General features: G+C 32.8%; 2 protein-coding genes across 3 annotated transcripts; both read right to left on the reverse strand.

Annotated features, from left to right (window-relative positions):
- Positions 1 to 13,154: 13,154 nt before the first annotated feature.
- LOC126889620 (gastric triacylglycerol lipase-like) lies at positions 13,155 to 93,677 on the reverse strand. The gene is made up of 7 exons (XM_050658092.1): positions 93,369 to 93,677; positions 75,239 to 75,419; positions 59,210 to 59,327; positions 50,046 to 50,289; positions 36,380 to 36,526; positions 19,835 to 20,062; positions 13,155 to 13,373 (listed from the first exon to the last, which is right to left on the reverse strand). Exons 1-7 carry the CDS (start codon positions 93,510 to 93,512, stop codon positions 13,203 to 13,205), a joined length of 1,233 nt encoding a protein of 410 aa, XP_050514049.1. The 5' UTR covers positions 93,513 to 93,677; the 3' UTR covers positions 13,155 to 13,202.
- Positions 93,678 to 102,679: 9,002 nt separating this feature from the next.
- On the reverse strand, positions 102,680 to 223,212 carry LOC126889621 (odorant receptor Or2-like). Of its 2 annotated transcripts, none has more exons than XM_050658095.1 (6): positions 223,006 to 223,212; positions 220,597 to 221,093; positions 117,067 to 117,168; positions 115,091 to 115,193; positions 109,391 to 109,549; positions 102,680 to 102,900 (listed from the first exon to the last, which is right to left on the reverse strand). In XM_050658095.1, exons 1-6 carry the CDS (start codon positions 223,096 to 223,098, stop codon positions 102,841 to 102,843), a joined length of 1,014 nt encoding a protein of 337 aa, XP_050514052.1. In that variant the 5' UTR covers positions 223,099 to 223,212; the 3' UTR covers positions 102,680 to 102,840. The 2 variants fall into 2 exon arrangements, with proteins under 2 accessions (XP_050514052.1, XP_050514050.1); XM_050658093.1 differs by lacking the exons at positions 220,597 to 221,093; positions 223,006 to 223,212 and adding exons at positions 131,736 to 132,232; positions 155,306 to 155,522.
- Between the last annotated feature and the right edge of the window lie 65,146 nt (positions 223,213 to 288,358).

Genomic DNA, 288,358 nt, shown 5'->3' on the forward strand with positions numbered 1-288,358 from the left:
ATAGGTAATCGCGATTACATTGAGAATTTGAGAATTATATTAATTAATTAACCAAAAACATTTATTATTATCAATAATATAAATTTTCTAAAACAATTATTTAAGTTCAATATTCCAAAAAATAATAATTTTAGTTAAATATTTTAGACATTCGTACTTACACTACTCATACATTCAAACGCAAACGAAAGTTCAGTGTTGCTGGTTGCGGTCAATTATGCTGTGAGCTGTGAAATAATCTATTTTAATGATTATATCTACACTATGATAATATTGTTGCTAATTATTATATTTCGGCAAGCAATGAAAACCAATTGACATCATTAATTAGAATAAATAATTACAGATATTATTTTTATAGTAAACAAAAACAAAGAAAAATATCTCTGACAAGTAGGTAATGACATAGACGTAGCCATGATGAAAAGTCACATTCTAATGTTTTGACAGTGCTCATACGTCAAAAATTTTGACCTCCGTAATCCTGCTTTTGTAGTAAAAATACATATGTATATGTTCGGTAAGAGTAGATAATTGGTATACCAGTATCGACGGTAAATGCAGACAATTATTTTCAATTATCTACTTTTACCAAGGACTAGCGGTAATAGTATAAAGTGATGAAATAAAACCGCTAAATTTCAACAGCTATTCAAGAAGTGTGATTTTTATTAAACTGAATTACAAACAAGATACATTTTGTTTGACGTGAATTGATTTTTTTTGCCTAAATTAATACTACTATGTACTTTACTTACTTATTATTTGTTGTGACATGGCAAACCTTCCTTTTTTGTTTAGATTTACACTTACATATCAATTTTACATTATTTGCTTTTGCGAGCACATCCTTGATAGCCTTTCCCACCCGACAAAAGTCCTTTTTTAATATACTGGCGAAATTAAATGTTTAGTTTTGGAACCATGTCAAAAGAGTAAAATTTAATAAAAAATTTTAGATGTAGTAATGAAACACAGACTTACTCACAATCATTTAATTATACTTTGACGACCGGTTTCGATCTCTACATTATACAGATCATCTTCAGGTCGGCGTTACAAGTAGTTAAATGCTACAATAAAGAAAACCAGAGTTAGAACATTATCTGGTTGCACAAGTGTTAACAGAAAGCCAAATTCGAAAAAATTTTTTGCAATAAAGGTTTTCAACTGTTGACATTTCAGAATATTGATACCTACAAGTGCACACCTATGAGTTAAAATGCTCATAAGCATATATGAGCCAATGGGTGCATGTAGTTTGTGAGTATGTGTTGAAATTTAAATTATTAACAATTAAAAACAAATTAAACCATTAAGCAAACTTAAAAATGCATCCAAACTCAAAATAGTAATAACAAATAGATAGTAATATTGTTCAAACCTACTTACATGTATACATGTAAGTGTACATACTATCTATTTGTTATTACTATTTTGAGTTTGGATGCATTTTTAAGTTTGCTTAATAGTTTAATTTGTTTTTAATTGTTAATAATTTAAATTTCAACACCTACTCACAAACTACATGCACCCATTGGCTCATATAAGCTTATGAGCATTTTAACTCATAGGTGTGCATTTGTAGGTATCAATATTCTGAAATGTCAACAGTTGAAAACCTTTATTGCAAAAAATTTTTTCGAATTTGGCTTTCTGTTAACACTTGTGCAACCAGATAATGTTCTAACTCTGGTTTTCTTTATTGTAGCATTTAACTACTTGTAACGCCGACCTGAAGATGATCTGTATAATGTAGAGATCGAAACCGGTCGTCAAAGTATAATTAAATGATTGTTAGTAAGTCTGTGTTTCATTACTACATTTAATATGGACTCACATATGCAACCCATTCAATATTCAACTACTAGTGACGTTAACGTAATTTTAAGTAATTTTTATGATAAAATGTTTTCTTTGTTTAATACGTATATTCCAGTTTATAAAAATTTTAGTCATAAATATCCACCCTGGTTTGATGCTGACATCATTCAGAACATCAAATTAAAAGCAAAGTTTCGAAAAAAATTTAAAAGATTCAAAAATCATTGTGATTTGCTTGAGTTTCAACGGTTAAGACACCTTGTCAAATCAAAAATCAGTTTGGCATACAATGTGTATGTCGATAACATCCAAATATCTCTATCCATCAATCCCAAGAAGTTTTGGTCGTATGTTAATGCGAAAAATAATAGTTCAAGAATTCCTGGTGTAATGAAATATAATGGCATTACTACCTCCGAACCACAAAATATTGTGAATGTTTTTGCAGAATTTTTCAATAGTGTTTTTCTGTCATCTGATATTAATTTTAAAGCTAACTCTTCATCAGTTAACACAGATTACTTAAATTTTTATCCTATTGTAGAATCTGAGATAATTTCTGCTAGTAAGAAATTGAAAGACAAAATGACGTGTGGACCTGACAATATACCATCTTTTCTGGTTAAGGATTGCATAGGTGCCTTAACTGTGCCACTATTAAAAATTTTTAATTTATGTCTTCTGAATAAAGAATATCCAAGTCTCTGGAAGGAGTCAAAAGTGTGCCCAGTATTCAAAACTGGTGAAAGGGATCAGGTAGAAAACTATAGACCAATTTCCATAATTTGCAATCTGTCGAAGGTTTTTGAAATAATTTTGTATAATCGTATTTATTCAAGAACTCGTAATCAGCTGTCTCAATACCAACATGGTTTTGTCTCCAGTCGGTCCACTGTAACAAACTTATTAGTGGTCACACAATATATTTCAGAGGCCCTAGATAATAGAAGTCAAGTTGACGTCGTCTATACCGATTTTTCGAAGGCGTTCGATAGAATTCACCACGGAGTATTGCTTTCTAAATTATACCACTTTGATCTTTCTGAGGATGCTGTTACTTTTATGAGGTCTTACTTGTCAAATAGAACGCAGTTTGTTTCTTACAATGGTTACAAATCGGCAAAGTACCTTGCTTCTTCAGGGGTTCCACAAGGTTCTAATCTAGGTCCATTATTGTTCTTGTTATTTATTAACGATCTGTGTGAATATATTTCTGCACCATGTTTACGTTATGCTGATGACTTAAAAATTTATTCATTGATAAGCGACCTTAACGATTGTCATTTTCTGCAGAGCCAACTGAATCTCGTACATGAATGGTGTAAGGAAAATCATCTGAATCTTAATGCCAATAAGTGCAAGGTGGTTAGTTATTCCAGGAAACAGTCTGCTATATACCATCCTTACATTATTGATGGCAATGAACTGGAACGTTTGACTAAAATTAAAGACCTTGGAGTTATATTTGATCACAAACTCACTCTTGTTGAACATGTTAATATAAAGGTTAGAGAAGCACTTAAATCTTATGGATTTATAATTAGAAATAGTCGAAATCTCACTAATACTAAGGCCATTAAATTACTGTTTTACACTTTTGTACGCTGTAAACTGGAATATGCCTCTATCATTTGGTCACCGTTTTATGATGTACACATCCAAATTATAGAACGAGTTCAGCGTAAATTTTTAAAATTTTTGTCTTATAAAATTAATGGTATATATCCTACGAGGGGTATCAGCAATAATGAGTTATGTGGCGGTTTGGACGTAATTTCATTAGAATCTAGACGAATTAATGCCTCCCTGGTATTCCTGTACAAGCTACTACATAATCTCATTGACAGCCCTGATATCCTTCGACAAATAAATTTTAACGTTCCGTCTTATCCAGTAAGAAATTCGATTACGTTCAGAAGACCAGAAATACACAAGCTAGAACTAACCTTATGTTAAATTCTCCTCTATTCGTCATGTGCAGCTATTATAATGCCTTTTATAGTATGCCTAATATACTATAAAGTATTTACTGCGATATATTTAACTGCAGTTTAAAGCAACTGATTTCTATGGCCAAGATCTACCTAGGTGATTAATAATTTATTTCTTTAGGTTCAAATTTAGTTTTGTAAAATTTTTGTTATGTTATCAATACCTATGAATTACTAATATTTTATTTAATTTTTTATTTGGGTAATATTTTGTCCTGTAAATGGATTCTGTTGGACAATAAACGCTATTATTATTATTATTATTATTATTATTATTAATATTTAAAAAATTTTGGCTTGGTAAAAGGTATATTAGTTTAAAAAGCCCCTATAGGGCTACAAACATAGAAACAAAACGTTTTCGCTCTGTAGCAAGAGCATCGTCAGTGTTACAAGAACATGGTGAGCCAACCAAAAAATACAAAGGTCAAAGCCTTTCAAAAAAAGACTAAAAGTCTTATATAGTTGCCAACATGGCAAAATCAAAAGGGTGGATAAAATTCCTATGGCTACGGCCCTAGGGCAACATGTGACTCCCACACGCGGTAAGTGGGTCAAAAGGTAACTTTGGGTCATTATGTTACAACAGGTGACAGACAACCAACCTGTTGTAACATAATGACTTAAAGTTACCTTTTGACCCACTTACCGCGTGTGGGAGTCACATGTTTCCCTAGGGCCGTAGCCATAGGAATTTTGTCCATTCTTTGGATTTTGCCATGTTGGCAACTATATAAGACTTTTAGTCTGTTTTTGAAAGGCTTTGACCTTTGTATTTTTTGGTTGGCTCACCATGTTCTTGTAACACTGATACTGATGATGCTCTTGCTACAGAGCGAAAACGTTTTGTTTCTATGTTTGTAGCCCTATAGGGGCTTTTTAAACTAATATACATTTTACCAAGACAAAATTTTTTATTAAATTTTACTTGAAATTTATGGTATACAGCAAGCTACACGACATTTTTCCTAGTGGATTTTTATCATGTCAAGAGAAATGAATGATTATTTCTTCTTCTTCATGTACCATCTCCTCTAAAAAGGTTGGCCATCACGGCAATTCGCACTTTCGATACCGCTGCTCTAAAGAGATCAGCAGAAGTGCAATTAAACCAAGCTCTCAAATTGTTTAACCAGGAGATCCGTCTTCTTCCGCGACTCCTTCTACCCTGTATTCTTCCTTGCATTATTAATTGTAACAAGTTATAACGCTCGCCCCTCATAACATGTCCCAGATATTGTAGTTTTCTGACTTTAACTAACTGTATTTAAAACCTCTTTATCTTTTCCCATTCTTCTCAACACCTCGATGTTCGTGACTCTATCCACCCAACTTATTCTTAATATTCTTCTGTAGGCCCATAACTCGAAAGCTTCTAATCTGTCCGAAACATCCTTCTTTAATGTCCAAGCCTCCAACCCATAGAATAATACGGAGAACACGTAGCATCTCAGAAGTCTTATCTTTAAAGAAATTGTAATTTCCCTGCTACAGAGTACTTTTTTCAGTTTGTTGAAAGCATTTCTTGCCTGTCCTATTCTTGCTTTAATCTCTTCTGTGTACTCATTAGTTTCATTAATTATTGTACCCAAATATTTATATTTTTCAACCTTTTTAATTTGTTCTCCATGTATTTTATGCTTTCTTGGCGCTGCTGAGCTTTTGTGATTACCATAAATTGTGTCTTTTTTGTGTTAGGGACAATCCGTTTTCTTGGCTGACTTCTACCACGCTGTCAACCATCTGTTGTAAATCTTCAAGACATTCGGCTAATAAAATAGTGTCGTCGGCAAACCGTATATTATTGATTGGTCGGCCATTTACTTTTATTCCCGTGGTTAGGTCTTCTAGTGCTTCCTGGATTATTTCCTCTGAATACAAATTGAACAAAGTAGGAGACAGGACACAGCCCTGTCTGACGCCCCTCTCAATCTGTATTTCATTTGAAAAGGCGTTGTTCTCTTTTACCATAGCGATCTGATTATAATAGATAGCACTAATGATCCTGATGTCCCTCATATCTAAGTTTTTCTTTTCAAGTAATTCGATAAGGCGGTTATGTCTGACCTTATCGAAGGCTTTGTGGTAATCCAAGAAACACATATATACTGGCTGATTAACATCCATGCACCTTTGCACAAGTACATTTACAGCGAACAGGGCTTCCCTCGTTCCCATTGCATTTCTAAATCCAAATTGCGTGTCGCTTATGTCCTGCTCAAGTTTGCAGATGATTCTTTGCAGATGGTAAATTGATTTCTGCTATACCTGCAACTATGGTAGTCGTCCTTATTTAGTACCCAAATTGCATAATTTAGTTTAATACTCATAATAACAGCCAAAACCTTTCTAGAGTCATTTCGTGCCCTGTCAATATCTGGCACTCGTAATTTTTACCGTATCACCGACATTACCAGCGGGAAATTTCAAGTTTGATGTTTTATTAATTTTCTTTGCTAACACGTTCAGTGCTGATGACACACCCACCGGTGCGTCAAGCTGTTTCTTGTAGAGGGGCGGATGACGCACCGGTGCGTCATATACATTATCGAATATAATGTTTAATTGTATGCTAGCACTTGTAGTATGAGTGTCGTAGGAGTGATAGCACTTGTGGTAAGGTAGGTACGTAGGTCTCAAAAAATAATCTTTATTTAAAATTAAATTTAAAATTATGTTTTTGTTTATATAATATGCAGGTATGAAAGCATGTTTCAACTTTTTCCCTTCTACGTTCATACATTTTATTTAATCCTCGAATGTCTTGTTTCACCAACGATGAATAGTAGTTTATTCGATGAATGAAGTTATTCAGGATAATCTGATCAGCTTGGAGGTGCTGGACATACTGAAAATGTTGTTATGCGCCTAATGAAAAATTACCCAAATTCAGGATATGCCGTGTTAATGGATAATTTCTACGATAGTTTGTTTTAGCAAAGCGACTACTAGAAGCACAAACTTACTGCAATGGTACCCTAAGGACAGGAAGAAAGGAAAATCCCAAAGATGTCGAATCTGCAACATTGGACAAAGGTAATACAACAGTTGCTTACAAGGATGGTGCAATTATCGGTAAATGGAGGGATAAGAGGAACGTGTTGTATATATCGACAGTGATTAAAAACAACATTATTGAGGTAGAAAACAGAAAATGAGTACAAAAAAAATGCCTTTATCTATCGGAGAGTACAATCGACATGTGAGTGGTATAGATCGTATGGACCAAATGTTAGCATATTACCCGAGTGTCCGAAAAACACTAAGACGGTATAAATTTTTTTAAAAAACATTCCCAAAAACGACTGACCTATTACGAGTATCTTATGTTAGTTATCGAAAAACTTCTTTCTGAAAGGTGTAGACACTACTAAACCTAATATTTAAAAAAAACTACACAGCACCTGCTAGAGAAAATTAATAAGGAATGCAGATTGAAGAATTATGCGAAAACGATGCAAAATTTGTTGAAGCAAAAAAATAAGGAAAGACTCTGCTTCCCATTCTATTCAATGTGCTGATCAGCCAGGTTTGTGTATTGTAAAATGTTTAGAAGAATACCACAATAGTTCAAAAATATGCATTAGGCCGGCAGGAAAGTTACTAGTATTATAACAGCACTAAAAGTGTTAAGACCTTCATTTGCACGTGTCCGATCTCAATCAACACTGCAGACTGAAGACTTCTTACACACGATATAAACAAATTTATACGACACGCAGGAATTAATAAACAAGCTGCTGCTATATGAAGGGAAGTTTCTTCGTCTCCTTCTTCTACGGCACTACAGCCCAAATTGAGCCTTGGCCTCCTTTATTTTTTCCCTCCACCTTTGCTTGTCTGTGGCTGCTCTTCTCCATACACGGACTCCTAAAAGGGCTTGTGCGTCGCTGTTTACCGTGTCCTCCCAGCGCTTTCTTGGCTTTCCAACCGGTCTCTTTCCATGCATTCTAGAATTCAGTGCTCTTTTTGGTAACCTATCCTCTCCCATTCTTATCGCATGTCCGGCCCATTGCAATCTTTGTATTCTAATGAAGTCTGATGACACAGGGGTGCTTCCTTATAACGTTGATAAAGTTCGTTGTTGTATCGACTTCTGAAGATTCCGTTTTCATTCACAGGTCCTAGTATTCTCCTCAGTACTTTCCTTTCGAATATGTTGAGTTTGTTTTTGGATGTTTCTTTCAGGACCCAGGCTTCACTGCCATAGCATGTTATTTGTCGAATTAAAGTTTTATAGATACTTATCTTTGAATTTCGGTGGACACTTTTAGACCGAAATATATGGGAGCGGTAAAAATAACCTCTGTTTGCCTGCGTTATTCTCTTCCGTATTTCTCCATCTTCTGATCCGTCGGCATATATTTCTACTTCCAGGTATGTAAACTTTCCAACCGTTTCAATGTTATCTTCATGTATAATGTTTTGTAAGACTATATTTCTTCTCGTCTGAGTCATTATTTTTTTCCTGTGTTAATTTCCAGACCTAGAATTTTTGTTTGTGTTTTTAACTCTGTGTATGTTTCCTGTGCTCCTGTTGATGTTCTACTCATAATATTAACATCATCGGCATAAGCGGCCAGTTGAACCGTTCGGTTGGACAGTAGGTTTGCTCGTCCAGTTTGCATTTGCCTAATCGCATACTCCAGTGCCAGGTTGGCCAGCCCATCTCCCTGCTTTAGTCCCTGCGAAATTTTGAAAAAGTCTGTCCGGTGGTTTTGTATTTGTACACATGCCTGACTTTCATTCATTGTGGCTTTAATGAGTCTTATTATCTTGTGTGGTATTGCCAATTTAGCCAATATACAGTATAGTTTGTTCCTTTTGACTGAGTCGTATGCCTGTTTGAAGCCTACAACCACGTTGTGAAAATCAATATCGTGTTCCCATGATTTTCTCAAGATCTGTTTGGCTCCAACCACTAGCATAAAATATTATTGGAGTGTATCAGGTGGGTTTCCGACAGGGAAGATCAAACAGAAAGGAAGGTTCTCAGAATGATATTTGGTCCTCAAAATGATTGAATTGACAGGAGAGTGGAGAACACGCCGGAATGGTGAATTGGTAACTCTGTGTGGTACTGAAAACATCGTCAGACATAAATATAAAACATAACCGGATAAGATGGACAGGTCATGTGCTCAGAGGAAAACAGAGTGTTAAAGACAGTATCTTTTTAAAGACCAGATGGTAGAAAATCAGGTGATAGTCCCAGAAAAAGATAGAAGGATGATGAACAAGCCGATTTATCTAGTATTGAGGAAAAACAGTGGAAAATGTAAGCGCAAGTACGTAGAAGATAGAGCAGAGGCGGTTCTAGCCCATGTAGCGCCCGTGTGCAGTCGATGCCCTGGCGCCCTTTGGTTGACGCGCAGTCAAAATGGAATACATACAAATGTTCAATACTTACTAGTGATAAATTTTTCAATCGATTTTGAGAAAATGTTGGCCTAAGACAATTTTTAATTATTTTCAATTTAGAAAATGATCTTTCACTGTGCGCTACTGTCACTGGCAATGTGTGGTAAATTCTAAGGAGGAGGGGAGGAGAAGAATGCGCGGTTCAGCACAACAACCACTCAGAGCAGCAATGTGCAAAGTATAAATTTCTATGATGGTCGCCAACATCAGAACTGAATAAGCACTACAAAAAGAAGAGATCAGATTTAAAAATTAATATCTGTAAAGTTGACATTGTTAGTATACTAAGCATCAAAATTAACACACCACCTTAAAATAAGACATTTTCGATGTCTCGTATTTCCTAAACCTCTTGTCCGATTTGAGTGATTTTTTAGTATATTATAGCTATAACATATCTAAAATATTGAAATTAAAACTCAACTGTAGCCTTAGGCTTTCTTAACATTTTGCTTTTTAATTCATTCGCTTATGTTGGATAATAAAAAGTTAGGTACTTTTTCAACAACTAGCAATGTTATTCATCAATACTGGGTGTTTCTAAATAAGTGCGACAAACATTAAGGAGTAATTTTGCATAAAAAAAGTAATGACCGTTTGCTTCATAAACATATGTCTGTAAATGCTTTGTTTCCGATATACGGGATGTTGAATTTTTTGTTTCAAACTGACGATTTTTTTATTGCTCTAAAACTGGTTGAGATAAGCAAATGGAATTTGGTAGATTTTAAGAGGTAGTTATTGCGCATTTTTGACATACAAGTAAGAATTTTATATTCACAATTAGCGAGCATTCGGGTATAAAATTTTAAGATATATCCCGTGTGCACGCCAATGGTAAATATAAAATTCTTAATTGTATGTAAAAAAATGCGCAATAACTACCTCTTAAAATCTACCAAATTTCATTTGCATATCTCAACCATTTTTAAAGCAATAAATAAATCTTCCGTTTCTAAGAAAAAGTTCAACATCCATATCTCAGAAACGAAGCAATTGTGGACATATGTTTATAAAGCAAACGGTCATTATTTTTTCATGCAGAATTGTCCCAAAAGTTGCCGCACTCATTTATAAACACCCTCTATTGATGAATAACATGGCAAGGTGTTAATAACTTTTTTATCATCCCACATATGCGAATGAGTCAAAAAGCAAAATGTTAAAAAAGCCTAAGGCTATAGTTAAGTATTAATTTCAATATTTTATATACGCTAGAATATTTCACAGGGTGTTCCAAACTTTGAGGAAAAAACACACTATCATTGTTACACCCGGTATACAATGACATTTACCTGTTTAGCAATAATATTATTACATCGATATTCTTGAAGAATATAACTATAATAGACTAAAAAAAATAGCTAAAGTCGGACAACAGGTTTAAGAAATATATGTCCCATTTTTATACAAATACATCAAATACATGTCCCCACGTCATACATGTCCCATTTAAGTATATTCAAATGGGAAATAAGCCAAAATTTTACCTGAAAATGATTTTATTAACGTTTCGACGCCCAAGTCGGGTGTCGTTGTCAAAATACAAAATAATACTAAATAAACAAAAATGTTGTTGCTTAGTAAAAAATTCTTCTAATAATTTATTTAATCTGACTCATTTATATCGGCAATTCAGACACGTATTATACATTTTAAAGTAGACTACTTTAAAATGATATTGCCAATATTGATGAGTTGCGTTCCTGGGACGACTTTACTAAAAGATAGTTCATTGGATTACATGAAATCAATCCCAACTCAAGAATATCTGCCACAAAATATCATAGCATGTGATCTGTCTTTAAAAAGACAACAACAAAATTTAAAAAATACACAACATTTTTTAAACAAATTATCAAATATTGAATTTAATCCAAATAATATTTTAGTAAGTTTTGACATAAACAGTTTATTTACAAATGTGCCATTAGATAAAACTTTAAACATAATCAAAACGAAATTAGAAAATGATAATACATTAACAACTAGGACAAGACTAAATGTATCATCTATAATGGAGTTATTGACATTATGTACTAATAATACCTATATTCAACTAAATAATGAATTCTATAAACAAAATTTTGGTCTCGCAATGGGCTCTTCTTTATCTCCATTATTGGCTAATATATTTATGGAGGATTTCGAAACTACTATCATTTCTAAACAAAATTTAAAACCCACAGTATGGTGGAGATATGTAGATGATGTGTTTTCCATATGGCCTCATAGATCGGAATTGTTGGATACGTTCCTGAATATTATACACGGTCAAGAAGAGACAATAAAGTTTACAATGGAAAAGGATTACAATAACACCCTACCTTTCCTCGATGTTTTGGTCTCAAAGAAGGATACTGGATATGAGACTCAAGTGTATAGAAAACCAACACACACCAACAGATATCTCAATTACAAATCAAATCATAACATCAACGTTAAAAAGGGAATCATTAAATCCTTATATGATAGAGCCAAAATTACTTGTTCTAACGAAAATTCATTTTTAGAAGAAAAACAATTGTTAACATCTGTTTTATTAAAAAATGATTATCCCATATCGTTTATAAATAAGGATTTGTCAAGATTGGATCGAATGGAACAGAACAACTTAGAACGGGATCCTACAACATTCACAAGAAATAATACGAGGAAAATATCAATACCATATATAAAAGGACTATCCGAGAAACTTAAAACAATAGGAAATAAATTCAACATATCACCAACATTCAAAACAACAAACACATTGAGATCTATTCTATCTAAAACTAAACCTAACAGTGAACAAGAAAGAACAAAGAATTTTATTTATAAAATACCTTGTGAATGCGAACAGTTTTACATAGGTGAAACGTCAAGACCATTAGACGTTAGAGTAAATGAACATCAGTCTTATATAAAAAATAGAGAATTTGATAGATCTCAAATATGTCAACACGCATGGGATAATGAACATAGAGTTCAGTGGAGAGATTCAAGTATAGTCCTAAAAGAAGCAGATAGTAAAAAGAGAAAAATCAAAGAAGCGGCTCTAATTATGCTAAATGAAACCAATTGTGTCGCAAATTCCTCGGTAGAATGCAGTAGGATGTGGTTACCCATATTAAAGGAGGAAGTCAATAGAAAGAAAATACCACAATTAGTAAATCAGTAACATATCGAGTTAGTAAATATTTAGTATTTTAGTATTATTTAAAATTTAAAATATCAAGTCAGAATTTGGTGTTAGTTTTGAGAGTAAACTAAATGTAAACCCAAAACTTACGATGTCGGGATAGTATCACGAGGTTTTTCCTGGTTTTCCCTTGTGATTTACTATGGAATCTCTAACGCGAGAATTTCAGTGCCACCGTTGCATTTGGTTGTCTTTTTAAAGACAGATCACATGCTATGATTTTTTGTGGCAGATATTCTTGAGTTGGGATTGATTTCATGTAATCGAATGAACTATCTTTTAGTAAAGTCGTCCCAGGAACGCAACCCATCAATATTGGCAATATCATTTTAAAGTCGTCTACTTTAAAATGTATAATACGTATCTGAATTGCCGATATAAATGAGTCAGATTAAATAAATTATTAGAAGAATTTTTTACTAAGCAACAACATTTTTGTTTATTTAGTATTATTTTTTATTTTGACAACGACACCCAACTTGGGCGTCGAAACGTTAATAAAATCATTTTTAGGTAAAATTGTGGCTTATTTCCCATTTGAATATACTTGATTATAAAAAAGCCACAAGAAAATAGCTTCAGAACAACATTAATGTCCCATTTAGGAAATAAATGTCCCGTTTTTAAGGTGGTACGTTAATCTTGATGCTTAGTGTATCTAGCGTCTATTTTAAAATTTCATATATACTCAAGATGAGCATCTTTTGATAAAGTATAAGAAATAATTTATAACAATACGTTTTTAATAATATCTATTTACATAAACATTTTAAGAAATAATTATTTTAACATCTTGAATTTTCCATATTATCAAGTTTCTGAAGAACTGGCGGGACTAGATACGTCATTTGGTCTCGGTGATTAATAAAATCATCGTGAGTCCACTTCTTGTATTTCAATATTTTTACTCCACACCTGACATTTGGATTTAAAAGACTATCTACCAGCTTGCCATTCTAAAACAAATCAGAAATTATTGTGAACATCAGTATGTGAAAGAAGAACTACTTCAAAAGGAAACCACCTACAGAAGACTGTAAAATACATAATAAATTGTCAAAATTATTTGACAGTATTAAGAGCGTAGGCGCAAAATTTCGGACCAATGATTTTCAAATGCATTCATCTTTTTCGAACCCCGAGAAAGCTAATAAATAGTTTCGAAAATTTTAAACGTAGAATGAAAGATTATGAAAGAATGAGAGATCGCTGAAAGTCCCTTAGAATAAATAAAAAGTTTCTTTTGAATAAGATATTTAAAATTAAAAATCACACTAAATTTTCTCTTTTCTTTTTAACCCTGTAACTTATTAACATAAACCCTATAGAAGTTTTCAGGAACTTTTGGTCCTCGCTAATAATGTAATATTTCATCCTGCGTTTAAATTTTTCAAAAACACTTATTAGTTTTCGCAGGAGTAGAAAAAAATGAATGCATTTAAAAAGCATTGGCCCGAAATTTTGAGCCTACGCTCTTGATAATAAACAGTAAAATTTTAAATCAATATCATTATTACAATAACAAGAATTAACGAATCGAGCCTAGTCGGCCTATGGCTTGAAGGACGATTCTCCTGCAGTTTTTCTTAGTCATTGATGTTTTCCTGCATTGACGATGTCTCTCTATACTTCAGATTTCTATCTAATTCTGGATCTACCTCCTCTCTGAGGTCTTGTTCTTATGCTGAATGTACCATAACCGCCTTAGTTAATGCGTTGTTATTACTGCTAGTATGCTGGGCTCCTCATATAACTCTTTAAGGTTTTATTTGCCTTTCTGATCCACACACCGTTCTTAACCTTCCGCAACTAACATAGTTCTAAACATTAAAGCTAACATCCGTCTCAGAGACCGACATAAGAAAAAAATTTAAGACACTCGTGGGAGTGCCGACAGAAATGAAAACTTCTTATAGTATATAAATTACGAGCTCAATGCTTTTTCCCCATCCAAAAAGAAGTGCTATACCTATATCATATACGCGATGCGTATACCCAATGATATTTATGTATACACACATAATTTATATACGTACAAAATTTATTTCAGCGAAGTGATGACGGTCGCAAATTCAATACTTTTCCTTAACCAAGAAGTGCACAACGTCCCTAAAGAAATTTTCAATTCAAAAATTTATTTCGTCGAAGCGATGACGGTCGTTAATTTAATAATTTTTCCCCATCCATAAAGTGCACAACGTCCCTCAAGATGTTCTCACTTCAAATATTTATTTCGTCGAAGCGATGATGGTCGCGATGACGGTCGCTAATTTAATAGTTTCTCCCATCCAAAAAGTGCACAACGTCCCTAAAGAAGTTTTCACTTCAAACATTTATTTCATCGAAGCGATGACGGTCGCGATGGCGGTCCCTATTTCAATACTTTTCCCCCATCCAAAAAGAGCACAACGTCCCTCAAGAAATTTTCACTTCAAAAATTTATTTTTTCGAAGCGATGACAGTTGCTAATTTAATACTTTTTCCCATCCAAAAAGTGCACAACGTCCCTAAAGAAGTTTTCACTTCAAAAAATTATTTCGTCAAAGAGATGACGGTCGCGATGACGGTCCCTAATTCAATACTTTTCCCCCATCCAAAAAGTGCACACCGGCCCTAAAGAAATTTCCACTTCAAGAATTTATTTCGTCGAAGCGATGACGGTCGCTAATTTAATAATTATTTCCCATCCAAAAAGTGCACAACGTCTCTTAAGGAATTTTCACTTCAAAAATTTATTTCATCGAGGCGATGACGGTCGCTAATTTAATACTTTTTTCTATCGAAAAAGTGCACAACGTCCCTAAAGAAGTTTTACTTCAAATAATTATTTCGTCGAAGCAATGACGGTCGCTAATTTATTACTTTTTCCCAGCCAAAAAGTGCACAACGTCCCTAAAGAAGTTTTCTCTTCAAAAATTTATTTCGTCGAAGCGATGACGGTCGCTAATTTAATACTTTTTCCCCATCCAAAAAGTGCACAACCTCCCTCAAGAAGTTTTTACTTCAAAAATGTATGTCATTGAAGCGATGACGGTCGCTAATTTATTACTTTTTTCCATCCAAAGGGAGCACAACGTCCCTAAAGAAATTTTCACTTCAAGAATTTATTTCGTCGAAGCGATGACGGTCGCTAATTTAATAATTTTTCCCATCCAAAAAGTGCACAACGTCCCTCAAGGAATTTTCACTTCAAAAATTTATTTCATCGAAGCGATGACGGTCGCTAATTTAATACTTTTTTCTATCGAAAAAGTGCACAACGTCCCTAAAGAAGTTTTACTTCAAATAATTATTTCGTCAAAGCGATGACGGTCGCTAATTTATTACTTTTTCCCAGCCAAAAAGTGCACAACGTCCCTAAAGAAGTTTTCTTTTCAAAAATTTATTTCGTCGAAGCGATGACGGTCGCTAATTTAATATTTTTCCCCATCCAAAAAGTGCACAACGTCCCTCAAGAAGTTTTTACTTCAAAAATTTATGTCATTGAAGCGATGACGGTCGCTAATTTAATACTTTTTTCCATCCAAAGAGAGCACAACGTCCCTAAAGAAATTTTCACTTCAAATGTTTATTTCGTCGAAGCGTTGATGGTCGCTAATTTATTGCTATTTCCCATCCAAAAAATGCACAACGTCCCTAGTGAAGTTTTCACTTCAAAAATTTATTTCGTCGAAGTGATGACGGTCGCTAATTTAATAATTTTTCCCCATCCAAAAAGTGCACAACGTCCCTAAAGAAGTTTTCACTTCAAAAATTTATTTCGCCGAAGCGATGACGGTCGCGATGACAGACGCCAATTCAATACTTTTTCCCCATCTAAAAGTGCACAACGTCCCCAAAAGAAGTTTTCACTTTAAAAGTTTATTTCGCCGAAGCGATGACGGTCCCGATGACGGTCGCTAATTCAATATTTTTTTCCCATATTAAAAGTGCACAACGTCCCTAAAGAAAATTTCACTTCAAAAATGTATTTCGTCGAAGCGATGACGGTCGCCAATTTAATACTTTTTCCCATCCAAAAAGTGCACAACGTTCCTAAAGAAGTTTTCACTTCAATACATATATGTACGTACAAAATTTCTTTCGCCGAAGAGATGAGGGTCGCGATGACGGTCGCGAAATAAATCCTGTTTCCCCATCTAAAAATAGGTTTTACATTTATTTTAAATATAAATACTTCTATACAATTTATGTATAGATACACATAATATAGATACGTACAAAATTTATTTCGTCGAAGAGATGACGGGCGCGATGACGGTCGCGAAATAAATCCTTCTTCCCCATCCTAAAATAGGTTTTACACTTATTTTAATTTTAAATACTTCTATGCAATTTATAAAATATATGTACATACAAATATGTAATATATAGCACAAGCGATGACGGTCGCAATGACGGTCGCGATGACGGTCGCGATGACGGTGCGATGACGGTCGCGAATTCAATGCTTTTTCCCCTATCCAAAAATCGCACAACGTCCCTAAAGCAGTTTTCACTTAAAAAAGTTTCCATTGACACACTTTCAAGTGTAGGTTTTTGTTTACTCCTTGAAGGAGTGTAATTAAACAAGATTGATACCTATTTTTAATTTATTAATCCTCTTATACATTAGTAAAATACCAAAGAAAATAAAAACAATTATACAACATCTCATTTGTGAAAAACAAGCTCAATTTTTCCACTGCCGTTATTTTGTACCTAGCTTCACCTTTTACTTCTAGCAATTGGGTTACTAAATTATCAACACTTGTTCGCATGCTGTTTCGTTAATATAAATATTTTTTTCATCGAATATGTCACGTCCAACATCGGTCTCTGAGAAAAATTTTTATATAAAATTGCCGATACTTGCATAATCACTTGACACTAAAGACTCAAACTTCAACACTAAACAAAGGCACCTGAATCAGGCAGCTACTGATGGCGGCGAAGAGACATAAGGAACAATTTGGATAATATAATCGTAAAAACTCTAAGTGGTCTGTCTCACAGACTCAATGTTAGTCACTGAAGGTTAATAATTCCTTAACATTTTTCGTTTCTGTATTTGCACCTTTTCTTTTTCATTTAATGTCATATCTCTGACGCATATGTTATTATAGAATCTTGATGTATTCTTGACTGAAGTGAAAGAAAGTACGGAAAAAATGTACGTTATTGCTGAAGAAAAAAGTAAAATAAATCAGTTTATGAAATAAACTATGGTCACATAGGTTTCAGCGTAAGGCATACCAGACCTTTCGAATTCAATCTTCATCTCCTAAAAGCACCTATCTTTTCAAAGGCTTGTCCACATAAGGGCGGTTTGCCAACGTCGACTGCGCGGTTTATCTGTTTTCCCTATTTTGCTTGGTATTACGGTGAAACTTCAAAGGCGGCATTAGGGTGAGATCAAGTAAAACAGGTAAACCGCGCAGTCGACGTTGGCAAACCACCCACATATAAACAAGCCCTTAGAGTCCACTTTCTAAGATTGGCCAGTAAGAATTGGGATTCCTTTCTGGTGTTCATCCCATTAATATTTTTTGAGCTGCGTTTTTGCTTTTCTGAATATAGGTACCTAGCACCAAATTTTTTGATTTAATTATTCTTACAATGTTTCCTACCTCCACTAGTATATTAATATCTATTTTAAAATTGATCAGTAGAAGTAAATAGTGGAAGTAAAAGGATACTTTAATTGATCTAGTTTTCTCAAGGTGTAAACATTTGTTAAAAATTTATTCTGGATAAAATTTGTGAAAACGTGATATGTAATAAATCACAATTATTTAATTTCTGAGTTGAAACGTAAAAGAATTATCGCTTTAGTTGTAGAAGGCCTTTTACAGTGGTTCGTGACGAAAAGAGTAGGTGTTTTTAGAGTGATGTCTCTCGAATATGAAATGGTTTTCTGGAGACAAATTAGACATGGAATAGAGCCTTATCTGGTAGACACCGAGTTACCAATGAGCAACAGAATAGATGTATCAGATTTTCCATTCGGATAAATTTTTCTACCTGTACCAGCTCTCCAAAGAGACTTCATCGCTCACATAATGTCTCAAGAGGTTAATGAATATCTTAACCCTTATCCGGGCAATTTACTGAATTTTAAGCATCACTGAATTTGTTTAGAAGTATGTTTCCTTCAACATAGTCATGAGCTATTCAAAATATCCATTATCATTTTTGAAATTATTGCGTCGAAAGAATTTTGTCACGTAAAGGGGCAACACGGGCCCGTCGGACCCTATTTGTATTTATACCTAAAGTCTAAATCTTTGTTACAGAAGTTAATCTGGCAGTCAGGTAATGTTTTTGTGGATTATCTAAACGACTTTTATGATTCCGGAAATCCAATAATAAAATCCAAACGTGTAACAAAAAATGTAAACATCTCTTTGAGGTGAACGTCAAACAGATTCTTACAATAGGTGTTATATCTATTCTAAATGAATTCTAAAAACGGATAATCATTGTTGGAATGCAATAATATTGTTAGGTAGGTACCTATACATATTTTGAAGTCGACGTTAGTGTCAACAACTAAGGTCCTAAAATTATATTGAATTACAGTGAAAGTTGATAGTGCGAATAAAATGTCCCCAAAAACTAATCTATGGTTTTTTTATTTTTATGGTTTTTTCTTTAACCTATTACTTAATAGTAATTTAATTTGTCATATCAATTTGCTATGCTAGTTGGGAATAAGCTAATCTTGTGGCTTAATCCCAATTAAAATAGTAAATTGATATGACAAAGTATTAATTTGTAAAAGTAAAATAATAATATTCTTCTGACTTATGATGCGTTGTATTCATTTTGTAAAGATTGTTTTTGTCAGTACTTTATACATGAGCTGCTAATTACCATAATCTTTTCTCAGAAGGGTTTTCACACAATAATGAAAGGCAACAACACCGTAATCTTTTTCCAGGGTATGCGTAAACATCAACCCCTCTTTTAAAATAAAATGGCCTGGTAGATTTACAAAAGTTTTTATTTATTTATTAATTAAGTCTTTATTTGGCTCCAAATGTTTATTATTTATGAATAAATATTTTTTATACAAAAGTTTTTTTGCATTTCATTATTTTGTGCAAATCCTTCAGATAGATCGCACCCTCGAGGTAGACCGCATACTATAGTAGCACCTTTTATTTAATCTAGACAATTTAAATTTAAATAAAAGATCAAAAAAGAATATTAGAAATATATGGGTAAATATGAATAGTAATACATTCAAGAACAGTGGTGGGCCCAACGGACCCGTGTTGCCCAGTTACGTAAGTAAAATGTTTTGCCCCGATAAGGGTTAAGACAAAACGTCAATATACATTGACACAATTGAAAATGCATTCAGAGGTTTGGCGCACACTGTATAAAATGTTTAAAAAGCTTTCTTAAAACAAATTATTTAACTGTTACTTACTTCTACTGTTGTTATAAAATCCCCTTCTCCTAAAAACTGCGCAACTGGTATATTTATTTTAGATAAATCATAGTAAGGGGGTTTGGGAGTTCCGTACTTTTTTAAATTTCCTTCTCTGCCGTGATCAAATCTACGATATTCTCCAGAACCCCATATCTGTGTGTAATGTTTTAAAAGAGTTTCGCCCATTGTATCGGGAAAGAAGTAAGTGACTATTGGAAAATGTTCCTAAAAATTTTTTATAGTAATGCAATTCTAATTACCTATAACATCAGCTGTATATTATTATTATAAATAGCTTCAGAACAACATTATATTATTATTAGTATGTAACAATATTACAAAAATACGAAGGGCTAGAGCGGGATAAGATTCTCATAAATTTTCCCAGCAGCGATTAGCTCCGCGACTTGCGTTTTCGATAAAGCATATACCAGGGGTGGCCAAACTGTGGCTCGAGAGCCACATGCGGCTCTTTGAAGAATTATTTGTGGCTCTCGATAAATGTACCCGAGATCCTTTTCAATTTTGTGTTATTATTTAAAAAACTTATTATCGTTCCATGTGTGTTTTAGAATGTTTTTTAAATTACTGACAACAAATATGAAAGACCAAATGCAACTTTCTAACAAATTCCATTTCCATCCAAGCTAAAAGTGATATGACAAATCGAAAACTGCGCGAAAGAATATTAAGAGTGGCGCGACAAAAAAGTCAGTAATCAGCCCACTCCAGAGCGATTTGTAGTCATTTTACTCGACTTAAAATAAATTGTTACAATATTAAACTATAAAAACTTAACGAGTAAATAAAAAAGCCAGAAGGAATATTGAGAAGTCCAAAATTTATTTCAAGACTTAAAATATTTTAAATCGTCTCTTCATTTTTTTCTGAATTCATGAAATAAACATGGTCCACGCCTCATTGAAATAAACATGGTCCATAAGGTGAATTTTTTATTACCATAATATGACCCAAACAACATCTGGAGAATTAAAATTAACAGAGACGCAAGAAGATCAAGCTCGAAAATAAAACTGTAAGTCGACACCGATTACCGAATTTTGTAAATTTGTACCAAAATCGATGTATATACCTACATACTCTAAATTAAAAAAGGATGATGTCGAATTATTGCCATATTAGAAACAATTTAATTTAATTCCATTTTAAAATTCGTGAAATCCTAACACAAATCAGTATTAACTAACCAGCATCTGAAAGAATTACTTAGAAGTGCTACCACAAATTATTCACAAAATTTTAAAGAATTACCAAAAGAAGGAAAACAAATGTTGGACAGGGAAAGGAACGAAAACATTAGAAACATGCTAAGACAGCGACCAAGAGAGAAAAAAATTGAAAAAAGAAACCTGAATTGGTTTGGACATACAACTAGAATGAACGAGAACAGACTAGTAAAGGAGGTGACAGATGCGAAGTGACAGGGGAATAGAAGAAGGAGCAGACCTAGAAAGGGACGGATGGAACAAATCCAGGAAATCGGAACCAAAAGACGGAAAACAGAGCAACAGGTGAAGGAAATGGGAAAAAGACCGGAAGGCGTGGAAGAAATAAGTAAATGATGGATAGGTGATAGCAAAGTTAGACTCTCTTATTGGGCATAAGGACAACGAGAAGAAGAATAAGGAAAACAAATGTAATTAAGTTTTAATATTTCGTAATTTTATTTCTGTTTTCAATAAATAAAAGTTCTGTTAAAAAACATTGTAGACTATTTACAAAATCTCATGAACCTGACTCACTCATTTGGTGATGTCAATCTATGAACAAAATGCTGGAATTGAACATTACTGAAGACATCAGAGTGCAGATCGGATCCTGTTGCGCAATTCAGTATGAAATTAAAATAGTCGAATTTTTTAGGATTTATTTTTTTTAGGTTATGCTTATTTTCAAGGTTCATGCGGTTTTGTACCAATTCTACCTACATACCTTCTTTACATACTTTTTAAATACGTTTTTAATTGCGGCTCGCGAAAAATTTTAACTTGTGAAAAGTGGCTCTGGCTATCAAGGAGCTTGGCCACCCCTGGCATATACAGTAAACTCTCTCTTAACGGACACCTCTCTTCGCCAAACACCTTCTCTATACGGACGTTTTTTAAAACAAAAATTATTCGGCGATATATGAACCTCTACCCTTTAACTCCGTTAGACGGAAACTCTCAACAACGGACGCGGACATTAAATGAGGGTAAATGCGGACAGTAAATGAAGAAAATTAACATTTTTTTTCAAATATTTTGCAATATAAATGTGTATAATACATTTTAAATTCAACACAGATGTCTACAACGTGATATTTGATACTGTTCACGTAATAAGAATTTAATGTGTGTGTCCGTCGATGAAAGAAATGCAACAGGAACTAATTAAATTATTGTTTTGACTGGAACAAGTATTTAAGAATTTTAACCGAAATATCTGATTAAGATTATTCAATTATTTTTATGAGCGTTTTTGCAACGTGAATAATATGGGGTACGCCAAAACTACCAAAAGGGAGTTTTATGTTTGAAAGAAAAAGTTGATTAGGGTGCTGCATTAGTAGGCTTAGAAATAGTTGTTTTCGATTAATTTTATAAAGTGCGGTCTTAAAATATTCCTGTCTCTAGTAAAATTATTCAAGATAATGCATTAGAAGTTGAAGGGGAACTAAGCGTTGATGTACAAGCTTCTGGTGGATGGCTCGAGAAATTTTGTAAGCGACACCATATATTTCCTTCAAATCTGTGTGTGACGAAATAGCTCCTGTAGATTTATTAGTGGTTTCTAACTGGAAGGAAAAACTGCTTACTTTAATGAGAAAGTATACTTTCCGCGAGACATTTTTAACGCAGATGAGAGGGGATATTTTTTTTAGAGTTTACAGCATTACCCAAGAAAACTTATACCCTAAAAGGAGAAAGGTGCCCTGGAGGTAAGGCTTCTAAAGATAGAATCAAAATTATATTTTGCACCAATATGATGGGGGACAAAGAAAGGCCACTGGTAACGGGGAACAGTAAAAGTCCACGTGGGTTCAAGTTTCACACGCAAAACAATTACCTATCGAATGGTACAGCAATATGAAAACGTGGATAACAAATGACAAGGAAAATCATGACAGGCTGGCTTAATAAATTTGATAGAGAAATGCAGAGAGAGAATCGAAAAGTTCTTTTGTTCCTAGAGAGATGCTGCATCTCATCCACAACGTGTGCTATGTAATGTTAAACTAATATTTCTATTTATATGTATAAGTAATACATACATATTATGTACATGCACTTATTTAAAAAAATAATAAGTTACCATATTTTTTTTTTCTTCAACGGCACTTCATGCGGAACGACTACTCTCCGCTCAAGGGAGAGTTCACTCTATTATAAATCCTTCATAAAGATGTGTAGCATTCCAGAGGCCAGAAAACCTCTTGAGTCGAGAAAAGAAGCTTTTTCGACTTTATTTTTTTATCGGAATTTTGCTTTGAAGAATTATAAGGGCACTGGAATTTCTTAGCTATTAATTAAGAAACTCTTCTACTGAATAATATTGTATTTCAGATAGAAAGGCTTTTGTCATTTTCGGAACTTTAGGAAAGATCTTGCATATTTGCTGGATAGACACGCATGTGTTTACGAATTAAGCAAACTGTTTCTAAAATATATTATAAAGATGTAAATATCAAAATTCCCTGATCTTTGAAGCAGCATTTACAATGTGTTGTTCTTAAATATAATATTGAGCCCAAACTAGTAACCCACTACTAGAATCCCAAAAATGAAGAACATATCAAAGATGAGACTCGAACAAAGAAATATGCTATTTTGGAAGATGCTAAATTGATTTCCTTCGAAACAGATCTTACTGTAAATCAAGATAAACCTAAAACTAAATTTTAGGAAGACAAAATTAATGATAGTTAGTAAGAACACCAACATAAACGCCCAAATTACTGAAAAGAATACACCTCTAGAAATAGTACAGAAAATATGCTATCTGGGCTGCAACACTAAGGATACTTGGGATCATAGCTACGAAATAAAAACTCTTATTGAAAAAGCCAGAAGGTCTTTTAACAGTCTTAGGGATATTCTCTGCAACTTGTCTTTAAGTATCAATATACGCATAAGGATTCTTAAATATTACGTCTTTGGTGTCCTCGTCTACGGAGTTAAACGCTGGAGTCTTAGAAAAGATGACATAAAACGGTTAGAGGCGTTTGAAATGTGGTGCTACCGACGTACGTTGAGGGTCTTATATATATACCACACAACTAATATAACTATTCTCCACAGGCCAAGAAAAGACAAAGAAGAAATTAACACCGGAAAGAACAGAAAATTGGCTTACTTCGGCCACATTATGCGTAATGATAAATACCTACCACTACAGTTGATTCTATATTCTATATAAGGCAAGATTAAGGGGAAAGAGAAGCCCTGGTCGTAGACGTATATCTTGGCTGACCAATCTTAGGAAGTGGACTGGTCTAACGTCAACTGATCTATTTCGAGCTGCCTTAAATAGAATAAGATGGGTCGCAATGTGGTCGCCAACATCTCCAGAAAATAGGCACCTTAAGAAGAAGAAAGCAAGCTAATGCTAAAAAGAAAAAGCACAAAGAAACCCAAAAGAAAAAAATTTTGTTTTTTGTCCCATAACTTTTGTCCACGGGGATATAGGTATAGACATTGCTTCACAGAAAAAAAAACTTCTTACTTAACAAATCGATATAATGGGGCCATATTTATAGGCCATTGATTATGTACTATGGAAAGGAACTACAACGTTAACGGTGTTTTATTACTTCATATGGTCAATGAATCTCTATATATGAAAAAACCACGGAGTGCTACCATTTAAAGGGGTGCGTTTTTGAGAAATGGGTGAATTAGTCCCTGGGCACAGGTTACGTTAGGGTGAGTTCTATGCACTTTTGGTACAAGCACATTTACATAAAAATTGTTCCTGATTAAATTTCCTATCTAAATATAACTTTTTAAAGTCAAAAGTACTTTTTTTACAAAAATATATTCAAAAGAAAAAGCACAAAGAAACCCAAAAGAAAAAAATTTTGTTTTTTGTCCCATAACTTTTGTCCACGGGGATATAGGTATAGACATTGCTTCACAGAAAAAAAAAACTTACACATTTTCTCTTTAAAATAGTGTTTAGCAGAGGTCATTAGGACTTACAGTTTTCGAAATATGATTTTTCAAAATTCGTCACTCACAGCAATTTTGGGAAATTTTCCTTGTTATTTCGCAAATATTGTTCTGTAACTTTTTTCTACGCAACTTTAGGCATATGCAATGGTACATGTAAGAGGAATAGAAATCAATTGCTTTTAAAATGTTCTACTGTATAATGTTGTACGACTTTTTTTAAAGAGGTTATATTTTTCAACATTTTATACTTTTAACGAGTTTTTATATTTTTTAAGATTATTTTTTAAATTTCCCATTATAACTTTTTTTTCTACATTTAGGCATATATTATAATATAATAACAAAGAAAGCTTATTTTATTTACTTTAAAATGGTGTATTATAAAAAATTCTAGGATTATTTTTGAATAAGATATGCTTTTTCAAAATGTAATAAGTACTTGCAACGATTTTTGATTTTAGGATTATTTTTTAAATTTCTCATTATAACTTTTTTATGTGATTGTGTGTTATGATTGAATCTTATTTTTTATAGGTAATACTTTGGATCCACTTAACTCGGCCGGGCAAACTTCAAAGTATGGATTAATTCCAATATTTACTGTCCAAGCTCCTGCACCATAAGCGTTGCTTGAAAAAATAACATGTAAATGTACCAAAGGATGTACAAAAAACTGCGGTTGTAGGAAGATAGGAATTAGTTGTTCAATATTCTGCAAAGGGTGTATGTGCATGGATACTAATTGTGGGAACTCTAAGATAACTGAGGTGTCAGAGGAAGATATTGAAGCTAATGCTAACTAAAAGGTGGACTTTGATTTTGAAAATTTTTTAAATGTCAACGTTTAAATAATTTAAACTAAAATTATGTTTTCTAAGACTAATGTTTATGTAATTTTTGTAAAAGAAGTAATTTTAAATAATACAGGTAAAAAAATATCAAAGAATCACTCGGTTTCCATTATTTAAATATAGATGATACACCATTTTAAAAAACAGAAAGTAAGCCCTCTTTATTGAGCAATATATAGTATATTCATGTACAAGAAAAAAAAAGTTATAATGAGAAATTTCAAAAATAATCGTAAAAATGTAAAAAATATTTTTCTATATTAGATATTATATAATATATAATATAATATATAATATATTATATTATAATAATATTATTTTATTTTTATATAATATTATAAAAAATCGCTAAAAGTATAAAACTTTGAAAAACCAAAATCTCTTTAAAAAAAAGTCGTATAACGTTATACAGTAGACCATTTTAAAGGTAATTTATTTCTATTTCTATTACGTGTGCCATTGTATATACCTAAAGTTACGTAGAAAAAAGGTACAGAACAATATTTGCGAAATAACAAGGAAAATTGCCCAAAATTGCTGTGAGTGGCGAACTTTGAAAAATCATATTTCGAAAACTATAAATCCTAGGTACCTCTACTAAACAACATTTTAAAGAGGAAATATGTAGGGTTTTTTACTGTAAAGCAATATCTATACCTATATCCTCGTGTACAAAAGTTATGGGACAAAAAACAAAATTTCTTTCTTTTGGGTTTCTCTGTGCTTTTTCTTTTGAATATATTCTTGTAAAAAAAAGTATAATTGACTTTAAAAAGTGATATTTAGATAGGAAATTTAACCAGGAACAATTTTTATGTAGGTATATTTGTACCAAAAGTGCATAGAACTCACCCTAATGTAACCTGTGCCCAGGGACTAATTCACCCATTTCTCAAAAACGCACCCCTTTAAATGGTAGCACTCTACGGTTTTTTCATATATAGATGTCAATTGACAATATGAAATAATAAAATCCCGTTAACGTTGTAGTTCCTTTTAGCTATCTTATTTTGAATATAATCAATAGCCTATTAAGGAAATTTTTCAGAATCAACAATAGTGATCTGGCTGTTTTTAAGAAGCAATGGTTGAAACGTTCCTTTATAGGGTAGTAATATGTAATACCTTATCGACGTTAAAAGAGAGTAAATTGGAGGTTTTTATTGTAAGTAGATCAGAAGTTATAGCTGCATGAAAAGTTGCAATATTTGAGTTACCCCAAGTGACACCGGTATTATCAGCAAAAAGAAAAAAAATTCGATTGATTTTTAAATTAGTGATGTCGTTTATAAAGATAAGAAAAAATAAAAGAACCTAATATTAAATATATTATACCACATATGTACCACACATAGAACTTTTTTGATACTAAAGTTAGTATCATTTGCTCCAACCAGTTGTTCCCTTTTATTACACAAAAGTAAGATTGGAACCAATTCAAATAAATACCTCGAATTCCCTAGAAATTTATCATAATGTCGTGATTTACACAATTAAAAGAAATTGCATAGTCACAAAAAACAGTGGCAGTGTAAAGATTATTGTTTAGTGCCTGGTAACATCATGTAACATAGAAAATTTGGCGTCAGTGGTACATTTATTAGTTAAAATGCCAAACTGCTTTTGTGATCAAAATGTTGTTATCAACTAAAAATAACGTAGGTACGTGGTGAGTTTATGAGCCTTTCATAAAAGCCCGACATTTATGAGTAAATGTATGAAATAAATTGCGTACATTTACTATGGAACAGTAGATACTAAGCATAAAGACAAGAACATTTTTAAAAATAAGAAGAAAAAGTAATACGCAGACGCCTTCAAACATTACTAAAAGTAATACATACTAGAATATACAAAAGGCTTGATAAAGATACAGTATCCTAAATTTTGGTTTCGAAATGGCCTATGTACTCGTGAGACATTGTTTGCACTTAAAGTGATGTCCCAGATATGCCTAGATATAAATAAACCAACTGGAATTGTGTCTTATTAATTACGATAAATCTTTGATAAAATTTATGATCTTTTTACACAACATTATTTGAATAGGGTAAAAGACCTGCAGCACAAATAGATAGATGGAAGAAAAACCGAAGAAAACACTGGGCAATCACCTTTAGCATATGCTATGAAGATATTGAAGTGAAACCATAGACTGGCAGAAGTCTGGTATTAAACATACAGTGTGGTCCAAAGAAAAAAATGGGAAAAAGAAGTGTGGGCCGCCGTACAACTCCTTGGCTAAAAAACTACGCCAATGGTTTCGAAAAACTAGCGCTGAACTATTTCGTGCGGCTGTAAATAAGACAATGATTGTTAATATGCTGCGCAACATAAGAGCCAACGATCGACAAGCGGTCTCGGCACCTTAAGAAGAAGAAGAAGGGCCAAAGGAAAGAGTCCACCTCGTTATTTGAAGGTATTTATTAGATTTTAAAGAGATGACGAAACGCTTCGATTTTTGATATAAGGGGAACACAATTTTAAGGTACATACATCTGTCATTTGTCAACCCCCTCCCTTTCACCCCCCTTATTTTTAAATAGGGACTAGGGGTCGTGTGCTGGCTCATTTGAAAGGTTATTCAATTCTCTATTCAGTAATATTCATCATTAAACCCGGATCTATCCACTGCTGGATATAGGTCTCCCTCAGTCTTTTCCATGCATTTCTGTTTTGTGCTGTTTGCATCCAGTTTTTGTCGATAAGTTTTATGTCATCAGACCATCTGGTTGGCGGACGACCTCTACTTAGATATGCTTCTTGTCTTGGTCTCCAGTGTATTATTCGCTATGTCCATCTTCTGTCCAACATTATAGCTATGTGTCCAGCCCAGTTCCACTTTAGAGTCATCATTCTTTCTGTGGCATTCTTCACTCCTGTTCTCCGTCTTATCTCCATGTTCGTAATTCGATCCCAACGAGAAATGCCTTACATTAAGCGTTCCATGGCTCGTTGGGTAACACAAATTTTATTTCTTACTTTCTTGGTTATTGTTAAAGCTTCTGCACCATAGGTAAGTACTGGCAACACACGCTGATCAAAGACTTTTCTTTTGAGACACATATTCACTTCTGACTTAAGGACATAGCTCAGCTTGCCAAATGCCACCCATTTGAGTCCTATGCAGCGGCTTAGTTCGCACGTTTGATTATCTCTTCTTATGCGTATCTCATGTCCTAAGTACTTATAAGAGGTGGTTTCTTCAACTGGCATGCCATTTACTGAAATCTTTTCGCTTAACACAAGATTTGTCATGATATGTGTTTTTGTATGGTTGATTTTTAATGCAACTTGTAAGGAGGCTAGGTATAGTTTCTCCAGTTGCGATACTGCATCATTGATGCTGTCAGCAAAAGGAACAATATAGTCAACGAGTCTCAAATGACTAAGTATTTCTCAGTTCAGTAATATTAACATTGACATAAACAGTTTATACATCCAAGAAAAATTATTTTGAATTAAATTAATTGACACAAAAAGAAGAAAGTATGTAATTTATTTAACTCAAAATACATTCTACCGCTGACAGAAAACAGAAAAAATATTTATTTTAAAAATAAACATTTTTTTTTTATTGAGAAATTCGCATCAACCCGAAGGTTATTAGCGAGGAGCAGATTTACAATATTAAATATTATATATTTACAAAATTAATAGCTTTTAAATAGTTTAACATATTTGTGAACGAACAATTTGCACCAAGTGCTTTCTCTAAGTTTGTTGGAATACCGTAAATTCTTCTTGCTGTGGAGAAAACTGGACAGTCTACAATTATATGTTTTACCGAGAGTTTAACGTTACACTGATCACATTTCGGTTCAGGTTCTTTTGTTATTAAGAACTTGTGTGTGGCACTGGTATGACCTAACCTAAGGCGGGTTATTGTCACTTGATCCCTTCTTTTGGTGGGGAAACATGTCCATGGTTTAATGTTTGGTTTAATATTCCAAAGATTGGACACTGAAAATTGCCACCGGTTTTGCCACTCACTTAGGATACGCGATTTGATAACACTTGAAACATCACTAGTTGTCACATATTGCACTATAGTAGAGTCAGCTGAGTTGACGGCTTCATGCGCACACTTATCTGCTTCTTCATTGCCTCTTATACCAATATGTGACGGGATCCAGATGAAGATTACCTCCTTATTACGATTTTGTATCTCGATCAGATTTTGTTTTATTTTTCCCAGAATGTAATTCTCTGGGTATATTTTTCCTATGGATTGTAGTGAGCTTAGTGAATCAGTCAAAATGATGTATTTCTGATTTGGTGAGGATATAATATATGTCAGTGCCCCGTATATGGCATATAATTCTGCATTAAAAGTACTGCAGTGTATTGGCAACTTATATTTTTGGCACATATTCGAGGATATAACTGCTGCGCCCACGCCATCTGTTGATTTTGAAGCATCTGTATATATTTGAGAGAAGTTTGTATACTTTGATAATAAGTTTTGCAGATTTTGATGTATTATACTATGGTTAGTAGTATGTTTGTCCAATGAAGTTAAGGTGGTAATTATTTTTGGTACTCCCAAATTCCATGGCGTAGCAGGTTCAAAACCAACAGGATAGCAAGGAGGTAAGGTGGTGTTAAGAGATGAGAGATCCATTTTGATTCGGTGGTAGAAAGGTTTGTGTAGACGTGGTTTATTGGAGAAAAATGTTGAAAATCGGTTAAGGTGATCATATTTGAAGGTGTGGTTATTAGGATTTGCATTTGATTTAATTGCATAGGTTAACTTTAAGTACATTCTTCTGTAATACAGTGATGGTTCAGCTGCTTCACAATACAGGCTTTCTATTGGTGTGGTTCTGAAAGCTACCAAGACAATGCGGAGTGCAGTATTGTGGATTGAATCTAAAATTTTAAGAGAAGACTCAGTAGCCGATGAATATGCTATCGCGCCATAGTCTAATTTAGATCTGATTAGAGTTCTGTAGAGAGAGAGCATAGTTTGTCTATCTGCTCCCCAGTCTTTTTTTGACAATGATTTAATGATATTAAGTCTTCCTTGGTATTCGATTGCCAGTTTCTTAATATGTTCTTTCCAATTTAGATGTTGGTCGAATGTCATTCCTAAAAATTTTACAGTATTTTTCCGAACTAACGAATTGTTATATAATGAGAGTGAAGGGTGATTAGGGCAGCTTTTCTTTGAGAATAATATAAATTGTGTTTTTTCTGTAGAAAATTGAAACCCACAACTTTGCGACCATTTCTCTAGTTGATGTAAGAACGTTTGTAGCATATTCGTGATGTTTTCCATATTTTGACTTCTCGCATAGATAACAAGGTCGTCTGCGTATAAGAGACCTTTCAGTGGTAAGTTCATATTGGTTAGGACATCATTTATTGCTACTAAAAAAAGTGTAGGGCTTAACACTGATCCTTGTGGAATACCATTCTCTAGTTTTGTTTTTGGTGATAGCATACCATTAGTTTTAAGTTGGAATGATCTATTGGTAAGGAAATTGTTAATGAACGCTAGGCAGTGTCCCCTGATATTTAAATTATGTAGTTTCTTGACTACTAGGTGTTTCCAAGTGACATCATAGGCTCCCCTGATGTCAAAAAATATAGCGACGCATTTTTGATTGACAGCAAAAGCTTCAAGTATGTCATTTTCTAATGCTAAAATATTGTCTATTGTTGATCGATTTCTACGAAAACCACTTTGATTTGGAATGATTAGGTTTCGATTCTCAAGAGTCCATAAAAGCCTTTTATTTACAATTTTTTCCATTAATTTACCCATAGCACATGTCAAAGATATTGGTCTATATGCATTTGGATTACTTTTTGGATTGTTTGGTTTTAAAATTGGTATAATAATAGATTCTGACCATTTTGGTGGAAATTTATGTTGAGTCCAGATTAAATTAAATAACCTTAGTAAGTACTGGTGAGCGTTCGAAGGTAAATTTTTTATAAATTTTACCGGAATATCATCAGGTCCCGCTGCCGAATCTTTAAATGAGTTAAGGGCTTCGTTGTATTCTTCCATTAAAAAGGAGAGTTTATAGGACTTTTATCTATCTCATCGAAGTTAATTAGATTACGTTCTTCATGTTGCTTAAGTGTAATAAAGCTCTGGTTATACTGGGTATTACTAGATCTGTGTTTATAAGTGTTAGCCATTTCTTCTGCGATTTCGTTGTCGGAGGTAATAACCTTATCTTGAATATTTAGTGTGTTGATTTTTAAATTTAAACTTTTTCCCGATATTCGTTTTATCTTCTTCCATATGTCACTCATAGGAGTAGAGCTGTTTATTTTAGAAACATAATCAATCCAGGATTGACGTTTAGCTGTCTTTATTGTCAATCTAGTTATGGCTCGAGTTCTCTTATATTCTAGTTGGTTTTCAAGTGATTTATTTCTTTTATATTTATTAAAGGCAGTTTTACTTTCTCTAATGACCTTTTTACAAGACTCGTTCCACCATGGAACTGGTGTTGAATGTTTCGTTGGAGCTGTTTTACCGATTGAGTTTTCAGCTGCCTTAATAATTATTTGGGTCAAATTGTCTAGACATTCTTCGACATTAATTATTGTTGTCGAGCACTTGTTTATATATGATTCTATCTGTTGGGCGAAATGCTTCCAATCGGCTTTATCTATTTTCCATTTGGGAGAGAAATGGGTTGTGCGTTTATGTTGATTGTTTTCTATAATTAATGGATAATGGTCACTGTTGTATGTGTACTGCATTGGATACCAAGACAAATGTGGGTAAAGATCACTGTCACATATTGTTACATCAAGTGGTGTAGCTTCTCCAGTTCTTATATTAAATCTAGTCGGGCTTCCGTCATTTAAGAGAGACAAATTAAGATGATCTATAATTTCTTCAATGGCGGTACCCCGTTGATCTTTATATGCGGATCCCCAGATGTGATTATGTGCGTTTAGGTCACCCAAAATGATTCGAGGAGTAGGAATTTGTTTAAAAAGATCCTCTAGTTCGTTTGTGGAAATTACTGCTCTAGGAGGTAGACATATGTTGCAAATGTTTATATTAGTTTTCCCAATAACGGTGACAGCAATGGCCTCTAAGTTAGTATTTAGAGGTATTCTTATCGAGTCATATGAATTATTAATTAAAATTGATACACCGCCACTAGCAATGTTTTGGTTAAGTCTTATTTGATTATGACAAACATAGTTTCTTAAGATTATATTTTGATTTGGTTTAAAATTGGTCTCTTGTAAACATACAAAATCTGGATTTTGTTCTGAAAGAATGATCTGTAGCATGGGTAAATTATTGAAATAGCCATTTATATTCCACTGTATTAATTTATTAAATTCCATTTTAATTTATTAAATTTATTTATTGATTTGTTTGTGAGGAGTCACTTTCTGTATCGGATACTAGGTCCTGTGGGATTTGCATCTGTAAGTGTTTTAGAAGAATTTTCCTTAATTTGGTATTTCGGGTCTTTGTAGATCTGTCTTCAGTATAGGGATATATTTTGTTTAACATATCGATGAGAGCTGTAAAGTTATCTGTATAATTTTCAACGGTAATAAGTGGATCGGGTGAACTCTTTATGTTTTCGAATAGGTCTGTTATCTGAACATAGCTTAGAACAAATGGTGGCGACTGCTGGTTTATGAATGCTTCTAGAGATTTTCCTATATTTTGTTTTTTCTTTTTCTTGGGATTAAGTGCTATTTCTGCTGGATTGGTAAACATCGGTTTATCAGTGGTATCATTAGGGGGCGGGGGAGGACTTAAGGTATCGTCAATCGTTCTTTTTGAACTATTTTGTGAAGACTCAATATTCATATGTAAGGTAGTTGATTCGCTCTCAGTTTCTTTGGGGTTCAGTTGATTGTTTGTAGTTGGGGTAGCTGATTGAATTGAAACAGATGCTGGTGTGATGGTTGATATTTCTGGAGGATTTAATATTGGGTTTTTTTCTGCTGTGGTTGGAGCAATAGGATTTGGTTTTGGATTGATAGGTTCTGGTATGCTGGTTGATATTTCTGGAGGAGTGAATGTTGGGATGTTTTCTACCGAGGTCGAAGCGATAGGATTTGAGTTTGGATTGATAGGGTTTTTGCAGTTAGTTGCCGTATGACCATTTTGTTTACAGTTGTAACATGTCAAGTTGCCACTCGATAAGAATATTCTGTATGAAGTATTATCGTAGTTGATTAGAAACGATTCTGGAATTGTGAGGTCTGTTGGGCTGATAAAGATTTGCCTTCTGAAGCTCATTATATGACTAAATTCAGGTAACGGTGCACCAATTTTTAAAAAGGACATTGTAGATTGAATAACAAGTCCCATGGACTCGAGTTCTTTAATTAATACATCATGAGGAATTGACGGACAAACATTAGAGAGAATAGTTCTTTCGGAAGGAGTTATATACCTTCGAGCTTGTATAATCTGATTATTAACCACGATGTTGCCGTTATTTTCAGTCATGAATTTTTCTACGATATTTTCAGATGATAAATACAAACATATTCTATTGTTTGATAATCTAGAGCAGAATAGTATATTTTTTGGATGAATGATTTTTCCCAGCGGAAGGAGGTAATCTTGTATTTTCGCATCTTCAATGGAATTAAAAATGATTGCCTGGCGCTTAGAGGGATGTTTTTGTTGAATAAGGGCGGTAGAGTAACTTCTTGGTGTAGAATTATCCATTTGAGAATTTCCTGGTAAATTTATTTCACCGCTTTGTGACATCTTGATCGATTTTTTAACATTTCTAAGTACGGACCTGTCCCCGGCTGGGAAAAAAGCCGAGTGGACACACAGGTCGATGGTAATTAAATGTTTTTGTTTAACGTCAAGCAGATTTCGATATAAAAATTTACAATAATGTTAAATACTAATTAGATGTTTTCTGTGGAAATTACAGTAAAACTGTACTTACAAATTTGGAAAGTTGAGATTCAATTGATCACTAATAATTTCACCAAGTTTGGTTAAATTTTGAAAATTTATTCTCACTTAATTTGAACTATTTTGTAGAGCCAAAATAAACACACCGTTCCGACATACAGTCAGGATCGGCCCCCAGAAAAAAAAAAAATAAACATTGTTTGTTGCTTAAATTCAATATTCAACCTGCCAAGAGGCAGATGGGTGGCAGCTTGAACATTGAAATCAACCGAAAAGCAATGTTTATTTATCAAAAAACATTTTTTTTCTGTTTTGTGACAGCAAAACAATTCTTTCGAATTAAATAAATTACATATATTATTTTTCTTGTGTGAAATTAATTTAATTAAATAAGTTTTTTCTTGGACACCCTGTATAAATAATTATGTTAAGGTTAATATCACTGAATAGAAAATTTAATAACCTTTCAAATGAGCTAGCACACGAACCCTACTCCCTATTTAAAAATAAGGGGTGAACGAAGTGAAAGGAAGGAGGTTGACAAATGACAGATGTGAATACCGTAAAAATATGTCCACCTTAGATCAAAAATCGACCTGTTACGTCATTTCTTTAAAATCTAATAAATACTGCCAAATATCGAGGTTGACTGTTTTCTTTGGCCCACACTGTGTACATGAGCAAACTAATTTTAAAAAACTACCTATACCCTAATCCACGAACATATGCCTGTTTTGGATTACTTCGACAACGAATATTTTACTGTGCAAAATAAGAAGAACGAAAGTAAATTGCAAATTACATTGTTGTTTATTGGAATAATTATTAGCGCCATTTACTTTCGTACTTATTATGTTGCACAGTAAAATATTCGTTGTCGAAATAATCCAAAACAGGCGTATGTTCGTGGAATGGCCCATAATTACAATCATGAAGAAGGCACATTTGTGTTTATTGATTACTTTTCTGGTAAGGGTTAAATTTTTCGCTTCATACATTAGAACTGGTAGTACACATTGTTCAATGACATTCCTATTCAAGCACGTGGGAATAAAGACTTTCTCCAGTTTAACGGAAGCTGCCCATGTTACTTCCTCTTCTCTTGTTTAACTCTGTCATTTGATTGTATCTTCGTAGTTTAATCTCGTGGTTTAGATGCTTATAGTATACACTTGTTTAATTTGCGTGATATTAGTTGAAATGTTCAGTTCAGTACAATTGTCCAGATCTGCAGCCAACAAAAGTTAAAATTGCCGCGGTGGTAGCCAACCTCCGATAGGAGACGGTACTGCAAGAAGAAGAAGAAGAAGAAGAAGAAGAAGAAGAAGAAGAAGTTGAAATGTTTTTTAGCAGCGAAAGGTTGGTAATTTATTCTGGTATGAAAAATTTTTGTAAAGGCTAGGTTTAATTAAGTTTTATTTTAGGTAAAGCAGTATTTTATTCTACAGCTTCTACAGCAGTGTGAAGAATCATTCCGTAGTTGATGAAAAAAAAAAACAAACACAGTGATATATTAAGAGAACTTCATATTGAAAACAAAGGAGAAGAGACAACGATATGATATACCACATGTCAGACTCTACGTCCTTAAACATTCACGTCAGTAGTTAAATGTCAACAAAAACTGTATACTTACTGGAGATACACCTTTAAAATCGTATCCTAAGAATGGGGCTGCCAGATTATAACATATAAAGAACTGTATTGGTCCACTTGCACAAAGCCCCAGTGGCTCTTGTTCACGGGGGAACATTTTTCCGTTCCACAGTAATCTAAGGAAAGGCTAAAATATTAGAAACTGTATTAAACAAATAAAAGTAAGAATAGTGTAAAACCCGTAATAAGTAGGTTTTTTAACGTAATTACAATCTCAAATTTCTGTTTTAATAATTATATTATGGCGGTTTCAATATTTAAATTTTATTGTAATGCTACCCTGTTTTTAAACCACAAAGAGGAGTAAACTCAAAAGACAGATTCACACCCAATAACGTCACTAGAAAAATTGGCAAATGCATCTTCTTTCTCGATCGATCATGTACCGGCCTTCGACGGTAATCCATGAATACACTAAGCATCAAAATTAACGCACCACCTTAAAAATGGGACATACAAATTTGATGTGTCGTATTCCCTAAACCTGTTGTCCGATTTTAGTGATTTTTTTTTAATGTTATAGCTTTATTCTTCAAGAATATCGGTGTAATAAAATTGTTGCTGAACAGATAAGTGTCATTGTATACCGGGTGTAATAATGATAGTGTGTTTTTTCCTCAAAGTTTGGAACACCCTGTGGAATATTGTAGCGTATATAAAATATTGAAATTAAAACTCAACTGTAGCATTAGGCTTTCTTAACATTTTGCTTTTTGATCCATTCACTTATGTTGGATAATAAAAAAGTTAGGTACGTTAACAACTAGCAACGTTCTTCATCAATACTGGGTGTTTCTAAATAAGTGCGACAAATTTTAAGGGGTAATTCTGCATGAAAAATAATGACCGTTTGCATGAGTAGTATGACCCGTATGCACGCCAATGGTGAATATAAAATTCTTAATTGTATGTCAAAAAATGCGCAATAACCACCTCTTAAAACCTACTAAATTTCATTTACATATCGCAGACCTAGTTCAATAGTGCCACAAGTGCAAAACACAATATTCTCGAGAAATGAGCAAAACGTTCTGTAGTAAATGCGTTATGCCCTGTAAATAATTTATTTTGAGAGTGACTGGCTTCAAAATTACAATTTAGGTAGTAAATTTTACACTTATTGGCTGGATCTTATTACAATTTATTAAAAATAAAACGTGATAATTGTTTTGATAGTTATGGCTATATTGCATTGTGAAGAAAGTCATTTATAAAACAATACTTAGGAGATACGGCGGCAATATAATGAAAAAATCAATTGATTTTTGCAGTTGTGGCCGTATTGAATTATACCGGTTGTATTGTGGCAGTGTATATTATCGCCACATCTCCCAGTTATGGCCGTATTGCATTTTTAAAACCTCCAAAAACCCTACAGTGAAATACCGAAGTAACTTACTTTATACTTATCCAAAACAATATTTTAGTTCAGGCTGTATTGCATTAGATGGGCCATTGTATAGGCAATATTTTACAGCCTTAACCCAAAATTCGAATTTTTTGCAGTTGTGGCACAATTGAACTAGGTGTGCCATATATCTCAACCGGTTTTAAAGCAATAAATAAATCGTCAGTTAGTAAGAAAAAATTCAACATTCCGTATCTCGGAAACGAAGCATTTGTGGACATATTCATAAAGCAAACGGTCATTATTTTTTCATGCAGAATTACCTCTTAAAGTTTGTCGCACTTATTTAGAGACACTTGTTAAAGTAACTAACTTTTTTATTATCCAACATAAGCGAATTAATCAAAAAGCAAAATGTTAAGAAAGCCTAAGGCTACAGTTGAGTTTTAATTTCAATATTTTATATCTCTATCTATCAGCGAGGTTCCTACAGCCTCTGCCGCTTCTCGCATTTAGACCGCCATCGTTTTCTGTCCATCCATTCGTCTTCTTTGATGACTCTATCTTTCATGATGTGCCCTACATTTTCTTCCCAGGCAACTGAAGGTCTTCCCCTTCTTCTTCTTTGGTGTGATATGTAATTTAAAGCTTTCTTTGGCCATATATTTCCTTCATTCATTCGTTTCACGTGACCATACCACACTAGTTGTCTAGTTTCAATTTTATCTACACTGGAATATACAGTATGTATCCTCATTCTAATATCTTCATTCCTAATGTGATCTTTTTTTAGATCTTATTTTATATACGCTAGCATATTCCACAGGGTGTTCCAAACTTTGAGGAAAAAAACACACTATCATTTTTACACCCGGTATACAATGACACTTACCTGTTTAGCAACAATATTACTACACCGATATTCTTGAAAAATAAAGCTATAAAGTATTAAAAAATCACTAAAATCGGACAACAGGTTTAGGAAACACAAGACATCAAATATGTCCCATTTTTAAGGTGGTGCGTTAATTGTGATGCTTAGTGTATTATAGTACACTAATACGTCGCTAAAGATGCGACAGTTACTCACTACCGTAATCTTGATATGTAGTATGTATGTACCATACCGCATGATAAAGTGTTATGAGAGCATGTTTTGAAAGCATGTTTTAGGGAGCTTTGAGATGTCTGTATTTCTTCGTATGCTGAAAATCCCATGGACCGACCGCGTTAGAAATGAAGAAGTTTTAAGGCGTGTGAATAGTGAACGTGAACTCACAGAAATTGTCAAGAAATGTAAAATATCTTACCTTGGACACATATTTAGACACAACAGGTATAACTTCCTTTAGCTTATTATAGAAGGGAAAATGAAAGGCAGACGCAGTACGGGTAGACGACAAATGACCTGGCTGCGCAACATCAAAGAATGGACAGGATTAGACTTTCAAAGTTTAATAAGGAAAGCCCAAAATGGAGAAGCTTTTGCAGAAGTCGTTGCCAGCCTTCGCTAAGAAGACGGCACCTAAAGAAGAAGAAGGGAATATCAAAGGCCTCAGAAGATTGGTCTGGATGGAAAACTTAAAGTTGACTGCACCTCAAAATAACAGTTTATAACAGCTATAAATAAAATAAGAATAACGAGGACGCATTGATGATATATAATCTTCAGTGTACAGGGTGTCCCAAATTGGTATGTTTTGCAGTGTATACCGAAAACTAGAGGAGATGGAACAAAGTAGTTAAGATGTAATGACTTCTTTTTTCGTTAAAGTGACGATTGCTTTAATCCGGTCAACTTAGACATCAAAATGCTTGGCAAATAACAAAAATTGCCGGAGAGCCAAATTTTGGTGGAGAGCTAGGGTATACCATAACAAATAAAGTTTAAAAAGTCCCCATCGATCCCATGTGTGCGTCAAAAGTTATTCGGGGTCAAAGGTCAAAATTTGAGATTTTTTGGATTTTTTTCGAAAACGGTAAGTTTTATCAAAAAAAACCTCAAACCAAAGTTGTAAATCTTAACATTCTCTACAAAAATTGTCCTTACAATTTTTTTCCTAAGAGTTACCATTCCTGAGATATCGCGATTTTAAAAGTTACTTTGTACATTATATGCACATATAAGCCACGTGGCCCTTAAGACAAGTATAAATGCCTATTTGTGTCTCTTTTATATAGTATATTATACTATTCTGAAAATATTTCTTCAAAAGGTAATCAGTCCCAAACTGAATTTCCTCTATCCACGTGGCCTTGAAAAACATTTGGCTATACCATTGTTTAAAAAAGAACAGATTGTCTATTATAGGCAATTGCTACAGTATTGTCCGTAGGTCTGGTTTATAATATTATCTGTTTCTTTTAGTACTAAAGGTTCAGTTTAAGTGAATATAAGTACTTATTACAAGCGTCTACCATTTAGTACCGTTACCGTTATTTGTACAGTGACAGTGGTATTTGACGGCTACAATGACTCGACAAAGAATATTAAAGCTGCAGAACAACGTCGTCGAACTTCAAAAACATCATCGGGTTCCGAGATTATCTGTGATGAAAATATAACAGTTCCAGCGAATCAACAACAATTTTTGGCCAACATTAATAATAAATCTCGTTTCATTTCCATGTTAACTGACAAATTAACAGCTGTGAATATTGAAGTGGAACAAGCTAAAAATGACGCAGATGTCCTTATAATTGAGACAGCAATTGAAAAATTTAAGGCAACAAACACAACAATTGTAGTAGGTGAAGATGTTGATGTTGGTACTGATTACTGCAAGGACTCCAGTTATTTATTTACTGCAAGTTATTTATTTTCTGAAAACTGAAAGGGCTCAACAGCGAACAGAGATATATTCTTCGAATAATTTATCGGCTTATCCCAAATGCCAAAAGTACATTTTATTTTTACATGCGATAACCGGCTGCGACACTACGTCCGCAATGTACAGAAGGGGCAAAACGTCAGTACTTAAATTATTCGAAAAAAAAAAGATTTGACTGACTGCTGTAAAGTTTTTACAGAACTTAATTCTACACCGCAAACAATAATTATGGAAGGAATTCGCTTTCTTCTTGCGGTTTATGGAGCTCCAAAAAAATTATTTGTCTTGATAAATACCAATACTTAACTTTTGTAAAAAATACGCGAAACAAGAAACAAGTACAACTATCATGTCTTCCTCCAACATCAGCATCTGCTTTTCAACATTTGTATCGAGTATATTATCAAGTTCAAACATGGCTAGGCAATGAATTGAATCCAGAAGACTGGGGTTGGAAATTAATAGATAATACTCTGGAACCGATTAAAACCTTACTCCCACCTGCTCCGGAAAAACTCCTTAACACTATTTTTTGCAATTGCAAAAAAGGTTGTAGTGCCAAATGTGGATGTAAAAAAGTCGGGTTGCTGTGTTCTCTAGTGTGTACCAACTGCCAAGGTCAGTCTTGCTCAAATGTCCAGTTTAGTACAACAGAGGAAGCCTTCTGTGATTTTAATGAAGAGACCAATGACTCAGTCACATTTGAACAATTTTTGAACATCCAGCAAGAGGAAGAGGAAGAAGATGAAATCGAAGAAGACTTGACTGTTGAAGTAGACTTTCAAGAATATGAATCTGATTAAAATATCTAAAGAAATCAAAACAATAGTTAACCTAATAATCAATAGCAATATCAATAATCAATATCAATAATAAGGTAATATCTAAAACTTGACCGGTATTGTTTCCTTAAATTATCCTAAAATTGTCAAAACAGTTAGTGGAGTAGGCCTACAGGGGAAACCACGGTAAAAAAAACGCGCCGAGTACACTACCTCACAGGTGGTGTGAAAACGTGTGCATATCATGTATAATGTGACTCTTTGAATCGCGATATCTCAGGAATGGCAACTCTTAGGAAAAAAATAGTAAGGACTATTTTTGTAGAGAATTTTAAGATCTACAACTTTGGTTTAAGGTTTTTTTTTGATAAAACTTACCGTTTACGAAAAAAATCCAAAAAGTCTCAAATTTTGACCTTTGACCCTGAATAACTTTTGACGCACACATGGGATCGATGGGGACTTTTTAAACTTTATTTGTTATGGTATACCCTAGCTCTCCGCCAAAATTTGGCTCTCCGGCAATTTTTGTTATTTGAAATGTCTATATAGACCGGGTTATTAATCAAATCATCAATAGCTCCTTACATTATCGAGATACTGGGCGATTATTGAAAAATTGTCGAAAACGACAGGGTTACAGATCTTCTTTATTAAGAAAAATTTTAAAAAACTTTAAATGAACTTTTGATAGATATATTATGGACGGATTCAGTGGCGTACAAAAAACTTTTTTATGGGGTCTCGCTAAGGAAATATAAACCATAATTATGTTTTTTTTAAATGGGACACCCTGTATATTTTGACATTTTTCGTTTACCTTTTTAATTTTCTTTTATCTGATATGACATATGATATATAGATTTTCAGTTGTTGGAGCTACCGTGCAAATAAATTGTTTATAGTTGACGTCAGGTTAAAGGCACTTAAAAATAAAACATTCGGTAACGTATTTTAACATTTTAATATGAGGGTACCAATCCTTGACATTTTTATTTAGCAAAAATAAAATCAATCAACTTAAAAAATAGGAATAACGAATTTACCAACAACAAAAAGCTACTTAACTACAAGAATTAATTTTACAAAAATAATAACATTAACATAAACCAACAAACAACAATAATAAACAACGTAACAACTATAATTAATTTTACAAAAATATGAAAATTATAATAAATGTTCAAAATACTCCCCGTTTTGTTGTAATAATAATTGACACCTTTTTCTTACAGATCTTACACAATTGAGTATATGCACTGGTTTTATTTTTCTAAGTGCTTGATGAATGCTTTGTAATAATTCTTCCTTGGTGTTAAATTCAGTTTTATAAATATTGTTTTTTAAAAATCCCTAAATAAAAAATCAGGAGGATTTAGTTCTGGTGAACGAGGGGGCCACCTAACAGGACCATAATTTCCAATCCACCGATTATGAAATTTTTCATTTAAATAATTTCCAACGAATTCTGCATAATAGTCAGGTGCTCCATCTTGTTGGAACCAAAATGTATTCCGATCAGCCAAATATTCCTCGTCAAAAATGTCATTCAAATTCGTTTCTAAGGTATCTGCATATCCGGCAGCAGTTAGTTTACCGTCAAATACGTGATAAATTAATTTATAACGCTTGACAAAACAACTAACGTTAAAACCGAATCTGCCTTGCCTCCTGATCCCTTGAAATAAGTGGGAATTTGAGCCATTCCAATATAGTTCACTGTGTCGGTTAAATATTCCTGCACTGGATATGCGAGCTTCATCGCTAAAATATTATATACAGGGTGTCCCGAAAAGATTGGTCATAAATTATACCACAGATTCTGGGGTCAAAAATAGATTGATTGAACCTCACTTACCTATATACAATAGTGCACACAAAAAAAGTTACAGCCCTTTGAAGTTACAAAATGAAAATCGATTTTTTTTCATATATCGAAAACTCTCAGAGATTTTTTATTGAAAATAAACATGTGACATTTTTATGGCAGCAACATCTTAAAAAAAAATTGAAGTGAAATTTGTGCACCCCATAAAAATTTTATGGGGTTTTGTTCCCTTAAACCCCCCCAAACTTTTGTGTACGTTCCAATTGAATTATTATTGTGGCACCATTAGTTAAACACAATGTTTCTAAAACATTTTTGCCTCTTAGTACTTTTTCGATTAGTCAGTGTTTATCGAGATATTTTGAATATTTGTCGAATCCACCACATATTTGTATATGGTTATTAAGTACGGTTATAGAGACCTGTTAATAATCTGAAAATTTATTTATAATTTACATTTTTAGGTATATTTTGAAAAAGAAGCTACATCTCGATAAAAGGTGACTTATTAAAAAAAGACTAAGAGGCAAAACTCTTAAAAACACTGTGTTTAACTAATGGTACCACGATAATAGTTTAATTGGAACGTACACAAACATTTGGGGGGTTTAAAGGAACAAAACCCCCATAAAATTTTTACGAAAATATATTGAAAAAGAAGCCGCATCTCGATAAAAACTGGCTTATCGAAAAAATACTAAGAGGCAAAAAAGTTTTAAAAACGTTGTGTTTAACTAATGGTACCACAATAATGAATAAATTGGAACGTACACAAAAGTTTGGGGGGTTTAAGGGAACAAAATCCCCATAAATTTTTTATGGGGTGGACAAATTTCACTATAATTTTGTTTTAAGATGTTCCTGCCATAAGAATGATACATGTCCATTTTCAATAAAAAATCTCTAATAGTTTTCGATATATTGAAAACAATCGATTTTCAGTTTGTAACTTCAAAGGGCTGTAACTTTTTTTATGAGCACATTTGTACTAAGGTAAGTTAGGTTCAATCGAACTATTTTTGACCTTAGAATGTGTGGTATAATTTATGACCAATCTTTTCGGGACACCCTGTATATAAATCCCGTTCACAGCGTAATACGCCTTTGGGTTCCCGTTCGCCAAGCCTGTCTATTCTGCCAGTCTTCTTCAGATAGATTTCTTGCTGACATTGCTTTTGAGATTCCTTGGATCCATGTTGTTGGTGGTCGTCCTCGTTTTCTTTTCTCTGGTGGTACCCATTCTAATATCTTTTTGGGTAGTCTTTCTTCCCCCATACGTCTAACATGTCCGTACCATATTAGTTGTTGTTTTTCGATGTCTTCTATAATTGATCTTTGTACTTTCATTTGTCTCCTGATGTCCTCATTTTTCACATGTTCTAATCTAGACTTTCCCGCTGCTCTCCTCCAAAAATCCATTTCAACTGCCAATAGGTTACCTTTAAGTTTTTGTGATAACTGCCACACTTCTGAGCCATAGACGATTACTGGTTTTAATATGGTATTATATATTCGTTTTTTCGTTTCCGGTCTTATATTTTTTTGCCATAATACTGAATTCAACGCACCTATAACTTGTTTTCCTTTGGTTATTCTGTCTTTTATGGCTTCATCACTTCGTCCTGTCTTTGTCAGTTTTACCCCCAAATATGTACATTGGTCACATTTCTTAATATTTTCATCTTCTAAGTCGAGGTCATCTGGATTATTTTCTCCTCCTACGCAAAGATATTGTGTTTTTTGGACATTTACTTCGAGGCCCCATTTTTTGTACTCTTCCATTAGTTTTCTAGCCATATACTCCAGGTCTTCTTTGTCTTGGGCAATAACTACCTGGTCATCTGCATAGTGCAACGTATATAACGTTTCATCCCCAATAGATAGCCCCATCCCTTTACACTTCTTCTTCCAGTGCCTGAGTGCTTCATCGATATATATGTTGAACAGTATGGGAGATAAACAACAACCTTGCTTAAGTCCTTTTGTTACCTGAAAACCATTAGACACCTCTTTTCCTATTTTAACTTTTGCTATTGTGTTCTTATAAAGCTCTTTAATAGCATCGATTAGTGTAACGCTGATACTGGTTTTCTCCAATACTTTCCACAACTTCGCAACAGGCACGGTGTCATATGCTTTTGTTAAATCGACTAAGAGTAAATGCACTTCTCGAGATCTCAGTGTTCTTTTCTCAAGTATTTGGGATAAGCAGAAAATACTATCTATTGTGGATCGTCCTGCTCTGAATCCGTTTTGTTCTTCTGACTCAAAAGGGCGGTATTCTTCGCATATGCGTTCTTTTATAATTCTTCCATATAATCTGCTAAGCGTACTCGTAACAGTTATACCCCGATAGTTATTGCAATCTTCCTTATTTCCTTTCTTATGGATAGATGTAATCCATCCTTCTTTCCAACTTTGTGGCACTGGTTCTCCATGCAAGTGCCTATTGAAAACTTCTGTTAGAATCTCGAATAGTTTGTTGGTTCCATTTTTTATTAACTCTGCATATATCCCCTCTGGACCAGGAGCACGTCCATTTTTCAGCCGTGATACAGCTTTTTTAGTGTCTTCTACGTTGATTGCTAATGGCTCCCCTTGAATCAGGACTTCATGTTGTTCTATGTTTTTGTATTCCGGTCTTTCGTCTACTAACAGTGTTTTATAGTGTTTTTCCCATTTTTCAGGTTCTATGGAGTGTATGGCTATTTGTTCTGTTTTGTTGGATCTGATGTTTTTTATAAACCTCCAGGATTCTCTTGATTTGCGGCCGCCGATGTACGTATCTAATTCCTGACATTTTCTTTCCCAGCTTTGATTTTTTGACTCTATTACCGTTGATTTAAATTTATTTACCATTTCTCTATATTCTCTTTTATGTTCTTGATCTTTTGTTCCCAGCCATCTGTGATATAATTTTTGCTTTTGTTCTTTCATTTCCTGTAGTTCATCATTCCACCAATTATTTGTCTTTCTGGGTTTATTTTCTCTTATACCTAAGGCTTCTTTGGCGGCTTGATGTATTCCTTTTTTTATTATTCTATGTAGCTCTTCTGTTGTTTTATGTTTGAATTGCTAAAATATTACCTTTGAATAAAAATTTGGATTTTCATTACATTTTTCTATATACCATTTTGCAAATTGGGTCCTTCTCAAATAATCATTAGGATATAATTTTTGTCGGACAGATGTACGATAAAGCCTAAATTTATGTTTCTTTAAAATTCTCCCAGCACTTGTCTTTGGAATACCCATTTCCTTTTCAATTTGACGTAAAGAAGTTTTATGGTATACGTGTATATAACCCAACGTATTTAAAACTCTCGCTTCATTATTTTTTTCATACTGACGCCGTGATTTTACGAAACATATATACTTCATCTAATTTACTTACCGTTGCACGTCATCCGCGTCATAGCCCGTGACGTCACATGATACCAACACGAAATATTTAGGCGGTAGGTGTGTTCTTTTTTAAAATCACTTTGCCGAGTACACTGGTATTACAGCCACTAGACATATTTTATTATATACGCGTAGAAATAATATTTAAAGATTTCTATTAATATTAACTTAACGCGGCACCTGCCACGTTTTAAACACATTTTTATCAAATATTTGGTATTTCAAGTTTGGTAACCGAGCTGTGCGTCATAGTAGCTTTCTATAATATTATATAGCATATATGTGTTAGTGTTTGAAGTGGTTATTTAGTGTCATTCTGAACTTACAGCTCTAAAGTCGAATTGGGGTGTCATCATCTGGCACTTTAAGTTTTAATTTTTTTTTGTATTTTTGATAAACAGGTCAAATTTACATTTTTTATTGAAATAACTGATTTAAATTATTAATATAGACTCTATACTCACTAAATCTTAATTTTTTTAGATATTTTACTTGACTTCATTTATTATGGGTTGGTACTTGCTAATTTGCTTATAACACCTTTTTCATTTTATTTTTTAACTTTTATAACATATTAGTGGCTAATAAGTTAATAAAACATGTTTATTTATATTCTTGTGTTACTCAACACATTATTTTGTTTTTCAAAACAAGTAGATCACAGAAAATTTTTAATGGGTGCTGTGAGCACCCCACGTGGCAGTTGGCGCCTTGCAAAGCCACGTGGCAGGTGCCGGGTTAAAGAAATACACAATAGTACGTTTCATTTAATTTGTATAAATGTATAAAGCGTTTTTTGAAGAACATTTGTTCGAAATACACTGTAACTATAATCGAACGAGGGTGGTATTTTTGCATAAATTGGTAACATTTATTTGACAGTTGCGGTGATGACACTTCATATTTGTTTATACTCTTTACTATAAGTATTTGTTTCATTATATTTACTGTTTTTATTATGTACTTTAAAGTAAGATTATAACTTGATTACATATAATTCTTGTTTTCTATTTCTAAAGTTTTTATTTATTTACAATGAATATTAATTTGTTTTGCTGTATAATCCACTTCCGTAAAAATTTTGTGATGTATTTGATTTCAAATGAATTCAAGAATTTTTTGTAATTGGGCAGCAATGTCAACTTAGATCTCTAACGTAGATAATGACGTGCAACGGTAAGTAAATTAGACGGACTATAGGTATACTGTAATAAATTTGAATCAAGCTTTTTAAAAATTCTCTTGTCTGTTTGCCTTCTTTCTGGATATCGTTGAAAATATAATTCAGATGCAGCAATAACATTCTTTTGACATTCAATATATGCCAAATTCATATCGTATTTTTCATAATTTTCAAAATTCATGTTTTTGTTGACAATACTTTAGGTGGCAATATTAATTCTGACAGATAACACAGATGACACATACGTTTTGTTTTATTTTCCATGCCAACATATTACCAAAGCCTACTCGATGAAATGAACATTCTTACAAGATGTAACAATATGTCATTTTAGATAAAAAGTATAAAAGACAATAATAATATATTGGTTAAAAAAATTATAGATGAAAACGAAAAAGGTAATCAAATACAGTGTATTATTTATAAAACATTAAATCAACAATTTAAGAATAAATATTCACTTTGAACCAATAATAAGCAGTTAAGTATTTACTTAATTTTCAAGTTAGGTAGGTACTGATTTTATTTTCATAAATAAATTTAATAAAACTGTCAAGGATTGGTACCCTAATATTAAAATGTTAAAAGACGTTACCGAGTGTTTTATTTTTAAGTGCCTTTAACCTGACGTCAACTATAAACAATTTATTTGCACGGTAGCTCCAACAACTGAAAATAGATATATGATATGTCATATCAGATGAAAGAGAATTAAAAAGGTAAACGAAAAATGTCAAATTATACAGTGTGTCCCATTTAAAAGGTACTAGTACACTTTAGAAGACCAAAAATAATAATTTTTTTCAAGAATTTTTTTCTCAGAACCTTTATTAAAAATGAACATAAAACTACTTACATATTAATATCTAACTCTTAGAGAGTACAAAAAATATATCTTTTCTCATTTATGCACGTGCACTAATATTGTAGAAGGCGCAAAAGGCGAGGCCTCGAAAAATGATGGCGGACAGTTAATCTCAGGATTGGGATATCTGAAACAAAAAAATCGTACGGCATTTGAATAAGGAAGGTTTCTTACGTGACAATTTACCACAATTTGGCCAAGAAATAAAAAATATATATTTTTTAACCATGAAAAACTGAAGAAAAACGGGCGATTTTTTCACAAATTTTTTTCAAATTTCCGTAAAATATTTTTTTTGCGGAATTTTTCACTAATGGTGGTAAATTGTCACGTAAGAGACCTTCCGTTTTCAAATGGCGTACGATTTTTTTGTTTCATAGATCCCAATCCTGAGATTAACTGTCCGCCATCGGAACTACTTTTTTTCGAGGCCTCGACTTTGGCGCCCTCTACAATATTAGTGTACGTGCGTAAATGAAAAAAGATATATTTTTTGTATTCTCTAAGAATTAGATATTAATATGAAAAAAGTTTTATGTTCATTTTTAATAAGGGTTCTGAGAAAAAAAATCTTGAAAAATGCTTATTTTTGGCCTTCTAAAGTGTACTAGTACCTTAAAAAAACATAAGTATGGTTTTTATTTCCTTAGCGAGACCCCCTAATAAAGTTTTTTGTACGCCACTGAATCGGTCCATAATATATCTATCAAAAGTTCCTATAAAGTTTTTTAAAATTTTTCTTAATAAAGAAGATCTGGAACCCTGTCGTTTTCAATAATCGCCCAGTATCTCGATAATGTGAGGAGCTATTGATGATTTGATTGGGCAATCGTTGCTTTAACGAAAAAAGAAGTCATGACATCTTAACAATTTTTTTTCTACCTCCTCTAGTTTTCGGTATACACTGCAAACTTACCAATTTGGGACACACTGTACAGTGGATAGAAATACATATAACTAATTTTTATTTAATAAGGGGGTAGGCGCCAAAATCTTGGTCCAATGGTATTGAAATACATCCATTTTTTCGAATCCTGAGAAAACTAATAAAGATTTTTAACAAATTTAACCGAGGACTACCCAAACTAGCGAGGACGTTACATTATTACCGAGGGCCGAACATATCCTGAAAACTTCTATAATGGTTATTTGAATAAGTTACAAGAGTAAAAAAACAAAAAGAGAAAATTTAGTGTGATTTTTAATTTCAAATATTTCATTCAAAAGAACATTTTGTTTATTCTAAGGGACATTTGACCCTCGGAAATAATGTAATCTTTCATTCCGCGTTTAAATTTTTCAAAAATATTTCTAAGTTTTCTCAGGATTCAATGAATGCATTTAAATTGCATTGGACCAAGATTTTGCGCCTACCCCCTTAACTTTTCTTAACTTAAAACATACCTGCGCTATTGAAAAAAAGGGTGAAATCCATCTTATAACGGAACGAATGTTCCTAAAGTAACAAGCTGTTCCTAAACTTATTATACCAACTAGTTTCTTAGATGCTTGCTCTGGATACAAGGTAGCATACGCTAGGGATACTGTGTTTCCCATGGAGAAACCTATAAAAATGGCCTTCTGGCCGGTCATATTGTATACAAGGTCAATCGTTTTTGGAACATCAAACATAATTTTCTCGTCAAGGCTAAAATTAGGTAGAGAAAAAATGATGATTTTAAAATCTAATTAAATCAATCTAAACAAGGGGACTATCCGGGTAAGATGATGAAAACTGCCCCCAACTCGATTAGAATTCCATATAAGACACCGTTTAGCATATAAAGTGAAACTAACTTTCTGAAATTTTTAGTCCCCTAGGTGGTCATGTGACCCACCTAGAGCCTAATTAGGGTTTTTAGGATTTTATTTTTTATCTCAGCCGCATCGAGAACAAGCGAAAAGATTTAAATAAAAAAGTTGTAAGCTTTAAAAAGTTCTGTCCGAAAAAACTTTTTTTTAATTTTTGGCAGGAAATTTAAAAATTAGAACGATTTTAAAATTTTAAATGAGCATAAAAAATAATTAAGACATTCGTTTTAACGGAAAAAATATATAACGTGTATTCTTGCATAATGTTTCACTCTGAATTTTTTCAAATTTTTAAAATTGGTAAAACGCACCTTTAAAAATAAAAAAACCGCATTTTTTCGGTTTTTCTTCGTTTTTTGATAAAATTTTATACATGTTTTTTTTAAAAAAAGGTAACACCGTCACCAGAATAGGTAAAAAACTGAAAAATAATTGGGGTTTGCTTAATAAAATTTGTTTGTAACGCTATCCATTTTCAAGGTACAGGGCGTTGAAGAAACAAAATTTTACACATTTTTTAAGATTTTGCCGAAACTACTGGTAACATTGTAATAAAACTTGGCGGGTTTTAAGAGGTAGTTATTGTGCATGTTCTGACATACAATTAAGGATTTGATACTCATCATTGGCGCGCATAGGGGTAATGGTCTGAACTTTTCAAACAAAAAGATAGTAAGCCACTGACATATTTTAAATTAACAATCATTTTTGAATTCCTCGTTCAATGTTCGATAAAAAAAACTATTTTCTCATTTTTTCACACGACGCGCCGTTTTGCTGCAAAAAAATAAAATATCTTAATGCTTCCAAAGTATTCGACTTAGTTTTTATAATGGATGTACGAGTTTATGTACGATATAATGTAGAAACTACTAGAAGTTCGAATACTTTGTAAAGGTTAAGATGTTTTATTTTTTTGAATAAAAATGGCGCGTCGTATGAAAAAATATGAAGATAGATTTTTTGTCACAAATTGAACGAAAAATTCAAAAACGGTTGTTAATTTGAAATATGTCATTGGCGTACTATCATTTTTTTTAAATTCACACCATTACCCCTATGCGCGCCAATGATAAATATAAAATTCTTAATTGTACGTCAAAAAATGCACAATAACTACCTTTTAAAACTCGCCAAATTTTATTACAATGTTTCAAAGTAGTTTCGGCAAAATCGTAAAAAATTTGTAAAATTTTGTTTTCTTCAACGCCCTGTATCTTGAAAATGGATGTCACTACAAAACATTTTTATTAAGCAAATCCCAATTATTTTTCAGGGTTTTACATATTCTAGGGTCGGTGTTACCTTTTTTGAAAAACATGTATAAAATTATATCAAAAAACGAAAAAAAAACGGAAAATGCGGTTTTTTATTTGTAAAGGAGCGTTTCACCAATTTTAAAAATTTGAAAAAATTCAGGGTGAAACATTATGTAAAAATACACGTTATATGTTTTTTCGTGAAAACGAATGTCTTAGTTATTTTTTTATACTCATTTAAAATTTTAAAATCGTTCTAAAATTGAAATTTCCCGCCAAAAAAAAAAAATTTTGTCGGACAGAATTTTTTAAAGCTTACAACTTTTTTATTTAAAGTTTCTCGCTAGTTCTAGATGCGGCTGAGATAAAAGTAAAAACATAAAAAGCCTAATTAGGCTCTAGGTGGGTCACATGACCACCTAGGGGGCTAAAAATTTCAGAAAGTGAGTTTCACTATATATTCTAAACGGTGACCTATATGGAATTCAAATCGAGTTGGGGGCAGTTTTCATCATCTTACACGGCTAGGCCCTTTAACAATGATATTCTTTTCGATTTCTTCGCTCTTCGGACTCTTCGCGCAAGCGAGCGCCATAAAATTGATGCCTTTGAGATGTGGTGCTGGAGAAGAATGCTGCGCATACCTTGGACAGCTCATAGGACAAAAGTTTCCATTCTGAACCAAGTTGAGATTAAAAAAGGGCTGTCCACAATATATCTGCAATGAATTCTGCGTTTTTCTGGTCACTTGGTCCGCAGAGGTGACGATAGTTTGGAGAGATTCATTGTTTCTGGAAACATTCCGGGGAGAAGATCATGAGGACGATCACCAACTAGATTTTCCGACCAAATTAAGAATTCAGCTGGAAACTCATTCTGCGAAGCTCTTAGAGCAGCTGAAGATAGAGACCAATGGAAAAAAATTGTTAGGAATATTGGAAGACATCATGATACTCAGTAATGGGGAAACGACAAGAGAGAGAGATTTTTTTTGTTTCTTTCTCCAGTTTTCTATGGCTGGATAAATTAAAAATAAGTGTACTTTTACCTAGCTTTTACGTTATCTATATTATATATACGGGGTGTCATATCGGCTGACGCCGCATCCCCACACCTAACCTCCATCTATTTCTATCCTGGGCATCTTCCTCTTCCAAATCTCGGTGTTCCATGGCCTTCCTTATCGTGTCATTCCAGGATAGTCTTCGTCTTCCCCTTTTCTTCCTACCTGGGGGTTTCCATTTCAGGAGTTTCTTTGGCCATCGTTGGTCGTCCATTCTAAGTAAGTGACCGAACCATTTTAGGCTTCTTCTCTCGAGCCTGTCTACCGCTGTATCGTGTGCCTGCATCCTTCTTCTTATTTCTTCGTTACGTATTCTGTCCAATCGGGAGATTCCAGCGCTTCTACGTATGTAGTCCATTTCCACAGCATTGATCCTTCTTCTGGACTCTGCTGTTAATGTCCAGACTTCGCTTCCATACATGAGTACCGATTCCCCAAATGTCTTCCCTATTTTTAATTTTGTAGTTCTGGATATATTTTTATCCCACCATACAGAATTCAAACAACCTACTACCTTCCTACTTTGTTCAACTCGCCTTTGAATTTGTTTGTTGCCTAGGCCTTCTCTGTTTATTACAGCTCCCAGATATTTGAATTCTTCAACCTGTTTAATTGATGTGTTCTCTGTTATTAGGATTTCAAAGTGGGCGTCAGAATTCACGACTAGATATTCTGTTTTTTCTATATTTATATTTAATCCCCATTTTTTGTAGGTTGAATACAGGCGGGTTAACATGAATTCCATGTCATACGAATCTTGTGCCAGTACTGCTTGATCGTCAGCAAAGTGGATGTTAAACAGGCAGTCATCTCTGATCATGATTCCCATTAGTCCACAACTTCTTTTCCATTCTTTTAAAGCGACCTCCAAATATATGTTAAATAGCAACGGTGATAAGCTGCACCCTTGCTTCAGTCTATCGACTATCGCCTACACGTTATCTATATTACTAATGAAAAAATTAATCTTGCGACTAAAAACAACAGGTGTGTCCACCGAAGGTGATTATTTCTCTAAAAACTAAATATTTATCGTATAGTATAAGTAAAAGGCTTATTATTACAAACACTTTAAGTGTTTGTTGCTATAAAATTCATAATATATTATATTCGAGCATTTAACCGTATCCTATCGTAGGTATAATAAACCTACTATTCGAGCATTTAACCGTATCCTATCGTAGGTATAATATACCTACGATAGGATACGGTTAAATGCTCGAATGTATATTCAATCACCAGAAAAAATCAGCCGCCGCACTATCTCTCTCTTGTCGTTTCCCCATTACTGAGGATCGTGATTTCTTCCAATATTCCTAACAATGTTTCTCCATTGGTCTCTATCTTCAGCTGCTCTAAGAGTTTCGCAGAATGAGTTTCCAGCTGAATGCTGTATTTGGTCAGACCATCTAGTTGGTGATCGTCCTCTTGATCTTCTCCCGAGAACGTTCCAGAAACAATTAATCTCTCCAGACTGTCGTCTTCTCTGCGAACCACGTGACCAAAGAATTGCAGAATTCTTTGCAGACATATTGTGGACAGCCTTTTTTTAATATTGAGTTGGTTTAGAATGGAAACGTTTGCCCCATCGTCTTCTCTGCGAACCACGTGACCAAAGAATTGCAGAATTCGTTGCAGACATATTGTGGACAGCCTTTTTTTTTAAATTGAGTTGGTTTAGAATGGAAACGTTTGCCCTATGAGCGGTCCAAGGTATGCGCAGCATTCTTCTCCAGCACCACATCTCAAAGGCATCAATTTTTTGGCGCCCGCATGCGCGAAGAGTCTAAGTCTCTGCGCCGTATAGAAATATTGAGAATATAAGGGCATTCACCAGTCTCATCTTGATATTGTGAGAGATAGATCTGTCTTTCCAAACTTTAGTTAGGCGACTCATCGCATTTTATGCCATACCAATACGTCTCCGAACTTCTGCTTTACACTTACCATCGTTAGTTATACTAGACCCGAGATAGATAAAGGTGTTTACTATCTGGTATTCCTGCAACATGTAAGTCAGTTGAATAGTGTCGAATCTGTCGACCACCATTATTTCTGTCTTAGCTTTATTGATTTTCAGACCAACTTTATTGCTTTCGTACTCAACTCTTCGCAGAATATCAAAAATTTCTTGCTCATTTGCTGCTGTAAGTGTAGTGTCATCAGCAAATCTTAAATTGGAGATTTCCCTACCAGCTAATGTTACTCCACCGGCCCATCCTTCTAAAACCATCCTCATGACATGTTTACCATAAATGTTAAATAAATCAGGTGACAACACGCATCCTTGTCTAACACCTCTTTCGGTCTTGAATTGGTTTGAGAACTTCTGATCTACTCGTACTGTCGCTATATTAGACTGGTACAGATTTTTAATAAGTGTCACCAGGTGCATTGGTGCGCCCATTTCTATTAAAATTGACCACAGATTTATCCAGCTTACACAATCAAATGCCTTTTGGTAGTCAACGAAGCATATAATCATAGGTACTTGAAATTCTCTAGACTTTTCAATGAGTTGTCTCAGGTTAAGGATTTGTTCTCTTGTACTTTTACCCTTTACAAACCCCGCTTGTTCCTGAGGTATTTGGTAATGTAGATAGGTTTTTAATCTGTTTTTGATGATATGCAACAATATTTTACTAGCATGTGTTATTATTGACAGTGTGCGGTCGTTTTCACATCTGGTAGTATTTCCTTTTTTGTGTAGTGGGATATAAATTAAGGTACACCAATCAGATGGCCATTTTCCTGAATTCTAAACAGCGACACAGATGGAATGGATGATATGTAATCCTTTGTCACCTAGTAACTTTAGTATTTCACATGGTATTGAATCAATGCCTGGGGATTTATGTCTCTTTAGTGATTTAATTGCATCTTTGACTTCAGCGGGTAAGACAGCAGGTTCTCTAGTGTTGTCAGAAGGCCACTGATTTTCTGCTGATACCTCGTTATTTTTATATAACTCGCCACAGTAGTTTCGCCATGTTTCCAATATTTCATCAGTATCGGTCTTTAAATTACCTTCCTTATCTATTACAGACCAAGTTTGAGGTTTAAATTCTCTGATAAGGAGTTTGATCTTCTGGAATAAGTCCCTCGGTTTATTTCGAGAGCCATGTTCCTCTATCTCTCTGCATATTTCAGAGATATAATCAGCTTTATCTTTGCGGCACTGTTTTCTGATTTCTCTCGATAACGCTCTGTATTCATCGTTTGTTCCGTATCTATAGTGTAGGAAATAAAGATTGAACCTTGCAAAATGGACACAAGTCCGGTTTTATTTTTTTTCTGGTATATCAAGGGGTGCTTATTATAAGACTAACTTTTTCTGAAAAAATTTCGCCCTGGAACCCCCATTTTCACCCCTTTAAAGGGGGTAATTTGTGGTTTTTGCGGAACGTAGCCCTTCCTGTACCTTTTACAAAAAGTGTCCTTTATAGAAATATGAAGAAGACTATAGTTCCTACGATTTATTTCCAGACAGCATATCAGTCTATCATCCACCGTTTAGCAGGGGTCGCGCCCCAAAATTGACAAGTTTTTAAAAAATATGTTTAAAAAAAATATATTTTTTCCTAACTGTAACAGAAATTAAGAAGAAATCCTGCGGTTATTATTCACAAATAATTGATTGATTTTTGGGTATTGGTTTCACTTAAGGGTAATAGCCTTTTTTTTAATTACAGGGTGTTACATTTAAAAAAACCCCTTTTTATACCATCTGCACCGTTTATGATAGAGTGAAAAAACTTTCAGCGATTACTCGTGTACTGGTGCTATTTACAAATTTGTATAATGCACCTCCATTTTTTCCCCGGAACCACCCCAAAAAAAGAAGAATTTATAAATAAATTGATTTTCTTGGAATCTTTCACACCCAATACTCTTTATTAATATGCTTCATATATCATTTTGTGCAGGTTATTATTACCCATACATGGACACCAAAAGCGATTTCCTAGTGCAACACCTGTAGCCAAAAAAAAAAAATAAATAAAATGGGGGGTTGAACATTTTTTTTTTGTTTTTTGCTTTTTGATCCACACGGTCATATGCTTCATCAATAGTGCTTTTCAAAAATATATATGGTTATTGCAACATCCCTGCTGAAACCACCCCTATCCTTGAAAATATACTACAGAAACTACCCCTAGCCCTTGGTGAGCATGTTTATACGATTTTCTCATTACCTATGCATTCTTTTGAAACAAAACTTATACAAGGTTAAAGACCACTATTTACTCTAAAAATTAGGTCCTATCCATTTTTTTCGTATAAGCAACCGTTACGGCACAGTGGCGCCGTAAACCTCATATATGCTTTGGCGGGCTCCAGTTTTTGTTTTTTATTTCGTCATCTGTTCGTTTTATTGATAAACTACTTTTGTAAAATAAAACAACACAGTGTAACCTACAAATTATGACCTATGCACATTTTACATTCTTTGCGCCCCAAAGCCACAGTGGTGGCCCAAAATCAATTTTTGCATATTTTCGCCACCTACGCGCATTTTATTGCATTAATGCTACTTTAATAGCACAATATTCATCCTTAAGTGGTCACTAAGCAGTGCTGAATCCAGGGAGGGGTGATGGGGGCGATCACCCCCCCTCTTAAACCAAATGATATTAAATTTAAAGATTATAAAAAATATTCATTTATTTTTATAAAAATTTAGCCAACTGGCACCCCCCTCTTAACGATGCTGGTTCCGCCACTGTCGCTAAAGCATAAAAAGTACGCCATTCTGTTAAAAATAATAATATAAGTATTTCTATAGAAATAAATGAATAGTTTTATAATCTTTGAATAGAATATCACTTGGTTTGAGAGGGGTGGGGGTGATCGCCCCAATCACCCCTCCCTGGATCCGCCACTGCTTAGCGACCACTTAAGGTCATAATTGCATGTGTATAGGTCATAATTTGTAGGTTACACTGTGTTGTTTTATTTTACATAAGTACTTTATTAATAAAACGAACAGGTGAGGAAAAAAAAACAAAAACTGGAACCCTCCAAAGCATATATGAGGTTTACGGCGCCACTGCGCAGTAACGGTTACTTATACGAAAAAAATGAACGGGACCTAATTTTAGAGTAAATAGTGCTCTTTAACCTTGTATAAGTTTTGTTTAAAAAGAGTGCATAGGTAATGAGAAAATCGTAAAAACATGCTCGCCAAGGGCTAGGGGTAGTTTTTGCAGTATATTTTCAAGGATAGGGGCGGTTTCCGCAGGGATGTTGCAATAACCATACATATTTTTGAAAAGCACTGTTGATGAAGCATATGCCCATATGGATCAAAAAGCAAAAAACAAAAAAAAATTTCAACCCCCCATTTTATTTATTTTTTTTTGCTACAGGGGTTGCACTAGGAAATCGCTTTTGGTGTCTATGCATGGGTAATAATAACGTGCACAAAATGATATATGAAGCATATCAATAAAGGGCCTTGTCTGTGAAGGATTCCAAGAAAATCACTTTATTTATTAATTCTTCTTTTTTTGGGGTGGTTCCGGGGAAAAAAATGGGGATGCGTTATACAGATTTATAAATAGCACCAGTACATGTATAATCGCTGAAAGTGTTTTTACTCTAGCATAAACGGTTCAGATGATATAAAAAGGGGTTTTTTAAAATGTAACACCCTGTAATTAAAAATAGGGCAATTACCCTTAAGTCAAACCTATACCAAACAATCAGTTACTTATTTGTGAATAATCGTCGCAGGATTCCTTCTTAATTTCCGTTACAGTAAGGGAAAAATATATATTTTTTTTAAAAACATCTTTTTAAAAACTTGTCAAGTTTGGGGCTCCACCCCCGCTAAACGGTGGATGATAGACATACGCTGTCGGGAAATAAATCGTAGAAAATATAGTCCTCTTTATATTTCTATAAAAAATTTCTTTTCTAAAAGGTACAGGAAGGGCTACGTTCCGCAAAAACCACAAATTACCCCCTTTAAAGGGGTGAAAATTGGGGTTCCGGGGCGAAATTTTTCAGAAAAAGTTAGTCTTATAATAAGCACCCCTTGATATACCATAAAAAATAAAATCGGACTTGTGTCCATTTTGCAAGGTTCAACCTCTGTTTCCTACACTACTAGTTTTATGTTCTTTTCTGCTTAGAATCACAGTCCACGTATTATCGGAGATCCATGGCTTACGGCCAGTGGAAACCGCTGCCTCACAGTCTTTTGCAGCCTCGATTACCTTATCTTGGAGATAGATCCAAGTGCTCTCATGGTCACTAGCTACTTGGTCTAAAGAAAAAGCTTCATCTAGATTTACAGCTTAAAGCAAAACTACCAAAATCTACAAATCTGACCGTACCACTATATTTTTTACCTACACTAAACTTTCATTTTTTTTATTGGAGCCACTTCAAATTCATATTTAACAAACTAAAAGTCTGGTATGTTATACCTAAAATTCCAGTAAGCATAATCATCTTGCGTAAGTCCTTTCGCATGCCTCTTGCTATAGCGGTTACCTCTGAAGTTAAGGAAAAACAACTGTCTTCCTGATTCGATAATATTATAAGCTGCAAAAAAACAAAATAAAAACATTTATTAATATCTATATAGCAGGAAGATCCTTGTAACGAATATTTGCATTATTTTTTACTACATTAAATTACATAAAAACCAAATTCTTTATCGGCCTGCTAGACAAAACATATTAACATCTTACATAATGAATGTATAATATTATCACATTAGACAAACCTTCAACTTGGTACTGTGAGACAGTGGCAGACCTTGCTGGTTGTTGTTATTTTAAAGATTTAATGGGAACAATTAGTCCGGGACTTGGTAAACAGTTTATAAAATAGTAATGTTTTCGTTCGGTTAAACTTTATATTGGAACTTGTTTCAAAGCTTTGGAAAAGACTTCTTAGTAATTTGTAAGATTTATTTTTTTGCAACTAATTAACAAAAATAATTTAATGTATGGTATATTTCAATTTATAAAAATATAGAAAAGTTACATCAAAACTATTTTATCAAAAACAACTTTTTGTAAACCGTCAACTAAGACTCAAGGATTTCTCTGGATCAGTGATACTCAACCTTTTTCTTTCCTGGGCCACATAGTAGCTATCGATACAGCTTGCGGGCCGCAATCAAGATGAAGTAGTATACAGTGTGTTTCATTGGGAAACGGAAATACTTGAATGGCGAATAGAGCTAAATGAGGCGGTTCTAGACATACTAAATTTATTGCTCCACCGACTTCATAACCGAGTTATAGGATGTTTTATCGATTTTGTTCATTTCTTTCTGGGCCCATAACTTTAGAACCACCTTGTATATTTTTTTGATATTTGGTACACATATGTCACATTAAGAACCCAAACCACCAAACTACTAATTACAAGAAAAATCCAGGTCCGGATCAAACAAAATTATAAATCTATTGCGACCTTGAAACAACATCCTGTATATTGAAATTTTCAAAACCCGTTTGCACATTTGAAAAGAGCTTTAATGGAGCTTCCATTTTTGCGCAGACAATTCAATGGCTCTAATTTTTAAATTATGTCGAAATTTTTAAGAACTCGAACTTTCGAAACAAAAATTTCGATATAATTTCAAAATTAATGTCATTAAATTATCTGCGCCAAAAATTTAGGCTAGCAATTAAACTTAGTTTTTGTGCTCTTTTCAAATGTGCGAACGAATTTTGAAAATTTTAATATACAGGGTGTTGTTTCAAAGTCAATTTTTTTTTGTTTATCCGGAACTGAATTTTTCTTGTAATTATTAAATGGGTCGTTGCAATGTATCTAGTAAATAAGTATTGATTTTTGATTATTTTTAAATTGAGTATTGGTTCATTATCTTTAATAATTTATTATTAAAAGTTAATAATACCTTGCTTATTAACGAGATTTCTAAGAAACTTATAAAACTTTGTATTAGTCATTAAATTGTCTGCCTCACGCCCAAAACACGTCTCAAACACATCGGCACACTATCAAATAATTTGTAAAAAACACGTGAAATTTGACAAATAATTTGATCACTGGGCCCTTTAGTTAGCCTTCGGGCCGCATAAAAACGCTAGAGGGCCGCATGCGGCCCGCGGGCCGCAGGTTGAGTATCACTGCTCTAGATTGTACCACTCCCAAAAAAGCCAACGCTAGGAAGTGTAAAGAACATAGTACACGAGCCAGCGGGACGCATCTAAACATTCCGTATATGGATTTGGAACCTAGGGGTTTTCTATTGGTTCGTTGCAGCACGCGGTCATATTTTAACCAATAGGCGGCGAGGTCCCAAACGCATATACGGAATGTTAAATATTCGTACACAGAAAAAGATAAGTTTTTATTAGAGTCTGTTAAAACGAGATTAATTTTAAAATACTTGTTACTGTATTATTAAATAAAAATAAAACAATTATAGTATTTGGAATGTTATTTGGTGCGAAATTCACATACGGTATGTTAAATATTCGTAGAACAAAAAGACGATTTTTATTAAAGCCAAATAAAATGTGACTGGTTTTTAATAGTATATTATGCAACGAGCATTTATTGATGGTTATTATGAAGCGAGTATAGGGGATACGAAACGAGCCGCCTAGCGGCGAGTACGAGCTTTATAATGATAATTAAATGCAAGTTGTTTACACGATTTTTTCTATGATCATTCACAACAAAAAATATATTCAAATTTATTAATTTTGTAACACAAATAAATTCAATAGTTCGAATTCAATAGTTTGAATTCAATAAATTCAAACGGTCAGACTGACAAACTACTTAATTTGTTTGCGTTACAAAATGAATAAAGTTGAATATACTTTTTTTGTGAACTATCATAGAAAAAGTCCTGTATACAACTTGCATTTAATTATCATTATGAAGCTCGTACTCTATACGAAACTCGTCGCCAGGCGGCTCGTTTCGTATCCCTTATACTCACCATCATTAAATGCTCGTTGTATAATAAACTATTAAAAACCAGTCTCATTTTAACTGGCTTTAATAAAAATCGTCTTTTTGTTCTACGAATATTTAACATACCGTATATAAATTTCGCACCAAATAACATTCCAAATACTATAATTGTTTTATTTTTATTTAATAATACAATAACAAGTGTTTTAAAATTAATCTTCTTTTAACAGACTGTAATAAAAACTTATCTTTTTCGATGAACGAATATCTAACATTCCGTATATGAATTTGGAACCGAATAACATTCCGTATATGCGTTTGGGACCTCGACGACTATTGGTTAAAATATGACCGCGTGCTGCAACGAACCAATAGAAAACTCCTAGGTTCCAAATACATATACGGAATGTTTAGATGCCAGCGGCATCCCCTCAAAAAAGCGCTTAGTTTTCGAGATACTGACCACGGAGGGGTGAATGGCTAATTCTATTCTTACTTTATATTTTCGAGGGTGCTGAAAACGAAAATGAAGTTTATTTTGAATTTTATGTGGGGGAACATTGTCAAAATCGCAATTTTAAACTAAAAATAAAACAAAATGAAATCATGTTTTTTGCGTTTACCTCGCTACAACTCTGTTCTATTTTAATATTTTTTCTGAAATTTTTACAGTGTATAGCTCTAACATTTCTGAAGTCAAAGGTACCTGCTTCAAGCTTTTATTCTTATCCTGATAAAGGTTATGAATTTTTCAAAGAAAAAGGTGCAGATTTGTGCATTGCAAAGTTTAATCGCAAAAGTTGTGTGACGAAGTATAAAATTTAGCTTCTTATTCACGTTTATGTTAAAGTAGAGAGTACAAAGGCGTTTGGTTTACAGTCTGGTAAGTTTTAGATCAAAATGTTTTATAGAAAAAAAAATAGTGCAACTTTTAATGTCGACATTAGAAATCCCCAAATAAAACGCTTATTTTTCGAGATACTGACCATGGGTGGAGAGTGGATAATTTTGGTCTTAGATTATGTTTTTGACCGTAATGAAAATGAAAATGAAATTTAATTTAAATTTTAGGTGGGGAATATTTTCAAAATTGCAATTCTACCCTAAAATAAAAAAAAATGGAATCACGTTTTTTGCGTTTAGCTTACTACAACTCTGGTCCGTTTTAATATTTTTTTCTAAAGTTTGTTCACTATATCTCACTCACTTGTTTGAAGACGATGGTTTCTGCTTTAAGCTTTAGTCTTATTCTAGTAAAAGTTATGAATCTTTCAAAGTACAAGATGCAGATTTTAAATAAAAATTTTAAATCAAATTCAAAAATATAACATGAGTACAAAGAAGTTTTCTGGAAAGTTTTGGATCAAAATGTTTTATAGAAAACAAATGGTGCAGCGTTTAACATCTACGTTATAAATCCCCAAAACAACGCTAATTTTTCTGATCATTGGTGGTGAATGGCTAATTTTGGTCTTACTTTATGTTTTTGATGGTGCTGAAAACGAAAATCAAGTTTATTTCGAATTTTAGGTGGGAGAAAATTGTCAAAATCGCAATTTTGCCCTAAAAATAAAAAAAAGTTAAACTACTTTTTTCTCAAAATTAAAAGTTGCACCATATTTTTTCTATAACACATGTAGACCTAAAACTCTCCATAAAACTTCTTTGAACTCTATGGTATAACATAAACGTAATCAAATAGATAAATTTTAAATTTTGTCACTTAATTTTTGCGATTTAACTCTGCAATTCACGAATCTGCACCTTTTATTTCTTTAAATTCATAACTTTTATAACAAAAAAAGCCTACAGCTACTTTCATAGTCTTCACAAAGGTAAGAAATACAGGGTGTTTCATTAACAATTGTCCATATAGTAACAGAAGAAACCTTAGCACAACATATGAAGATTTAACCTAAAACACTTAAATAAAATGTGCTTCCTTACCGAGTTACAGGGTGTTTTATCTAAAAATTTAAAAACTATTTTTGCTCAGCATTTTAAAACTATTTGACGTATCCTTTTCATACTTGGCAGAAACTGCGACTACTATACACCCTACTAAAGTATGATAAACAAACGTTTCTAGCTACTACCAGAGGCGTACAACAGGGGATAGTAAATGGTTGACCCTTCTCAAATTCTACGTCACTGGAGGAATTACTATTTTAGTGCCATTTTTAGATTCTCCAATACTTTCTACGTAAATAATATACTCCTCATTGGTAACGATAAAGTCACTAGTTTTCAAGATATTTGAAGTTAAATATGAAACGGCACAGTTATTTTGAATAATTTATGATATGATTCATATGATTAAAATTTAAAAATTATTTGTACCCAGTAATTTAAAACTATTTGGCGTATCCTTATCATACTTGCCAGAAAGTGTAGGTACTCTACAACCTACTAAATTAAGATAAATAAACGTTTCTAGCTACTACCAGAGGCGTACGAGAGGGGATACTGGCTGGTTAACCCTTCCCAAATTCTACGCCACTGACGAATTTGCTATTTTATTGTAATTTTTAGATTTTTCAATACTTTTTATGTAAATAATACACTCTTTATTCGTAACGATAAAATGATTAGTTTTTAAGATATTTGAAATTAAAAATGAAGTCACACAATACATTAATCAAAATAACCGTGCCGTTTCATTTTTAACTTCAAATATCTCGAAAACTAATGACTTTATCGTTACGAATTAAGAGCATATTATTTTCATAGAAAGTATTAGAGAATCCAAAAATTGAACTAAAATAGCAATTCCGCCAGTGTCGTAGAATTTGGAAAGAGTCAAACATTCACTTTCCCCCGTCGTACGCCTCTGGTAATAGACAGAAACGTTTGTTTAACAAAATTTAGTAGTTTGTACAGTACCTATACTTTCTGCCAAGTATGAAATGGATACGTCGAATAGTTTTAAAATGCTGAGCAAAAATTGTTTTTAAATTTTTAGATAAAACACCCTGTAACTAAGTAAGGAACCACAATTTAAGTGTTTAGGTTAAATCTTCGTATTTTGTGATAAGGTTTCTTCAGTTACTATATGGACAATTATTAATGAAACACCCTGTATATGCCGTAGAAATTTTAGAAAAAAATATTGAAATGGAACAGAGTTGTATCGAGTTAAACGTAAAAATTCGTGACTTCACTTTTTTTTTATTTTTAGGTTAACATTGCGATTTTGACAACGTTCCGTCACATAAAGTTCAAAATAAACCTCTTTTTCATTGTCAGCACCATCGAAAACATCAATTAAGACCAAAATTAGCCATTAACCTCCCATGGATTTTCAGTATCTCGAAAAATAAGCGTTATGTTGCGGAATGGGACGTTTCGGCGTCGCCGTTTCGGCGTGGCCATTTCGGCGTGGCCGTTTGGGCGTAGAGCCGTTTCGGCGTAGGCCGTTTCGGCGTAGGCCGTTTCGGCGTCGGCCATTTCGGCGTCAGAAATTTTATTTTAGTTGACTAAATACCTACATTGAGGTTTATTGGTCAGGCAATTTTTTGGAAAAAAATCTTTTAATATAGTTATTTAAATACATTGGAGTTCATTGGTCACACAATTTTAACATTAATGGTCAAGTAGAAAAATAAACTAAATATATTTCTTTTATAAACATTTTGTTATATTTTATTCTGCAAATACCTATATTGGATTTTTTATTAATGCATATTAATAATAATTGCTGTTCTCTTAATTGTCCCAGAGCTAATTAGATGATAACTGACATTTTTCAACTTTAATTAGACATACATTATATGGTATATAGACGGAGAATTTTAATATTGTTAAAATATCTTTTTTAAGCAAAAATATTTGCAGAATGTATATTTTAAAAAAAAATTAAATTATACAATATTTTCTTGAAAGGAATCTGCTTTTAAAATATTTACCATTAGTTAGTATAATAATAGTTATCCCTATATTTATTGCAGTTTCTTCGAAAATTTAAATACAAAATTCTATAAATCACATAATAATGTTATTAACATTTCCTCGAAAACTTAGGTAAAACTTCAGGTAAATTATGGCCCTCCCTGCGGTCGGGCCATAAACTTTACCTTCAGGATTAAATGTACTACTTCAGTCCCGCGGTATATAATGTACTATTATTAGGAAATACCTCGAACAGAGATCAGTTTAAGAGTTTATGTAGTGTCTTATAATATTTCATAGTAGTATTTATACGATATACAGACGAAGAATTTTTAAGCTATGGAACGAAAAATTTTATCGACCAGAGGAAGAGAGAAATTTACCACTGATGGTTTCATGTATGTTTTTGACGCTGTTAGTAAAAGCGATGAATCCCTAAAATTTTGGAGGTGTGAGAGGAAACAAACGTGCAAAGCAAGAATACATACAAGAGATGGTGAAGTCATCAAGAAAGTAAATGTTCACACTCACGACTCCTCGGCGATGGACGTGGAAGTAGCACAAGTTGTTACAAAAATGAAAAAGCGTGCTACAGAAACAAACGAAGGGACAATAGTGGTAATCAATGAGTGCCTGAGAAATACAAGTCAAGCTTGTCATGGTCGGCTCCCAAACACTGGCGCGATGAGAAAATTCATCAGACGAAAACGTAACGAAGTTCATGCAGCCCCATCAAATCCGACAACTGTTGAAGAGTTAGTAATTCCCGAGTCTTATCGTGTTTACACGTTACAAGATGGTGTAGAAGAAAATTTTTTATTAGCAGATGATGGAGAAGGATTGCAAAGAATTTTGATTTTCGGGAGAGAATCGTGGCTGCAACATCTACAGACCTCAGATGTGTGGTATGGTGACGGTACATTTGCTATAGCACCATCTCTATTTTTACAAGTATACACAGTTATGGCCACAAAATATAATGGAGTCCATCCAATATTTTATGCCATGCTGCCGAATAAAACAAGATCCACATATACCCGTATGTTTGAATTGATCAGACAAATTGTACCAAATTTGCAACCCAGAGCAATCCATTGCGATTTCGAACAGGCGGCATATAAGGCAATGGAAGATTGTTTTCCAGGCGTCGACATCAATGGATGTTTTTTCCATTTGGCACAAAATATGAAGAAACAAGTGGCTGCTATGGGATATACGAGAGAGTATAATGCTGATCCACAATTCGCTTTAAATTGCAGAATGTTGACAGCATTAGCATTTGTTCCTATCGAACATTTAGATGATGCCTTTGCCGTTCTAGCGGAAGCTCTACCTGCTGAACACCAACCACTTGTAGACTGGTTTGAAGACTACTATATTGGACGTATGAACAGAAGAGGAAATGGCAGAAGACCAAGTTTATTTCCCCAAAGGATGTGGAACCTCTACCAGAGAACTCTGGATGGAGAAGACCGGACAAATAATCACGCTGAGGCCGCCCATAGAAGACTCAAGATGGAATTGGGAGCAGATCATCCAACCATATGGAAATTTATAGATGGCCTGCGTCAGGTGCAGAAAGGTCGAGATGTCTATTTCGAGCAACTTGTGGCAGGTAATCTCCCACCATTGAAATTAAGAAAATACAGAGACGCAGATGATCGCATTTCACGGCTTGTGGGAAATTTTGATGCAAACGGGGATGTTTTAGAATTTTTAAGAGGACTAGCACATAATTATAATATGTAAGTAGGTACTTTATTTTAATTAATATTTCGTGAATAAGTTTTGTAGGTTAAATATAAATGTCTTGTATGTAAGTATAAATGTTTCAGAATTTTTAATTGGACTAGCACATATCTAATTATAACATGTAAATAATAACTAAAATAAAATATTCATTTTTCCAAAATCTTGTTTATTCATTTATTTATATATAATATCTACAGCTAGAAGCCAATTACAGATATTACATTAACTATGAGCTAAATAACAAGCACACACACATAAGTATAAAATTGACATATACAAATCTACCATTAATATTAAAATTTTGTGATCAATGGACTCCAATGTATCTACTTAAATAACTATATTAAAAGATTTTTTTCAAAATAATGTCTTACTAATAGACTCCAATGTAGGTATTTAGTCAACTAAAATAAAATCTCTGACGCCGAAATGGCCGACGCCGAAACGGCCTACGCCGAAACGGCTCTACGCCCAAACGGCCACGCCGAAATGGCCACGCCGAAACGGCGACGCCGAAATGTCCTAGACCCTTATGTTGGGGATGTATAACGTCTATATTAAAAGTTGAGCCATTTTTTTTTCTATTAAACATTTGTAACTAAAACTTTCCAGAAAACTTTTTTGTACTCTATGTTTTAACATAAACGTGATTAGTAAGATAAATTAAAATTTTGCCTCTTAACTTTGGCGATTAATCTTTGCAAATCACGAATCTGCACCTTGTAGTTTAAAAAATTCATAACTTTTACTAGAATAAGAACAAAATTTTAAAACAGGTACCGTTGTCTTCAAAAAGTGAGCAACAACACACCTTAGACTCTCTACAAACCTCTACAAACCTTAGACAAAAATATTAAAATCGACCAAAGTTGTAGCGAGTTAAACGCAAAAAAAACGTGCGATAAAATTGCGATTTTGACAATATTCCTACACCTAAAATTTAAAATAAATTTCATTTTTAATGTCGATAATAAAAGTTGCACTATTTTTTTTTCTATAAAACATTTTGATCTAAAATATTCCAGAAAACTTCTTTGTACTCTCTATTTTAACATAAATGTGATTAAAGCGCTAAATTTTAAATTTCGTCACTCAAATTTTGCGATTAAACTTCGCAATGCACAAATCCCCACTTTTCCTTTAAAAAAAATATTAAAAAAATATTAAAACTGAACAGAATTGTAGCGAGGTAAACACAAAAAGTGATTTCTTTTTTTTATTTTTTGGTTAAAATTTCGATTTTGACAATGTTCCCCCACATAAAATTCAATATAAACCTCATTTTCGTTTTCAGCACCTTCAAAAATATAAAGTATGATTACAATTAGCCATTCACCTCTCCGTGGTCAGTGCCTGGTCATCTTAGGGGTATCTCCCGCTCGCGTATAGTAGTTTGATGAGCCCTGTACTTAAAGTACTCTTCTGAGCTTATATACCAAACGAGAAGAACACTTAAGTGAAGTTTAATTTAGATTCAGAGCAGAACTCGGAACGATGGAAGCACTTTTCAGTTTGAAGGTTCTAGTACAGAGAGCCAGAGATGTCAACTACGATGTTTATGCATGTTTTATTGATTTAGAGAAGATGTTCGACAAAGTGCCACATAGGAAACTAATATATATTCTAAAAACATCAGGACTCGATGGCAATGATATAGATAAGACTGATCTTAAATTTATGTCTCTAACTAAAAGCAACAGTGGAAACGGAATTAGGCAGGGTTACATACTGTCACCAGTTGTATTGAACATTCACTCTGAAAATATCTTCAGAGAAGTCTTGGACGAATCAGAAGATGGTATTACAGTATTGCTGGAATGTAGTGCGCAGAGACTCCAAAGGATGATGGATAATGTTGTAAAAACATGTAACAAATAATATTTGTGCCTATATTGTGCGCCATAATATGGCCTAAAATTAAATTGTAAGGCAAGGATCATTAGTAAGGACACCAGCATGAACGCCCAAATTACATAATAAGCGCTACATCGTTAGAAGGAATGGAGAAAATATGTTATTTGTCCAGCAATATTAAGGATACTCGGAATCATAGCTAGAAAATAATAACTCGTATTGAAAAATTCTTCCTTTAACCCTGCTGTCCTGTTCGGGTCTATTTGACCCAAAAAATAATTTAGTTCTTATTTTACAAATTATTACGCGGCGAAACGATTTGATGTTTCGTGTCTTTATTACATAATATGAGGTCTTTCAATTACATTTGAGGTAAACAATCAACTTTCTGATTTTTTTGATAAAAATCAAATTGTTACCTAGGGTACGTTCGGGTCAATATGGCCCACGTATATAAACCGTTAAAAAATAACTGTGTATGTGTGTTTAGTTGGCAGTATATATTCTATATTGGCAGTACCTGTGTGTCTGTAAATAAAAACAGGTTTCTGCTAGCTAGAACTTGTAAAATAAACTGTAGTATATCTGGACGATGTTGCAAACCAAATTATAAATATGACCAATATGGACGGAAAGCATGCCTTTGGTACCAACTGGAAAGACATGAATAAAGTTAGTTTCCAAGCATACATTGGTCTTTTATAAGTCCCATGGTGAACCAAATAAAAGTTTGTGGAATGAAGAAATGGTTCGTAGTATATTTCAATCAACAATGTCAATGTTTGATATATTTACAAAAAGTTTGCAAGTAATACGTTTTGATAACAAAACTACTAGACACGATAGGAGACGTTTTGATAAACTTGCTGCAATAAGTGAAATTTAGAAAACATAAGTAGAAAATGTACCAACATTTTTTAACCCTGATGAAAATGTTACCGTCGATTAGCAACTAGTTGCCTTTAGAGACCGTTATTCCTTCAAACGGTACATTCCACAGTATTACGTGTAATAACTTTTTTACATCGTAAAGTTTAGGAAAATTTATTCTAAGACCAAGTAAATACAATGCCGGGGACTATAAGTAAAATAAACCGGAGCTTTCAGCAAAAATCGCGAATAAAGAAGTTCATAGCTCGTCTTTTTTGCTTCACGCAAGATATCACTGTTGCTAACAATATGTATTCCTAAAAATAATAAAAATGTTGTTCTTATGAGTACTTTGCATCATGAAACGATGCATCATGCATCACTTTCATCAAACGAAAAAGCCCCAAATTATTTTAGATTACAATTCCAATAAGGGAGCAGTGGATACTCCAGATGTCTAGATTAGCTTGTTGGCACGTATAGGTACATGTAAGAAGAGATAATTCGCTGGCCGTGATTGTTTTTTATAATGTGCTAGACATTTCTACCTACAACTCGTTCGTGTTATGGGCATCAGTAAATATCCAATGGAATACCAATAAACTGGCAAAACGGCGAATTTTTCTTGAGAAATTGGAAAAAAACTAATGAACCCAGTCATCATTTCCAGAAAAAATATACCAATGAATAAAGGCTCTCACAAACTGGTAAAAAGGACACGAGCAGAAACAAGTAGATAATATGGAAATACTAGTAAACCGTTTATGGACAATCTAACTCCGCCTTCTAAACGAGCACGCTGTGAACTTGCCCTAAAAACGATAACAAGACTAATATTATGTTGTATATATCATAAGCATATTTATTGTAAAATCCATTATTTTTATTACTGTCCCAGTTGTAAACTGACTTAAATTTTTGTAGATATTTGTTACTAGGCTTTTTTGAAAGAAAAAATACCTTTTATTTTTGTTAATAAGGTTTAATTTACATTAACAACATAATTAAAAAAAAAAGATGGTCATTCATTTTTAACATAATTTTTATTTAATTAACCATAATTTCTTGTTTAAAGTTTTATTTATCACCATTAGTTTATTTTATTTCGATTAAGGAGCGTAAACTATAGTTGGGTCATATTGACCCGAACAGTACATTTGTGTAGTTGACTCGAACGGGACAGCAGGGTTAACGGTCTTTAAAAAATTATTTGCGACTTATTTTGAAACATCAATAGACGCATAAGAACTATTAGGTGTTATGTCTTTCGTGTCCTCTACGGAATAGAAAGCTGGAGTTTTACAAAAGATGCCATAAAACGATTAGAGGAATTCGAAATGTGGTGCTACCTACGTATGTTAACCCGGCATCCGACAAGTGGGGTGTAGTACACCCCAACCATGCCAAATTGATATTGCCATATTCTTGTATGCGATGACATATAGTTTTAAGTCGTCTGTTTAGTTTCAGCAGGTACATTTGGATTGAAATTGGTCACACCCCACGAGCCGGACTTTGTAATTCCTACAGACTTGTCTTTATTTTGTTTTACTCTTATAAATAAGTAAGTATAGGTAAGTAAATAATACTTATTACAAATTTTAACATATTTTTTTATTAGTCTAAGCTAAAATGAATTACGAACGAGAATAAACACGTCTACAGACAGACCTTATAGGATGAAGCAGACAGTGACGAATGTATTACAAGAGTGATTCGGAAGTAAGTGAAGAAATTGACAACGTTAGTGTAAATAGTGACTATCGTGACCAGCTTCAAGATGTTGACGCTCCACATATCACAGAAAACTAAACGTAAAAATATTTTTTGAGATTATCTAACTCTTTCAATTGCCTGGGTTTGTCACACCCCACCTGTCTGTCAGTGGCAAAAAAGATCACCTATAGGATGCCGGGTTAAGGGCATTTATACATCACACAGTTTATTAAATGAAGAATTGGACAGACAGCCTGTCGAGTTAACGGAGACAGTAACAGCAATGGTTACCAGAATAACAAACGAGGAAGTGGCTCAAGCGCTTCAAAAAATAAAGAAAGGAAAAGCAGTAGGACCAGATGATATTCCTGGGGAAGTATGAAGAGCATTGGGCGAGACAGGAATAAGTTGGCTAGCAGGTCTATTTAACAGAATTATGGAAGTTGGACAAATGCCAGACGAATGGAGAAGCAGTATATTAGTACCTGTCTACAAAAACAAGGGAGACATACAACAATGCACAAACTACAGGGCTATAAAACTACTTAGCCACACCATGAAAATATGGGAGAGAGTAATTGATAGACGGATACGTGAAGAAACCGAAATATCCGATAATCAATTTGGCTTTATGCAGGGCAGATCAACAACAGATGCAATTTTCATTGTAAGGCAACTGATGAAAAAATACAGGAATAAAGAGACCAACGCTCATATGGTATTCATTGATCTTGAGAAAGCATATGATAGAGTTCCTCGAGAGATTCTGTGGTGGGCTCTCAATAAGAAAGGAGTCCCTGGCGAATATGTAAAGATTGTGAGAGATATGTATGAGGGAGTAACGACTAGTGTTAGGACAGGTGTGGGAGAGACTGATAAATTTTAGGTGAAAGTAGGATTGCACCAAGGCTCGGTGCTTAGTCCTTATTTATTTCTCAACAGTTTTGGACCAGATAACATCGAAACTACAGGGTAGTATTTCATGGTGCCTAATGTATGCTGATGATGTAGTGTTAATAGGAAATAGTGAAAGAGACTTAGAACAAAAATTGGAACAGTGGAGACAAGCTCTGGAGGAAAAAGGTTTAAAACTTAGTAGGACAAAAACAGAGTATTTGGAATGTTCATTTAAAGATGGAGTTACTACAAATAAAATGGTATCTTTGGATGGTGAAATGATTGTGAAAAGCAATAGTTTTAAGTAGCTAGGATCGGTATTACAGAGTAATGGAGAAATAGATGGAGATGCATGCAGTAGAATTAGGGCTGCATGGATGAAGTGGAAAGAAGCGAGTGGTGTGTTGTGTGACAGAAAAATTCCAATGAAGTTGAAGGGAAAATTCTATAAAACAGCTATAAGACCGGCTATGATGCACGGAACTGAATGTTGGGCAGTGAAAAAGAAAGAGAAACAACGAATGCATGTGGCGGAAATGAGAATGCTTAGAGGGATGAGTGGAGTGACAAAGAAGGATAAAATTAGAAATGAGTATATTAGGGGAAGTCTAGGTGTGGCACCAATTGATGCCGAAATGAGAGAGCATAGGTTAAGATGGTTTGGTCATGTTCAACGTCGAGATGTTAATCACCCAATACGAAGAATAGCTGAAGTGCAGATTCCTGGAAGGGGTAGGAGAGGAAGACCAAAGAAGACCTGGGGGGAGACGATAAGGCAGGTCATGTTGGTAAAGGGGATTAACATTGATATGACCCAAGATAGAATTGTGTGGAGAAATGCAATTAGGGGAGCCGACCCCGCATAGGGATAAGGCAAAGAGAATGATGATGATACATCACACAACTAACATAATTATCCGCCAGAGGCTACGAAAAGCGAAGAAATCATTTTAACACCGCAAAGGACAAAATATTGGCTTACTTTGGCCACATTATGCGTAATAGTAAATACCAGCTTCTACAACTGATTCTTTAAGGTAACACTAAGATCAAGAGAGACCAATGACGTAGGCGTATATTCTGAATGGCCAATCTTAGGAAGTGGGCTGATCTAACGTCAACTAATCTATTTCGAAATGATGCGAATAGAATAAGATACAGTGGAACCTCGTTAACTCGGATTAATCGGGACCGCGGCCGATCCGGGTTATCGAAAATCCGGGTTAGCAGGAGAAAATGATAAAAAATATTAAAATACAGTATCCTTACAGATAGTTGGCGTATTCTATGACATTTTTTCCATCTATCCAGCGAACCTTGTCTCGCAGTGAAATTTGGTTCAAAATCAGGCAACATTTTATTCAGCTTGAGTGCTGATTCTTGAATAATTGGTCCAGCCAGACACTGGTAAACCACGTTCGCGTTCCGCACAAAACCACACACAAAGCGTCGTCGAGAGTCTCATTTTTAGCTTTATTAGCTTGGCACCGACTGTCCAAACTTTTTTTTGTTATCATTTTGAAACAAAATTCTTCGATTTTAGTTCTATTTTTCTTCCAATGCGATACTGTAGATGTACCGACACCATATGATGCTACAATTGTTTTTAAAGATTCGCCTTTATCAATTCTACCTAATGCTCCTAGTTTCTTTTCCATTGTCACTACAACATTTTTACGTTTTTTTGCCATTACGTAGACAAAAAAACACGTAAACACAAAATCTGAATAGATTTACGAACAATTACAGAACAGAAGCGAACAATACGACTGTTAAATACTACACACAATACGGTCTCAATCGCAACGATGTTATGTTATTTAATAACAGTGAAGACTAAGACCATTGTTTAAAAAAGAATTTTTTAATAGTCTTTTAGTCTTTTTTAAACAATGCTAAGGCAGTTTGAAATAAATAAAGGATACTACAGGTGCCTGTTGTTTCCGATAACACGACAATGAACGTCGCGTGCCGTTAGTCAATTTTACTGTCGTATGTGTAGTTCAAATTACACAAATACCCATTATCTCTCAAGTATTATATTACATACATTTTTATTGTTGAAATTTTTGTCTGATAAAAATCGGTCCGGGTTAACCGGACTTCCGGGTTATCGGGGGTCGACTTATCGGGGTTCCCCTGTAGGTTAATGTTGTCGCTTCTTCTTCTTAAAGTGCCCATCTATTCCGAATATTGGCGAACATCATGGCTATCTTGACTTTGTTTACAAGCAGCGCGAAAGAGTTCAGTGGTAGTTGTGTTATACCACTTTCGTAAATTTTGAAGCCAGGAAATGTATCTTCTTCCCGGTCATCTTTTACCATCATTTACCTTCCCTTGGAGAATCAGTTGGGGAAGGCCGTAACGTTCTTGATTTCTCATTACATGCTCTAGATATTCTAATTTTTTGTTTTGATTGTTATGAGAATTTCACACTCATGTTGTCGCTAACATCACTAAGAGATAGGCACATTTAGAAGAAGAATAGACATTTATATTTTATTTAGTATATTTAATTTCAGCACTGTTTATCTTGCCGCATACTTTATTTATATTAATATTGCTCTTACCCAACGATTGATTGCCTAGTGACAAAAACGATAATCCGCTCATAAGTATCCCATGCGCTAAAATTATTGGAGTTGGATGAGTAATTTTTTTATAAGCTCGGACTATTAGTAGCTCATAGTCATCATCGGTAAATATATAATACTCCTCTGCTATACAACCCCAACGTCGGAGTACTTCGGTCTGCAATAAAATAAAAGCTTAGATATACAGGGTGTCCCGAAAAGATTGGTCATCCATTATATCACACATTCTGGGGTTAAAAATAGTTCGATTGAACCTAACTTACTTTAGTAAAAATGTGCTTATAAAAAAAGTTACAGCCCTTTGAAGTTACAAAATGAAAATTGATTTTTTTCAATATATCGAAAACTATTAGAGATTTTTTATTGAAAATGGACATGTATCATTTCTATGGCAGTAACATCTTAAAACAAAATTATAGTGAAGTTTGTATAACCCATAAAAATTTTATGGGTGTTTGGTTCCCTTAAACCCTCCCAAACTTTTGGGTACGTTCCAATTAATTCATTATTGTGGTACCATTAGTTAAACACAACGTTTTTAAAACTTTTTTGTCTCTCAGTATTTTTTCGATAAGCCAGTTTTTATCGAGATGCGGCTTCTATTTTAATATATTTACATAAAAATTGTATGGGGTTGTTGTTCCTTTAAGCCCCCCAAATGTTTGTGTACGTTCCAATTAAACTATTATTGTGGTCTATTAGTTTAACAGTGTTTTTAAAAATTTTGGCCTCTTAGTGTTTTTTTTGATAAGTCACCTTTTATCCAGATGTGGCTTCTTTTTCAAAGTAGGGTAACGGGTACAGTGATTGGCCACTTAAGGGATTTCAAATTGAATTAAAATTGTAAATTTTTATATTTTAAAGTGAAATATTTTGTAAGGGTTTTTTAATAATAATAAAACATCAAATTTTATAAAAACTCAGGTTATTTTAATAAAAAATAATAATGTATATAAAAAATAAACCAAATTTAAAAACATACAAAATTACACAGTTATTGGCCATGCAAACATAGTTATTGGCATATAGAATTACAGTTATTGGCCACTCATAAAATTTGTGCAGTTAGGGCACACAAAACTATTTAGATTTTCAATTTCTTGTTGTTTATTAACACAACTACCAATATGGTAGCCTCTGACACAAAATACACATTTTATTCCAACTTTTGATTTAGAAATGTTATAGGAACAAGAATAGCACAATCCTGTAAACAAAAGACTATTATTTACAGGTATGTTGGTGTTGTCTGATTGTTTCACCAATATATCTGAGAGAATTTGTATTTTTTTATGTTCCGGATATCCCTCTGTTTCGAAAAACAACTTTCTTTTAGCCGACTCACCAGTACGTTTTTCTTTGCTGGTTTCCAAAATTGTACATTTGCTTTGGGAAGTATTCCTCAAATTTGATGAATTCTTATTGTTGGAGACATCAAAAGATACGTTATCAATTGAGGGCGGAATAGCGTTTTCCTCTACGGAATCAGGAAATTGTTTCCGTGACAGTTCGTGGTTTTCTTTGAGGTTAATCACTTCTGGTATATGTACTCTAACTCCACTTCCCAAAGTAGTGCTTTTAATTGTATGATCAAGAATTGTGTCTGCTTTAAAAGTATTTGTATCTACAATATCTCCTGTACTTAGTGTAACATTTTCTTTATTCTTCACAACATTTTGACATTTTTTGTTCTCGGAATTGGCTCTTGTGGCAATTTTTTTTATTACTTTCTTCTTGGTTGCTTTATTTTGTTTACCTTTATTGTTGACTTTTGCGTCAATTCGCTTTTGTTTTCGTTCTAATTTTATTTTTTCTTGTTCTTCTTTCTCTTCAATTTTACGCCTCTCTGCATTTTGACGATCTGACGAAGTGAGCACGAAAGGCAACCTTTCTGTTTGCTTTTTACCCTTTGTTTCTGGGGTTTTTGGCCAAAAAAAGAACTTGTCAATTGAGGTGTCAATTTCTTTACATAATGAGTTGTCTTGATTTACTGAAGGCAGATTATCGGATGTCGATTGAATATCTAAAATCATTGTATCTTTTGTGACAATAGTATCTTTTAAATTATATGTAATATCACCGTTTTCGGGAAGTTGAACTAGAAAATCAGAAAGTAGATTGTCTTCTGTAATAACAGGAATATCTTGTATGTTGCATATAATTTCATTGCCACCTGCAGGTTTAAGTGTAAAATCTGAAGATATATGAGTTTCTGTGATGATATCTTGTATATCATCTGTGGTAACACCTGTCTCTGTAGTCTGAATTGTGTGTATATCTACGGTATTTTTAAATAAATTAAATATATTAAACAGCCATTTTGAATCTCCATTTAGTTCTTCTGAATTATCCAAACTTTGAAATTCTAGTATTTTCTCGGCTCCAACTGTGTGTACAAAATCTTCATATGTTATTGATTTTGTCATTGAACTAGTGTGATTAATACCTTTATTTGGGTCTTTGTTCTTTCCTAAACATTTGGAATAGTCTATTGCCTCAGGGTTCCATGGATACAATCCAGATGCTTGAAAGCCATTAATTATGGAATCTGATTTTAATTGACTAATGGCTGTGCTTAATACTAATGCAAAATTCTCTTTGGTGACTACTGAGTTTGGGTTTTCTCGTCTGAACTTTAATACTGCCCGGTTCCAATTTGCCTTTAATGGTTTAAATGCAGCAACATCTGCAGGCTGTATAATTCTGATCGCATTGGGATATAATGCCACTAAAATAATTTGTAACTTTGAACATAATTCACTGGTTTGAATGGTTAAGTGAGTTTTATGTCCATCAACGAACAGAATGACTGGAAATTTAGTGTTTTTTGCAACTAGGTACTTATATAAGACGTTTCCTATGTATTCATAGAAGTTTTCATTCTTCATCCATCCCGTATCGCTACAGCCTATGCCCCATTCTCGAGGAACTGAATTTATAACATTGCTAGGAAGTCGTTTGTATGGGTAAATAATCATCGGTGCTGTTATTTCTCCAGACGCTGCAAACGTAAACATAACCGTCAAATTAACTTTGGAGTGATGATCTATTTGATATACATTTTTGCTTCCCTTTACAGCCAACACTCGTTTATTTTTGGGACACAGGAGGAAGCAGGTTTCATCCCCATTTAAAACACGTGAATGGTCTTGAAGAATATCAATGTAACCTTTACGATGCAAATATTCTTGAACACCGGTGAACCATTTTCTTATATCTTTTTCAGACACAACTGAACTTGCTGCTGTTACCGCTTCTGGAGTTCGCTCGCTTAAATCTGGATGTCGCTTTAAAAAGGATCTATACCAACCTCTTCCGGGCCGATTGTCAGTAAAAGGATTAGCTCGTGGATTTTCGTCAAGAAAACCTCTAACCGAGTCTTGTATATCTTCCACTCTTACTGGAAAACCTTTGTCTTGGCATGTTACGATCCAATTCTTTAAACGATTCTCTTCCTCCAAAGAAAGAATAGGATTGGGACCAAGGGTAGTTTTTTCATTAAATTTTTCGCTTGCTCTAAACTGCAGTGTTGCTCTTGGCACATTAAATTGTTCAGCGGCTTTCCGTTGGCTCATGCCATTTTTTATGGCCTGAAAAGCAGACTGAAGATCTTGTTCTGTATATTTTTTGTGATACGTTTTATCTTTCCGGATATTTGGCATTTTTTATTCTAAAAATAAAAATCATTTAATAGTATCTAATAATGTTAGCTACAATACGGACGTTTCAAATTTGATTCAGATTGCCCGCATTGGCACTAATTTTATAAAAACTAAAATAATTGTAATTTTAGAAAAACAAATCCGGACAAAAAATATATTCTTATTGCACATTACAGTTATTGGCCACCCTGTGGTTTAGTGATTGGCAGTCGGCCAACCACTGGTTATTGCTATAAAAAATAAGAAAAAATGCTTGAAATATATTGTGTTGGACCAAACTAAGCTAAAAGAGCCTAAATTATATTAAATATTTTAATTTAAAGTAGGTACAGTAATTGGCCGGTAGGCCAATCATTATAACGCGGAAATATTTAAGATACAGTGCTTGGCCACTAAAATTTACCGCCAAAAAATTATAACCTTACTATTAAAACCACCGATAATGTAAGATATACCCCACTAAATCGCCACAAAACATTAATATAAGCAGATACACAATATTATTAGCCAAGATAACTCACCTCATGAATTGCCTTCCTTAACAAATTCTTTAAAAAACTCTTAAAACTGCATGCACCTGTTAAGCTTCGAACAACACACGCCGTCACAACTAGACAATATTAACTGAGAGAGATAATGGCTACACCAAATATATAGCAATGTTGCCGAATTGCAATGCAAATACATTTATTTCCTTATACTTTCTGAAAATCTTAATATTTCGGATTTTTGTGAAAGTGGCCAATCACTAGTGACCGGCCAACAACTGTACCCGTTACCCTATACATAAAAATGTAAATTATAAATAAATTTTCAGATTATTAACAGGTCTCTATAATCGTACTTCCATAGGTATACAAATATGTGACGGATTCGACAAATATTCAAAATATGTCGATAAACACTGGCTTATTGAAAAAGTACTAAGAGGCAAAAGTTTTAAAAACATTGTGTTTAACAAACGGTGCCACAATAATAATTTAATTGGAACGTACACAAAAGTTTGGGTGGTTTAAAGGAACAAAACCCCCTTAAAATTTTTATGGGGTGCACAAATTTCACTTTAATTTTTTTTTAGATGTTTCTCCCATAAGAATGTTACATATCCATTTTCAATCACAAATCTCTTAGAGTTTTCGATATATGAAAAAAAAATCTATTTTCATTTTGTAATTTCAAAGGGCTGTAACTTTTTTTGTGTACACTATTGTATATAGGTAAGTGAGGTTCAATCAACCTATTTTTAATCCCAGAATCTGTGGTATAATTTATGACCAATCTTTTTGGGACACCGTGTATAACGAATGAATACTAGGATTTTGGTACAAATTATAATATATTATTTGCTTTTCCTGATTCCTTCACTTACGGTTTCCATAAAAGACGGTTGTAGTGTATTAGCAATAGACGTCGCAATAACGAGAGCCATCAAAAAACTTGCATCTGCAGGTATCTAACTCAAACTTTTGAGAAGTACAGAGGAAGCAACACAAATGTTTGTGGATTGAGGTAGAGAAACTCCTTTGCTGCATGGAACCGACGCTTTAGCTTAACTGAAAAATATTCCTCCATTGTTGGATCCCAAGATCCTAGATATCAGGCTATTAGAGATCTATTAGCCTCTATCAGAAAAAAGGATCTCCAACAGTTTATATACCCGACAAGTAAAAATAAGAAATGGTGTGAGATGGGGCTGCATACTCCCCTATCTGCTGTTTATTATTTATGTAGAGAAGATATAACTTGCACAGAAAAATGAAAAAGTTATCCACTGAAATCAAATATCCATAAATAATTTGCGATATGATAGTGATACAGCTACAGTCGGAAAAATGAAAGAATACCCATGAACGAACATATAAAACACGCTGTATTTTCCTGTCACCGTGTCACAAAGAAAATTGTCCAGTGCAAGTACATGTAAAAATAATTATTACATGTACTTGCGCTGGCCAATTTTTTGTGTGACACGGTGACAGGAAAATACAGCGTGTTTTATATGTTCGTTCATGGGTATTCTTTCATTTTTCCTACTGTATGTATTATAACAAACAATGTAAAAAAATTACAAGATGTAATGGATAGGAAGAAAATAATAACACAGTGTAAGAAGAATATGGTCACAATATTATCATCACGAAATCGAGATTAATGATAATAATCAGTAGACAGTCTCATATGCAAACAGAGCTGAAAATAAGCAACTTCTAGACAGAGTTGAAGAATTTGAAGACAGGATATGATACAACACTAGAAGCTCCAGAGCGGTCATTTTGACTGCTTTCTATTTTTGACCCTCTTTATTACTTATTCATAGTTGTTTTAGAAAGTTTATAATATAGGAATTTTCCTAGATCTATTTGAGGATTATAATTCCTCCTTTACAGGTATTTAGTGTAATTACTTTTTGAGATGTATTAATCTATACCTAGAAGCACCAAGGCGGTCATTTTGACTGCTTTCTATTTTTGACCTTCTGTATTATTTATTCATAGTTATTTGAGAAACTTGATAATTTAGGACTTTGCTACATCTAATTTATCTTTTAAAGGTAGGTACTTAATGTAATTACTTTTTGAATATGTTGATGTATACCTAGCAAAAATGCGGTCCTTATTACGGAGCAGAAGTATCAGATGTGAGCGATTATCAACAGATAAATTTGCACTTGCGTCGCCAATATGGAACCCATTTATATCGAATTGTATATTTTGTTATACCTACACCTGGCTAAAATATATCTATCGACGAACAGTTTTTTCCCACGAAGGCAAGATGTCACCTCATCCAGTACATGGCCTATAAACCCGATCTAGGGAAAGATGAACAACTACCAGACAATCAACTTCTAGAGGAACATGTACTTAGCCGTCTAATAGGAATATTTATGAATAAAGGAAGAAATGCCATGACGCATAAAAAGTATTACAAAAGAAGGCTAGCAGCAGTGTTGGAACAATAAACCAAGCAAGAAAGGATATTTCTCCGTCAATAAAAAACAAAAAGATTGAATTAAACAAACTAAAAATTTTCATACTCGAAGACTTGAGCTAACCAGGGAAACCAGGTGTACAATAGAAAAATGATCAAATCTGTTCTAGTGCTGAGTTCTCTATACTCAAACAATATTAAAATAGGCATAGATAAAAAGGAGACACCTGAAACCATTACCTACTAAATTCACACAAAATACGGAGTAGACGTTGTAGATCAGAAGCCGTACAGTGTGCAACCAAATCAGCTTCAAGAAGATGGCCGTTGCAGGCTTATTTTTAATACCTTAGATATGTAGGATTAAATGCTTGGATTCTATATAAGGAAGTTACTGCCTGTCAAATATCTAGGCAAACTTTTCTACTTCAGTTAGCAGAAGAAATGCGACAAGATCATATGACTAAGGGCAGGACAATATCAACGGATACAAATCAGAGATACAACACCTCAATCAAATAATAAACGTAGGCAGTGGCAAACAGAGAATTGCAACAAAAGTAAAACACGTGAAATTTGTCAATATACCCAGCAAACAGACCGACGTGTTAATAACGTGAATTTTGGGTACATTTGTCACCAATATACGTAAATTCCTTACGTGAATTTCACGTGAAAAATTGGTTGGAATGTCACATTGAAAATACGTCTTTAAATTACGTAAATAACTCGTCTTCAATAGAAGTGTTATTTACCTTAAATAGAAATAAAATGTTTCGGGAAATTCACGCTGCAAATACGTGTTGATTAACGTATCTTTTAGGGAACGTATATATTAGTTTTCACGTGAAAGATACGTCCTCGGTTAAGGTAAATTATTCGACCTTAATTAACTTACGAATCACGTAATTATTATCCTCATATAAGTAATATAAATAAAAAAAGCATATAAAGTATTAACACTGTATTTATTTAGTACAATTTAGAGACTTTAAAATATTTGTCTTGTATAATTATTATTATACAAGATAATGCACCAAAATTGGTACCGACCTAAGGACACATTAAAAATATGCCAACACAACACAGGTCACTTTTTATTTCGAACAGGACACTTTCTTGTTTTTTTCTAATTGCACCATCGACACTTCAACCCTCGAGCAGTGAGGTAAACGTTAGTACAAAAGACATTATTAGAAATAAACCCGCCTAAAATGATTCGAGGGAAAGGAAGCTCTGCACGTTTCACTTTTTGTTGTGAGAAATGTAAGAAGCTGATATTAGAGGTTATGATAATCGATTATTTTTTAAATTACAGTTAAACAACTGTTCTACTTACTTTAAATTAGTATTACATATTTTCTTTTTGTTTTTAAACTTCTACTATTAAAAATCCATTTCAATACCAGAATAATATAAAAACAATAATCCTATCGAAACGTATCTGTTAGTCGATAAATCGATTAATTTAGTTTTCGAAACAACTATGTCAGTCACTGTGGTCACGTACTGTGGTCACGTAATGGTATTTAAAGGAGGAGAAAGGCTTGGTAGTACGTCATCACTGCGCTCGATTTGAAAATTAGACTCAACATCATTTTAGCTCCTGTGATATTTTTAAAGAAAAAAAAAAAGGTTGGATTGAAATAGTTATGCTAAATGATTTTAAAAGCGAAATCATAAACTTTTTTTAAATATTGGTATTATTTACATTACTTTTACGTAAAATACATCTAATTTTTCGACGTCCATAAAATACAGTGAGTAAAATTTAAGCGATACGTATTTTAGCCAACACCGTTGTAAAAATTTGTTTCCAAAATATTTCTCAAAATTTAACCAAAAGAAGTTATTTCTGTTTCGTGATTATTACGTGGAACAAACGTACCTTTGCGATGTAACCGACATTCGCACCTATTATAAAAAACATGTAGTATATTCGTCATTATGATTTTATATTATTCTAATGTCAAACATGTATAAAGGAAGTACTAATATATGAGTGAATGATTTTGCACTGAAATAGGTTTTTTTTCCGGTCATAAATCACCGAGTTACGTATTCGTTGAAATTTGCCGTAAATTTAACTTAATCATCACGTAACTGGGCTCAAGTCTGTTTGCTGGATACCTACGTAAAAAATTATATGTTTGTAGGTCTTGTACAAGCAGAATTAAAAAATTTTGCTACTGCATAAATTTTGCTTAAATAATTAAATAATTTATTTAAATTAACTAAATATACGTCTTTTATTGGTAGGTGTTTTTTTCTCAAAAACTCAATATAGTTTTTTTTTTTAATAAAAAAGGGTACAAAAAGGACTGGCGATAGAAAATTCGAATAGCCGTCATCTTGACCGCTCCGGTGCTTGTAGGGAAAAATGCTGGTGCTTCTAGTGTTAAATATCTTAGATTGACCTTAAACAATACATGTGACTTCGACGAATAAGTGATGATATGAGTAGCAGTACCTAGAAATACTTTTGTTAAATTCACTAAAATTACCTTTGTAAGAATGTCCCAAAATGCTGTATGTCCAATAATAATGTACGGTAGCGAGACCTAGTCACTTAAAGTAAGCTAAACCATATTGAAATGTTTGAAATGTTATGTCTCAGAAAGTTGCTTAAAATTTCATGGGTGGACCGTATTACAAAAAATGAAAATATCTCAAGATGAACTAATTTCCAAAGAGAACTTCTAAACATCGGTCACCATCATCAATCAGCTAATCACGTCCACTGCTGGACATAGGCCTCCCTCAGTTCTTTCCAGTGCTTTCTACACTGGACCGCTTCCCAGCAAACAGGTTTGAGCCCAGTTACGTGACGATTACGTTAAATTTACGGCAAATTTCAACGAATACGTAACTCGGTGATTTATGACGGGAAAAAAACGTATTTCAGTGCCAAATCATTCACCCATATATTAGTGCTTCCTTTATACATGTTTGATATTAGAATAATATAAAAGCATAATGACGAATATAGTACATTTTTTTTATAATAGGTATGAATGTCGAGTACATCGCAAAAGTACGTTTATTTCACGCAATAATCACAAACAGAAATAACTTCCTTTTTGGTTAAATTTTGAGAAATATTTTGGAAAACAAAATTTTACAACGGTGTTGGTTAAATGGTCCAAGAGCTGTGAGACATTTTTGAGTAGGTATTTTAGGCAACCTGAAAATTTTTCAGCTGACTATTCCATGATAGCCTAATACAAAAATGCCGGTCTGGCTGGAGGGTAGCGGTTATTTTCCCCAAAAATCCCCCCCAAAGTTAAACAAAAGGGTAAAAATTGTTATTACAAAAAATATCATTGACGTGACTTTAAAGTAAATTTATATATTCAAATATAAAGAAAATAAACAGGCCATGCGATTTAAGGGCGATTTTAACTCTGCAAGATACTTGCATGGGCGCCCCAGGATTATTTTCAGGGGATGCATCTGCTTCAGAAGATTTCATCTGAATCTGTACATACTATTAAGAAGTATATAATATACAACTATACATGCATAGCTATGTATGTACATTCCTTCCGGACAGGGAGGTGCAATTGTTATTTGACAGGGTATTTTTTAATAATAAAAATAAATATTCTAAAAAAGACAGGTTTTTTTTTGGTGAAATTTTCCAATTGTCAGGTGATCAAAAAAATTACGCGTGAATATAAATGAAAAGCGCTATAGGTCAGCAGCAGTGTGAGAAAGATCGTATACCGATAGCTGTTTGCGTCCTCTGTTGTAGCTGAGCGAGTCCGTTCGCAGGAGAAAAATCACATAACCTGGCCATATCCATGTTGTTGTTTCTCGAAACGTTAGAGTAATTATTATATATTATAGTTTTTTAAGTAACTTTTTCTTAATTAAAGAAAAATAATACGTATTTTACAATAGACTTTTCAAATATGATAGAAAAAGACAAATTTATTATTATAAATATATAGGTAGAAAAGTATAAAACTATAAACTAAATTATTTCTGTGGCCGAGTCTTGTACTTCTTCTTCAAACTCCTCATCTGAGCCTTAATATTCATTCTCTTCCTCTTCGTCAGACTCCCCTCGAGACTCAGATTCCTCTTCTACATGATCTGTAAATAGTTGTATCATTAATTAGTTTAGTTGCTACGTATTCTCCGTCCTTTTATACGGAGTCGAAGCCTGGACAATCACATGCTCATCTGAAGAAAGACTTACCGTTGTTGAGATGTGGAGTTATCGAATACGTAACAAACACGGAAACATTAAGAAAGATGAAAAAGGCAAAAGAAATACTCAACACTATGAAGGAAAGAAACATGAGCTACTTTGGTCATATACTAAGAAATAAAAAACGTGATGTGATTGGTTATATAAGGAAAAGTATTAAGCATTGGTTATATAAGTAAGAATACGTAGCAACTCAATCAATTAACCACTAATTAATTTTTCATTAATTCTAAATACATATTACAACTATTTACAGATCAGGTAGAAGAATCTAAGTATCGAGGGGAGTCTGATGAAGAAGAAGAGAATGTATATTTATTTTAGCTCATTTTTCTTTCCTTCATAGTGTTGAGTATTTCTTATTTTGCCTTTTTCATCTTTCTTAATGTTTCCCTGTGTGTTAAGTGTTGTGTGCATGATATTTTTTACATTATTCGATAACACCACATCTCAACAATGGCAAGTCTTTCTTCAGATGCGCCCGTGATTGTCCAGGCTTCGACTCTGTATAAAAGGACAGAGAATACGTAGCAACTTAATTAATTAATCAAAGATTATTTTTAATTAATTCTAAATACATATTACAAGTATTTACAGATCATGTAGAAGAGGAATCTGAGTCTCGAGGAGAGTCTGACGAAGAAGATGAGAATGAACATTTAAGCTCCGATTAGAAATTTGAAGAAGAAGTACAAGATTCGGACACAGAATTAATTTAGTTTATAGTTTTATACTTTTCTACCTATATATTTATAATAATAAATTTGTTTTTTCTATCATATTTGCAAAATCTATTGTATAGTACGTATTATTTTTCTTTAATTAAGAAAAAGTTACTTGAAAAACTATAATATATAATAATTACTCTAACGTTTCGAGAAACAACAACATGGATATCGCCAGGTTATGTGATTTTTCTCGAGCGAACGGACTCGCTCAGCTACAACAGAGGACGCAAACAGCTATCGGTATAAGCTCTTTCTCACACTGCTGCTTACCTATAGTGGTTTCATTTATATGCACGCGTAATTTGTTTGATCACATGGCAATTGGATAATGTCACCAAAAAAAACGTGTCTTTTTTAGAATATTTATATTTAAAATTAAAAAATACCCTGCCAAAATAACAATTGCACCTCCCTGTCCGGAAGGAATGTACATAGGTATGCATGTATAATTGTATATTTTATACTCATTAATAGTATGTACAGATTCAGATGAAATCTTCTGAAGTTCAGATGCACCCCCTGAAAATAATCCTGGGGCGCCCATGCAAGTATCTTGCAGAGTTAAAATCGCCCTCAAATCGCCTTGTCTGTTTATTTTCTTTATATTTGAATATTTAAATTTACTTTCAAGTCATATCAATGATATTTTTTGTAAAAAAATTTTTACTCTTTTTTTAAATTTGGGGGGGATTTTTGGGGAAAATAACCGCTACCCTCCAGCCAGACCGGCATTTTTGTATTAGGCTATCATAGAAGAGTCACCTGAAAAATTTTCAGGTTGCCTAAAATACCTACTCAAAAATGTCTCACAGCTCTTTTACTAAAATACGTATCGCTTGAATTTTACTCACTGTATTTTTTGGACGTCGAAAAATTAGATGTATTGCACGTAAAAGTAATGTAAATTATAATTATATTTAAACAAAAAGTTTATGATTTTGCCTTTAAAATCATTTAGCATAGCTATTTTAATTCAACCTTGATTTGAAGCTATTTTTGCTATTTTTTTCTTTAAAAATATCACAAGAGCTAAAATGATGTTGAGTCTAATTTTCAAATCGCGCGCGGTGATGACGTACTACAAAGCATTTCTTCTCCTTTAAATACTATCACGTGACCACGGTACGTGACTAACATAGTTTGTTTCGAAAACTAAATTAATCGATTTATCGAATAATAGATACGTTTCGATAGGATTATTTTTTATATTATTCTGGTATTGAAATAGGTTTTTAGTAAGACCAATTAATTAATAGTAGAAGAAATTTAAAAACAAAAAGAAAATAAATACGTAATACTAATTTAAAGTAAGTTGAATAATTTAACTGTAATTTAAAAATAATCGATTTTTATAATCGATGATCATAACCTCTAATATCATCTTCTCACATTTCTCACAACAAAAAGTGAAACGTGAAACGTGAAGAGCTTTATTTCCCTCGTTTTATTTTAGGCGGGTTTATTTATAATAATGTCTTTCGTATTAATGTTTACCTCACTGCTCGAGAGTTGAAGTGTCGATGATGCAATTAGAAAAAGCAAGAAAGATTCCTCCTCGAAATAAAAAGTGACCTGTGTTGTGTTTTGTGTTGGCAAATGTTTTAATGTGTCTTTAGGTCGGTACCATTTTTGGTTCATTATCTTGTATAATAATTATACAAGATAAATGTTTTAAAGTCTCTAAATTCTACTAAATAAATACATTGTTAATACTTTATATATCGCACCCTCATTGCAAGACTGCAGTAACTCAAAATTTTATAAAGTAATCATGGAATTCGATTGTAAACATGCATATCTATCCCCTGTAAAACTTAAGTGACTTTCAAATGCTTAATGGGCTAAATATTACAACAACAACAGTTTATATATTTTGCGTTTTTGAACATAAGTTCCGTGCAAAACTGTTGTAACTCTAATGTAACAGAGTTACAACAGTTTTGCACGGAGCATTGCAACGGATTCGATAACAAGCAATAACAAGCAATGAAAAAAGTAGTAAGATATTTGTTATTTTAATATCTATATCTGTGGTGTTTAATTTTAATATACAGTGCGTCTACGTAATCCATTAACGGCTGAGACAGTAAACAAAGATTTTCGAGACCAATCTATTCATGAAAATTTTATGTCCTTTGTGTAATATTATATTTATTTTTCATAAGATGTGTGCGATGTCGTTTGACCATTTATTTGTTAGATTGGATTAAAACCACATAAATTAAGACTAATAATTATTTACGACCAAAAAGTATTTTTTTCCATGAAAAGAAAAATATTATTTTAAAACTTGTGTATTGACAATACTGAGAGGTCAAAAATGTCTATTCTCAGAAAACTTTGCCAAAGAACAGCCAAAAATTCAAATGGCCAAAAAGAAAGATTTGGTATACTTATGCCATTCGGGTATGATACCAGAAGCCCACCATAGTTTTTATAAAAATATTTTGGCACAAGATGATGTACGAGAAGAGGACAACAACTACGGTAAAACCTGTCAGCAACGACCACTAAAAATGAAAGAACTATTGGCCGATATAGAAAGGTGGCCGTTATTACCAGTTTTTGTAGTCTAGATATACATAATTGGTTTGGGGAATTTTTAAACTGGCCGTTAGTACAGGTGGACGATGTTGGCAGGTAGCCGGTAACACAGGTTTTACTGTAAAAGTACATGTGTCTACACTTTTTACAATTTTCTCCGTGCAAAACTGTTGTAACTTTGAAATTCTAATACTAAATGTGTAGTGATTAACAATTTTTTTCGTGCAAAAGTGTTCCGTGTAACTTTGAAATTCCTAATTTTTTTTGCATTAATATTATTTTATTTAAATTTCTATTTTTGGTTAATGTAATATAGGCTGAAAAGCATGCAAAATCATAATTAAATGTTAATTTTTCTTAAAACTTGTGTCTAATTTCACCGATATTAGCACGAAAGTAAACAAAATCGTCTTTATCTCGAAACTTACTTATTTTGACTTACTGCAGTCTTGCACTGACGGTGCGATATGCTTGTTTTATTTATATCATATGAGGATAATAATTACGTGATTCATAAGTTAATTAAGGTCGAATTATTTACGTGAACCGAGGACGTACCTTTCACGTTAATACTAATATATACATTCCCTAAGAGATACGTTACTCAACACGTATTTGCAACGTGAATTTCCCGAAACATTTTATTGCTATTTAAGGTAAATAATACGTCTATTGTAGACGAGTTTTTCACGTAATTTAAAGACGTATTTTCAATCTGATATTCCAACCAAATTTTCACGTGAAATTCACGTAAGCAATTTACGTATATTGGTGACAAATGTACCCAAAATTCACGTAATTAACACGTCGATCTTTTTGCTGGGTTGTAGCCACTTTCCCGCTACTCTTTTTATGTCGTCGGTCCATCTAGTCGGTGGTCGTCCTCGGCTTCTTTTATAGTTGCTGGGCATCCAAATAATGATTCGTCGTGTCCACTAGACAACGTTAAACAATGAAAAGTCTCATATCTAGGCCATAATATTATATCAGTCGGCAAATATAATCTTTGTGCGAGCAAACGATACTGATTGTTCAGAGACATAAGAACCTAGTGCGATATAAGTACCTGATATCAACATAAAAAATAGGAAAAAAATTTTTAAGAAACGTTTTTCTTTAGTTACGAGTGATTAAAATTTAACCTAATATTACAAAAAAATCAACTAAAAAGCAAAAAATAAAAAGAATTTAAAAAATCTACCACATTCGTCAAAGAAAAGCGTGGCGCGTCTTCATCGAATAAACGGTTTTCGCCCCACGCTTTTCTTTAACGAATGTGTTAGATTTTTTAAATTTTTTGTATTTTTTGCTTTTTAGTTGATTTTTTTTTATAATATTATGTTTAATTTTAGTCACTCGTAACTAAAGAAAAGCGTTTCTTAAAAATATTTTTCTATTTTTTACTTTTTAGTCTTACACTTTTCAAACATTAAAATAGATCGTCATGTTTATTAAAACATGTATGAAACATATATGATGTACAAACATGAAAAGTAGTCGGAATCGGCAAAAAATTTGAAACTCTTTCGTGTATTTATGAAGCATAACGTAAACAATTAACGTAAAAAGTGAAATTATATATAGTTCATACAATTAGCTACAATCTGTAAAAGTTTCAAATTTCTTGATTGTAAAAAACAAGAGAATTAAGGCATTTTCCGTTAAAATCGTTTTTTATTTAAACAATTAATAAACAAAAAACAAATTATTGACTACTCGTGTATTGTTCTCGCGAATGCATATGTCTGCAAATTTTTAGTCATTTGCATTGAAGAAAAGGCAGTCAAAATAACGTGCAAAGATTTGACCCAAACGATTGAACTAAAGAATAGCGTTTAATTAATTAATTAATACGGCAAAACGTATTCTGATGTTAATTGTAGCACAAAACATCTCTACCGGTGGTTTTTCTAAGACTACGATAAAAACACGAATTTTTCGAATTCGAGTTTTGGTTGACGTTTTGTTTCGTATAGTATTAAAATTTGACACGAATAAACGCCGATTTATATATAAACAAATATATGATCGTTCAAAATTTGAAAATTTACTGTGTTTATTTATGAAGCATAACGTAAACAATTAACGTAAAAAGTGAAATTATGTATAGGTTATATCATTAGCTACAATCCGTAAAAGTTTCAACTTTCTACATTGTAAAAAACAAGATAATTTAAGCATTTTCCATTAAAATCGTTTTTTTTTTATTTAAACAATTAATAAATATAATTTTTTTTTATTGACTATTCGTGTATTGCTCCCGCGAATGCATATGTCTGCAAATTTTCATTTATTTGCATTGAAGAAAAGTCAGTCAAATTAACGTCTAAAGATTTGATGCAAACTATTGAAGTAAAGAAAAGCGTTTAAAAAAGCGTTTAAAAATAATAATAAGAGCAAAAGTGTGCTTAGGTACATTACAACCAACATTACCACCTATCAGCTTTACAGCGTATGACACCAGAAGAAGAATAAGTTATTGTAATAACTTATAGATACCAGATATTTTTATTGATATTATCTATGTTTAACCTATATCCATTTTAGCCTAATCACAAAGAGATACATAATTCTAGGAAAAACAGTTTTTTATTAATTAAGGCACAAAAAAAAAGAAAGAAAACTACACTGACCGGCATAAAAAATGGGTAATATTTGATGTCTTGAATTTCCTAAACCTGTTGTCCGATTTAAGTGATTTTTTTATCATGTTATAGCCTTATTCTTGAACAAAATTTCTGTAATAATACTCTTGCTGGACAGTTAAACTATCATTGTATACCGGGCGTACCAATCAAACTGTGTTTTATTCTCAAAGTTCACCACACTTTATGGAATATTCTAGCATTTATAAAATACTGAAATTAAAACTGAACTTTAGCCTCAGGTTTTAGTAACATTTTGTTTTTTGATTCATTCGCTTATGTTGGGTAATAAAAAAGTTAGGTACTTTAACAACTAGCCATGTTCTTAATAATTAATACAGGGTGTTTCTAAATAAGTGCGACAAACTTTAAGGGGTAAATCTGTATGAAAAAATAACGACTGTTTGCTTTATAAACACATGTCCGCAAATGCTTCGTTTCCGAGATACTGGATGTTGAATTACTTTCTTACAAACTGACGATTTATTTATTGCTCTAAAACCGGTTGAGATATGAAAATTAAATTTGGTAAAGTTTAAGATACAGTTATTGCATATTCTCTGACATGCAATTAAGCATTTTATATTCTCCATTGGCGCGCATACGGGTAATATGACGGGTAATATTAGCCGCATGCACGCCAATGGTGAATATAAAATTCTTAATTGTATGTCAAAAAATGCCTAATAACAACTTTTTAAAACCTGCCAAATTTTATTCGCATATCTCAACTGATTTTTAGAGCAATAAATAAATCGTCAGTTTGTAAGAAAAAATTCAACATCCCGTATATCGGAAACGAAGCATTTGCGGGCATATATTTATAAGCAGACCGTCAACATTTTTTTATGCAGAATTATTCCTTAAAATTGGTCGCACTTATTTAGAAACATCCTGTATTAATGAAGAACATGGCTAGTTGTTAAAGTACCTAACTTTTTTATTATTCAACATAAGCGAATGAATCACAAAACAGAATGTTAAGAAAACGAGAGGCTATAGTTGGGTTTTAACTTCAATATTTTATAAATGCTACAATATTTCACAGGATGTGGTGAACTTTGAGAATAGACCACAGTTTGATTGGTACACCCGGTGTACAATGATAATTTACCTGTCTAGCAACAGTTTTATTACAGCAATATTGTTAAAAGATAAGGCTATAAAATATTAAAAAAATAACCTAAATCGGACAACAGTTTTAGGAAATTTAACACATCAAAAATTACCCATTTTGTGGGGTGGCCGTTTTTTGTGCCGATCAGTGTAGTTAAATATGTAGCCAACGCAAAGATAATTTTTATAATTAAAATGAACAACCAAAACATTCCATTTTTTTATGACTTAAACTAAAGAGGAAAAACTAAAAACTTTACTTACCATATTAAGATTTTCAATATCATTATTGTAACAGGAGCTAGACCATTTATAATAATCCGAAAATGTTGGACAAACTCTTACACTTATACCACTATTAATAAAAATAAAGACAATACTAAATATGATGTAGAATATCGAAGGCATCCTCAAAGCTTATAAAAATGTATTTTAGTAACTTTTAAATGACAAAAATATTTTTACAACTAATTTAGAATTTTTGAACAATTATATTTTAAACGTTAAAGACGCTAATAACGTATTTATTATTAAAAACATTAATTTTAAATTTAAATTTTCGTTAAAAGTAATACATTAACGAAAGCGATAAAAAGTTATAATAATTATTGTTTCTATTATCTAGTTGTAAGGTAGTTCACAGTAAATAACTAAATGTTTGGATTCGTACCTATAGTAAGGTCAATAAATAAAGGAAGCGGAAAATTTTTTTACGATATATTACATAATTAAAAATAGCTGTAAAAACCTGTTCTAAAATCATTAGTTAAAACAATAATATACCGAGCGGCAAGCATATTATACAAAGTGGGCCAAATGAATCAGTCCACCTCGATATTTGGCAGTAGTTATTAGATTTTATCAGTTATTTTGGCAGTAGTTTAGTAGTTATTAGAAAGGGTAACCAACAACAGAATTAGGGAAATAATGAATGTGAAACACACAATAGTAGATGACATTAGTACCAAACAGCTTAGATGGTATGGACACGTACAAAGAATGTCCGAAGAACGACTCCCGAAACAAATCCTAACGTGGACCCCTCATGGTAGACGAAAAAGAGGAAGACCCCGCCTGAGTTGGAGAGAAGGCATAAATCGAGAAATGAGAGAAAGAGAATTGGATGAAGACCTTTGGATGGACCGAAGTGAATGGCGACTTGGCATCGGAAGACGTAGGAGAACGTTTTAAAACCGATATATATATATATATTAGATTTTAAGGCCATCGGTACATAATTCGCAAATATTTTACGGCTATCCCTACTTTTTCTGTCTTTACACGGCAAATTACGTGTAGTAAAATCCACACTGGTATGGATCTGTAAACATTACTAGAACGTCATTCTACTTGACAATGTCATGAATAACTTTAAAGAGATGGCTTTTGAATGTTTCTTGGATAACTGTTATTTGTATAATTGCAAATTATTAATTCAGTTAATAAATGTGATAATTTTTTCACTAACTATGTATTCAGTGATTGTTATAATTTATATGTACAACAAAAACTAATACTCAATCGAGAAAACAGGAAAAGTGTTAAACTGATTTTTTAATAATATTTTGTTACTATGGAACGCTTAAAATTTTGAACATCTTTAACAACAAAATACTTGGATCACAGAATATATAATCCTGTTGTATTCTCTGCCTGGATCTTCCACAAATAATACACAATAAATAACTTTTTATTAAGTTCACGTCTTACATCAATTATTTATCGAATACACTCTATATCAACATTATTTAATCAACAACTCAAAATATTCCCGATGCCATGTCAAATATTTAAAATTGTCACTGATTGTCACTGTCTAACTGACAATATGCTGACAATATTCTATTCGACTGAGTGTGTTGTAAGACAAAGATAGATTTGGAAAATTTACCACGGACATTGTGTTAATTTTTTTCGAATCCTGAAAAACCAATAAATATTTTTGAAAAATTTAACTGCAGAATAAAAGACATAATTATTACCGAGGGCCAAAAGTCCCTTAGAATAAATAAAAAGTTTATTTGGAATGAGATATTTGAAACTAAAAATCACACTAAATTTTCTCGTAGTGTTTCACCCTTGTAACTTATTAAAATAAACCTTATAGAAGTTCTCAGGGACTTTCGGCCCTCGCAAAATAACGTAATATTTCATTATGCGTTTAAATTTTTCAAAAATACTTATTAGTTTTTTCAGGATTCGAAAAAAATTAATCCCTATTTGAATAGCATTGCAGCCGAAAATACGTACCCTTCCCCTTAAGGAAATTACGAAACAGGTCGATTTTTGTTCTAAGAGGGACATATTTTTACGATACATACATCTGTCATTTGTCAACCCCCTCCGTTCAAGTAATTAATTTAAAAAACTTAAATTAAAAACATTAATAGTAAAAATAGTTATTTATGGTATAAGTGTTAAAGGTACAATTTTAAGGCACGCATGTGCAAGTCTGTTTGCCAGCTTGTTGTTTAGATGAAAAGCTGATACTTCAGTTTTTGTAGTACTTGGTTGTAGTCTCCATTTCTTAAGGTATTCGCTGAGGATGGATAGGTCATTCGTGAGAGTGATTTATGTAGTTTTTAAGATCGGTGGCTTGTTGCAAGGGTCCAGTGTTGTCAGCATATCCAAACTTCCGAGCTTCGGTTTCAGGCATCTCAGCAATATAGAGGCTGAAATGTAAGGGGGCAAGGACAGAACCCTGTGTAAGGCCATTGTTAAGATTTATCTGTCTACTAGTATCCTTTCTCATTATAACCTGGAAGGATCTGTTTGTCAGCATGTTGTCAATGAAACATCTTTCTGTAGGGCCAGTTTATATATTAATCCCTGTCTCCAAACAGTATCATATGCTGCTGTTAGATCTATGAATACTGTTGCTGTCTTTTGTTTCTTTTGAAAACTATCTTCTATAAAAGTTGTTAATTACAGCACTTGGTCCGTACAGCTTCGATGAGGGCGGAAGCCAGCTTGTTCAATGGGGACGTTTTCTAGTATCCTGTGACTAATTCTGTTAAGTAGAAGCTTTTCTACTAGTTTATATACCATGCTGAGTAGAGCTATGGGGCGGAAGTTTTCTGGCTTAGCGTTAGATTTGCACGGTTTCGTAATTGCAATTATCTTTGTTCGCTTAAGTGAGAAAGGAATGTTACCTGACTGAAGTGTATCATTAAAGAACATTGCAAGCCACTGTTTCGTGTATTCACCACTATGTATTAAGAACTCAGGATAGACACCATCAAACACAGGTGCTTTACCTGATTTCATTTCTTCCAGCACATGTGTGATTTCAGAAATAAATATTATTGCTGAATATTCGGAATTCGTTCTGTTCGTTTGTTTTAATACCCTTAAGTCTCTTTTCACGTTGGTAGTATGTGTTCGATCCCGTGGAGCTCTGGATAGATATACTATATGGGAGGCAACCTTGTGAGGACACATTTTAGACTCTCTGGCCAGCTGGTTAGCTCCTCCAATTTTCCGCAACATGGATCATGCCTGCCGGCTTGCTTTTTTGAAGTCAAGGTTTTCGACAGTCTTTATCCATTTTTGGCGTCTAGCTGTATCGATGTTGTGTAAAAGCTCGTCGGCTATTCCTCGGTCACCACTTTCGAGGAACTTCGCGTAAAAGTCTTCACATGTTTCAGTCCACCCGGGCACATATTCTTTAAGATACCCCCTAGGGATGGTATCCTTGGCAGCTCTTATTACTGCACCCACAAACCTCTCGTAATGTTTGCTGGTTGGAGGGATCCAGCTCAAGGTCGGGTCTAGTTGTTCAGAGAACTTCTTCCAGTTTGCTTTTCTAAGATTCCACCTGGGTCGAGGATATGATATAATTATTGGAATGGATATTCCGATGGTGATAAACACAGGACGATGTTGAGTATGTGGGAAGTCTGCAAGGACACTTCTCGTAGTTGTTAGTGGTCTGTCATTGGCATCTTTTGAGACAAAACATAGGACTGGCTTATGTTCTTTTTTCCATCCAGCTGATTTAAATGTTGCTCTGTCTTTGGCATCAAAAACTAGATATGTGTTTTGCTCTTAGGGCCATTCTACTAGTGCCTCCCCATTTTCATCATTCGAGGTGTACTTCCACATTTCGTGATGGCGGTTGAAGTCGCCGATGTATATAGTAGGATGTGGATGAGTCTTTAGCACTTCCGGGTTCCATGTAGTGGCTAAAGGTTTGTATATGTTAACTACGGTAATCTCTCCAATTTTGGTAACCACTTCATGCATATTGTTTTCATTGGAAGCAGGAAACCATTTTCTATGTTGCAGTGAATATAGGTTGCGACGCCGTAATGTCTATCATAAGCGGCTCCCAGTAAATCGTAGCCAGGTATCTTTCCCCTTAAATCAAGTCTTCAATATTGTCTTCAGTATGGGTCTCTTGTATGACAACCAGGTCAATGTCGTTTTCGTGTAGGATTTTTTTCAACACTTGGCATTTTGCCTTGTTTATGCCCTCGATGTTAAGGTGACAGACTCGGATACACGGTCCGAGATCTCTAGTCTGCTGGTTCTGAGAAGAACCTTTATTTGTTCCCATCGTATGTTTACGTATAGAAAAGATTTCTGTTTGTGATCTGTGATATTGGCAGGATCTTTTTTCGTTCTTTTTTTTCGTTTGTCTGCCGCCAAATTTTACTAGTTCATTTAGCTTTACCCAGGGTGCACCATGTGGAGGCGAACTAGCGTTACACCCCAATAAAACCACTGATAAAACAATAAGAGAACAATACACACCACCCTCTTATCTATGAACAAAATACAAAATAAAATGACCTGAATTTGCCTGAACTAACGTCAAACAGCTACCTAAAAAGAATAAAACTGTGGACTGTGGACATGGCGCGCGCTGGGGTGTACGACTAGTGACGTCAGAAGCGTTTTCTTGAAATTTAAAATAATGCTAGATTTCTAATAACGTTTTTTCATAGACAGGCTTTTTTAATTTTCTTAATATTTCAGACAATTATTCCTACGGTGTTTCTGAATCGTTTTACATATTTAAAATAACTATTAAATTTTTTGTGAACATCCCTATTGACGTGTTTAAATTTGAGTTCTCATGCTGGAGTTGCCGTCTGCTTTCCCTAACTCCTCTCTGAATTTTATTTTTCGATGATATTTTGTATTATCTTGGGAAATAAAAATGTTGATCTTCTGAAACGGAATTTGCAATTTTTCAGCAGCTCTTTTAGATACCTACACCTGTCAAATTGGCAGCTTTAGAAGTCTGAGAAAGCTTAAGTATTTTTCCCGCCGACTGTATTATCTTTCTTTCGCTTAATAAAAGAATACGACAACAAAAGCTTTTTAACTAGCCTCAAAAAATTTTTTTCGCCAAAAAAAACTCTTTAACTCTTAATTATTTTTTCAACCGGCCCAAATTTGTTATAGGATTATGCAGGGTGTAACGAAAATACAGGTCATAAATTTAATCACATATTCTCAGACCAAAAATAGTTCGAATGAACCTAATTTACCTTAGTACAAATATGCACATAAAGAAAGTTACAGCCCTTTGAAGTTACAAAATGAAAATCGATTTTTTCGAATATATCGAAAACTGTTAAAGCTTTTTTATTGAAAATGGACATGTATAATTCTTATGGCAGGAACATCTTAAAACAGAATTATAGTGAAATTTGTGCACCCCATAAAAATTTTATGGGGGTTTTGTTCCCTTAAACCCGCCCAAACTTTTGTGTACGTTCCCATTAAATTATTATTGTGGTACCATTAGTTAAATTTAATATTTCTAAAACTATTTTGCCTCTTATTATTTTTTTGATAAGGTAGTTTTTATCGAGTTGCGGCTTCTTTTTTAATATGTTTACATAAAAATTTTATGGGGGTTTTGTTCCTTTAAACCCCCTAAATGTTTATGTATGTTCCAATTAAACTTTTACTGCGGTACCATTAGTTAAACACAGTGTTTTTAAAACTATTGCCTCTTTTTATTTTTTCGAGAAGGCACTTTTTATCGAGATATTACTTCTTTTTTAATATGGTTCAAAATATACCTAAAAATGTAAATCATAAATAAATTTTCATATTATTACCAAGTCTCCATAATCGTACTTTGCCATATACAAATATGTGGTGGATTTGACAAATATTCAAAATATCTCGATAAAAACTGACTTTTCGATAAAGTACTAAGAGGCAAAAATGTTTTTAAAATATTGTGTTTAACGTTTAACTAATGTTACTACAATAATAATTAAATTGGAACGTACACAAAAGTTTGGGGGGTTTAAAGAACAAAACCCCCATAAAATTTTTATGGGGTGTCTAAATTTCACTATAATTTTTTCTTAAGATACTACTACCATAAGAATGCCACATGTCTATTTTCAATAAAAGATCTGTAATAGTTTTCGATATATTGGAAAAAATCGATTTTCATTTGGTAATTTCAAAGGGCTGTGACTTTTTTTATGTGCACATTTGTACTAAGGTAAGTTAGGTTCAATCGAACTATTTTTGGTCCCAAAATATGTGATTAAATTTATGACCTGTATTTTTGTTACACCCTGTATAAATAGTTTTGTCAACTTATAGCAACTTGTCTTGTAGAAAAATAAAAAAAAGCTCGGCCTACTCTTTATCCAGTTTAATTAGTTTCTTCTTTAACCTTAACCTCAGGGCATTTATAATTAATAGAGCTCGGGAAATATGCACTTAAAAATCCCTAAAATATGCATGCAAATATGCACAAAAAACAGTGGAAATATGCACTTAAATATGCTTTTATGAATTTAATGCATATAAATAAACAACACGGTAATCCTTGTTTTGAAGGTATTTAATTATTTATTTGATGCCAATAGACTGTCGAGGCATTTAACCTAAATAAAAAAAATATTTATTTTATGCTGAAGTCATAAAAAATATTTACTGAAATTTCTATAACCTACATCATTATATTCATTTATTCTTTATATTTATCATCATTATTTTTACAACTATTATTAAAACTATATTATTAAACGTTTTTCTAAATTCTCTACAGAAAACCAGCCGTAGGTATTAGGTTTGGATCCCGCGTATGAAAAAAAAGTTAAATAATAGCAAGTTGAAAATTTGTTAACAGCTTAAGGGTGTCTAGTCGGACAAACTTTGTTATATGAGAACACTGGAACAGGGAAAGTTTTAATTGTGGAACAGGTAAAAAATTTGGAACGGTCAGACCACAAAAACGGCACATTTATTTAGTCCGACAGAACAGATTTAAACTCTCCGAACAGAGATTAAACTCTCATGCAAAAACCAGACTACTATTTATCACTAAATGGGCGTTTTAATGAGTGGAACATGTAGAATATGTCAAATGACAGGAATTATGACAGGTGGTAAATAGCAGTCTGATTTTTGCATGAGAGTATAATCTCTGTTCGGAGAGTTTAAATTTGTTCTGTCGGACAAAATAAATGTGTCGTTTCGTGGTCTGACCGTTCCAAATTTTTAAACTGTTCCACAATTAAAAGTGCCCCTGTTACAGTGTTCCCATATATCAAAGTTAACATATCTGATTGTAATTGTTTAAGCATACACGGAAAAACTTCTTTCTACTTCACATGAAGTTAAAGAAGCAAACTTAATATATTGTTTAATTGAGGGTTCTACCTATAAAATTAAATTATCTTCACATTTCCCCATCTTAATATTATTTTTTTTTAAATTTTGTGATATTCTTCATTTTTCTTTAACGCCGTGCAGAATTTTTGATAAACTTTGTTGGTTTCACCAAGGTGTTTAATTATTGCATTTAATGAATTGATAATTTCAATACTTTAGTCTAAAGAAAGGTTTCGCTTTTCTAATATAGTAATTGGCTAAGCAATATTTAGAAAATTGGTTTGGATATGTGTCAAATTACTTTTTAATAACGGTTTTTTTTAAAACATCCACACATTTTTCATAGCACCTGAGTTACGTCTACATCGAAACTACAAATGACGTCTCTAATTCCCCCAAAATATCGGTTATGAAATTTACAGAATTTACCCATGCTCTCCATCTACAGTTATCACAGGTTCAGGTGGTTAAGGCGCATTAGGTAAAGGATCTTTATACACCTATACTCGCAGAACGGCTTTTAAAAATATGTTTTTATTTTTGATAGAAGGGTATTGACCGTTGGAAATCCCATCCTTACAGTTTGTAGCCTCCTGCTACTCTATTTGTAGCAGAAGCGTGCTCTAGACAAGTAACAAATTTGAAAAAATATTTTTAAATGTTGTCCACTTTTGGTTATAATATGAAGGTGAAGCATCACTTAACAATAACAAAATGTTTTCACTAACAAAATGTGACTGCATCTTGTAGAGTCTCCTTCGTCTCCTTTATGCGTCGCCTTATAAATTGTAAAAGGCAGATATTAAGGATATTACCAGAAAGTCGTTCCACAAGAATTTTCAGATTTATTGTTGAGATCTGAGACTCCTCATTTCTCTTTAAAATGCATATAAAAAAAATGTAAAAACGTCTAAAGATATGCAATTTTAATAAACGCATATGCACTTACAAAATTGATCCAAAATATGCAAATATGCACTTAATATGCATATTTCCCGAGCTCTAATAATTAATGAATGGTAAAAGGCACTACAAGGTACTTCATTTTGTATTATATTTTGTTATTGTATAGTTCTGTTCTTTAGTTTTTTTTATTAAAGATATTTATACGTTTAAGGTTTATTTGCACTAATCTTGCTATATTAACTACGTTATTAAAAGCAATACATTAAATAAATAATAAAAATAACGATACCCAAAAATTGTCAAATAGCTAGTTGTTTCCAAGTCGATTAAAGGGTTCGCCAATATTCGTTTTCACTATTTTGTGTTTTTTATATTTAGATTTTTATAATGAAACTACTCTGAAACCACTTTGCATTTTTATTTTTTAATAGTTATTTATGATATAAGTGTTAAAAGTAAAATTTTAAGGCACGCATGTAAAAGTTTGCAGAATGAGCGAAGCGAATTCTGCAATTCACATGAGTGCCTTAAAAATGTATTTTAACAGGTATATCATACAATATTTTTTCTACAAACGTCTTATATATCAACAATGATAATTATTTATTCATTCTCAGTAAAAGGAAATACCTACAAAAATTTTTACTTGAACTTGACTGACATTCCATTTTTATATTTTTCTTGACATTACATCAAAACCCCCTATACTGTCAATACGTAAATCATAACAAATAAAAACTATAGAATAACATCTACTTTTATTGTTGTATATTATTCTAACTAATTTTAATAGTTTTTTTCTACAAACGTGTTAAAATTGCCATAATACAGTTTAAATTAAATTTTAAAAAACCTTTTAAACCGCCTTTTTCAAATTGCGCAAGTTGTAATATTAATATTAATGTTAAGAAATGAAATATAAATATTTTGACGTTTCACAATTTGACAATTTACTTTTAACTGCAGTGCCCTAAAAATGTTAAAGCACTAGTGCTTTAAAGTAGCATTTTTAACGCTCCTATGGAGTGCTAAAAATTGCATTCTTAACGCAACTGTAGAAAAAAAAAATGTAATGCGATATTCAAATACCTACAGTTTAATAATACGTGAAGTATACATCATTTTTTATACGATTATCTAAAACACACTATAAATAACAGGTGCAATTTTTTCTACTACTAGGTTGTGTCAAAGTCCAAAAAGAATCGCCATTTATATCGAATATCTGTAACTTCTAATGATTGCTTCCCATTGTCCTCAAAAACATGTAGTACGAAATAATGGATCGATACATCTAAAAATAACAAAAACATAAATAAAAAACAGTAAAATCCTGTATAAAAGGTATATTTAAAAACCCTCAAAAGGGCTACATCAAATTCACATAACTAGTTTTCGACTGGTTTACCAGTCATCATCAGTGCTTACGTGCAATGTACATGCTAACTACCAAGATAGAATTATACAAAAATATGTGGGTCAAAGCCCAGTAAAAGTAGTCCGTCAAGGAAACATAGGTATAAAATGCTACCTTAAGCCTGGATGTTTAAAATATTATCTAACTTGCCCTAGGTAACATCTGAGATCTAGATATGTGTGGTTCTGGTAGATGTTTTCGATCGTTTTAATGATTTCTAGAGGTACCTTTTTCGGGTATAACAAATGGATAACGTCCTTTAATTTGACCATGTCAAATGCTTTCTTTAAGTCCACGCAACAGTGCATTATTGATGAAACCATAGCTCATAAAAAAATTTATAGAAAAATTCAGCATTGTATGCATTCTGCATTCTCAAAAACAAATTAGTTCTGCTCGAACAAAAATATTAAAAGTTATTTGTTCATTAAACGGAATCACAAAATATTAAAATGGAAGCAAATTTCATGCTTTAACTAGGGTGTTGAATCTAGTAACACAAAACGAAAACTTTTGTGCATAATTCCTGGATCTGACTGCATGTAAAAAATGATACCAAAAGTGGTAAACAAATATCGACAATAGCCTAACAACAGCTAAAATAATTGCCGGAGTTTACGTCTCTGTCCGCCATGTGTCACCGGGCTGAGTTCTATCAGCCGGCCGAAGAACTTGTATCTACATTTTACTTCACTAGAAACTAACTGGAACTTCACTTCATGACGACTATAACAGAACTGAACTTGAAGACGGACCTAACAGAACTGAACTTGAAGACGGCACAGATGGAAGTCTTCTCTCCTCAGACTTTAACCAAAACGCCCTTTCCAAAATCATCACACGATCTTTCCCATCGAAAATTCAACGACCAATTACAGATTCAAAACACCCAATCAATTAAATCTTTGCCAATAAGAAGTTGCAATTTACGCTTCAAGTTGAACCCTCTGACGTATACCAAAAAACGCTCATCCAATCAATGAAAAGAATACAAAAAGAGACCTCAATATTTCACTCCACCCATTCTTTCCATGGAAAGTGTCAATTCAGCTGCATTCACAACTTAGGCCTGTTTCCATCAAAAATGCTTAAGTCAGCTATAAGAACACTTGTTGGACTATATAAGCACACTCAGAGTGATTTAATCTTTATAAAATAAACATAACAGCGACATCCTGGCATATTTCAGACTCCAAAATCATTTAGCTCTTTGTCGGAGAGCTCCCATAAAGCATCACTGAGGCACTTGAAGACAATCACGTCATATTTTGCATACAGACAGATTATACATTCGATTATTCGTGAGAATCAAGAATGAATTACGTAATACGAAAGATTTGTGAGAACTTACGATTCTTCGATAGACAAATATGAATTCAACGATTCTAACATATAGGGTGTAACGAAAGTGTTACAAATGTAAACTACATCGAAATTTCAAATAACTTTGGTACCGTTATACTATTACGTTGGAAACTTTGACTTTCAGTTGCCAGGTGTCGCTAGACAACTACTCCATAAACGTCAGTTGCAATGCGGGGATAAGCTCTCGGAGTTTCGTCACTTGGGGCAGAGAGCAGCAAACCTACGCCTCTCTGATGATGACTCCAATTGTAGTCGAAAATCGTCGATATAGAGTGCTGGTTTGCGCTCTATGTTTTAAGTGAAAAATAAGACAGTTTTTTCTTCGCATTGCAACTAAATAAAAATGGTATACATTTTTTTTATTTTGTGTTGGTTTTATTAGTTTGTGCTACTATGTAGGTTCATTTTAAGTTGGAATTTACCAGCTGAACAGACGGGGTCGTGAATTGTAAGTTTTTGAATTCCCTCTTGTGTTCTTTGCTTCAGCATCTATCTGGCTTGAAATTTTTAGAAGCCATGGAGGTGTTACCAGGAAAATGGTCCAATGAGTTTTCAATTAAATATATTATTGTGTTTCAATTTATCAATCAAAGATAGAATAAAAATTTTAATTTTTTTAATATAACGCGGGCACATAAATTTGATACACCCTGTATATTGATTTGTAAATATTTATTAGAAGTTAGCTTTCAGAAGTTAGTTTCTCCTTAATTAATTTTTCCATGAAGAATATTAAAAACATTTTTGTAAATAAAAGTGAAGTGAAAGTTATTTAGGATTAGCATTTTAAACCGATTGTTTATTACGGGAAATATAGAAGCCATAGGTAATTAGTTCTTAGAAAATTAAGGTAAAGGAAGTTTGGAATTTTAAACTTTTTGTTTAACCCCGAGTAAATTTTGTAGACTTTCCCGAAAGTAATTAGTATGATGGTAGGAATATTTTTTAAAGTAGTGGGTGTTTCGAATGAAAAAAAGAAGGGAGAAGAAGAAATGTCTCTGATTGGTTTGGCAATTTGGAATGGGAAGAAGAGAAGGTTGAATTTTCAGATAGTTCTGGAAAGAGGGATTATTTTGTTACCGGCATCCGAAAGGAGCAGTCAAAAGTTTTCGTGAGTAGTTCAGAAGCAAGTACTAGTAATTGTGTTGATAGGGAGAGTAGCTGAAAGGTGGAACGAGAGACAAATCAAATCGAGAAGAAATACCTCTTTGATTCTGTAAAGTCCAAGAGAGTAAGTTACAAGAATTATCGTTATTAAAATTATTTGTGACACCAAGTAAAAAAGATACTTGGGTCCCAGGAGATTATTGTTGAGAGACAGTGAGGAGAGAGTTTTGGAGTTTATTGAACGAGTACTGGCAAAAGGAGGCCTGGCTTGTGTTTTGAAGAAATAGTTTGCTGGTATGCTGCTGGATTTTTGCAGATAACGGAGAGGGCTTTAATTGGTAGCCCAACATAATCAACAAGGAGGAGCTGTTTGGGTCAAGAGGAGACATCATTGTGTGTGAATCAAAAAGGTCAGTCAATAACCTATGTGATAGATTTTCTTTATAATCAGAGGTTAATTTTTTTTTACGTAAAAGCATATGAATTTAAGGTTCCAACATTTCAAAAATTTAATAGGAAATATAAGTAATTTTGCGAATACCAAATTTGTTTGTTGAGCTTGTTTTATTAATGGTATCAAGAACAAAGTGATAAATATTTTTTCGTACTTCCGGGCCTAAAGTGACAACTTCACTCCCTTGTGACAGGTACTAAAGTGTCACATTTAATCCCTCCGGGATTAAATATTGACGAAACTCCCGGAACGATTAAATCACAAACAAACGAATTTAAGGGATATTTTATTGAAAAATATAATTAATTAGAATGGTAATTAACGTTAATATTTGGAAATTTACTTATATCAATATCTTCTCTAATGTTAATAACCGATTTCAGCATTGAGTAATGTGCCCAGAGAGTTGAGGCACAAACCGCTTTTGATTTATCATCGAAGTAGACTAACAGCGCATTTTCAGTAGGTTGTCTCACATTTTTTAAGCGGCACCACTTTTTAAAAGCATCGTACTGCTGCTCGTATAGTTTTCTAGATTTCGGTGGTAACAATTCTTCACCTACTTCGGCTGCTCTTTTATCAATATCAGATACACCTTCTTCACTCATGATACCAATAATTATCAAAAACAATGTTTCTTTACAATGACACTAGTAATGACAATGTTTCTAAATTATAACTGTCACAACGCAATGTTACTATGGTAACTTATTTTAAAGACAGTTTATTAAATGAGTTGAAGAGAGAAAAAACTGATTGAAATTATTGAAATAATTAATAAAATCATACCGGAAGTACGAAAAGTATCGTATATACCTTGCGACTGAAGTACATTTAATCCTTCAGGTAAATTATGGCCCTCCCTGCGGTCGGGCCATAAACTTTACCTTCAGGATTAAATGTACTACTTCAGTCCCGCGGTATATAATGTACTATTTTGAATTAGATTAATTTATATGATAAAGGTTTCACTTGGACAATTATGCCCACAGAATTTAATTGATAAATTTACAGAGCATTGCTTTTGATAATAAAGGTATTTGTATGTGTTTATTTATGATATTTCTATTTTCGTACTTCCGGGCCTAAAGTGACAACTTCACTCCCTTGTGACAGGTACTAAAGTGTCACATTTAATCCCTCCGGGATTAAATATTGACGAAACTCCCGGAACGATTAAATCACAAACAAACGAATTTAAGGGATATTTTATTGAAAAATATAATTAATTAGAATGGTAATTAACGTTAATATTCAAATTAATATTGTGACAGTTCGTCATATTGACCAGTCTTTCCTGGGTTAATGCAGCAGGTAACTGACGAGTAACAGATAGGTCCTTTTCATATTGAACTGGTGTTTGTTTCGAAGATCCTGCGGAAACAGGAAGCGAGAATGAGGACTGTGGCATAACTATAGTGGACGAATCGGCGACTTGACCAAATATTTTATCTGAAATTTTTTGTTTATTTTTAATAGACGATTCAATATATCCCTCGGCCACGTTGGAGGATTTCCATCCTCCATGTCTCTTCAGCACGTCTATTGTTGCTCCCGAATCAGCTAACAAAGACGCAGATGTGCGTCTAAAACAATGTCCCGTATAAGACGTCGCATTTTCTAATTTCAAGAAAGCTGCTATTTGCCGTGGAATTGTACCAAACATGTTTTTTCCTACTACTCGCGTAGTACATTCTTTGTTGATGTATTGAACAAAAAATTTTGAATGAGTTGTCCCTGTCTTTCGCAATGCCACATATTTCCGAAATATCGCCACAAAACTGATGGCACTGTTTTCTGAATTTTTGATCACAAAATTTCGGTCAATTTTATTTTTGGTGTTTCTAATCGCAATTAGGAAGGAATCGCCCAAATCTCTCACATCGTCGATTTCTAAATCAACCAACTCTTTTCCACGACAAGCTCCCGCAACGCCCAAAATAAGTGCAACCTACAAAAAAATTGATTTCTTAAAATTTCTGAATATAAACAAATTTCCAAATTTACCTTAAGCATTAAATATTTATCATCCGGAGCCTCCCGTAAGAACTGATCTACCTGCTCAGACGTGAGAATTCTTGACTTCTTTGGCTTAAATCCCTCATTTCTTCTCTTCAAAAAAGCTAATAATTTTGGAAATTTACTTATATCAATATCTTCTCTAATGTTAATAACCGATTTCAGCATTGAGTAATGTGCCCAGAGAGTTGAGGCACAAACCGCTTTTGATTTATCATCGAAGTAGACTAACAGCGCATTTTCAGTAGGTTGTCTCACATTTTTTAAGCGGCACCACTTTTTAAAAGCATCGTACTGCTGCTCGTATAGTTTTCTAGATTTCGGTGGTAACAATTCTTCACCTACTTCGGCTGCTCTTTTATCAATATCAGATACACCTTCTTCACTCATGATACCAATAATTATCAATAACAATGTTTCTTTACAATGACACTAGTAATGACAATGTTTCTAAATTATAACTGTCACAACGCAATGTTACTATGGTAACTTATTTTAAAGACAGTTTATTAAATGAGTTGAAGAGAGAAAAAACTGATTGAAATTATTGAAATAATTAATAAAATCATACCGGAAGTACGAAAAGTATCGTATATACCTTGCGACTGAAGTACATTTAATCCTTCAGGTAAATTATGGCCCTCCCTGAGGTCGGGCCATAAACTTTACCTTCAGGATTAAATGTACTACTTCAGTCCCGCGGTATATAATGTACTATTATTTCCTTTTCCTATTTTTATCCCGATAAGGATCAACTAAGAGATACTGAAACCACGAGAAAGGATAAGTATAATCTAAGATAATTTAATTATTTTTTTATGACAAAAAGGCACCCTGAGAATTTTTATTAATTTTTATGTATGGTTTGCGACAATGAAATAATTAATCAAATAAATAATAATTAATATCAAAGTAATAGAAAGCAGATCATAACAATATGTTAGGAATATTTTTAATATTTTTCAATATTTTTAATATTTCTATTAGGTTGAAATCTTTGACTTTGGAATATTATAATTTATAGCCCTTGCCTACTCCTGAAATTTGGGAAAAAAGTGTAAAAAAGTGAAGATTTAATTGAAGACTGATGGATTCATGAAGGTCGCATTGAAGCAGTTAATCCTGTTATAGTTCACCATTCGAATGAGGATAGCGACGACAGTAATCACGAAAGTGAGTCTGATGATTGGTAATAGTTTTAGAAGACTAAAACCGAAGATGCAACCATCAGATACCAAATTTTGTCAACAATATACGAGATATGTCAAAAATATGAATTTTGCTCAAGGGTAAATTACCTTTATATTTCACAATATGAAGAAAAGTTGTTTGGAATTAAAAATTATATTATAGTATGCAATAAAAATTCTCTAATTGAAAAAAAATGACTTTATTTCAGCAAAGTTGAAAAAAAATCCTTACCTTGAAAGTAAATTCGTAATTTACAGTCAAAATTTTTCCAGCTTTTAACGCTACTTCTCTTTTAGCTACTGAACTGATCATCCAAATAAATAACTTTTTATCTTTACAAGCAGTGTTGTACCATTTCGTGTCAAAAACAATTTCTTCTGATATTTGTGTCTAAAATATTTATTAAAGATTCAGATATACAGTGATAAGCGCACTAATTAATAACCGGCAAAATAGCGCAAAAGATGGAAAGCCATTTAAGTTGTGAGATAAAAAGAAATGAAACTAGTGGAGTTGGGAAATTTAGCGATATTAACCTATAAATTTACATTACATTGATTGTTTCCTACTTTACACGTATCAAAGGACTATGTCAACTAAAACTGTTACTGTGACAGTGGTAATTACCAAACTCGTCCGATAGGTCTAAAGGTGGGAAACAATTAATATAATGTTAATTTTTAGGTTAATAGCGCTAAATTTCTAAGCTACTTGTTACAGCAATATAAAAATATATGTATAGTTACAATCAAAATTTAAAATTATCTGCATTTTATGCACACTTATATAAAAATATGCAAAGTTGTAAATTTTTGCATTTTTTATGCATTATATGCAAAATATACAATTTGCATATTTGCCTAAATCTAGCTAATAAACCTATAATCATTAAGGAATTACTAGCGATTCATGGGGAATTAAACATTTCAAATGTTATTTATATGGAGCAACAACATTTTTGGTAAAAACGGATCATAAACCACTACTTAACACATTTATTTTCAATGAGGGAACCAAACTCAAAACTTACGAGGATCAGATTATATCTAGAGAAATACGATTTAGAAATAGAGTATATAACAGGGAAAAATAGCTACGCAGACAGTCTCTCAAGAACAAAATTGCATGAACTACAGGATTTATACATACACAACACTCATATACTATTAGCTATAACCCGAGCTCTATCAAGAGAAAAGGAAAAACAATCAAAGCAAACGGAAGCATAAACTAAACTTACATTACAGCCAGAAGCCCCCAAACAAACAGTAAGAAAGGTACTAAATAGAGGCGCATAGACGACCAATTTTTTCTATTGGAGCAGAACTGATCTCACCAAGACTGCATCAGGGCCAAGAACAAAATTAAGTGCAGGAAGAGCATGGCCATAGGATTCAATCACTTCGATTTTAATCAAATGTTGGCACAGCTTGATCGGCTGGCGGTAGAGAATGCAGTATGTATAGTAAAAATATACGTAAATGATATTATTTTTCAATTGTGCACAATTGATGAATTTATAAAGGAAGGAAATAAAAAAATATTGAAAAATGAAGAAATATATAAAATATGCGAATTACCAGAAACGGTAGAAGATGACAAAGAAAAACATAGGTTAATGGAGGAATATCATTACCACCCGATGTTTGAAGGACACGTAGGGAATAATAGGCTAATAAGAAAGCTAAAAGCAAGATTCAGATGGAAAAATTAGGAAAAAGGCGTAAGAAAATACGTTAAACAATGTCATAAATGTCAAATTAACAAACCGAAAAGACTACATGTCGAAGAATTCTTGATATCGGACAGTTCTTCAAAACCATGAGACATAGTGTACATATATACGATAGATCCATTCACTAAAAATAATGAAGGAAATAGATACTGTATCACAATGTTGTGAGAACTGACGCAATACGCAGTAAGTATACCAGTGTGCAACAAAGAAGCCGAAACAATAGCCTGAGGAATTTTCGATCATTTTATACCAACATACGGACTCATGAAACAAATAAGAATAGATCAAAGCACAGACTACAAAACCAAAGTAATGAATGAACTAACAAAACTGTTAAAGATAGTGCAAAACTTTTCAACGGCATACCATCCACAGTCGACTGGGAGTTGTGAGAAACTGCACAGGACATTAAACGAGTACGTAAGATCATTCATAGATGAAGACAGAGAAAATTGGGATGTGTATTGCAGAATGTTCATATACTGCTACAATACAACTTCTAACGCGTATCATGGTTACACACCGTCCGAATAGCTGTTTGGCAGGAAAGTTAACTTACCAGAAGACCTTACATGAGAGGTTCAACCATGTTACAACATAGATGCCTACTACAATGAGTTACGATATAAACTAAAATCTGCACACGAGAGAGCTAAAACCTTCTTACTAAAGTAAAATTTAATAAAAAATTTTGGTCTTGGTAAAAGGTATATCATTTTAACCCATTTGATCCCACGACATTTATTTTTCGATAATACAAAATTTTTTTGAATGCCCTTGTTGAACCAGGGTTAAATAGCAAAACTTCATTGTTATTTGACATAAAAAAGTTGAATTTTTAGCAAAAAGTAGGTGTACTCATACGAGTACAATGGGCTGATCGGGAGTCAAAATATAAAACATTGTGTAAAAATGAAAATGTTTTATTTTCTTACAATATAGGTAGTACATACGTACTTGGGTATATCCTGTATTATAATCTAACTAGCATGAAATTGCACAAAACAATCACGTTTCAAACACAGAGTAACTCCACACTTTATATACTACAAGTCCAACACACTTTGGTGGCATAGGCTACATCGAAATTGTTTGTTTATTTTCTTTGGAAAATGACCGCTTTCATCCATTTTTAGACTAATTGGTACAAATTCTGCAAGTCGTTTTTTGGAATAAGTAGATTTTTTAATGTAGGTATTTTTAAATTTCTTGGAAACGGGTCCACGAAATTGCACTAGTCACCAATAATTGCGCTCTCGTGCATATGTATATATGGTATCCAGTAAGAAGTAAAATAGCCAGAAATATCTTTATCTCTTCCTGTGTTACATAAAGTGATGATTATTATTTTGAACGGCATATATAATATAGACTTGACTGTTCTGTAATATAAGTATTCAATAATTTCATTATCAAAAAATTTCTCGAAATAGTTAGATACGAGATAAACCTCGGATTTACTCTTTCATATCATCCAGACAGCCTTGTAACCTGTTGTAGATGTCATACTAATATCAGTAATTTCTTCTGTCCAGTCAGATTCTTTGGTTTTATTTTGACTCTTCAATAAATTTTCTTTTCTAATGGCAAGGGGAAGATTGTCTTTTTTGTCGTTGTCAGAGTCGTCACTCATGTAATGAACTATTTCTCTAATTCTCCGGGAATATCATTCGGAAAGCTTTGGGTCTGAAAATCATCCTTATCTATGTCCTCATTGTCAGTTTGATAGACAACCTTAGGAGAAATAACTACCGCCGATACATCTTATGAGTGAAACTCGCTATGTCATTTGAAACTAAAGCCGGTGTTTTTGTTTTCCATAAAATCCGATGGGACTCATAGGCCGCAATTCTTGAAAATCAATTCCAATACAAATATTGAACATGAAAGAATAAAAAACCAAATAAACATATTTGATCTCATACAAACCCACTGTACTCAAATGAGTACATGTCTATTTTGTAACATAAAGACAACAATAATAAAAAGATTCTTACACTGTAAAAATAAACATTACCAGTACTTACCCTTCCAACAATAAAAGTTAAAAAAATGATGGTAATAATATCAAAACCATAAAATAGCAACACTTCAATGATTCAACAGAAATATGGAGGTTAGCTTCTAATTACTGCGTCACAGGTTAGGAAGAGGAGCGCCTCCGAGGGTATAATTTGTGAAAATCTACTAGAACACTTCCTAATAGAATCGGATATAAACATGGAGTGCCACTCTTTTGCAAGAAGTGTCACTACTAGGCCATTTTTGCTGATGTACTCGGACGAGTACAGTGGGACCAAATGGGTTAAACAGCCCTATAGGGCTACAAACATCGAACAAAACGTTTTCGCTCTAAAAAGAGCATCATCAGTGTTGCAAGAACATGGTGAGCCAACCAAAAAATACGAAGGTCAAAGCCTTTCAAAAATGGACTAAAAGTCACATCAAAAACTGAGTTGCCTGTCACCTCTTGTAACATGATGGCCTAATTTGTTACCTTTGACCCACTTACCACGTGTGGGAGTCATATGTTATCCTAGGGCCGTATCCTTAGGAATTATATCCATCCTTTGGAATTTGCTATGATAGCATTTTGATGTAACTTTTAGTCCATTTTTGAAAGGCTTTGATCTTCGTATTTTTTGGTTGGCTCACCATGTTCTTGCAACACTGATGATGCTCTTTTTAGAGCGAAAACTTTTTGTTCGATGTGTGTAGCCCTATAGGGCTTTTTAAAATAATATACCTTTTACCAAGACCAAATTTTTTTATTAAATTTTACTTGTAATTAATGGTATACAGCCAGCTACAGGAAATTCTTCCTTGTGGATTTTCTTACTAAAGCACAAAAAATAGCCTCAAGTAAAGAATAATTCCAAAGCGACGCCACAACAACGCTTCAAAATAGGAGACCTAGTCCTGGTCAAAAGAGAAGAGAATGGTAAGTTTTATCGTCTTTATGTAGGCCCTTTCACAATAATGGAGGTGAATAACGTTAACTGTAAAATTAAGATAGAAAACGGTAATATCAAGGAGGTACATAAAAACAGAATATATGCTTACAGTCCAGGAACACAGTGAGTGACATGTGAAAACGGGAACAATATTGATATAGAACATTTTTTTTCTTTTTTTATAGTTACTAGTTATAGGGAATAGGTATCTAATTTTGTATTGTTTTGTAACACAGTAATCAGTTGGTGATAATGTCGAGAAACATTTTCTTCTTTTTCGGAAGGGAAGAGAAAAAATAATGTACATCGCTCAGAAAATTTTTCTTGTAAGGGATGGGGATGTAAAGGATTTAAATTAGCATCCAGAAAATAGGAATATTTAATCCATTAGTAAATAATATATCGGTTAATTTTTAAACTCTTAAAGTAAATATTAAAGTCATTCAATGTTTAAATTATGCTAAGTATGTGGCATTGATTTATGTAAACTGGGTCACGCATAGTAAACACTACAAGGGAACAAAATACTGTTATTAATAATTGACGGTTGAATTAGACAAAAATATGAAATCATAAAAAACAAATACATATTAGATATACGTAGAAAATGTATGAGAAAGATTATTCAGAAACACACATTGCTAAAGTTCCGAAGAGGTCACAATCATCCAAAAGCAACTAGTTACTGTTATTACGTAGTGAGTTAATAAATATATATCACCGGGGTTGCAACCCTGCAACCACCATGCGGGAGTCGTATTTAAAATTTTAAATTTACCCCCACCCCTCTTCGTGAGGGGGTCGTTTTTGGTATCACTCTATAGATTTTTGAAAAATGTTAAACACGTATTTTTTAGTTTTTCGATCCTACGTTCGTTTCCCTTTTTTAATATTCGCTTAAATTCGCGAAATATTCGCTTTTTTGTGAAACATTGTGAATCTCCCATTTGCTTACACCCCTCTCAAATCTTCAGATTTTTGAGATATACACTGTTTTGCATGTACTTAACTTAGCTTTTTTTAATCTAACGGTTTCGAGTTTATCTAAGGATAGATTTTTTGGGACCCCCTTAACGAACTCCCCTGTATTAAGAACCAATACAGGGTACAAGGTTTCTCCCCATATGATAATCTGACGTGCTCGAGTAACTGCAAAAATTCCCCGCTTGGGCTTCCCTTCGATAAAAATATGAGTGTGCATGAATCGATTTGTGCTGAGTGTGATAAAAATATGCTTACCTCTGTAGACAAAAATTGGGCAGGTATGGCATATAAGAGTATAAACTGATTTGACAAATTACACTGATAAAGACTCCTTCTTACTAGTTCCCGTAATTCTGGTCTAAAATTATTTAAATTTGTATGTTACTTAGTTGTTAGGAATCAATGATAAACTACTCTGTAACTACTCCGTAACTCGAAGCTAATTAATATCCAAGTAATTTTTCTATGGATGTTATACAATGTGCAACTTCTCTCACCACTTACATATATTCAAAACGAACAATTTCTCACGCAGTGTGAAAAGTCGGCCATTGTAGTGAGAAATATTTTTTTTCGCGGGTTCTCTTACAGTGTTTCATATATGATTGCCGTTTCCATGGTAATATGCACAATACAAACACAATTAATGTTATCAAACAAAATGTGTTGAAGCAAACCTTACCAGGAATTACCTATCAAGACTCTTGCAAAATAACTGTTAATTAGAAATTTAAATAAATAACGTATATTATGTAAACAACTTTAAGAATATTAAATAGCTACATGTATATGTATTATTTTATTTCAATTTATGTATATAATATACCTAAAATCACTTAAATTATTTAATTTTGATGTTTGAACTCTTGGCAAAACCGCATCCATAGAAAAAGTACAGTGCACAACACATGAGAAAATGACATATTTCTCCCTCGCTTGATTTGCGGCACTCGCCTCGTGCCTCGGCCCGTGCCAACAAATATACTATTTTTTGTACAGTTGTTGTACAATATACTATTTTTTAATAAAAACTCAAAAATTGGTGCGAATTTTGTGTCTTCACTTCTACGACTTTATTTGGGGAATAACAAGAATCCTCCGAAATTCCAAAAGTTAAAACCTTTAACTACAGACATCCCAATATTACCACGTAACTACAGATCCCCGGTATTTTTTACCGGTCAGAAAGATCAAAAAATATTCAGTAGATCCCGAGCCATAGAAAATGATAATAGTTTTAAGTTGCCTTTTTTAGTTTTTTAACTCTTGCATTTGTCGGCTCCGAGTTCCCCCTTCACTTACCACGAATAGTCACCAACTAAAAAACATTTTTAAAAATTCCTGTAAAATACCAACTATTCGAATATGTACAATGATTTTTTCTACAAACAATATTTTTAAAGTTGTTCTAAATGTTTTTAAACTACAAAATTTCAAAAATTTGGCATTAGTATTTTTGACTATATTAGATAATTTTTTTATCTTTTTTTAGTACATTTTGATAGTATCACTTTTCTACTTTCATTTGACATAATACACAGAATTGCCTTATCTTCATTATTTTCTGTCTTATGTTATTGCAAAATAAAGATCTCTGGGATAAACCAATAGAATAACTTTTAAACTAATTAATGGATCGGTCTCAAATTTTGAGGGTTTGTTAAGTACCCCAATACACAACTTTGGGTGAAATCTAAAGTAATTTTAGTAAAAGTTATTAACAAATAACGACTTTCACTTATTTTGCAGTTTGCGTAGCAACAAATTAACTTTGTAACTTTCAAAAATCGGCATCTTGAAGGTTTTTCAATATTCTAAAAAATTAAATTTTGTAGTTTTATGTCAACTGCTTATCTTTTGAATAGGGTGCAAAAAATCGAAAATATCGCGATTTTTGCACTAAATTGTTAATATTTAAAAAACGGACGCGAACTCTAGGCAGGAAACAGGTACGTTTTCCTCCTATAGGTCTACAATAACTAAAACAGTAGTCAGCTACCTGGATCTTTGAGTGTCCCGAACATGGTCTATTTCTAGCTTATTAAACTGGAGTATATTGTAGACTATACAGAATAATTTGGTGCTGAAGAGAAACTTTTACTTTGGAAGTCAGGGCTTGGGTCGAATTATAAAATACTTCCTGATCTGTAACTAATATTTAGCGCGTGCACACTTTAATAATTTTTGAGTTATTATTTTCAGTCAATAGTCATAATTAATATAATACATACCCTGATGAAATAATAAACGCATTAAGACAATTTGATATAACAAATACCAATATGTATGCTAGTAATCCCAGAGATAACGACTTATTATAATCTTCAATATATCTGAAAAATAAATTAATAAAAACATGTTTGTATATAGGGTGAGGCAGATAACTGGCCTATTAGAAATATCTCGAGAACTAAAGGTAAGAGAATCATGAAAATTGGAATACAGGGGTTTTGAGGTATTAACTATTTAATGAAAATATTTTTATCTCTTTGCAACTTCCGGTTATACCGGAAGTTGCTTATAAGTTAGTTTTTTTAAATGGGACACCCTGTATATTTTTACATTTTTGCATTCTCCTCAATATCTTCTTTCTTAAAATATGAGGCATTGTAATATTATACAGGGTATTTTAAGTGATATTTACGTTTTTTTTATTAATTTCGTAGCAATATTCACACCCTGTAGAATTGTAATAGCTCGACATTAAAAACTCTGCTTACGTTCAAGTGATTTTTAATATAGTTTACTATTGTTAAGAGTCATTAGTATAGCTAATTTTGAAATTTTAGTATACAGGGTTGATCGAAACTCGGAATTAATATTTTCTGAGTTTTCTTAAATTGAACACCCTGTATTTTAGTATTGTAATGAAATGATATTTCGTGGTACTTTTTTATTTTATAAGTATTCCCTATACCTAACTGCTTTAATTTGTGAGTTATTGGTGATTCAAGCTAAACATTAATTGCAACAAAAAATACGTAAAATTTTATTAGGTTGGCCGTGAAAATATTCAATAACAAATAATTTTTCAGAAAGAAATACATATTAATCCAGACTGATCCTTAAAATTACCAATAATGGTTTAGCTATCAATATACCTACGTAGTTATGATTGTTGGTGCGATTAACAATTAAGCACAAATTAAAGCAGTTAGGTATAGGGAATGCTTAAGAAATAAAAAAAGTACCACAAAATATCATTTCCTTACAATACTAAAATACAGGGTGTAAAATACATTTAAGAAAACTTAAGAAAATATTCATTCCGAGTTTCGACCAACCCTGTATACTAAAATTTCAAAATTAGCTATACCAATGATTCTTAACAATAGTAGACTATATTAAAAATCAGTTGAACGTAAGCAGAGTTTTTAATGTCAAACTATTACAATTTAGGTTATTGATTATGTACTATAGAAAGGAACTACAACGTTAACGGGGTTTTATTATTTCATATGGTCAATGAATATCTATACATGAAAAAACCGCGGAGTGCTACCATTTGAAGGGGTGCGTTTTTGAAAAATGGGTGAATTAGTCCCTGGGCACAGGTTACATTAGGGTGAGTTCTATGGACTTTTGGTACAAACACGTCTACTTAAAAATTATTCCTGGTTAAATTTCCTATCTAAATATAACTTTTTAATGTCAAAGATACTTTTTTTACAAAAATATATTCAAAAGAAAAAGCACAAAGGAACCCAAAAGAAAGAAATTTTGTTTTTTGTCCCATAACTTTTGTCCACGGGGATATAGGTATAGACATTGCTTCATAGAAAAAAAACTTACATATTTTTTCTTTAGAATGATGTTTAGTAGAGGTCATTAGGATTTACAGTTTTCGAAATATGATTTTTCAAACTTCGCCACATACAGCAATTTTGGGCAATTTTCCTTGTTATTTCGCAAATATGGTTCTGTAACTTTTTTCTACGTAACTTTAGGCATATGCAATTGTACATGTAAGAGGAATAGAAATCAATTATCTCTAAAATGTTCTACTGTATAGTTGTACGACTTCTTTTAAAGAGGTTATCTTTCTCAAGACTTTATAATTTTAACGAGTTTTTATATTTTTTACGATTATTTTTTAAATTTCCCATTATAACTTTTTTTTTCTATATTTAGGTATATATTATATAATAAAAAAGAAAGTTTATTCTGTTTATATTAAAATGGGATTTATAGGATTATTTTTGAATAAGATATGCTTTTTCAAAATGTAATAAGTACTTGCAACGATTTTTGATTTTAGGATTATTCTTTAAATTCCTCATTATAACTTTTTTATGTGATTGTGTGTTATGATTGAATCTTATTTTTCAATACTTCAAAATATGGAGGAATTCCAATATTTACTGTCAAAGCTCCTGCACCACAAGTTTTGCTTGAAAAAATAGCATGTAAATGTACCAAAGGATAACTCTAAGATAACTGAGGAGTCAGAGGAAGATATTGAAGCTAATGCTAACGAAGAGATTGACTTTGATTTTGAAAATTTTTTAAATGTCAACGTTTAAATAATTTTAACTAAAGTGATGATTTATAAGACTAATGTTTATGTAATTTTTGTAAAAGAAATATTTTTAAATAATACAGGTAAAAAAATATCAAATCATCACTCGGTTTCAATTACATATATTTAAATATAGATGATACACCATTTTAAAGAACAGAAAGTAAGCCCTCTTTATTGAGTAACATATAGTATATTCATGTACAAGAAAAAAAAAGTTATAATGAGAAATTTCAATAATAATCGTAAAAATGTAAACAATAATTTTTTTTATATTAGGTAAGTATTATTATAATATATAATACATAATATAATATTATATTATAATATATACTATATATAATATAATATTCTTTAATATATAATATATTATATATTAATATTATTTTAATTTTATATTATATTATAAAAAATCGTTAAAAGTATAAAGTCTTGAAAAACCATAATCTCTTTAAAAAAAGTCGTACAACGTTATACAGTAGACCATTTTAAAGGTAATTGATTTCTATTCCTATTACGTGTACCATTGCATATACCTAAAGTTACGTAGAAAAAAGTTACAGAACAATATTTGTGAAATAACAAGGAAAATTGCCCAAAATGCCTGTGAGTGGCGAACTTTGAAAAATCATATCTCGAAAACTATAAGTCCTAGTTACCTCTACTAAACAACATTATAAAGAAGAAATATGTAGATTTTTTTTCTGTAAAGGAATGTCTATACCTATATCCTCGTGGACAAGAGTTATGAGACAAAAAACAAAATTTCTTTCTTTTGGGTTTCTTTGTGCTTTTTCTTTTGAATATATTTTTGTAAAAAAAAGTATCATTGACTTTAAAAAGTGATATTTAGATCGGAAATTTAACCAGGAACAATTTTTATGTAGATATGTTTGTACCAAAAGTGCAAAGAAATCACCCCAATATAACCTGTGCCCAGGGACTAATTCACCCATTTCTCAAAAACGCACCCCTTTAAATGGTAGCACTCCGCGGTTTTTCCATATATAGATGTTCATTGACCATATGAAATAATAAAACCCCGTTAACGTAGTAGTTCCTTTTAGCTACCTTATTTTGAATATAATCAATAGCCTAATTCTACAGGGTGTGAATATTGCTACGAAATTAATAAAAAAACGTAATTATCTTTTAAAATACCCTGTATAATATTATAAAACCTCATATTTTAAGAAAGAAGATATCGAGGAGAGTCAAAAATGTAAAAATGTACAGGGTGTCCCATTTAAAAAACGAATTTATAAGCAACTTCCGGTATAACCGGAAGTTGCAAAGAGATGAAAATATTTTCATTTAATAGATCATCCTTCAAAACCCCTTTATTCCAATTTTCATGATTCTGTTGCCTTTAGTCCTCGAGATATTTCTAATAGGCCAGTTATCTGCCTCACCTTGTATGCTCCGTTCATGTCTGACGCGACACACATATGATAAAAATAATACCGGGTGTCCACTTATATTTTCCCCCATTTTAACTGCCTATAATTTCTAAACGGTTCAAGATAGAAATATGCGGTTTTCGCTGAAATGTTTTATTTTAGTAAGAGTTTTGTCAGAAATGATTGAATTTTTATATCGCTTTTAAATTCGAAAAAAAATGGCGGAATTTTGAAAAAAACGTTGTTGACTTGTTTTAATGGAACACCCAGTATATTTTTTTGTAAATTGAAAGAAAGGTCATTCGTCTATCCAGCGATATAAAGTTTTTCAAAATCGGTTGTCAAATCACTCAGTAGTTAATTTTTAAATTGAGAGGTGCAACGTCGATATCACATACCTAAATAACATTATAAGCAATGATATTATGTTTAGTCCAATTAATGAAGCTTAAAATAGGACAAAACCTCGCAATTTTTACAGAATGGATGCATTTGCTTGAAAATTTGAAAATAAGTAGTGGATAGTCCAAGGATCAAAATGTATATAATACCGAAAAGCGCTTTTACCATGGGGGTGGTTGCCACCCCATCTCGGGGGTGGAAATTTTTTATTATATTTTGACCGCAAAAGCAGATAAAAACATTCATTCTAAGCAAACAACGTTCTACACATTTTTTTGATAAAATTGATAGTTTTCGATTTATTCGCTATCGAAAGTGTTAGTTTTATATCGAAAAAATCAATGTTTTTAATAAGTTTTCCGCTAATGACTCCAAAAGTTTTTGTTTTATCAAAAAAAGTTTACGTAATAAAAATGCACCTTTTAAAAAAATAAACAAAACCGTTTTTTTTTTAATTTTCTTTAAAACCAATAGAAATCGAGCTACACTTTATTATATGTTAGATCTTTTTCGTCAGATGCTAAATATTTTAGTTCAAAGTCAAAAGACGGGAAAACTATGCATTTTTCGAGGGTAACTTGTTTAAACTACTTTAAAGTATTTAAAAATATCTATCTCTTGAAATAAAAAAAAGTCTCTAGCTCAAGAATCAAGTGACTTTTAATGAAAAGAATGTCAGTCCCTATTTTTTCAGCGAAAAAGTGATAGGAGGCAACCTCCTAATCACCACTTTAATTTAAATTTGTTGATTGACATTATTTGGCCTTCTTTATTTATGTATTGTTAATAGGTTCTAGAAGTTTGACCGGCTTAAAATGATTAGTTAAAAAAAAACGGAGTTAAATGAGAATAACGAATTTTTGTAGTTTGGAAAAAAATGGCATTTTCTTCAGAACAGAAAGATTAGCGTCAGAGATACGAAAAAATGTTTAAATATGAAATTGTAGCCTATTTAATTTCCAAGAACATGTTTTGCAAAAATGTTTTCTGCGGCAAAAATTGGGTGAGCTATTGACAATTAAAACTTGTAATAACATGCAAAAACCACCTTTACCAACCTTTTCAAAGTTATTTTTTTTTGCGACTGAGGACTTTAGAAAGATTTAATATTAATAGGCTTATATATCTTGTAAAAATCTACAAAATTGTTTTCTACCAAACTTTCTAAAATAAAAAATAAAAAAATTACGGTTAAAAAATCAATATATTAAAAAAAAAAGGAGAAATCCAATTGGAAGCATAATAATGCTAGTTAGCGATGTTCTTAGTCATTGGTCTTATTCATTCTTTTTTATTTATGTATTATTAATGGATGCTAGAAGTTTGACTGGCTTAGAATGATTAGTTATTAAAAAACTGGAGTTAAAAGCGAATAACGAATTTTTGTAGTTTGGTAAAAAAATGACATTTTCTTCAGAATAGAAAGATTAGCAACAGAGATAGGAAAAAATGTTTAAATATGGAATTCTAGGTTATTTAATTCTCAAGAACTTGGTGTGAAAAAAGTTTTTCTACGGCAAAAATTGAGTGAATCGTAAATGAGTATTATCGAAAAACATTGATTTTTTCGATATAAAACTAACACTTTCGATAGAGAATAAATCGAAAACTATTAATTTTCTCAAAAAAATGTATAGAACATTTTTTGCTTAAAATGAATATTTTTATCAACTTTTGCGGTCAAAATATCATAAAAAATTTCCACCCTCGAGATGGGGTGGCAACCACCCCCATGATAAAAGCGCCTTTCGGCATCATATAGATTTTGATCCTTGGACAATTCACTACTTATTCTCAAATTTTCATGCAATTCGATCCATTCTGTAAAAATTGCGAGGTGAAAAGCTTCGGTTCCTGGACTAGTTATGTGATTTCCACATTGCATCTCTCATTTTAAAAATTAATTGCTCAGCCATTTGATAACCGATTTTAAAAAAATTTATATCGCTGGATAGGCAAATGATCATTTTTTCAAGTTACGGAAGAATATACTGGGTGTTTTAATAAAAAAGTCAACAACTTTTTTTTTAATTCCGCCATTTTGTATTTAAAAGCGATATAAAAAATAGTAATTTACCTAAAAACTTGAAAAAAACGTTGATTTACCTATCCAGCGATATAAAATTTTTTAAAATCGGTTGTCAAGTGACTGAGCAATTCATTTTTAAAATCAGAGATGCAATGTGAAGTCACATAACATAATATCAATTTGCTTAATTATTTGGGCATATACTAGTTCGCTCCGGCGGCCAGATTTTAATACCCTATAGAAAAGGGGTATAGGTAAATTCGCTCCGGCCATATATTTCTTAGAAAAGATAGTTTAAAAATGCCTTCACTGGGTACATAATGAATAATAATGAATAGCCAAGGTCAGCGTATACAGACAATGTTTCCTTCATGAAGCAGGTACTTTGATACATTTTATTAATACAATGTTTAATAAATATTTCTGAAACTTTGTATTTACTTATTTACCTAAATATAATAATACTCCTTACTTAAGATTATATTAAAATTATAACCATATATGTATCACTAAAGTAGTATGATGTTAGAACTCGTATTCCCTTGTTCAATATTTGATTGGGTTTTTTCCTATAAGAAATTGCAAGGGATATACTCCTTTAAAAAGATTGGTAATTAGTAGTCACCTGAAATTTTATGATAAGATACAGGGGTGGTGCAAATCAACATTATTACTTGAGTTACCTACGGTTTGAATGTCTTTAGTTCATGATAGAGAAATCTGAAATAAGTGAAATGTTAAGCGAAAAGGGCAAGTCTGTGTTATTTATTGACAATTACAAGTATAACTTCCAAAAAAAGCTTGCTAATAACGTTGGCAGTGTGTAGAAAGAAGTTGCAAAGCATTTGTTAAAACTGTATATATTTGTAACAGTATAGTTGAATATAGTGCTAAGCACACCCATGAAAGTTTATCAAAAACAGCGTTACTGGCAAAAATTCATAATGGTGTTAAGGGGAAGGCAATGGACGATTTGTGAGAAAAACCATTGAAGTTGATACATAGTGAAATTAAACAAGCTGTATTTTTGCTAAGCATATTCTTTTTTCAACAAAATACTTATTTTTTCAGTTATTTGAGAAGAAACGCCCGAAAACGTGTTTTTTTGTCGAAAAATAAACATTTTTACTCGCAAATAACTCGAAAATTATTAACTCTGTTGAAAAAACTCTCTACAATGAAAATTCCTGAGACTTAGTCAATTTATCCATTTCTGGACTTATTTCAAATGTATGTTTTCTCACCCATGAGAAGGGGTGGCTTTTATCCCTCAAGTAAAAGCAACCAACGGCACAAGTCCAACTTTGAAGTGAAGGGTAAGTAGAACCTAAAACCAAATTTTTAAGCAAATCCGTCGTAACGAGTAAAATTACACTTCAAAACGGTCATTTATTGAGCTAAATCTAAATAATCTAAGTCTCATATTATGTATTTATCTATATAAATATGTAACAACCAATATTTTATAAATATTATTTCTATATAAAACACAAAAGTCACAGTACCAATTTTTCCGATATTAATTTTCCTAGAACTTAAAAGATAAATACTTAATCCGCTTAACCATGGGAGCGAACTAGGTTATGGTTTTCGGAGCGAACTAGTATGTAATTAAGAGGGTTTTTTGACCTTGGGAGCGAACTAGTGTGCTCCGAATTATTTTATTTAGGTATGTGATATCCATGTTGCACCTCTCATTTTAAAAATTAATTACTCAGTGGTTTGACAACCGATTTTGAAAAACCTTATATCACTGGATAGGTGAATGATCTTTTTTTCAATTTACAAGAAAAATATACTGGGTGTTCCATTAAAAAAAAGTCAACAACGTTTTTTTAAAAAATCCGCCACTTTTTTTGTATTTGAAAGCGATATAAAAAATTCAATCAACTCAGACAAAACTTTAACTAAAATAAAACATTTCAGCGAAAACCGCATATTTCTATCTTGAGCCGTTTAGAAGTTATAGGCAGTTAACATGGGGGAAAATATAAGTGGACACCCGGTATTATAATACACATAATTAGTCCAGAAAGTCACTGCGCATCCGCTAGGAAAACTATTCCGATTCGGATTTTTTGCACAATCTTACTCAAAAAGGACTCCTTTTAACAAATTTGCATGTTGCCAGGACCAAAAATGGGTGAAAAATTTTTTAAACGTTTTTTTTGTTTTCTTTCTTAAATTATTTTTTTTTTTTTTTGCATGGAACAAAGTTTTTTTAGGTTTTTTGGATCATTCCAAACAGAAAAGGTCTTTAGTAACATTTCTCTAAAGTTGATAATTTTTGACATATAGACGATTAAAAATTGAAAAATTGCGAAATCGCAATTGTCCAGGTAGATAGATATTCTTTAAACATCGATTAATGAAATACCGAAGAGTTTTTTTGCAATACAGTATTCAAAACTGCTTTGTTTTTTAATTGCTAATCAAGCGTGCGCGACACCATTCTCCACCGACAGTATGGTGCAAATGAAAGGAATAAATTCGTTATGTCGTAAACCGGCGACTTTAAGGAAAAATACCGAAACAGGTCGATTTTTATTTTTAAGTTATGATATTGTGGTATATATGGTATACTAGTGACATCATCCATCTGGGCGTGATGACGTAATCGATAATTTTTTTAAATGAGAATAGGGGTCATGTGCTAGCTCATTTTAAAGGTTTTTCAATTCTCTATTCAGTAATATAAACATTTATATAATTATTTATACAGGGTGTCCTTCTACTTCTTTTTTTGTCAAATAGTTTGATTTAATAAAATTTTTTTGGACACCCTGTATAAATGATTAGGTAAGTGTATAATTACTGAATAGAGAATTGAAGAACCTTTCAAATGAGCTACCACACGACCCCGATTCTCATTTAAAAAATCATCGATTACGTCATCACACCCAGACGTATGACGTCACTAGTATACCATATATGCCACAATAAACCTTACTTAAAAATAAAAATCGGCTTGTCTTGGGTTTTTTCCTTAAAGTCGAAGGTTTACGAAATAACGAATTTATTCCTTTCATTTTCACCATACTGTATACACATGCAATGGTGGAAAATAGTGTCGCGCACGCGTGAATAGAAATTAAAAAAGAAAGGAGTTTTGAATACTGTATTGCAAAAATCTCTTCGGGATTTCATCAATCGATGTTTAAAGAATATCTACCTACCTTGGCAACATTCAAGTTTTAAGTTTTTCACATAGTTTTTGAATGTTAAAAATGGCCGATTTCGCAATTTTTAACTTTTTAATGTTGGTCTGAAGCTATTTCCTTGTGGCATTTTTATGATTAATTATTTATATGGAAATAAGCCACAATTGTGGCTTATTTCCCATATAAATAATTAATCATTTAAATTTTTAATCGCTCAAAAATATGTCAAAAACTATCAACTTTAGAGAAAAGTAGGTCACAAAATGTCAATAATACTAATTCCTGAGTTATGAATAGTTATCCTATTCGCGGTGTGCAAGTACTTGGAAGGGGAAACGAGAAACGACCCTGCGCGAGTCGCGGAGAAATATTGCAACTATCTTAAATAATTCATATTGTCAATTGAAATTGTCAAATTGACGTATATTTCATACCTTCTGTCAATGAAGCAGAAAAATTATATATTGCTCCACAATATTGATATGATATGCAATTATTATATAAAGGTAAATTTAATTAATTTTATTTTGCTTGCAGTACTGCATTTTAATAACTAATTTTATTTACTACATACAATTGTTGACGTTTTCATAACATAACCTGAATCTTATTTTTTCTTCTTATTCTTTTTTTGGACTATGGCCTTGACAATTATCCAGTAACCAGGACTAATATAATTGGCCAATATAATTAAAAGTGCGAATTTTAGTATAGAGCGTAGAAATAGGGGTCGCTTTGCCGAACTTGCACGGTCCCAATAGAAAAAAGTATGATTGCTTCAAACCTGTTTCTGATAAAATTTGGCATCACTGTAGGTCATATGAACCTGTACTGTAAAGTCAAGGTGGGACGCACAATAGGTAGACATCAACATATTCAAAAAGTAATTAGGTCCACTAAGTACCTACCTGTGACTGTAATCCTTAAATAGATGTAGCAAAGTCATAAATTATTAAGTTTTTACAATAACTGTGGATAAGTAGTAATACAGAGGGTCAAAAATAGAAAGCAGTCAAAATGACCGCCCGGTGCTTCTAGGTATATATTAACACATCTCAAAAAGTAATTACACTAAGTACCTGTAAAGGAGGAATTATAATCCTCAAATAGATCTAGGAAAAGTCCTAAATTATCAACTTTCTAAGACAACTAGGAATAAGTAATACAGAGGGTCAAAATTAGAAAGCTGTCAAAATGACCGCTCTGGTGCTTCTAGTGTTAAGTGTTTATAGCTTTGTTTAACAATAAAATAATAAATTTTTAGCAATACAAATAATCAAAACCGATATAATTTGACTTGAACTTTCAAATACGGTAAGCAGAATTGCCATTTTATTTTTTAATCAAAAGTTTTTTGGGTTCAAAAATTGCAATTTTTCGATTTTTTGAAAGTTCAACCGCGTTTATCTCGAAAACTATGCATCCTACGAAAAAACTTGTCAGAAAATTTTTTGCTTAGAATGACACAAAAAATACAAAAAGATGCTTTGTTTTGCGAGAAATCGATGTTATGTAATTCCTCAAGTTCTTTGTCTATAACAATCTTATCGACATCCGGATCAACTGTTGCCCAAAAAATTCGTATTGTACGGGTGAAAATGTATAAAAAAACTTGGGTAAGTCCATCTGAATAAAGGAGGCCGTTGTACCCCCTGGGGACAGGACTACCAAGACGGATCAAAAATGTGCACAAAAGCAAATTTTTAGTGAAAAACGATGACAGCAACATTTGTCCTGTCAGATTGTATAATAAATTAATTTCAAAAACAGGCTCTAATATTAAAACAAACAGATTGTTTTTAAGACCAAATCGTCACTGGAAATCGGAAAACGATCACTGGTATAATTAGGGATAATAGGGAAAAATACAATTCAAAACAAACCGGACAAAATCATTTGCAAAACAATTGGCTTAAATACTTAAGAGAAAAAGATTACAAATTACTCGAACAGATCGACCACAGTTAGTCAACTGGCAAAAAATGGGGTTCAAGAGCAGCACCTCATAAAGATTACAGGCCACAACAACGCTAACTCTATAAAACCTTACTTAAATATTTACCAAGAACATCACAACCTAATTATTAACAGCCTACGTGAAAATACATCGTCGTCAGTTATTGAAACTAATACCTCTGGGTCTTCGTTTAGTTTTTCGAATTGTTAGTTTACTAATAATTGTACCTTTAAATAAATAATTTTATAACAAAGTAAGTTATCAATTGATGTAGCACAGAAAATGACAATAAATATTGTCTCTATACCACCAGATTGACAACAGGTGGAATACTTTCTTTGGTTACACCTCCTGAGATTTTAAAAATTTATAAATCAAACAGGATGCCCCGGGCACCCGCAAGGCTGACCGGCGCCCGCGTGCGGTACATATTTTAGCGCCCTTTAAATCTACTATATCCAACTATGGCATACATATATAATTTTTTATTGTTTACTTGTAATAAAACACCTTTTATGCCTTTTTATAGCATGTCTCTCTCTCTCTCTCTCTCTCTCTTTCTCTCTCTCTCTCTCTCTCTCTTGTCGTTTCCCCATTACTGAGGATCGTGATTTCTTCTAATATTCCTAACAATGTTTCTCCATTGGTCTCTACCTTCAGCTGCTCTAAATGCTTCGCAGAATGAGTTTCCAGCTGAATGCTTTATTTGGTCAGACCATCTAGTTGGTGATCGTCCTCTTGATCTTCTCCCCGGAACGTTTCCAGAAACAATTAATCCCTCCAAACTGTCGTCACCTCTGCGAACCACGTGACCAAAGAATTGCAGAATTCGTTGCAGACATATTGTGGACAGTCTTTTTTTAATATTGAGTTGGTTTAGAATGCAAACGTTTGTCCTATGAGCTGTCCAAGGTAAACGCAGCATTCTTCTCCAGCACCACATCTCAAAGGCATCAATTTTTTGGTGCTCGCATGCGCGAAGAGTCCAAGTCGCTGCTCCGTATAGAAATATTGAGAATACAAGGGCATTCACCAGTCTCATCTTGATATTTTGAGAGATAGATCTGTCTTTCCAAACTTTAGTTAGGCGACTCATAGCATTTTTTGCCATACCAATACGTCTCCGAACTTCTGCTTCACAGTTACCATCGTTAGTTATACTAGACCCGAGATAGATAAAGGTGTTTACTATCTGGTATTCCTGTCACATGTTAGTCAGTTGTGTCGAATCTGTCGACCATTATTTTTGTCTTAGCTTTATTGATTTTCAGACCAACTTTATTGCTTTCGTACTAAACTCTTCGCAGAAGATCAAACATTTTTTGCTCATTTGCTGCTATAAGTGTAGTCTCATGACTACCAGCTACTGTTATTCCAACGGCCCATCCTTCTAAAACCATCCTCATGACATTTTCACCATAAATGTTAAATAAGTCAGGTGACAACAGGCATCCCTGTCTAACACCTCTCTCGGTCTTGAATCGGTTTGAGAACTTCTGATCTAGTCGTACTGTCGCTATATTTGACTAGTACAGATTTTTAATAAGTGTCACCAGGTGCATTGGTGCGCCCATTTCTATTAAAATTGACCACAGATTTATCCAGTTTACACAATCAAATGCCTTTTGGTAGTCAACGAAGCATATAATCATAGGTACTTGAAATTCTCTTATAGCATGTATTATTTATCAAATTGGATGTTTTCTACTAAATTATTAAATAGTTTATTTAGCCCAAAAAATCAAACCTAAGCACAGTCAAAATTTATTTACAAAAGTTTATATTTCTCACCTCAAAAAAACCCAATGCCAATTGTTTATGAAATTATGTCAATTTAGACACAAAAACATTTACAAAATAAAAAATTTATTAAAAAGGTTAACGTGCTGTACCTCAGAGAAAAAATAGTTTCGGATTTCGGATCTATGTTTATATGATTTTTTTTCAATAATTTCACACAAGAAAATAGCCAAAGGGAAAAGGCGCAAAATGTCTCCTGTAAAAATTTTCAATGTGTTTTAAATATATTTATTTTTAAATCAATCAATTTAAAAAAAATAGGAAGGAACAACAAAATGTAATATATTTTTGGCGGAGTAAGAGTTAGTTCAACATTTCATGAGGGAATAATTATTTTTTCAGTAATAACACAATATTTGATTTTTTAAATTTCTCTAGGTGTTCATGAAATAATTAAAATTGTATATAAAAATGATTACCTCATTTAAAGTAAATATTTCTATTTACCAAACCTTCGGTTTGGCGCCCCTTTGGGGTTCCGCCAGCGTGCGCCGCACGCGTTGCACGCCCGGTTACGGGGGCCCTGAGGATGCCGAGGAAATTAAGATAATAGAATTTTAAATAATTCACAACTCATCTGCTCAGCGTGGTAAAAGCTCCAACAAGAAAGATTCCTTAATAATCAAACAAAAGAGTAAGTGAATTAAAAATGTATAAACATTTTCAATTTCTTTGCAACACGAAAATGCAGGAGCTGCATAATACTCTGGTTAAATCGGAGAGTGCAGGAAAAGTTTATTCCGGTTTCGGGGGTTGTTTCCCCCTCATCAGTAGTCCCATATCCTCTTCTCTCACATTCTTCCACGTACCATACTTTAGGCCTTTCCGAATTGCAAAGAAACAAATGTCACGGATGAACTAGGGCCATCTACCGAAAAACAAAGTAAGTTGTACAGAAAACGACAATAAATATCGTCTTCATACCAACAGATTGACAACAGGTGGAATACTTTCTTTGGTTACACATCCTGAGATTTTCAAAATTTCTAAATCATACAGGATGCTGAGGAAATTTATTAATTTTGAAAATCTCAGGAGGTGTAACCAAAGAAAGTATTTCACCTGTTGTCAATCTGGTGGTATGGAGACGATATTTATTGTCGTTTTCTGTGCTACTTCGATTGATAACTTACTTTGTTTTTCGGTAGATGGCCCTAGTTCATCCGTGACATTTCTTTCTTTGCAATTCGGAAAGGCCTAACGTATGGTACGTGGAAGAATCTGAGAGAAGAGGATATGGGACTACTGATGAAGGGGAAACAACCCCCGAAACCGGTATAGACTCTTCCTGCCTTCTCAGATTTGACCATAGTATTATGCAGCTGCTGCATTTTCGTGTTGCAAAGAAATTGAGAATGTTTATAAATTTTTAAATAATTTTGTGTTTAAATTTATTTAAAAAAAAGCAAAAAATATGTTCTTCCGAATAATCCTCGAACATTGATAAATCCTCAAAAATGTGATATCAATTTTCTCAAGCTTGTTGTTTATTGGAAACAGACCTAAGTTTTTGAAATCTCTTATTAAATTTTTTCGCCGAATTATCAACGCCCTCGGGTTATTAATACCGAAAGCAGATTGTACATTGAATGCAGCCAAATAAAGGAAAACAGTAAACTAAAATGTACAAACCTTTTTAAAAAATTATGGTGCTCTACACACCTTATAGCTTTTGCTTTAAATAATTGTTGATCTTCTAGTGTATCAATGTTACTATCTAAAATATTTTTTATTTCGATATTTAAACTCTTCCATTGAACTGAAATGAGACACAGCATGTAAACCACGGATATATCAAAAGGTATAATTCCGAAACATACGACAAATAAAGCATAGGACTCATATATAGCTAGTACATAAAATGAAATACTTTGTGGTATATATGTACTGACTCCCAGTACTTTTTTTCTTAAATATAGCGGTTGAAGTCCAAAGGAGGAACATGCAATTATTGAGGCGACTGTAAAAAATAAAATCACGAACTGGGCATATCCTAATACTTTTTTACGATATTCTTTCTTCTCTTTAGAACTGGAGTTTTCAATATCCCAAAAATGAAGCCTTTTCCTTTCCAGTAGTTCAAACATTATAGGCTGTTGTAAATAGATGCTAACCATCTTTAGGGCACACTAAAAAAATATAGAGCATTACCGGAAGTCTTCTAAACATTAAAACAAGAATAAAAAAACGCCAAACGCCGTAAAAATTAGTGGCACATACAATATTCCAGCTACAAAAGATCTTTTTTTTTTTTTTTATTTTACAAAATAGTCGCATCAACCTCGGAGGTTATTAGCGACATATACATATACATAAGGTAATTTATTTACATATGTTAGATTTTGTTAAATACATTGATATCTTTAAGGAATTTTACCAAGTGTTCAATTTTACAATTTTCTCCTAAGATTTCACTTGTTGATCCGAGGATGTGGTTGTTCTGTCTCTGCAACTGGTATTTTGGACACTCTGCAAGTACATGCTTAACACTTAGTGGGATATTACAGTTTTCACATAAAGTGGGATTAGTGTGACCAATTATGTGTCCGTGGGTAAGTCGGGTATGTCCTAGACGAAGGCGAGTAACAATGACATGGTGAGTTCTGTTGTGAATTTGAGATTTCCACGGTTTTACAAACGTTTTCACTTCACGAAGTTTTGAAGTTGAACTGTCCCACTGGTTTTGCCACAGATTTTCGACTTTCACTTTAATAAATGATTTTAAATCATTAAGAACTACATCTCTCACTTCACTCGCGGTTTCACTGTCCCTGGCTTGTTGGGCTGTCCGATCCGCCGCTTCATTTCCTTGGAGGCCAATGTGTGAAGGAACCCATAGGAATTGTACAATATGGTTGTTGTTTTGAATGGTAGCTAGTTCTTTTTTAATTAGGAGAGCAATTGGATGCTTCGTGTACAGTTTGTTAATGGTATGGATGGAACTGAGGGAATCGGTAATTATCAGAGCATTGGATATATTACTGGAGTTAATATGAACGAGAGATTGATAGATGACGTATAGCTCGCCAGTATGTATACAGCTTAAGGATGGTAGTTTATACTCAAGTGTACTATTTGGAGTAATGACAGCTGCCCCAACTCCAGTAGATGTTTTAGAAGCGTCTGTATATATATGATAGGACTTAGAAAATTTTGTTAGTTTGTTGATGAAAGTATTTTTTATTAAGGAGTGTGGAGTATCGTTCTTTCTAAAGATATTTAAGGATGTATCGGATTGAGGAATGCTTAATGTCCAAGGAGGAGGAATTTCTATGAAGTTGGAATAGGTATTTGGTATCGGAATTTGTAAAGTCCTAAGGGTTTGCCTAACTCTTTCGTAGAATGGCGGTTTCATGTTCCTATTTTCAGTATATAGGTTTTTAAAACGATCAGTGAATATGTTATTTCTAGATGGATTGTTTGGATTAGAATTAGCAGCAAATGCGTATGTGAGAGTTAAGTGCATCCTTCTATGTTCAAGTGATGGCTCTCCAGTTTCTGCTCGTAAACTTTCTATTGGGCTGGTCCGAAATGCTCCGGTAGCTATTCTTAATGCCGTATTTTGGATTACGTCAAGGTGGTGTAATAAGGATTCTTTCGCAGATGCATATACTATGGAACCGTAATCTATTTTAGATCTAATTAGGGTTTTATAAATATGGATTAGGCAGTTATAGTCAGCTCCATAGTTTTTATTAGAGAGAGTTTTCATAAGATTAATTCCATTTTGGCATGTTTTTTTTATTTGTAGAATGTGTTTTTTCCATGTGAGTTTCGTATCAAAAATCATCCCTAAAAACCTAATATCATCGGCATAATTCAGGATTTGGTTACATAATTTTAGTTGCGGTTTATTCGGATCACGTTTCTTTGAAAATAACAAACACTTCGATTTGCTGAGTGAAAACTGAAATCCTGTTTTCTTCGACCAGTTTTCGAGTTCATGAAGTGAGGTTTGTAAGTGACGCTGTACTGATGAGATGTTTTTTCCTGAAGATACTAATACCAGATCATCCGCATATAATCTGCCATGAACTAAGCTGGAGTTTGATGCTATAATATTATTAATGGCAATTAAAAATAACGTTGCGCTTATTACAGACCCCTGAGGGGTGCCATTTGCTTGAAGTCTTATTGAAGATGTGCAGTGATTGACTCTTACTTGAAAATTGCGTTGTTTAAGGAAATTTGAAATGAAATTAATGATATTACCTCTAATATTCCAAGTGTGTAATGATCTGATAATATCGTAACGCCATGCTGTGTCAAATGCTTTTGTAATGTCTATGAATACTGCAATAGTTTCCTGTTTGTTTGCGAAAGATTCAAGAATTTCAGATTCTAAATCAATGAGGTTGTCAGTAGTAGTTCGATTTTGTCGAAATCCACTTTGCTCGTTAACCAGGAGGTGATTTTCTTCTAATATCCATAGCAATCTTTTATTAACTATTTTTTCCATGACTTTGCACATTACATTGGTGAGAGAGATGGGTCTATATGAGGAAATTTTAGTTCGTGCATTGTTAGGTTTGAGAATAGGTATAATTATTGAATCACTCCAGGAGGTTGGAAAGACATTATTTAACCATATTCGATTGAAAATTTTTAGAAGAGTACACTTTGCATTGTCTGGCAGTTTTTCCAAGAATACTAAAGGTATATTATCGGGTCCAGGAGCAGAGTTTTTTGTAGTATTAAGGGCAAAGTTAAGTTCATCTAAGGTTAAAGGGATATTGAAGGAACTGTTATCTCTATCTTCACAATCGAGCTGTTGTTTTTCTGTGATGATTTTGTGTTGTATAAACTCTTCGGAATAGTTGCTATTGCTGGAGTTTTTTTCGAAGTATGTAGCAAAAGCATCAGCTATTTCATTAGGTTTTGTTATTATATTAGTATTATGAGTAATAAAAGGCACTTGGTAAAATTTGTTTTTTCCTGATATTTTACGAATATTGGTCCAGACTGTAGATAAAGGTGTTGTACTGTTTATATTTGAGACAAATTTCCTCCAGTTGGTTTTTCGAGCATTTTTTGTTATATATCGAGCATGTGCTCTCTGTTTTTTGTATTCAGTTATGTTAGTTGTGTTACTATGTTTTTTCATTTTATTAAAAGATGCTTTATATTGCTTGATTGCATTTTGACATTCCGTATTCCACCATGGTAGAGGTCTGTGTTTCCTTAATATTTTAGTTTTTCCTATATGTGTTTCTGCCGCGTATGTAATAATATTCGTAAAAATGTTAAGAGTTTCATTTATATCAGTGTTTTCAAAACTAGATTCTTGTGATTCTATGCCTGTTTCTATGGCATCAGCGTACTTGTACCAATTAGCGTTTTTCAGGTTCCATTTTCGGACTGGTTGGTATTCAGAGATATTGTCATCAGAAAATACAGACATTTTTATTGGGTAATGGTCGCTCCCATACAAAAAGGGTAGGGGATCCCAATTAAGAGCAGTTGAAAGAGTTGGGTCACAAATCGATAGATCGATTGCCGATGTTGTACCAGTATGTACATTAAATCTGGTTGGTCTTCCATCATTGAGAATGTTTAAATTTTCTTCAGTTAACAAGTCTTCGATTAGTCTGCCTTTGATATTAAAATTTGTTGAGCCCCACATTGGGTTGTGACTATTGAAATCTCCTACTATTAGTCTGGGCATAGGTATTTGTGAAATGAGTGCTTTTAAGTCGGTTAAGGTGATAAGTGTGTTTGGGGGAGTATAGATGCAACATATATTAATGCATTGGGAAGCTTTAACTGAGACGGCTACAGCTTCGATGTCTGTTTTTAGTGGAATCGTTTGTGCTTCAAGAGTATTTTTAACATAAATGGCCACTCCACCACTTGCTTTTTCCTGGTTGTTTCTATTTTTATAAAATGTTGAAAAAACTTTAAATGTGTGGCAATATTGGTCTTTGAAATTCGTTTCTTGGAGACAAATGATAGCGGGGGTAATATCATTAATTAAAAGTTTTAGCATTTCATAATGGGTATAAAACCCATTTTTATTCCATTGTAATAAATTGAATGTTATAGTTATAATTATTGAATGTTCAGCTCCTGGGATAATTCAGTCGATGTATCCGTGTCAGGTTCTTCATCCTCGTAGTTGTCTTTTGTGAGCTGTCTCGTAATTTTTTTGTTAAGCTTTGTACATTTCAATTTTAATGAGCGTTCGGATGTATATGAATGAATTTTGGTTATGAGTTTTTTAAATTCTAGAATGTCTGCTGTATATTTATTTATAACGCTGATAACATCTTTTGTTCCATGAGCGTTTTCAAATAAATCAACTGTTTCCTCAAAAGTTAATATTTGCTTTTCGGAATTGAATAATTCTTTAATTGGTTGCATTAGCGTTTCTAATGGTATTGTTGATATTTTTGTTTTTATTCTTTTTTGTTTCTGAGTTGGCTTTGAAAATACATCGTCACTAGCTGATGTCTCAATCGGGGGTGATATTGCTTCAGATACAGTTCGTTTGGAGGATGATTTAGATGTATTTTCTTCGTTGGATTCGCTAAATTCTTTTGGTGCTGGATTCTCTTTATTTTCATTAACCGAGCAAGAATTATTGCTTAGACTGGAAGATGAAGGCTGGTTAGTTATGACTATGTGAGGTGAGGGGGCTGATGAGGTGGATATATTTGGTTTGGATATCACTGGCATTGTATTATCTGTAGTTGATGTATCAAGAGGTGTTAGGTTGGTTGTAGATAATATTTTTGTTAGTGGCGTTGAATTATTTGATATGATTGTAGAAGTGCATGTTGTTGAAGGTGTAATAGCAGTCGTTTCTGTTGAAGTTACTGTACTAGGTTCGTTTCTGTTTGAAAGTGTAGCAGTTGGGACAGCTGTTTCTGAGTGATTTACATTTACTGAGCAACTACTGGAAATGTGGCCATGTTGTTTGCAAATGAAACATAAGTTGTCTAATGTCAAAAAAATTCGATTTGTAGTATCTTCATGAGTTATTAAAATGGTATCGGGAATTGGACCTGTGGGTGGAGATACGTAAATATGTCGACGGAAACTGAGTACATGTTTGTATTCAGGATTGTTGGTTCCTATTCGCAAAAATGACATTGATGAAGTTGGTTTTAGCCCTAAGAGCAGTAGTTCGTTTTCTATTACCTTATGCGGGATAGTGGGAGAAACATTGGATATTAGGAGTCTTTCACTTGGAGTAATTAGTCTACGGACTTGAATTTGTGTATTGTTTACAATGATGAAACCTCTACTGTTTGAAAAAAATTCATCTACGACTTGTTTGGTTGAGAAATAGATACAGATACGATTGTTGGTGATTCTTGATGAAAAAATAATGTGTTTTGGACTAACTAAAGCTCCTACCGCTAACAAGTATTCTTCTAATTTAACATCATTGAGAGAATTAAAAACTACTGCTTGTAGCTTGGATGGATAGATTGTCTCTTTTTGTCTACTAGCTGCAGCAGAGTAAGATAAAGGTTTTTGTGATGTGGATTGCGATAATGATTCATCGCTATTATTAGTGACGTCGAATTCCATTTCTCAACACCATTTGATTTTCCTAAGTACGGACCTGTTCCGCTTCGGGTTTTGGTAATTGTCTTTAAAGACAAAAAATTGGTGTCGATCAATGACTGGTGTTATTTATTGACGGTTTTATAAAATTCTTTGGTTATGAAACACTTATTAATAGAAAAATATGTACTCAGAGAAAATGTTTTTCTATACACACTTAACTAACACTATTATACTTGATGTTAACGTAGTGTAAGAATACTATGATTGGTTTTTGTAAGTTAAATTTACTATTTGTCAGGATCGATCAAAAAGCATGTGTGCTTATTCGATATCAGTGCCGGACCTCCTACAAAAGATCTGATATGAATATTACGTGGCGCGAAAATGTATTTTCATTTTGATGAAAAACAAAATTCTAGTTTTATTTTAAAATATTTTTCATATTATTTGCTAAATTTGAAGTAAAACATGCCACAAAAGAGTAAGTTTGATACAGTTTGAAATTTGAAACTCTTTTGTGGCGCGTTTACATCAAATTTAGCAAATTTTATGAAAAAATCTTTTAAAATAAAACTAGAATTTTGTTTTGCATCAAAATGAAAATACATTTTCGCGCCACGTAATATTCATATCAGATCTATTGTAGATGCAATATTGTATGCGCCACTCATTTTTACGGGGTTTAACGGTTTTTTTTATTCTTGTATCAGGAGTTTTTCAAAGTTATTTATAAATTAAATGTATAAAGTTGAATGCAATGTTTCTCAATTACACGCTAAGCTTTATAAATGGTCGCCTTTGTCGCATTATCTCCTAAATGATCTAGTGTCCATCGAATGTACACTAGATTTTTTTTCTATTCGAAATATATTGAAAAAAATATTGGGATGGCCGGTAAATGAACTCGGATTGCCCGTTGCCAGGTCAAATTACCGTCGTATCCACTACAACTACATAAACCATTTAGGGAATAATTGTTAATTGGATTATACTTTTGTAGCTTAATAACTTCTAAACGGCTTAACTGATTTTGTTCACTAAACATGAGTTTGAAACGTATTGACAAGTAGTATCTTATGCATCTAAGGTCAAGTATGATTACTGAAGCTATTACAGGAATTATTGAGCTTGAAAAACCATCTTTCCCATAAGAAATAGATTTGATCATAATTGTGAAGCCTATAACCTAAAAATTCGAATTTTCCCGGATATAAGGTATACACCGTTAGATTCGTCTAGAGTTCTTCTGCAAACGCTCAGTTATTGGCGCAATTCGTAGGTTGAAATTTTGAGTCATTGTCGAAAAACCAAAATTTTCAAAGTTAAGTTTTTCAGCTTTTCGGCTATACTGAGCCGTGTGTATGTCTGATCCTGACAGCTTAAACACCATTTGAAAGCTTAACTCAACGCTATTCATTTGGTGTATTTACTGTTCTCCTGTCTCTTCTTGAACCGAAGATATATACCGCCAAAAAATATGCCGTTTTGTACCTACCAAGTCCTATAGTTGGCTTATGGGCAGTCAAAACTCACAAACTACACCGGTTCTGAATCGGCCCTAACCCCCTCTTCAAATACAGAAAAAAAATTCAGATCGGTTTAACTTTTCCACACACATACATACATACATACATACATACATACATATCCACAAACATTTTCCCTTTTTTAAATAAATATTGACTCATATTTCTGAGCTCGGTAACTTTTGAACGGTATAACCGATTTTCAAAATTAGACATGCATTGGAAAGGTAATGGTCGCTTCTATTAGAAGCCCCAAATTCGTAGTTAAATTTTTGAAGTTTTTGGGATGAGAACGAAAAACAGACCCTAAATACGAAGGGCCGTAAAATCCACACCCTTGGACGAAAATGAATGGTTGATATATGAATGGGTGAGTCTTTTCCTGAACTTTAAGATGGGAGTTGTCCCAATTTTCAATTCAGTCAGATTTAGAAAATCGAAAATTTTGTGTATATATAGTGTCGCGTGTAGGGGGTGTAGGTGTGCGCCACTGGCGAAAACTGCCGTCCTCTGGTAATAGTAGCTATTTTCCTAACTAGTGCGGAAAGTGATACTTTCCCCCACGCGACTGTCGTTGACCGGAAGGACGTGATAGCGGAGTTCGGGCAAGCAGTCGAGTTAGGAAAGGCACTTTCCGCATGAGTTAGGAACAATATTGTTTCTAAGGCCATACGTCTGGAAAAAAGCCACAACAATAGAGTTATATCAATTTTTATTTACGAGTACATACAACATAATATCTTGATCTATGTAAAACCAATGTGTTTATTTATTGCTTGTTAATATTAAAATGTAAACGGACAATTCGTAGCATTTTGCAAATGTATCATACTCCATTAAAATGTTTCATTTTTAAGCCATGCCTTGCATTTGTTAGAGGAGTCAATTTTATTTCTTTAATGTGTAGAGGGGATCAGTAGAAGCTTAAGTTCAAGTTTATGGGGTCGCCACCCTGGTCCCCCAGCCGCCATCTTGGAAATAGGGTGCAAAGTGGTTTCGCGCTATATCTCGTAAACTACCAACCCGACATACAATCTAATTAAAAATAGAATGTAGCATATTAAATTTTCTACAATTTTATTTCTATAACTTTTTATCGTCATGTGACCGACAAAAAAGATATAACAAAAATATGTAAACAAATTTTAACAAGTTTTCTTTTGGAGGTTATAACTTTTTTTCAGTTCATTTTAAAATAAAATAACATTATGGCAATTGTGTAGAGAGTTTTTCAGCGAACAATTTCCACTATAAAGTTGTTTAATTCTATTTATTTATATAGGTTTTACAGAGTTCCAAACTTGACCAGATTCTCGAATGCTCATAGGGTTACAATAAAAACAAAATTAGGCTTACTTTTCCATATATATATATATATATATATATATATATATATATATATATATATATATATATATATATATATATATATATATATATATATATATATATATATTTTTATTCATACAATTTATTATGATTTTAACATTCCAATGCTATTATTAATCTGTTTTGACCTTTCTCCACACTATAAAACTTATAACCCTAAGCATTATATAGAAAAGGCCCAAGAAGTTTTTTGAGGACAAATTCGCCGGTTCAGAAGAAGAATGACTTCTCTTCTTCTTCAAGTGCCGTCCTCGTTCCGAAGTTTGGCTATCATCAAGGCTATGCGTATTTTTGATACCGTAGATCTAAATAATTGGCAGCTGCTGCACTTGTACCAATCTCTTAAATTCTTCAACCATGAATGTTTTCTTCTGCCAATGGATCTTTCACCTATTATTTTTCCCTGAATAATTAATTGTAGTAGCTGGTACTTTTCTTACCTGGTACTTTACTTATTCTTCTTCTAATGAGGGGACAAAAGAAGAATGACGCAACCGCAAAATGGCTAATTCTTAAAAAGAGCAAAAAACGAATTTTTGATATCAAAATCATACAGTATGATCAAAATTAGCCATTCACCACAGCGTGGTCAGGATCTCGAGATATAAGCGTTTTTTGGGAGTACAGATATTGGGGTGTACAGATATAAGCGTTTGGGGTAAACATGAAACTAACGAAATGTCATGACAAAATGTTTAAAAACTAACAAGTCTTTTCTAATGTGTTTAAACATTTTGGACAAATTTCGTTGTTATCTAGATACTTCAGAGATGACACATAGTCTGGGCTGATTATCGGAGAATAGGCCATTTTTGGGAAAACTTATTTACCAGCAATTTTATTGCTGGAATCGAACCTTATGAGTGTGTATATTAATAATATAGGTACCTATGCAAAGTCCGCAGATAGTGTGCTACTTTTTTTATCAACAAAATGGCGCCCGAAAATCGTGTTTTCTTCAATTTTTGCTCTATAACTCCAAAGATTTTAACTTTAAACCAAAAATACTCAAATAAAAATTCACCGCAATTAAATTCTGCATAGAGACGTGTCTTTTCCGATTTACTTCGACGAAAACTTTCTCCGGAAAAAGCGGGATTTTCCAACAAAATCTTTAATTTTCAACTAAACTTTTAGATAAGTAATTGTTAATCAATAATTAAATAACTTGGTAATGTAAAAGACCTTTTCATATAGATTATAATTCCAGAAGCCGGTGGAAATTTAATGAACAGTTTAGCAACAATTGAATTGTTAATTAAAAATTTACGATCACTATAATAACGATACTAATTACGATACATAAGAACAACTATGATTTTTTCATAAAAAAACACTATACCTATCTAAGGTACTTAACAAAATTGAATTTGGTAGATTTAAGCGGACTCAGGAATATTTCAAAATTATGAACAATTTTTTGGCTCATAAACAAAATAGAATATCTCAGGAAATATTAAACTAAATTAAATTGTGAAAGCGGTATTCGAAAAACAGCGGCAGGACGCTTCTTCTAAAAGAAAAACTTTTAATTATGACTAGTGGTTCCTGAGATACAACCCGTAAAGTTGACCGGAATCTACGGCAAAGATATAAACAATATGATCATAATTTTCAAACCATCACCTTTTTATTTTTGTTCCCTTTCTCTACACCAATTTTCATATCCTTAAAATGCTCATAACATATATTATTATAATAAAAACTATCGATAATACGTGTGAATATTGCCAAAAATAGCAAAATTCCAATCAAAAATTAGGTTGGAGAAAATGTAACCCTCAAAGTTCAAAATCGGTATACGTTAAAAAAATGCATTTTATCGGCTTCTCATGGAGCAATTTTCTTCATTCTTTTTTTGTTCCCAAGTAACTCGAGTAGAGCCATCGAACTAACGCATTATTAAATGTCAAACTTGCTTTTGTTTTGTTATAATAAATTAATTTATTTTTTATAACACAAAATTATAATTTATTTAAATAAAAATTGTTTAAATAACTATACAGCTTTCAAATGAAAATATTTGTTTTTAACTTTAAAAGGTACACTTGTAGTAAGTTTATCTAAAAAAAGCCTACAACTGGAAAAAATATGTAATTTTGTGTTCTTATAAATAATTTAATCTATTATAACAAAACAAAAGCAACTTTGATATTTAATAATGCGTTAGTTAGATGGATCTACTCGAGTTACTTGGGAACAAAAAAAGAATGAAGGAAATTGCTCCATGGGAAGCCGAGAAAATGCGCATTTTTTTAACGTATACCGATTTTGAACTTTGAGGGTTACATTTTCTCCAACCTAATTTTTGATTGTAATTTTGCTATTTTTGGCAATTTTCACACGTATTATGGATAGTTTTTATTATAATAATATATGTTTTGAGTATTTTAAAGATATGAAAATTGGTGTTGAACAAGAGGACAAAAATAAAAAGGTGATGATTTAAAAATTATGATCCTATTGTTTATATCTTTGCCGTAAATTCCGGTCAATTTTGCGGGTTGTATCTCAGGAACCACTCGTCATAATTAAACGTTTTTTCTCTTAGAAGGAGCGCCCTGCCGCTGTTTTTCGAATACCGCTTTTACAATTTAATTTAGTTTAATATTTCCCGAGATATTCTATTTTGTTTATAAGCCAAAAATTGTTTATAATTTTAAAATATTCCTGAGGCCGCTTAAATATACCAAATTCAATTCTGTTAAGTACATTAGATAGGTACAGTGTCTTTTTATGATAAAATCATAGTTATTCTTATACACCGTAATTATTGTCGTTATTATAGCGACCGTGAATTTTTAATTAACAATTCAATTGTTGCTAAACTGTTCATTCAATTTCCATCGGCTTCTGGAATTATATTCTCTACGAAGAGGGCTTTTATATTACCAAGTTATTTAATTATTGATTAGCAATTATTTATCTAAAATTTTAGTTGAAAATTAAAGATTTTGTTGGAAAAACCCGATTTTTCCGGGGAAAGTTTTTGTCGAAGTGAATCGCGAAAAACACGTCTCTATGCAGAATTTAATTGCGGTGAATTTTTATTTGGGTCTTTTTGGTGTAAAGTTAAAATATTTGGAGTTATAGACCAAATCTAGATAAAAATAAACTTCATATTCGGATTCAGCGACCTCGAAAACATAAAAATAGACCAAAATTTGTCATTCGCCTTAAATTTGATTTTCGTGGTCGGCATAACGATTGCTGCCGCTCGACTAATATACTTAGATAGAAAATTATTTTTTTTATTGTATTCCTATAAGAATTCGAGAATCTGGTCAAGATTGGAGCGCTGTAAAACCTAGATAATAAATAAAATTAAACAACTTTATAGTGAAAATTGTTCATTGAAATTTATTTCAAATATATCTTATTGTGTTCCTGTATTAATGAAATTAACGCGACAATTCGATGAAATAAAATTATTTTGACATAATATTCGAAATCAAACAAATGAAATAGAGAATGTGGAAAAATCCTCTTACTAACAATTCACACATCCACCATTTCAGGTTGGGAAAAATTTCTTGAATAGAATCAAAGATCCAAACACCTGTTCTCAGAAATGTGTTTCGCCCTCTTCAACCTCTCTGGGCTTATCAATAAAGATGAGAGGTTGAATATCTTTAGACACATTCCATCAAAAAACAACATTCGAGACCCAGACATAGCAGGAGCGTATATCTACGCCGCATAATCTGACCATGACAGCCTCACGTTTTAATTCCCTAATTACTATAAGTAAAATATATGTTTGAAAAACAAAAAAACAAAAGATGTAAATCTTTGAAACACACTCAGTGATCAAAAGATCTAAGTTATTGGTTTACCGACCAAACGTAACTAAATCAAACAAATGAAATAGAGAATGTGGAAAAATCCTCTTACGAACAATTCACACATCCACCATTTCAGGTTGGGAAAAATTTCTTGAATAGAATCAAAGATCCAAACACCTGTTCTCAGAAATGTGTTTCGCCCTCTTATATAATATTCGAAAGTCAAATCGGTAGACAATAACAGTCATTTTGAATCATCGTCATGGAAACCAAGATCGTCGTCATGCTAACTAATTATATTGAAAGTTTGGTTTTGACAACCTTGTCAAAGAATTAATTTGTGTATGTATTTTCATATTAATTAAATTAATTGATTAAGATTTGGTAATTTTTTAAAGACTCTTAGAAAAAATATTGTACCTAACTCTTGCAGAAAGTCTCTTTTCAGCACTCGACTGCTTGCCGAACTATCGCTTCGCGTCGTTCGGCAAACTGCAGTCGCGTGCGGAAAATAATGACTTTCTGCACTTGTTAGGAAAATAACTATATTGTGAAATGAACGGAAAAAAGTTATAACCTCCAAAAGGAAACTTCTTACAAAATTTTCTCATATTTTTGTTTATAACTTTTTTGTTGGTCACTTGACGATAAAAGGTAATAAATAGAAAATTATAGAAAATTTAATTTGCTACATTTTATGTCTAACTATATTTTCTGTAGGATTACTAGTTTAGGAGATACAGCGGGAAAACCCTTTGCACCACTTTTTCCAATATCGCGGCCGTAGTACAAGGGTATCGACCCCAAAAACTTGAACTTAAGCTTCTACTGAACCCCCCTACACATTAAAAAAAATAAAATTGTCTCCTCTAGGAAATGCAACCCTAAATGTAACATTTTAATGGACTATCACTGATGCAAACTGATCCTTGATTTTTTCAATACGTTCTCTGACAAAGTTGTCAAATACAAATTTCCAATAAAATAAAATTAGTTTCCATGTCGACGATTCAAAACTATTAAATTGATGTTCACGGAGACCGTCCCTGACTAGACCAAGACAAGTGGAGCATACGGACTTTAATAGTTGTTTATGCACGACCGGGAGGTAAAGTCCATATTACGTATACATTTGGCGGGCGGAAAGTGCCAATTTAGCGCCCGTGGGCTTCTTTATCGCCCGCCGGACGGTAATGTTAGACGGTGGGTGTAGTTTTTTTTATACAAATACCAAAAATTAATGCAACCTATAATAAATATTCAATTAAAATAATAGTCTATAATAAAAAAAAAATACCAAGTAACTTACTTTTATCATGAGTAGAGAGCGGAATATATGCAACACAACATTACCAAAATATGCGCATATATATGCATTACTTTTACTACAAATATGCAGGTATTTTTTCTAAATTTTTCTAAATATGCAAATGCATATTAAAAACCCTTTGAAGAGAAATGCAAAGAGATCGAGGATCTCCAAAAAAGATACGATCTATTTAACCTACATAAGAAAGTCAAAGAAATGGCTGGACTAAGAAAGCAAAATCTAACTGGTGCACTTCTGGATAGACACGGGGTCGCTGTAACAGAGACCGATGAGAAAGTACAACGTTGGGCAGAATACATCGCTGAACTGTTCGATGATGAAAGAGGGTACCTGGAACACATAGAACTTACCTCAGGAGAAATAGGTCCATATATTACAACGGAAGAAATAATACATGCGTTAAAAACAATGAAGAACAGAAAAAGCCCAGGACCTGACATGCTTCCTATCGACCTTTTAAAAATTATAGATGAGCAGCATATTGATATTTTAGTGGTACTCTTGAACAAAATTTATAGCTCAGGTACATTACCCAAAGAATGGTTGACGTCGATCTTTATTTGCCTCCCTAAAAAGAAAAACGCACGAGAATGCGGCGACTACCGCACCATTAGTTTGATGTCCCATGTGCTAAAGTTGCTACTGAAAGTCATCCATAACCGAATATATCATAAACTAGACATAGACATTAATGATACGCAATTTGGATTTCGCAAAGGCCTGGGAACTCGTGAAGCTCTTTTTTCACTTAACATACTTATACAAAGGTGCCTGGACGTCAATCAAGATATATATGCGTGTCTTATTGACTATAATAAGGCATTTGACAAAGTACGACATGAACAATTAATGCATGTTCTGGAATCAAGGAAGCTGGACTACAATGACCTCAGGATTATATCGAATTTATACTATAGCAACGAGCAAAAGTACGTGTTAACGATCAGCTGTCGGAGGAAATTGAAATCAGACATGGAGTGAGACAGGGATGCGTCTTGTCGCCGGTTCTTTTTAATGCCTACTCGGAAGAGATCTTGAAAAAAGCTCTGGATGGTGAAACAGCTGGAATAAAGGTAAATGGAGTTCCCATTAACAACATTAGATGTGCGGATGACACTGTCATCTTAGGTGAAAATATTGGGGATCTTCAGAGGCTGGTGACCAGAATAGCAGAGTTTGGAGAAGAATATGGGCTAACAATGAATGTCAAGAAGAGAATATCGAAAACTCAAAGAAATAACGAAAATCTCGTCATCAACGGATCCAATATCGAACGAGTCGATCAATATGCATACCTTGGAACAATAATCAACTTGGAACAATGATCAACTCCACAGGAGATTACTTACAGGAAATCAAAATCAGGATAGAAAAGGCTAGAGCAAATTTTAACAAAATGAGGAAAGTGCTCTGCACAAGAGATTTGAAGTTGGAGCTAAGAGTTAGGTTGGCTAGGTGCTACGTTTTCTCGACTCTGTTTTATGGAATGGAAGCTTGGACCTTGAATGCTGCTTCAATGAAAAAACTAGAATCATTCGAGCTGTGGGTGTACAGAAGAATTCTGAAAATATCGTGGACAGAACACGTTACAAACAAAGAGGTTCTGAGAAGGATGAATAAAGAAATGGAAATCCTAAATACCATCAAAACAAGAAAATTGGAATATCTCGGACATATTTCACGTGGAGAGAGATACAGCTTGCTCCAATTGATTATGCAGGGAAAGATTCAAGGAAAGAGAAGCATAGGGCGACGCAGAATATCGTGGCTGCGCAACCTAAGAGAGTGGTACGGATGAACATCAAATGAAATTTTCAGAGCAGCCATCTCTAAAATACGAATAGCTATGATGATTGCTGACCTCGGCCGCGGAGATGGCACTTAAAGAAGAAGATATTAAAAATACTCAAAAATAAAACAATTATATTAAGTCGTAAGATATTCACAAAAGTTGCCTTCAAAAATACGTACAACTTTCCTCAAACAATCGAAGCCCTCATTTTTCTCTAAAACATTTTTAATTTATTTCTAATTGTAATCCCTGTATTTCCGGGAATTTTTTGATAATGAGCAGAAAAAGTGTTAACAAGATTAACCGAATCACTTAATTGTAAATACCTTTGTTCTAATGACTTTATTAGATCTGGTAAAAAACTAAAATTAACTTTTATGAACATAAGTTCTTTAGCAATTTGTACGTTACTTAAAGAACAAAGTACGTTACTTAAGCTGAAGAAAAAAAAGCGGAATTGTCTACAATTTGATGGATTTTTGTATTTTGATGCTTCTCTCTATGTCCGTCTTTATAGAAGTAAAAGCGAATTTGTCGAATAAAAACACTTTTTCCAGAAAAATTTCTTTTGTGGGACATGATGCTTTTGTTTGTCAGTTCCTCATTTAAAAAATGAAATGTGAAAATGAATGTAACTTACGATTTTGGAACAGGCCTTGCAAAATACTTTGTCTCCACTTAGCTTTAACTCGGGAAAACACTTTATCCAAGCACTTTTTTGAATGGTAGACATATTTAAATTTAATATATACCAATCACTTCAAAAACACTAAATACGATACAACCTTTACTTTAAACAAATGTTGGCCAGAACCTGACAAAGTAATTATTTAATATTAAATTAAGTAGTAATGGGAAAGTCCAGATGAGCAATAGATAGATAAATAACGAGCTCGTTCATATCGAAGTTATAAAATTCAAACTAAGAGAGGAGAATTTTAAACTTTTATATAATTTATTTTTAAAATATGCTAAATAAATCGTGTTTAGCTTAAATATGCAATGTTGTGTTTGTTGTCTGAAAATATGCAATATATGCATCTATATGCACTTTGCATATATTCCGCTCTCTAATCATGAGATAAAAATTATCTCGAGAATTTACCAAAAACGATTCTATTTCTTCTCTGGTTCGAATTTTAGATTTCTTTGGTTTATAACCATCTGGTCTCCGTATTAGGGATGTTATCAATCTTGAATATTTAGCGATGTTTACATTATTGTGCAAATTTACAGTTGCTTTTAACATCGAATAATATGACCATAGAGAAGACGGCTTACGGCATTTAGCCTTCTCCAGAAAATACGCAAAAAATACATTTTCTGTATAATTACCGGCTTTAACACTCTACAATTTGCACCAACTAACAAATTCATCGTAGACCTTATCGTATATTTTCTTAGATTTAGCGGGTAGTAAATATAATTTTGCGTCTTCTGCGGCTTTAAAAATTTCAGGTGGTGTTCCAGAAAATGTTCCATCGTCACTAGTTTCCATTATAAAAGAACTTCTTAAAAAATGTGTTATGAAACTCTCAATACGATAAATAATGGCGACTAACTATTCTTGACTTATATACTTTGTTGCTAAGGTAAAACGAACATAGGTATAGAGATTACCGTTCTATAATATTATTATTTCTTACACATATTTCTTTCAATATGACATTTTTTATTACCTAACCAATACAAATGATTCGGAGAATTGTTATACAGGAAGAGTTTTAATAAATTGAGCTATAAAATTCATGCAACTTTTGAAACGGTATTTATAATAAATTGCTCGCAAAGGTGGAAAGAAAAAGAAGCATTAAAAAATAATCACTAAGACGATCGTCCAAGACAGTCGTGCATAAAAATTTGTATGTATTTCGGGCGTAAACAGCGTTCATGTGAAGGTTTCACATGAGTGCCTTAAAAATGTACTTTTAACACGTATATCATACAATATTTTTTCTACAAACGTGTTAAAAATGCAATAATACAGTTTAAATTAAATTTAAAAAAAAAACCTTTTTCAAATTGCGAAAATTGTACTATTAATATTAATAATGTTAATAAATGAAATATAAATATTTTGAGGATTGCTTTCAAAATTTGACATTTCACCTTTAACTGCAGTGCCTTAAAAATCTTTAAGCCCCCAGTGCTTTAAAGTGACATTTTTAAGGCTCATATGGAGTGCAAAACATTGCATTTTTAACACGTTTGTAGAAAAAATAATATAAATAATATACCGTTGATAGATAAATATACAAGGTATTTTTACTATTAATTAATATTAGTAATTAATTATAAACTATTTATATACTGGTATATTTATCAATCAACGGTAATACATTAAATAAATATAATATATGGAAATAAAGCATGCATGCTATTTTGTCGTGGACTAGTCAGGGACTGTCTCCGCGAACATACTTATTGTTCTACTGATCTAACTTTTGAATATTATGTCAAAATAATTATTTCATCAAATTTTCAGTACTTAGTAATTACACGAGAGCTCTAAAGTTATCGATTTCTATTCCCAGTGCAGGTTTAATTTCACGACCCGAAGAGGAGTGACATTATTAGCCATTATTAGCCTGTTTGGCTATACCGTACTGATGACGACCAATGAGTCAGAAACACGTATCCATGGTTGATTCCATTTTGTGAATATTTTGTTTTTTCATCCTTGTTAACCTATCTTTGTTGTTTGATTTTTTAAAACGTGCTAAACGTTTGGCATTCCTTGTCTCAGGTATCTGTAACTTCCTCCGTGGATGTGTTAGTTGTTGCTCTCATTTTGTGGGCACAAAATGTGTACCCTTGGTAAAACTTGTTACTAGTGTTGCCCAAATGCAAGACCAAGACGAGATTTAGACAGTCTCGGTCTTGGTCTTGCAACAGTACACCTGGTCTTCGTCTTGGTCTTGTTATTGCGCTCCAGGTCTTGGTCTTGCAGCAAGAATCTTGCAAGTCTCGCAGTTGCTTATTAGCCTAGTACATATCTTAGAACAACGTAACAGAGTAGGTAAATTTTAAGCTTGAATTATTTATTCGTTAACAATATTGCTGTAATAATATTGTTGCTAGAAGGTAAGCTGTCGTTGTACCTATAGGTACTGGATACCGTACCGGTACCAATGAGTGTACCAATCAAACTGTTTTTTCTCAAAGTTCGCATCATCCTTTGGAATATTCTAGCCTTTATAAAATACTGAAATTAAAACCCTACTACAGTCTGATATTTTCTTAACATTCTGTTTTTTTGTTCATTCGCTTGGATAACAACAAAGTTAGATATTTTAATAACTAGCCATGTTTTTCATCAATACAGGCTGTTTTGAAATAATTATGGCAAATTTTAAGGGGTTTTCAACTAAACAAACCGGTTTCACGTAAGTATGCGCGCCATTGGTGAACATTAAAATCTTATTTGTATGTCAAAAATGCGTAATAACCACTTCTTAAAACCTACCAAATTTCATTCGCATATCTCAACCGGTTTAAGAGCAATAAATAAATCGTCAGTTTTTTTTTCTGATTTTGGCCTTGGTTTAGAACTACAAACTTTAGCCACGTAATTGTATAACTTATCACTAAGTCAGGGGGGTAATGTGTAGTGTGTGTGTTGAGTGTCTTGTTACTTTGCAAAGTCGACGTCATTGTCTTTGCAAAGAGACGCTAATTGTATCCGAACGTCTGCGGTCCCTCCGGTGAGTACCGATCCCACAAGGACAGAAACTATATTCATTTATTAATTTATAATAAATGAAAAATTTCTGACCCTGGTGAGATTCGAACCCATAACCTTTCGGATTTTTTCGATCCAAAGGCAGGCGCTCTTACCACTGAGCCACGGAGGGGATCAAATCGTCAGTTTGTAATTTCGGAAACAAACATTTGCGAACATACGTTTAAAAGCAAACTGTCATTACTTTTTCGTGCAGAGTAATTACCCCTTAAAGTTTGCCACACTTATTTTTTAAAAACACCCTATATTGATGAAAATCATGGGTAATTAAAAAAGTACCTAACTTTTTATTTTCCAACATATAAGGGAATAAATCAAAAACAAAATTTTAAGAAAATACGAGGCTATAGTTTAGTTTTAATTCTAATATTTTATAAGCCAGAATATTCCATATTGTGATGCGAACCTTTAGAAAAAAAACACAGTTTGATTGGTACACCCGGTATACAATGACGATTTACCTGCCTAGCAATAGTATTATTACAGTGATATTGTTAAAGAATAAGGCTATAACATATTAAAAAAATCATTTCAATCGGACAACAGGTTTAGGAAATTCAAGACATCAAAAATGACCAGTTTTTAAGGTGGTACGTTAATTTCTTGGAGTAGTGTATATCACCAAACACAAAGAGTAACAAAAGAACAGTTGATTGATAAAACAAATGAACAATTTAATTTAACTACAGAAAAAACTGCTATAAATGTGCTTTTGTCTTGCATACATTTCACTGTAACCTTTCATTGTTCAATGCCTCGGTAGACAGTATATCGTTATTAAATATTTCGTTATTTTGTTTATACGGTATGTATAGCCGGCATTATCTGCATTAATGTGTCTCGTTATTAATACTTTTAAGTACCAGCCGCATTATTCCAGCAAATTTTGTCTAACTGAATAAGGTCACTGCACAAACAACAGAAAAAATATACATAATAGTCTTACTATTCTATATACCGATAAGATGTAATAGGTATATTTGTTATCAGGTACATATTTTTAACGACAGTATTGTCGGCATCGCAAGATCGCAACGCAAGAATATTAATTTATGAATAAAAGTGGTAAAAATTTATTCTCAAATCCTGGAATATTAATTTAAGCGCGAAGATGTCGTCTGCTGGGAAAGATTGCAAAAATATTTTATTTTTACATTGTAATAATGATCTCTGAGTACGTGTCAAATGTGTAAAGTGTTATTTTAATAAATATTTTGATTCGCTATGTATGTTTGTGGTATTCTTTGTAATGGGCATAAGTCAAATTTTCCGAATTTTAAAAAAAAAAAATTTGCCTCTCATAGAGTATCTAAGAATATACCCGAACTAATATACTCTATAAAACACCTCAGTTCTAACTGCAAGAGTCTTGCAGGATTAGTCTTGTTCTTGCTCAAATTAGGCGGTCTTGGTCTTGGTCTTGATCTTGCAAAACCGCAAGAACAAGACCAAGACTGAAAGACCAAGACCGATTTTGGGCAACACTACTTGTTACTAAAGGTTTCTATATAATTTCTCGTTGGCCGAAACATAATCCACGTAATTATTGACATATACAATTACATAATCGCCATAATCATCCGCCACATTAATGAGGAGACTGAAAGGAAAAATGTGGAAAAGATCTGACAAATCTGAATTACTAACTTTTACTGGTACTTTAATTTTGATGTACATCGTAATTTTGTTGAAGGTTTGTAATATTTTAGAAAACGTTGTGTTTACTAAGCATAAGATTGTTAAATTTAATCCATTTCTAACATTTGTAACACCTGTCAATAAATATATGTATTAGCTATTTCGAAGTGGACATTGTGTACTAGGGTGGTTCGAAAAAAACTTTTTTTCTTATTTCAGATCGCTATAGTGCGCAAAAGTTTCCATTGGTATAGACTTGAAAAAAGCACTAATTATTATTTTTTTTAATCTGTCTTCCGGTCGCGCAATGCCATCGAAGTTAGCAAAAATTGTGAAAAACCTTAATTTTTCATATATTTTTTAACAGCCCAGATGATTTTAATTGCGCTCCTAGACCATGAATTAACTGCTAAAACTATAAAAAATCAATATAAATGCACTTATTATACATTTGTTTCATATCTCACGGTCGCGCAACATAATAAAAAATGAGTAAAATTAGTAGTTTTTGCAAAATTTCGAAGTTTGACTGTTTGGTACAATTTAATCATACTACTTTTAGAGATGGTATAGTTTAATTCAATTACAATAATATATTTAAAATCGAAGCATATAAGATAAATTTTGATATTCAATTGTTATTCGGTCGCGCAGCTTCGTCAAAAACAGCAGACTACCGAGAGGCGAGGCGAAAGTGACGAATGCCAGCGAAGCACGCGCAGTCACAAGTAAAGATACATGTGGGAATACCTCTACAATGGAGTATTTGTCTTCTCCATTACAACGACCTGCCATTAAACCACCTTTTCCAACACTTAGGTGAAAATACAATAGACCCAATAGGATATTAATTATTGATTTTAATCCTATTGATTATGAAATTCCAAAAGTTGACAAGCGTATTCTTAGCAAACACCAATAATTCTACTTGCTTGAGATATCAGAAGTCATCAAGTCAGGACATTGTTCAGAAGACTTTGTAATAGGTACGTGATCCTAGCCCAACGTCACATTCAAGATGGCTTACTACTGCAAACCGAGTTTTGCGTTTCTACATCAGTGTGTCCAACCCTTCTGAAAATCTGAGAGAGATTGTCACATTCATTCTCAAATGTCATAATTTGCCTTTGTGGTTTGCCACAAAAATAAACCACAAATTCACAGATGGGCCTAGACATGATTACAAAATCATTGAATCTTCAAGGTACTTACCAGAAGAGCTGCTTCAAGTTGTTGATCCCGTTTTACAACGGAATGCTTACTTTGCCCATCCCGAAAATTTACTTTTGGCTATGGTAACTGATGACAGAAACCATGTCCGAGAGCTGGGCTTTAGGCGTATCATGAAGGAAAATCAAGCAATATCTGAATGTGACTCTATCAGAATCTTTAAACCATCAAACTTAAACTTTTAATCTAAATAGTATTACGAAATTATCAAATGGAACACCAGTACACTGACTCCCCTCTACTGCTAAGAACATTGACTAATGAAGAGATAAAACAGTATGTGAGCAATGACTTCAAGCTTGTCATGAGTATAGATATATATTTACTTTGCCATGCCATACACAGGCAGTTCAAAGACGCGTTAAGCTAGTGACCGAAGCTTCAAGTAAAGTGTGTGGACACAGTTCCAGAGATGGCTATATTAGGACCACATTATTGTATCGCTCAGCGGTGCCAACGATTAAAATCAACAACAACTGGTAGTCTTTCACAATAAGGTAGGGCCTTTCCAATCGGTCCGGATATCCTATAGTGCCTGTTGAATTTCCATCTAAGTGTTGGAAGAGGTGGCGGAATAGCAGTTCGTTGTAATGGAGAAGACAAATGATCCATTGTAGAGGTCTTCCCACATGTATCTCTATTTGTGGCTGCGCGAGCTTCGTTGGCATTCGTCACTTTCGCCTCGCCTCTCAGTAGTCTGCTCGTGAATTCCACTTGAATATCAAAATGTATCTTATATGCTTGGATTTTAAATATATTATTGTAATTAAATTAAGCTATAGCATCTCTAAAAGTCGTATGATTAGATTGTACTAAACAGTCAAACTTTGAAATTTTGCAAAAACTACTAATTTTACTCATTTTGTATTATATTGCACGACCGGAAAATATGAAACAAATGTATAACAAGTGCATTTATATTGATTTTACATACTTTTAGTAGTTAATTCATGGTATAGGAATGCAATTAAAACCATCTTGCCTGTTTAAAAAAATATATTATGAAAAATTAAGGTTTTTCACAATTTTTGGTAACTTCGATGGCATTGCGCGACCGGAAGACAAATTAATAAAAAAATAATAATTAGTGCTTTTTTCAAGTCTATACCAATGGCAACTTTTGCGCACTATAGCGATCTGAAGTAAGAAAAAAGGTTTTTTTCGAACCACCCTATTGTGTACCCCCCTTGGGCATACATGGAACCTAAATAAGGTTGGGCGTTTAATGGTTAAGAATAATGATAAAAAAACTTACGTGGCTCATTAAAACTATAGTGTCTATAGCACCTGTTACTTTTACAAATGTTAAATCCTTCTCTAAGACAAACACCAAAGCGGCAAGATATATCATTCCAAGGGTACATAGAATATTGAACCAACACCGTATTATTCCAGACCATGAACGTTTAGCCCTTGGTTCGGTTCCACAAAATTTCATAATCTTGAAAACTACGCGTATAATAGGAATCTCCATTTTGTGTAAATATTCGAAAACTAATAGTCCAAACTGTTATTCATCCTCACTTTTATAGTTACAAACTTTAACGAAAATTATGTATTAGAATGTATGTTACTAAAATATAACCAATAATTAAATTTTTTTAGTTGCTAACCAATATCTAGTACAAGAAGATTAACATTCGTCGTTTCTGGATAATATCCAAACAACATTAAATATTAAAAGCACTTTATAATATCTTATCCCTAGTTAAAAGAAATAAAAACTTTTATGTCCTTTATACATATTTACTAACGTTGTAATATGATATTATATCGAAATAGCCCTGTCCGGATAGCATTTGACCTTGCATTACGAGCTAGTCCTGTCGCCAGGGGGGGTACAACGGCATTCTTAATTCAGCTGGACTTACCCAAGTTTTTTTTTATATATTTTGACCCGTAGAATACGAATTTTTTGGGTAACAGTTGATCCGGATGTCGGTAAGATTGTTATAGACAAAGAACTTGAGGAATTACATAACAGCGATTTCTCGCAAAACAAAACATCTTTTTGTATTTTTTGGGTCATTTTAAGCAAAAAATATTCCTACAAGTTTTTTCGTAAAATGCATAGTTTTCGAGATAACCGCGGTTGAACTTTCAAAAAATCGAAAAATTGCAATTTTTGAACCCGAATAACTTTTGATTAAAAAACAAAGTACCAATTCTGCTTACCGCATTTAAAAGGTTAAGTCAAATTATATCGGTTTTGATTATTTGTATTGCTAAAAATTAATTTTTTTATTGTTAAAAAAAGCTATAAACACATAGTGTTTCCCGTGCCTAATACATGCGTTTTAACGCATGCTACGTAGAAATTGCCTCGCTTGCATTTGTAGCTACTCTACCTACCGTTCGATTTTATATGAGAAATCATTGAAAACATCACTCACGCACTAAGTGTTTATAGCTTTGTTTAACAATAAAATAATAAATTTTTAGCAATGCAAATAATCAAAACCGATATAATTTGACTTAAACTTTCAAATGCGGTAAGCAGAATTGCTACTTTATTTTTTAATCAAAAGTTATTCGGGTTCAAAAATTGCAATTTTTCGATTTTTTGAAAGTTCAACCGCGGTTATCTCGAAAACTATGCATCCTACGAAAAAACTTGTCAGAACATTTTTTGCCTAGAATGACCCAAAAAATACAAATAGATGTTTTGTTTTGCGCGAAATCACTGTTATGTAATTCCTCAAGTTCTTTGTCTATAAAAATCTTATCGACATCCGGATCAACTGTTACCCAAAAAATTCGTATTCTGCGGGTCAAAATATATAAAAAAAACTTGGGTAAGTCCTTCTGAATTAAGGAGGCCGTTGTACTCCCCCTGGCGACAGGACTAAGCTGCCCCAAATTTTATTTTTCTAATCTTTAGGGGGGGGCTCAGTAGTAGTATAAAATTAAAATCTCGACTGAATTTGACCGTTGCGTTAGCCGTCATCTTGATTTAAATCGAGAAACGTTTTGCTCAATATCTCCGCCATTTTCAACTTTTCGACAAAAAGTGTAGAAACTGAAATTGTTGAAAATGCGATTTTCTATAATTTCGATTATTATAATTTTTTTTGTGAGGTCGATATTTTCCGAGTTATGGGGAAATAATAGTGACAGTTAGAGCATAATTATTGATTTATTGAATTATCAGTAGTAATTGCACAAGAGCTCTAAAATTCTATATTAATTTTAGAGATCGAGTGCAATTTGTTGCGATTATTTCATGAATAAAATTGTGCAAAACCAAAATTCTATTGTAATTTATTTATGTAAGTACAAATTAGTACAATTAAACACACAGTTGTTATAAATATTTGACGGTTGAAAGTCATCACTTTTATAATTTTTAAAACATTAATTGTCATTAATGTCACTGAATGTATTTTTTCATAGCAACGAAGGGCATTTGACGTAATATACTTGACGACGGGAAATTATCAAAAATTATAAGTTTACTTTTTATTTCTGTGGCTTTCTATTGGTCAGAATCTCCTATGAATGAAATAATCAGTAATAATTGCACAAGAGCTCTGAAATTATTGAATTTTTCCCGAGTGACACTTTGACAGTTTTAATTTCACGAGCCGAAGGCGAGTTAAATTATGTCAAAGTGTCACGAGAGCAAAAATTCTATATTAATTTCAGAGGTCGAGTGCAACTCATGGACTAGTGTAGCCTGTTTATGGCATGATGCCATTAGAGGAAGAAACAAAGAAGAACTAATAAGTGCTGTTCACAAATTCTTATCAACTCGTTGCCGAGACGTCAAACGGATTATCTTGTGGATGGACAACTGCTCGGCTCAAAATAAAAATTGGGCGTTTTTGACTTATCTAGTGTTTATCATCAACAGTGATCTAATAAGTGCTGGATCAATTGAAATAAAGTACTTGGAACCTGGGAATATATTTATGTCATGTGACTCATTCCACCACATGGTGGAAAAATCCCTTCACAAAGCGAAGAAAACCTACGACTTGGAAGACTTTAAAAAAGCAGTCCAGACTTGCAGCAGCTCATCTAATGTGAGTGTCTTAGAGATGAATCCAACAGACTTCTTTATGTGGAAGGACCTTTCACAAAAAATCAGAAAAGCAAAAAAGAAGCCTGAGTCCCAAAATCACAAACGGAAAATGGGTTGGTGCCGTGGCAGTTAGTAGTCATTCGCATCGGGTAAAAATTTTTGGAAAATATGAAAATATACATTGTTTTAAGCTATTTTCCCGAAAAAAATTTGCGGATTACTCATTCATTGAAATAAAAATCAACTTTGAAAATTGGTTTTTTCCATACATAACCTTACTAATTTCAGACATATTTTCACCAAATAGAAGTGTATATTTTATATTTGTAGGTACTGACCTTTTATTTATATCTTATTAATGCATATTAGTGCGGTATAATTCATTATTTTTATTAGAATACTGGATTATATTGAAGATATTATAATCCAACAAAATTTTAAATTCTCTCTGTCAACATTTTTGCAATCAAGTAATCAAGTTCACAACACAAAATCACAAAATGTTTATGACATTTAGATCGACATTCGACAACGACTGTGCTAGGTTGCCAATTTTTTTCGTAATATAATTTAAATAAATCAAAATATCTTTGGAATTTGAAAATTTGTCAAAACAAGATTAGTTGTCATTCACGTTTAGTATCGAAAAATGGATGTAACTTCTTATTTTGATATTAATAATATCACACAAAAAAGCGATTTAGAATTAATCCAACATTTTCAAAGTGTTTGATTAATTAAAAAACAGTTTGTGCAAAGAAAGACATTGTCGCCGTTTATGTACGGTGAGGTCAATGGAGAGATACAAATTAAACTATGTTTTCTTTATTAGGGTGGGTTGTGATTGCGCGTAGCGGTCAAATACCTCCTGCGGTTCTCTCACTCTATTACCCGTAAGTTAGGTTTGGACCGAAGGGTTAGGTCTTCCTCCTTTCTGACCGCTGCGCGCAATTGCAGTCTGCCCGTTTATTAATTGTAAACTGTCATTTATTATGTAAACTGCCATTACCATTTATCAGCTGCCAATGTCAACAAAAAAAGAAGAAAATGTCATTGTCAGCTGTCAATGTCAACAAAAAAAACTGTCATCGTCAGCTGTCAGTATCAACAAAAATAGAAGAAAATGTCATTGTCAGCTGTCAATATCAACAAAAAAGACTCATTGTCAGCTGTCAATGTCAACAAAAAAAGAAGAAAATGTCACTGTCAGCTATCAAAGTCAACAAAAAAAGAAGAAACTGTCATTACCATTTGTCAGCTGTCAATGTCAACAAAAAACGAAGAAACTGTCATTACCATTTGTCAGCTGTCAATGTGAACAAAAAAGAAGAAAATGTCATTGTCAGCTGTCAATGTCAACAAAAAAACTCATTGTCAGCTGTCAGTGTCAACAAAAAAAAAGAAGAAAATGTCACTGTCAGCTGTCAATGTCAACAAAAAAAAAGAAGAAACTGTCATTACCATTTGTCAGCTGTCAATGTCAACAAAAAAACGAAAAAACTGCCATTACCAGTTGTCAGCTGTCAATGTCAACAAAAAAATAAGAAAATGTCATTGTCAGCTGTCAATGTCAACAAAAAAACTGTCATTGTCAGCTGTCAATATCAACAAAAAAAGAAGAAAATGCCATTGTCAGCTGTCAATGTCAACAAAAAAACTGTCATTGCCAGCTGTCAATGTCAACAAAAAAAGAAGAAAATGTCACTGTCAGCTGTCAATGTCAACAAAAAAATAAGAAAATGTCATTGTCAGCTGTCAATGTTAACAAAAAAATAAGAAAATGTCATTGTCAGCTGTCAATTTGTAACACAACATTAAATGCCAACAAAGTTGAAGAAAACTGTATTGTTAAATTTGAATTGTTTAATTACTGCATAGTAGGTGGCACTAGCAATAAATATAAAAATTAGGTATGTCACACTTTAAAAATCCCTAGATTTCAAAGATAAATCGAGAAAAATCCCTCCTGTACCAATGCCCGTACGGTCCAGGTTTGGTTAGGTTAGGTCCATTTCCCCACAAAAATGCGTCTATATTTGTTACTTGTAAAACTAAACATTTTTATAGATTTGGCAACATCCAGCAACGTCACATGTAATTATCAATATGGCGGTCTAAAAAAGTGTATAAAATCCAATTTTCAAAGTCTTTTATTATTTAAAATAATGGATAATCCGCAATTTTTTTTTTTTGAGAATAGCTTAAAATAATGTATATTTTCGTATTTTCCAAAAAATTTCTCTCATAGCGGATGACTACTAACGGCCACGGCACCATTAATATAAATAAACCAATTAATCTTTAGTGGTCAATGTGTGTTGAACATTTTAAGGTACTCACAGCGTCTATTGATTTTCAGATGAGCGCCCATTATTGAAGGAGGTCATGCTGCTAAAAGCTCAAAAAGTCTTATACGTCTACAATTCAAAAAATCATATGATGACACAGAAGAGTGGAAACCTTTAAATTTTTTAGTTCAGTCAGTGATTAAAAATGGAATGAAGCTACTTCCTAGTCATACAAATCCTGTGGGAGTATCAGCAGAAAGAAAAAAATCGATCATGGATACTCTCATTCGGTCCCAAAAGGGGATTGTACCCCCAAATAGATTAGCTTTTTGGGAAAAACTCCCTGTTGCTTCAACCTAAACAGCTTCTGCTTGTTAGGTTAATTGTGAAACTATTAAACTGTGAGTGTTGTTTTTTCCAAGTTCCTATTAAAAATAAGCATAAAAATAAAGTCTTTATCTTCTTCTCGAACCCTTCTTTATTTTGATAAAATAGGTAAGTATATCATATAATATTGAGAATACATAAACAAGATTTAAAAAAATTCATTAGAGATTTGAACTGATCAAATTTATTATTTGATAGATTACTAAGCATTAATGGTTGCAGAAGTGACTTACTTGAGTATTTCAGCTATAACTATTTTAAATACCTTTTATTAATCATTGAAAGTTTCAGTTAATAAATTTATATCCTAGTAATCTCTAATTTATATTATTTTATCATTGGTAGTATGCAATGTAAATACTAAGCTTTATTAGTTGTATCTGCTTTTACTTAAGTACTTTGGACGTAACTACGCAGATACCACTTATTTGGCGTAGTATATTGCAGTTACAACTAAAACATCTTAGCATTTTTAGTATTTGTTGTTGTAAATTTGGCAGTAGCTGGTATAATTAATGTAAAATAATAAATTTTGCTATTAAAACAATACATTCAGTTAAAGAAAAAAATTAGAAACTCGATAAAAAAGGTTTGAAGGTTTTACCTAATAAGAAACCAGAATAAATGAGGTTTGAACTTTAAGTGTCGTTTTCTCAGTTTGTGGTCTAATGTAGATACCCCCTTTGCGCTTAGTGCGGCAGTGTACATGTAGGTGGATCTTGGGGAGTCATCAAATGTTTATTGAGTCAACCTTGTATGGCCTATTCTAAGTTCGAATTAAAATTTTGTTTTTCCGTGTTATGGAAGGAAACTCAAGTTTTTTTATAGATGGATGGATATCAAGAAGCTTGGAAGGGATTTTGTTCCAGAGATCTTGACAAGACATTAGGAGACTATTTTAAAAAAACGACTGTAGATCTGTATGTAATTTTATGTTTTCAGTTTTCTTATTAGAAAAAGAGACTTTTTTGCAAAGTTGTCGGCGAGTCCGTTACCAGGGATTTGCACATGAGACGGAATCCAGATCATGGTTGTGGATACTCCCAGTGAGATTAGACTATCGAAAGAGTTTTGGATAGCTTAGACCAACGGATATACTGTATACATATTTTTAGAAAATAGATAGAAGCTAAAGTCTCGGTACATGTTGCTACTTTTTTACATCCTGTAGATAGCGAGTTTGCGGCTTGGAGGATAGAGAACAATTCGGCTGTATGAATGCAACAAAAAGCGAGAGATGGCAAGATTTGATTATATCTGTGTTTGAGGTTACAGCACATCCAACTAGAGCTCTTAGAAACATCTGCATATATGTAATTTGGTCGAATCTGTTTTTAGCAATTAATTCGTTAAACATATTTAGAATTTTTGGATTTGTTTGAAGCTTATCATAATTAGTTAACGTGAGATTAAAACGGGCTATCAATTTATTCCAGGGAGGTTTGGGAGATATTAATATTGGGGTCGTGGCCGAAAGATCGATGTTATTCAGATGTGGTGAGAGATATTGTGGCATAGATTGAAGTTTAATTAGAGAAGCAGAATTTAAAAGGTCATTTCTTAGTAATTGATGTGCTGGAATTTCAGTATTAGTAGATATTCGAGACGAATATTTCAAAAGGAGTTGCTGTCAAATATTGGAAGTGCAGTGTTGTGTACAGAATTAAGAAGTTTTAAATCAGATGGACTAGCTGACAGGTAAATAAAAGTACAGTAGTCTATTTTGTAACGAATGACAGATCTATAAATCTTAAGAAGGGAGTCTTCATCTGCGCCCCAATGATGATTGGATAGAGTTTTTAGTATATTTAGATTACTTAGGCACTTGGTTTTGAAATCTTTTAAATGGCATTTCCAGGTAAGTTTACTATCGAACGTGAGTCCTAAGATCCGTATATAGGGCAGTCAATGAGAGCAAGAAGAGGTTATTACCTCCGAATTCTATCCTACTGCATGGATTTTAATGAAATTTTAGGAATAGCCTAAAAATATCTGCTTATTCAAAGTCTACCCTATGGCGATGTGTGCTTTTGTCTTGGGGGCGGTTCCCATCCCTTCTCGGGGTGGAAAATTTTTTGGTTAAACAACTACGGAAGTTGCTAGAGAACCTAATTCTAAGCAAAAACTGTTCTATAATTTTTTTTTTTCAAAAACTCAATACTTTTTGAGTTATTCGTGGTTAAAAATTGGCCATTTTCATTGAAATATAACACCTTTTCAAACGGTTTTTTGCGAATACCTTAAAAACATTGCATCTAACTAAAAAAATTATATAAACATTTTTGTAGCTCATAAAAAACAAAGAGATTAGTTCCTTCTTCAATCTTCTAGTTGTAACACAAAAAGAGATATGGTAGGTAAAAAGAGTTTGTTTTTTGTTGCATGCTCAAATCAGTGTATTCAACTTGAAATAACAGAGAAACGGTCGATTTTATGTGTATAATGCTGCCAATACCTTTTATTGTACTTGAAAAGTGCTTTTAAATAAGCAATATTAAATGTCGATAACATTCAAACTAAGCGAGATATGCTGCAAAAAATTGATGACTAACGAATTTTAAGAAAAAAATTGAGAAGTGTATTTAACCCCTCATCCACAAGAATTTAAATGCATCGTCTTCCTTCTACAACACATTTTACTACAGTGTTGTTTTTATGTTCACAAAGTTGAGCGGGTTTAAAATGAATGGTTTTTGAAAAAAATAAGGTCAAATTATAGAGCGCATATTTTAGTTTTCTTAAAACTCTTCCTTTTTCTCCATGTAACATGAAAACGATAAGAGATACTCTTATAAAAAAAATCAAAATCTTTATTTTGAAGAAAGCTACATTTTTGTATGGCATCTTTTTTTTTGGCATCTCTTATTATTTTCGAGTTACATGGAGAAATAAGAAGATTTTTAAGAAAGTTTAAAAATGCGCTCAATAATTTGACATTTCTTTCGTTTCGTCATTTCTAGGGCAACTACTTAGTTGTTTTTATATTCTCTTGTAATTAAACGACCCTATTAAGCTACGCCTATGTTTTTACTAATCAATCATAGTGCATATAAATAATTGAACTTAGAAAATCATCCAAGAAAAACGATATGTGTATATAAACAAATATTAATTTTTATGGAACAAATAATAATAATTAAACGCTTTTCTTTACTTCAATAGTTTGCATCAAATCTTTAGACGTTAACTTGACTGACTTTTCTTTAATGCAAATGAATAAAAATTTGCAGACATATGCATTCGCGAGAACAATACATGAGTAGTCAATAAAAAAAAAATGTTTATTAATTGTTTAAAAAAAAAATGTTTATTAATTGTTTAAAAAAAAACGACTTTAATGGAAAATACTTAAATTCTCTTGTTTTTTACAATGTAGAAACTTGAAACTTTTACGGATTGTAGCTAATGATATGAACTATACATTATATATAACAACTATATAACAACTATACATCAGTTTTTACGTTAATTGTTTACGTTATTCTTCATAAATATACAATAAAATTTCAAATTTTGAACGCTCATATAATTGTTTATATATAAATCGGCGTTTATTCGTGTCAAATTTCAATACGATACGAAACAAAACTTCAATCAAAACTCGAATTCAAAAAATTCGTGTTTTTATCGTAGCCTTAGAAAATCCACCGGTAGAGACGTTTTGTGCTACAATTAGCATTAAAATACGTTTTGTCGGATTAATTAATTAGACGCTTTTCTTTAGTTCAATAGTTTGGGTCAAATCTTTGGACATTAATTTGACTGCCTTTTCTTCAATGAAAATGACTAAAAATTTGCAGACATATGCATTCGCAGGAACAATAAACCAATAGTCTATAATTTTTTTTTTGTTTGTTAATTGTTTAAATATAAAACGATTTTAACGGAAAATGCTTAAATTATCTTGTTTTTTACAATGAAGGAATTAAAACTTTTATAGATTGTAGCTAATTATATAAACTATACATAATTTTACTTTTTACGTTAATTGTTTATGTTACTCTTCATAAATAAACAATAAGGTTTCAAATTTTTTTGCTCATTCTGACTACTTTTCATGTTTGTACATCATTATGTTTTATACATATTTTAATAAACATGACGATATATTTTAATATTTGAAAAGTGTAAGAATAAAAAGTAAAAAATAAAAAAATTGAAAATTTTTTTTTAAGAAACGCTTTTCTTTAGTTACGAGTGACTAAAATTAAACATATTATAAAAAAATCAACTAAAAAGCAAAAAATAAAAAAAAATCTAACACATTCGTTAAAGAAAAGCGTAGTGTGAAAACCGTTTATTCGATGAAGACGCGCCACGTTTTTCTTTGACGAATGTGTTAGAATTTTTCAATTTTTTTTATTTTTTGCTTTTTAGTTGATTTTTTTTAATAATATGTTTAATTTTAGTCACTCGTAAATAAAGAAAAGCGTTTCTTAAAAATATTTTTTTTTATTTTTTAATTTTTTACTTTTTTTTATAATTACGATGAATTTCTTCGTCTTCGTTGACGACGGCGTCTTTGGTGTCTTTTTAAAACATTCAAATAATTATTTATACTGACAAGATATAATGCTGTCGTCGCAATAACCTCGTTGCAAGTCGTTCAGTAAATGAGTTGTGGTTGTGAGTACATTGGAGAGGACTGATGTGAACACTCCACTCGCTTCGATATTGTATTTTAGGCAATATTTCCGACAGGGGAAGGAGCAGTGGCAAAGGCTGAGTATAAATCCGGAAATTATGCCGGATTTATCCGGCATATTAACCCGAATGCTTCTACCTTTCCAGCCCGTAACACCTAATTTGCTTAGATCTATATTATTGCTTTATAAGTAGTCTGATATTCCTTTGGCAATATTTATAGCACGAGATTGGCTAAGAGCTAAGTACCCAAAACATAAACTACCTGGTTCTTCAATTAAAACTATATGCTTAAGTTTTCATGATTCGTCTGGAGTTTTCGAAGATCATGCTTTGATCTTTTCTTCTATCGAGGTATAAGCTCTTCAATAGGGATATTCACTAATTTTTAAATATAGTTAAATTCAATAGATTATAAGGTATATAAAACGTAGCAATCATAAAACTGTTTAAAAATGTATATTTTTTAAGATAAATGAGTTTAGAATGTTGATTTTCTTGTCTGTGACGTCGTGTCTGTGACGTCAACAGTCGTATCGTTTTTGATCGACGACTATTAGTTTTTTATACTTATTAACCAAGTGTATTTGAACGTGTGCAGTTCTTTACTTATTTAATTAGTAAAAATAAAACCAAATAAATAGTGTTTTATTCCTTGGTGTGTAAATACCTCTAAAAACAATTCTGACAAGATTTTTATTACATTTCCAGCTAATTTAAATTGTAAAAAGAAGCGTAAAAAGAAGTATAGTCCTGTCGCCAGGGGGGGTACAACTGCCTCCTTAATTCAGATGGACTTACCCAAGTTTTTTTTTATATATTTTGACACGTAGAATACGAATTTTTTGGGTAACAGTTGATCCGGTTGTCGTTAAGGTTGTTATAGACAAAGAACTTGAGGAATTACATAACAGCGATTTCTCGCAAAACAAAATATCTTTTTGTATTTTTTGGGTAATTTTAAGCAAAAAATATTCCTAAAAGTTTTTTCGTAGAATGCATATTTTTCGAGATAACCGCGGTTGAACTTTCAAAAAATCGAAAAATTGCAATTTTTGAACCCGAATAACTTTTGATTCAAAAATAAAGTAGCAATTCTGCTTACCGCATTTGAAAGTTTAAGTCAAATTATATCGGTTTTGATTATTTGCATTGCTAAAAATTAATTTTTTATTGTTAAACTAATCTATAAACACATAGTGTTTCCCGTGCCTAATACATGCGGTTTAACGCATGCTACGTAGAAATTGCCTCGCTTGCACTTGTAGCTACTCCACCTACTCGTTCGATTTTAAATGTGTGTGTGTGTTTATGTTTTATTGGCACTGGTTTAAGCAACCAACTGGCCAGTCAATTTAAAATGAGAAATCATAGAAAACATCACTCACATACTCGGTGTTTATAGCTTTGATTAACAATAAAATAATAAATTTTTAGCAATGCAAATAATCAAAACCGAGATAATTTGACTTAAACTTTCAAATGCGGTAAGCAGAATTGCTACTTTATTTTTTAATCAAAAGTTATTCGGGTTCAAAAATTACAATTTTTCGATTTTTTGAAAGTTCAACCGCGGTTATTTCGAAAATTATGCATTCTACGAAAAAACTTGTAGGAATATTTTTTGCTTAAAATGACCCAATAAATACAAAAAGATGTTTTGTTTTGCGAGAAATCGCTGTTATGTAATTCCTCAAGTTCTTTGTCTATAAGAATCTTATCGACATCCGGATCAACTGTTACCCAAAAAATTCGTATTCTGCGGGTCAAAATATATAAAAAAAAACTTGGGTAAGTCCATCTGAATTAAGGAGGCCGTTGTACCCCCCCTGGCGACAGGACTAGTATGTACCTATCAATAAAACCAAGCTTTTCTCTTGCGAAGATCACTTCTTTATTGTAAGTTATGGATATTTTCCAAAATAAATAAGTTTTTAAATAAGTACATACTCATTTTTACCAAAGTTTATGATATTATGTTTTAGATTTGAGTTAACTTGGTCATAAAAAAATAAATTATAAAAATTCTTAATACCTACAGCTGAAATCTTCGTATTTTGGACTTCTAAATATCTGTTGTCTAAATATCCGGGCAACGAAATGGGTTAGCAAGAAAAATTTTTACAAAAATAAAACGTACCTAGTTTATGATCTTTCAATTTATCTGGAGGTTTAAGAGAGTTGGTGTCCATAAAGTAGTAATAAAGTACATATTTATTACCGACAGCCCCTATATACATCATTTAAATTAGTAGGGCAAAATCTGGGCAAATGCTATTTAAATGCATTAATTTTTTCGAATCCTGAGAAACCTAATAAATATTTTTGAAAAATTTGAACGCAGAATTAAAGATTGCATTATTACTGAGGGCCGAAAGTCCTTTAGAATAAACAAAAAGTTTCCTTTGAATGAAATATTTGAAATTAAAAAACACACTAAATTTTCCCTTTTTTTTATAACCCCTGTACCTTATTAAAATAAAACACCATTCACCATTGTTACATATTGTACAGCTACACCAGGGAATTAATACAAAAATATACCATGTTCGGGACACTTGAGCAGCCAGGTTGCAAATGGGTTGTTTGGGTATTATATACCTAATATTATAATACATTATAAATACAAAAATGCCCGTCACAGTTTGGACGAGAAATTTAGTTATTAACAAATAAGGGTCAAAAATGAGAGTTTTTTCGTTTAAATCGCTCAGGTAAAAATAGGGTAACTAAATGTCTTATTTATAATATGTTTCTTTCGATAGATGAGCAAAGGTTTAAAACAGCGTTTTTTAAATTTTGGTCTGATTATTTGTTGTTTCGGATATTGAAAATAAAACTAAAATTTCGAAAATAAAAAATTTGCTATAACTTTTGCGAAAATGAATTAAGGACTTTCATATTGCCTGAATAGTTGAGTCAAGCAGTCCATACAATGCACAAAAATTTTTAAGACGATGCGTCAATTAATTTAAATTTTATTCAATTTGTTTATCCCAAAGAGCTTTTTTTCGCAATGTTATTGTTCCGAAAATAGTATAGTAATGATACAGCAATTCTGTGAAAACAACACGAAAGAAGAATAGTCATATTTTCAAGGCATTTAAAAAAATCATTAAAACGTCATTTTTGAAAATATTTTACTAAAATAGAGTCATTTTTGGCTTACAAACAATTTGAATAACTTTGTTAATATTGACTGTAGGCTAAAACTACAATGGAATTTGAAAAACTGGTATTTTTATACGAATTTTCAAAGAAAAACTTTTCGCCTAGATTAATTACGGTCAAAGTTAGCCACTTTTTTATTTCATTGACGGCTACTTTGTTTATAACAATTAAGCAACCTAACTAGAGCAATTTTGAAGTTGAAGATATACAGGTTATGTGTAAAAGTTTTAGTAAACTTTAAACCTCAACAGAGTGGTTAATAAAGCTTTAAGAATGGCGTCCGATCGGAATGAATTCGTGGTCGGTGGAGGGGAATTACTCAAATACGTGTACTCAAAAAATGAAACTGATGCTGCAAACATATATGCTGCGATTAATATCGCTGGAACTTGTTGATGGATTTTGCTCATAATTTTTTAAATTTGTATGTACTCGTAGTTTTATAGAGTACGGTATGTACACACAACCCCACCTAACATTAGAAAATGTTAGGGGGAACTCCCCTTATCACTCAGGGATATGAAAAATAGATTACGACCGATTCTAAGACCTATCGAATATACATATATAATTTCATAAAAATCGGTCAAATGGTCTCGGAGGAGTATGGAAACTAACACTGTGACAGGAGAATTTTATAGATGTATATATAGATGGCTATTAACAAATAGAGGTTGGTGATAGAAGAGTGAAAATTAAGGGTTGTATATATTTTTGAATTCTACATCATATAAAATTAAGGTAGATAATTTTGTCCAAAAAAATAAAAAAAAATGTCAGGGGGGCAATCCCCCTTATAACTTATGGGTATAAAAAACAGATGAAAACCTCTTCAACGTCCTACAGGATAAACGTGTAAAATTTTATAAAAATGGGCCAAGCCGTTTCGGAGTAGTATGGTAACTAACACTAAGTGTCCCGACAAAAACCTTATTTCACTGGATTAAGTATTATTTATTTGTACTACCCAAAATATGTCCTTAGAAACTGTCTATCCACTTTAACCTAAACAAATTCACCACTAAACTCCACGTTAGCCCTGATTTATTTATTTAGCGTATGGCTTAAGTACATCACAGAATATATTTATATTTATGCATTATACAATGCATCACAAGCAGATGTCCAATTTTTTTTATATATTCGATTGCCCTTCGGTTGCCATTACAAAGTCTATAGGGTCGCCTGTATGCTCTGCGTGGCAGTACTGAACAATGTGTCTGATCGTCTGTCTTGCAGCGCCGCAGTCACAAGAATGCGAGGGAAGTTTACTCTATCTGTAGAGGGAGTCGGCGCATCTTCCACAATTTGTTCGAATTCGATTAAGGGCTGCCCAAATCTTACGGGGGCGTTCAAATTCGCCAGGTTTTTCTATGACATCCGGTAGACTCTGGTAATGCGGATCTGTCTTATTTTCCCAATCTTCTCTCCATCGTGTATTTAAGTCAAAGTTGGATTGCTGCAGCGCTTGAGCAGATTGTAGAGGGGGTAACCTGGATCGGAGACGGTTTCCAAGAATATCGGGGATGTCGTTGTGGACTAGAAGCTGGCGACTGTCCATTATTTTGTTGTATTCTTTAACCAATGCATGTTCGCGGCCTAGGTTGGGTGGTGCTATATTACTAAGGGTGGGTAGCCACATTTTAGGGGTGGGCTTAATTGTGCCTATTATCATACGCATAGCAAGGTTTAGTTGAATGTCGACCAGGTAGGTATACCTGCTATTTAGCCATACTGGTGCACAGTATTCTGCCACCGGATATATCAGGCCAAGAGCAGAGGATCTTAAAGTTGATGCTGAGGACCCCCCTGTAGTGCCGCAGAGTTTCTGTATTATATTGTTGCCTGTTTTCAGTTTTGCTGCTGTTTTCGTCAGGTGTTCTCTGAATGTAAGCGTTCTATCCAGAGTAACCCCAAGGTATTTCGGGTATTTATTGTGTTTCAACAGCTTGTTCTTAAAATACACTCGCAATTCTCTGTTTGCCAGCTTGTTGTTTAGATGAAAAGCTAATACTTCAGTTTTTGTAGTACTTGGTTGTAGTCTCCATTTCTTAAGGTATTCGCTGAGGATGGATAGGTCATTCGTGAGAGCGATTTCTGTAGTTTTTAAGATCGGTGGCTTGTTGCAAGGGTCCAGTGTCGTCAGCATACCCAAACTTCCGAGGTTCGGTTTCAGGCATCTCAGCAATATAGAGGCTGAAATGTAAGGGGGCAAGGACAGAACCCTGTGGAAGGCCATTGTTAAGTTTTATCTGTCTACTAGTATCCTTTCCCATTATAACCTGGAAGGATCTGTTTGTCAGCATGTTGTCAATGAAACATCTTTCTGCAGGGCCAGTTTATATATTAATCCCTGTCTCCAAACAGTATCATATGCTGCTGTTAGATCTATGAATACTGTTGCTGTCATTTGTTTCTTTTGAAAACTATCTTCTATAAAAGTTGTTAATTACAGCACTTGGTCCGTACAGCTTCGATGAGGGCGGAAGCCAGCTTGTTCAATGGGGACGTTTTCTAGTATCCTGTGACTAATTATGTTAAGTAGAAGCTTTTCTACTAGTTTATATACCATGCTGAGTAGAGCTATGGGGCGGAAGTTTTCTGGCTTATCGTTTGATTTGCACGGTTTCGGAATTGCAATTATCTTTGTTCGCTTAAGTGAGAAAGGAATGTTACCTGACTGAAGTGTATCATTAAAGAACATTGCAAGCCACTGTTTCGTATATTCACTACCATGTATTAAGAACTCAGGATAGATACCATCAAACCCAGGTGCTTTACCTGATTTCATTTCTTCCAGCACATGTGTGATTTCGGAAATAAATATTATTGCTGAATATTCGGAGTTCGTTCTGTTCGTTTGTTTTAATACCCTTAAGTCTCTTTTCACGTTGGTAGTATGTGTTCGATCCCGTGGAGCTCTGGATAGATATACTATATGGAAGGAAACCTTGTGAGGACACATTTTAGACTCTCTGGATTCCAGCTGGTTAGCTCCTCCAATTTTCCGCAACAGGGATCATGCCTGCCGGCTTGCTTTTTTGAAGTCAAGGTTTTCGACAGACTTTATCCATTTTTGGCGTCTAGCTGTATCGATGTTGTGTAAAAGCTCGTCGGCCATTTCTCGGTCACCACTTTCGAGAAACTTCGCGTAAAAGTCTTCACATGTTTCAGTCCACCCGGGCACATATTCTTTGCGATACCCCCTAGGGATGGTATACTTGGCAGCTCTTATTGCTGCACCCACAAACCTCTCGTAATGTTTGCTGGTTGGAGGGATCCAGCTCAAGTTCGGGTCTAGTTGTTCAGAGAACTTCTTCCAGTTTGCTTTTCTAAGATTCCACCTGGGTCGAGGATATGATATAATTATTGGAATGGATATTCCGATGGTGATAATCACAGGACGATGTTGAGTATGTGGAAAGTCTGCAAGGACACTTCTCGTGGTTGTTAGTGGTCTGTCATTGATATCTTTTGAGACAAAACAGAGGACTGGGTTATGTTCTTTCTTCCATGCAGCTGATTTAAATGTTGCTCTGTCTTTGGCATCAAAAACTAGATATGTGTTTTGCTCTTAGGACCATTCTACTAGTGCCTCCCCATTTTCATCATTCGAGGTGTACTTCCACATTTCGTGATGGCGGTTGAAGTCGCCGATGTATATAGTAGGATGTGGATGAGTCTTTAGCACTTCCGGGTTCCATGTAGTGGCTAAAGCTTTTTATATGTTAACTACGGTAATCTCTCCAATTTTGGTAACCACTTCATGCATATTGTTTTCATTGGAAGCAGAAAGCAGGAAACCATTTTCTATATTGCAGCGAATATAGGTTGCGACGCCGTAATGTTTATCATAAGCGGCTCCCAGTAAATCGTAGCCAGGTATCTTTCCCCTTAAATCAAGTCTTCAAGATTGTCTTCAGTATGGCTCTCTTGTATGACAACCAGGTCAATGTCGTTTTCGTGTAGGATTTTTTGCAACACTTGGCATTTTGCCTTGCTTATGCCCTCGATGTTAAGGTGACAGACTCGGATGCACGGCCCGAGATCTCTAGTCAGTTGGTTCTGAGAAGAACCTTTATTTGTTCCCATCGTATGTTTACGTATAGATAAGATTTCTGTTTGTGATCTGTGATATTGGCAGGATTTTTTTTTCGTTCTTTTTTTTCGTTTGTCTGCCGCCAAATTTTACTAGTTCATTTAGCTTTACCCAGGGTGCACCATGTGGAGGTGAACTAGCGTTACACCCCAATAAAACCACTGATAAAACAATAAGAGAACAATACACCCCACCCTCTTATCTATGGAACAAAATACAAAATAAAATGACCTGAATTTGCCTGAACTAACGTCAAACAGGTACTTAAAAAGAATAACACTGTGGACTGTAGACATTAGGGTGGATCGAAAAATCGAAGTTTCGAAAACTGTTTTGGAATAGTGCGCAAAAGTTGCCAATTAATGTTACAAACCTAATCTTTATTTGCGATTTTTCAAAAAAATTTCATCATCTGCCCTCTACCGGGGGTTGAAAAAATAAAAAAAAAATAAAAAATACGAACTTGATTTTAATTGAAAAGTTACGTAATAAGTACATGTTATTATTATAAAAATGATATCCAATTGCAATATTTTTGAAATATGTCATATTTATTCTTCTACTCACTCCCTACCCTCCCCCTTAATTTTGATTAACTATTGTTTGTAGTCTCTTTTGGACTCAAATTTTTACATATCTTTGCGCGAATCAATTTTTGCCTTGATAAAATTGTCTCTTTTTTGTGACCCAATAACCGACGAAGATGCTTCAGTTACGAGCTTCACGATTCTCTCTACAAATTGGGTGTGACAGGGAAATGCAGCGATGTCAATGATTGTCTCAGGAGATCCGGAAATAATATTTTTTTAATCCTCTACTTTCAAACCTTGAAGCAATGGGGAGCAGGTTATTTTATTGTTTTGTCAATCGATAAAATCAATATAGTCATCTGCTTAAAGGTAGGATGTTAGATGAATTATTATTGGCCTTAGTTTTTGCATTGAGAATGCGACGAAGTGCAAGGTCTCTTATATGCGGGCGAGCGTCATGCAGCCTGCATAGCAGAAGATTTTCCGGATGTTAAAATATAGGCATTTCTTTGAATTACAGGGTCTATAAATCTTTTCAAATTTTGATCTAAGTATCAACTACGCTTAATTGTTTGTAAAACATGCTTTGCACCATTCAGACATGATGAATTGCATTTGATCTGAAACCATAAAGGAGCATAAACCGTGACAGTAAATTTGGTCAGTTCCTTTAATTCTAATGTTGGATTTTCAGTGCTAACATAAAGACGTATAATGCGATTCGCCAACGTTAGCCATCGAGAATGACTTAACTTTCCAGGGCTTTGGTTTAAAAATCCACAGAACATTCCCCTGTAGAAATTGCGAGACAAATTTGAAACAAATATTTCTGATCGGCACTTAAGTCAATTAAATCTACTTCTGGTAACTCCCAGTCCGGCATATTTTCGCAATGCACTATTTGATTTCCTATAGTTCCTGCAAAAGCTCTTGGATTTTGAGTTTAACCGTCAAGCTTTTGGAAAAGATGCCGTAAAAGCAATTCATTCGCGTGAAGCTGACAGATAAATCTTTGTAAAGGGCGGCCTAACTTTAACTCTATAGTTGAGAAATTATACCATTTTTTCTTCACATATTTACCACAGTTCCGTCATATCCTACTACCACTAGTTCTTCTAGATTTTACCTATAATTCTCTAAAAAGTTCACAATACTTTGATAAATGCTTAGAGCAGATCCACAAAGGGGTACTGTGTGACCTAAAAATATGGAGCCTGGCTCTTGAACTAATGAAACGTGCTCTTCAAGTGCGGTTCTTCTGTGTGGCTTGCCTTCAATATTTTCGATAACGAAGGTTTTATCTTTCCTTCCGTCAAAATATATGGCCTTCAAAGTTTCGGGGGAGTTTTGCACAAAACCTTTTCTTGATTGATCTCTTGCTCTTCTCAGTTTGTTTCTTTAAGATCCAAAGTCGCAGCACCCCCGCACCCCGAAGATTGGACTAATAGACTAAACAAACCAGGGCCGCCAGGATCGGGCTTTTGTTAATAATGCCAAAAAATTGTTTTTTTTTCGCTTTTCAAAAGCCTGTAGAGGGCAGAAGATGTAATTTTATCCAAAAGTCATAATAATACTTTCTTATTGTCGTTACTAAAGGTAAATTTTGGTGGGTATTCCAATTCAATTTGTCATTTTTTTTTATTTTGTGATTATTACTCCAACATTTTTTTTTTTCGTTCTTCAAAGGCCGGTAGAGGGCAGAAGATGTAATTTTATCAAAAAGTTATAATAACACTTTTTTATTGTCGTTACTAAAGGAAACTTTTGGTGGGTATTCCAAATCTATGTGTTAATTTTTTTAAAATATTGCGAAAACCGATCCACCCTAGTGGACATGGCGCGCGCTGGGGTGTACGACTAGTGACGTCAGAAGCATTTTCTTGAAATTTAAAATAATGCTAGATTTCTAATAACGTTTTTTCATAGACAGGCTTTTTTAATTTTCTTAATATTTCAGACAATTATTCCTACGGTGTTTCTTAATCGTTTTACATGTTTAAAATGACTATTAAATTTTTTGTGAACATCCCTATTGACGTGTTTAAATTTGTGTTCTCATGCTGGAGTTGCCGTCTGCTTTCCCTAACTCCTCCCTGAATTTTATTTTTCGATGATATGTTATATTATCTTGGGAAATAAAAATTTTGATCTTCTGAAACGGAATTTGCAATTTTCCAGCAGTTCTTTTAGATACCTACACCTGTCAAATTGGCAGCTTTAGAAGTCTGAGAAAGCTTAAGTATTTTTCCCGCCGACTGTATTATCTTTCTTTCGCTTAATAAAAGAATACGACAACAAAAGCTTTTTAACTAGCCTCAAAAAATTTTTTTCGCCAAAAAAAAACTCTTTAACTCTTAATTATTTTTTCAACCGGCCCAAATTTGTTATAGGATTATGCAGGGTGTAACGAAAATACAGGTCATAAATTTAATCACATATTCTGAGACCAAAAATAGTTCGAATGAACCTAATTTACCTTAGTACAAATATGCACATAAAGAAAGTTACAGCCCTTTGAAGTTACAAAATGAAAATCGATTTTTTGGAATATATCGAAAACTGTTAGAGCTTTTTTATTGAAAATGGACATGTATAATTCTTATGGCAGGAACATCTTAAAACAGAATTATAGTGAAATTTGTGCACCCCATAAAAATTTTATGGGGGTTTTGTTCCCTTAAACCCGCCCAAACTTTTGTGTACGTTCCCATTAAATTATTATTGTGGTACCATTAGTTAAATTTAATATTTCTAAAACTTTTTTGCCTCTTATTATTTTTTTGATAAGGTAGTTTTTATCGAGTTGCGGCTTCTTTTTTAATATGTTTACATAAAAATGTTATGCGGGTTTTGTTCCTTTAGACCCCCTAAATGTTTGTGTATGTTCCAATTAAAGTTTTACTGCGGTACCGTTAGTTAAACACAGTGTTTTTAAAACTATTGCCTCTTTTTATTTTTTCGAGAAGGCACTTTTTATCGAGATATTACTTCTTTTTTAATATGGTTCAAAATATACCTAAAAATGTAAATCATAAATAAATTTTCATATTATTACAAAGTCTCCATAACCGTACTTTGCCATATAAAAATATGTGGTGGATTTGACAAATATTCAAAATATCTCGATAAAAACTGACTTTTCGATAAAGCACTAAGAGGCAAAAAAGTTTTTAAAAGATTGTGTTTAACTAATGTTACTACAATAATAATTAAATTGGAACGTACACAAAAGTTTGGGGGGTTTAAAGAACAAAACCCCCATAAAATTTTTATGGGGTATCCAAATTTCACTATAATTTTTTCTTAAGATACTACTACCATAAGAATGCCACATGTCTATTTTCAATAAAAGATCTGTAATAGTTTTCGATATATTGGAAAAAATCGATTTTCATTTGGTAATTTCAAAGGGCTGTGACTTTTTTTATGTGCACATTTGTACTAAGGTAAGTTAGGTTCAATCGAACTATTTTTGGTGCCAAAATATGTGATTAAATTTATGACCTGTATTTTTGTTACACCCTGTATAAATAGTTTTGTCAACTTATAGCAACTTGTCTTGTAAAAAAATAAAAAAAAAGCTCGGCCTACTCTTTATCCAGTTTAATTAGTTTTCTTCTTTAACCTTAACCTCAGGGCATTTATAATTAATAGAGCTCGGGAAATATGCACTTAAAAATCCCTAAAATATGCATGCAAATATGCACAAAAAACAGTTGAAATATGCATTTAAATATGCTTTTATGAATTTAATGCATATAAATAAACAACACGGTAATCCTTGTTTTGAAGGTATTTAATTATTTATTTGATGCCAATAGACTGTCGAGGCATTTAACCTAAATAAAAAAAAATATTTATTTTATGCTGAAGTCATAAAAAATATTTATTGAAATTTCTATAACCTACATCATTATATTCATTTATTCTTTATATTTATCATCATTATTTTTACAACTATTATTAAAACTATATTATTAAACGTTCTTCTAAATTTTCTACAGAAAACCAGCCGTAGGTATTAGGTTTGGATCCCGCGTATGAAAAAAAAAGTTAAATAATAGCAAGTTGAAAATTTGTTAACAGCTTAAGGGTGTCTAGTCGGACAAACTTTGATATATGAGAACACTGGAACAGGGAAAGTTTTAATTGTGGAACAGGTAAAAAATTTGGAACGGTCAGACCACAAAAACGGCACATTTATTTAGTCCGACAGAACAGATTTAAACTCTCCGAACAGAGATTAAACTATCATGCAAAAACCAGACTGCTATTTATCACTAAATGGGCGTTTTAATGAGTGGAACATGTAGCATATGTCAAATGACAGGAATTATGACAGGTGGTAAATAGCAGTCTGATTTTTGCATGAGAGTTTAATCTCTGTTCGGAGAGTTTAAATTTGTTCTGTCGGACAAAATAAATGTGTCGTTTCGTGGTCTGACCGTTCCAAATTTTTAAACTGTTCCACAATTAAAACTGCCCCTGTTACAGTGTTCCCATATATCAAAGTTTATATATCTGATTGTAATTGTTTAAACATACACAGAAAAACTTCTTTCTACTTCACATGAAGTTAAAGAAGCAAACTTATTGTTTAATTTAGGGTTCTACCTATAAAATTAAATTATCTTCACATTTCCCCATCTTAGTATTATTTTTTTTAAATTTTGTGATATTCTTCATTTTTCTTTAACGCCGTGCAGAATTTTTGATAAACTTTGTTGGTTTCACCAAGGTGTTTAATTATTGCATTTAATGAATTGATAATTTCAATACTTTGGTCTAAAGAAAGTTTTCGCTTTTCTAATTTAGTAATTGGCTAAGCAATATTTAGAAAATTGGTTTGGATATGTGTCAAATTACTTTTTAATAACGGTTTTTTTTAAAACATCCACACATTTTTCATAGCACCTGAGTTACGTCTACATCGAAACTACAAATGACGTCTCTAATTCCCCCAAAATATCGGTTATAAAATTTACAGAATTTACCCACGCTCTCCATCTACAGTTATCACAGGTTCAGGTGGTTAAGGCACATTAGGTAAAGGATCTTTATACACCTATACTCGCAGAACGGCTTTTAAAAATATGTTTTTATTTTTGATAGAAGGGTATTGAATGTTGGAAATTCCATCCTTACAGTTTGTAGCCTCCTGCTACTCTATTTGTAGCAGAAGCGTGCTCTAGACAAGTAACAAATTTGAAAAAATATTTTTAAATATTGTCCACTTTTGGTTATAATATGAAGGTGAAGCATCACTTAACAATAAGAAAATGTTTTCACTAACAAAATGTGACTGCATCTTGTAGAGTCTCCTTCGTCTCCTTTATGCGTCGCCTTATAAATTGTAAAAGGCAGATATTAAGGATATTACCAGAAAGTCGTTCCACAAGAATTTTCAGATTTATTGTTGAGATCTGAGACTTCTCATTTCTCTTTAAAATGCATATAAAAAAATGTAAAAACGTCTAAAGATATGCAATTTTAATAAACGCATATGCACTTACAAAATTGATCCAAAATATGCAAAATTTGCACTTAATATGCATATTTCCCGAGCTCTAATAATTATTGAATGGTACAAGGCACTACAAGGTACTTCATTTTGTATTATATTTTGTTATTGTATAGTTCTGTTCTTTAGTTTTTTTTTTATTAAAGATATTTATACGTTTAATGTTTATTTGCACTAATCTTGCTATATGTAACTACGTTATTAAAAGCAATACATTAAATAAATAATAAAAATAACGATACCCAAAAATTGTCAAATAGCTAGTTGTTTCCAAGTGGATTAAAGGGTTCGCCGATGTTATGTTTAGTTTTCACTATTTTGTGTTTTTTATATTTAGATTTTTATAATGAAACTACTCTGAAACCACTTTGCATTTTTATTCTTTAACCTTCGGAGTACGGAGATTATTTGACTTACTTAGATTACGATGATGGGTCAAGCGTGACCCATTCTCATTTTATTTATAAGAATGTTTTAAATAGTCAGTATTATTAAACAGTATCTTTAATTCAACAAATAACAAACAGACATAACAATTATAATTCTAAATTATTGTATTTAATTTTTTTTAAGATGGTTTCCCATGGGCATATACTAGTTCGCTCCGGCGGCCAGATCTTAATACCTAACAGAAAACGGGCATAGGTAAATTCGCTCCGGCCATATATTTGAATACGTATACCCTTAAACAGAGACGCCTGCGATTTACGTGTACCTACAAACATATTGAAAATATTCTTAGAAATCCGAAGACCGGGTTAGGACTGACCCGGCATTATAGAGTTTACGTAGAGGAAAAACTGTAATTTGCATGTTCACGAATGATACACGAAAAAATAGATTGAAACAAATAAGGAGAACTTACGATCAATCGGATTTATAAAAAAATTATTTCATAAAATATTAAGAAATAAGTGAATTTCGGGTCACGCTTGACCCAGTCTTCGTACTCCGAAGGTTAATAGTTATTTATGATATAAGTGTTAAAAGTAAAATTTTAAGGCACGCATGTAAAAGTTTGAAGAATGAGCGAACCGAATTCTGCAATTCACATGAGTGCCTTAAAAATGTATTTTAACAGGTATATCATACAATATTTTTTCTACAAACGTCTTATATATCAACAATTATAATTATTTATTCATTCTCAGTAAAAGGAAATACCTACAAAAATGTTTACTTGAACTTGACTGACATTCCATTTTTATATTTTTCTTGACATTACATCAAAACCCCCTATACTGTCAACACGTAAATCATAACAAATAAAAACTATAGAATAACATCTACTTTTAGTGTTGTATATTATTCTAACTAATTTTAATAGTTTTTTTCTACAAACGTGTTAAAATTGCCATAATACAGTTTAAATTAAATTTTAAAAAACCTTTTAAACCGCCTTTTTCAAATTGCGCAAGTTGTAATATTAATATTAATGTTAATAAATGAAATATAAATATTTTGACGTTTCACAATTTGACAATTTACTTTGAAGTAGCATTTTTAACGCTCCTATGGAGTGCTAAAAATTGCATTTTTAACACAACTGTAGAAAAAAAATGTAATGCGATATTCAAATACCTACAGTTTAATAATACGTGAAGTATACATAATTTTTTATACGAATATCTAAAACGCACTATAAATAACAGGTGCAATTTTTTCTAATACTAGGTTGTGTCAAAGTCCAAAAAGAATCGCCATTTATATCGAATAACTGTAACTTCTAATGATTGCTTCCCATTGTCCTCAAAAACATATAGTACGAAATAATGGATCGATACATCTAAAAATAACAAAAACATAAATAAAAAACAGTAAAATCCTGTATAAAAGGTATATTTAAAAACCCTCAAAAGGGCTACATCAAATTCACATAACTAGTTTTCGACTGGTTTACCAGTCATCATCAGTGCTTACGTGCAATGTACATGCTAACTACCAATATAGTATTATACAAAAATATGTGGGTCAAAGCCCAGTAAAAGTAGTCCGTCAAGGAAATATAGGTATAAAATGCTACCTCAAGCCCGGATGTTTAAAATATTATCTAATTTGCCCTAGGTAATATCTGAGATCTAGATATGTGTGGTTCTGGTAGATGTTTTCGATCGTTTTAATGATTCCTAGAGGTACCTCTTTCGGGTATAACAAATGGATAACGTCCTTTAATTTGACCATCTCAAATGCTTTCTTTAAGTCCACGCAACAGTGCATATTTGATTAGTTCAAAAAAAAAATTATAGAAAAATGCAGCATTGTATGCATTCTGCATTCCCAAAAACAAATTAGTTCTACTCGAACAAAAATATTAAAAGTTATTTGTTCATTAAACGGAATCACAAAATATTAAAATGGAAGCAAACTTCATGATTTAACTAGGGTGTTGAATCTAGTAACACAAAACGAAAACTTTTTCTGCATAATTCCTGGATCTGACTGCATGTAAAAAAATGATACCAAAAGTGGTAAACAAATATCGGCACTAGCCTAACAACAGCTAAAATAATTGCCGGAGTTTACGTCTCTGTCCGCCATGTGTCGCCGGGCTGAGTTATATCAGCCGGCTGAAGAACTTGTATCTACACTTTACTTCACTAGAAACTAACTGGAACTTCACTTCATGACGACTATAACAGAACTGAACTTGAAGACGGACCTAACAGAACTGAACTTAAAGACGGCACAGATGGAACTCTTCTCTCCTCAGACTCTAACCAAAACGCCCTTTCAAAAATCATCACACGATCTTTCCCATCGAAAATTCAACGACCAATTACAGATTCAAAACACCCAATCAATTAAATCTTTGCCAATAAGAAGTTGCAATTTACGCTTCAAGTTGAACCCTCTGGCGTATACCAAAAAACGCTCATCCAATCAATGAAAAGAATACACAAAGAGACCTCAATATTTCACTCCACCCATTCTTTCCATGGAAAGTGTCAATTCAGCTGCATTCACAACTCAGGCCTGTTCCCATCAAAAATGCTTAAGTCAGCTATAAGAACACTTGTTGGACTATATAAGCACACTCAGAGTGATTTAATCTTTATAAAATAAACATAACAGCGACATCCTGGCATATTTCAGTCTCCAAAATCATTTAGCTCTTTGTCGGAGAGCTCCAATAAAGCATCACTGAGGCACTTGAAGACAATCACGTCATATTTTGCATACAGACAGATTATACATTCGATTATTCGTGAGAATCAAGAATGAATTACGTAATACGAAAGATTTGTGAGAACTTACGATTCTTCGATAGACAAATATGAATTCAACGATTCTAACATATAGGGTGTAACGAAAGTGTTACAAATGTAAACTACATCGAAATTTCAAATAACTTTGGTACCGTTATACTATTACGTTGGAAACTTTGACTTTCAGTTGCCAGGTGTCGCTAGACAACTACTGCCTAAACGTCAGTTGCAATGCGGGGATAAGCTCTCGGAGTTTCGTCACTTGGGGCAGAGAGCAGCAAACATACGCCTCTCTGATGATGACTCCAATTATAGTCGAAAATCGTCGATATAGAGTGCTGGTTTGCGCTCTATGTTTTAAGTGAAAAATAAGACAGTTTTTCCTTCGCATTGCAACTAAATAAAAATGGTATACATTTTTTTTTATTTTGTGTTGGTTTTACTAGTTTGTGCTACTATGTAGGTTCATATTAAGTTGGAATTTACCAGCTGAACAGACGGGGTCGTGAATTGTAAGTTTTTGAATTCCCTCTTGTGTTCTTTGCTTCAGCATCTATCTGGCTTGAAATTTTTAGAAGCCATGGAGGTGTTACCAGGAAAATGGGCCAATGAGTTTTCAATTAAATATATTATTGTGTTTCAATTTATCAATCAAAGATAGAATAAAAATTTTAATTTTTTTAATATAACGCGGGCACATAAATTTGATACACCCTGTATATTGATTTGTAAATATTTATTAGAAGTTAGCTTTCAACGCAAAGTGGTTTCTCCTTAATTAATTTTTCCATGAAGAATATTAAAAACATTTTTGTAAATAAAAGTGAAGTGAAAGTTATTTAGGATTAGTATTTTAAACCGATTGTTTATTACGGGAAATATAGAAGCCATAGGTAATTAGTTCTTAGAAAATTAAGGTAAAGAAAGTTTGGAATTTTAAACTTTTTGTTTAACCCCGAGTAAATTTTGTAGAATTTCCCGAAAGTAATTAGTATGATGGTAGGAATATTTTTTAAAGTAGTGGTTGTTTCGAATGAAAAAAAGAAGGGAGAAGAAGAAATGTCTCTGATTGGTTTGGCAATTTGGAATGGGAAGGAGAGAAGGTTGAATTTTCAGATAGTTTTGGAAAGAGGAATTATTGTGTTACCGGCATCCGAAAGGAGCAGTCAAAAGTTTTCGTGAGTAGTTCAGAAGCAAGTACTAGTGATTGTGTTGATAGGGAGAGTAGCTGAAAGGTGGAACGAGAGACAAATCAAATCGAGAAGAAATACCTCTTTGATTCTGTAAAGTCCAAGAGAGTAAGTTACAAGAATTATCGTTATTAAAATTATTTGTGACACCAAGTAAAAAAGATACTTGGGTCCCAGGAGATTATTGTTGAGAGACAGTGAGGAGAGAGTTTTGGAGTTTATTGAACAAGTACTGGCAAAAAGAGGCCTGGCTTGTGTTTTGGAGAAATAGTTTGCTGGTATGCTGCTGGATTTTTGCAGATAACGGAGAGGGCTTTAATTCGTAGCCCAACATAATCAACAAGGAGGAGCTGTTTGGGTCAAGAGGAGACATCATTGTGTGTGAATCAAAAAGGTCAGTCAATAACCTATGTGATAGATTTTCTTTATAATCAGAAGTTAATTTTTTTTACGTAAAAGCATATGAATTTAAGGTTCCAACATTTCAAAAATTTAATAGGAAATATAAGTAATTTTGCGAATACCAAATTTGTTTGTTTAGCTTGTTTTATTAATGATATCAAGAACAAAGCGATAAATATTTTTTTGAATTAGATTAATTTATATGATAAAGGTTTCATTTGGACAATTATGCCCACAGAATTTAATTGATAAATTTACAGAACATTGCTTTTGATAATAAAGGTATTTGTATGTGTTTATTTATGATATTTCTATTTATTTCCTTTTCCTATTTTTATCCCGATAAGGATCAACTAAGAGATACTGAAACCACGAGAAAGGATAAGTATAATCTAAGATAATTTAATTATTTTTTTTATGACAAAAAGGCACCCTGAGAATTTTTATTAATTTATATGTATGGTTTGCGACAATGAAATAATTAATCAAATAAATAATAATTAATATCAAAGTAATAGAAAGCAGATCATAACAATATGTTAGGAATATGTTTAATATTTTTCAATATTTTTAATATTTCTATTAGGATGAAATCTTTGACTTTGGAATATTATAATTTATAGCCCTTGCCTACTCCTGAAATTTGGGAAACAAGTGTAAAAAAAGTGAAGACTTATGGATTCATGAAGGTCGCATTGAAGCAGTTAATCCTGTTATAGTTCACCATTCGAATGAGGATAGCGACGACAGTAATCACGAAAGTGAGTCTGATGATTGGTAATAGTTTTAGAAGACTAAAACCGAAGATGCAACCATCACATACCAAATTTTGTCAACAATATACGAGATATGTCAAAAATATGAATTTTGCTTAAGAGAAAATTACCTTTATATTTCACAATATGAAGAAAAGTTGTTTGGAATTAAAAATTATATTATAATATGCAATTAAAATTTTCTAATTGAAAAAAAATGACTGTATTTCAGCAAAGTTGAAAAAAAATCCTTACCTTGAAAGTAAATTCGTAATTTACAGTCAAAATTTTTCCAGCTTTTAACGCTACTTCTCTTTTAGCTACTGAACTGATCATCCAAATAAATAACTTTTTATCTTTACAAGTAGTGTTGTACCATTTTGTGTCAAAAACAATTTCTTCTGATATTTGTGTCTAAAATATTTATTAAAGATTCAGATATACAGTGATAAGCGCACTAATTAATAACCGGCAAAATAGCGCAAAAGATGGAAAACCATTTAAGTTGTGAGATAAAAAGAAATGAAACTAGTGGAGTTGGGAAATCTAGCTATATTAACCTATAAACTTACATTATATTGTATACTTTATACTTTACACGTATCAAAGGACTATGTCAACTAAAACTGTCACTGTGACAGTGGTAATTGCCAAACTCGTCCGATAGGTCTAAAGGTGGGAAACAATTAATATAATGTTAATTTTTAGGTTAATAGCGCTAAATTTCTAAGCTACTTGTTACAGCAATATAAAAATATACAGTGCTAGTCAAAAGTCCGTACCCCCCCTCGTATCTTTTGAACGGTTATACCTATAATAGTGAAATTTGGAGGGAGAAAATAAACGGACGTAAGCTTCTTAACTAGTTATGACAGGTGACGTCATAGTGACAGATGACGTTACAGAGCCACTGTGACCGATAATTTTAAATGGGACCTTATGGCAAGTGATACCTCGTATGAAAGGTATTTAAAATACCTATTCAGTCATACTAATTTTGTTTGGGTTTAAGCAAATTTTGATGAATAAATGAAATAAATATAAAATTGTAGTTTCGCATTTAATTAATAAAAATTCAAAATTCCGCCTATGATTACTTGTCAAACAGGTTGACATTGACGTAAAAACTACTAGAGAATTAAAAAACTTCAACTTTTTTGACAAAAAATCCATAGGCGGACATTTGAATTTTTATTAATTAAATTCGAAACTACAATATTATATTTATTTAATTTATTCACCAAAATCAAAATCAACTTAAACCCAAAAAAATTAGTATGACTGAATAGGTATTTTAAATACCTTTCAAACGAGGTATCACTTGCTATAAGGTCCCATTTAAAATTATCGGTCACAGTGGCTCTGTAACGTCATCTGTCACTATTACGTCACCTGTCATAACTAGTTACGAAGCTTACGTCCGTTTATTTCCTCACTCCAAATTTCACTATTATAGGTATAACCGCTCAAAAGATACGAGGGGGGGGTACGGACTTTTGACTAGCACTGTATGTATAGTTACAATCAAAATTTAAAATTATATGCACTTTATGCACACTTATATAAAAATATGCAAAATTGTAAATTTTTGCATTTTTTATGCATTATATGCAAAATATACAATTTGCATATTTGCCTAAATCTAGCTAATAAACCTATAATCATTAAGGAATTACTAGCGATTCATCGGGGAATTAAACATTTCAAATGTTATTTATATGGAGCAACAACATTTTTGGTAAAAACGGATCATAAACCACTACTTAACACATTTATTTTCAATGAGGGAACCAAACTCAAAACTTACGAGGATCAGATTAGATCTAGAGGAATACGATTTAGAAATAGAGTATATAACAGGGAAAAATAGCTACGCAGACAGTCTCTCAAGAACAAAATTGCATGAACTACAGGATTTATACATACATAATACTCATATACTATTAGCTATAACCCGAGCTCAATCAAGAGAAAAGGAAAAACAATCAAAGCAAACGGAAGCATAAACTAAACTTACATTACAGCCAGAAGCCCCAAAACAAACAGTAAGAAAGGTACTAAATAGAGGCGCATAGATTACCAATTTTTTCTATTGGAGCAGAACTGATCTCACCAAGACTGCATCAGGGCCAAGAACAAAATTAAGTGCAGGAAGAGCATGGCCATAGGATTCAATCACTTCGATTTAAATCAAATGTTGGCACAGCTTGATCGGCTGGCGGTAGAGAATGCAGTATGTAAAGTAAAAATATACGTAAATGATATTATTTTTAAATTGTGCACAATTGATGAATTTATAAAGAAAGGAAATTAAAAAATATTGAAAAATGAAGAAATATATAAAATACGCGAATTACCAGAAACGGTAGAAGACGACAAAGAAAAACATAGGTTAATGGAGGAATATTATTACCACCCGATGTTTGAAGGACACGTAGGGAATAATAGACTAATAAGAAAGCTAAAAGCAAGATTCAGATGGAAAAATTTGGAAAAAGACGTAAGAAAATACGTTAAACAATGTCATAAACGTCAAATTAACAAATCGAAAAGACTACATGTCGAAGAATTTTTGATATCGGACACTTCTTCAAAACCATGAGACATAGTGTACATAGATACGATAGGTCCATTCATTAAAAATAATGAAGGAAATAGATACTGTATCACAATGTTGTGTGAACTGACGCAATACGCAGTAAGTATACCAGTGTGCAACAAAGAAGCCGAGACAATAGCCTGAGGAATTTTCGATCATTTTATACCAAGATACGGACTCATGAAACAAATAAGAATAGATCAAAGCACAGACTACAAAACCAAAGTAATGAATGAACTAACAAAACTGTTAAAGATAGAGCACAACTTTTCAACGGCATACCATCCACAGTCGATTGGGTGTTGTGAGAAACTGCACAGGACATTAAACGAGTACGTAAGATCATTCATAGATGAAGACAGAGAAAATTGGGATGTGTATTGCAGAATGTTCATATACTGCTACAATACAACTTCTAACTCGTATCATGGTTACACACCGTCCGAATAGCTGTTTGGCAGGAAAGTTAACTTACCAGAAGACCTTACATGAGAGGTTCAACCATGTTACAATATAGATGCCTACTACAATGAGTTACGATATAAACTAAAATCGGCCCACGAGAGAGCTAAAACCTTCTTACTAAAGTAAAATTTAATAAAAAATTTTGGTCTTGGTAAAAGGTATATCATTTTAAAAAGCCCTATAGGGCTACAAACATCGAACAAAACGTTTTCGCTCTAAAAAGAGCATCATCAGTGTTGCAAGAACATGGTGAGCCAACCAAAAAATACGAAGGTCAAAGCCTTTCAAAAATGGACTAAAAGTCACATCAAAAACTGAGTTGCCTGTCACCTCTTGTAAAATAATGACCTAATTTGTTACCTTTGACCCACTTACCACGTGTGGGAGTCATATGTTATCCTAGGGCCGTATCCTTAGGAATTATATCCATCCTTTGGAATTTGCTATGTTAGCATTTTGATGTAACTTTTAGTCCATTTTTGAAAGGCTTTGACCTTCGTATTTTTTGGTTGGCTCACCATGTTCTTGCAACACTGATGATGCTCTTTTTAGAGCGAAAACGTTTTGTTCGATGTTTGTAGCCCTATAGGGCTTTTTAAAATAATATACCTTTTACCAAGACCAAATTTTTTTATTAAATTTTACTTGTAATTAATGGTATACAGCCAGCTACAGAAAATTCTTCCTTGTGGATTTTCTTACTAAAGCACAAAAAATAGCCTCAAGAAAAGAATAATTCCAAAGCGACGCCACAACAACGCTTCAAAATAGGAGACCTAGTCCTGGTCAAAAGAGAAGAGAATGGTAAGTTTTATCGTCTTTATGTAGGTTTTTTCACAACAATAGAGGTGAATAACGTTAACTGTAAAATTAAGATAGAAAACGGTAATATCAATGAGGTACATAAAAAGAGAATATATGCTTACAGTCCAGGAACACAGTGAGTGACATATGAAAACGGGAACAATATTGATATAGAAAATTCTTTTCTTTGTTTTTAGTTACTAGTTATAGGGAATAGGTATCTAATTTTGTATTGTTTTGTAACACAGTAATCAGTTGGTGATGATGTCGAGAAACATTTTCTTCTTTTTCGGAAGGGAAGAGAAAAAATAATGTACATCACTCAGAAAATTTTTCTTGTAAGGGATGGGGATGTAAAGGATTTAAATTAGCATCCAGAAAACAGGAATAATTTAATCCATTAGTAAATAATATATCGGTTAATTTTTAAAGTCTTAAAGTAAATATTAAAGTCATTCAATGTTTTAATTATGCTAAGTATGTGGCATTGATTTATGTAAACTAGGTCACGCGTAGTAAAAACTACAAGGGAACAAAATACTGTTATGAATAAATGACGGTTGCGTTAGACAAAAATACGAAATCATAACAAACAAATACACATTAGGTATACGTAGAAAAGGTATGAGAAAGATTATTCAGAAACAGACTTTGCTAAATTTCCGACGAGGTCACAACCATCCAAAAGCAACTAGTTACTGTTATTACGTAGTGAGTTAATAAATATATGTATCACCGGGGTTGCAACCCTGCAACCACCATGCGGGATTCGTATTTAAAATTTTAAATTTACCCCCACCCCTCTTCGTGAGGGGGTCGTTTTTGGTATCACTCTATAGATTTTTGAAAAATGTTAAACACGTATTTTTTAGTTTTTCGATCCTACGTTCGTTTCACTTTTTTAATATTCGCTTAAATTCGCGAAATATTCGCTTTTTTGTGAAACATTGTGAATCGCCCATTTGCTTACACCCCGCTCAAATCTTCAGATTTTTGAGATATACACTGTTTTGCACGTACTTAACTTAGCTTTTTTTAATCTAACGATTTCGAGTTTATCTAAGGATAGATTTTTTGGGACCCCCCTTAACGAACTCCCCTGTATTAAGAACCAATACCGGGTACAAGGTTTCTCCCCATATGATAATCTGACGTGCTCGAGTAACTGCAAAAATTCCTCGCTTGGGCTTCCCTTCGATAAAAATTATGACTGTGCATGAATCGATTTGTGCTGAGTGTGATAAAAATATGCTTACCTCTGTAGACAAAAATTGGGCAGGTATGGCATATAAGAGTATAAACTGATTTGACAAATTACATTGATAAATACTCCTTCTTACTAGTTCCCGTAATTCTGGTCTAAAATTATTTAAATTTGTATGTTACTTAGTTGTTAGGAATCAATGATAAACTACTCTGTAACTACTCCGTAACTAGAAGCTAATTAATATCCAAGTAATTTTTCTATGGATGCTATACAATGTGCAACTTCTCTCACCACTTACATACATTCAAAACGAACAATTTCTCACGCAGTGAGAAAAGTCGGCCATTGTAGTGAGAAATATTTTTTTTCGCGGGTTCTCTTACAGTGTTTCATATATGATTGCCGTTTCCATGGTAATATGCACAATACAAACACAATTAATGTTATCAAACAAAATGTGTTGAAGCAAACCTTACCAGGAATTACCTATCAAGACTCGTTAAAAATAACTGTTAATTAGAAATTTAAAAAAATAACGTATATTATGTAAACAACTTTAAGAATATTAAATAGCTACATGTATATGTATTATTTTATTTCAATTTATGTATATAATATACCTAAAATCACTTAAATTATTTAATTTGGATGTTTGAACTCTTGGCAAAACCGCATCAATAGAAAAAGTACAGTGCACAACACATGAGAAAATGACATATTTCTCCCTCGCTTGATTTGCGGCACTCGCCTCGTGCCTCGGCCCGTGCCAACAAATATACTATTTTTTGTACACTTGTTGTACAATATACTATTTTTTAATAAAAACTCAAAAATTGGTGCGAATTTTGTGTCTTCACTCTACGACTTTATTTTGGGAATAACAAGAATCCTCCGAAATTCCAAAAGTTAAAACCTTTAACTACAGACATCCCAATATTACCACGTAACTACAGATCCCCGGTATTTTTTACCGGTCAGAAAGATCAAAAAATATTCAGTAGATCCCGAGCCATAGAAAATGATAGTAGTTTTAAGTTGCCTTTTTTAGTTTTTTAACTCTTGCATTTGTCGGCTCCGAGCTCCCCCTTCACTTACCACGAATAGTCACCAACTAAAAAACATTTTTAAAAATTCCTGTAAAATACCAACTCTTCGAATATGTACAATGATTTTTTCTACAAACAATACTTTTAAAGTTGTTCTAAATGTTTTTAAACTACAAAATTTCAAAAATTTGGCATTAGTATTTTTGACTATATTAGATAATTATTTTATCTTTTTTTAGTACATTTTGATAGTATCACTTTTCTACTTTCATTTGACATAATACGCAGAATTGCCTTATCTTCATTATTTTCTGTCTTATGTTATTGCAAAATAAAGGTCTCTGGGATAAACAAATAGAATAAATTTTAAACTAATTAATGGATCGGTCTCAAATTTTGAGGGTTTGTTAAGTACCCCAATACACAACTTTGGGTGAAATCTAAAGTAATTTTATTAAAAGTTATTAACAAATAACGACTTTCACTTATTTTGCAGTTTGCGTAGCAACAAATTAACTTTGTAACTTTCAAAAATCGGCATCTTGAAGGTTTTTCAATGTTCTAAAAAATTAAATTTTGTAGTTTTATGTCAACTGTTTATCTTTTGAATGGGGTGAAAAAAATCGAAAATATCGCGATTTTTGCACTAAATTGTTAATAATTAAAAAACGGACGCGAACTCTAGGGAAGAAACAGGTACGTTTTCCTCCTATAGGTCTACAATAACTAAAACAGTAGTCAGCTACCTGGATCTTTGAGTGTCCCGAACATGGTCTATTTCTAGCTTATTAAACTGGAGTATATCGCACCTTGAAAACAAAAGTGAGATTATCCCAAAATCTAGATATTTCAGTATGACCGTTTAACGTTTTTCGAACAGTTCTGTAATGAATGTTGAACTAAAATAACCGAATTAAATACTATAATTAATGTTATTTAACAGTTTGATTAAAATACAGTTAGTTTTTCCTGAAGAAGGCAGGTTAATAATGTAACTACTAATTTAGAAAAAAATCTTTAAAAAAAATTCCTTATAGTGCCACTTTTGTTCTACATAAAAGTTCTGAGTATTAGAATAAAAAGTCAAGTTAATATTTACCTTAATGATAAAAAAAGAGAAAAATAAAACGAAATTGTTTCATATTAAAAAGAAAAATCGTTTATTTGGTAAAAGTAAACAAACTATTAATAACACTTAATGAAACTTAACATTTTAAATTTACGTGAAAACCGACACTAAAGAAAAAATGTCACTTTTTTACTTACAACGACGTGCTTCTCCCTCAACAATCCGCCGGAAACCGACACGCAACCGATATAGTGCCACTTTTTAAATTACCACTTTGACAAAACACCTAAAAGTAAAAAGTGACACTAGCGACTTCCAGGAGAAACTATGCGAGCTATTAGAACAGGAGTCTCTGCAATAGGAGCGTTTAGTCAAAAGTAATGCAGATATCGCTATAACTAAAAATTGATGTTTTCAGTATAGTACCACTTTTGTTTTCAAGGTGCGATATGTAGACTATACAGAATAATCTGGTGCTGAAGAGAAACTTTTACTTTGGAAGTCAGGGCTTGGGTCGAATTATAAAATACTTCCTGATCTGTAACTAATATTTAGCGCGTGCACACTTTAATAATTTTTGAGTTATTATTTCCAGTCAATAGTCATAATTAATATAATACATACCCTGATGAAATAATAAACGAATTGAGACAATTTGATATAACAAATATTATTATGTATGCTAGTAATCCCAGAGATAACGACTTGTTATAATCTTCAATATATCTGAAAAATAAATTAATAAAAACATGTTTGTATATAGGGTGAGGCAGATAACTGGCCTATTAGAAATATCTCGAGAACTAAAGGTAAGAGAATCATGAAAATTGGAATACAGGGGTTTTGAGGTATGAACTATTTAATGAAAATATTTTTATCTCTTTGCAACTTCCGGTTATACCGGAAGTTGCTTATAAGTTAGTTTTTTTAAATGGGACACCCTGCATTTTTTTTGTATACATTTTTGCATTCTCCTCAATATCTTCTTTCTTAAAATATGAGGCTTTGTAATATTATACAGCGTATTTTAAGTGATATTTACGTTTTTTTTTTTATTAATTTCGTAGCAATATTCACACCCTGTAGAATTGTAAAAGCTTGACATTAAAAACTCTGCTTACGTTCAAGTGATTTTTAATATAGTTTACTATTGTTAAGAGTCATTAGTATGTCTAATTTTGAAATTTTAGTATACAGGGTTGGTCGAAACTCGGAATGAATATTTTCTGAGTTTTCTTAAATGGAACACCCTGTATTTTAGTATTGTAATGAAATGATATTTCATGGTACTTTTTCATTTTATTAGTATTCCCTATGACTAACTGCTTTAATTTGTGAGTTATTGGTGATTCAAGCTAAACATTAATTGCAACAAAAAATACGTAAAATTTTATTAGGTTGGCCGTGAAAATATTCAATAACAAATAATGTTTCAGAAAGAAATACATATTAATCCAGACTGATCCTTAAAATTACCAATAATGGTTTAGCTATCAAAATACCTACGTAGTTATGATTGTTGGTGCGATTAACAATTAAGCACAAATTAAAGCAGTTAGGTATAGGGAATGCTTAAGAAATAAAAAAGTACCACAAAATATCATTTCCTTACAATAGTAAAATACAGGTTGTTCCATTTAAGAAAACTCAGAAAATATTCATTCCGAGTTTCGACCAACCCTGTATACTAAAATTTCAAAATTAGCTATACCAATGACTCTTAACAATAGTAGACTATATTTATTAAAAATCACTTGAACGTAAGCAGAGTTTTTAATGTCAAACTATTACAATTTAGGTTATTGATTATAGAAAGAAACTACAACGTTAACGGGGTTTTATTATTTCATATGGTCAATGAATCTCTATACATGAAAAAACCTCGGAGTGCTACCATTTGAAGGGGTGCGTTTTTGAGAAATGGGTGAATTAGTCCCTGGGCACAGGTTACATTAGGGTGAGTTCTATGCACTTTTGGTACAAACACGTCTACTTAAAAATTATTCCTAGTTAAATTTCCTATCTAAATATAACTTTTTAATGTCAAAGATAATTTTTTTACAAAAATATATTCAAAAGAAAAAGCACAAAGAAACCCAAAAGAAAGAAATTTTGTTTTTTGTCCCATAACTTTTGTCCACGGGGATATAGGTATAGACATTGCTTCATAGAAAAAAACTTACATATTTTTTCTTTAGAATGATGTTTAGTAGAGGTCATTAGGATTTACAGTTTTCGAAATATGATTTTTCAAACTTCGCCACACACAGCAATTTTGGGCAATTTTCCTTGTTATTTTGCAAATATTGTTCTGTAACTTTTTTCTACGTAACTTTAGGCATATGCAATTGTACATGTAAGAGGAATAGAAATCAATTATCTTTAAAATGTTCTACTGTATAGTTGTACGAATACTTTTAAAGAGGTTATCTTTTTCAAGACTTTATACTTTTAACGAGTTTTTATATTTTTTACGAATATTTTTTAAATTTCCCATTATAACTTTTTTTTCTATATTTAGGTATATATTATACAGGGTGTCCCAAAAGTAGTGGAACGGTCGAATATTTCGCGAACTAAACATCGGATCGAAAAACTGAAAAATAAGTGTTCAATCATTTTCAAAAATCTATCCAATGACACCAAACACCAACCCCCGCTACATCCCCTGGAAGTGGGGTGGAGGGTAACTTTAAAATCTCAAATAGAAACCCCTAGTTTTTCTTGCAGATTTGGATTCATTACGTAAAAGTAAGCAACTTTTATTCAAGACATTTTTTCGAACTGTGGATAGATGGCGCTATAATTGAGAAAAACCATTTATCGTGATACCATAGGTAAATTATAGAAGCGGTCTAATATCTCGAGAAATACACTTCCAAATGAGAAACCAAAAAAAAAGTTTTCAATACTTTTCGAAAACCTATCGAATAACACTAAAAATCACCCTCCAACCCACCCCTTGGAGGTGGGGTGGGGGGTAACTTTAAAATCTTAAATAGCAACCCCCACTTTTTATTACAGATTCGGATTTGTCATGAAAAATTAAGCAACATTTATTCGAAACATTTTTTAGAATTGTTGATAGATGGCGCTTTAATTGGAAAAATACGATTTATTAGCGCCATCTATCAGCAATTTTAAAAAATGTTTTGAATAAATGTTGCTTAATTTTTCATGACGAATTCGAATCTGCAATAAAAAGTGGGGGTTGCTATTTAAGATTTTAAATTTACCCTCCACCCCGTCTCCAGGGGGTGGGTTGGAGGGTCATTTTTGTTGTTTATCGATAGGTTTTGGAAAAATATTAAAAACCTGTTTTTTGGTTTCTCATTTGGAAGTGTATTTATCGAGATATTAGACCGTTTCTATAAGTTACCTATGGTATCAGTATAAATCGTTTTTCCCAATTATAGCGCCATCTATCCACAGTTCGAAAAAATGTCTTGAATAAAAGTTGCTTAGTTTTACGCAACAAATCCAAATCTGCAAGAAAAACTAGGGGTTTCCATTTGAGATTTTAAAGTTACCCCCCACCCCACCTCCAGGGGGTGTAGTGGGGGTTGGTGTTTGGTGTCATTGGATAGAGTTTTGAAAATGATTGAACACGTATTTATCAGTTTTTCGATCCGATGTTTAGTTCGCGAAATATTCGACCGTTCCACTACTTTTGGGACACCCTATATAATAAAAAAGAAAGTTTATTCTGTTTATTTCAAAATGGAGTATTATAAAATATTCTAGGATTATTTTTGAATAAGATATGCTTTTTCAAAATGTAATAAGTACTTGCAACGATTTTTGATTTTAGGATTATTCTTTAAATTCCTCATTATAACTTTTTTATGTGATTGTGTGTTATGATTGAATCTTATTTTTCAATACTTCAAAATATGGATTAATTCCAATATTTACTGTCAAAGCTCCTGCACCACAAGTTTTGCTTGAAAAAATAGCATGTAAATGTACCAAAGGATGTACAAAAAACTGCGGTTGTAGGAAGATAGGAATTAGTTGTTCAATATTCTCCAAAAGGTGCATATGCATGGGTACTAATTGTGGGAACTCTAAGATAACTGAGGTGTCAGAGGAAGATATTGAAGCTAATGCTAACGAAGAAACGAACTTTGATTTTGAAAATTTTTTAAACGTCAACGTTTAAATAATTTTAACTAAAGTGATGTTTTATAAGACTAATGTTTATGTAATTTTTGTAAAAGAAATAATTTTAAATAATACAGGTAAAAAAATATCAAAGCATGACTCGGTTTCAATTACATATATTTAAATATAGATGATACACCATTTTAAAGAACAGAAAGTAAGCCCTCTTTATTGAGCAACATATAGTATATTCATGTACAAGAAAAAAAAGTTATAATGAGAAATTTCAATAATAATCGTAAAAATGTAAACAATAATTTTTTTTTATATTAGGTAAGTATTATTATAATATATAATACATAATATAATATTATATTATATATAATATATTATACATTAATATTATTTTATTTTTATATTATATTATATAAAAAATCGTTAAAAGTATAATGTCTTGAAAAACCATAATCTCTTTAAAAAAAGTCGTACAACGTTATACAGTAGACCATTTCAAAGGTAATTGATTTCTATTCCTATTACGTGTACCATTGCATATACCTAAATTTACGTAGAAAAATGTTACAGAACAATATTTGTGAAATAACAAGGAAAATTGCCCAAAATGCCTGTGAGTGGCGAAATTTGAAAAATCATATCTCGAAAACTGTAAATCCTAATTACCTCTACTAAACAACATTTTAAAGAAGAAATATGTAGATTTTTTTTCTGTAAAGCAATGTCTATACCTATATCCTCGTGGACAAAAGTTATGGGACAAAAAACAAAATTTCTTTCTTTTGGGTTTCTTTGTGCTTTTTCTTTTGAATATATTTTTGTAAAAAAAAGTATCATTGACTTTAAAAAGTGATATTTAGATCGGAAGTTTAACCAGGAACAATTTTTATGTAGATATGTTTGTACCAAAAGTGCAAAGAAATCACCCCAATATAACCTGTGCCCAGGGACTAATTCACCCATTTCTCAAAAACGCACCCCTTTAAATGGTAGCACTCCGCGGTTTTTCCATATATAGATGTTCATTGACCATATGAAATAATAAAACCCCGTTAACGTTATAGTTCCTTTTAGCTATCTTATTTTGAATATAATCAATAGCCTAATTCTACAGGGTGTGAATATTGCTACGAAATTAAAAAAAAACGTAATTATCTTTTAAAATACCCTGTATAATATTATAAAACCTCATATTTTAAGAAAGAAGATATCGAAGAGAGTCAAAAATGTAAAAATATACAGGGTGTCCCATTTAAAAAAACGAAGTTATAAGCAACTTCCGGTATAACCGGAAGTTGCAAAGAGATGAAAATATTTTCATTTAATAGATCATCCTTCACAACCCCTTTATTCCAATTTTCATGATTCTGTTGCCTTTAGTCCTCGAGATATTTCTAATAGGCCAGTTATCTGCCTCACCTTGTATGCTCCGTTCATGTCTGACGCGACACACATGTGATAAAAATAATACCGGGTGTCCACTTATATTTTCCCCCATTTTAACTGCCTATAATTTCTAAACGGTTCAAGATAGAAATATGCGCTTTACGCTAACATGTTTTGTTTTAGTGAGAGTTTTGTCAGAATTGATTGAATTTTTTATATCGCTTTTAAATTCGAAAAAAAAAAATGGCGGAATTTTGAAAAAAACGTTGTTGACTTTTTTTAATGGAACACCCAGTATATTTATTTGTAAATTGAAAGAAAGGTCATTCGTCTATCCAGCGATATAAAGTTTTTCAAAATGGGTTGTCAAATCACTCAGTAATTAATTTTTAAATTGAGAGGTGCAACGTCGATATCACATACCTAAATAACATTACAGTGGAACCTCGATAACTCGGATTAATCGGGACCGCGGCCGATCCGGGTTATCGAAAATCCGGGATAGCCGGAGAATATGGTAAAAATTAATAAAATACGGTATACTTACAGATAAACTCCGTTAGAATTGAAATAACATGAAATATGTTTATAAATATGCACAGTACCTACACATCAAAATTACTAAAAAAACACCAAACACAAACGTAAGCAAACACGGTCAAATACAGTCACAGTCACAACGATATTATGTTATTTAAGAACAGTGAAAACTAAAGACCATTGTTTATAAAAGAATTTTTTAAATAGTCTTTCCTAAACAATGCTAAGACAGTTTGAAATAAAAAGGAATAGGTACTACAGACAGGTGCCTGTTGTTTCTGCGGCGTGTGCTATGAGTCATTTTTACTATTGTATAGTTCAAATTACACACATGCACATTATCTCTCAAATATTATATTACATACATTTTTATTGTTGAAAGGTGTGTCTGATAATTAACTATTTTGATGGGAAGCCACAATTAAATTGAAAAATAATTTTATTAACGTTCCGACGCCCAAATCGGGTCGTTGTCAAAATACAAAATATTGAAAATCAAAATGTTTATCTGATGAAAATCGGTCCGGGTTAGCCGGACTTCCGGGTTATCGGGGGCCAACTTATCGGGGTTCCACTGTATAAGCAATGATATTATGTTTAGTCCAAGTAATGAAGCTTAAAATAGGACAAAACCTCGCAATTTTTACAGAATGGATGCATTTGCTTGAAACTTTGAGAATAAGTAGTGGATAGTCCAAGGATCAAAATGTATATAATACCGAAAAGCGATTTTACCATGGGGGTGGTTGCCACCCCATCTCGGGGGTGGAAATTTTTTATTATATTTTGACCGCAAAAGTAGATAAAAACATTCATTCTAAGCAAACAACGTTCTACACATTTTTTTTGATAAAATTGATAGTTTTCGATTTATTCGCTATCGAAAGTGTTAGTTTTCTATCGAAAAAATCAATGTTTTTAATAAGTTTTCCGCTAATAACTCCAAAAGTTTTCGTTTTATCAAAAAAAGTTTACGTAATAAAAATGCACCTTTTAAAAAAATAAACAAAACGGTTTTTTTTAATTTTCTTTAAAACCAATAGTAATCGAGCTACACTTTATTATATGTTAGATCTTCTTCGTCAGATGCTAAATATTTTAGTTCAAAGTCAAAAGACGAGAACACTATGCATTTTTCGAGGGTAACTTGTTTAAACTACTTTAAAGTATTTAAAAATATCTATCTCTTGAAATAAGAAAAAGTCTCTAGCTCAAGAATCAAGTGACTTATAATGAAAAGAATGTCAGTCCCTATTTTTTTCAGCGAAAAAGTGATAGGAGGCAACCTCCTAATCACCACTTTAATTTACATTTGGTGATTGACATTATTTGGTCCTCTTTATTTATGTATGGCTAATAGGTTCTAGAAGTTTGACCGGCTTAAAATGATTAGTTAAAAAAAACGGAGTTAAATGAGAATAACGAATTTTTGTAGTTTGGAAAAAAATGGCATTTTCTTCAGAACAGAAAGATTAGCGTCAGAGATAAGAAAAAATGTTTAAATATGAAATTGTAGCCTATTTAATTTCCAAGAACATGTTTTGCAAAAATGTTTTCTGCGGCAAAAATTGGGTGAGCTATTGACAATTAAAACTTGTAATAACATGCAAAAACCACCTTTACCAACCTTTTCAAAGTTATTTTTTTGCGACTGAGGACTTTAGAAAGATTTAATATTAATAGGCTTATATCTTGTAAAAATCTACAAAATTGTTTTCTACCAAACTTTCTAAAATAAAAAATAAAAAAATTACGGTTAAAAAATCAATATATTAAAAAAAAGGAGAAATCCAATTGGAAGCATAATAATGTTAGTTAGCGATGTTCTTGTCATTGGTCTTATTCATTCTTTTTTATTTATGTATTATTAATGGATGCTAGAAGTTTGACTGGCTTAGAATGATTAGTTTTTAAAAAACTGGAGTTAAAAGCGAATAACGAATTTTTGTAGTTTGGTAAAAAATGACATTTTCTTCAGAATAGAAAGATTAGCAACAGAGATAGGAAAAAATGTTTAAATATGGAATTCTAGGTTATTTAATTCTCAAGAACTTGGTTTGAAAAAAATTTTTCTACGGCAAAAATTGAGTGAATCGTAAATGAGTATTATCGAAAAACATTGATTTTTTCGATATAAAACACTTTCGATAGAGAATAAATCGAAAACTATTAATTTTCTCAAAAAAATGTATAGAACATTTTTTGCTTTGAATGAATATTTTTATCAACTTTTGCGGTCAAAATATCATAAAAAATTTCCACCCTCGAGATGGGGTGGCAACCACCCCCATGATAAAAGCGCCTTTCGGCATCATATAGATTTTGATCCTTGGACAATTCACTACTTATTCTCAAATTTTCATGCAATTCGATCCATTCTGTAAAAATTGCGAGGTGAAAAGCTTCGGTTCCTGGACTAGTTATGTGATTTCCACATTGCATCTCTCATTTTAAAAATTAATTGCTCAGTTATTTGATAACCGATTTTAAAAAAATTTATATCGCTGGATAGGCAAATGACCATTTTTTCAAGTTACGGAAGAATATACTGGGTGTTTTAATAAAAAAGTCAACAACTTTTTTTTTAATTCCGCCATTTTGTATTTAAAAGCGATATAAAAAATAGTAATTTACCCAAAAACTTGAAAAAAACGTTGATTTACCTATCCAGCGATAAAATTTTTTTTAAAATCGGATGTCAAGTGACTGAGCAATTCATTTTTAAAATGAGAGATGCAATGTGAAGTCACATAACATAATATCAATTTGCTTAATTATTTTATTTAGGTATGTGATATCCATGTTGCACCTCTCATTTTAAAAATTTATTACTCAGTGGTTTGACAAACCGATTTTGAAAAACCTTATATCACTGGATAGATGAATGATCTTATTTTCAATTTACAAGAAAAATATACTGGGTGTTCCATTAAAAAAAAGTCAAAAACGTTTTTTTTCAAAATCCGCCACTTTTTTGTATTTGAAAGCGATATAAAAAATTCAATCAACTCAGACAAAACTTTTACTAAAATAAAACATTTCAGCGAAAACCGCATATTTCTATCTTGAGTCGTTTAGAAGTTATAGGCAGTTAAAATGGGGGAAAATATAAGTGGACACCCGGTATTATAATACACATAATTAGTCCAGAAAATCACTGCGCATCCGCTAGGAAAAATATTCCGATTCGGATTTTTTGCACAATCTTACTCAAAAAGGACCACTTTTAACAAATTTGCATGTTGCCAGGACCAAAAATGGGTGAAAAATTTTTAAACGTTTTTTTTTGTTTTCTTCCTTAAATTATTTTTTTTTGCATGGAACAAAGTTTTTTTAGGTTTTTTGGATCATTCCAAACAGAAAAGGTCTTTAGTGACATTTCTCTAAAGTTGATAATTTTTGACATATAGACGATTAAAAATTAAAAAATTGCGAAATCGGCCATTTTTAACCCTCAAAACTATGTGAAAAACTGAAAATTTGAACGTTGTCCAGGTAGATAGATATTCTTTAAACATCGATTAATGAAATACCGAAGAGTTGTTTTGCAATACAGTATTCAAAACTGCTTTGTTTTTTAATTGCTAATCAAGCGTGCGCGACACTATTTTCCACCGACAGTATGGTGCAAATGAAAGGAATAAGTTCGTTATGTCGTAAACCGGCCTTTAATGAAAAATACCGAAACAGGTCGATTTTTATTTTTAAGTTATGATATTGTGGTATATATGGTATACTAGTGACATCTGGGCGTGATGACGTAATCGATATTTTTTTTAAATGAGAATAGGGGTCATGTGCTAGCTCATTTTAAAGGTTTTTCAAGTCTCTATTCAGTAATATAAACATTTATACAGGGTGTCCTTCTACTTCTTTTTTTGTCAAATAATTTGATTTAATAAAATTTTTTTGGACACCCTGTATAAATGATTAGGTAAGTGTATAATTACTGAATAGAGAATTGAAGAACCTTTCAAATGAGCTACCACACGACCCCGATTCTCATTTAAAAAATCATCGATTACGTCATCACACCCAGACGGATGACGTCACTAGTATACCATATATGCCACAATAAACCTTACTTAAAAATAAAAATCGACTTAAAACTTTAAAAGGGTAAACCCTGTAGTTGGCTGTATACCTTTGTTAAGACAACGTAGAATGAAGTAAACACTTCTGTTGTATGTAGGTATATAATTTATTAAAAAATTCTTAAAATTTATCCACAAGGGAGTGGAAGTACAACAAAACGTTTTCGGTCAAACTGACCACCCTCAGTGTAAACCTGGAAATAAGTGAACCACTTAGATTGAAATGCAAAAGGGTGAAATTTTGACAGTTAAAAAAGAAAATGTGGTTACTTACGTCCAGTGTACAAGTAATTGAAACTAGCCACTTGAATAGGTGTAAAACCTCAAAATAACATTATTGCTACATTATGAGCTGTGTAGTAATCGACAATAAGTCGATGTCTTAAGATTAAAAATATATCACATGTGGATGTATGTCATCCTTGCTCGGAATTTACACAAGGTTGTGATCAGGTGAGAGGTTAACAACCAACTGATTAGACAGATTGGTGCCTGAAAATTCATGACAAGATGTCAAAGAAGATAGGTGGATTTCTCAAATGTCAACCGGAAAATTTGACAGAGTGAATTAATATTTAACTTAATTATTAAATTGGGAATATGCCACTATTAAAAATGTTTGTTATGAATTCTAAGTTGTAAATAAAGGTTAATAAGCTGTAATAATATATTCATTAATGCACCGAAAACAAAGGCAAAATTCTACTCATATGCTGTGACGTCATAGACTGTTTGTCAACTGTATAGGACTAAGAATAAATATATATATTTGAGTAAAGTTATAATGAATGAATATTATTGAAAATTATATAGACAAATTTTTTTATATAGAAATTTTTTTTAAATATGACATCTTAATAGAGTAGCAGCTGTAGAGTTGGAAGAAATGCTAATAGGGAATGGTCGGTTGCATATGTTTCAGGGAACCAACGAATATAATGAGGAAATACCAATCTATAGATCTATAATGTAAATTATTGGAGGTATTAAAGGAAATGGTATTAACATTCCGCCGGTAACGTGAATTCTTGTAACATAGTTGGTAACGTCGGTCTACGTCACCGACTTTTTTAATAATGAATATCTTAGGTTGTGATTTTGTGTTAATATTTTGATGTGACTAAATGTTTAATATAACTATATTTAAATAATAATATAGTAAGAAATGATCAATATTTATTTATATTCGGGAAAAAAATGCACATTAAAAAAAGTAGCTTCTTTTAGATAGTAACATAATTGACAAACAATTTACAAAAACATGTCAAGTTTTTGAATACAAAGTATCAACAAACATATCGAAAAGGGTTATAATGTCACAAAAAAAAATTATTCAACAAATGTCCAACACAAACTGAAACTATTGTCCGTTTGTTTCCTCATTTTTTATACACTCCACTGCACCGCACTGTATGGTTCTGGTTCGGAATTAGCAACAATTTCGTCAAAAAGTTGTTGCAACGTGATTTGTTCCCTTTCATAATCAATATTCATATACAACTCCTAAAATTAACATCTATTATTTAAACTGACTATGCACCAAAAACGACAAAAACTTACCGTTAGGTATATCACAAATGGTAACCTCGGTCTCTCACACCGTCAGGTCAAATAACATATTGAACTATCTACACTTGGCCACAGATTTTTCAAGACTAAATAGTGTGATGAGAATTTGAAAGCTACCTGGCCGCGGGGACAAAAAAATATGCGCATTTGAGTTTTACCGCGAAAAATCCGCTACGTCGGTGTCAGGGACCGTACGTAACCACTCGAAGGTTAAATGAGGAAGTGGAATTGAAAAAACCTATGTACATATTTTGATCAAGAAATTTTTTTAAAAATTTTTGTTATGACTGAATATAAAAAGTTTGTCGCATATAGAACTATTGAAATTCTAAATGTAGAAAAATTATTAAAACGGGTGATAAGGTAAGTTGCCTATGTTCAGTGGACAAATAAATGAAATATAATTACTGTTTTGAAAATAAATTGTGTGAATTGTTAAATGGATAAAGACTGATATTAAATTAGGAAAATTGCGCTGAAAGAAATGTACATGTTTTGATCAAAGAAAAAAAAAATTAATTTAGATTGTAAGCTCTAAATGTAAAAAGAATATGTCACATGTATTAAACTATTGAAATTCTAGATTGAATATTGTATTGACCAAAGTTGATATTAAGTAAATTTATTAAATGCTGATAGCTCAGATTTATTTTTTAATTTTAATCTAAATGAAAAAATAGAGTGAATCAATTAAAAATTTTGGAAATGCAACAAAATTTTTTTTTTTTGTTATTGTCTATATTAGAAAGTCATATCTGAAAAGATCAAGGGTTCCATGGTGTGATTTTGATATAATGAGAAAATGATTATGTTAAGTGAAAATAATTAGAGAATGAGATGAAAGAAATAGAGTCTTGCCTGGAGCACAGAGTGAAAGAAACTGAAAGATACAAAAGAATATTTGATTGGGTATATTGTTTGGGTTTTTGTTTATTTTAGGTTTGTAGTGGTATGTATAGGAAAGAAGGCCAATGTGAAGGTGGATAAAATATAGAATTATGGAAATAATTGTCTATGAATTGGGGTGAAATCACGGTTAAGAGAAAGTTGACGGTTAACACAGTTTGGACTTGTCCTTGCGTCCCTGACAATCTCTAAATCCTCATATAGATCTAAACGAAGGTTATTCTTATCTTGGATGTTATGAATCAAAGTCACACCATCTGGGATGTTAAGGTGGTGTTTGTTGACTTTGAGATGGTGAGAGAAAGCTGATGTATTGTCACGTTTAGTGTGTTCAGCTGTTCTAGTAGATAGTGATCTATAGGTTCTTTCTACATAAGAGGCATCACAATCAGAACAAGATAATCTATAAACACCACTACGATTCATAAAGTTGATTGGATCTTTAGTGTTAGATAATGTTTTGTTGAGAGTGTTATTGACTTTGAATGATATGTGGACATTGTCCGAAGAACAGAGAATGTGTTTGATCTTCTCAGATATGACAGAATTATGAAAAGGTAGGGACCTATAGATTGGTGTGATGACTGGGTTTGAATTGTAAGCTAGTTGCTGAAGGCGATTGGATTCTCTTTTCCGGATGAGCTTGTCGATTATATTAGGGTTGTAATCGTTGTTGACTGCTATTTGTTTGATTATATTAAGTTCCTTGTTAAATTCAGCTGTAGATAGAGGCAGTGTATGTAGTCTGTGGATGAAACTCCTAAAAGCAGAATATTTTTGAGACAATGGGTGGTTGGATGAAGAATGGATAACATGATCAGTTTGAGTAGGCTTGCGGTAAATACCAAAGTTGAACTGGTTGTTGAGTCTGGTAATAGAAAGGTCTAGAAAGTTAATGGCATTAGATTCTAGTTCCATAGTAAATTTGATATTGGGATGGATTTGATTGATTTTGAATAAAAGGTGATTATCTGAGTCTTGCTGACCATCCACAAAAACGAGACAATCATCTACGTAACGGAACCAATGTAGAACTTCAGGATTTTTCATGATATAATTGGATTCTAAATGATCCATAAAAACATCAGCTAGAAAGGGGGATAAGCAACTACCCATTGATAAACCGTCTGGTTGTTTATAGAAATTATTGTTAAAAATGAAGAACCTTGTGATAGACAAATTTGTAGAATATCTATTATCGAAGAAATGATATGGGGCTGAATAACCTTATTGATTAGGAGAGTTTTTACCAGACTAATTGTTTCATTTTTGGGTACTGAAGTAAATAGGTTGCTAACATCAAAAGAAAGCATAGTAATGTTAGGATTCAGATTGATGAGTTGAAGTTTTTCAACCAATTGGTAAGTGTTAGATACTGAAAATTGAGGAGTGAAGTTGATTAAGTTTTTTATTGTTTTTAATAGGAATTTAGATAAAATAGAAACTGGAGTATTAATGAAGCTAACAACGGGGCGTATAGGAATGTCAACTTTGTGTATTTTTGGCAAACCGTACAACCTTGGAACTAAAGGGTTGCTAGGAATTTTGCTGTATGGAGCATCAAATTCAGTGAAAAAATCAGAAAATTGTTTGATGTTGTCTTTAAGTTTAGTGATAAACCTTTTTGTAGGATCTACTGCTATGGAAATAAAATGATTGCTCTCTAAGAAAGATGTGACTTTGTTGTTATATAAGTCACGTTCAAGGATGACAAGACAGTTACCTTTGTCTGCTTTACTGAAAATTAATTGATGGTTTGTAATTTTTTGTTTGATTGATTTTAATGACTTAAGAAAAGAGTTGGCTTTTTTGGAAGAAAGACTATGTGAGAAAGAAGAGTTATTAGAAGAATCAATTTTAGTTTTAAATTTGTTGAGAAAGCGGTAACAAGAGTTTCTGATAGATGTTCTGTCTGAAAGGGTTACGGAGAGATTTTGGATAACTATGCCTGTCTCGATAGAAAGGTTCTCTATGTCTTTGATTGATAAGTCTTTGGGGACTGAGTGTTTAAGACCATAGTTGAGCAATTGTACTTTGTCTTTGGAAAAATTAAGGTTGGTGAGGTTCTTTATACGGGGATGGAATTTGAAATCTGAAAACTTTCTGACATCTCTGACATCCGAAGCTTGATCGAGCAAAGTTTTGGCTTGAATAAGTTTAATTAATTTGTTATTAAATCTATTGAATTTAATTGAATTAGAAATCTCCACCTTATCCAGAACATCTGACATAAAGTTATTAATATTGATAAAACCTATTATTTCGAGCAAAGAATCATACATTACCTTAAGTTGACAGTTGAGGTAGTTTAATTTTCCATAGTGGTTACATATCTCCTTCTTCATTAATTTAACTTGTAGTGAGCTCCTGATGTTTGGAGGTATATTTTTTGATGTTTTTACTCTGCAAAAATTTGGAATAACTTTGTGATTAAGGCATTGAGATATGAACCATATATCCAATTTAGTGTTGTTCCTCTTTGTAGCTAGCCGCAAGTACTTAAGAGCCAAGTAGACCATATCGTCATTAATTAAAACTTTAAAAGGGTAAACCCTGTAGTTGGCTGTATACCTTTGTTAAGACAACGTAGAATGAAGTAAACACTTCTGTTGTATGTAGGTATATAATTTATTAAAAAATTATTAAAATTTATCCACAAGGGAGTGGAAGTACAACAAAACGTTTTCGGTCAAACTGACCATCCTCAGTGTAAACCTGGAAATAAGTGAACCACTTAGATTGAAATGCAAAAGGGTGAAATTTTGACAGTTAAAAAAAGAAAATGTGGCTACTTACGTCCAGTGTACAAGTAATTGAAACTAGCCACTTGAATAGGTGTAAAACCTCAAAATAACATTATTGCTACATTATGAGCTGTGTAGTAATCGACAATAAGTCGATGTCTTAAGATTAAAAATATATCACATGTGGATGTATGTCATCCTTGCTCGGAATTTACACAAGGTTGTGATCAGGTGAGAGGTTAACAACCAACTGATTAGACAGATTGGTGCCTGAAAATTCATGACAAGATGTCAAAGAAGATAGGTGGATTTCTCAAATGTCAACCGGAAAATTTGACAGAGTGAATTAATATTTAACTTAATTATTAAATTGGGAATATGCCACTATTAAAAATGTTTGTTATGCATTCCAAGTTGTAAATAAAGGTTAATAAGCTGTAATAATATATTCATTAATGCACCGAAAACAAAGGCAAAATTCTACTCATATGCTGTGACGTCATAGACTGTTTGTCAACTGTATAGGACTAAGAATAAATATACACTGTGTCCGTAAAGTATGGAACAAATTCTTTTTTAGCTAAACAGAGCAGTTTAAGAAATAATCCTGAAACACGTCGATTTTTGATTTTAATTTACGGTGTTTTAAAATAATATTCTAATATACAGGGTGAATTACTTTCGAGTAATGACGTCACCGCCATTTTTTTTAAATGGAACACCCCCATTTTGTCTCAATTTTCGGATTACTCTAGCTGAGCTGATTCCAAAAATTTATCACATATTGATTCAAATTGGTACAGGGTGGACAAAAATACAATAGTTTTGTGTATGCTCATATTATTAAAGTTTAATTAATTTTTGATATTAAATTAAAATATTCAACTAAACAATATCAAAAATTAATTAAAATTAAAATATAATTAAAATATCAAAAATAAAATAAGTATTTTTGAAAATATTGTTAATTTAACCCAGATATGCCCAACGTCCTACATATAGAACGCCTGAAGCAAGTCCGATCCTGTCTCATTCTTGACCAGTAACTAAATGCTGACAACAGGTAATCGATCTCTAGGAACCACCCGATGTAATAAAATATAAAACGACTGTTTAGTTACACCATAATATTTGTGTAGTTAACATCAAAAATTGTGTAAATTTGAAAATGGCGGAGTATGGTGTTTCGTTCGCAAAGTAAGCAAAATTTGTATTTTTAAAACTATATAAATAATATTTTAATATGTGCATTTTAACGTAAAAAGAAGTATATTTAGCAATATAGGATCAACAGTAATGTACAAATATGTTATAATATATTTTTTAACCTCTTTTCCACAGCGTCCTACATGTAGGACGTTGGGCACATAACAGTACTACATACATAACTTTATTTTTGCGTAAATTACATGCTTTTATACAAAATATATCAATATTTTAGCATATGTCATGTATATTTACACTTTCAGGGGTTTTTCTTTAAATGATGCACTGGCTATGCTGGAGGAGGAGGAAGATATGATAGAGCACGTTGAGTCATTGACTATTTCTCCGCCCGAAAATGCCACGGATTCTCAAACTGATGAAGATTCTGGTGACGAAGACACGCTTACGATAAATAATCTACCTGCTAAGCAGCTTAGAGCGCCTGCTGAAATAAATTTTCATAAATATAATACAAGGCAAAACATTTCCTCTAATTCCTCAAATCTAAAAGATGACAAAAATGCCCCATCAGTGGAAGAATATGAAACGCCATCAAAGAGAACAAAAACAATAAAGAGAAAAAAGATTTATAAATGGGAAACCGAAGATTTGGTGTATGATGGTGAAGAATTTAGTAACGATGAAGAAGAAATGCCTCTGCAAACCCCTTTAGATATGTTTTCTTTATTTTTTGATGACAAAATATTGGAACTAATAGTTGTCGAATCAAATCGATATGCAGGGCAACAAAATCATTGCCTGAAAATAGAAAAACATGAGATAAAAGCATTCATTGGAGTGTTATTACTCAGTGGATATGTGCCAGTTCCGAGGCGGAGAATGTTCTGGGAAAACGAAAGAGACAGTCACAATGTACTGGTTTCTGAAGCTTTGTCAAGAAATAAATTTGAATATATTTTATCTCACTTTCACCAAACTGACAACGTCACTATAAATACATCCGACAAATTTGCTAAAGTTAGGCCATTGTTCGATCACCTCAATGCTGCATTTTTGAAATTTGGTAAATGTGAGGAAATGCACTGTGTTGACGAAGCCATGGTACCATATTACGGCCGCCATGGCTGCAAACAATTTATTCACAATAAGCCAATTCGCTATGGCTACAAACTTTGGGTAGGAGCAAGTAGATTAGGCTACGTAAATTGGATGGAACCCTACCAAGGTGCTACCACAAATATTAGCGAAAAGTATATTGATTATGGAGTAGGGCCATCTGTTGTTTTGGAGTATGCTGACGTTTTAAGAACTAGGTGGCCTAATAAACGGATGCACCTATTTTTTGATAATTTCTTTTCCACGTTATCTTTGTTAGAATTGCTATCGGAGAAAAATTTTAACGCTACCGGAACAATACGTGAAAATCGCATATCTAATGGGATACTGACAAACTCAAAAGAAATAAAAAAGGAAGCTCGAGGCGTTTTCGATTTCAAAAAAACAGAAAACCAGAACATTATTGTCGTGAAGTGGCATGACAACAGCATTGTCACCCTGTGCTCAAATGCAGTAGGCGTAAACCCCCTGCATAGGGTGAAAAGATTTTCACGAAAAGAACGGACAAATATTCAGGTAAGTTATAGTTTTTTAGATTATTTTTACAAACGCATTTATTTTTTTATTTTCAACAACATGCTTAGTTTCATGACATTTTATAATATTTTAGGTGTCGCAGCCACATCTGATAAACTTGTACAATGCAAACATGGGCGGAGTAGACAGATGTGACCAAAATTTGAGCCTTTATAGAATTTCACTGAGGAGTAAGAAATGGTATTTCCCGCTAGTGGCACACTGTATTGATGTAGCTCTGCAAAATGCTTGGCAGTTGCATAGACAAAGAGGTGGGGACCTTGATCAGTTAAGGTTCCGAAGACGAGTAGCCACTACGCTATTATTACAAAATAAAAAAAAAGAAACACATTCGAAAGGTCATAAGTCATCTACCGAAGGTTTAGACATTAGGTTTGATCGTATGGATCATTTGGTAATTCCTCAAAATAAGCAAACACGCTGTGCACATTGCCATGAAAAAACAACCACCAGATGTTCAAAATGCGACAAAGGACTCCACGTCAAATGTTTTTTGGTATACCATACAAAAAGTGTATAGTTAATGTAGGTACCCTTAAGTGCCCATCGTCCTACATATAGGACGCCCAAAATTTTGTATATTTATCAAAAAAATAAATATTATTTTCGTCTAATATATTTTAGTTTACCCTAAATTAAACAATTATAAGAAAAAAAATAATTAAAATCACAAGTAGACATAATGGGCATATCTGGGTTAACTAACGCGTTACTGTATGAACACACACAAATCTATTGTATTTTTGTCCACCCTGTACCAATTTGAATCAACATGTGATACATTTTTGGAATCAGCTCAGCTAGAGTAATCCGAAAATTGAGACAAAATGGGGGTGTTCCATTTAAAAAAAATGACGGTGACGTCATTACTCGAAAGTAATTCACCCTGTATATTAGAATATTGTTTTAAAATACGGTAAATTAAAATCAAAAATCGACGTGTTTCAGGATTATTTCTTAAAATGCTCTGTTTAGCTAAAAAAGAATTTGTTCCATACTTTACGGACACAGTGTATATATTTGAGTAAAGTTATAATGAATGAATATTATTGAAAATTATATAGAAAAATTCTTTTATATAGAAAATTTTTTTAAATATGACATCTTAATAGATTAGCAGCTGTAGAGTTGGAAGAAATGCTAATAGGGAATGGTCGGTTGCATATGTTTCAGGGAACCAACGAATATAATGAGGAAATACCAATCTATAGATCTGTAATGTAAATTATTGGAGGTATTAAAGGAAATGGTATTAAATGAGGAAGTGGAATTGAAAAAACCTATGTACATATTTTGATCAAGAAATTTTTTTAAAAATTTTTGTTATGACTGAATATAAAAAGTTTGTCGCATATAGAACTATTGAAATTCTAAATGTAGAAAAATTATTAAAACGGGTGATAAGGTAAGTTGCCTATGTTCAGTGGACAAATAAATGAAATATAATTACTGTTTTGAAAATAAATTGTGTGAATTGTTAAATGGATAAAGACTGATATTAAATTAGGAAAATTGCGCTGAAAGAAATGTACATGTTTTGATCAAAGAAAAAAAAAATTAATTTAGATTGTAAGCTCTAAATGTAAAAAGAATATGTCACATATATTAAACTATTGAAATTCTAGATTGAATATTGTATTGACCAAAGTTGATATTAAGTAAATTTATTAAATGCTGATAGCTGAGATTTATTTTTTAATTTTAATCTAAATGAAAAAATAGAGTGAATCAATTAAAAATTTTTGGAAATGCAACAAAAATTTTTTTTTTTTTTTTGGTTATTGTCTATATTAGAATGTCATATCTGAAAAGATCAAGGGTTCCATGGTGTGATTTTGATATAATGAGAAAATGATTATGTTAAGTGAAAATAATTAGAGAATGAGATGAAAGAAATAGAGTCTTGCCTGGAGCACAGAGTGAAAGAAACTGAAAGATACAAAAGAATATTTGATTGGGTATATTGTTTGGGTTTTTGTTTATTTTAGGTTTGTAGTGGTATGTATAGGAAATAAGGCCAATGTGAAGGTGGATAAAATATAGAATTATGGAAATAATTGTCTATGAATTGGGGTGAAATCACGGTTAAGAGAAAGTTGACGGTTAACACAGTTTGGACTTGTCCTTGCGTCCCTGACAATCTCTAAATCCTCATATAGATCTAAACGAAGGGCATTCTTATCTTGGATGTTATGAATCAAAGTCACACCATCTGGGATGTTAAGGTGGTGTTTGTTGACTTTGAGATGGTGAGAGAAAGCTGATGTATTGTCACGTTTAGTGTGTTGAGCTGTTCTAGTAGATAGTGATCTATAGGTTCTTCCTACATAAGAGGCATCACAATCAGAACAAGATAATCTATAAACACCACTACGATTCATAAAGTTGATTGGATCTTTAGTGTTAGATAATGTTTTGTTGAGAGTGTTATTGACTTTGAATGATATGTGGACATTGTCCGAAGAACAGAGAATGTGTTTGATCTTCTCAGATATGACAGAATTATGAAAAGGTAGGGACCTATAGATTGGTGTGATGACTGGGTTTGAATTTGAATGGCATCTAATGCCATTAACTTTCTAGAATTTTCTATTACCAGACTCAACAACCAGTTCAACTTTGGTATTTACCGCAAGCCTACTCAAACTGATCATGTTATCCATTCTTCATCCAATCACCCATTGTCTCAAAAATATTCTGCTTTTAGGAGTTTCATCCACAGACTACATACACTGCCTCTATCTACAGCTGAATTTAACAAGGAACTTAATATAATCAAACAAATAGCAGTCAACAACGATTACAACCCTAATATAATCGACAAGCTCATCCGGAAAAGAGAATCCAATCGCCTTCAGCAACTAGCTTACAATTCAAACCCAGTCATCACACCAATCTATAGGTCCCTACCTTTTCATAATTCTGTCATATCTGAGAAGATCAAACACATTCTCTGTTCTTCGGACAATGTCCACATATCATTCAAAGTCAATAACACTCTCAACAAAACATTATCTAACACTAAAGATCCAATCAACTTTATGAATCGTAGTGGTGTTTATAGATTATCTTGTTCTGATTGTGATGCCTCTTATGTAGGAAGAACCTATAGATCACTATCTACTAGAACAGCTGAACACACTAAACGTGACAATACATCAGCTTTCTCTCACCATCTCAAAGTCAACAAACACCACCTTAACATCCCAGATGGTGTGACTTTGATTCATAACATCCAAGATAAGAATGCCCTTCGTTTAGATCTATATGAGGATTTAGAGATTGTCAGGGACGCAAGGACAAGTCCAAACTGTGTTAACCGTCAACTTTCTCTTAACCGTGATTTCACCCCAATTCATAGACAATTATTTCCATAATTCTATATTTTATCCAACTTCACATTGGCCTTCTTTCCTATACATACCACTATAAACCTAAAATAAACAAAAACCCAAACAATATACCCAATCAAATATTCTTTTGTATCTTTCAGTTTCTTTCACTCTGTGCTCCAGGCAAGACTCTATTTCTTTCATCTCATTCTCTAGTTATTTTCACTTAACATAATCATTTTCTCATTATATCAAAATCACACCATGGAACCCTTGATCTTTTCAGATATGACATTCTAATATAGACAATAACCAAAAAAAAAAAAAAATTTCTAGTCATCATCCCTCTTTAGTTTAAGCTACTGTTCTTCGACAGGCATGCAAACGAGCCGTACCCATCCTTGAGTGTCAAGTCGTTCTCTTGCATTTATTGCTAGCCAATTCTATTTAGTTTGCCTCTGTCTCCCCATACTTCTATTATCAGTTCCTCACCCACTCACTCATTTCACCTTAGCATTCTAGTTCTACAAATACTACTGCAAAGTAGTATTTTGTAACATTGGCAAAAAAAAAATTTTTGTTGCATTTCCAAAATTTTTAATTGATTCACTCTATTTTTTCATTTAGATTAAAATTAAAAAATAAATCTCAGCTATCAGCATTTAATAAATTTACTTAATATCAACTTTGGTCAATACAATATTCAATCTAGAATTTCAATAGTTATATATGTGACATATTCTTTTTACATTTAGAGCTTACAATCTAAATTAATTTTTTTTTCTTTGATCAAAACATGTACATTTCTTTCAGCGCAATTTTCCTAATTTAATATCAGTCTTTATCCATTTAACAATTCACACACTTTATTTTCAAAACAGTAATTATATTTCATTTATTTGTCCACTGAACATAGGCAACTTACCTTATCACTAAAGACTGGATTATATGCAAAATGCATATGCATATATATGCTGCATATTTCTCATGTTTTTCATAAATGCATATGCCTTGCATATTTGGAGATTTAAGAGCATATAAATGCATATTTTGATGGGAATTTACTCTACCCCATTTAAAAATAAGGTATATATTAGTAACATCAACATCCATTAAAATAAAATGTGAAAGTAAATATTTTGCTGTTAAGCTCCTTTGTTGTTGTACCCATAAACATAATGGGCGTTATTTATAGCTGCAGGTATCATTATCCGGATATTTAAGATTTATAGACTTCTCAGAATTTACAAATTACCTAAGTAAATACCGATTATATTTTGAATAACATTACAAATATTACCTGTACTTCTGCTGGTGTCGGCCAACTATGAATTATTCTGGGAAAACCAACCAAAACGAAATTTTAAGGCAGCGTTGCCAATTTAGCTTATTTTATGCTAGATTTGGCATATTTTTGTGTTGTTTAGCTTATTTATTTCTTGTTTAGCATATAGCATATTTTCTAGCATATTAAATAATATAAAAATTATTTAGTAAAAATCGAAAATCTTCTAATTCAGAACAAATTTTTATGTTGGCCTTACAATTACTAAAACAACTTAGGAACTCTCTCACAGGAACTTGAAACTGATATCAGTGAGTCAAATCTGATTCCTAACAAAAAATGTTTAACCATTCACACATACACACCTACATCAGCAAATCCCTTCGCCTTCAATAATGTTTATATTAGTACTTATGTCTGTGGACCATGAGATTACTATTAACTACAGGATCATGTTTCAGCATTTTTTAAAACAAATAATTTATCTGTACTGGGTTATGCTTGCTATAGGGATTTTTTATTAGTTGATAATGGAATACCTACTGTTGAACTGATCATTCCATCATTCTTGTGAGGTTTGGCAAATACTATATTGGTCGAGTTGGCAACACTGTTTTAAGGGTAGGATAGATTATTTTATTTTATGAATGGTTAGTCTTAAATCAATCGCCGATTATTCAACTTTTGTGATTGCAAGTTATTGACTATACTGTGTAAAAAAATCATTTTATTATTATTGTGAAAATGCCTAAAGTAGCAAGGGAAAAATCAAGTCTTCTCAGAAGTTGGATTGGAAGTAACAATCATCTAAAAGTTATCGACAGTGAAAGTATGTTTTGCACCATTTGTGATAAAAAGGTAAGTTCTCCACTTCAATAGATTTTTAAACTTATCAAACTTCTTTGCACATCTATGTGTCTGTCTATTCTAAAATGACAAACCGTCCCATTTCTTCAAAAACTGTTTTTTAAAGTTCGCAACGGTTTGGCTTATACAGAGCGAGGTGTTGAGAGTGGCCCACCCTGTATACTACGGTACACTGACTGTACTTTATTGTTTGACGATTTCAATTTCACTTTGAGAAATAAAAAAAAATTGGGGGAGGTTTAAAAAGTTTGATCATTTTAATGTAGGTATCTATTTACGAAAACATCTAAAACATCATTATCATTATATTCCAGATTCCATGTCAAAAGAAATTCCAAGTAGTTCAACACATAAAAACTTCACTTCACCAAACTAAGCTATCAAAAAATGATAATAAACCTCGCCAGCAGATTCTACAGAACAGTTTGCAGATTCAGAATACGTCAGTTGGGCAAGAAACCTTTGCAAAGGATTTATGCCATTTTTTTTTGAACTGCAATATCCCTCTGCACAAGTTAGAACATAAATCGTGTCAAAACTTTTTAAAAACTTATTGCAAGATTAAAGATAAACCAGCTCAAATACCAAGTTCTTCAACTCTTCGGAAAAAATATGTCAGTGCATGTTACAAAGATGTGATGACGAGTATTAAAAATCAGTTAAAAGCCGATTATCTTTGGATTTCCGTCGACGAAACAACGGATACAAAGGGTCGACAAATTGCGAATCTAATTGTTGGAGTTCTTAACGACTCTGGCGATTTTAAAAACTCATACTTAATTAGTGTAAAATGTTTGGAAAAAACAAACTATGCTACAATAGCTAGATTTGTTAACGAATCCCTAACAAATTTTTTTTTACCTGATCAAGTACCATTTGAAAAAATATTATTAATGCTTAGTGATGCCGCCTCATATATGATGAAAGCTGCATCCAATCTTAAAATCTTTTTCCCTAATTTAATTCACTGTACATGTTTGGCGCACGGCCTAAACAGAGTTGCAGAGAAAGTTAGAATTGAATTTCCCAATGTAAACACCTTAATAAATAATGTAAAAAAAGTATTTCTGAAAGCACCACTACGTGTACAGGTATATAGGGAGATGCTTCCCGATATTCCTTTACCACCAGAACCAGTATTAACCAGATGGGGAACTTGGCTTAAAAGTGCTATATTTTTATCTGAACACTACGACGACATCAAAAGCGTTATTTCAAGTTTTGATCCGACTTGTACCGCTATTGATAACTGTCAAAATATTTTTAAAGAAAAGTCTATTAAAAATCAATTGTTGTATATAAAATCGAATTTCGATATCATTGAAAGTTCAATTACAAAATTAGAGGCTCAAAATTTATGTCTTCACAATAGTATGTCTATTGTTGATTCGGTTAAACAGAAAATAACAAATCTGAATGGGGAAATTGGAGTAAAAATTAAAGATAAACTTGATGACGTTTTAAACAAAAATGAGGGTTTCACTTTATTGCGTTCAATAAATAATATAATCAATTTTGGAAACTTCGATGAAAATATTAATATGGATCCGTCTCTAATAGCAAAGTTTAAATATGCCCCAATTACATCTTGTGACGTTGAGAGATCTTTTTCTGCCTATAAACAAATATTAACAGATAGAAGACATAATATTAGTTTAGAAAATATGAATCAATATATGATTATTTATTGTAACAATAAAAATATGTAAATTTGTTTTATTGTACTCTTTTTATAATATTAGTTTAGAAAATATGAATCAATATTGTAACAATAAAAATATGTACATTTATTTTATTGTACTCTTATTTATCTTGTGGTCAAAATAAAATATTTTGCCGTTTTATTTGTCACAAAACCTGAAGTTAAAAAAATATATTAAGAAATAATAATACAATTTGGTTTAAATTCAAACCTATTTATTTATTTTTATTATTTTTTATTTATTTATGTATTTAACGTAAACCATAAAATTATTCATATAAAAATAAGTGCATATATAAATGCATATTTGCATGTTAATTGTGCATATTCAGCTTGTTTTAAAATGCATATTGCATGCATATTTTAGACATTTTTTAGTGCATATTTTCCAGTCTCTACTTATCACCCGTTTTAATAATTTTTCTACATTTAGAATTTCAATAGTTCTATATGCGACAAACTTTTTATATTCAGTCATAACAAAAATTTTTAAAAAAATTTCTTGATCAAAATATGTACATAGGTTTTTTCAATTCCACTTCCTCATTTAATACCATTTCCTTTACTACCTCCAATAATTTACATTACAGATCTATAGATTGGTATTTCCTCATTATATTCGTTGGTTCCCTGAAACATATGCAACCGACCATTCCCTATTAGCATTTCTTCCAACTCTACAGCTGCTACTCTATTAAGATGTCATATTTAAAAAAATTTTCTATATAAAAAATTTTTCTATATAATTTTCAATAATATTCATTCATTATAACTTTACTCAAATATATATATTTATTCTTAGTCCTATACAGTTGACAAACAGTCTATGACGTCACAGCATATGAGTAGAATTTTGCCTTTGTTTTCGGTGCATTAATGAATATATTATTACAGCTTATTAACCTTTATTTACAACTTAGAATTCATAACAAACATTTTTAATAGTGGCATATTCCCAATTTAATAATTAAGTTAAATATTAATTCACTCTGTCAAATTTTCCGGTTGACATTTGAGAAATCCACCTATCTTCTTTGACAACTTCTCATGAATTTTCAGGCACCAATCTGTCTAATCTGGGCCCGGATTACGTACACTCGATACGCATCGTATCCGCCATGTTTTACTGTAGCGCCTTATGGGAAAACATGGCGGATACGATTCGTATCGAGTGTTCGTAATCCCTATGCAGTTGGTTGTTAACCTCTCACCTGATCACAACCTTGTGTAAATTCCGAGCAAGGATGACATACATCCACATGTGATATATTTTTAATCTTAAGACATCGACTTATTGTCGATTACCACGCAGCTCATAATGTAGCAATAATGTTATTTTGAGGTTTTACACCTATTCAAGTGGCTAGTTTCAATTACTTGTACACTGGACGTAAGTAACCACATTTTCTTTTTTTAACTGTCAAAATTTCACCCTTTTGCATTTCAATCTAAGTGGTTCACTTATTTCCAGGTTTACACTGAGGATGGTCAGTTTGACCGAAAACGTTTTGTTGTACTTCCACTCCCTTGTGGATAAATTTTAAGAATTTTTTAATAAATTATATACCTACATACAACAGAAGTGTTTACTTCATTCTACGTTGAAAAATCGACTTGTCTCGGGTTTTTTCCTTAAAGTCGCCGGTTTACGAAATAACGAATTTATTCCTTTCATTTTCACCATGCTGTGTACACATGCAACGGTGGAAAATAGTGTCGCGCACGCGTGAATAGAAATTAAAAAAGAAAGGAGTTTTGAATACTTTATTGCAAAAATCTCTTCGGGATTTCATCAAGTTTTAAGCTTTTCACATAGTTTTTGAATGTTAAAAATGGCCGATTTCGCAATTTTTAAATTTTTAATGTTGTTCTGAAGCTATTTCCTTGTGTCATTTTTATGATTAATTATTTATATGGGAAATAAGCCACAATTGTGGCTTTTATATTGGCAAATAGGTAATTAATCATTTAAATTTTTAATCGCTCAAAAATATGTCAAAAACTCTCAACTTTAGAGAAAAGTAGGTCACAAAATGTCAATAATATTAATTCCTGAGTTATGAATAGTTATCCTATAGAAAAAAGTATGATTGCTTAAAACCTGTTTCTGATAAAATTTGGCATCACTGTTGGTCATATGAACCTGTACTGTAAAGTCAAGGTGGGACGCACAATAGGTAGACATCAACATATTCAAAAAGTAATTAGTTCCACTAAATACCTACCTGTGAATGTAATCCTTAAATAGATATAGCAAAGTCATAAATTATTAAGTTTTTACAATAACTGTGGATAAGTAGTAATACAGAGGGTCAAAAATGGAAAGCAGTCAAAATGACCGCCCGGTGCTTCTATGTATATATTAACACATCTCAAAAAGTAATTACACTAAGTACCTGTAAAGGAGGAATTATAATCCTCAAATAGATCTAGGAAAAGTCCTAAATTATCAACTTTCTAAAACAACTAGGAATAAGTAATACAGAGGGTCAAAATTAGAAAGCAGTCAAAATGACCGCTCTGGTGCTTCTAGTGTTAAGTGTTTATAGCTTTGTTTAACAATAAAATAATAAATTTCTAGCAATACAAATAATCAAAACCGATAAAATTTGACTTGAACTTTCAAATACGGTAAGCAGAATTGCCATTTTATTTTTTAATCAAAAGTTTTTCGGGTTCAAAAGTTCAACCGCGTTTATCTCGAAAACTATGCATCCTACGAAAAAACTTGTCAGAACATTTTTTGCTTAGAATGACACAAAAAATACAAAAAGATGCTTTGTTTTGAGAGAAATCGATGTTATGTAATTCCTCAAGTTCTTTGTCTATAACAATCTTATCGACATCCGGATCAACTGTTGCCCAAAAAATTCGTATTGTACGGGTGAAAATGTATAAAAAACTTGGTTAAGTCCATCTGAATAAAGGAGGCCGTTGTACCCCCTGGGGACAGGACTACCAAGACGGATCAAAAATGTGCACAAAAGCAAATTTTTAGTGAAAAACGATGACAGCAACATTTGTCCTATCAGATTGTATAATAAATTAATTTCAAAAACAGGCTCTAATAATAAAACAAACAGATTGTTTTTAAGACAAAATCGTCACTGGAAATCGGAAAACGATCACTGGAAATCATACAGGATGCTGAGGAAATTTATTAATTTTGAAAATCTCAGGAGGTGTAACCAAAGAAAGTATTTCACCTGTTGTCAATCTGGTGGTATGGATACGATATTTATTGTCGTTTTCTGTGCTACTTCGATTGATAACTTACTTTGTTTTTCGGTAGATGGCCCTAGTTCATCCGTGACATTTCTTTCTTTGCAATTCGGAAAGGCCTAACGTATGGTACGTGGAAGAATCTGAGAGAAGAGGATATGGGACTACTGATGAAGGGGAAACAACCCCCGAAACCGGTATAGACTCTTCCTGCCCTCTCAGATTTGACCATAGTATTATGCAGCTGCTGCATTTTCGTGTTGCAAAGAAATTGAGAATGTTTATAAATTTTTAAATAATTTTGTGTTTAGATTTATTTAAAAAAAGCAAAAAAAATGTTCTTTCGAATAATCCTCGAACATTGATAAATCCTCAAAAATGTGATATCAATTTTCTCAAGCTTGTTGCTTATTGGAAACAGACCTAAATTTTTTAAATCTGTTATTAAATTTTTTCGCCGAATTATCAATGCCCTCGGGTTATTAATACTGAAAGCAGATTGTAAATTGAATGCAGCCAAATAAAGGAAAACAGTAAACTAAAATGTACAAACCTTTTTAAAAAATTGTGGTGCTCTACACACCTTATAGCTTTTGCTTTAAATAATTGTTGATCTTCTAGTGTATCAATGTTACTATCTAAAATATTTTTGATTTCGATATTTAAACTCTTCCATTGAACTGAAATGAGACACAGCATGTAAACCACGGATATATCAAAAGGTATAATTCCGAAACATACGACACAGAAAGTATAAAACTCATATATAGCTAGTACATAAAATGAAATACTTTGTGGTATATATGTACTGATTCCCAGTACTTTTTTTCTTAAATATAGCGGTTGAAGTCCATAGGAGAAACATGTAATTATTGAGGCGACTGTAAAAAATAAAATCACGAAGTGGGCATATCCTAATACTTTTTTACGATATTCTTTCTTCTCTTTAGAACTGGAGTTTTCAATATCCCAAAAATGAAGCCTTTTCCTTTCCAGTAGTTCAAACATTATAGGCTGTTGTAAATAGGTGCTAACCATCTTTAGGGCACACTAAAAAAATATACAACATTACGGGAAGACTTCTAAATATTAAAACAAGAATAAAAAAACGCCAAACGCCTTAAAAATGAGTGGCACATACAATATTCCAGCTACAAAAGATCTGATATGAATATTACGTGGCGCGAAAATGTATTTTCATTTTGATGCAAAACAAAATTCTAGTTTTATTTTAAAATATTTTTCATATTATTTGCTAAATTTGAAGTAAAACGTGCCACAAAAGAGTAAGTTTGATACAGTTTGAAATTTGAAACTCTTTTGTGGCGCGTTTATATCAAATTTAGCAAATATTATGAAAAAATCTTTTAAAATAAAACTAGAGTTTGGTTCTGCATCAAAATGAAAATACATTTTCGCGCCACGTAATATTCATATCAGATCTATTGTAGATGCAATATTGTATGCGCCACTCATTTTTACGGGGTTTAACGGTTTTTTTATTCTTGTATCAGGAGTTTTTCAAAGTTATTTATAAATTAAATGTATAAAGTTGAATGCAATGTCTCCCAATTACACGCTAAGCTTTATAAATGGTCGCCTTTCTCGCATTATCTCCTAAATGATCTAGTGTCCATCGAATGTACACTAGATTTTTTTTCTATTCGAAATATATTGAAAAAAATATTGGGATGGCCGGTAAATGAACTCGGATTGCCCGTTGCCAGATCAAATCACCGTCGTTTCCACTACAACTACATAAACCATTTAGGGAATAATTGTTAATTGGATTATACATTTGTAGCTTAATAACTTCTAAACGGCTTAACTGATTTTGTTCACTAAACATGAGTTTGAAACGTATTGACAAGTAGTATCTTATGCATCTAAGGTCAAGTATGATAACTGAAGCTATTACAGGAATTATTGAGCTTGAAAAACCGTTTTTCCCATAAGAAATAGATTTGATCATAATTGTGAAGCCTATAACCTAAAAATTCGAATTTTCCCGGATATAAGGTATACACCGTTAGATTCGTCTAGAGTTCTTCTGCAAACGCTCAGTTATTGGCGCAATTCGTAGGTTGAAATTTTGAGTCATTGTCGAAAAACCAAAATTTTCAAAGTTTAGTTTTTCAGCTTTTCGGCTATACTGAGCCGTGTGTATGTCTGATCCTGACAGCTTAAACACCGTTTGAAAGCTTAACTCAACGCTATTAATTTGGTATATTTACTGTTCTCCTGTCTCTTCTTGAACCGAAGATATATACCGCCAAAAAATATGCCGTTTTGTACATACCAAGTCCTATAGCTGGCTTATGGGCAGTCAAAACTCACAAACTACACCGGTTCTGAATCGGCCCTAACCCCCTCTTCAAACACAGAAAAAAAAATTCAGATCGGTTTAACTTTTCCACACACATACATACATACATACATACATATATACATATCCACAAACATTTTCCCTTTTTTAAATAAATATTGACTCATATTTCTGAGCTCGGTAACTTTTGAACGGTATAACCGATTTTCAAAATTAGACATGCGTTGGAAAGGTAATGGTCGCTTATATTAGAAGCCCCAAATTCGTAGTTAAATTTTTGAAGTTTTTGGGAGTTTTGGGGATGAGAACCAAAAACAGACCCTAAATACGAAGGGCCGTAAAATCCACACCCTTGGACCAAAATGGATGGTTGATATATGAATGGGTGAGTCTTTTCCTGAACTTTAAGATGGGAGTTGTCCCAATTTTCAATTCAGTCAGATTTAGAAAATCGAAAATTTTGTGTATATATAGTGTCGTATATATATGGTGTATGGTGTATATATATACAAAGTCTTTACTTATTGCTTGTTAATATTAAACTGTAAACGGACAATTCATAGCATTTTGCAAATGTTGCTTTTGTTTGTCAGTTCCTCATTTAAAAAATGAAATGTGAAAATGAATGTAACTTACGATTTTGGAACAGGCCTTGCAAAATACTTTATCTCCACTTAGCTTTAACTCGGGAAAACACTTTATCCAAGCACTTTTTTGAATGGTAGACATATTTAAATTTAATATATACCAATCACTTCAAAAACACTAAATACGATACAACGTTTACTTTAAACAAATGTTGGCCAGAAACTGACAAACTAATTATTTAATATTAAATTAGTAATGGGAAAGTCCAGATGAGCGATAGATAGATAAATAACGAGCTCGTTCATATCGAAGTTATAAAATTCCAACTAAGAGAGGAGAATTTTAAACTTTTATATAATTTATTTTTAAAATATGCAAAATAAATCGTGTTTAGCTTACATATGCAATGTTGTGTTTGTTGTCTGAAAATATGCAATATATGCATCTATATGCACTTTGCATATATTCCGCTCTCTAATCATGAGATAAAAATTATCTAGAGAATTTACCAAAAACGATTCTATTTCTTCTCTGGTTAGAATTTTAGATTTCTTTGGTTTATAACCATCTGGTCTCCGTATTAGGAATGTTATCAATCTTGAATATTTAGCGATGTTTACATTATTGTGCAAATTCACAGTTACTTTTAACATCGAATAATATGACCATAGAGAAGACGGCTTACGGCATTTAGCCTTCTCCAGAAAATACGCAAAAAATACATTTTCTGTATAATTACCGGCTTTAACATTCTGCAATTTGCACCAACTAACAAATTCATCGTAGACCTTATCGTATATTTTCTTAGATTTAGCGGGTAGTAAACATAATTTTGCGTCTTCTGCGGCTTTAAAAATTTCAGATGGTGTTCCAGAAAATGTCTCATCGTCACTAGTTTCCATTATAAAAAAACTTCTTAAAAAATGTGTTATGAAACTTTCAATACAATAAATAATGGCGACTAACTATTCTTGACTTATATACTTTGTTGCTAAGGTAACACGAACATAGGTATAGAGATTACCGTTATATCATATTATTATTTCTTACACATATTTCTTTCAATATGACATTTTTTATTATCTAACCAATACGCTGTGAGCTCGTACGTAGAGGGGATGTTTACAAATTCGCGAGCGCCAGTAGTGACAAGTCTTTAAACCTTTACCGGAAATTTGACATAAATGTCAAAGTGATTAATTTAAAATTAAAATTAAAAACATTAATTATAAAAAATATTAGTTGGTCAAAGCTGTGGTATATATTTTTAACTTAAATATACTTACGTTTTAAATACTGAATTTAAGTTTTTTTAATGTTCCGTAATATGTAATTATAAATCAATCGATCAATCTTAGCGCCATCTACACGATAATTGTGAAAGTATCCAAAGTAAGGAATTCATATTTTATCAATAGAACGTCAAAATGATTAGCAAAATCTTAAAAAAATCGATTACAATTTAATTAATTTTTTGCGTTGTAAATATTAAGCGATAACAATTAAATAATAAATTTAAAAATTACCGGTGAAAGTTAAATTAGTAACCGCTAGGAGCGACACCAGCGAAGCTCAGAGCCTATACAAATGATTCGGTGAATTGTTATACAGGATGAGTTTTAATAAATTGAGCTATAAAATTCATGCAACTTTTGAAACGGTATTTATAATAAATTGCTCGCAAAGGTGGAAAGAAAAAGAACCATTAAAAAATAATCACTAAAACGATCGTCCAAGATAGTCGTGCATAAAAATTTGTATGTATTTCGGGCGTAAACAGCGTTTATGGACCTTACGTGTTAATAGCTAACTTACACGTCGCGGTCCATAAACTCCTATTTTCCGCCCTTGATACATAAATAACTATTATGATATAAGTGTTAAAAGTACAATTTTAACACGTATATCATACAATATTTTTTCTACAAACGTGTTAAAAATGCAATAATACAGTTTAAATTATATTTAAAAAAAACTTTTTCAAATTGCGAAAATTGTACTATTAATATTAATAATGTTAATAAATGAAATATAAATATTTTGACGTTTGCTTTCAAAATTTGACATTTCACCTTTAACTGCAGTGCCTTAAAAATCTTTAAGCCCCCAGTGCTTTAAAGTGACATTTTTAAGGCTCATATGGAGTGCTAAACATTGCATTTTTAACACGTTTGTAGAAAAAATAATATAAATAATATACCGTTGATAGATAAATATGCAAGGTATTTTTACTATTAATTAATATTATTAATTAATTATAAACTATTTATATACTGGTATATTTATCAATCAACGGTAATACATTAAATAAATATAATATATGGAAATAAGGCACGCATGGTATTTTGTCGTGGACTAGTCAGGGACTGTCTCCGCGAACATACTTATTGTTATTATCTACTGATCTAACTTTTGAATATTATGTCAAAATAATTATTTCATCAAATTTTCAGTACTTAGTAATTACACGAGAGCTCTAAAGTTATCGATTTCTATTCCGAGTGCAGGTTTAATTTCACGACCCGAAGGGGAGTGACATTATTAGCCATTATTAGCCTGTTTGGCTATACTGTACTGATGACGACCAATGAGTCAGAAACACGTATCTATGGTTGCATTCCATCTTGTGCATATTTTGTTTTTTCATCCTTGTTAACCTGTCTTTGTTGTTTGATTTTTTAAAACGTGCTAAACGTTTGGCATTCCTTGTCTCAGGTATCTGTAACTTCCTCCGTGGATGTGTTAGTTGTTGCTCTCATTTTGTGGGCACAAAATGTGTACCCTTGGTAAAACTTGTTACTAGTGTTGCCCAAATGCAAGACCAAGACGAGATTTAGACAGTCTCGGTCTTGGTCTTGCAACAGTACACCTGGTCTTCGTCTTGGTCTTGTTATTGCGCTCCAGGTCTTGGTCTTGCAGCAAGATTCGCATCATCCTTTGGAATATTCTAGCCTTTATAAAATACTGAAATTAAAACCCTACTACAGTCTGATATTTCCTTAACATTCTGTTTTTTTGTTCATTCGCTTGGATAACAACAAAGTTAGATATTTTAATAACTAGCCATGTTTTTCATCAATGTTTTGAAATAATTATGGCAAATTTTAAGGGGTAATTCTAAACAAATCGGTTACACGTAAGTAACCGCGCCAATGGTGAATATTAAAATCTTAGTTGTATGTCAAAAATGCGTAATAACCACTTCTTAAAACCTACCAAATTTCATTCGCATATCTCAACCGGTTTTAGAGCAACAAATAAATCGTCAGTTTTTTTTTTCTGATTTTGGCCTTGGTTTAGAACTACAACCTTTAGCCACGTAATTGTATAACTTATCACTAAGTCAGGGGGGTAATGTGTAGTGTGTGTGTTGAGTAAGTGTCTTGTTACTTTGCAAAGTCGACGTCATTGTCTTTGCAAAGAGACGCTAATTGTATCCGAAAGTCTGCGGTCCCTCCGGTGAGTACCGATCCCACAAGGACAGAAACTATATTCATTTATTACTTTATAATAAATGAAAAATTTCTGACCCTGGTGAGATTCGAACCCACAACCTTTCGGATTTTTTCGATCCAAAGGCAGGCGCTGTTACCACTGAGCCACGGAGGGGGTCAAATCGTCAGTTTGTAAGGACAATTTTAACATCCCCTATTTCGGAAACAAACATTTGCGAACATACGTTTAAAAGCAAACTGTCATTACTTTTTCGTGCAGAGTAATTACCCCTTAAAGTTTGCCATACTTATTTTTTAAAAACACCCTGTATTGATGAAAAACATGGCTAATTAAAGAAGTACCTAACTTTTTATTTTCCAACATATAAGCGAATGAATCAAAAACAAAATTTTAAGAAAATACGAGGCTATAGTTTAGTTTTAATTTTAATATTTTATAAGCCAGAATATTCCATATTGTGATGCGAACTTTTAGAAAAAAACACACAGTTTGATTGGTATACCCGGTATACAATGACGATTTACCTGCCTAGCAATAGTATTATTACAGTGATATTGTTAAAGAATAAGGCTATAACATATTTAAAAAATCACTTCAATCGGACAACATGTTTAGGAAATTCAAGACATCAAAAATGACCAGTTTTCAAGGTGGTACGTTAATTTCTTGGAGTAGTGTATATCACCAAACACAAAGAGTAACAAAAGAACAGTTGATTGATAAAACAAATGACCAATTTAATTTAACTACAGAAAAAACTGCTATAAATGTGCTTTTGTCTTGCATACATTTCACTGTAACCTTTCTTTGTTCAATGCCTCCGTAGACAGTATATCGTTATTAAATATTTCGTTATTTTGTTTATACGGTATGTACAGCCGGCATTATCTGCATTAATGTGTCTCGTTATTAATACTTTTAAGTACTAGCCGCATTATTCCAGCAAATTTTGTCTAACTGAATAAGGTCATTGCACAAACAACAGAAAAAATATACATAATAGTCTTGCTATTCTATATACCGATAAGATGTAATAGGTATATTTGTTATCAGGTACATATTTTTAACGACAGTATTGTCGGCATCGCAAGATCTCAACGCAAGAATATTAATTTATGAATAAAAGTGGTAAAAATTTATTCTCAAATCCTGGACAATTAATTTAAGCGCGAAGATGTCGTCTGCTGGGAAAGATTGCAAAAATATTTTATTTTTACATTGTAATAATGATCTCTGAGTACGTGTCAAATATGTAAAGTGTTATTTTAATAAATATTTTGTTTCGCTATGTATGTTTGTGGTATTCTTTGTAATGCGCATAAGTCAAATTTTCCGAATTTTTTTAAAAAAATGTTTGCCTCTCATAGAGTATCTAAGAATATACCCGAACTAATATACTCTATAAAACACCTCAGTTCTAACTGCAAGAGTCTTGCAGGCTTAGTCTTGTTCTTGCTCAAATTAGGCGGTCTTGGTCTTGGTCTTGATCTTGCAAAACCGCAAGAACAAGACCAAGACTGAAAGATCAAGACCGATTTTGGGCAACACTACTTGTTACTAAAGGTTTCTATATAATTTCTCGTTGGCCGGAACATAATCCACGTAATTATTGACATATAAAATTACATAATCGCCATAATCATCCGCCACATTAATGAGGAGACTGAAAGGAAAAATGTGGAGAAGATCGGACAAATCTGAATTACTAACTTTTACTGGTACTTTAATTTTGATGTACATCGTAATTTTGTTGAAGGTTTGTAATATTTTAGAAAATTTTGTGTTTACTAAGCATAAGATTGTTAAATTTAATCCATTTCTAACATTTGTAACACCTGTCAATAAATATATGTATTAGCTATTTCGAGGTGGACATTGTGAACTGTGTACCCCCCTTGGGCATACATGGAACCTAAATAAGGTTGGGCGTTTAATGGTTAAGAATAATGATAAAAAACTTACGTGGCTCATTAAAACTATAGTGTCTATAGCACCTGTTACTTTTACAAATGTTAAATCCTTCTCTAAGAAAAACACCAAAGCGGCAAGATATATCATTCCAAGGGAACATAGAATATTGAACCAACACCGTATGATTCCAGACCATGAACGTTTAGCTCTTGGTTCGGTTCCACAAAATTTCATAATCTTGAAAATTACGCGTATAATAGGAATCTCCATTTTGTATAAATATTCGAAAACTAATAGTCCAAACTGTTATTCATCCTCACTTTTATAGTTACAAAACTTTAATGAAAATTATGTATTAGAATGTATGTTACTAAAATATAACCAATAATTAAATTTTTTTAGTTGCTAACCAATATCTAGTACAAGAAGATTAACATTCGTCGTTTCTGGATAATATCCAAACAATATTAAATATTAAAACCACTTTATAATATCTTATCCCCGGTTAAAAAAAATAAAAACTTTTAAGTCCTTTATACATATTTACTAACGTTGTAATATGATATTATATCGAAATAGCCCAGTCCGGATAGCATTTGACTTTGCATTACGAGCTAGTCCTGTTGCCAGGGGGGGTACAACGGCCTTATTAATTCAGATGGACTTACCCAAGTTTTTTTTTATATATTTTGACCCGTAGAATACGAATTTTTTGGGTAACAGTTGATCCGGATGTCGATAAGATTGTTATAGACAAAGAACTTGAGGAATTACATAACAGCGATTTCTCGCAAAACAAAACATCTTTTTGTATTTTTTGGGTCATTTTAAGCAAAAAATATTCCTACAAGTTTTTTCGTAGAATGCATAGTTTTCGAGATAACCGCGGTTAAACTTTCAAAAAATCGAAAAATTGCAATTTTTGAACCCGAAAAACTTTTGATTAAAAAACAAAGTATCAATTCTGCTTACCGCATTTAAAAGGTTAAGTCAAATTATATCGGTTTTGATTATTTGTATTGCTAAAAATTAATTTTTTTATTGTTAAAAAAAGCTATAAACACATAGTGTTTCCCGTGCATAATACATGCGTTTTAACGCATGCTACGTAGAAATTGCCTCGCTTGCACTTGTAGCTACTCTACCTACCGTTCGATTTTAAATGAGAAATCATTGAAAACATCACTCACGCACTAGGTGTTTATAGCTTTGTTTAACAATAAAATAATAAATTTTTAGCAATGCAAATAATCAAAACCGATATAATTTGACTTAAACTTTCAAATGCGGTAAGCAGAATTGCTACTTTATTTTTTAATCAAAAGTTATTCGGGTTAAAAAATTGCAATTTTTCGATTTTTTGAAAGTTCAACCGCGGTTATCTCGAAAACTATGCATCCTACGAAAAAACTTGTCAGAACATTTTTTGCCTAGAATGACCCAAAAAATACAAATAGATGTTTTGTTTTGCGAGAAATCACTGTTATGTAATTCCTCAAGTTCTTTGTCTATAAAAATCTTATCGACATCCGGATCAACTGTTACCCAAAAAATTCGTATTGTGCGGGTCAAAATATATAAAAAAACTTGGGTAAGTCCTTCTGAATTAAGGAGGCCGTTGTACCCCCCCTGGCGACAGGACTAAGCTGCCCCAAATTTTATTTTTCTATTCTTTAGGGGGGGGGGGCTCAGTAGTAGTATAAAATTAAAATCTCGACTGAATTTGACGGTTGCGTTAGCCGGCATCTTGATTTTAATCGAGAAACGTTTTGCTCAATATCTCCGCCATTTTCAACTTTTCGACAAAAAGTGTAGAAACTGAAATTGTTGAAAATGCGATTTTCTATAATTTCGTTTATTATAATTTTTTTTGTGAGGTCGATATTTTTCGAGTTATGGGGAAATAATAGTGACAGTTAGAGCATAATTATTGATTTATTGAATTATCAGTAGTAATTGCACAAGAGCTCTAAAATTCTATATTAATTTTAGAGATCGAGTGCAATTTGTTGCGATTATTTCATGAATAAAATTGTGCAAAACCAAAATTCTATTGTAATTTATTTATGTAAGTACAAATTAGTACAATTAAACACACAGTTGTTATAAATATTTGACGGTTGAAAGTCATCACTTTTATAATTTTTAAAACATTAATTGTCATTAATGTCACTGAATGTATTTTTTCATAGCAACGAAGGGCATTTGACGTAATATACTTGACGACGGGAAATTATCAAAAATTATCAGTTTAATTTTTATTTCTGTGGCTTTCTATTGGTCAGAATCTCCTATGAATGAAATAATCAGTAATAATTGCACAAGAGCTCTGAAATTATTGAATTTTTCCCGAGTGACACTTTGACAGTTTTAATTTCACGAGCCGAAGGCGAGTGAAATTATGTCAAAGTGTCACGAGAGCAAAAATTCTATATTAATTTCAGAGGTCGAGTGCAACTCATGGTCTAGTGTAGCCTGTTTATGGCATGAAGCCATTAGAGGAAGAAACAAAGAAGAACTAATAAGTACTGTTCACAAATTCTTATCAACTTATTGCCGAGACGTCAAACGGATTATCTTGTGGATGGACAACTGCTCGGCTCAAAATAAAAATTGGGCGTTTTTGACTTATCTAGTGTTTATCATCAACAGTGATCTAATAAGTGCTGGATCAATTGAAATAAAGTACTTTGAACCTGGGCATACATTTATGTCATGTGACTCATTCCACCACATGGTGGAAAAATCCCTTCACAAAGCGAAGAAAACCTACGACTTGGAAGACTTTAAAAAAGCAGTCCAGACTTGCAGCAGCTCATCTAATGTGAGTGTCATAGAGATGAATCCAACAGACTTCTTTATGTGGAAGGACCTTTCACAAAAAATCAGAAAAGCAAAAAAGAAGCCTGAGTCCCAAAATCACAAACGGAAAAGGGGCTCTACAGGCACTGATGAAAACACACAAAGGACAAAATCTACCCAAATGAAAAAGCCAAGCAGAGAAGCAACATCCGAGCCTGTACTTGACACTCCACAAGAAGAAAAATTGGAACAAAAAACAGGTAACATTTATTTACAATAATTAATATAAATAAACCAATTAATCTTTAGTGGTCAATGTGTGTTGAACATTTTAAGGTACTCAGAGCGTCTATTGATTTTCAGATGAGCGCCCATTATTGAAGGAGGTCATGCTGCTAAAAGCTCAAAAAGGTCTTATGCGTATACAACTCAAAAGATCATATGATGACACAGAAGAGTGGAAACCTTTAAATTTTTTAGTTCAGTGATTAAAAATGGAATTAAGTTACCTCCTAGTCATACAAATCCTGTGGGAGTATCAGCAGAAAGAAAAAAATCAATCACGGATACTCTCATTCGGTCCCAAAAGGGGATTGTACCCCCAAATAGATTAGCTTTTTGGGAAAAACTCCCTGTTGCTTCAACCTAAACGGCTTCTGCTTGTTAGGTTAATTGTGAAACTATTAAACTGTGAGTGTTGTTTTTTCCAAGTTCCTATTAAAAGTAAGCATAAAAATAAAGTCTTTATCTTCCTCTCGAACCCTTCTTTATTTTGATAAAATAGGTAAGTATATCATATAATATTGAGAATACATAAACAAGATTTAAAAAAATTCATTAGAGATTTGAACTGATCAAATTTATTATTTGATAGATTACTAAGTGTTAATGCTTGCAGAAGTGACTTACTTGAGTATTTCAGCTATAACTATTTTAAATACCTTTTATTAATCATTGAAAGTTTCAGTTAATAAATTTATATCCTAGTAATCTCTAATTTATATTATTTTATCATTGGTAGTATGCAGTGTAAATACTAAGCTTTATTAGTTGTATCTGCTTTTACTTAAGTACTTTGGACGTAACTACGCAGATACCACTTATTTGGCGTAGTATATTGCAGTTACAACTAAAACATCTTAGCATTTTTAGTATTTTTCGTTGTAAATTTGGCAGTATCTGGTATAATTAATGTAAAATAATAAATTTTGCTATTAAAACAATACATTCAGTTAAAGAAAAAAATTAGAAACTCGATAAAAAAGGTTTGAAGGTTTTACCTAATAAGAAACCAGAATAAATAAGGTTTGCACTTTAAGCGTCGTTTTCTCAGTTTGAGGTCTAATGTAGATACCCCCTTTGCGCTTAGTGCGACAGTGTACATGTAGGTGAATCTTGGGGAGTCATCAAATGTTTATGAGTCAAACTTGTATGGCCTATAAGTTGTCGAATTAAAATTTTGTTTTTCCGTGTTATGGAAGGACACTCAAGTTTTTTTATAGATGGATGGATATCACGAAGCTTGGAAGGGATTTTGCTCCAGAGATCTTGACAAGACATTAGGAGAGTATTTTAAAAAAACGACTGTAGATCTGTATGTAATTTTATGTTTTCAGTTTTCTTATTAGAAAAAGAGACTTGTTTTGCAAAGTTGTCGGCGAGTTCGTTACCAGGGATTTGCACATGAGACGGAATCCAGATCATGGTTGTGGATACTCCCAGTGAGATTAGACTATCGAAAGAGTTTTGGATAGCTTAGACCAACGGATATACTGTATACATATTTTTAGAAAATAGATAGACGCTAAAGTGTCGGTACATGTTGCTACTTTTTTACATCCTGTAGATAGCGAGTTTGCGGCTTGGAGGATAGAGAACAATTCGGCTGTATGAATGCAACAAAAAGCGAGAGATGGCAAGATTTCATTATATCTGTGTTTGAGGTTACAGCACATCCAACTAGAGCTCTTAGAAACATCTGCATATATGTAATTTGGTCGAATCTGTTTTTAGCAATTAATTCGTTAAACATATTTAGAATTTTTGGATGTGTTTGAAGCTTATAATAATTAGTTAACGTGAGATTAAAATGGGCTATCAATTTATTCCAGGGAGGTTTAGGAGATATTAATATTGGGGTCGTGGCCAAAAGATCGATGTTATTCGGATGTGGTGAGAAATATTGTGGCATAGATTGAAGTTTAATTAGAGAAGCAGAATTTAAAAGGTCATTTCTTAGTAATTGATGTGCTGTAATTTCAGTATTAGTAGATATTCGAGACGAATATTTCAAAAGGAGTTGCTGTCAAATATTGGAAGTGCAGTGTTGTGTACAGAATGAAGAAGTTTTAAATCAGATGGACTAGCTGACAGGTAAATAAAAGTACAGTGGTCTATTTTGTAACGAATGACACATCTATAAATCTTAAGAAGGGAATCTTCATCTGCGCCCCAATGATGATTGGATAGAGTTTTTAGTATATTTAGATTACTTATGCACTTGGTTTTGAGATCTTTTAAATGGCATTTCCAGGTAAGTTTACCATCGAACGTGAGTCCTAAGATCCGTATATAGGGCAGTCAATGAGAGCAAGAAGAGGTTATTACCTCCGAATTCTATCCTACTGCATGGATTTTAATGAAATTTTAGGAATAGCCTGAAAATATCTGCTTATTCAAAGTCTACCCTATGGCGATGTGTGCTTTTGTCTTGGGGGGGGGCGGTTCCCATCCCTTCTCGGGGTGGAAAATTTTTTGGTTAAACAACTACGGAAGTTGCTAGAGAACCTAATTCTAAGCAAAAACTGTTCTATATTTTTTTTTCGAAAACTCAATACTTTTTGAGTTATTTTCGAGGTTGAAAATTGGCCATTTTCATTGAAATATAACACCTTTTCAAACGGTTTTTTGCGAATACCTTAAAAACATTGCATCTAACTAAAAAATTATATAAACATTTTTGTAGCTCATAAAAAACAAAGAGATTAGTTCCTTCTTCGATCTTCTAGTTGTAACACAAAAAGAGATATGGTAGGTAAAAAGAGTTTGTTTTTTTGGTGCATGCTCAAATCAGTGTATTCAACTTGAAATAACAGAGAAACGGTCGATTTTATGTGTATAATGCTGCCAATACCTTTTATTGTACTTGAAAAGTGCTTTTAAATAAGCAATATTAAATGTCGATAACATTCAAACTAAGCGATATATGCTGCAAAAAATTGATGACTAACGAATTTTAAGAAAAAAATTGAGAAGTTTATTTAACCCCTCATCCACAAGAATTTAAATGCATCGTCTTCCTTCTACAACACATTTTACTACAGTGTTGTTTTTATGTTCACAAAGTTGAGCGGGTTTAAAATGAATGGTTTTTGAAAACAATAAGGTCAAATTATATAGCGCATATTTTAATTTTCTTAAAACTCTTCATTTTTCTCCATGTAACTTGAAAAGGATAAGTGATACTGTTATAAAAAAAATCAAAATCTTTATCTAGAAGAAAGCTACATTTTTGTATGGCATCTTTTTTTTGGCATCTCTTATTATTTTCGAGTTACATGGAGAAATAAGAAGATTTTTAAGAAAGTTTAAAAATGCGCTCAATAATTTGACCTTATTTTTTTCAAAAACCATTTATTTTAAACCCGCCCAACTTTTTGAACATAAAAAGAACACTATAGTAAAATGTATTGTTGAAGGAAAACGATGCATTTAAATTCTTGTGGATGAGGGGTTAAATATACTTGTCATGTTTTTCTTAAAATACGTTAGTCATCAAATTTTTTACAGTTTATTTCGCAAAGTTTGAATGTAATCGACAGGTAATATTGCTTATTTTAAAGGTCTTTTCAGGCACAACAAAAGTTATTGGAAGCATTATACACATAAAATCGACCGTTTCGCTGTTATTTCAAGTTAAATACACTGATTTGAGACCGAGCACCAAGAAAACAAGTTTATTTCACTTACCTATCTCTTTTCGTATTATAACTAGAAGATTCGTAAAGGAAAGAATCTCTTTGTTATTTTATAAGCTACAAAAGTGTTTAATATGGTTTTTTAGTTAGATTCATAGTTTTTAAGGTATTCGCAAAAAACCGTGTGAAAAGGTGTTATGTTTCAATGAAAATGGCCAATTTTCGACAAGGAATACCTCAAAAAGTATTAAGTTTTCGAAAAAAAATTATAGAACAGCTTTGCTTAATATTAGGTTCTCTAGCAAATTCCGTAGTTATTTAAGCAAACAATTTTCCACCCCCGAGAAGGGGTGGGAACCGCCCCCAAGACATAAGCACACATTGGCATAGGGTAGACTTTATTTCTTGGGCTGTTCCCTATCTACTGTGAAAATATCACGTAAATGGATATAGTAGATTGGAATTCGGAGCCACATACCCTCATTGACTGCCCTAATACTCTTCACTACAGGTAGTAAGGTACTATTTATGGATATTTTAGGATTTATAGTACTGGCTGTCCTGCGGAAAAACTTAATGGCTTTTGTCTTCTCAACAGAAAAGGTAAATCCACTCATTAAAGACCATTCAGTCAATTGATCAGTGGCATTCTAAACCAGTTTGCAAGTGGCAACTGTGTCTTTGCCTCGGCAGAAAATTATTAAATCATCAGCGTAAGAATGAGAACTTAAAGGGAGGCTCAATTTTTTTACAGATATCATCTAGAGCAAGTATAGCAAGTATAAAAATTGTAGGACTCAATACCGACACTTGAGGGACGCCATTAGTTTGTTTAAAAGTCCTGGAGATTTAGCCATTTTCCCTCACGTTAAAGGTTGTGTCTGTTACAAATTGATTAAAAAATTAAAATATATTTCCAGATATATTGTGCTCCAGTTGGAGGTGTGCTTTTTTTTTAACTGGGATAATTATGGATTTTCTCCACATATTTGGAAATGATTGTTTGGTCCATATTAAATTGTAAATTTCAAGCAGTTTGACTAGACAGATCGAGAAAGATTTTGAATAAAGATAAAGGGGATATTATCTGGCCTTGCAGCTGAATTTTTGTAACAGTACAATGTGTCTGATAATTCTTGTAATTAAAGCACATTAGACACACATTTGTGTCCAGATTTATAGAGTCTAGATCGGATTTTTTGAAATCAGATAAACTGAATTTTAAATTGGTAGACATGGGAGGCTGAAAATTTGAAATATGTATGTGCATTTGTTGTTTTCTTATGAAAATTTTCACCCAAAATGTTAGCAATTTTTTGACTGTCAGTGACTGTGCTATTTTGAGTAAGTATGGCAGAAGTTCCTGAATATGTTTCCTTTCGTAACATGTGTTCAATTTTCTTCCGAATGTGGCTAGAAGGAGTGTCAGTATTGATGGATGAAATGTGGTTTTTCCAGAAGTCTTTTTTGCTTTGTTTAATTACATACTTAGATTTATGCTTTAGTGATATCTCTGCACTATTTATTTAATGCTGCCTTACTTTGTTGTATACGCCAACGTGTTGCTTTACGAGTTAAAGAGATTCGTGTCTGTCCACTATCTACTTCAGCAGCAGAGATTATACAGTTATTGAAAGCGGCAATATTTTTATCGGCATCTTCTGATAATTCAAGCTGGTTTAGTTTGCTTTCAATATGTATCCGAAAGCTATCCCAGTTGGCATTAGAAATGTTCCATTTTTTAAAAGTTTTGAAATATTTTTCTAATTTTTCAGATATTAAAATAGGAAAATGATTACTATCATAAAGATCTAACAATAAAACACTGCAAACGTTTGCCTCAGTACCTAGTGTAAGTTAGCATTGTGTTTTATCTGTATAATATCTAGGTAGGTATATTATGTTTGTTAGGTTACTTTTAGAAACATGTATAATGTATAAGTATCACACACATAAGCAAATTATTATAAAAATGTATAATATTTATCTGATTATTTCATTCATAGGAGATTCTGACCAATAGAAAGCTACAGAAATGCAAATTAAGGTGATAATTTTTGGATAATATCCCGTCCTTAAGCATATTACGTCAGATGCCCTTCGTTGCTACGAAAAAATACATTCAGTGACATTAATGAAAATTAGGGCCGGTTGTTCGAACGCTAATCAACATTGATCACTATCAAATACTTAATTACTGTCACAACTGTCAATGTCAACTTTGGTTGGGTTGCCGAAAACATAATTATTGATGACAATTATGAAATTAGTTAATCAATTATGTTAATAATTGTTATGTTAATTGACTAACTAATCTCATAATTATAATTAACTATGTTTTTAGCAACCCAACCAAAGTTGACATTGACAGTTGTGAAAAACTTATATTATTTTTATTAAAAGATAAATTAGCTAAATTAGTTAAATTTGAGTCAGAATCTCTATCTGAGTTACTACTGTCTGAATAATCAGAATCTATTAGTGTTAAATTAGGCTCTCTATATGACATTAAACAGTTACAGTAATGTAGTGATCTTGTCCATGGAACTGCTTCGGAACTGGATTGAGACATTCACAATATTCACTTGAAAGTCTCTCTGAAAGTACGAATCTTCTCGTCAGGTTACTCAATTCCCCAACTGGAATTCACTTCGCGAAAAAATTTTCGAATAGTCAAAAAATCGTAAAAACGAATCGAGAGTTATATTGACCAACGCCCGCGCCCGTTTGAGTATCCTACTGACTGCGCCAGAAATATAAAATCCTTCCGAAAGTTCTTTTTTAAAAAGATTTATTTAACACAAAAAAATTAGTCTTTACAATATGAAGGCAGAAACTGAACTAACACAATTATAATTTTGATTAACAAAGAAAATGTAATGTTTTGATAACGATTAATTGATTGGTTGACTTACCTGTTAAGGAAGGACAATCATAATAATTGTTCTATCTTACATGTCGAACATTTGTACTAATAGTAGTGGTATTTTCTGGCCGCTGATCACAGTTTAAAGAAGAAGAATAAGAAAAAAGAAGATATTAGGCTTCTTGACACGTGACGTGCGCACATCACTGTTTTTTTTTATTTTGATCGCACAAAAACGGGTGGGTTTCAAAGAATCAAAGGGAGGGAGCGTACAAATGTTCGAAATGTAAGATAGGACAATTATGATTGTCCTTCCTTAACAGGTAAGTCAACCAATCAATTAATTTTCCTTCACATTACATTTCGAACATTTGTACTAATGGTAGGCTGTTGAAAGATTAAGCAATATTGTGCGATAAATAAACAAAACTACATTGCAATCCAAAAATCGATACTTTGCATTTTTTTTATTAGGAACTTTACAAAAATAGAGAACATATTAGAACAATTAAGAGTAATGTTTATAAATAATAAGATAATTAATGTTCTTATGTAATAATAATAAAATAAACATATAATTACAAACGCGTGACAAAAAATAAACACACGAAGAATCATACATGGATTAAACAGACAATATAGTTTTTGCAAAGAGTCCGTAATCTTTTTCTAGAAGTTTATTATAAAAAATATTAAATACTTGAGAAGTTTCTGTCCATCCCGCCGTCTCTCTAATAGTTTCTATATTTAATCCAGCCCTACCTCCTGCTGACGTAGATGCATGTCTAACACTATACCCTTTAAAAATATTGGTGTCTATGTTATATAATTTTAAAACATCATTTAGCCATCTACTCAAAGTCTGCGTAGATGCTGCTTTGTATGGTTTTTTATAGTTATAAACAACTTGTCCTCTGATTGAGACGAATGTTTTTTGAAATCTCTAAATAGTGACCTAAAGTCGATGCTACATACAACTGTGGTTTTTCTTTAAAGTAGGAAAATCTTAAAATAGGTTGATTTTTATTTTTCGAAGAAGTCTTTATCCTATCTGGTATCAAAATCTCAATTTTATCTTGATCCATGAAAATATTTTGAATTTTTATTAGGGATAGGGTCTGCAACCTGTGAGCTGTAGTCAGGGCAATCAACATTACAAGTTTGTAAAAGTAAGTTCTTTCAAGGAAAGACCTGTGAGAGGAAATAATGTTTCTAAATAAACTAATACTGGTTGAGGGTCCCAAGTAAATTAATATTTGGGCAGTGAAGGTTTGTTATTACATATACCTTTGTAAAATTTTTTAAAAATGTTTTTATGATTTTCTGGGATATCTATTATCAATGCCAATGCAGCTCTATGAATGTTTATAGAGCTATATGTATAATCCTGATATACGATAGATTTAATAAAATTAATAATATTTGATAATTCATAAGCAAAAGGGTCCATATTTTTTTCTATACTATACCTCCACTATCTCTTGAAAACTGTATCATATAAATTTAGTGTTTTTGTTGTAATAGATGCAATCATAATTGCGATGGAATGCTCAGGAATACCTTTTCTTAAAAAAGCTTGCCTGACAAACATGCGGCAGCTAGGGTAAGATGTTGCTGTCCCGGATATGGAAGCCTAAAAGGGTTCAAAATTAAATTTTTATCAGGTCCTAAAATTATCTTTTTGCCTGATATCAGTTTATTAAAGGTTGGGTACCAAGGCCGATTTGGCCATTCTGGTACTACCACAATTCCTACTGCTTTATCGCAAATGATTCTTTCTAAAACTCTTGGAATAATAGGTGTTTAGGCAATACGTAAAGTATCCTTAACAATAGTAACCTATACTTATTGTACGGTTATAGAGTATATTCCCATAGGTAAGCTGGTTAAGAGTAGATAACGATTTTTCATATGTAATTTAAAGTATTATCTGCATAAATGGCACAAAGAATATTTGCTACGAGAGGTATATGGTTCAAAATGCATACAGTATCACGACTAATAAGTTATGTTCACATACATGTAGAGTACTTACAGTTTTATTCCTTGATGACGTGTCACATCAGAGCTCTGATTGAATTCCATAATCCATTTGGTTCATTTGTAAGGCACTCACTAATACGCTAAATAAATCATCGTCGATAATACTGAGCAGATTGAATTATCTGAGCGGTATAAAACGATAGCAAAAAAAGCCGGTAAAATGCGGCCTTTTTACGAATAGCGGGAGCGTCGATAGATTAGAGATGATTCTCGTTAGGAAGCTTTTGACGATCTGCCCCGGCGAGGGGTTCAAATGCGAGTCTCAACAATAACCTGGAGTTTCCAGAAAGGTTACATAAATACTACTTGAATTTTAAGTAATCAGTAGTACAGGGGCGTAACTAATTATTTTAGTGAGCCGTGTATAATATATTTATTGTACATATTGCCGGGGGCGACAGGCGAGAGAGATGGCCTATATCACCTCGAAGAGAGGGGATTGGCAAAGATGTGCACAACGATAAGAAATGTTTGAAGAAATTAGAGTTTATATACACAAGGGGTAACAACGATAAAATGGAGGAAAACGATAAGTTTTCCCCCTAGGGATAGATTTTAATCTTCCAGGGGAATCACAGCGATTTTCGTAATACCACGAAGAAAATCACCGTGAGTAGTGTGAATCTTGACAGTACGAACTAGACCATCCTTACCAGGCAATACATCTATTACCCTGGCAGTTGGCCATAAGAGTGGAGGAGTACCATCCTCCTTCAACAGAACCAAATCCCCGATCTTGACAGGGTCAGTAGGGTCGGTCCATTTATTTCTTTGCTGCAGGAGGCAAAGATAGTCTTTTTTCCACAATTTCCAAAATTGCTGTTGAATTTTACTAATACGCTGAAAAAGATTCAACCTATTTTCAGGTATCTCTGAAACACTTGGTTCAGGGGGCGCGGTTAAACTTCTTTGAACTAAGAAGTGAGCTGGAGATAGGAAAGCGAAGTCATTGGCGTCAGACGACATCCTAGTGATGGGTCTCGAATTTAGAATAGCCTCGATTTGGCATAATACTGTGTTAAACACTTCAAAGGTGAAGTGGGAATTTCCTATAATTCGATAGAGGTGATACTTCACACTCTTTATTCCTACCTCATGGAGGCCGAATTGATGGGGGTTGCGGGGAACACCCATCTTGAAAGTTATGGAGTTTTGAGTACAGAATTCCTTAATCTGTTCCGAATTATTTTGATTTAAGAAAAAATCATAGAATTCGCGCATTTCATTTTTTGCCCCATGGAAATTTGTGGCATTGTCGCTCCAAATAATACTGGGCGTGGATCTTCTGGCAATAAACCTTTTCAGAGTAAGAATATAGGCTTCTGCGCTTAATCCTGTGACGAGTTCGATATGAACACATTTAGTGCTCATGCAAATGAAATAGGCTACGTATGCTTTGTAAAGCGGTGCCTTCCTCAAATGTGAGGACTTAATTAAGAAGAACCCCCCATAGTCCACTGAGACGACTTGGAAGGGTCTAGTGGGGAGTACACGATCGGGATGCATATCTGCCATCTGTTGAACAGAATTGGGTGTCATGAATCGGAAACAGTTTACACACTTACGAATTAAGCGTTTAATCTGTCTTAATCCGTCAATTGGCCAGTACTTCATTTTGACATACGAAAGTACTGTTTGCGCGCCTGAATGTAATAACTTATGATGAGCTTGAGTCAAGATTAGTTCTACAACTCGACATTTAGAAGGAAGTAGAATGGGGTGTTTTTGATTATACGATATGGGGGCGTGTCGGAGACGTCCTCCCACACGAATCAGCCCATCATTATGTTGTAGGAAGGGGTTGAGTTTACGAATGGCTTTATTGGTCACGAGTTTAGCATTTTTCAATTCAAGAATCTCTTTTTTAAAGTAGATACTTTGGATATACCTGATGATCGCGTGATCAGCGATCTCCATTTCGGGTGGCGTCAATATATCCGTATCTCGTGGAGAGTTATTTATTTTCTTTTTAATATTACTGATGAATCTAAAAAGATAAGCGACAATTCTTTGAATTTTACGAAAAGAAGAAGATTTAGCGAATAGATTTTCAAAGGTGTCGTTGAGTTCGTGATTTGTTGCTATGTTTGAGACAACTAACTTCCTTAATTCAGGAAGATCATCCTGAAAATGAGGAATTTGATGAAGAGAAAAATCGATGGGATTGTCTCTAATAAAGCTAGGTCCGCATAACCAGTCTTCGGTGGTCTGGGGATTATCAAAGACATTTATCCCTCTGGAAGCGGGGTCAGCGATGTTTTCGTGACTTCTGACGAAATGGAAATCACAAGGAAAAGTTTCCAACAAGGAATTGACCTTTTGAATTCTGTTTTGTACAAAAATGTTCCAAATGTGTTTTTTAGAAAGTATCCAAGACAAGGCAATTGTAGAGTCAGCAAAGAGATGAGATGAAGATATACTCAAATTTTTCTTGAAGATGTGAAAAAGTCTATGAGCCAGAGTGACTCCCAACACTATTCCACAAAGTTCCAATTTGGGGATGGTGAGTTTATTTTTTAGCGGAGAAATTTTGTTTTTAGAAGCGATAAGCCGCGACGATACAGAAAAGTCTGAGTATGTCGCTTTGAGATACACACAAGTGCTGTATATTTTTTCCGATGCGTCGGTGAAAATAATTAATTGAACATCAACAACTTTCTTTTGTAAAAGTAAGCATCGAGGTACCTTGACCTCTTCTATAGTTTTGAATGTCGATAAGAGGTTTTGCCAATTTTTCATAATGATGGGTGAGTCAATGGGTTGATCCCAGTCCAATTTCTGGGACCATATTTCCTGTATCAAGAGCTTAGCGTTCACAAGGACAGGGGATAACCATCCTAGCGGGTCATACAAAGTAGCAATGTAGGAGAGAATAGTACGTTTAGTAACAACATTAGCCAATTTGAAGATAGGAGTTTTAAACGAAAAGTGGTCGCGTTCTGAATCCCAGAATATGCCTAAGACTTTATCAGATCCCGTGAAGTTAAGACTGACTTCAGAGACGGGATTTAAATTGTGTTGAGACAGAAATTCTGAAGAACTGCAGTTCCACTTGTGGAGGAGGAAACCATGGGTTTCTAGCAAAGAAGTTAATTGTTCGAAAAGACAACTTAATTCATGAAGACTGTCAGCACCGCTGATCAGGTCATCCATATAGATAGATTCTTGCAGAACACTAGTAGCAAGTTCGTGGGTATGTTTGTTGTTGTCAGCGATGTGCTTGATAACTCTTTGAGCGATAAATGGGCTACTTGGGAGCCCGAAGGGTAATCTTTGAAATTGATAGCACCGTAAAGGCTGCTGAATATTGTCCCTAAAGAGAAAATTTAACAGAAATGTTTCAGTGGGACAAATGGCGATTTGTAGGAACATAGCCTTGATGTCGCCTACTAGTGCGAATTTAAACTGACGAAACTTAGCGAGAATGTCAAAAAGTTCATGTTGGACGACATAACCTTTGTCTATGACGTCACTGAGGGAGATTCCCGTAGACGATTTATTGTTTGGATCGAAAACTATACGAGTGGAAGTAGTAGAGTTGGATTTGAAAACGGGAAAGTGAGGGAGAAAGTAATTAGGTTTACCTGAGTCATTTAGCATTTTTAACGGCACTTGAATTATTTGTCCGTTATTGAGATATTCCGATATAATGTCCTGATATTTTTCCAATAAATCAGGGTTGAGTTGAAAACGTTTCTCGAGACTGAGAAAACGTCTTTTTGCCGAGAGAAACGAATTTCCCATGTCTATATCTTCGATAGGGAGTTTGAGATTGAGTGTGGACTCATATCGTCCATTGGGGAGAACATTAACATGTTTTACAAAATTAATTTCAGCGGGGTGATCATTAATGAGATCGGTGTTCTGAGGAGCGGCTTCTTCCAGCTCCCAGAATTTTTGTAAATGATCGGATAGTTCCTCGTTGGACACTACCGGCTCATTTACGGCGGAAGGAGTGTTATGAGAACAACAAGTAACGAGAGAGTTTGAATAAAATTCCAAAGCCTTTTTAGTATTTTTCGACTTAAGAGCAAAGTCTGGAACTGACCCTGATATCGTGTACCCGAGTAGAGTGCGTTGAAGAACGGGAAGACCTTTTCCCAAACGAATTATTTCAGGTTGAATGATATCGTTATACAGGTCTGCACCGAGCAGGATACCAATTGGGGATGTTACATGGAACATCGGATCACCTAATGGTATCTCTGAGGGTATGTTTAGTTTGCTCGCCGAAATAGAAATTTGAGGAAGCGGATTTGTTATCTTTGGGAGTACAGAGCACGAGATGTCAAAAGGAACGTCGTTAGCGACAGCGAAAATTGTTGTATCTACAATAGATTGAGACGAGGATGAGGTGGAGTTAATTCCATTGATCCGTAATTTTCCATCTCTAGTGGTGAGTGACAGTTCCTTTACGAGGTCAGCACTAATAAATGAAACCTGTGAGGCCGAGTCTAAGAGTGCCTTTGCGAAGACCCTCTTGCCGCTAGGAGCGACAAGATAGACCTGGAGTGTGCTTAATAACACCAAATGATTATCAAGCGAGGCTGCAGATAGAGCCATTGAATGTGGAGTCGAATTTTGAAGATTAACTTCCGTTTCAGGAGCTCTAACATGTGAGGGCCCCTGTTGTGAATTACCCTGTGTATGGGAGTTATTTGAGATAGCGGTTTTATTATGATTATTTGAGTTGTGTTGGCCAACAGCCGCGGAAGGGTTACTATGACCCGTTTTGTCGAAATGGAGCAACGTGTGATGACGAGATTTACAAACTATGCAAGAGAATTTGGATTTACACTGATCGAGCATGTGAGACCCAAGACAATTAATACAAAATTTATTTTGTTTGACAAAACTAAAACGTTCTTTAGAATTCAACTGCTTGAACTGAGGACAAGAGTAGATCGAGTGAGAGTCGTTGCAATAGGAACATTTCTTAGGACCTAAGCGAGGCGAAAGGTTACTGGTAGAAGTGTCTGAGGCTAGGTGTAAAGAGTGTCTGGAAGTAGTAGTCGATTTTGGTTTTGATTGAGATTGAATATTCTCAAGATGAACAACGCGTGTCTCGATTTCCCCTAGAAAATGGACAAAATCAGGGGTAGCTTGGCTACCACCGGATTGGAACTCAAGAGCCCTAATGGTAGGTGCGTCGAGTTTCTGAGTAGCGATATGTATGAGAAGTAAATGCAAGAGATCTGAAGGGGGCCTATTCAAGTTCAATAGGGCCTTGAAATTATTTGACATGACCGTATGAAAATTTCTTAATTGTGAGTGATTTGCGTTTCCAGAAATAGGAGGCGCATCAAGAATTTGAGAGATGAGAGTTTTGATAAGCGATTTAGAGTTGGCGTACCTTTGTGTCAGGTTATCCCGGGCTATTTTGTAATTGTCACCTGTGAGTGGGATATGCTCGAGAAGCGTCAAAGGCTCGGAAGTTAGAAAACTTTTGAGGTAAATGAGTTTTTCCAGATCACTTAATGTAGTATCAGATCCTATTATTGTATCAAAGGTCTCAATGAATGAATTGTATTCAGTAACTAAGCCACTAAATGGTTTTAACTGAATACGAGGGAGGTTTACTGTTCGTTGCCTAGCCATAGACTGTGAGGTTAGAGAAGAATTAGGGTCAAATTGGAGGGAGGGGGTAGCAGTCACATTAGAACTTTCAATGACCTCTAACCTTTCTTCCAATAGAGAAATTGTATCCAAATATTTATCAAAAACCACAGAGGAATCAGTAGAGGGGGTAGGTTCCTCGGGGATCGTCTCCAGCACATTTTGAGCATCGCGGAAAAGTCCGTAAGAATGTTTGAGTTGTGAAATTATTTCACGAATTTTATATTTGTTTAGAGAATTAAGAGTTGTGGGAACCGAATCAGCCAACTTGGTTATATCAAGTTTTGCGGTGAGCCTCTGTCGGTTATATTTTGATCGGTCAGCCATGTTGCGAGAATGTGAGATTAGATAGATTATTTGCAAATGTCTAAACCTATAAATCGATGCGAAAATGAGAGAATATGTACAATATATTATATATTACACGTTTAATAGTGTGAGATTGGCTTAATAGTATCACCCTGTATGAGCGCAGATTAGTATATGAAATGCAAAACTATAAAATTTCAAAATATATGCAATTTTCCAAAATGGGTATTTTTCAGCAAGTGTGAGACACCCTTAACAAGTATTTAAATTAATTAAATTGAAGGAAAAAACAATTATTTATTTTCTATAGTTTTCTAGAAGTGTAAAATGAGCTTAAGCGAAGCTAAATGTAGCAAAAACTTACAATTTATGCAAGAAAACAAAATTATTTTTAATAATTTTTGTAACCTGTGAACCAGGCTTAATCGGATTCAAAATTATAAATTTAATTTAAATCAAAAGGTTGAACAAACAATGTTAAAATTATAACACCCGTACTATCAGCCAAGAAATGAGTACACTTTTTGTATACTATAAACAGAAAAATATATTTACGAAAATAAAATAATGTAATATATGCAAATATTTTTTCATACAAACAAAACGACTCCTTTATTTGAACAAAGCAAGTAGTTTCTGAAATTGCACGTGTAGACCGGGCTTAACAACCTACCAGCTATTGTAGAGACGTGCTGGGTTAAATACTGAGAATTTGAGTGCAGAAAGAGAGGAATATTTTATTTTTGTGCCGGGGCGGCGTGGCTTGGAAATTTCCAAATGCAACAGAAAGACACTATAAATGAAAAACCGTTATTCTCAGAATAGAGATTATCAAAATATGCAAATACGAAGGACCTTGAGGATTTAATTAATAAATAATTAATATGATCCGGCTCGAAGGACCAGAAATGTTTAGGCAATACGTAAAGTATCCTTAACAATAGTAACCTATACTTATTGTACGGTTATAGAGTATATTCCCATAGGTAAGCTGGTTAAGAGTAGATAACGATTTTTCATATGTAATTTAAAGTATTATCTGCATAAATGGCACAAAGAATATTTGCTACGAGAGGTATATGGTTCAAAATGCATACAGTATCACGACTAATAAGTTATGTTCACATACATGTAGAGTACTTACAGTTTTATTCCTTGATGACGTGTCACATCAGAGCTCTGATTGAATTCCATAATCCATTTGGTTCATTTGTAAGGCACTCACTAATACGCTAAATAAATCATCGTCGATAATACTGAGCAGATTGAATTATCTGAGCGGTATAAAACGATAGCAAAAAAAGCCGGTAAAATGCGGCCTTTTTACGAATAGCGGGAGCGTCGATAGATTAGAGATGATTCTCGTTAGGAAGCTTTTGACGATCTGCCCCGGCGAGGGGTTCAAATGCGAGTCTCAACAATAACCTGGAGTTTCCAGAAAGGTTACATAAATACTACTTGAATTTTAAGTAATCAGTAGTACAGGGGCGTAACTAATTATTTTAGTGAGCCGTGTATAATATATTTATTGTACAATAGGAAAAGGTGGAAAAGCATAAAATTTTAATCCATGCCAATTTAGAGTGAAGGTATCAACTTTCTCCGATTCGGGGTCAGGTTTCCAAGATATATACCTTGCACATTTTTTGTTAAGATATGTGGCAAACAAATCGATTTCTGGAATATGACGCTCTTTAAAAATTATATTAACACAATTATCACTTAAAGAATACTCTGTTTCTATTTTCAACGATTTTGACTCTGAGTCAGCAATAATATTTTTATTTGTACTGATATAAGATGCAAATATTTTTAAATTCCTCTTTTCACAGTATTGCCAAATTTCTCTGCAAATGTTGTTAAGATTAGAATATTGCACACTCCCCATCTTGTTAATACAAGATACAGCTGTTGTATTATCTATTCTTAGCAAAATATTACAATTCCTATATTCCTTGGAAAAGGATTTCAAGCCATTATATGCTGCCAATAACTCAAGTACATTTATATGTAGTTCTTGCTATTCACAACTCCAAAACCGTGAGTTTTGTTATCATACAGCATGCACCCCATGCTAAAAGAGATGCATCACAAAATATTTCGGGTACATAATTAGATTCTTTTATGTTTTGTACACTAATGGGTATGTTATTTACCCACCAATTGAAATAGTTTTCCAAGTATTTAGGTATGGTTATTTTTGTGTTAAAACTATTAGTTTTAGAAAGAGCAAGCCACTTTTTTTTTCTAAATTTTTTAAGTAAAATTTTCCATATTTAACTAAAGGACAAACTGCTACCAACTGACCGATTAAAGCTTGAAATGATCTTATCTTACATGTACTTTTATTTTTGATGGTCTGAATACTATTAATTATTTTTTCTTTTTTTCAGCAGGTGCAAAATATATAATTTTATTAGAATCAAACGTTGAACCAAGAAAAGTTATAATTTGTGTGGGTGAAAGTATACTTTTTTCTTTATTTATAGTAAATCCCCGGCGGAAAAGCATAGAGCAAGTTTGAACAATATTTTATTTACATTCTAAATATGATTTTAAAATCAGTAAAGTGTCGTCTAAAAAAATGACAGAAGTAAAGCCTCTTCTTCTTAGATTGTTTAGGGCTGGTTTTAAAGTTTTCGTAAATATAAAAGGCGAGATATTCAAACCAAATGGTAAGCAGTTGAAATGATATAGAATATTTTTGTAATCAAATTTTAATTTTTTTTTTTGAATTTTCATGAACAGGAACAGCAAAATAGGCATTTTTTAAATCTAATTTTGCCATAAAAAAACCCTTGAAAATGAGCTTGAAAACTGACCTATAGTATTCCAAGTTAAAATATAGGGCTTATATAAAGCAATTTAACTGTTTTAAACTTAAAACAAATCTATGATTTCCGTCCTTTTTGGGCACCAGGAAACATGAAGAAAGGAATTGCCCTCTTGTATGTGAAGAAGGAGAAATAGCTCCCTTTTCAAGTAATTGTTTTATTTTATAGCTAAATCATACGACTCATTTGGGTCTATGCAAATTTTTGTTACTCTCTCTTGAGACGGTGTTGTTTTAAATAAAATAATAAAACCTTGGATCCAACTTAAATCTTTGTTGTCTGAAGTAATTTTTTTCCAGTTTTTAATATAATTAGACACATTTCCTGCTGATTTTTTATTTACCTTTGGTATGACTTCCTGGTTGTTCTGGTTGAGTTTGGTGCTGTTGTCTGCTCGACTATTTGTGTCTCGATGTTGGTTGAAGGTGATTTGGGTACTGGCTTTGTCGAAATCTTGGTCTGTTCGAGGCTGGATTGAAGTTTAAACGCTGCTGATTGAAGTTGTTAGATTCTGGAAGAACTCTTGTTGGATGCTGAGTGGAAAAAATAGCTTGGCGTTGTGGCGCGGTCTTCGGATAAAAAGTGGCTTTTTGTGGCTTCATTATAGAGCTGACGTGAAAAGCTGCGATCTTGTATCTTTGCTCTCTTTTAACATTTCAATCAAATTCTCCCCAAATAAATATTTATCTGTAGGCTGCTCGTCTAATAATTTCTTAAATTTTAAATTTAATGAAGAACTGAGCAGAAATCTTCTGTGCAAGGACATCTTATAACACTTCTCTATTGAGGTTTATGGAATTGGCGATTGTTTCAATATTCCTTTTTTCGTTTAGTCCCAATTCGACCTCTTTATAAAGGGCCATAATACTTGCAGCTAAAATTGTTTGCATAGTTTGCAAGTATTTATCTTCCCTAATTTTATTTCTATCTTTTATGGCAGATAAAATCTCAGGATTCAAATGAGGTGGGTAAAGTCTTTCGCAGTTTGTAGCAGGTAGGAATTTTTCTGTAAGTTTTCCCAAAATACTTTTGTCTAAGCCTTTGGAAAGAGAATAGTTTAGCCTTTTTGCTACATCTGGCAACATTTCAGAAGCAGTAAGGTTAGTTTTTAATGGGTCTTCCCCAATTAAGTTAATTATATCTAGAGAAATAGATTCTTTTTGTGTAGGTATCTCTCCAATGAAAAAATCTTCTGTCTGTTGTTGTGACTCCTCAATAGGTATTGCTTGTTGTAGCTCTTCACTTGCCCCCAATTCTTCAATTATGCTCAAATTGCATTGGAACTCATTTTCTGTGTTATTTGGTGAAGCTGGAGGGCTAAGTACCTCCGCAATGGTTTCCTCCACAATGGTTTCTGTAATATTATTTTGACCTTCAATTTGCCTCTCCTCATCTAAAATTCAATGAATGAAATTTTTTAATATTTTGACAAAACCAAACAAACATTTAGTGTAAGTAAACTTGCTACGCTTGACATGTGAAATCAAGGTAAAATGTACAAAAAAATATTTAAATAAATATTCTGTATTCTATTTTAAATTTCTGGGCTGCTATAAAGTACCTCTGAGAAATAGGAGCAGCTCAAATAAATCATAAAGATTTTCTGGGCTACTAAAAAGTACCCGCTGCCCAAATATTGTGGTTTGAAGACAAGTCAGACACAAATTTAGTGTAAGTAACTTGCTATCCTTGTGATGTAAAATCGAAATAAAATTTGTAAAATTAGTTAAATAAAAATATATTCCATTCTATACTTCTGGGCTACTATAAAGTACCGCTGAGAAATAGAAGCAGGTCAAATAATCATAAAGATTTTCTGGACTACTAAAAAACACCCTCTGATTTATTGTTTTATCCTTAATTATTTAGTTTGGTTTACTTTGGGCTACCTTAAGGCACCCTTATTGAGACAAACAACATAGTATTTGTTTTCAAAATGTGACGTTTTTACATGTCATGTATGTTAACCCATTTTCTACTAAATAAACATAAATAGGAAAACCAGTGCAGTCCGGCAACATAGCGCCTGTTTTATATTCGAACAAGAAGGTGGCGAAAAAACAGGTACTATGGCAACAGAAAAATATATTGATAACAACAAAAACAGATTCCACGTTTAAATTTGATTAAAATTGGCACTTTGTAAATAGTTAATAAATATAGCTCTATATATTCACACTTAATTTAATTTATAGTCCGTTCTTTAACGGTAAAATATTGCAAAACCTCTAAATTTTAAAGAACCGCTTGGATTGACATGACATTTGGCATGCACATAGCTAATAAGTCAGAGAAAAAAAGTGATATTGTGCCGATATGTGCTTTTGCCCTGGGGGTGGTTTTCACCCCCTTTTGGGGGTAAAAAAATATTCGTCCAAAGAAAGTCAGGAAATGGATAAACTGGCTAATTTTAAGTAACTTTTGTTCTATAGAGTTTTTTCACTAAGTCAATACTTTTCGAGTTATTTGACAGTGAATATGTTCATTTTTTCAACAAAATAACCACGCTTTTAGACGGTTTTTTGCAAATAACTCAAATAGTAAGAATTTTGTCGAAAAAACATTCTTAACAAAAATATAGCCTGTAAAAAATTAAAAAAAATGGTGTATAAAATATCTCGTCCCTACACCTAGTAGAAGTAGAGTTATAGCTAATGAAAAATAGGTTCATATTCGTCAAATTCCAAATGGAATACTTTAACGTGAAATAACCAAAAATGAAGCACATTTCGGGGCAAACTCATTACAACTTATTTAAAGTGTTTAAAAAAAGCTTTATTTTTGTTTTATAAAAAAAATTTCTAGCATCAAAATTAAACAAGTTACGTTCAAAATAAAGTTAGTCCCTTTTGGTTTTGGTAAAAAAATCGGGAAAATCACCCCCTAATTATTATCTTAAATGAACTTAATCGTTACGACTTCACATGTTTCTTGACTCGTGTGATATTGTTTATATGATCTTTAAGTTTCATCGGTTCAAAGTCCTTATTATTGAAAGGGCTGTAGTTAAAAGGGGTTGAACGAGTGACTGATCACGAATGTATGCAAATTTAGAAACACCAAATCTTAATCAATTTTTGTCTAACTAAAAAACAAAAAAATACATGATATTCAGAAAAGCAAATCTGACTTTCTTTGTTTTTCGAGATTTTTGGTATCTCTAACAATTTTTAAGTTATTTTCAAAAAGCATATTTTTCAAAATTTAAATTTTTAAAAATTTTACTTTGAAACCAAATTTTTTCAAAAATAAGCTCTTTGAATCGATGCAACTTACAGATCATATAAACACAACATAAGTAAAATAATTTGTGAAGCGGTAATGATTAATTTCATTTAAGTTGCTAATTAGGGGGTGGTCTTCCCGATTTGTTTTTGCAAAAACAAAAAGGACCACTTTTATTTTGAACGTAACTTGCTTAAATTTAATACTAGAAACTTTTTGTAAAAACACAAATAAAGCTTTTTTAAACACTTTCAATAAGATATAATGGGTTTTCCCCAAAAAGTGCTTACTTTTTTGGATATTTCACTTCGAATTATAATTATTATTCTATTTGAAATTTGGTAAATATGAATCTATTTTTCATTGGCTATAACTCTGGTTCTACGAGATCCAGAGACCTAACGCGTACACAATTTTTTTTACTTTTTTATAGGCTATATTTTTGCTAAGAACGTTTTTTTCGACAAAATACTTACTTTTTGAGTTATTTGCAAAAAACCATCTAAAAATGTGGTTATTTTGTTGAAAAATGAACATATTCACTCGCAAATAACTCTAAAAGTGTTGACTTGGCGAAAAAGCTCTATAGAACAAAAGTTACTTAAAATTAGTCAGTTTATCCATTTCCGGACTTATTTTGGACATATATTTTTTCACCCCCAAGAGGAGGTGAAAGTCACCCCCAGGGCAAAAGCACACATCGGCACAATATCACTTTTTTTCTTTGACATGTAAGCTATAAGTATGCCAAATTTCATGTCAATCCAAGCGGTTCTTTAAAATTTAGAGCAAAAACCGTGAAAGAATCGTACTCTATGGCATTGCATTTTAGATCCATCACCTGTAGTTGTCCAGTTATTAATTCCTTTCAGTTCTGCTTTAAAGTTTTTAATTAAATCTTGTGATATATCTGTGACTTTGTACGGCTTATCATCTGTTTTAGCAAATCTGAAAGCAGTGTACCATTGGTCAGGAGTATATAATATTTTGTTCTTGATCTGTCTTTCTATTAACGCATGCATACTGTCACCTTCATTTTGAGTATGACCAACTATCACAAAGCGATGCCTGATGTCGATTCTAAACCTAGAGCAAGCTATCATGTACATTAAGAAAACGATCCTGTTCCTGTTCTGACCTCCACAGTTATCGGACCAGAATCGATAATATTTGATACCTGCACCTACTGTGTCTTCTATCAATTTATATATACAGCTAGCAATCTCAAAAAATGATTAATAAAAATCAGGTATATAATAATATATCAATTTTTTGTCATAATCTTGCCGTACCTTTAGTGGTCAAACAATAATTGTAGATTTTTTAGTAATATAGTGGAATTTTTATTATTATTTTTATTTTCGCGTTTAATTTTAAGTAACTCTAATAGCGGTTTTAACAAAAAACATCAGTTATCATAATGATGAAAAATAATATAAAATATTAAAATCAGCCTGCAGAAATTTTCCCTTAATTTAAATACGCATTAAAAATTTTTAATTTAAAAATGTTAATGTGTTCCATTTAAAAAAGAAAGGAAATAAGAGATTTTCTTTATTTATAGGAACCATTCAACAAAAGAGATAAACTTCGTCTAGTTTCTCATTCAGAGCTTTCTGTAGGTACTACTTGGACAAATTTCCTTTTACATCTTTTCCCCTAATTTTAAAAAACACATTAAGAAAACTTTTGCAAATATACCCACTTATTTATTTCAACTGATTCAAGTACAATCTACGAAAAATACTTCTCTCGTATACAGTATACGAAGTAAAGTACCTTTAAATGAGCTTACAGAAAATCAAGTAACTTATTGCTGTCATCCATAATCTGAACATTGATATCGGTGATATTTTCAGGTTTTCCGTTGATATCGGTGACATTTTTTTGTTTTTCATTCATATCGGTGACTTTTTAGGTTAATACTGTTATATATTAATAATAAATCAATACTGTTAAAATCATTTTAAGTAAAGTCAATATTTTTCGACCCCTTTCACCCTGCATTTTACTATTTAAACTTACAGTTATAATAAAAAACAGTACAACACTATGTATAGCTTTAGTATAGAATAACTAACACACCAATAACGTATCAAACCCTCGTTCATCGTACACTGAGTCAGATGACACTTGTACCAGGATGAATCCCTCCGGATGCGGCGTATACAGGTACTACTTACTGTACTTGGCTCGGTATACGGCGTAAAATAATTAATGAAGCTGCAGTTATATAGCAATTGACGCCACTTTATCTCGGTTATTTTTTTAAATTATCGATTTTTTTATATACCTGTCTATAGGCAATGAATTGTTATGTCCATAACAACAAAAAATGCAAAATACCTTAATTTGTTAGTTGACTCAGTATACTTAGGAGCCGTCGTTATATATCAACAATTATAATTTATTCATTCTCAATTACATGACAATACCTACAAAAACTTTTACTTGAACTTGACTGATATTCCATTTTTATAATATATTATTTCTTGACATTACATCAAAACTGCCTATACCGTCAATACGTAAATCAAAATAACTATAGAATAACATCTACTTTTATTGTTGTATATTTTTTAACAAATTTTCATAGTTTTTTTTCTACAAACGTGTTAAAAATGCAAAAATACATTTTAAATTAAATTTTAAAAAACCTTAAACCACATTTTTCAAATTGCGCAAGTTGTACTATTAATATTAATGTTAATAAATGAAATATAAATATTTTGACGTTTCACAATTTGACAATTCACTTTTAACTACAGTGCCTTAAAAATGTTAAAGCACTAGTGCTTTAAAGTAGCATTTTTAACGCTCCTATGGAGTGCTAAAAATTGCATTTTTAACACGGTTGTAGAAAAAAAATTTAATGCGATATTTAAATACACTTTAATAATACGAGAATTATATATAATTTTTTATACGATTATCTAAAATGCACTACAAAAAACAGGTCCAACTTTTTCTACGACTAGGTTTTGTCAAAGTCCAATAAGAATCGCCATTTATATCGAATATCTGTAACTTCTAATGATTGCTTCCCACTGTCCTCAAAAACATGTAGTACGAAATAATGGATCGATACATCTAAAAAAAAAAATAAAAAAGACTTAGTTTTCACTCTAATGGCATACAACATATCCCACCAGAATGAAAACAATGGGAACCTTCTCTGGTTACACCTCCGAGGCTTCTACAATTTGCAAGCCATACGGATGATGAGACTAAGGAAGATGAGGGAATTCTACAATTTACAATTCACGTCACATCTGCTCAGCGCGGTAAAGTTCCAACGAGACTGGTTCCCTTCATACTCCACACAGAGTAAATGTAAATCAAAAATGAATAACCATTTTCAATTTCGTTGCAAAACGAAAATACAGCCGAACCATATTCCAGTCCAATCAGAGAGTGCTGCAAGCACCTCTACCGGTTTCGAAACTTATTAGTCTCTCATCAGGAGGCACATATGCTGCTCTCCCTGATCCAACCAAAACAAACCCCAGCGTGCAGTCCCGAATTGCAACGAACGAAATGGCATAGATGCCCTAGCGGCAACTGCTAGCAAAAGACTAAGTTTTCACTCTAATGGCATACAACATATCCCACCAGAATGAAAACAATGGGAACCTCCTCTGGTTACACCTCCGAGGCTTCTACAATTTGTAAGCCATACGGATGCTGAGACTAAGGAAGATGAGGGAATTCTACAATTTACAATTCACGTCACATCTGCTCAGCGCGGTAAAGTTCCAACGAAACTGGTTCCCTTCATACTCCACACAGAGTAAATGTAAATCAAAAATGAATAACCATTTTCAATTTCGTTGCAAAACGAAAATACAGCCGAACCATATTCCAGTCCAATCAGAGAGTGCTGCAAGCACCTCTACCGGTTTCGAAACTTATTAGTCTCTCATCAGGAGGCACATATGCTGCTCTCCCTGATCCAACCAAAACAAACCCCAGCGTGCAGTCCCGAATTGCAACGAACGAAATGGCATAGATGCCCTAGCGGCAACTGCTAGCAAAAGACTAAGTTTTCACTCTAATGGCATACAACATATCCCACCAGAATGAAAACAATGGGAACCTTCTCTGGTTACACCTCCGAAGCTTCTACAATTTGCAAGCCATACGGATGCTGAGACTAAGGAAGATGAGGGAATTCTACAATTTACAATTCACGTCACATCTGCTCAGCGCGGTAAAGTTCCAACGAGACTGGTTCCCTTCATACTCCACACAGAGTAAATGTAAATCAAAAATGAATAACCATTTTCAATTTCGTTGCAAAACGAAAATACAGCCGAACCATATTCCATTCCAATCAGAGAGTGCTGAAAGCACCTCTACCGGTTTCGAAACTTATTAGTCTCTCATCAGGAGGCACATATGCTGCTCTCCCTGATCCAACCAAAACAAACCCCAGCGTGCAGTCCCGAATTGCAACGAACGAAATGGCATAGATGCCCTAGCGGCAACTGCTAGCAAAAGACTAAGTTTTCACTCTAATGGCATACAACATATCCCACCAGAATGAAAACAATGGGAACCTTCTCTGGTTACACCTCCGAGGCTTCTACAATTTGCAAGCCATACGGATGCTGAGACTAAGGAAGATGAGGGAATTCTACAATTTACAATTCACGTCACATCTGCTCAGCGCGGTAAAGTTCCAACAAGACTGGTTCCCTTCATACTCCACACAAAGTAAATGTAAATCAAAAATGAATAACCATTTTCAATTTCGTTGCAAAACGAAAATACAGCCGAACCATATTCCAGTCCAATCAGAGAGTGCTGCAAGCACCTCTACCGGTTTCGAAACTTATTAGTCTCTCATCAGGAGGCACATATGCTGCTCTCCCTGATCCAACCAAAACAAACCCCAGCGTGCAGTCCCGAATTGCAACGAACGAAATGGCATAGATGCCCTAGCGGCAACTGCTAGCAAAAGACTAAGTTTTCACTCTAATGGCATACAACATATCCCACCAGAATGAAAACAATGGGAACCTTCTCTGGTTACACCTCCGAGGCTTCTACAATTTGCAAGCCATACGGATGCTGAGACTAAGGAAGATGAGGGAATTCTACAATTTACAATTCACGTCACATCTGCTCAGCGCGGTACAGTTCCAACGAGACTGGTTCCCTTCATACTCCACACAGAGTAAATGTAAATCAAAAATGACTAACCATTTTCAATTTCGTTGCAAAACGAAAATACAGCCGAACCATATTCCAGTCCAATCAGAGAGTGCTGCAAGCACCTCTACCGGTTTCGAAACTTATTAGTCTCTCATCAGGAGGCACATATGCTGCTCTCCCTGATCCAACCAAAACAAACCCCAGCGTGCAGTCCCGAATTGCAACGAACGAAATGGCATAGATGCCCTAGCAATGTGAATTGTAAATTGTAGAATTCCCTCATCTTCCTTAGTCTCAGCATCCGTATGGCTTGCAAATTGTAGAAGCCTCGGAGGTGTAACCAGAGAAGGTTCCCATTGTTTTCATTCTGGTGGGATATGTTGTATGCCATTAGAGTGAAAACTTAGTCTTTTGCTAGCAGTTGCCGCTAGGGCATCTATGCCATTTCGTTCGTTGCAATTCGGGACTGCACGCTGGGGTTTGTTTTGGTTGGATCAGGGAGAGCAGCATATGTGCCTCCTGATGAGAGACTAATAAGTTTCGAAACCGGTGGAGGTGCTTGCAGCACTCTCTGATTGGACTGGAATATGGTTCGGCTGTATTTTCGTTTTGCAACGAAATTTAAAATGGTTATTCATTTAAAAAAAAAATACTTAACAATTGATCGAGTGGTTTCGAATGAAAATAACATTATAAATAGTACGAGGAATGTTTCCTATTGTAAGGGGTTATAAAGCACTAAAATCGCCTAAACCTCTAATTTTTTTAAAGTAACACATATCGTCATGAAAGCTTTTGTACTCGATTCGGGAGAGCCTCAGGAGAAACCTCAAAGTTTCAAAAAAATAAAAATTAACAACTCGGAAACTAATCATGGAAATGAGTTAAATTTTCATACACAGGAGGTTTTTGAGGTCGGTGAATGCGATTATTGGGCGAAACTGTTAGAGGTAGGTACCTGGTGCCCGGTATCCCGGTATGGTCGTCGTCGCCTGAAGTATTATGGAAATTCATTATGAAAATAGTTGAAACTTGTGATACCGAGGTTTTTTAGGTCGCTGAACACACATATTGATTCGACGATGCTGTACGAGGTACCTGGTGCTCGGTATTTACGTCCTCTCCTGGAGTTTTATGAAAATTCGTTATGAAAATTGTTGAAATTTATTATCTTGGGGTTTTTGTGGTCGCTGAATACGAATATTGCATCGACGATGCTGTACAAGCTACCTGGTTACCGGTCTTACCTGACACCCGATTTTGGGTGCCAGTGCGACAGCGTGTATATTTTCGTCCTAGGAGAGTACGAGTGTTCCTAATGCAGAATATGTAAAAAACGTAATAGTGCCAGATTGAGACTTTTTCCAAACGGACATATTGATTTGTTCAGGCATTTTTTGATAGAGGGCGCTCTACTATATACAACTGTATGTAATTATATATAATTTTAGTCCATTTGGCACCCATAGAAAAAGTGTCATAGCGGCAACATAAATCTGACAACACCGCCTTTCTATTGGAGATATATCTCCGGTTCTATGTAATAAAGTATTTCTAACGGTGCCCTCTGTGTGCAGTAAATCAAAGTATGTGCAATAAACAATAAATTGTGTGTTAACATGAGAGACAGGACGAAAAGAATACTTAAATTATTAGAAGACAAAGTACTAAGTAAGTGACCTAACCTAACTATTAACTATAATAATAATAAAGTATTAGTAGGCACTTCGGACTAGACAAATGCCGTGTTTTAAATATAGTCAGAGGAAAAGTAGAGCCCGGATGATTCGATATGCAAAATGGCCAGAACATCGAGGCCATGGGTGAAAACGATATGTATGAATATCTTGGAGTAAAGCAGGCGCAGAAAATTGACCATAAGCAAATGAAAACTGAGGTAACTGCGGAGTTTATACGAAGGGTAAAACAGCTGCTTCGTTCACACCTTAAGAGTAGAAATTTGTTTAAGGCACTAAACACCTAGGCATGTTACGCGCTTAGCTATTCGTTTGGCATTGTTAAGTGGACAAAAACGGACATAGAGAATCTTCAGCGAAAAGTAAGAACACACCTCACAAAGGCACAAAAACCCAGACGATACCTATTGTTATGTCTACTACTGGAGTCATTCCGAAGAACCTCCTCGAAAGCATATAAAGGCTGGGTCTAAATGAACACCTTTACAAGTCCATGCAGAAAGCTATACTACTCGCAACGGCCAGATGGGTACGAACATTTTTGGGAGATACACCTGCATACCAAGTCACCTATGGCTCGATAACACGGAAAGAGTCCCACCAGAGCTCAATCCTTTTGATACCGTAGGTATCTGGGATGAGTCAATTTTCCCCTTAGATGGAGTGTGAGCCGTATGGCGAAACCTGGATAATAAGTATTAACCCTTTAATGTTTAGTGGTTATATTTGAGGCCGCTAAAGACTTTGAAAGCAATAATTTTTTTTGTAAAAACTGAGTTATTCTCTTGTGGAATGAAGTGGAGTCACAGACGAGGTGTTTTATGAAATATTCATTTTTCTGAAAATAGGCCACTTGGGAGAAAAATACCAAGACAGGTCGTCGATTTTGACTTTTAAATTATGATTTTTTGACATATATATGCCATAATAGTGACGTCCTCCATTTGGGCGTGATGACGTAGTCGATGATTTATTTTAATGGGAATATTGGTCGCGTGGTAGCTCATTTAAAAGGTTATTTAATTATCTATTTAGTAATAGAAACAATAACATCCTTATTTATACAGGGTGGTAAAAAAAATATTGTATATAAAATATACAATATATTAAAATATACAGTATATAAAAGACGAATGTATGTATTTTATTTAACTCAAAATACATTTTACTACTGTCACAAAAAAATGTTTATTTCATAAATAAACATGGCTTTTCTTTTAAATAAAAATGTTCTAACTGACAAGAGGCAGATGGGTCGCTGTTTGACATTGAATTTAAGCGAAAAACAATGTTTATTTAAGAAATAAACATTTTTTATTTTCTCTGATATCAGTAAAATGTGTTTTGAGTTAACCCATTAACCGCCAAGCACAGAAATACTGCAATAATATGTAATATATTTGATTAACTAGAGTAAAATAAATTTAAACAATCGTAAAAAAATTGTTTTACACTTTGATAATGGCAGATGTCACAACAACAAAATGGTTCGTTTTCGAACCTTTGGCGGAATTGAGCTATAAAAATTGAAATACACAATTTTATTTTTTGTGAAAAGTCTCAAAACATTTAGAGTGTAAATGGGCCTGGACTACCAAAGCGAAGCGCGCACTGTTGCACGATCCGGGAGCGCCACTATGTTCAAAAACATCTTGCGCTCCGAGCTCCCTGCAGCTGCTCCAATCGATACGGTATGCGCTCCTCTACATATATACCAACACCAATTGGAACGCCGAGGCAGAGCGCGTACTGTTGCACGGTCCAGGAGCGCCAACCATTCACTATGTTTACAAACATAGTGAAAGGTTGCGCTTAGCGCTCCCTGCAACTGGTCCCATGGATACGGCATGCGATCCTCTACATATAAACCGCCACCTATTGGACCGCCGGGGCGGAGCGGGCACTGTTGTACGGTCCGGGAGCGCCAACCGTCCACTATGTTCACAAACCTCTTGCGTTCCGCGCTCCCTACAACTGCTCCCATCGAGACGACATCCGCTCCTCTACATATAAACAGCCACCTATTGGACCGTTGAGGCGGAGCGCACATTGTTGCACGATCCGAGAGCGCCAATCATCGACTATTTTTACGAACCTCTTGCGCTCCGCGCTCCCTGCAACTGCTCCAATCGATAGGGTATGCGCCCCCTTACATATAAACCGCCACAGATTGGAACGCCGAGGCAGAGTGCGCACAATTGCACAGTCCGGGAGTGGCAAACGTATCCACTATGTGGAGCAGTTGCAGGAGCTCAAAGCGAAAGCATAGTGGATACGTGCTTTTACACATTTGACACATAAAAATATCCCAACAAATTACTGCCTGTGCGTCACCTTGAAATTCCTGATCAGACAGGATTATAAGTCGACTTCCGCCAACGGTTCGTTATCGAACCATTATTTTCAAACGCGAGATTTGATGACTCAGAGAATTTTTTTTTATTATTTTTATAACAATTGATGTACAAACAGGTTAAAAAAATAATGTTTTAATTTATTTGACCACAAAAGTATCATGCCAATAAAATTACTACAGAAAAAATAAAGTTGTGTCGAAGGATTGAAAATGTCCGACATTTAGAAAATATTTTTGTGATGAAAACGTGAGTTTGGAAATTAAACAAAATTAAATTTAGTTACACTTATATCTTCTGGTTGCTTAAAAAATACAAAGATTTAAAAAAAATTAACGAATTGTCAAAAAAAAATTCTACAAAAAAATGGTGCGTTTTCGAACCGTTGGCGCTAAATGGGTTAAATGAACTACATACATTCTTCTTTTTGCGTCAATTAATTTAATTCAAAAATTATTTGTTGGCCACCCTGTATAAATAATGATATTAATGTTTACATTACTGAATAGATAATTGAATAACCTTTCAAATGAGCTACCACACGACCCCTATTTCTATTTAAAAAATCATCGATTGCGTCATCATGCTCAAATGAATGACGTCAATATTATGGTAAATATGTCAAAAAATCATAATTTAAAAATAAAAATCGACCTGTCTCGGGATTTTTCTCCAAAGTGGCCTGTTCTCAAAAATTGAATTTATTCCATTATTTTAAACCTCTCTATATTTATACAAAAGTAGCTACATATTAGGTACAGTAATTATTGTTTTAGTTTTTTCTCTAGCTTTGAAATCTATAAGTCGTCAAAAAATTGTCCTGTGGATAAAATCAGTATATAAAAAAATATAGTTTTTATATAGGTACTGTGAAAGCAAAAATTTTATAGAAAATCATATTTATCAAAAAATCAAATTTTTGTCTTTAGCCGTTTAGGTACAATAAAGCAAAAAAGTTTTCAATTAAAATTGTCCACAAGCGATTAATCATAAAAATTGAATTATCTCGGTTTCAATGTCGAAAAAAATTAGCGTTTTTTACAGTTTTCAAAGTTATACACGGCTTATGGTAAGACATTTATTTTCAATGACTCAAGAATGAGAAAGGAAGATTCTTAAAATCTAACATTCAACATTAAAAAAATTTTAAAGGTCCTCACTTAAAATCACTTAGAATATGCTATATTATTTTAATATATTTTTTTTATTGTTAATTTTTGTATTAATTTTGTTAAAAAAAAGATATTTTTGTTTATATTTTTTTATACAGGGTAGGCCTAAGAAAAGAGTCCACCTCAATATTAATTTGGCAGTAGTTATTAGATTTGAAGGAAATGCCCACACATGTCGATTTTTATTTTTAAAAACAAAATTAATGGGAAAATCCCAGTGGCTGGCTGTATACAATAATTAAAAAATCATACAGAAGTAAGAACTTCGTTTGTACAATAGTATAAAAAGTTTGTTAAAAAAATATTAAAAGTCATCCAAATGGAATGCAAAACGTTTTCGATCTAGATCAGATCATCTTCAGTGCGTTCTGCTTAGTAGATGAAACTAGCATACTTATAAAATTGGTAACATCGAGATATATGATTTACATTTTATTTATGATAATTGTAGCGACTCCAAGTCGATGTTAAAAGATTATATTTGTTAAAAGTGCGTAAAGTGACCAACGGTTGGTCTGTGTCCATTAAACTGGCAATAACCACACGTTCTTATCGAGGAGGGAACTATGTTGTCCTTTGAGCACTTTTAACAAATATAATCTGTTAACATCGACTTGGAGTCGCTACAATTATCATATTAATAACATGTAAATCATATGTCTCGATGTTACCAATTTTATAAGTGTGCTAGTTTCATCTACTACGCAGAACGCACTGAAGATGATCCGATCTATATCGAAAACGTTTTACATTCTATTTGGATGAGTTTTTAAAATTTTTTAATAAACTTTATATACCATTGTACAAACGAAGTTTTTTACTTCTGTATGATTTTTATTTTTAAATTGCAATTTTTGTAATATATTTTATACTAGTGACGTTATCCATCTGGGCGTGATAACGTAATCGACGATTTTTTTTAAATAAGAAAAGGGGTCGTGTGATAGCTCATATGAAAGGGTGTTCTTTTTTCTATAAAATAATATAAACAATATTATCATTCTTTATAGAGGATGGCCAAAAAAATAATTTTTAAATTAAATTAATTCACGCAAAAACAAGAATTTTTGTAAGTTATTTATCTCAAAATACATTCTATTTTACAAATGAACACCGCTCTTCCCTTAAATTAATTTTCAAACTTCCAAGAGGCAGGTGGCCGGCGGGAGCTGGCTTGAACATTAAATTTGAAAAGCAATGTTTATTTGAGAAATAAACATTTTTTTCGAATTTCTGGCAACAGTAAAATGTATTTTGAATTAAATAAGTTACATAATATATTCTTCTTTTTTTTTCATAAGTATAATTTAAAAAATGTTTTTGAACACCCTGTATAAATAATGATATAAACGTTTATATTACTGAATAGAGAATTGAATGACTTTTCAAATGAGCTATCACACGACCCCTATTCTTATTTAAAAAAATCATCTATTTACATGTCAACATCATCTAATCACATGTCACCTAGGATAATGCCCTAAAGTAATTTATTGAATTTCCCAACACGTGGGATCCAAATTGAGTTGTTTACATTCCAATGACTTAATGGCAACTCGAGTTGCAACTCGATGGCAACTCGAGTTGCAACTCGATGGCAACTCGATAAGGCATTTTATTAAAGTATGCTCTTTTAACGCATCCATGTTATATTTAAAGGGTTTTTACCCCAATAATTTTTCTTGTATTGGTGGCTCAGCTAGCATCCAGTTTATCTAACACTGATGATGATTTTTTATAAAATCCAAAACGTTTTGTTGTGATGCAGCAGAAAAAAGATATTTAATTGAAAACTTATAGGACCATTTTCCTGGTAACACCTCCATGGCTTCTAAAAATTGCCAGCCAGATGGATGCTGAAGCGAAGAAGACAAGAGGAAATTAAAAAACTTTACAATTCACGACCTCGTCTGTTCAGCTGGTAAATTCCAATGGAAAATGGACCTAGTTACTCAAATGATTAAAACCGATATAAAATGAAATAAAAAGGTATACCAATTGTATTCAGTTGCAATTCGAAGGCAAAACTGTCTTATTTTTCATTTAGAACAGAGAGCGCAAACCAGCACTCTAAATCGACGATTTTCGACTCTAATTTAACACATTCGCGGTCATGACTGCATATGAAGTCATTTACTCCATAAGAATACGTGTATAAAATGACAACGTGTCCGCGAATGTGTTAAGTCATCACCAGAGATGCGTAGGTTGGCTGCTCTCTGCCCTAAGTGACGAAACTCCGAGAGCTTATCCCCGCATTGCAACTGACGTTTATGGAGTAGGCGTCTAGCGACATCTGGCAAATAAAAGTCAAATTTTTCAACCTAATAGGAATCATCATCATCATTCTCTTTGCCTTATCCCTATGCGGGGTCGGCTTCCCTAATTTTCCATACAATTCTCCATACAATTCTATCTGAAGTCATATCAATATTAGTCCCCTTTACCAACATGTCCTGCCTAATCGTCTCCCCCCACGTCTTCTTTGGTCTTCCTCTCCTGCTCCTTCCAGAAATCTGCACTTCAGCAATTCTTCATATTGGGTGATTAGCGTCTCGACGTTGAACATGATCAAACCATCTCAACCTAGGCTCTCTCATTTTGGCATCAATTGATGCCACACCTAAACTTCCCCTAATATAATCATTTTTAATTTTATCTTTTTTTGTCACTCCACTCATCCATCTAAGTATTCTCATTTCCGCCGCATGCATTCGTTGTTCCTCTTTCTTTTTCACTACCCAACATTCAGTTCCGTACATCATAGCCGGTCTTATGGCTGTTTTATAGAATTTTCCCTTCAACTTCATTGGAATTTTCCTGTCACACAGCACACCACTCGTTTCCTTTCACTTCATCTATCCAGCCCTAATTCTACTGCATGCATCTCCATCTATTTTTTTTATTACTCTGTAATACCGATCCCAGGTACTTAAAACTATTGCTATTTACAATCAGTTCACCATCCAAAGATAAAATGTTATTTTTAGTAACTCCATTTTAAATAAACATTGCAAATACTCTGTTTTTTTTCCTAATAAGTTTTAAACCTTTTTCCTCCAGGAAAAAGGTCTCCACTGTTCCAGTTTTTGTTCTAAGTCTCTTTCGCTATTTCCTACTAACACGACATCATCAACATACATTAAGCACCATGGAATGTTACCCTGTAGTTTCGCTGTTATCTTGTCCAAAACTAATGAGAATAAATACGGACTAAGCACCGAGCCCTGGTGCAATCCTACTTTCGCATGAAAATCAGTCTCTCCCACACCTGTCCTAACACTAGTCGTTACTCACTCATACATATGCCTCACAATATTTACATATTTACCAGGGACTCCTTTCTTATTGAGTGTCCACCACAGAATCCCCCGAGGAACTCTATCATACGCTTTCTCAAGATCAATGAATACCATATGAGCGTTTGTTTCTTTACCTCTGTATTTTTCCATCAACTGCCTTACAATGAAAATTGCATCTGTTGTTAATCTGCCCTGCATAAAGCCAAACTGATTCTGGGATATTTCGGTCTCTTCACGTATCCGTCTATCAATTACTCTTTTCCATATTTTCATGGTGTGGCTAAGCAGTTTTATAGCCCTGTAGTTTGTACATTGTTATATATCTCCCTTGTTTTTGTAGACAGGACTAGTATACTGCTTCTCCATTCGTCTGGCATTTTTCCAACTTCCATAATTCTATTAAATAAACCTGCTAGCCACCTTGTTCCTGTCTCTCCCAATGCTCTCCATACTTCCCTAGGAATAATATCTGGATATTTTCCTTTCTTTATTTTTTGAAGCGCTTGAGCCACTCCCTCGTTTGTTATTTTGGTGACCATTGCTGCTACTGTCTCCGTTGACTCTACAGGCTGTCTGTCAAATTCTTCATTTAATAAGCTGTCAAAGTACTTTCTCCATCTCTTTTTGACATCCTTTTCGTGAACTAGTATTTTATTCAACCTAATAGGAATATTAAAAATATTGAAAAATGTTAAAAATATTCCTAAAAGGTATTTAACTGAAAACGTATTGGACCATTTTCCTAGTAACACCTCTACGCCTTCTAAAAATTGCAAACCAGATGGATGCTGAAACGAAGATGACCAGAGGAAATTCAAAAACTTACAATTCACGACTCCGTCTGTTCAGCTGGTAAATTCCAACGGAAAATGGACCTAGTTGCTCAAAGTAGTAAAAGCAATATAAAATGAAATTTAAGTGTATACCATTTTTATTCAGTTGCAATCTGGCTTGCAATTTTTAAAAGCCATGGAGGTGTTATCAGAAAAATAGTCAAATAAGTTTTCAGTTAAATATCTTTAGGAATATTTTTAATATTTTCCAATATTTTTAATATTTCTATTGTAATATTAAATGAAAACAAAAGAGAGTGTTCTATCAATGTGTTATTTATTGTATAACAGGAAAAGGGAATAGAATTTTGACACGATGTTGCTAAGTAAGTCATATTAGGAATGTTACACAATGAAGGACATGGCTACAGTCGCTCAAGTCTGAGAGATCTAAGGGGTGTGGATTCTTAAGGGATGTTACAGTATACTTTTATTAGCATAGAAAAAAAATAAAAGAAAAATTGAAATAGGGATGTCAAAAAAGAAAATAAAATATTGGGCGCCACTGGTTACCTAAAGGGAACCAAAAATTATACAAAAAATAGAAATAATAAAGGAAAGATAGATAAATCAAAATAAAACAAAAACATAGTCAAATACAAAAATATGTAAAATACTTTTATATGAAAACAAATATGATGTGAAAACAAATATAGCGTGACTTACGTTATCTACTCTATACTATACTATACTTAGCAAATTCTTTACTGTTATTACGATAGAAGAGAGAAGAAAAAAAGAAATATTAAGATGGTAATTAGCAAATAAAACATTATTTATTAAAACAAAAAATGAATTTACGAATCTGTCGTCTCACGGTGTTATTATGATTACCAAACAAATAAATGAAAGAAAAGTTCTACATAAAAAATACCATTGTCCTTGAATCTTCCTGTGGGTTGTTAAGTCCAAGGTGCGATTTCACTTCACTAGTCACTTCATAAATGATTGATACAGCAACAGTGCATATTTGATGAAACCATAGTTCATAAAAAAATTTATAGAAATATTCAGCATTGTATGCATTCTGCATTCTCAAAAATAAATTAGTTCTACTCGAACAAAAATATTAAAAGTGATTTGTTCATTAAACGGAATAAAAAAAAATATTAAAATGGAAGCAAACTTCATGCTTTAACTAGGGTGTTGAATCTAGTAACACAAAACGAAAACTTCTTCTGCATAATTCCTGGATCTGACTGCATGTAATAAAATGATACCAAAAGTGGTAAACAAATATCGACAATAGCCTAACAACAGCTAAAATAATTGCCGGAGTTCACGTCTCTGTCCGCCATGTGTCGCCGGGATGAGTTCTATCAGCCGGTCGAAGAACTTGTGTCTACATTTTACTTCACTAGAAACTAACTGGAACTTCACTTCATGACGACTATAACAGAACTGAACTTGAAGACGGACCTAACAGAACTGAACTTGAAGACGGCCCAGATGGAACTCTTCTCTCCTCAGACTCTAACCAAAACGCCCTTTCCATGATCATCACACGATCTTTCCCATCGACAATCCAACGACCAATTACAGATTCAAAACACTCAGTCAATTAAATCTTTGCCAATAAGAAGTTGAAATTTACGCTTCAAGTTGAACCCTCTGACGTATACCAAAAAACGCTCATCCAATCAATGAAAAGAATACACAAAGAGACCTCAATATTTCACTCCACCCATTCTTTCCATGGAAAGTGTCAATTCAGCTGCATTCACAACTCAGGCCTGTTTCCATCAAAAATGCTTAAGTCAGCTATAAGAACACTTGTTGGACTATATAAACACACTCAGAGTGATTTAATCTTTATAAAATAAACATAACAGCGACATCCTGGCATATTTCAGTTTCCAAAACGATTTAGCTCTTTGTTAGCGAGCTCCCATATAGCATCACTGAGACACTCAAAGACAATCACGTCATATTTTGCATAAAGACAGATTGTACATTCGATTATTCGTGAGAATCAAGAATGAATTACGTAATACGAAATATTTGTGAGAACTTACGATTCTTCGATAGACAAATATGAATTCAACGATTCTAACATATAGGGTGTAACGAAAGTGTTACAAATGTAAACTACATCGAAATTTCAAATAACTTTGGTACCGTTATACTATTACGTTGAAAACTTTGACTTTCAGTTGCCAGGTGTCGCTAGACAACTACTCCATAAACGTCAGTTGCAATGCGGGGATAAGCTCTCGGAGTTTCGTCACTTGGGGCAGAGAGCAGAAAACCTACGCCTCTCTGATGATGACTCCAATTATAGTCGAAAATCGTCGATATAGAGTGCTGGTTTGCGCTCTATATTTTAAGTGAAAAATAAGACAGTTTTTCCTTCGCATTGCAACCAAATAAAAATGGTATGCATTTTCTTTTATTTTGTGTTGGTTTTACTAGTTTGTGCAACCATGTAGGTTCATTTTCCGTTGGAATTTACCAGCTGAACAGACGGGGTCGTGAATTGTAAGTTTTTGAATTCCCTCTTGTGTTCTTTGCTTCAGCATCCATCTGGCTTGCAATTTTTAGAAGCCATGGAGGTGTTACCAGGAAAATGGCCCAATAAGTTTTCAATTAAATATATGTTAGGAATATTTTTAATATTTTTCAATATTTTTAATATTTCTATTAGGTTGAAAACTTTTACTTTGGAATATTATAATTTATAGCCCTGGCCTACTCCTGAAATTTGGGAAAAAAGTGTAAAAAAGTTAAGACTTAATTGAAGAACGATGGATTCTTGAAGGTCGCATTGAATCAGTTAATCCTGTTATAATTCACCATCCTAATGAGGATAGCGACGTATACAAGAATTCATCTGTACTCAGTAGATATATCTTAAGAACACCCTGTAATTATCTACGATAATTACTTTCAGTTATTTATGTCATCATAACAATATTACAACCTTCATTCGATTATATAAATATTGTTATCCTAGATCACGATTCACTAATAATTGCAGAGTCAATTATAAACACTTTTCATGGTCGATGCTGAATAGGCATTTCTAAATATATAAACAGCAAAACTATAACAAGGGAATTCTTATTATTATATGAGACATTCGTCATTCTATTTTGGTGAACAGACGTAATATTTCCACATAAAAGATAGTGTCTCTCTTTCTTCACGAGACGTTCTTTGGGTGCGGTGCTACCAGCTTATGCTCATGCGAGTGTAAATAAAACAACTCAACAAGTAAAAGCGTATCAATTATTCCACCCCTCGGATAAGGGATAACCACCCTCACCGGGAGAAGATAGCCTTAATGCCAGGGCTGTCATATGGCGATCCAGACCAGACGTGACCTGATGGATCAAGGATGGGAGGAAAGTCATCCAAGGATGAACTCCAGGAGAACGGAGTGGTGAACAGCAACTTTATCGTCAAGAATAAGGACGTCAAACCCGATACGGAGCTGAAGGTGCTGCTTTACGTAATTACGGCTGTTCTGATTCTTAGATTGGCGTGGTCGTTATGGAAGGCCCACAGGAGGAACCTCAAAAGAAACATTCATCGTGGACTGGCGAGATCAACAGCGAACATTGACGTGTAAAAGTGGTAAGTCCATATTAGCTATTTTTATGGTATTTCCTGATTAATATAAAGTATAAAGTATAAACATTATGTGCTACCTTAATTACATTAATATATGTTTCAAGTTTACCTATTTTTACTTAATTATTCTATTCTATTACCAATATTTATCAATATACAAAGATTTTTTTTTACCCTCATATTAAGTTATTATAGGACGCAATGATACAATTTTATATGATTTTTTTTTACATATTTATCAACGTATACTTTATCCTTGCTGACTTTTATTCATTTATTATTTGACTACTGATTTTTAGTACATTTTTGCAATTTTTTATGATTTTAATATTTGCTATCGTAAATATACCTATCAAAATAAATATACGATATATAACAAATATACGCTATATGCATAATACATTTAAATTATTATTCTAACTACTTATTTACAAGGGTTAATATAACGTTATTTATTTTTGAATTTTTTATTACCACTGCAATTTTTACATATTTTTACCATATATTGACGTATTATTTTATCTCCATATTTTTTACTATATATCTATATACTACATATCTATATACACCGTAAGACTATCGAATTTATATTTTCGCTAAGAAGTGCAGAAGCTGAAAAAAAGAAAAAAAAATTATGTATAAATGAGTAGCAACAAAGTTACTTGGGAAGAATTTTGTCAAAATAGTTGAGGAAATTGCACAAGAAATAGACAGGCAAAGCAGAAGAGTCTTAAAGAAAAAAGTTCCGAAATCTAAGGACATAAAGGAAGAAGTGACGACACAGCTAATTAAAGCTTATAACAAGTTCACGCAATTGACTAGGAAAAACTGGGAAGCACTTTCAGACAAACAAAGGGAATCGTGCAACAAATATTTTGGAAAAATCAGAGACAAAGTTATACGATCATTTCAAGCAGTAAATGTGAGAACAGTGGTTCCAAGTTCAATACATCAACCAATCGACAAAGAAGTTGAAGAGGAACAAAGCGATGAGGAAATAGAAGAAGGAAAAAGCGACGAGGAAGGAGAAGAAGAAATAATTAACGACGGAATAAAAGAGGAAAAAGGTGACATAAAACAAGATATAACAATATTAAACATGGCTTTGACAATCAATGAATTTTTGAATATCGCAAGCAAGATATTGCCCAACGAGTTCGATGGAAGCGCAGGGAAATTACAACCATTTTTAGACGCACTAGAACTACTTGGAAAATTGGCAGAAGGTCATGAAGACACAGCTGTAACGCTAATAAAAACGCGACTCACCAATAAGGCTAGGAACCTAATAACCACAGAAGATACGATTCCACGGATAGCTGAAGCACTAAAGAAAGAATTAAAAGGTGATAATCCGAAGAATTTAATAGCCAAATTAGCTAAAAAAAGGCAAGGGCATAGAGATGCAGCAGTGTACGCATCTGAAGTGGACGAGTTAGCAGAACAATTAAAAGTAGCATACATAGCGGAAGGAATGCCACTTGACTTAGCAAAGAAATATACGACGGAAGCAGTAGTAACAACAATGAAACGAAACGCTAATGCAGAGAAAGCTAAGCTAATACTGGAAGCAGGTAACTTTACATCACCGCAGGAAGTAGTATCTAAATTTTTGTCGATCGATACGACTGAAGAAAATGCACAAGGAAGAGTCTTAAATTATAGGACAAACTACGAGAATAGGAGAGGACAGCAGCAATACAGAAGAGGATACCATAACAAATATGACAGAGGAAGAAGAAATAACTTCGGACAACGGAACGAAGGAGAAGCAACGGACAATCAACGAAATTATTCGAACAGAGGATACAGACAATTTAACAATCAAACATACAGAGGAAACCAGAGAGGCGGACGTAACAGGAACGTAAGGTTACTAGAAATAGAGGACAGTCAAGAAGAGCAAGAAAACCAGCAGTTGGGGTTTTGAATGAACAAGAAGTTGGAAGCACACAGGCAGAAATAAAATATAACATTTACAACTTCGACCTAAACCTAACGAACTTTGTACGAATGAAAACAGGAATTCTTGAAAACACAAGCACTTTTATCATAGACACAGGAGCTGACATTTCAATACTAAAATGTTCACAAGATTTTATGAAGGAACAGGTGAAACCAAACACAAAGGCGAAAATAAAAGGAGTCACTAAAGGAGAGTTGCAAACAATGGGAGAAGTTGAGACAACACTCGAAGTAAAAGGAACTCGATTCGAACACATCTTTCAATTGGTAGAACCTAACTTTCCAATTCCAACAGACGGAATCATTGGGAGAGACTTTATTTCTAACTTTCAATGTATACTAGATTACGCAAACCTTAAAATGCACATTAAAGAGGACAACGATTGTTACATTAGTACGAAAATTCTGGATAATATAGACAATGACACCATAATAATACCGCCTAGATGTGAAATTTACAGAATCGTAAAAATTTTTCAAACGTTAAAGAAAGACAGGATAGTGGAAAAGCAAGAAATACAACCAGGAATATTCATAGCAAGAGCAATTATTTCAAGTAATAATCCATACATCAAAATTTTGAACACAACGTACGAAACAGTAAATGTAGACGCAAGCACAATCAGGACGTTGGATATTAAACTATTCAATATATATAGGCTAGTCAACGACAGCAAGGACAGAAAAAAAGAATTACGAGAATCACTGAAATTAGACATACCAGAATACATACGAGACAACTTAGTATCGTTATGCGAGGAATATTCAGACATATTCGCCCTAAGGCATGATATGTTAACCTGTAACAATTTCTACGAACAAAAACTAAGAGTTAAAGACCAAACTCCGGTATATATCAAGAATTATAGGACACCTCATGCGCAAACAGAGGAATTAAATCGACAAGTACAAAACCTAAGAGACCAAGGAATCATAGAACCATCTACATCCGAGTACAACAGCCCAGTAGTACTGGTACCGAAAAAAGCTATAGATGGAGGAAAAGCATGGAGATTATGCATAGATTTTAGACAACTGAACAAGAAGATAGTTACAGACAAATTTCCATTACCAAGAATAGATTCGATATTAGATCAACTAGGAAGAGCAAAATGGTTTTCAGTTATAGACTTAATGTCAGGCTTTCACCAGATACCATTAGAAAAATCATCGAGAAAATACACATCGTTCAGCACAGAAAATGGAGCATTTCAATTTACCAGATTACCTTTTGGATTAAATGTAAGCCCAAATAGCTTTTCAAGAATGATGTCAATAGCATTTTCAGGATTAACACCGGACAAAGCATTTCTTTACATGGACGATATCGTAGTAATTGGAATATCCCAAAAACATCACTTAGACAACCTGAAAAAGACATTCGAGACATGTCGAAAATTTAATTTGAAACTTAAACCAGGAAAATGTCAATTCTTTAGAAGGGAAGTAACATATTTAGGACATGATCTTTCTCAAGAGGGAGTATCACCAGACAAAGCGAAGTATGCAGCAATTGAACAATATCCGACACCTAAGACAGCGGAAGAAACAAAGAGATTTGTAGCATTTTGCAACTATTACAGACGTTTTATTAAAAATTTTGCGGAAATATGCAGACCACTCAACAAATTATCGAGGAAAGGAGTAGAATTTTCGTGGACCGAGGAGTGTGAAAAAGCATTCAAAAAGCTTAAAGCATCTCTGACGAAACCACCAATTTTAAAATATCCTGATTTCAACAAACAGTTTATCTTAACAACAGATGCATCCAATGAGAGTTGTTCAGCAATCCTAAGTCAAGATTACAACGGAATTGACCTACCTATAGCATATGCATCAAGAAGTTTTAGTAAAGGAGAATGTAATAAACCTATAATCATTAAGGAATTACTAGCGATTCATTGGGGAATTAATTATTTTAAATGTTATCTATATGGAGCACCAACATTCAAAGTAAAAACAGACCATAAACCTTTGACACACCTATTTGCAATGAAAGAACCAACCTCAAAACTCACGAGGATCAGATTAGACCTAGAAGAATATGACTTCGAAATAGAGTATATAACAGGGAAAAGTAACTACGCAGACAGCCTTTCAAGAATAACATTGCATCAACTAAAAAACCTATACATAGACAACGCCCATATACTAGCTATAACAAGAGCTCAAGCAAAAGAAAAGGAGAAAGAAGCAAGACAAACAAAGGCTGAAAGTGAACTCGCACTACAGCCAGAAGCCACCAAACAGACAGTAAGGAAGGTACTAAATAATTTAGAGGAGCATAGACTACCAATTTTGTCCTTTGGAGCAGAACTAATCTCACCAAGACTGAGCATTAGGGCCAAAAACAAAATAAAATGCAGCAAAAGCATAGCCACAGGATTGAATCGTTTCGATTTAAACCAAGCGTTGGTACAGCTTGATAAGCTGGCGGTAGAGAATGCAGTACGTAAAGTAAAAATATACGTAAATGATATTATTTTTAAAATGTGCACAATTGATGAATTTATTAAAGAAGGAAATAAAAAATTGAAGAATATAGAAATATACATATATGAAGTACCAGAAACAATAAGAGATGACAAAGAAAAACACAGATTAATAGGAGAATACCATAATCACCCGATGTTCGGAGGACACGTAGGGAATAACAGACTAATTAAGAAGCTAAAGGCAAGATTCCGATGGAAAAATTTGGAAAAAGACGTAAGAAAATACGTAAAACAATGCCACAAATGTCAAATTAACAAACCGAAAAGAACACATGTCGAAGAGTTCGTGATATCGGACACATCTTCCAAACCATGGGACATAGTATACATAGATACAATAGGTCCATTCACGAGAAGTAATGAAGGTAATAAATACTGTATCACAATGTTGTGTGAACTGACAAAATACGCGGTCAGCATACCAGTGTGCAATAAAGAAGCAGAGACAATAGCAAGAGGAATCTTTGATCATTTCATACCAACATACGGACTCATGAAGCAAATAAGAACAGACCAAGGCACAGAGTATAAGAACGAAGTAATGCAGGAATTAACAAAGCTATTAAAAATAGAACACAACTTTTCAACGGCATACCACCCACAGTCCATTGGAAGTTGCGAAAAACTACACAGAACGTTGAACGAGTATGTAAGAGCATTCATAGACAAAGACAGAGAAAATTGGGATGTGTGTTGCAGAATGTTCACATACTGCTACAATACAACCCCTAACGCGTATCATGGATACACACCGTTCGAACTGTTATATGGCAGGAAGGTTAACCTACCGGAAGACCTTACACATGAGATTCAACCATGTTACAATATAGATGCCTACTACAATAAGTTACGATACAAACTACAAAAGCGCACACGAGAGAGCCAGAACCTTCTTATTAAAACACAAAAAAGAGCGGCAAGAAAAGAATAAGCTCAAAGCAACACCACAACACTTTAAAATAGGAGACCTAGTCCTTGTAAAAAGGGAAGAGAATGGTAAGTTTGATAGTCTTTATGTAGGTCCTTTCACGATAACAGAAGTAAATAACGTTAATTGTAAAATCAGAATAGAAAACAATAAAATCAAGGAAATACATAAGAATAGATTATATGCTTACAATCTGAAAACACAGTGAGTGACAAGTGTTACGAAACAATGTTGTTAAACGAACATTTTATATTATTTATTTATTTGCGTAGGCTTAGGAAGTTTGTATATAAAATAAATGTTTTGTATTGATTACAACACAGTATGGGTTGGTAGCACGACTTGCAAATTTCCCTCCCCGTAGTCGGAAAATTCCTAAAAAGGGAAGGTGTACAAGAATTCATCTGTACTCAGTAGATATATCTTAAAAACACCCTGTAATTATCTACGATAATTACTTTCAGTTATTTATGTCATCATAACAATATTACAACCTTCATTCGATTATATAAATATTGTTATCCTAGATCACGATTCACTAATAATTGCAGAGTCAATTATAAACACTTTTCATGGTCGATGCTGAATAGGCATTTCTAAATATATAAACAGCAAAACTATAACAAGGGAATTCTTATTATTATATGAGACATTCGTCATTCTATTTTGGTGATCAGACGTAATATTTCCACATAAAAGATAGTGTCTCTCTTTCTTCACGAGACGTTCTTTGGGTGCGGTGCTACCAGCTTATGCTCATGCGAGTGTAAATAAAACAACTCAACAAGTAAAAGCGTATCAATTATTCCACCCCTCGGATAAGGGATAACCACCCTCACCGGGAGAAGATAGCCTTAATGCCAGGGCTGTCATAGACGACAGTAATTATGAAAGTGAGTCTGATGGTTGGTAATAGTTCTAGAAGACTAAAACCGAAGATGCAATCATCAGATACCAAATTTAGTCAACAATATACGAGATATGTCAAAAATATGAATTTTGCTCAAGAGTAAAGTACCTTTATATTTCACAATATAAAGAAAACTTGTTTGGAATTTAAAATTATGTTATAATATGCAATTACAATTTTCTAATTGAAAAAAAATTGACAGTATTTCAGAAAAGTTGAAAAAAATTTAATCCTTACCTTGAAAGTAAATTCGTAATTTATAGTCAAAATTTTTCCAGCATTTAACGCTACTTCTCTTTTAGCTACTGAACTGACCATCCAAATAAATAACTTTTTATCTTTACAAGCAGTGTTGTACCATTTCGTGTCAAAAACAATTTCTTCTGTTATTTGTGTCTAAAATATTTATTAAAGATTCAGATAGACAGTGATGAGCGCACTAATAACCGGAAAAATAGCGCAAAAGATGGAAAACCATTTAAGTTGTTAGATAAAAAGAAATGAAACTAGTGGAGTTGGGAAATTTAGCGATATTAACCTATAAACTTACATTATATTGATTATTTTTCACCTTTACACGTATCAAAGGACTATGTCAACTAAAATTGTCACTGTGACAGTTTAGTTAATAGCGCTAAATTTCTAAGCTCGACTAGTTTCATCCCTTTTTATCTCACAACTTATACGTTTTCCATCTTTTGTGCTATTTTGCCGGATATTAGCGCGCTCATCACTGTATTCGCCCTAATGCATGACATGCTGACATGTAACAACTTCTACAAACAAAAACTGAGAGTTAAATACCAAAGTTCGGTATATGTTAAGAACTATATGACACTACATGCACAAACAGGAAAGTTACACCGACAAGTACAAAAATTAAGAGACCAAGAAATTATAGAACCGTCTACATCACAGTAAACAGCCCTGTAGTGCTGGTACCGAAAAAGGCTATAGATGGAAATAAAGCATGGAGGTTATGCATAGATTTTAGACATCTTAACAAGAAAATAGTCACAGATAAATTCCCATTAGGTACCAAGAATAGACTCTATATTAGATCAGCTCGTAAGAGCAAAATTGATTTCAGTTATAGACCTAATGTCAGGTTTTCACCAAATACCATTAGAAAAATCATCGAGAAAATACACATCGTTTAGCACGGAGAATAGTGTATTTCAATTCACCAGATTACCTTTTGGATTAAACGTAAGCCCGAATAGCTTTTCAAGGATGATGTCAACAGGTTTAACGCCGGACAAAGCATTTCTTTACATAGACGATATATTAGTAATAGGAATATCAGAAAAACATCACTTCGATCACCTAAAAAAGACATTTGAGACATGTCGAAAATTCAATTTTAAACTTAACCCAGGAAAATGCCAATTTTTTAGAAGAGAAGTCGCATATTTAGGACATGATCTTTCTCAGGAAGGAGTATCACCAGATAAAGCAAAATATGACAGCAGAAGAGACAAAAAGATTCGTAGAATTTTGTAACTACTAAAGACGTTTTATTCAAAATTTTGCTGAAGTACGCAGACCACTAAACAGATTATCGAGAAAAGGAGTAGAATTTTTTTGGTCAAAGGAATGTAAAGAAGCATTCAATAAGCTCAAATTATCTTTGATGAAATCACCAATCTTAAAATATCCGGATTTCAATAAACAATTCATTCCAACGACGGACGCATCCAACGAGAGTTGTTCAGCAATTTTAAGTTAAGATTATAACGGAATAGATCTACCGATAGCAAACGCATTAATAAAAAGTTTTAGTAAAGGAGAATGTAATAAATAGACCTAGGCAAATATGCAAATAAAAAGGTATGAAATATGGGCATAAATATGCAGTATTTCATCCAAGAATATCCACGTTTATCTAGAAAATATGCATGTAATAAAAAAATATTTACAGTATTTTTATTTACAAACATATTTACAATATCTCCACATGGTGTATTAATTAACATGTATATACAGGGTGTTACAAAAAGGTATGTCATAAATTAAATCGCGCATTCCGGGGACAAAAATAAATTAATTGAATCCAACTTACCTTAGTACAAAAGTGTACACAAAAAAAGTTACAGTCCTTTGAAGTTACAAAATGAAAATCGATTTTTTTCAATATATCGAAAACTGTTGGAGATTTTTTATTAAAAATGGAGATGTATGATTCCTATGGCAGGAACATCCTAAAACCAAATTATAGTGAAATTTATCCACCCCACAAAAATTTTATGCGGGTTTTGTTCCTTCAAACCCCCCCAAACTTTTGTGTACGTTCCAATTAATTCACTATTGTGGTCCCATTAGTTAAACACAACGTTTTTAAAAATTTTTGCCTCCTATTATTTTTTCGATAAGCCAATTTTTATCGAGATGCGGCTTCTTTTTTAATATGTTTACATAAAAATTGTATAGGGGTTTTGTTCCCTTAAACCCCCCAAATGTTCGTGTACGTTTCAATTAAACTATTATTGTGGTACCATTAGGTAAACACAGTGTTTTTAAAACTTTTTTGCCTCTTAGTCTTTTTTTGATAAGTCACCTTTTATCGAGATGTGGCTTCTTCTTGAAAATATGTATACCTAAAAATGTAAATTATAAATAAATTTTCAGATTTCATATTAAGAGGAAACAGTATCGATCAACAGGTAGCGAAAACGCGTTCCAAGATTGCGGCTGTAATTTTGAATTTTTTTTCGAGATATTTGGCAAACGTATTCGTAATATAATAAAGAATGGCGGTACAGAGCCCAATTTGAAAAATATATTAATATGTGGAAATTACTCTGTAATTAAATACAATATTAAAAAAACGAGCCTGTACCGCCATTAAGAAGAACAAAAAAATACACTTTCTTTAAATAAACTTTTTTATCCGATGCCTAGATTTTGTGTCATTTTGGAACTACTAATGATATAAAAAAAATTTAGTAGTTCCAAAATGAGACAAAATCTAGGCATCGGATAAAAAAGTTTATTTGAAGAAAGTGTATTTTTTTGTTCTTCTTAATGGCGGTACAGGCTCGTTCTTTTTAATATTGTATTTAATTATAGAGTAATTTCCACATATTAATATATTTTTCAAATTGGGCTCTGTACCGCCATTCTTTATTATATTACGAATATGTGTGCCAAATATCTCGAAAAAATATTCAAAATTACAGCCGCAATCTTGGAACGCGTTTTTGCTACCTGTTGATCGCTACTGTTTCCTCTTAACAGGTATATCATAGGTAACCATATACACATATGTGGTGGATTCGACAAATATTCAAAATATATCGATAAACACTGGCTTATCGAAAAAGTACTAAGAGGCAAAAAAGTTTTAAAAACAGTGTGTTTAACTAATGGTGCCACAATAATAATTTAATTGGAACGTACACAAAACTTTGGGGGGTTTAAGGGAGCAAAACCCCCATAAAATTTTTATAGGGTGCACAAATTTCACTTTAATCTTTTTTTAAGATGTTGCTGCCATAAGAATGCCACACATGTCCATTTTCAATGAAAAACCTCTAAGAGATTTCGATATATGAAAAAAAAATCGATTTTCATTTTGTAACTTCAAAGAGCTGTAACTTTTTTGTGTACACTTTTGTACTAAGGTACAAAATGCGTGATTTAATTTATGACATACCTTTTGGAAACACCCTGCATTTTACTGAGCTAATTAATTAAATATTTAAATATTTAAGTATTTTACCAAATAAAATTTTGGTAACAATAAATACTTATCAAATGTTGTTCAAAATTCTCTAACAAATACCTCTATCTGATTACATAGAAAAACTTATTTCGAGATTAACTGATGTAATTGGGGCATTGTTCAAATTTACGATAATAGTTGGTTCTAAATCAAGTGCTTCGAAAAATGTCCCAGCTAGTACTTGAACCACTTGAGAAAAAATCTGGTAATACCCACTGTTCTTTTTTCATGGTCGCTTTAAATTTTTGAAAAATTTCCTATCCAATATATATTATGTACTTTTAACGTTTTGAAACAATGATTCAAATTTTTTTATTTAAAATGTACTGTCTAACAATGATAATTATTTGGAGGATTCTGATTGAGTAATAGTTTTCTGAACAAAATTATAGTTTGATTTTATGAATGACACCACGAGATTGAACTGTTTATTTGCGGCATTTTCAAAGCACAATAATTATTCACAATTACGAAGACACGTGTTCACGGCATATTTTACAACAAAAGCGAAATGGGCGTGAAAAATAAAAATTTTTACCTAGAGATATAAACTGGCTGATTTTGAAACCTTTGTAACCAAAACGCGAGAAAACTGTGTACATAATAATAATCCGCTCTTTTATTAGTTACTACATTTAGGTACCCAAAATGTAAACATGTACCAAGAGATTATAAAATAAAATTAGATATTGAGATTTCCAAGCTACTTGTTACAGTGATATAAAAATATATGTATAGTTACAACCAAAATTTAAAATTATATGCACTTTATGCACACTTATATAAAAATATGCAAAATTGAAAATTTTGGCATTTTTATGCATTATATGCAAAATATACAATTTGCATATTTTCCTAAGTCTAGCTAATAAACCTATAATCATTAAGGAATTACTAGCGATTCATCGGGGAATTAAACATTTCAAATGTTATTTATATGGAGCAACAACATTTTGGGTAAAAACGGATCATAAACGACTAACACATTTATTTTCAATGAAGAAACGCACCTCAAAACTTACGAGGATCAGATTAGATCTATAGGAATACGATTTAGAAATAGAGTATATAACAGGGAAAAATAGCTACGCAGACAGTTTTTCAAGAACAAAATTGCATGATCTACAGGATTTACACATATATGGTGGTAAGCGCGGTTTGATTAACAGGAATACACTATATTCTCATAACTCCTTTATTTGGTTAACTAATACCATATAAATGAATTCAGTTGATAGGTGACATTATTCTGCTTTAACGGCAGCAACCTCCCAAACCTAACTAACTAATTCGACTGATCCACTAATGACTCAAATCTGATCGTGTTCCCATATTTATCAAATACTTCGTTTTGTAAATATGTTTGTATACATTCTCGTTAGTGTGTCAAAATGAATAATCGACCTTGTTGATCTAAGAAAAACGTGGACTTTAACTAAGGTGTTCTACTTTGCAATTATTATAACAAATATGCGTAATGTTTATTGTTTTATAAATAAATATCTAACGAATACTTTAAGGTAATTTAAGGATTTCTAAAATATCAAAATAATGAGATAAATCCCATTATATCATCCCCCTTAGAAAAGAAAATTTTCTGAGCCATGTACCGTGCTTCCTTTTTCCTCCCTGAATAGAAGAAAATTTTCTTACTATCATCATCAACTGACTACGTTATATGTATATAGATTTATACAAATTTTTACAACAAAAAAATATAACCAAAATTTACAAATATATACAATTCATTTCACTAATTATCAAACATCGTCTATTCTTAGTTATTTCTTTCCTTAATCTCGCGAAAATCTATACATACTCGGAAATTGTATTTTATACTTTACTTTGATTTCAGAGATTTAAAAAAAAATTACAACTCCTACATTTGAACTTACTTGTTAATTCTAATTCTTTACTAGACCTTTAAGACAAATATTTTGATGTTCTCAAATTTTACATATCCTTCTATTAGAAATTATCTCTTTTTTCTTCTTCTTCTTCTTGTCCGGTACTTGTCCTGGCAGGATCGCCATATGGTGGTAAGCGGGGTTTGATTAACAGGAATACACTATATTCTCATAACTCCTTTATTTGGTTAACTAATACCATATAAATGAATTCAGTTGATAGGTGACATTATTCTGCTTTAACGGCAGCAACCTCCCAAACCTAACTAACTAATTCGACTGATCCACTAATGACTCAAATCTGATCGTGTTCCCATATTTATCAAATACTTCGTTTTGTAAATATGTTTGTATACATTCTCGTTAGTGTGTCAAAATGAATAGTCGACCTTGTTGATCTAAGCAAAACGTGGACTTTAACTAAGGTGTGCTACTTTGCAATTATTATAACAAATATGCGTAATGTTTATTGTTTTATAAATAAATATCTAACGAATACTTTAAGGTAATTTAACGATTTCTAAAATATCAAAATAATGAGATAAATCCCATTATACATAGACACTCATATATTATTAGCTATAACCTGAGAATGACACCACGAGACTAAACTGTTTATTTGCGGCATTTTCAAAGCACAATAATTATTCACATTTACGAAGACACATGTTCACGCCATATTTTACAACAAAAGCGAAATGGGCGTGAAAAATAAAAATTTTTACCTAGAGATATAAACTGGCTGATTTTGGAACCTTTGTAACCAAAACGTGCGAAAACTGTGTACATAATAATAAGCCGCTCTTTTATTAGTTACTACATTCAGGTACCTAAAATTTGAACATGTAACAAGAGATTATAAAATAAAATTAAATATTGAGATTTCCAAGCTACTTGTTACAGCAATATAAAAATATATATGTATAGTTACAACCAAAATTTAAAATTATACGCACTTTATGCACACATATATAAAAATATGCAAAATTGAAAATTTTTGCATTTTTTATGCATTATATGCAAAATATTCAATTTGCATATTTGCCTAAGTCTAGCTAATAAACCTATAATCATTAAGGAGTTACTAGCGATTCATCGGGGAATTAAACATTTCAAATGTTATTTATATGGAGCAACAACATTTGTGGTAAAAACGGATAATAAACCACTAACACATTATTTATTTTCAATGAAGGAACCAACTTCAAAACTTACGAGGATCAGATTAGATCTAGAGGAATACGATTTAGAAATAGAGTATATAACAGGGAAAAATAGCTACGCAGACAGTCTCTCAATAACAAAATTGCATCAACTACAGGATTTATACATAGACAACACTCATATACTATTAGCTATAACCCGAGCTCAATCAAGAGAAAAGGAAAAACAATCAAAGCAAACGGAAACATAAACTAAACTTACATTACAGACAGAAGCCCCCAAACAAACAGTAAGAAAGGTACTAAATAATTTAGAGGCGCATAGACTACCAATTTAGTCTATTGGAGCAGAACTGATCTCACCAAGACTGCATCAGAGCCAAGAACAAAATTAAGTGCAGGAAGAGCATGGCCATAGGATTCAATCACTTCGATTTATTTCAAATATTAGCACAGCTTGATCGGCTGGCGGTAGAGAATGCAGTTTGTAAAGTAAAAATATACGTAAATGATGTTATTTTTAAATTGTACACAATTAATGAATTTATAAAGGAAGGAAATAAAATATTGAAAAATGTTGAAATATAAAATATATGCGAATTACCAGAAACAGTAGAAGATGACAAAGAAAAACCTAGGTTAATAGAGGAATATCATAACCACCCGATGTTTGGAGGACACGTAGGGAATAATAGACTAACAAGGAAGCTAAAAGCAAGATTCAGATGGAAAAATTTGGAAAAAGTCTCACGTCTTCAAAACCATGAGACATAGTGTACATAGATACGATAGGTACAATCACTAAAAATAATGAAGGCAATAGATACTGTATCACAATGTTGTGTGAACTGACGAAATACGCAGTCAGTATACCAGTGTGCAACAAAGAAGCCGAGACAATAGCCCGAGGAATCTTCGATCATTTTATACCAACATGCGGACTCATGAAACAAATAAGAACAAACCAAAGCACAGAGTACAAAACCGAAGTAATGAATGAACTATCAAAACTGTTACAGATAGAGCAAAACTTTTCAACGGCATACCATCCACAGTCGATTGGGAGTTGTGAGAAACTGCACAGAACATTAAACGAGTACGTAAGATCATTCATAGATGAAGACAGAGAAAATTGGGATGTGTGTTGCAGAATGTTCATATACTGCTACAATATAACTTTTAATGCGTATCATGGTTACACAGCGTTCGAATTGCTGTTTGGTAGGAAAGTTAACTTACCAGAAGACCATGAGAGGTTCAACCATGTTACAACATAGATGCCTACTACAATGAGTTACGATATAAACTAAAATCCGCACACGAGACAGCTAAAACCTTCTTACTAAAGCACAAAAAAGAGCACCAAGGAAAGAATAATTCTAAAGCGACGCCACAACACTTCAAAATAAGAGACCTAGTCCTGGTCAAAAGAGAAGATAATGGTAAGTTTTATAGTCTTTATGTAGGCCCTTTCACAATAATAGAGGTGGATAACGTTAACTGTAAAATTAAAATAGAAAACGGTAATCAATGAGGTACATAAAAACAGACTATATGCTTAAAGTCCAGGAACACAGTGAGTGACATGTGAAAACGGGAACAATATTGATACAGAACATTTTTTTTCTTTGTTAGTAGTTACTAGTTATAGGGAATAGGTATCTAATTTTGTATTGTTTTGTAACATAGTAATCAGTTTGTGATGATGTCGAGAAACATTTTCTTCTTTTTCGGAAGGGAATAGAAAAAATAATGTACATCGCTCAGAAAATTTTTCTTGTAAGCGATGGGGATGTAAAGGATTTAAATTAGCATCCAGCAAATAAGAATATTTATTCCATTAGTAAATAATATATCGGTTAATTTTTAAAGTCTTAAAGTAAATATTATAGGCGTTCAATGTTTTAATTATGCTAGGTATGTGGCATTGATTTTTGTAAACTGGGCCACGCATAGTAAAAACTACAAGGGAACAAAATACTGTTATTAATAATTGACGCTCGCATTAGACCAAAATATGAAATCATAACGAACAAATACACATTAGATATACGTAAAAAAAGTATGAGAGATATTATTCAAAAACAGACTTTGCTAAAATTTCGACGAGGTAACAACCATCCAAAACCAACTAGTTACTGTTATTACGTAGTGAGTTAATAAATATACAGGGTGTTTCATTAATAATTGTCCATATAGTAAATGGAGAAACCTTAGCACAAAATACGAAGATTTAACCTAAAATACTTAAATAAAATATGGTTCCTTACTGAGTTACAGGATGTTCTATCTAAAAATTTAAAAATTATTTTTGCTCAGCATTTTAAAACTATTAGACGTATCCTTTTCATTCTTGGCAGTAAGTGCAACTGCTATACATTCTAGTAAATTATGATAAACAAACGTTTCTAGCTACTACCAGTGGCGTACGACAGGAGATGGTGAATGGTTGACTCTTCTCAAATTCTACGCCACTGGAAGAATTAATAGTTTGGTGCCATTTTTAGATTTTTCAATACTTTCTACGTAAATAATATACTCTTCATTGGTAACGATAAAGTCATTAGTTTTCGAGATATTTGAAGTTAAATATGAAACGGCACAGTTATTTTGATTAATTGATGATATTATGATTCATATGATTAAAACTTAAAAATCATTTGTACCCAGTACTTTAATGGTTATTTTCCTAACAAGTGCAGAAAGTCATTCCTTTCCGCATGCGACTGCAGTTTGCCGAACGACGCTAAGCGGGAGTTCGGCAAGCAGTCGAGTGCGGAACAGAGACTTTCTGCAAGAGTTAGGAACAATATTTTTTCTAAGAGTCTTTAAAAAATTACCAAATCTTAATCAATTAATTTAATTAATATGAAAATACATACACATATTATTTCTTTGACAAGGTTGTCAAAACCAAACTTTCAATATAATTAGTTAGCATGACGACGATCTTGGTTTCCATGACGATGATTCAAAACGACTGTTATTGTCTACCGATTTGACTTTCGAATATTATGTCAAAATAATTTTATTTCATCGACATCGAATTTCGTACGACAGGGGATAGTGGCAGGTTGACCCTTCCCAAATTCTACGGCACTGGCGAAATTGCTATTTTAGTGTAATTTTTTGATATTCCCATACTTTTATACTTTTTATGTAAATAATATACTCTTCATTCGTAACGATAAAATAATTAGTGTTCGAGATATTTGAAATTAAAAATGAAGCGACACAATACATTAAGGGTTTTCATAGGTCTTGCAGGTAAAAAAGTGACTTTTTAAAAAAATTATATCTCGAAAACTAAAACTTATTTTTCTTTATAATCAGAGCATGTAAAAGTATAGTAATTCAGATAATCTCAAAAAAATGTTTAGCCAAAAATATTCATTTTTGTAGAGTTGACTGCAATTTTTTGACAACAGCCCTTTTTTGCGGTGGACAGCATAACTAAGTCCAGTCTCATCTGAAATCAAAAATCAAAAAGTTTCTTGCAGTTTATACCTCTAGCTAGTAAATTCACGAAGGAATTAAAAAAAATGAAACTTGAAGATTAAACACCTTTTCGACCCCAATTTTTCTCATTTTTTCAAAAATGACCATTTTTAAAGTAGTTTTTTTTATAAAACAAAAACAACACCTAATAAAAATTAGCCAGAGATATAAACTACAAGAAACTTTTTGATTTTTTGATATCAGATTACACTGGACTTTGTTATGCTGCCCACAGCAAAAAAAAGGGCTGTTGTCGAAAGATTGCAGTCAACTCTACAAAAATGAATATTTTTGGCTGAAATTTTTTTTGAAAGTACCTTAAGTACTATACTTTTACATGTTCCAATTATAAAGAAAAATAATTTTTACTTTTCGAGACATAATCTTTTTAAAAAGTCACTTTATTTACCCGCAAGACCTATGTAACCCCTTAATCAAAATGACCGTGTTGTTTTATTTTTAACTTCAAAGATCTCGAAAACTAATGACTTTATCGTTACGAATGAAGAGTATATTATTTTGATAGAAATTATTGGAGAATCCCAAAATTGAACTAAAATAGCAATTCCGCCAGTGGCGTAGATTTTGGAAAGGGTCAACCATTCACTTTCCCCCGTCGTACTCCTGTGGTAATAGCCAAAAACGTTTGTTTAACACAATTTAGTAGTTTATATAATACCTATACTTCCTGCCAAGTATAAAAAGGATACGTCGAATAGTTTTAAAATGCTAAGCAAATATAATTTTTAAATTTTTAGATAAAACACCCTGTAACTCAGTAAGGAACCACATTTTATTTAACTGTTTTAGGTTAAATCTTCGTATTTTGTGCTAATGTTTCTCCAGTTACTATATGGACAATTATTAATGAAACACCCTGTATATACGTACTTAGTGTGTCGAAGTTAAACAACCCCATCACCGGGGGTTGCAACCTTGCAACCACTATGCGGTATTCGTATTTAAAATTTTAAATTTACCCCCACCCCTCTCCGTGGTGGGGTCGTGTTTTAAACACATATTTTTTAGTTTTTCGATCCTACGTTCGTTTCACGAAATATTCGCTTTTTTTGTGAAACATTGTGAATCGCCCATTTGCAGAGCCTATTTTACTTCAAATCAGGCCCGAGGCACTACACAATTTTTGGGCCCCTAAATATAATTTAATAATAATAATAAATTTTTTAAATGTATTAATTATTTAATAGAAATATAGTTGCACAAGAAAATAAAATTTTTATTAACAATAAATAAAATGTATACTTAAACAATTAAACATTGTTTAAGGGGATAGGCGCAAAATTTCGGCTTCAATGCTATTTAAATGCATTCGTTTTATTTTTCGAAGCCTGAGAAAACTAATAAAATAAGTATTTTTTACTAATAAAACTAATAAATAATTTAAACGCAGAACGAAAGATTACGTTAATACCGAGGGCCGAAAGTTCCTGAAATCTTCGATAATGTTTATCTTAATAAGTTACAGTTGTAAAAAAAGAGAAAATTGAGTGTGATTTTAATTTTAAATATGTATCTTATTCAAAAGAAACTTTTTATTTATTCTAAGAGACATTCGACCCTCGGTAATAATGTAATGTTTCATTCGGCGTCTATATTGTTTTAAAATATTTATTAGTTTTTTGAGGATTCGAAAAAATGAATGCATTTAAAGAGCATTGAAACCAAAAGTTTGCGCCTATTCACTTAATTATAACTCTTATGGTTATCATTTATCATTGCCTGT

Source organism: Diabrotica virgifera, chromosome 8, assembly GCF_917563875.1.
Source record: "Diabrotica virgifera virgifera chromosome 8, PGI_DIABVI_V3a".
Classification (NCBI taxonomy): domain Eukaryota; kingdom Metazoa; phylum Arthropoda; class Insecta; order Coleoptera; family Chrysomelidae; genus Diabrotica; species Diabrotica virgifera.

Bases quoted from the DNA above. Each gene is read 5' to 3' on its own strand.
- LOC126889620 (XM_050658092.1), bottom strand. From the start codon at position 93,512: ATGCCTTCGATATTCTACATCATATTTAGTATTGTCTTTATTTTTATT. The intron at 75,420-93,368 runs GTAAGTAAAGTT...ATTTTATTGCAG, and splicing joins ATATTGAAAATCTTAATATG to ACCGAAGTACTCCGACGTTG. The intron at 50,290-59,209 runs GTATAACATACC...ACCTAATTTTAG, and splicing joins TATGCTTACTGGAATTTTAG to CCTTGACGAGAAAATTATGT.
- LOC126889621 (XM_050658093.1), bottom strand. From the start codon at position 155,488: ATGAAATTTTGTGGAACCGAACCAAGGGCTAAACGTTCATGGTCTGGA. The intron at 109,550-115,090 runs GTAAGCATATTT...TAAATATTTTAG, and splicing joins CCCAATTTTTGTCTACAGAG to ACACAAATATCAGAAGAAAT. The intron at 102,901-109,390 runs GTAAGGATTTTT...TGTTATTTTTAG, and splicing joins ATTACGAATTTACTTTCAAG to ATGTATCGATCCATTATTTC.